The sequence below is a fragment of the Gambusia affinis genome, linkage group LG13, assembly GCF_019740435.1.
Source record: "Gambusia affinis linkage group LG13, SWU_Gaff_1.0, whole genome shotgun sequence".
Lineage (NCBI taxonomy): Eukaryota > Metazoa > Chordata > Actinopteri > Cyprinodontiformes > Poeciliidae > Gambusia > Gambusia affinis.
The window spans coordinates 3,884,794-4,157,138 of record NC_057880.1 but is presented as its reverse complement, the minus strand read 5'-3'; the positions used below and the strand labels follow the sequence as shown (position 1 = coordinate 4,157,138).

The window sequence follows — 272,345 nt, the reverse complement described above, 5'->3', positions numbered from 1 at the left end:
ATCTTATTACAGTATTTCAACACAAGATTATAACCGTCACACTTTGTACAATGCAAATGATTTGTTTAGCTGTTTCTTAATGTCTTATGGCAAACATAAGACATTATGTATTATGAAATTAGATTAATAATTAAACCATCTAAGCTTAGCTGAAAGTGTCATGTGTACTTTGAACTGCTAACCTCCTTGAGAGCAGTCTGTGTTCTGAGTTTCTATTGAAAGCGTCTGGAGGAAGAACCACCGTTTCAACCAGAACTTGCCTTTTATTTCAGCCTCCTGTTTTTCCTTAGCTCATAAATAACTGCGGATACCTCTCCGTCAGAGGCGAGAGGCATCAAGTGCAATCTCCAGAGGTTAGAGGGTGAGGGGCAGGGGCAGGGCACACCCTGGACATCACAAGAGAAAGTTATGCAGTAGCACTGACAGGGTGTGCATATCTGACATAACATCTGTCACGAACACGAAGGAGTCTTTATGAATGTCTGAATGTTGTCATCAAGTGTCATTCGGTAAATTATCACACTTTTAATGTAAAGTTGCAACTTTGCAGTTAAGTCATTATTTGCAAAATAATACAAAGTTGGCACTTTTAATGGACTTTTAAAGTAACTTTGCATTCAAAGTGTCATAATTTACAGAATGATGCTTCATGACAACAGTCATAGACATTCATGAAGACTCCTTCATGTTCATAACAGATGTTAGGTCTTGTTTATGACAGTGTCACGTCAGCCTTATGGACACCCTGTCAAATAAAGTGTTACCAAATCTGCTTATTAAAACTGTCACTATGACGTGATAGTGAGACGTATATGTAAAAAAAAATAAATAAATAATAATTCAATCCGTCTAACTCTTCCATGTGGTCATACTGCCATCTGCAGGAAACATTCCACCCAGTCACAAACAGCCAATCAGAGCCAGGAGGAGGGTCTGACCACTGAGTGAGCTGCTGCTTTCCTGCAGCTGTGCTAATAGTGGAGAAACAACTTCCTGTTACAGGAAACTCGTGTAGCTGCCGCTGAATTGGGGGTAAATTCTAAGTAGACTTTCCCAGTAGATTCTACAACTGTGTTGTTCTCTTCACTCAAACAGCCGGCTGGTGAGTTTCCACAAATAACATTAAACATACCTATAAACATGTTTATTTTTCCTCAACAGTCCGTACGAAATGCCAACGTCTCAGGTTGCTGCCAGTTTAAACGCTCTTCATTCAGATAAAATTAATAAAATAATTATGTTAGACTTCAAAAATGTAAGAAAATCTATTGGCAGCTGAATTTAGAAGTTGGAATTTTAAATAGCCAAGTTTAACTTTATTAGCTCATTATTTGTTCAAAGGGATCTTTTATTCTTTTGGTTTTTGAACAACTAATTCATGTGCATCTCAAGCTGCTACGGCTTCCCCCAGAACTTGATTTTGAAGGCTTTTTTTTCCTGATTAAGATTATCATAAATATAAACTTCTATGCCAGGGATGGGCAACTCCTGGTCCTGGAGGGCCGGACTCCTGCAACGTTTAGATGTATCTCTACTTCAACACACTTGAGTCAAATAATGAGGTCATTAGCAGGACTCTGGAGAACCTGACTGCACTGAGGAGGAGATTCAGCTGTTGGATTCAGGTGTGATGGACCAGGGAGACTCTAAGAGTTACAGGACACTGACCCTCTAGGACCAGGAGTGTCCAGCCCTGTTCTGTTCTATGCCTAAGTTTTGGTACCAAGAAGCTGGCAGATCAGCTACTGAAGTGACCGGAAATAAAAAATGCACTGATTGGTTCTTATATCTTCAGAAAAATAAAGCTGGGTGATTTCAATGTAATGTTGAACTGTTAAATCAGGATTTTATTCATTAGCCCTCATTAGTAAATAGAATTTTAATAATGATTAACTTAAGTTAAAGAAATTTTCACAGCTTTATCCAACGTTGATGGTAAAAGAGATTTTTGTCAGATCCCAGAACAAGCAAATATCAATTTATTCAAAGAGGGTTTTTTTGATATCACGGAAAGACTTCTTGATTTGAAATATTAACAGTATGATCTGTTAAAACTAATAGCATTGCTATCGTGATCAATCAGTTATCAGCAGATCAGAAATTCATCACTGTACGTCTCCCAACTTAAATGTCACGCAAAAAAATAAAGAAGCAAACGCAGTTCGAGACAGAGGAACAGTAAAGGGTTTACATATTAATTTATTCACATACACATGCTCACAAACGGCTACATCTGCACAACAAATCATTTTTTGCACACAGTTGGGAATGTTCATTATATGTTTATATAATCTTTTATTGACAAAAACACAAATAATGTAAACTTACGCCTTTATGTGATGGAGGCCAGTGAGCCCATAAAAGAGGAAATGTGGGAAAACATACAACAAACTTCTGATCCGTTTAATATCCAAACCTGGATTTTCTTAAGAGGTTTGAATTTGATGCAACTGGAAAAAAAAAACCCCAACAAATTAACAGCAGCTTTCTGCAAGCAACAACAAAAAAACAAAACATGACGATAAAAAGCATTTTCAGTTAATAGCAATATGGTACTAGGAAGTTGAATCAATGACGTTTAAATTTGTCCCTTAATTTAGAAATATAGATGCAACTTTCTTTACCTGGTTTGTTTCTGGAGTCAACGTGTGTTGATCGACAGAAGGTTATAATAAATAAGGACTGATCTCAAACTACTATGATATGTTCACCAGTTTGCACTTAAAAACAGACACTAGAACCATCAACACTTTCCACTCTTGACTGGAGAATACAGTTAAACTACAGTACAACCACGTATCGGAAAGGTCTGTCCTCTTCCTGAATGAGGGTCAGGGGAGGGTGGAGGTGCTGAAGGCGGAGGTGATTTACGGACAGAGTTGACCTGGAGGCGAAAAGTGAAGCTTGAGTTGAGATGAGCCGAGGCTTGACGACACAAGCTGTCGAGATCACGAGGGACTGAAAGACTGTAGGTGAGGGGAAAAGGGAAGGAAAGAAAAAAAAAAGAGGAGAGGAGAGGAGAGGAGAGAGGCGGACCTGAACGAGCCTTAGTGGCGAGCGGCAGATTCTCTGGGGTAGAACTCAGCCAAGGTGCTCTGAGGAATCCTCTTCAGCATCTCCTTGGGGAAAATTCGCAGCAGCTGCCAGCCGATGTCCAGAGTCTCGAAAACAGTCCTGTTGTCGTAGGGGCCTGAGGGAGACCAGCGCCGCAGACATTAACCACACAGAACCCCACACCCACTCAAACAGTTCAGAGAGAGGCAAGATGGCGGGTGAGCATGAAACAGTTATACAATTATTTATCAGTTTAGTTTTAAACCCAGATCCAAGGCTGATTTGAACACTTTGAGATCTAGAGATCCATGGACTTGGCTAAAATTTAAGGGCAGAAATTTATATGAACATTTTCAAGGTTTCCCCCAGAAAACTTGCTAAGCCCGGTGGTTGGACTCCAGGGCAGGCATTCATTCAGCGGCCTGTTGTGTTTTTGAGTTAAAAAATGTTTTAAGTTGACAAGAAGTTTGAAAATATCACTTGGTAATTATGTGCCAATGGGCTGCACAGTGGAACAGTTGGTAGAGCTGTTGCCTTGCAGCAAGAAGGTCCTGGGTTCGATTCCCGGCCCGGGGTCTTTCTGCATGGAGTTTGCATGTTCTCCCTGTGCATGGTGGGTTCTCTCCGGGTTCTCCGGCTTCCTCCCACAGTCCAAAAACATGACTGTCAGGTTAATTGGTCTCTAAATCCTCCCTAGGTGTGTGTGTGTGTGTGTGTGTGGTTGTGTGTGTGTGAGTGGTTGTGTGTCCTGTGTGTCTCTGTGTTGTCCTGTGACAGACTGGCGACCTGTCCAGGGTGACCCCGCCTCTCGCCCGGGACTCAGCTGGAGATGAACCAGCAACCCTCCTGACCCCATTAGGGACAAGGGTGAACAGAAAATGGATGGATGGATGAATGAACAATGTGCTATTAAATGATTGGCAAGATTAATGTCTGAACACCAACTGCAAAGTCATAGAATGCAAACATTTTAAAAAGACTTTAAATAAAGCAATACTTAGCCTGGTGGGGGCACAAGTAAAGCCTGGTGACCCGCCAGGCTGATAATGCACTGGGGGAAACCCTGATTTTGCTAAACACCAGTAGTTTCTGCTTTTTCTGCCATGACACTGGACAAGTATTTAATATGCTCTTTTGAAATTTGCTAGTTTTTATTTCCTCATTGTGGGCATAAATGTAAGATTTATTTTCAGCCTCTTGGTTATGTGTTTGAACCAATGATGTCCAAACACCAACAATAACAGCTGCCTTGTTCAGCACTTCTCTCTTCGCAGTGGAAAACTGTTGTTTACAGCGCAGGCAATTTCAGGTGAGCTTCAGCATTAGTGATTTGGTAAAATTTAAAACCTCAATCTGTCCAGGCCTCCAGGAAACAATCATTTCTCAACAGCCAAGAGCCCAGACCCTCTGGACAAAGCAGAGTGTAGTACAAGAGTCTGGTTTTTACCAGGCTACTGAACGTGTAGTGCAGGGTAAGTTTTTCTTTCCAGCTGTTCTCCAGTACAGGCTTTCAAAGAACCCTACATTTTAGGTGGAACTGCCAGAGAAAAGTCTTTTTACCTATTATATATATATATATATTTATTTATTATCTGAAACAACTTCATCACAGGTTATTGTTCTTCATTTCTTACCCTGAGCAATAAAATTCTTCTCAAACTTCTGCAGGAACTCCAGGTAGAGGAGATCATCAGAGGTCAGGGCCTCCTCTCCCACCACAGCCTTCATGGCCTGGACGTCTTTACCGATGGCGTAACAGGCATACTGGAAGCAAACACAGGGACTCATCATGGTCTTGATGATGGCTGCTCACTTGCCACACCTTAAACCACTGGGTCCTGGAGGGCCACCATCCTGCATGTTTCAGTTCTCTCTCTGGTTCAACACACCTGGATCCAATGGTGGCTCATTAGAGGCCTAAGAAGAATATTGACCTGTTGAGGAGGATGTTGCTACCAGCAGGGAGAGAACTAAAACATGCAGGATGCCGGCCCTCCAGGACCGACTCTGGACACTGCTGCCTCAAATCATTGCCCAGGGCGGGATTTGTTACCAGCTGGTTGGACACATCGGCGTGGTCTTTCCTGGTCATCCCTTCACCGATAGCTGACTTCATCAGACGAGACAGCGAGGGCAGCACGTTAATGGGTGGGTAGATCTAAAACACAAAGAAAAAGTGGACAGTGTGTAATGAGCAGACAGGCAGGCAGCAGGATCCCTGGGAGGGAACCTGAACAGAGCTGAGCAGGAACATTTAGTAACGGTTTTATTCTCTCTCAGATTATAAGCAGTTCAGATCCCAGAATGCAGAAGCTCACCACGTTCATTTACAGATGAATGGTTTACTGACCAACAGGGGCGATGTGAGCAGCGCGGCTTTGCTGATGTAAAAATCTATGATTCAAGTCTGTTCTGGGTGACTAAGAAAACTTCAGCATTCAACTGGGATGTTTCAAACAGATGAGCAACTGGTGGGACTGGTTTCCTGTTATGAAACTCCACCTAGCCCAGTCGCAATAAATCAACTAATCCATTAATGACAAATTAAAACAAGCTCAATGATTCCCATTTGCATGATTTATCGTTTTTCTCTTTTCTTTCTCCTCCTACCAAAAACAGAATGATAAATGTCTTCAGTTCGGAGCGTCGGTTCTAACCAGCCCTTTCTTTGGACCACAGTTTTGTTTGCATGTTTCACAATTAATTGTATTTGTTTATTTATTTTGACTTCCTGTTGTGGTGTTAAATGTTCTTTAGGACTTACAGTAAATCTTTGACAAAGGGTTCTTGCATTATTATGCCATTTCCATTACATTACTTTAAAACGGTCTCAAAACAGCAATATTATAGTTTATCACAGTAATTTATTGGCAGCAAAATTTGTTATCTTGACAAGCCTAATCCCAGATAAATAAGTAAATAAGTAAGAAGACTACTACTACACTATGGACTGCTACATAGAGAACAACAGGGATTCAGAATGTTGCTTTGCTTTAGGTGATGAAGAGCAGGGCATGTTTACATGAAGAACTTGTGAAATTCTCTCACCTGTCTGTTGTGCAGCTGTCTGTCAACGTAGACCTGGCCCTCTGTGATGTATCCAGTGAGATCAGGAATTGGATGGGTGATGTCTGGGACACAAAAAGACAAGTTCCCACAATTCAACATGCGCCTTTAAAAGATACAGACAAACCCCAGGCGTATTCAGTAACTGCAGTAGAAGAAATATTTGCCAAAATTAGACAATCGTGATTCCTCGCAGTGCCGGAGAAGGCTGATAAAACCGTAGTCTAAACAAACAAGAGCTACGGGGTGTGTTGCTGCTGCTCACCGTCGTTGGGCATGGTGAGGATGGGGATCTGGGTGATGGAGCCGTTCCTTCCCTCTACTCGGCCGGCACGCTCGTAGATGGTGGCCAGGTCAGTGTACATGTAACCGGGGAAGCCTCGGCGGCCGGGCACTTCCTCTCGAGCGGCAGAGACCTGACAAAAAAAAAAAGAAAGTTCTTTTGTCAGAGAACACAAGAATCCATTACTTCTCAGTTAAATGTTCTCTTCAGTCACTTTCTGTCCTCCCATCAGGCTCTGTGTTGGCACTGATTCAGAGTTTCAGATAAAAAAAAATTAATTAAGTTCTGTCAGACGAAGGTAATCCAAAATAAAAAAGGAAAACAAGTCTGTTTCAAATAATGTCATTTATTAAACCTGATGTACGTAACTTTTTAAAAAGAAGCTTTTTTACATTTTTGTTAGAAATATCGTAAAGCCGTGATTGTACAATATTATGTCACGTCATAAAAGTACTAAATTGATAACATTTATTCAGTTTCTTACTTTGTCGTTTGAACAGGCAACTATTCCAGATAAATAATTTTGATTTTTTTTTTTTTGGTGGGGAAGTGATAACTTCTTAATGAGGCATCAGCAGAGGCAAACATCCGCTTATCCATGTTGCAAACTCTGCTTTGAGAAGCTCCACGGAAATGACCGAGAGCAAAGCTGACATCAAGTCAAGTGAAATCGGAGTAAGAAGGTAAGAAAACGCGTCCCATTTATCCTTGGATTCAAAGGTTAATGGGCACGGTACACTCGTGAACAGTCGACTCAATGCGACAAAACTCAACCTTCACATATGAATGAGAATGGAAGTAAGTGATGATGTCCTGGCTCTTTGTATGGACTGAATTACCCATGAAGCTGTCTGGGTATTAGCTGACAATTGCTGCAGCTGTACATGGACCAAGGTTATGGCCAGCCACCACAAAAAGGGAACATGCACGTGCATCGTTTAAAGACCTCCATTGTGCACCGAGACAGCAAACTGTACGACACGGGAAGGAGGATTCCAGAGACACAATGGGCAGAGACGAGAGGCTTGAATTCTGCTCAGGTTCCTGAGAATTCATTCGTTTTCCCCTCACTGTGCTCTCAGTCAGGTCTTTTGTGTTTAAGTTTTTCAGTTTCGGACCATGTCTGGCTTTTTCCCCCCTTAGAAATTTCACAAATTAAACATTTTAGTTTGCTTGTTTGTTTTGTGTGAAATGAGACAAAGTGTTTTACTGCACTTTATTTTTCCCAGAACACTTAAAGAAGAGTGGAAATACACACCAAAGAAAGTAGACGCTCTGTACAAAGTAAAACTGTTCAGCAAAGTAGAAGAGCGTACAAACAGAGGAGGAATCCAAGGTTTCTTCTTACTTCAGTAGTTCCACTTACAGAGTCCCAGCTCTGTGGAGCCATCCGCTCCCTCGGCTCTGGGCAGTGGAGTTCTTCATTAATAAAATAGATCCTATTAAAAATTTAATTCTTGGTATATTCGCGGTAACAAGGTCAAATAGTTCGGCACTGACTCCAACTGAGTTATTCACAGTATTAGCTTCAGCTAACCCATCAGACTGTATGTTAGACCACAAACTCAACTAATTATTTAAAAGAGAAAATGTGAAGTTCTATGTTTACAACTTTCTTTAATTGCCTTAATAAATTAAATAGCTACTTTTGCTGGTAGCACTTTATTTGATGGGGTGTCCATAAGACTGACATGACACTGTTGTAAACATGATATAACATCTGTTATGAACATGAAGGAGCCTTTACGAATCTCAGGGTTATCATGAAGTGTCATTCGGTAAATAATGACACTTTTAATGCAACTTTTAGAGCAACTTTGCATTAAAAATGTCATTATTTACAGAATGACACTTTGTGATAACACTCAAACATTCATAAAGGCTCCTTCATCTTCATAGCAGATGTTATATCATGTTTATGACAGTGTCAGGTCAGTCTTATGGACACCCCGTCAAATGAAGTGTTACCCTTTTACCTTCTTTCTCTGGGAGCTGTTTGAGAAGTCTGAGTCAGGTCTTAGAGCTCATCATGGCGATGGGAAAAAGCAACAGTGAAAGTCACTAATAATTTCATCCAGTTGGCAACACTGTTCTCTTAGAAAGGTTCAAACATGCGGTAGGGATCTGGAGAACAGCACCGGGCTGTTTGGATCCTGTTGGTCAGACTCCAGTTTGTTCAGGTCACTAGTGAATCCTCTTCACTCTCCAGGCTTACTTGTAAAGCACCACAGGGTTCAGTGCTTGGGCCAGTCCCATTTCCAATGCTTTCACTCGCTACAATGATCACTACACACACGTCAGATGTTGTAGAAATGATTCTAGTACCTCTCTCAGGGCTTCAGCGTAGGAGCTCATGTCAGTGAGGATGACCAGAACGTGTTTCTCACATTGGTAAGCCAGGTACTCTGCTGTGGTCAGCGCCAGGCGGGGTGTAATTATGCGCTCAATTCTGGTAGGGAACAGGAAACATATAAAAACGCTTCATTTTGCTAAACTAAAGAAAGAAAATAAAATGGTGTTCCGGTGTAAAGCCACCCATGTGGAAGCAGCAGGAAACGGTAAACGGTTTCTATGTGTGTCTTACGTGGGATCGTTAGCCAGGTTGAGGAAAAGACAGACGTTGTCCATGGAGCCATTTTCCTCAAAGTCCGACTTAAAGAAGCGAGCGGTTTCCATGTTGACCTGAGACAACACAAGGTCGTTAAGGATCTTTAGTTCAATCATTCTGACCACAACCAACATTCACACATTTCATCAGAAACACTGTTGGAAAGATCAGATAGGGTTAAAGATGAAATTTTGATCTCCGAGCATTAAATATTAATGGCATATTATTATTCTGTGCTTAAAGAATAATAAAAAAAAAGAATAATGAAATAAAATTAAAGCTAAAGGGAGGTGGTTTCAAAATCAGTGGGTTAACTGGTACCAAATGTATCGCAGTTACTTTCTATCACACAGAGACAGAACTGGGAGTCTCTGGTGCATCTTCTCCTCACTCTGTGATTGTTTTAGTTTGTTAAGAAAGTGATGTAATGACGGGTATTCCTGATAAACAAGCCCTGTCAACGGCGATTCAGACTGCAGTAAACGACGTGGTGTAATGTCTAAAAAAATTTTTTTTAAAAAGATTTGATGTAAATATTTCTAACATGCCGAACACAGAATCTTACTTGAATTTTCAAACCTTGTGTATGAAGTTTAAAAGACTGCAAGTACATCTTCCCAACTTGATGAATTATTTGATTTTGCTGATTTATCCTCTTGTTTTACTGCGAAGCAGTTTATCTGATACACAGAAATAAATTCTCTTGCTGAAAGCCCGGAAGACCAACGCTTCAGCAAAAACGCCTCTTCTAAATGTCAAACCTACATTTTCTCATTTGTAGTCATTTACAGTAAACCACCGGATGTGATGAGGTCATTTTTTATTCTGTTTACTTGACTGAAAGGAAATAGAATTAAAAATTGATTCAGCCACGAACCCTCAGTTAAACAGTAAGCAGGGTTTCCCTCAGTGTATTACAAGGGTTTACTTGAGCCCCCACCAGGCAAGGAATTGTTAATTTATTAGGTTTTTTTTTATTATTATTGCCTTTTTTAAGACTTTATAGTTGGTGCTCAGGTATTAATCTTCCAGTCTTCCAAAAATGCATCACTAAAAAATGATATTTTGAAATTTCCTGTTAACTTTAAACATTTTTTAACTCAAAAACACGGCGGGTGGCAGGATGGATGCCGTAGCGGCCCGAGCACTGGGCTTAGCGAGTTTTCTGGGGGAAACCTTGAGTAAGGTTTACTGAAAATGTATATGATGGACGGGCGACCCGTCATTGGTGCTCAATTACCTTGGTAGAAGCAACTCGGGGTCCTACAAATGGTGCAGACATTGGGAGGATGAATGATGAAGAATAGTACAATAACAGGAGAAATTTTTTGGGTACACAATTCATCATAAATCAGTGTCAATTTAATCAGTTAAAACAGTCGGATTATTTGGTTGACTAGGCACTGAAGGAAGAGAATATTATGACGATAGATGTCGAACTATCAAAGCTGAATTAGAGACAGAAAAAAAGCCAGAGAACCTGAGCTGTGCAAGAGTGGAAAAAAAAACAACTACTGATGCCGTTTGGTCCACTCCCACCCGCCGCCCAATAAATATATGCAGTGCTGTTACAATATGCATCATTTCCTTTTGAAAATGCACATCCATGTGCCTCTTCACATGCTACTGCCAGAGTAATCCCAATGAAAGGCAGAAGGACAGATCAGCATTTAGCTAGAGAGACACAAACCCTTGTGTGCATGTATGTGTCGGGAGAGGGTCAAGTTGTCACAAAGGAGGCATTACTGCAGCCAGAAGGAGCAGCTGAGAGGCAGATAACCTGATACTGCCATGCCTGAAGGTGTGAAAAGACTGTTGAATAAGGAACTTCCCTTCGTGGCTGAAGAATATGCTCACAAGTGCAGAAGTAAAAAGATGAACTTAAAGGTTAAATCCACCTGATGAATAAAAGGGACCATTGGAGAAAGCAGGCAGGGCGTCACCTCAGGAATTAGCAGTGCAAATTCAGGCTGACTTTAGAAACGGGGGCGATAGGAGAGTGGGGGGCCTGTGGCTGGTTACAAACCTGTAGGATTCAGGATGTCATTTGTTTGCTTACCCCCATGGCTGCAAAGACAATGGCAAAGTTCTCAGCGCTGTAATCCATCACGTCCTTGGACTTCTGCACGAGGCCAGCCTGGCGACAGATCTGAGCAGCGATCTGAAAGGAGAACAGCACACGTAAAGCTACCCTCATGTTTTCTATGCCAGATAGTTTTCTGCTTGGGTTTATGCAGCGCATGAAGGCTGGCTCCAAGTGATTCACATGAAGCATTATTATGAATAGGCAACAGACAAAAAGTCCTAAGAAGATACAAGTACAACGGGGGGGGGAAGCAGACCAATGCAAAGGCAACACTAACATGAAGGTGAAGTGAGCCAGCTTTAACAAGCTCTTAGCTCGTCCCAGATTTTTCTCCAAACTGAGGTGTTGTAGAGAGTTCGCCATTTTGAATAGGGTTAGGGTTCTCATTGCATTTTAGTAGATTGGAGCATTTTAGGGTCCAGACTGAACAGTTGAAGACATAATGAACTAGATTTGTTTGTCTGCAAGTTGTAAGAAAATACAAACAATGGGACTTGCTCGTCTCTGGGGACCGGATGGGTTCCTCCAACCTTCCAGTAAGTAAACCATCTCAACTGCACTTTTACAAATTGGTTTACTTGTAAAATTGATGATGAGTTCAATAGTTATTTTACCAGCTATAGACTTATGCCCCACTCTAGTGCCAGTGACTAGCCCTTTACTAAAGGTATATATATATATATATATTTATTTTAATCACTATATCTATTAATATATTCTTGACATATTTCAAAAAACTGGGTAGAAGGAAAACTATGAAAGACTTGTGTTGGGAAGGTCTCACCTCGTTGTGAGGCAGCCCAGCAGCAGAGAAGATGGGAATCTTCTGCCCTCTGGCAATGCTGTTCATGCCGTCGATGGCAGAGATACCGGTCTGAATCATCTCCTCGGGGTAGATACGGCACTGAGGATTAATGGGCTGACCTGCGATCGAACACAAACACACTCAGATTTTCAGAAGATGTCTTGTTTTTTTCTTTAAAAAGAAAAATCAGCTGTGCTGCAAAACATGCCTTCTATTAACTGAGGAACTGATTCAATTAACTCAAAAAGTCAATATTCCTTCTTTAGATTTGAATATACACTGTAAAAAGTTGAGATGACATGTCTCCAGGCGCTAACAGCTGAGACTGAAGCCACACTGAAACGTTCATCTCAACAAGTTAAAATATTACGGGAGAGTCAATTTATTTCAGGGAGTAATTTCACCATTTATCTCTGTTGATGATATTGTTCTACACACAACTAAAGAAAATGCAACACTTAATTTCTTAGAATAAGACATCAGGCAAACAATAATAATGATGATAATAAACCCTTTGATACAGAAATGTGGACTTAAAGGCAATACCTGCCTAAAATTTGTTGTTTTCAAAAACTTCTAATCTGACAGAAGTCTAAATCCTAAAGAGTGTCATGAGTATTGAATGTAATTGCAAATATGCTTCTGGTTGTTTAAAATAAAAGCTCTTCCTGCAGGAATAATCCAGAAACTTCACATTACCAAGAGCTAACCAAGCTATTTCTGCTGATAAAAATAATGAATATCTTATTAACCTTATTAATATCTAAAAATAGATATATTCACAGCCTCTAGACTATTTAAAAAATATATGTTCAGAAAGCAAATATGTTGAAGAACATGCACCAAGGACAAAACATCACAAATTTTAAAAGCCTAAACACTGAGCCAAACTTTTAGAAGCATTAAAATTTAGAAAGAAAACCAAACTTAGTGTCCCATTAGGATTAGTGTAATCCTAACCTTTTCACTGCAAGGTGATGCGATTTGCATGTAAACTATCAGAAAAGAACTTTTAGAAATAGTGGGGTCACAGCCCCATGTGACCACACTGCTTCGCTCCATTTCAATAACTCCTTTAAATTGTCATTTGCATGTGGAAATGTCTGGATAAAGCCCCAAAGCTCTCTCTATGCCAGAGGCCCCGTATTTTCCCTCGATGTGTTCCTGCTCATAACGGTACGCAGCGACATGCCAGCGTTGCAACACTTCTTTATTTTCAACGCTCAAAGACCAAAACGAGGCCGTACCCATGATGTCCAAGTAGTCTTCGGCCAGAACGGTGGGACCGCGGTCAATGGGTTTGCCTGAGCCGTTGAACACGCGCCCTGAAAGCAAGATTTTATTATTAATTTTTTTTTAAGTCAACAATTAATCATGTCTTCAGTTGGATAAATGTCTGCCTGATTTATATGGCAGATGAATTCATTACTAAGACAGCAATAAAAAGAAATTTATTAGATTACTCCCTTGGATGTCTGATCTATTCTGTTTTCTGTCAAACTCTTAAGGGAGACTATAAATACGGGTCTATCGGCTCTCGTCGAACCCACAAGTCGCAAGTACAAAAATTAATTATATATTCAGGGACATGATTAATGACACTTGAGAAACAAAAGCAGGTTTACTTTCTGTTTGCACTCAAATGTATTTAACCTTCGCTGCACTGAGATAATCACATTGATTGAGACATTCAGGAACATCAAATGAAGCCTTTGATTCAGGGTGTATTTTGTTCAGTTTACCAAGGAGTCGGATGATTCAAGTAAATTAGCATAGAGGAGGTGAAAATGACAAAAAAGCAAATAATAGCAGAGGTGTCTAAATACATTTAAAAAAAAAAACAGCTAAATCAAAGTGGAAATGTCGTCTGAGGTTTAATAACTAAATCTGAAGGAAGTGTGGGTTTTGTACCCAACATGTCTTCTGACACCGGGGTGCGCAGGATGTCACCAGTGAACTCGCAGGCCGTCTTCTTGGCATCGATGCCTGACGTCCCCTCGAACACCTGCAGCAACACAAACAGACAGAATGTGCCGCAGCTGAAAACACTCTCCGTGCTGCACCAGACATACTGCCGTTGTTCCCCAATAGACTCGCTGCATGACCTTAGGAGCGATCTTCACGGAAATTAGTCTAAAATTCACACGCCTCGTATTTTTAGGTTTATTTGAGGTCTCGTTTTGTTGCTGCCGCATCTCTGAAAACATTTAACCCACATTAGCCAAAGCCGTCTCTCCAGCCTGTGGAAAAAGAAATCGGATGATCCAAGCAAACAAAGAAAGTAATTACCAGAGACATAAGTGGAAAAACACAGTGAATAAACACCATTGTAATATCATTGAATGATCAAGGCAAATAGCCTTTTGTTGCTTCCTGCAAACATGCATCATCTGGCTTTTTCTTTTGTTCTTTTTCAAGTTTTCAAAAATTTCCATGGTATTCAATCAATAATAGATTATCTGGTGTGGTCAGGAAACACACAGAGGATTCCAATAGAAACGTTGCTTCCTACTCAAATTGTTTGAGAAGAAGAATGCTTGAACTGTGTTATACAGGACATCATGCCTCAATTTACCCGACTTCAACCAAAGTGAGCTGAAAGCTGAGGTTGTGGAGTTTCTGGAGACATCTGGTCCCGTAATCCAGGGACAGGGACTTTGATGAAGTAGAAGGAAAAAAAGGATAATTTTTTCTCTGCTCAGGAAGGACAAATCAAGTAGACAACACCCTATCTACAATAATAAGAGGTGCAACTTTTAACAAAATTAACCTGCAAGTTAAAAAAAACCTGATAGTTCAAATCAGCCACCCAGCCTTCGTCATCTGGAAAACCTGCCATAAATAATTATTTAAGGAATTCCTAACCCATTTACTCAATAATAGTTTTTTTTCCACCTTCTTTCATTTGTGGCACAAGAGCTTCAGAAGACAGAAAGCAAAACAGTCCCGTGTTTCTATTGGTCGATTATTCTGGTCCTGCAGAGATCGTCCTCCGTTTCTCACCTGAACAACTGCCTTGCTGCCGATAACCTCCAAGACCTGGCCACTCCTCTTGGTGCCATCTGGGAGGGTCAGATGAACAATCTCAGCGTACCTGGGGAACTAACACACAGAGGGGGGGGGGGGGGGGGGGTCACGCTTTTCAACAAAAGATGCTACAACTTTTCAACTAAAAATCCCAGCCTAATGTCGGGACATGACCTCCGAGTTACAGAAAGTGAACATTTCCAGTAGCCTCACCTTCACATTGTCCAGGATCACAAGAGGTCCGTTTACCCCAGACACGGTGGAATAGGCTGAAACACAAGACATTAATGCATTTATTTAGCATACATAAATGAAACGAATGAAAACAAATCAAGAGCCAGAGAACAACATTAAATGTTTTTCAGGTTTCACAAATAGAGCTGTGGTTCAACAGAACGTTGAATGAACATAGAACCTCAGATTTTTCACCATTAATAAAAGAAAATCTCCCTTGTAAAAATAGAACTCAATGCCAAAAGATGTCTCATAAAAAATCTTTAAACAGTTAAACTCTTGTGTACTTTCAGGACGATCAGGACCAATGTTAATTAATATTTCCTAACTTTGTCCTAAATATCTTCACTGAAGTATTTTCGTCTTGTCGGTGGTTTTATGTAGAGCTCTCATTTTCCATTTGCAAAACAAAAACACACTGACTGTGTGTTTTACAAATGCTGTTTTTTGCCTTTTGTGATTGTACTTTGGTTTACAGAGAAGGAAATGCCCTTCCTTTGTTTCGGTCTCTATTTATTTTTTATTTCTCTCTCTGTGAAATAAATATAAAAAAACGACAGTACATTAAAAGTTTGAAAACGGGGAAGGAAGGCCAATGAACAAAAAATAATTCTGGCCATTTCAAATGTTCATTTCCAGGTTGGAATTCTGACTGCTTTCTAGAATCCTATTTGATGAATTTGTAACGACAATGGAAAACCACACCAAGTCACTGACTCCCTAGTTTAGTGGTTTTAGATTTTTAATAACAGTGTAGATCCAAACAACTCAAAGCATCTAAAACATAAGAATTTTTGCCTAAATTTAGCCTTAAATGACTCCTGATTTTTGCACAGATAGATATTCTGTAAATTGTTCTTAGCATACTTGTGTTGTATTCATTCCACAAATAATAAAAAGAAAAGAAAAAAAAGTGTCACTTGTAGTCACGGCTTATCTATGTTCATCCTCTTCATGACACGATCTTTCACTGATGTGACTCATAGCCCAAATAATATGGTACCTTTGAAACCAAATGTAACACTTTTATTCAGAGTCTGGCCATTGCCTTCTGATGCACTTAGCAGCTCAGTCTGCATTTTATCCCATTTGCTTTGATTCCATCAGCAAAACGAAGGAAAAGTTGTGAATGATGATGATGATTTTCTGCACAGTTTTAAAATTTTAGTCTGCCTGTAGTTTTATCAATGACAGCGGAGGAATTGAAAAAAGCTGTTCGGTCCGTGTCGGCCGCGTTCCTAAATATTGATTTAACATCAACAACCGTTTTGTTCAGCTCAGATATTTTCACTTTGCAGAAGACGACGGTTGTTTACGCCGCAGGCAATTTCCGGTAAGTTTCCTTGCATCAAACTGGCAAATTACATAGTCTATACTGCCAAACGTATTCGCTCGCCTGCCTTGACTCATATGATCTTAAGTGACATCCCATTCCCAATCGTTCAATATGATGTTGGTCCACTTTTTGCTACTAGAACAGCTTCAACTCTTCTGTGAAGGCTGTCCACAAGGTTTAGGAATGTTTATGGGGATTTCTGACCATTCTTCCAGAAGCGCATTAGTGAGGTAACATACTGATGTTGGATGGGAAAGCCTGGCTCTCAGTCTCTTCTCTAATTCATCCCAAAGGTGTTCTATCAAGTTGAGGTCAGGACTCTGTGCGGGTCAGTCAAGTTCATCCACACCAGACTCTACCATCCATGTCTTTATGGACTTCGCTTTGTGGACAGTCAGGTTGGAAGAGGAGGGACCAGCTCCAAACTGTTCCCACAAAGTTGGGAGCATGGAGTTGTCCAAAATGTCTTGGTATGATGAAGCATTCAGAGACCCTTTCACTGGAATGAAGGGGTCAAGCCCAACTCTGGAAAAACAATCCCACACCATAATCCTCCCTCCACCAAACTTTACACTTGGCAAAATGCAGTCAGACAAGAACTGGCTGCACTGTGTCTCCTGGCAACCGCCAAACCCAGACTGGTTCATCAGATTGCCGGTTAGAGAAGCGCAATGCATCACTCCGGAGAACGAGCCTCCACTGTTCTAGAGTCCAGTGGCGGTGTGCTGTACACCACTGCATCCAACGCATTGCACTTGGTGATGTATGACTTGGATGCAGCTGGTCACCATGGAAACCCATTCCATGAAGCTCTCTGTACTCTGTTCTCATCTGAAGGCCACATGACGTTTGGAGGTCTGTAGTGCAGAAAGTTGGTGACCTCTTCGCACTATGCACTTCAGTACCCACTGACCTCGCTCTGTCAGTTCACATGCCCTAACACTTCCTGGATGAGTTCCTGTCATTCCCAAACACTTCCATTTTCTTATAATACAGTTGACTGGAATATTTAGGAGCGAGGAAATGTCACGACTGGATTTGTTGCACAGGTGGCGTCCTATCACCGTTACACGCTGGAATTCACTGAGCTCCAGAGAGCGAGCCATTCTTTCACAAATGTTTGTAGAAACAGTCTGCATGCCGAGGTGCTTCAGTTTATACACCTGTGGCCATGGAAGTGACTGGAACACCTGATTCTGATCATTTGGATGGATGAGCAAATACTTTTGGCAATATAGTGTACATCACAAGCAAACGTTTGCAATTGGATACAATTTAAAACCTTAGAGTGCAGGAAACAATCATTTCACATTAACCAAGAGACAATAACCTGTAGACGAAGTGAAGCATAGAACAATGGGCTCGTTTTTACAAGGGTATAATGGCCCTAAATATGCCCTATTTACTTTTTACCATTTAATACTTTTTAAAAGACCCACAGACACCCCGAGTTACCTGTAATCAAGGAGGCTCCTATACAAGCGATAAAAAACCAATACTTCCTGGGGTAAGTATGGCTGCTGGTCTGCACTAGACGTTCTTCACAGAATGAGTCAGTGCTTTTGGAAACTCTATCCAGATAGATTAAGGTAGGATAAGAAGAAAATCTCTGCCTAATCCTCACGATTTAGTGAAACAGCCAACCTCCCCAGTCTAGTGCTGTCCTTATACAGTTTCTACTTTCATTTGAGAAAAAAAAAAAGCAATAGTTCAAGGTACCCACTTATATGTATTGTAGCGATTAAGTACATGGTTTGCTCTTTAATTTTACAAGGTAACGAGTGCTCAATGGACTATATGTTCATGGGGTGTGAAGGAGCAACATTGCTCATTAGGTTTGGAAAACTTTCTCCACCCCTCTTTTGCTATTTCTGCTCAAGTGCAGCAGTTCTCTGGTTTGGCATGCAACAGCAGTGTGGGTCACCCTGCAGCCTGTTCAGCTGCCAGAGCCCTTTGTGTACAAAGATGTTAATTGGTTCTAATCCGCCACTAGAAGCTGTTTTGGTAGCCTGACCTCGCACCCTGAAGGACATCTTGGTGCGAAATACTAAAGAGCCCATTCAAGTGGCAAAGAAAAGAGGCACAGAGCATTCCAACACAATTCAATTTCCCCATTGAAAGAGAGAGAGACTCAAAGGGAGAAGGGAAAAGGGGGAATAGGTGCTGGGATGAAGATGGGAGCGCATCATCATTCTGACAATCAATGCACAGCACAAAGCAGTGGCTGCTGTGATGTGCAGCTTCACAATCACATCTTAGCCTCTACTTCAAGGGATTCCCACAGTTGAACTGGACATGGGAATGGTTGCTGCCTAAAAGCTGCAGGGCCTCATCACTGCTGCAAATGAACACATGCAGACAGCGAGAAGCAAGGGGGACAAACGAGCAATAACTGGGATCCACATGTTACTTTTCATTTCAAGTCAGAATTTCCTCTTAAAGCTGAGACAACAACAAAAACAAAAAAAAACAAATGCCCCAGACAGCCTCAAACTCAGGATCACTCATTTCTCTCTTTTTACATAGTCATGTTGGTTCTTTAATTTTATAGTGGGACAGGATCTTCAAAGAGTCTTTTAAGTTCAGTTGCAATTTTAGCTACAAAGGCTGCCTCTGAAAATCGATCTCTCCTGCAGCGGAGATCTATTTGACATTGAACGCTGGAACCAAAATACATTTTAAATATCCAAAATGAGCAAAATAAGAGAAACAACAAATACAATTAATTACAAAGTCTCTGTAACCAAAAAAGGGCTAATTGAGACTAAAGCACCAGACTGAACACTTTATCATCTAGGTTTTGGTAGAACAAGAGAGGGGAAAAAAGAGAGAAAGAATAAATCATGCAAGTGGAAATAATTGAGCTTGTTTTAATTTATTGTGCGATTGATTGATTTATTGCGACAGGCCGAAGGAAGATCAGCGTATTGTTAACATTGAAGGAATCGCATCAGATAAGTCCCATGGTTGGGGGCTGACATAGCAGATCTGATTGGGGATTTGTGAATTTCAAAATACAGCTGTACTTCCCCAAACACACCAACCTATTTTTTTTTAAGATGAGGAATATGGGGAAGTGAATCATGAGCAGTCGCACCATTCACGAGGTCTGGTGTCTCTTCATGCTATAGACAGAAATAGTGTCAAAGCCCAAGCTCACATTTTAATGTCCTTTCAGAAAAAGAATAAAGGCATCCGCCCACTGGACTCTTTTTTTTTTATTTCCCACTGACAAGCTAGCTGCTTAAGCCTTATTAGAATGTGAATTGCAGAGGTGTTTCAACACTGATTTTATAGAAATTACTTTCGTAATGACAGATGAAACATTTGTTTACCATGACTACATTATTACCAATAATTAAATCTTCACAAAGAAGTATAGTGCCTTGCTCGTTTCCTTTTCATACCGCTAAATGACAGAATGCAACGCTAAAACAAAGACGAACCATTTCGCCTGCTAATAGCTTTTGTCCCATTTGACATGAGAGAGACAAAGGCCTCTTAAAAGAAAAGACAAGGTCTGATGAGAAGTCTCCTTATTTGTTTATTTTCCAGCTTTGTCTCGACAAGGCTTTTCACTGGCTTTATGCATTAGACTCTTCACAAATTAATACAATAGTGAAAAAGCACCTTAACACTGTGATCTTATAGGCCGGTGCTTTGCTAAAGTAAAACGCACAGCTGTCTTACTTTCATTCTGCACCAAACAAGTAACAGTGAAGAGTTGCACAAAATAGGAAAGAAGGTTTGGGGTTATTAAAACCAAGCAGAGACGTGGTCATGTCAGTGCAGAAAGTATGCATCATGCAGATCAAAGGAAAGCAATGTTATGTAAAACATCTAGGGATTTTTTTTATTATTATTTTCACTGAATTCCCATGCAAAATAAACATCCATCCATATATTATCTTATAATATGGTGCTGGTGCTTATCTCCAGCAGTCAACAGGTGAGGTCACCCTGGTCAGGTCACCAGTCCATCGCAGGGCAACACAGAGACAGACAGGACTAACAACCAAGCACACACACAGAGACAGACAGGCACACGAGGAGAATTTATAGAGATCAGTCAACCTGCCAGTCATGTTTTTGGACTATGGGAGGAAGCTGGAGAACCCACACATGCAAACTCCGTGCAGAAAGACCCTGGGCCGGGAATCGAACCCAGAACCTTCTTGCTGCAAGGCAACAGAATGTTCCAAAGTAAACATAAATATGTAAAATTGAAATGGAGGGTACTAGCTCTGAGATGGAAGGGTAATATGTTCAAATTCAAAAATGCCTTATTAATCCCAAAGGGAAATAAAATGTTTTTGTAACTCATTGATTTGGATTCTTCAAGAGTTATTGAAGATGGTAATGGCTGCTTGGGTGCAGCAGTCTGTACTGCACTGAATCTACAGAAACCTTTGACTGAAGATGCTCTGCCTTCCCAAGAAAGTCTCGTGAAGGGGGTTGTCCATAATTTTCTCAATCCTATGAAGAATCCTTTGCATAGTCATCTCTTTTGACAGGTTTTCAACTTTTCTGCAGAGCTGGACTAAATGCAGAACCACTGGCTCTAATATAACATTCAATGGTTTGGCTCTGATGAGAGAATACTTATTCAGACTCTTCCATCTGACTGCAGCTTATGTTTATGTCAGAGCAATCAAGCAAATACCACAGAAGAAACCATTTTCAGGCTGACAATGTCGAACATCTAATACGGAAGGACGTAGAACGTCACGTTATCAAAATACATGGAAGTGTTTCATGCTGACTATTCATGTCTTTACATTGGTAGGACTAGGCCAGCAATAATAATAATAACACATTTTTAGTTTTGAATGTTCTTAGTTGTCTGTTATCGGATCCTAGTTCTTAGAAAGCGCCAGGATTTCTTTTTTTCACAACAAGCACGTGATCGAGTCACATGACCGACCATCCGTCTGTCACCTGATTTATTATTCATGCTAGCGTTCTGAGATTTCGGCCCAGAAGTAGACCCAACTAGTCACTGTGTGCACACTGGGACACTCCAGAGGTGGTGGACCAGATGTTACCGATGTAGGTTTTCATTCAACAAAAGCCTGTTCGGCGTCTCATTCGTGAAGTCAGCTGACTAACACAGCTAGCTAATCCTCTGTCCTGACAGTTAGCAGCTGGACTGGGCACGTCGTGCTGAAATGCAGTTCGATCAACAACTAACACTTTTGTATGCGTCCCCGACTCCAGTTCAAGGTACATATCTGTGAAAACCCTAATAAGGTTAATTTGACGTCACTCAGTTCTGATTTTAAGGGGAATCACTAACCAATGAGCTTGCTTGGTACGGTTGTTACTTGTTATCAATGACGATAATCACTACGAGGTTTAATGCAAAATGTAACAAACGCTCATTGAGCAGTACTATCAGGAAAAGATCCACTCATTCATCGTGTAAATATTGAGCAATTGGTATAGAAGTATTTACATTTCTATCATGTTCGAAATAAAAATTAGCTTCATAACTTCTTAGTTCTTGGTACGGTGACGATGCTGAAACTAAAAGAATAAAAACTTTCCCAATCAATAACAGAAAATAAATCGATATTAAAAATAAAATATTTCCGCAGGACAGTGCGCCAGGTTACAAGAGAACTAAATGTCGATCAACAAAGTCACAGCTCCTTTAGCTAGCACCGTTACATGTTTCATGTAACCGGAATGGGTTTTAAATCTGCTGTGTAAACGCTCATAAACTGCATATTGGCAGGAAGTGCTTCCCATAAAAAACTCGCATCGTTCACGTATTAAAATAACATATTTTATATTTCTCCGTCGTAGCTGTACCATGACCAGCAGCCAACAAGCAATAGCTGCAGCTATCTGTAGCAGTTAGCAGCTAACAGTGTAGCATCGTACTTAGCCTCGGCTGGGAGATGTAATTCCTCGTCACAGCCTGTGTGTGTGTCCTCGCAGCTGCTCCAAGGCTGTTCACATCCATTGCTCGATTTGCCACCAGTGTTGCCATTAGAATAGCTGAAGAAATCTTTCGGTGCTTAATGTGCTGATACGGAATACCAAAAATGACAGTAGAGGGCAGGTCATATGACAGTCACGAACCGGAAGTCCTATGGTGAAAGCGCGCATGTGCAAACAGTAAAAACATCAACTTAACCCAGAGCGTGATTTCCCTCATCTTATCTTGTGAAAATAAGCTTTGAATTATTGTAAAGTACATTTTTTTTAAAGTATTTTAAAATTATAATTTTTCTTTCAGTATTTCAAATATAGCTTACTTCTCTTTCCAGTTGCCTTATAATACGACCTGTATGTAGATCCATTCAATCCATTCATTTGAATATTACTAAAAAGCTAATTTATTCCAGGAACTTTATCACACTATACAGATTGATTACACTCAGGTTGGTTGGTTGCAACGGCTTCTGCAGGTCATGACCTCATTTCAGTCTAAGTTTGGTTGTTCTTATTGCCATTCCTCACAAACTTAAAGGTAGTTCAACAGCTATATTTAACGTATAAACATGTCAGGGTTACGCTTTATGTCCCACGGCCATCTTAATTTTCAATTAATAATATAAATTTTTATAGGAAATCAGTGAAGACATGCGCTTAATATAGAAAAGCAAAACAGAGCCAAAAATAAATGGCATAAGTGTTCCAATAGAATACATGATATAGATTAATATTTCTGATCATTTCCCTACCGGTTTTATTGCGTCAGCCAGGCAGATGAGGGTTCAGGAATGGAGAGGCTGTGAGAGAGTGCAGCTGGTTTCTGTGCACAAGCAGACAAGAGCGGAAGCAGAGGCTGCTGGGAAAGTTGGCAGAAAGAACTGGCTTCTGACAGAGAAGGTACAGCAGTGAATCTCTGACTCCTTAACATCCAAGCTCCCTGTCTGCTGTCCCCTGCTGTGGGAAATAAATGAAGTCACTGTGTAGCAGTTTTAATTGTAATTCTCAAGTTGTGACTTCGGACTATCAAAATTAACAAACAAATCCCTAAAGTGCACATTTAAAGATGTGCACATGGTTTCTCTCCTTCTTTTACATAGGACACAGAATCTAATTTAATAATTGGAGTCTATCCAACCAGTCTACCCAGCTAGTCAAGCCACCAGTCAGTCTATCAGTCAGTGTGTCAGTCTGTCAGTCCACAGGTGAGACAAACAATACAGGAGGGCTCCTGGGCTTGTATCATGAAGTGGCTATTTGAGTTTAATTCACTTTTACTTTGATCACCTTGGAGTATAGAGTTTTTTGATTTGGGGTTTTGAGGTTTTGGACAAATAGTCACTACACACAGACTCAGGGTGTATAATCAATCCACAAAATGGGTTTGATGTTTCATAAAGGTTTTGGAAAAGCAGAGGCAGACGGTCTTACAGAGGGAAAGGACACTGCTCCGGATATTATTTCCATAAACCTGCTCTGCAGAGGTTTTTGATCCAGATGCACATGGCTTCCTTCAGCCTTGGAGTTGAAGGAAGCCAAAATTAATCCCCTTAATTTTCAGTCCTAATAATGTTCCTTATTTAACTTACCACCGCTCCCCTCAAAACACACGCACACTATTATATTCAGCACATCTTTGTCCCACTGAGGACGCTGTGGAGTGATAGGTAAAATACCATGGCTGCACACATTTTCTCCCTAGAAGCTCTTGAGTTGTCATGTTCTTGTTTTTCAAGCCTTGATCCTGCCTCATTTGTCACAGCGTGTCTTGAACATGTTTTCAAACTGTAACTTTCAAGTTACAGTGTGAAAACAATTTTGGACCAATCCTTTACAACCAGCACACACTGGCAGCTGCATATTGTGCTCAGTTCCCTGAAAATAAAATAAAAACAACTCCACTACAGACTGAAGTGGTAAGCACTGCTACCCTTGGTGAGGCTGACTGTGGCCCCTAGAGAGCTCATTCAAATGTTTTAGGCTGCAGGGGTAAAAAATAGCATATTAATGCTAGTGAAGGGCTCTTGCCGACAGGAGCGTCGCCCTCATTTAACAAATACATATTTTTTTCAGCTGCATCTTTTCCAATGAGTTCAGAGGCTCCCAAACTCCTCATGTGGATCCATATTTGAAGACAGGTGGGATGTTATTCATGCAGTTGCTATGCATGTCTCATGCTCTATTTCATAAAATAAATAGAGCATGAGCAGTATCCAAAGAAGTTTTTACTGAAGAAAACATCAGTAAGAGGATAGATTATTTTTCCAGCCTTCTATTTCTAAGTGTTTCTTGTTGAGAGACTTAACTTACTTTAGCATTTCATCACCTGAGGATAGAAGCTGTTTTTCAGTCAGTGTGATTCAAGACTAATGGGTCTGTGTCGTAGAGAAACAGATGATATCCAGGCTGAGAGTGGACTGACTTAGTGAAACAAATGATTTAATTCAGCTCGAGTACATAATGCTAACATTAAGACACTCTACACATCAAATATCCCTCAAAATATTTTATATGTCTTAGAGTACACTTCTCTCAAAACGTGTTCAAAAAGGTTTCCTTGCCAAAATCCCTGGTAAAAAAAAAAGAAATCATTTATTAGATTTCTTCTGTATTTGAGGTAAACTAAATGATTTGAGTAGGACTGATTCAAATTTGTAATTTTAAACACTCTTAAGTTGGACGGACTTAATAGATAAACTTAGTAAATTATGACTTGGGAAAGACATATTAAATTACGTTGGATAGACATAACTTGAGTTGGGTAAACTTAACAAATTAAGCTGCATAAACTTAAGTTAATTACTTGTTACCAGTTGAAGCAATTCAATTAAGTTGGTTCAACTAATTTCTTATTACAGTTTAATCCAAGACTTATTCTTTCACTCACTCTGTTGAACCTGCTCTTTCATTTGAAAGTCAAGTGACTATAACATAAAAAGTATAGATTTTTACTGCTCTAACATTTATAGATTAAATGAACAACAGGCGACCGCGGTAGTTCGCCCTGCAATTAGTGGGTCCGCTGGTTTGATTCCTGCTCCATCCACCTGCCGTTGTGTTTTTGGGTGAGATACTTTCCCCGCCTTGCCTGCTGTTTTCACTCTTTTGCTTTTTAAGAGTTTAGCTAAACATATTAATAAAAAATGATATTTTTAGTGGAGTACCATTTTTGGCTACATTACCCTTCTCTGTAATGAAACCTTAGACGTGGTCGGGATGTTGCAGCCCACAGGGAAGCTTAGATAGTGACTCACACACTCATTCATGACATCGCATTTCATCTCCTTGTGGCTTCAGGCAATTTTACCTTCCTGTGACATTTTTTTTAATCACAGGCTGTCTTTGTACAAGGAGCTTGTGCACCAAGCAAACACACACACACACACACACGCCCACACACACACACGCACACCCACGCACACGCCCACACACACACACACACAAAAACATTCGTCGAGTTTGGTTGTGTGATATTGCAGACATGCACGTCTCAGTGACTGGTACTCTGGCTGGGTATTTTGTCTTTTAGAGAGAGAGTTAAACAGAAAGAATCAAATGTATTACCTGTCAGATGTGCACAAGTAAAAAAAAAATGTAACTGCAAACATTCTTCCATTTGCAAAGCATCTAAAAACAGAAATAAAAAGAAAAACACTTTGACTATAATGACTATAATGGAGTAACTCCAACTTGCAGCAGTTTTTCGTAATTAAATTAGAATCCAACATATGGCCCGATCATAAAGACTGATTCAAATTCAGATGAATATTTCTTTTGACACCACACTGTCAAAGTCAGTTTATAATGTCAGCCGCTGAAAAGTCGTTTATCCAAAGATTTGTATGTGGCTACAGCTTCCCTGTTCAGAACCAGAATGATTCACTTTCACTTTTGCGTCACTTTCTCTTCCTCCTATTTTCTCCTAGATTAATAATTTCCAATCTAAATTTTAAAATACATTTGTTCATTTTCTCTGACGAGATGGTATTCAAGAAGTACATTTAGTCATTTGTGTGCTGCAGTTACAGTTTCGCATTTCTTTCTATATACCACAAATCCTTTTGGACATGCCTCATTTGGTTCACGTTGTTTTATAATGTTATAATTTGCTTAAGTCATGTCAGTCAAAATGAGCTTTACTAATGAATGCTTAAAGTTTGTACTTTGCTCCTGCACATTGCTGTGAACAAAACAGATTTGTAAATAGCACATAAGCAGTAAAAACGTGGAGCAACGTGTTTAGTGTCTTGAACTCATTTATCTCAGAAATGCTTTTGGTCTCAAGAATGACTAAAAATCTGCTTCCAAAACTTACTTTTTACAGAGGACTGAACATCATAGAGTTCTTAGCTGGTGGGCCTAAAAATGTATTTGTATAAGCAGTACCACCGCAACTGGTTAAACAACAGCATTTAATTTATTAATAATTATTAAGGATTTCAAAACCTAGGACATCTGATCCACCAAATGCTGAATTTCATTGAATATCACTTTTTAAGCAATGACGTTTATGTCTTACATATGAAGTCAAATAGGACTTTTTTGTCTTTGTGGCATTTCTAATAAGGAAGTGTCTGTAGATTCCCCTCAGCTTTTGTCATTAATATTTACCCAAAATCTTACCAAGCGTTTTTGGTCTGATTTCTATAGGACAAATGTCTGAAAAGGATAAACATTAACTTATGAGTAACTTTTCAGCCAGATATAGGATCTTGTTTCAAGTCAATAACTAATACTGATGAAAAAGTATTTGTTCCTTTGGCAGATTATTTCACTTATAGAAAAAAAGGCTTGTAAGTGAAATTATCTGCCAAGGAAACAAGTACATTTTCATCAATGTCGACAAATTATTGACTTAAAACAAGCTCCTATATATTGTTGAAAAGTGTCTTGATGGGTCATGCTCAAAAGCATCGGCTCTAAGAGCTGCTTCTTTGTAGAGAGTCAAAAGTCTCCTATTAAAGCGGCAGCATTTAACTTCTTCTATTGGCAGGTTACTCATCTTATAACAAGACATTTTTCCCGTGTTATAAGTTAATTGATCTGCCAACAAAACAAGTATTTTTCCATCAATATCAAGGAATTATTTACTTAAAATAAACCTCTTTCTGCAATGTTGTTAATTCACAAAAGTAAATGTAATCAGAATATGAATTTATTTAAAAATGACTCCAGACTACCGGAGTGATGCTGGCTCAGAGGCAAGCTCTCGCACTGTCAGCTTCATCCAGGCAGGAAAGTGTAAAATCACAAAGGCAAAAACAAATAATAAGTAGAATCTAAGCGAGTGTCTCCCACAGCTGGACACACCTTAAGTCTCGAAAGATCCTCTCTGAAAAGACAAACATGCAAATTTTTCTGCACAAAAACTGTTGATGTGCAAAAAGTTGCATTTCATATCAAATGTTCATTTGACACAAAGAATCCTTCTGTTTTCAGCCAGTTGTAATTTTTCAGCCAGCAAATTACTTGCGTTTTATTTGAATAAAATGCAACATGATCCTTTTTTTTTTTTGATTTAGAGTTTTTTTCCAAACTCAATGAGAACTGACAAGGGCAAAAAAAAAAAAAAAAAAAAATTGGTGTTACTGTATATGTAGATATGTGTGATATGTGTGTGTTCGTGCACGACACAAAACACACCAGTGTTTGAGAAATGGGACTAGAATGAAGACGCACCTATTACCATTTAACAACGCTGGTTGCTTAGAAGTGAAATATTCAATTTCCATTATAAAACTAAAAAAAAAAAAAAAAAAAGATGCATTGTGGTGGTGTCCTCGAACAGGTAGGTCATTACATGACCCGCAGAAACCTGTCTCTATGTAATGTGAAATACAGAAGAATTCATGGGCATAGATGGGGGATGTGATTAAAAAATCCATGAACGTTGCAGGTGAGAAACATGCAATGTGCCACCAGTGACTGTTAACTAAATGGTCAAAGCAACCAAGTTTACAAATTCATGAGAACAAAGTGGAGATTCTTGAGTCATTATCTGTTATGTATTTTCTATTTATTATGGTAAAAGCAAAAACAAAACAAAAAAATAATAATTGCTTGACGAAACCTTTGAAATGGATTTTGAAAAATCACGTTATATAATTATTCTTAGGAGGATGTCACATATTCCAAGAAATCCATCACATTTCAGGGTCAAAGTTATTTTGCAACTGTGGGTTTGGTTGCAACTTCTACCACATATCAGTGCTCTCTGTGGGCAAGACAGCTTGTTGCACACCAATCTGAAGACAGTGTGTGAAGGGGTGTGTGTGTGTGTGTGTTTGGGAATGTGGCTGCATGAATGTGGCTTTAATATTAAAGCCTTCTGAGTGGCCAGTATAATTAGAAAAAAAAAAAACAGATTGAGTCTTGAGGGCAGCATTACATAACTTTATTTCCTTGGAAAGAGTTTAACAACTGTTAAACAAATTACTTTATATTAATTATCTAACAATGGTTTCATTTTTTATAGATAGAAGCTTAATTTGATAGTCTGATGCCTTTTACTTGCCATCTATCTCCCTCCTTTTGTTGTAGGTTTTTTTTTCATCCTTAAACTGGTTACCGGACGTCGTTTTTCTGCCTGCAGATAATCTGACCGAGTGTTTTCCTCCTTTGGCAGTCTTCTGAAGAATCCTCAGTCATTCCACTAAAGTAGCAGGTGATATAAAACATTTTATACATATTCAATTAGTGCTGCTATTTATGTGGTCTTTGGTCCAGTGTCGGATCTGTGGTTTCATATTCAGTACCAGTGGAAGTGGGAATAGCTCCATTATTATATAAAAGAGCTTCCAGCGCTGACTGAGTCTTTTGCTCACTAGCTGGTGGTGGGGTTTAGGCGTTTGTGGATAAAAACTGTTGGCACGACGTTTGGTTTTAGCTTGTGAGGGTAACAACCACCTGTTAGAGCCTTCATCAATTTTGCTCATACAAATGACTCAAAGTCTTCTGGAGAGAGATCTTGAGGGCACAACATTTGTATGTTGTTTTTTTTCTAACAGCTTTTTCCATTGCACTCTTCTTTCTTTTTTCTTTTTTTTTTTAAATTACAGCCAACAGCGACACAGTATGGGAATGTCCATCCATCCATTTTCTAACACCCTTGTCCCGTAGACGGGTCGGGAGGTGCTGGCGCCTCTCCAGCTAACGTTCTGGGCGAGAGGCGGGGTCATCCTGGACAGGTCGCCAGTCTGTCGCAGGGCAGACTAGCGACCTGTCCAGGGTCATATATACTGTCATATATTCAGTCTGAGAATATATGATGAATAATTATGAGATGATCTTTGTTGAATGTTATACTGTTGGATTTATTTTGCTAGTCACATGTAAAGCTTCAATGCTCTTGTTGAGTTCAGCCCTGATGGTCTTTCAGATTGATTTGTATAGGTAAGTAACTACAGGAGGGAGAAGGTCGCATCTCTCCTTCATTCTGCAAGAACTATACAACTTCATCCCAGGGCAGATTCTGTGGTTACAGATCTAGGATCTACCCTGAAGCAAGCATTTTGGCTCAATAGCCCCCAATAAACAGCATGGGGGGACCAAGCTATCTCCCCCACTTCTTAGTTCTTAAACCAGGGTCAGTGGAAGATGCCACTGCATATTTCATACAATCATGTGACATCTACAATCAGTTCAATTCACAGGTTTCCTCACAATCAGGATGAGAAACCTTCCCAGTCGGCATCACAACTACTGAGATGAAATTGCGTAAAAGGGAAAAGAAAAATAAGAAAAATGTTTGTTTATCTGAAATTGCACTCACTCTTGTAACAAAGAGTGGATTGAAGATGGATGTGAAATAACCACTGAATAATGAAAAGTACTTTCCCAACAGGTAATGAAGGAAGATGAACACTAACAAACTAATTTGTCCCTTATAGGAGAATCTCCCTCACGCAGAAAATGCGTTTTATCTGGAGATGACTGACAAGCACAGACCTATGAAATATACCTACGACTAAAAGACTAAAGTTGAAGACTGACATGAACTTTACAGATTCCACGATGACGAGAATGACATTTTTCAGACTGGACAGAACTGACAGAGTGAGTCAGTTCTCTCCTGAGTGGAGTCTCTTGTAAGTACCATCCTATAACTCATCGTTGACATGAAAAAATATGATTAAATGAAAAATAATGAGGCATTTAGTACAGAATCTGTGAAAACAAAATAATGTTAGAATTATAAGAAAATAATGTTTATTTAAAAATGAAACCATATTTGAAATTTTGAGCAAGAATAATTTTAGTTAGAACGTGAGGGGAAAGTGTGTGATTCAAAAAAATGAATTTTTGGTTATGTGGTAAACAAAATCAGAACAAAATTGGGAAACTCCAAATGTATAGTTAACAAATATTTGTATTTGAAACATTAGAGTGTGACAAACAAATAAAATCACTTGGACAAGAAAAGTGAGAATCTGTTTTTAAATACTGTGAAACAAGGAAATGAAATAATGCTTCTGGCGGATGTTCTTGAACTAAAAATCAATCGATGTGAAAACATATCTCACATTTCTGGGAATAAGATTGCTTTCTTTCTGGTGCAAGGGGGTCGAGGGCCCAATAAAACCCCTGCTGCCCAGTTTCAGTCAGACTGGAGCTTTTGTTGCATCCTGCAGCTCGTCAACATAACAGCGAGAATGAGTGTGAAAAGGTTTGACTGGGAATAACTGATTTTATTGAGGGGAGTCTTTGATGGGTTTGACAAACGCTTTATAAGTTTGACGTCACTTTATTGTCTAACCTATGGTTAATAGATATAATGATTTTTTTCTTATTATTTTCAAACAGCGTAGAAATAGCAAATGTTTTGTTTATGATCAAAATATGGACAAATCTAAGGAAACTTACAAATTGGTCGTCTATTTGCATAGATTTTAATCCTCAAGTCATCCTTGATTAGACAGAAAATCTTTAAAAAAAAAAAACTAAAAAAAAGCACTGGTACACATGTGGTGTAAATAAATAAATAAATCTTTTACATTACTTTAAACAATTTGAGATTTGTCTTATGGGGTTGAAGCAGAGAGTCAGAGAGTCAGAGGCAGCTGGATGTGCTGAACCTTCACTGTTAAGCGTCTCAAAAACCGATTCCTCCTCATGGACAGACGCTACAGGGAATCACTTAGAAAGCACATGCGAAATATAAGGTTGCTTTGTATTCTGCTTTTGGTGTGATGGCTTCTTCCTTGCTGAGTAGGCTTCCAACTCTTGCTGGTACCAGACTTCATGCAAATGTTAACTCTTATCAGCTTTGGCCAGTATCTTCAAAATGCATATTCCATCTTACTCTTGGGTTGAAACTTTGCTAAAAATCTTTCATTTTTGTCACACTGAACCCATCTTCCTCCTGGACAGTACGGTGGTTGAATGTCCCGTGCTGTTTACACTCACACAAATCTTTTGAACAGGTGAGCACGGCGCCATCAGGGCCTCTGGAAATACTATGCAAGGCTGAACTCAAAAATTCTCTTCCTGACAATTTGGTTGAATTTGTTTTATTTGTCTATGACGCTTGGCAAGCAGGCTGTGACTCCGATGAAGTTCGGTGTCGTGGCTCAACCTATCAGAAGCTTGCTGAGAAGAAAATGCTGATCTGGACGTTTCCAAACTATTAAAGTCTCGGTGCTGTTCCAAATTGAAAAGGGGTAAAAAAAATTTTAAAAAAATTCTGTAAGAAAACAGCTAAATTATTATTCTGGAATTTCACAAATATACATTTTGGTACTCATAAATGATCTAAGTTACTCTCACTTAATATTAGACAGTGAGGGGGAAAAGTATGTCTTTTTTTGATCATGTACATAAAAATTACACTAATGTATTTTCACTGTCATACAGTGATTTAGATGGAGATGGTTGAAGCTTGTACTGCACCTCCAAACCCGTTTAAGACTGTTGTAAACTACGATTTACACAGAAAACGGTTGGTAGATTCGTGGTTTGAATTCTGCCCACGGTTTTGGTTATTATGTTCCTTTTTATAGACGAAGGACATCAGAGACAGCTCTTTATTGGTTTCCAATGAAGGCCTGACTCCACGGCGGCGTTTCAGGCTTTGCTCCATTTTATTCAATATGTGTCTTCAGATGTGTTTTTATTCAACAAGAGAGAGATGTCCATTCTGGAAACACTGGAAACACCAGATTCTTCCTCGTTTTCTCAGAGATTTTACTCAATTGAAACTACTTCTTTTGTGTTTAATGTCAGCATAGTCTAAACAGAAAATGTTATAATAAATTATAAAATATTCTCATGTAGGCTGTAAACAGTCACTTCTGTTCTGTCATAAATGAAGCTTCACCCTTTTTTAGTCCTGTAGTATCAACCACATTTCAGAGATTTTTTTTTTTAGCAAAGGATCCAGCAGAAAATCCTATTGGAACAAATGCTTTTCAGGGTCTTTTCCCACTTTCTGATTTAATTAGTTAATAAGATAAACAATTTTTGAGGGGGAAGCAGAGTGAAGAGGCTCTGTAGCTTTTTTTTCTTTTTTTTTCTTTCAGGTCCAAAATGCTAGATCTGAAAAATTTCAGTGTTTTTGTTGCATTGTGGGGCTTTAAGGTGCTGGACTGGCAGGAAAGAAGAGGATCTTTCACTACTAGCGCTTGTTACCATGTCATTCCTCAGATTCTCTGTAGAACCCAAACCCTTCCAAAACGATAATAATTACAAGACTGGATGTGCACTTTCACAGTCCCCTCACAAGACCTGAGCCCGAAGGGACCATGTGATGGGAGAAAATGTGTTGGTGGTCTGCAGCACTGGCAGCCTTCATGCATACACACATGGATACACACATTCAGGATCCTAACCCCCTTCCCCCAACATCCTGCTAATTGGACCAGGGGTAAAAAAAAAAAAAAAAGAAAGAAAAAAGAAAGGACTAAAGAAAATAGGTGGGGGTAGAGGGTGTGATTGTGACATCTCTTTTTTTAAAATAAAAACCCCAAATGTTCCAAAGATATAAAAGAGCCTCCATATCCTCTGTTACTTGACCGGCCCCTGTGTTTAAGATTCATCTATAAAAAGACGCTAATCCTAAACTTTTATTGTATATTACCTCTTCAATCCAATTTGTGTCCCGGTTTCATGCTATTCTGTGCTGCAGGCGTCAGTAAGTTCTTTCTTAGCCTTACAGAGTTAGAGTCCAACAGTTCCCATTGCAGAGACAAACGAGACAAACAACTCTGCATGGTCCCCGTCTGTCAGATGGGAGAACCTGGAGAAAACAGCTGACCGCTAAAACGTGGCCTCTGTTACAATGAGGCGACATTACCAACCGTAGCACGGCATTTCATTACACTGCTACAATCACGAATATTTGGTAATTAATAGCAAATTTCAATGAAGGCACTGAGAAGCTTCTCACAACTTTGATCATTTAACGATGCGTCACCTAAACTAACGATTATTTTCTCTCTGTGTTGTCTTAAAGAAAACAGAAACTCCTGAAGGTGAGCTTGAGAGACGTCTCGGTCGCTTTCAAACACACAACCGGAACCTAATTATATATTTTCTTTTCTTTTTCTTTCTGGAGCGTTCAGAGTATTGATTGATGACAATGAAGTGCTGCTGCTAAGATCCTTGAAGGTACTGAACGAAAGTTGAATTTACAATTTAGTTTTAAAGTCTCCCGCTTTTCAATGAGCTTATTTAGAGTAAAAATAAAAATTATTTTTACAACTTACTTTCAGTGCTTAGAAATTCTGTCCAATCACAAGTAGACTGAGTGAAAATAAAATCCATGGATTTATTGTGTGGGTGGATAAGATTGAGCCTGTTTGTGTGCCATAAAGGCGATGTAAGGTTTCTGCTTCGATTAATGAAAAGATTGTGAGCGTTTGTTTGGGGGGGGGGGAATGAGGAGAATGAGGGTCACAACAAATCGGCTGCTTCTCTCGATTCTTTTAAGGGATTTATTGCAATGACTTAGAATAAGAAAATAAACATCGTGGACAGTTCTCTTATTCACCAATGGAGATGAAGTAAGCGCGACAGTGAGAACCTTGTCAGGAAATCAGGAAAAAAAAAAACTACGGCGACTGGGAGGGGAGGGATTTTAAAAAGAGAAACGCCAAATTCCACTCAAATTGTCACCTTGGCTTTTGCATTGTGGGAAATCTAAAATTAAAACCCTCACTGTTTTGACAATTAGCCAATTTTGCGCAGGTCTACGAGAGAGGAGACAAAGGCAGCGCGCGGCTGCACCTGCCCCATCTTTGGAGGCCGTGGCGGTGTTTGTGTGTGGCGACTGAGGGGGTGGAGGTGGGAAGGATCCGCGCGCGCGCGCGTGGGGGTGTGTGGTGGGGGCTGCAGAGCAATCCTCCTCACATCATTTGTAGAAATTCCAACTATTTCCTAATTCAAGCCTCTAATGGGAGATGTTGCAACTTTTCCCTCGTGAGAATCTTTTAATCTTTTGAAAGTGCGGCTGTTAAAAGTATTTCGGCACCTCGTGGTCTGTTTGTGTTGTGACACTTTTTCCATCAATATCTAGAGAAGTAAAAAAAAAAAAAAAAGAAAAAAAAAAGGAAATTTTTCTCTACTAAAACCCTCTTTAAATTTTCTAATGACTGCCACGTCTCGGTTCCGGTTCCTGGTTCTTCACGTTTTGCCTTTGACTCGTCGAATCGTGATCTTTCTAATCTGACGAGTTTTGACTCTCAGCCCCGTGCCTTCACTCACTCACTCATTCACTCACCGTTTCCTGTCGGTGAAAGCAGCAATCACATCAGCACACCACGCTACGAGCTTCCTCACCAGGCTGTTTTATACGAGGTAAAACAGTCATGAAATGCATCATAACATCATTTGCAGCGACACGTATGGAAAAAAAAGACACTTTGTAGCCATTTACATATCATATAGGCACATTTGTTTAACACGTTTCACAAATTTTAAGATATTTCACAACAACAGCACCAATAACCTTTAGATTGATTTATCAACCACACTAAAACATTCATCCATACATTACTTTCCCAAATATACAAATCATCAATTAATTACAGATGTCAATATTTTACAATAAAATAACAACTTTATGGTACAATTCTCAACCGGTGTTTTTACACAACAGTAGTAGCATTCATTCATTCTCTTGTCTGAACTTCAACTTTATTTTTTGCTCGTTTTTTTTTTTCTTTTCTTTTCAAAACAGGAGATGGAACTATATTGTCGAAAACCTTTCTCCCAAAACGACGCCGAATACATTTTCTCCTCTCGGGTGTCTGTTCCTGTCACAGAACGCACACCCGCGTTAAACTCGGGAACACAGTGGGGGTAAAATAGCATTTACATCAACAAAAGGGGGGGGAAAAAATAGGTGTACTGCATTTTGGTGGCAAAAATTTAACAGAGAAGAGTATGCTTTTAAAATCTTCACAAAACAGAAAAATAACAGTGAACGTTCCACATGATCACATTGTCTCTACAAGCTGACTCATCCTGAAGCATTTGAAAATCCAAGCTGCGTCTGTGCGTCAAAAGCGCTGGATTATGAGTTTGAGACTGGCTGTGCAGCAGCTTTCACTCAGAGGCGCTTTCCTCCTCCCTCAGAAACTCCCGCTTCACTCATTCATGCCGCCGCAAACAGGTTTTAAACGCTCCGATGGGCTCACTAGATCACACAAGCTGCTTGCTGCTTGGCTATTTCTGCCCTGTGTCTTCTCGCTGCGACGTGCTGCATCGAACCAACAATTCCGACGGATGAAACGCAGTTTAGATAGGTGCCAATTACCTTAAATATTCGACCGCCTGTCTGAGACGTTACTGCTATGCAGCAGCCTAAAGCGCTTGCTTTATCTGGCCTGGACCTTTTTATGCTTCAGATTAGTTGTGTTAAATCAGAATGTGTGGCAGAGAGATCATTTCTTTAACCAAAAAAAAAAAAGTAAAGATTTTTTGCATCCAACTCAGCCTGCCTTTCTGTTTCCGTATAAATATTTGTGTGAAGATTTGTGCAAAGTCCTTTCACTGACATCTGACGAGCGAATGTTGTTTGTTTTCTTGGTTCCTCCTTCGCTCCTTGTACAAGGTGCCAGATGTGCAGGAATACATAAGCTTGTTAGAGAAGGTGACATTGACAAATGACAGACACTTGGTAAAACCAAACAAAGATAGGAACAGCTAATAAAACTAATGAAACGCTTCCAGAAGCAAACAGGAATCCGTATGAGAGCAAAACCACAAACCATCATTCCAGAGTCTTCTTGTCCATGGATTCTTTGCCATTGGTCCGTGAGTAAGGCTCAAAGGCAGAGGAGCTCAGGTAGCGTGCAGAAAGCTCCTGCAGGTTGCCAGCCAGCGAGCCAGCCATAGAGAGGGGATTGGACGAAATGCGGGTGGCCACGCCACTGAGAATGGACGGCATTGGGAAGCTGAAAAAGCCGTGAGCGGACGGCGGGCTCTGCAACCCCGCCACCGTCCCTGACGAGGTGACGGCAGGCAGCGGAGGGCTGCCGCCAGCCGTCCCAGTGCTGCCTCCACTGCTGCTGCTGCTACTGCTGCTGTTGCTGGCCATGGCGATGGAGGGGGGGCGCAGAGAAGAGCCGCAATGGGGCAGGAGGCCCGGCAGGCCCGGAGGAGTCAGCAGCCGCCCCTGCTCCAGCAGTCTGAGCACGCTGCACGTGGCGGCCGTCTCCGAAACCACCGAGCGCAACTCCGAGTCCTTCCCCTGGTCCTTCTTCTGCTTTGTGCGGCGGTTCTGAAACCACACTTTTACCTGGAAGAGGATACGAAGGGAGAGCAGTCAGAAACATCGCCTTGCAGATACTCGAGCTACACGTAGCAAACATGTTGGTAACTTTACAGCGAGCTGCCCCTTGAAGTGTTCACACTCAATACGGCTGGACTGCGACTTCACAATCTGATCGACTTCAAGGATGTAGATGTTTTACTGATTGGTGTACCCAGAGTTCACTTCAACACTTTGCACTTTATTTGTATTTCTCTGCCATTACATTCTACAAAGAGCCTTCGAGTACTCACTGATGTATGTAGTAGTTACGCACAAATGCAGGCCCTTCCATGCATAGGAGGATTGTAAGCAGTAAAAACAAACCAGTAGGAATTGACCTAATTCCCTCCCAGAGGTAGAAAACCTATTGTAGGAAATTAATTCAATCAAAACTTGCCTAGTGATGTCCTTTCACATGCTAACCACCTCTTAATTTGATCAGACAAAAATACAACAAAGGTTTACGCGTGGCTTGAGATCCAAACTCCCCGTCAGCTCGTGATAACACACACACACACCCACGCACACACACACGTACACGCACACACACTCTCTGCTATTCTGGGGGGAGGAGGCACATTTACAGCTTAAGCAGTTCATCCAAATGTCTGCAGTTAGAAGCTCTGACAGGGTTGCTCCACTTTTTAGTGTTACGAGAATGCTGAAATCTATAATGTGGTGAAATTAAAATCAGTATTTTCAGCTAAATAAGTAAACGTTACCTCTTAAACTGGTAATGCTAAAGAGGTCATTTTAGTTATTTTACATGGTTTTTAATTTGGAGTGCATTCCATTGTATGCCGCACATTTATAGCACATTCAGAAACCTGGTATTTAGAATTTGTTTTTTTTCTTTAAAGGCTGTTATATTTAATTAGGAAAACGTGTAATATGTTATATCTGTATTTATGTATTTCTGAAACGCATTGAAACCTTTGCTTGTATAAAATTGAATTTTATACAAGCAAAATAGACAGACCTCTGATTTAGGTCTGTCTAAATCAGACCTGAATCAGATTTAGGTCTGATTTAGACAGACCTAAATCAGTCAGATTTAGGTCTGTCTAAAATGTGCACAGTTTAGTGCTAAGAGTACCAGAGTGAAACAAATACTGCATTTTAATTCATTAATATTTTGTTCTGGTGCAAAAAAAAAAACAAAAACAAAAACAGGCAACTAACAGCAACCACCTGGTACAATCACGCCACTTAGACAATCACACCGAAATATTTTCCACTTCTCTTCAGATGTGACTTAACTCTTCACAGGCTGTGGGGGAACCAGAGAGCAGATGCAGAAACCACTCAGAAGACGCTCCGGGGCAAAAGGAAAAAACACAGTGCAGCCGGTAGATTCACGCAAACATAATTAAGTGAGTACAGGAAATGGCAGTCATTCCTCCATATAATGGCCTTTTAGCGCCAAAATGACAAAAACGCTAATTTTGCCACCTTGTTATTAAAAGGCATCTCGTCGGACAAGGAGCAGATGCTGAGAGAACATCCCGGCTTTGTCCTGTCTAAATTGGGAGCAAAGGTGTTTGGAGTTTTTTTTTTTTTTGTCTTTTGTGAGCAAAAATAACCGTCTTTACACTCCACACTTATTTACAATACATCTGTTAAAAGCAACCGCAAAATGAAAAATAGGAAATGTTAAAGCTCTAAAAAAAAAAAAAAGTTTGAGGAATCAGTTGTAAGTTCACCCTGACTGGTGAAAAACGCCCCGACTGTTAATGAGGGTCGATTGTTTGCTGTCGTCTGTTGTTTTGGTAGAATAGGCTGACCTTACGCAGACCTTCTCTCAAGGTCAGGCTTCTTCAGTTCTGCTGAAACACATTAACCCCAGAGGCCAAGCCACTGATTACAGCGCTGTTAGCAGCTTTTAGCAACAAAAGAGTTTAATGAAATACAAAAATAACAAATAATAAAAAAAAAAGATCAAATAATTACAAATGTTTTATCACTTTAAAAAAAAAAAGCCTTGACAAAGTAGCCCACGTTGCAGAGAATGAACAGATAATAGCGATGATAAAGTCAGTACTCTTCACCTACAATTAATACCGGGTTAGATGCTGCTGTAGACGCTACATGAGTGCAAAGTTTTACATGACTCCAGTCTCTTTTAAAACCTTTATTTGTTTTTTTTTAACACAGGGACAGAAGAATCTAATCCCATTATTACCAAACTGAAATTTACATAACCCATTTTTATATTACAAAAATAATTGCACATTAGAGGAAGAAAGCTCCTTTAAAGACAAATATATTTTCCTTTCAAAAATGGAGAATCTCTGTGCTGTTTGGTGCAAAAAAGAAGAAGAAAAGAAAACACAAAGGAAATAGCTTTTGTTACATGTTTAGATTTTTCTCTCTCTCTCTCTCTGGTTTAACATTTCAAGACAAAAAAATGCAGGCGATAAGAAAAACAAACAAACAAACAAACAAAAAAATAAAGAAAAGCAAACAAACCTGAGTTTCAGAGAGATTGAGCTGACGGGCCAGTTCGGTCCGCTCCCTCCCGACCACATACTGACACCTCTGAAACTCCATCTCTAGGCGATAAAGCTGCTCTGCAGTGAAGGAGGTGCGCGTTCGCTTCGGCCGGTCCAGATCCAAACCTTTTGGCAGGATGATTTCACGGATAGAGCCTTTAGCATCTGCAACATGGAGAACTTTGAATCAACAAAGAGAACCCAGATAATAATTGATTTCAATTTCTATTCTTATTATTGTTATTATTATTATTATTATTATTATTATTATTATTATTATTATTATTATTATTATTATTATTATTATTACAACTACTACTAAAACTATCCTGAATATAACTGAATAAAAAGTTTAATATGAAGTAACTTGAGCCATTAACTGTCAATAAAGTCTTTCTAAATAGTTTTTGAATTGCAACTCTGGCTTAAGGAGAAGCACAAAGAATATAGAAACAATGAAAATACAAAGATCCACTGCGTTTCAGAAATATCTACAAAATAAAAGCAATGAGAAAAATAATTCCTGTTTGAATATGTTTACATTCTTTGCAAATATATTCTTTGATACTCTAATTAATATGTGTGCTATAAAATACTGTTATTTGATTTTCAGTGATACTTAAAAATGTTCACATTTGTTCACTTCATGTTTGCTCCAAATGTATTTATCAGTTTATATTCATGATTAATAAATACACCGGTATCAGAAGGTGAACGTCTGCAAACAAAATACGAGGAACAAAATACTTTATTGATATTTTTACCCTAAAAGTAAAGCCTTGTTGGTAAATTCAAATAAATGTTAGCCTGAATAAAATTGCTTTCTGACCCACTGACATTATTCAAATTAAATGAATAACAATTTCTTGACACTGAAAAAAAAAAAAAAAAATATATATATATATATATATATATATATAAAGTATTACAGAATACGTTAATGCATTTTATTATTGTCCAAATTTTGGCTACAGTTTATTGAGATTTATCCTGCTGGAATTCAAACACACTACATTAAAAAATGTGCAAATAATGCTAAGGAAATTGTAATAATCAGGATAAATTGTGTGGAATAATTCAAGTAAAATTATATCAACTAAGGATCTCGATAAGATAAAGAAGAACCTAATTAAATATTGTATTATCATTTAAAGAAAACTCAACCCATAAATCTGAAATTAGTTTAGATTTCAGAATTCATCTTTATACATATTTCTTTTTTAATGAAATTACATTAATCACTAAAGTTTCCCAAACATTTTTTATTTTTCTTCTTTCTTTGACTGATTTCTATTTTACTTAGTTTGCAAGTCACATCAGACTTTATTAACACCTTGGGTTTATTTTGGTGATGCGTTAAATTTTAGTATATTTTTGACTGTACTTTGTGTGAAAATCACACAATTTCTGAAATCTAAACTGAGCTGACAAACAGGACTATCGACAATCTAAAGAGAGAAAACACTAAGTGTTACCTCGGACAAGGATTCTCCGACAGTAGTCGGGATCCCCTGCGTTCCCCTTGTTCTTCTCACAGTTGTCCATGTTCCCAGACGGTGAAAAGGAATCCTGCTGTTCCTTAAGGAAGCCTCTGGATAGGTTGCCTTGGGAATCTTTACTGTCCTTTCCCTCCTTTAGTCTGTTCTTCAGCACCATTCCTTCTGTCTCTTGATTGTACCTAACCTCCATGCTCCGATTATCCTCCTGGACCGGAGGCTCGCCTCCTTTTGTCGGGTACAAAAAAAAGAAAAAAGAAGAAAGAAAAAGGATTTCAGAGGATGCGGTACTGTGAATTGTCACTGACCAAACTCCCTTATCCAATAATCATGGACTTCTCAGTGAAACTCAACAGTAATCTAGTGCCCTCCTTTCCTCGTTACATAGACGTCGGGCTGATAGATTATCTCCAAATGATCGTAGCGATGGATGCACACTCGCTGTTTCAACTGATTACAGTAATTTTGCTGCCTCCACATTAGTGTAACCTCATGAATACACTAAACTGTTGGTGGAAATAGATCAGGTCTTGATAGAGGGTTTTGCTCGTCCCGTCCCCTCGGCTTGCCCGTTCTCAGCCCATGGAATCAAGACAAATGTCTGGCCTTGTCTTGCAAACCGCACAACCTTGGACACACACAATCACCGAGGTAAAAGTCTTCCAGAGCCGATAAAAGTTCCCAGGCACTTCATCCCGCCATCTGCAGAGTGCAGGCAGACATTTTCCCCGCCGACTCCCTTCCAGCACACCTGATTGTCACAGCATGTCGGCAAACTTTGATCCTGTTTTTTCTTTTTGGCAATCAGCGGAACCGTGCAATGTGTAGATCTCACCACTATGCCATTGGAGGAACTGGTAGAGAACCAGAAGAGTAGAAAGCGAGAAAGAGATGGAGGAGGTGGGGTGGGGAGAGAGGTAGAGACAGAGAGAGAGAGAGAGAGAGGAGATAAGTAAAAAGGATGAGTAACAAATCCTCATTGAGCAAAATGTATAAAGGCGATGGCAACCCAACCTGTTCCACCGCCACAGCAACGCCGGATTCCCCTGAAACTGGAACTGTTTCAAACTTCCTCCTTTTCTTTCCCTGCCATGTGTTCAGTGAGAGAAAACCAGCAGCATCCTGTCAATGCCTCGCCCTGCAGTGTTCCTATAAGACTGCACCCCTGAAGCCGCACTCGGCTCTTATAATCTTAACCTGCATATTTTAAAGCGAAGAATAGAGGAACAAAACTTGTCATTAGTGCCTAGGCTGCCTCCACTCCCGAGCTCACATGTATACCCCTGGAATGGCCCCTGCCTCTCTCTTCCACTCACCCTCCAGCCCACAAACCACTCACCCAACCACCAACTCTTAGCTATTTTCATTGTCAGTGCAACAATAACTCTGAACACAGCAGTGGCCAGTAATCCAATAAGACCATTGATTAGGCCACAATGATTCAATTCAAAGTGGTGGACTAGTGCAAGGAACAGTCTCTTGCCCTTCTTGTCACCTTAGCTGGCAAAAAGCCCTCTTCAAGCTGCACCCCTCCTTAAGTGCCATTCATTGCTTTATGGGAAACGGAGAGGAAAAAGAGTGAAAGATGGCAATTATCTAATTGGACTATTAACAAACAAATCTGTAGTGTGGCTGCCCGGCAGCAGTCTCAAGGTGGGTTTAAGGCCTGCTGGCCTATCTTTATTCACGCTCTGTTTTGGGGGTCTGGTGCACGGAGTGGAGCAGGGTTCTTTGTTACGGAAAGGTAAAAAGAAAGCTAAATGGGGAGCGACTGAGGGAGAAGCGAGCTCCAGTCTGGGAAAAACAATGAAGACACACCATCTTTCCCTGTAAGTGTTTTACAACAGTTGAGAAGAAAGAAAAAAAAGACTCTACATCCCAAACAGTCTTACACTCTGACAGCATGAAGAAAGAATACTGTTAGTATCTATTTATATTCAATAAATTAGAATACTTTTTGATGAGAACCTTTGAAAAATACAACCTTTAAACAGTTATTAATACTAATTCTCATTGTATTTCAGTATTAAAAATGTTGTTGTTTTTTTTAATCACACTAATGTATAGACAATGCATTGATTGTCTATACCCTCTTAACTTTACTAGGGTGCTAGTGCCTAATCTGCCATCGTCATTGGGTTAGAGACAGGGTACACCCAGGAGCGGTCAGCTGATATAACAGTCTAATCTTTATTGTTGTGTTTTCATTAGCAGTAGGCAGAAGATTATTCATATTTACAGTGAAGGTTTGAAAAAATGTCAGTCTGAGTGTGTAATTATCCTATGTAATGTGCTTTATTTAGTGAATTGAGTTGTTGAAATAAATGAACTTTTCAATAATATTCTAATATATGGAATTGATCTGCGTATAATAGGTCAGCGTTCATATACACTCAGCGGCCACTTTATTAGGTACACCTGTTCAACTGCTTATTCACACAAATGTCGAATCAGCAAATCACATGGCAGCAACTCAATGCCTTTAGGCGTGTAGACATGGCCAAGACGATCTGCTGCAGTTCAAACTGAGCATCAAAATGGGGAAGAAAGATGATTATAGTGACTTTGAACTTGGCATGGTTCTTGGTACCAGACAGGTTGGTCTGAGTGTTTCAGAAACTGCTGATCTACTGGGATTTTCACGCGCAACTATTTCTAGGGTTTACAGGCGGATGGGCTACAGCAGCAGAAGACCACACCGGGTGCCACTACTGTCAGCTAAAAACAGGAAACTGAGGATACAGTTCACACAGGCTCACCAAACATGGACAACAGAAGATTGGAAAAACATTGTCTGGTCTGGTGAGTGTCGATTTCTGCTGCGACATTCAGATGGTAGGGTCTGAATTTGGCGTCAACAACATGAAAGAATGGATCCATCCTGCCTTGTATCAACGGTTCAGGGTGGTGGTGGTTCAGTGGGTGTGGGGGATATTTTCCTTGTACACTTTGGGCCCATTAGTACTGACTGAGCATCATGTCAATGCCACAGCCTACATGAGTATTGTTGTTGACCGTGTCTGATCCCTTTATGACCACAGCGTACCCATCTTCTGATGGCTACTTCCAGCAGGATAATGTGGATCATCTCAGACTGGTTCCTTGACCACAACAATGAGTTCACTGAACTCGAATGGCCTCCACAGTCACCAGACCTCAATACAATAGAGCATCTTTGGAATGTGGTGGAACGGGACATTCGCATCATGGATGTGCAGCCGACAAATTTTGTGCATGAAGCTATCATGTCACTATGTTCTGTTCTGAAGGCAAAATGGGGTCCAACCTGGTACTAGCCAGGTGTACCTAATAAAGTGTTTTTAGAGGAAAATATCTGCAATTTTATGTCGAAGAACTGCAGTATTTTCCCTCAAGGAGAGTTTCAAGTCACTGCTACATTCTTTTCTCCTCACTGAATTTAGCGTTCCTTATTTTGGTATCTTTGTAAATCAGGCCCATAAAGTTATATAAAAACTTATTTATTAAATATATTGTAGAACGTTTTGCTTGGTAATGGCAAGTTCAAGATGTCTTTCATACGGAGAAACTATTCACATGTATTATCTAGTGAGTAGCTGCTAACACTCACTTGCAAGTACTCATGTATTGACCAGGAGTGATTTTCACAGATCACAAACTGTCTTCACATCTTTAAGATTCTGGAGATCCCATGCACTCCGATCTTGAGTTATTTTAAAGGATTTCCAGTTAGGGGATGGTTTAGTGCATTGACTTGGTATAATCGTTCTAACAATTATACTTCCTTTCTGAAGTATTAGTTCATAGTTTTTCTTGGCGGTGTGTTTGGGACTCTTGTTTCATATTCAAATTCTTGCCTGATTTTCCTTTAATTACTTAATGCCTTCCAGTGACAAGGTTGTGCGAGAGTCGTCACCGTGATGTCACAACATAAAAACTTTAGCTTGTAGGAGTGATATTATGGCCACACTATACTTCCATCTTCCTTCACTGGCTTGTCCAACTCTTCTGTACCGTTAATCAAACTTCTAGTCTTGAACAATGACTGTGCAGGGACACAGAGTGCAGTTGTGGTTAAGAACATTACTGTACCTGCTGTTTCCGAGTCTTTCTGAAGATCGATGTGAATGCCCCTTCACTGTTGGACAACTCTTCTGATCATTATTATGAGCCATGTGTCAGACATCTTCCCATGGCTACTTGGCTGCTTTATGAGGGTACAATGTAAGACATTTGAGCCGCATTTAGTTGTGTCTTGTAGCTTTTACCCTTTAAGTCAAAAAATGTAGCGAGTTATAGATTTTGAACCTAAATGTGTGAGTTTGTGAAAGATAAACTTACAGTGGTGAGTTGTGTTTACTTTTTATTGATTTAGTCAAACCTCCAAGAGTTGAATAAATTAGAATTTTTAGGTTAGTACTTAAAAAACTGAAAGAAGAAAAAGACAGGAGTGGGAACTATTTCCCAGAATGCTTAGAGGTATATTTTTTGTATTCAGAGATGGAAATGCGTTACATGTATCTGACTCTTATGTGTTAAAGCGAATGTTTATTTGAATGCAATTCTCAGTTTACAAAGCTTGAGAATAATGTTCTGTTCACACTAAATGTTGTTTTTTTTAAATTGCGATTATTTATTTATTTGTTATTTTTGTATCAAGCTCTACTGTGCTTTTACCTCAGTTCGGGTCTTGTCAAGTCTGTTCAGTTCCCTGCATTAATAATTGCATGAAAAGTCTTGCCCTATGAATTAATTACTTTGTTTTTAGTTCAATTGAGAAATATATGTTATTTTGTATACTCTCCGATAATGACCTGCATCATAGCAGTCTGTTAGGAATGCTAAAGCTGGTTAGCATAGCCAAGTATGACAGCAGAAAAATAACAAGTTGTTTCTCATCCATTAGCACATTGAGCACCACATACACAAGGTAGGTTGATTGACAGCACCGAGATCTTCCCCCTGACCTTGATGGGTTGTTTTTGGTCAGGAGCATTTCTTCAGATGGCAACAGTAACTCAGAGAAGAGGTAGAGTATCTTGATCTTTTCACAGATTGTCTGTCTCATACCATACTGTCACAACATGATGGCCTTTTTAACATGTAATGACATGTTTTGAAAAAAGTTACATGCTGTACCTTTAAGGGTGACTTTTTACTGAGGTTGTTGTAAGTCTTTCCTGATCCCTGGAAGATCCAGCGAATAAATTGGTGGATTTTGACAAACTGATACTTTTGATTTTGTTATGAGGTAAGCTTACACAATGAAGTGCTATTACTGAATTACTAAATAGCTTGTACTTCTATAGTGCTTTGTCAAGTCCAGAGGACCCCCAAGCGCTTTACACTACATTCTGTCATTCACCCATTCACGCACACGCTCACACGTAGCCACAGCTGCCCTGTGGCAGTCTGACAGAAAAAACTCACAGAACTCCACAAACTAAACAATTAAAGAATTGTCTCCAAGCTTACTGGTTAATGGCAACTTATATCAAGGGCTTCATTATGAATAATGTCTCTTTGTTATGAGAAAAAATGAAAAACATAAGGTACCACTTATCTGCTTTTTGTTGTCCTGACACCATTGTGTTCAAACTTACGGAGCCCCCTAGGGGACATTCCCTCGCAATAAGTTTGCATTCCCTCTTAAAATGCTTTTGCATGTCTCAATGCGTTTTTCTACTAATATAAAATGATAATAATATAAAATAATATAAAAAGGCCTCCATTGCACCACTGCTAGACCAACAAAGAGCCCATCCACAGACAAAGAGCTCTGCAAAAGTGACATCACCATAGACCAGCACTTATTCAGGAACATTATCCTCACTATCACAGGCATAATTCTAACCCAAGCTTCCACAGCGTACTATAAAACGGTTGCCGTTTTTCATTACTTTTAAATTGGGCATGAGCAGTATTTTCTGAACATATTTATTGTTCCACCGAAATATTTGAATCTCCCCCTAATTTGCTCAGGCATGGCTCAGCTGAATAATGGCGCAAAATTCCTGCTTATTTCTACAGAGGAAATGGTTACTTTTGTCACAAGACCCGCTGAGATTCCAACGTCTTTATAATTCCGGCTCCGCTGCTGATTGTGCCACACGCAGTCACTTAAACACAGTCGGCAATTTCAGCCACTAGCGAGCTCAAAACAATAAAAAAAAAACAACACAATGACAAAATAGCCTGTGGTTATGGGAGTGTAGTCTTCTACATCAGTGTGAATATCTACCTGATGCCGCATGAGCAACAAATCCTGCTCACAGAGATCAGGTCGGATTCCTGCCACAATCAGCCGCGTTCGTTATTATTGCAGAATTGCATATGAAACTTTCACAACACCAACTAACATATTGTTAGTTCAGAACTGACAGATTAGGGCACGAGATCTTGGATTGCAAATGAGAGCAAACGCTCGGCGGGGCGGTCACACGTGTTCACTTTCATTTTGCAATATCCAAACTTCTTTTATAAAAACTAAGGAAGGTTTAGTGTGGACTTCCATGCTTTGAGGGCCAACAGAATGTGCTCCATCTGTTAATTCGAGAAAGAAATATTTTTTAAATGTGCTGTTAGTTTTTACCCCCATTTGCTCCACGTTGGCTTTTAGTGGCCTTTTAAATGGAACCCAGGGCTGCTAGGCACCTTTTTTTTTTTTTTTTTTTTTTGCCAAAGCCAGTTTAGGTTTTCTAATACAAGGTGGGTTGCTGTGAAGAGCGTAGGCCTTGGAAAGCCTCGGTGTGTGAATAACAACACGGTAACTCAAGATGAATGGTTTTATTCAAAGCCCTGCTTTACGTTTACAAATGTGCTGATTATGTTCCACAGTGAAAGAGCAAGCTGTTCTTGAACCCACTAAATAGAGCGCTGGATTTGCTCTGCGGTGGGTGGGAGCGGTGGGTGTGGGGGGGGGATGTGTATGCAGACAGATGAGCTCAAAATGTGTGGAGCACTTTTTTTTTTTTTTTTTTTTCCACGACTGTGAGCTTTTTTTTTTTAACCCAGCTTTTCTTTAGCTCAACATCTCCGTCGCCTTAAAAAATATTGCATGCAGACACTAATGCTGCGGCGGAAGTAATATTTGCTAACAAGCACAGATCCATCGAGGCACTTGAAGTTTGCACTTCAGCATGAAATTCTGAACACTTTTACCAGCTCACCTCATAATTGGGATTAATTATTGTTTGTATTGGTTAGGGCTGCTGATCTCAGGCCAGTGACCACGCCATTGTGATGCGGCTCTGAGGGTTCTCGGATAATCCTCTCAGCTAATGGCCAAAATAATAAGCACAAGCTGGCTGTAGCAGGGATTTAATGACGAGTGGCAGCATTAGTGGATGGCTTCGCTGAACAGAAAAGGCCAGGAAATCATTTCACTGCAACTTTTGTGTACAGGCAGGCAAAAAAATGAAGACGCCAACCCTGCAACCACTATTGGAAATTTGGAAAAATATGCAGTAGCTTTCTTAAAGAACAGAATAGAAATATCTTTTAGTGTCACATCAGTGGGGAAATTCAGGTCATAACAAACTGACACTCTGGACATGCTCAATATGGCCTTGAGGTTTAGGAGAGTAAATACAAATGTCCTTTAGAAAGTTTTTCATCAAAAGGAACTTTGAAGCCCAATAATTATTCACAGCACTGGGTTATTTATATTAAATATTATTTTAATTCAACCAAGACGTTTCCTTCTGATAGGAGATGTGACAGTTTTCTCTCAACAGATAATAGGAAAATAAAAATTTGGAAAATAAAGGGCTTTTTTGTTTGGCAGTTAATTTTTGGTAATGAGCTTCCAAGTCTTTGAGCTTTTGCTCCTGGTCAAAAAATATATGTATTTTGATTTTTTTTAATGAATACTTTAAGACTTAATCTATTAGGAGTATGAGAAATTATGGGCTTAAATCTTAATTTAACCTTGTAATAAAGCTTGATTTAAAGTTGTTGTTTTTTGGAGGATTTTTTAAAAGATTGTAGAGGCAACAGTGACGGTACCGTCTCATGTTCTGAAATAATTTGATGTTTTTTTTTATGTGCAAATTATGACTGGACAAAAGATGCGAGTCAGAACCCAATCAGCATACAGTAACATGGAATAAAAGTCATTTTGTGAAAGCAGCGGTACATCTTATAGGTCATTTGTATTTACATCATTATGCGTAATTTAGCTTATTTTTAGACAGAAAACATCTCAGAGCTATTGTACTAATTTGCTGTTGACATAGCAGTCGGCTTAAAACCTGCAACAAAGCTTTAGTAGTAATTGATTTTTTTTTTCCTATACATTTTCTGAGTAGTTTTAAATGACACTCCTTTGTCCCGCCGACAGCAGCAGTAATTGTTGCAGGTGTAATTTGAGCAGCTTCTTTGTGTCCTGCTACAGTTTCATCCCCGCTAGCCGCCACGGCGCGCAACAAGGCTGCGGGAGAAAGGGAATGAAAATCATCACGAACGTTGGAAAATCAACACGTTGGGTTTTTTTTAATGTTATTTTTTTTTTCTTTCATGCTCTACTTTGGCACCTTTAAAACTAACATGTGACAAAACAATCATTTCTTTTCTTTTCTTTTCTTTTTCCCCCCCAAGTGGAGCTAATATATTGGGGGGGTGTTTGGAAACAGCGCAAGCTCGACTCCAAAGCTGCCCTTCACTCTGTTTAACATTGACTATTATTACAGTTGGGAGTTGAAGCTCTCGTGGATATAAAGTATATAATGAAAGGAATAACATCCCTAAAGGAACCTGTGTGTCAGAAGAGCACCATCCTGTGTCCAGATTATTTGTGTGTCTGTTTTTAACTCGCAAAATGTACAATCAGATGGGTGTTCTTGGGTAGAAAACTATTTAAACTAATTTAATTAATGAACTGAACTTAGTGCATTATTTGTTAAATTATAGAATACATATGATTGAATTTGAAGGATTGTGTTTAAACTGAACTACAAAAAAAGTGCATTTTAAATTGGTTTTAAGCATGACACAGTAAAACCATGAAATCAAAAGTCCTGCCGATGAGGAAAGTTGAAATTGTAACTTTTCTGACTTTTGCAATTTTTCATTCCCACTTGAGTGTGAGTCCGATTAAAACCGACATTTTGGCACAGAAAGGCGTTCATTTATGTTCTGTCTTTTCAGACGGCGTCATAAAAAAAAAAAAGAAAAAGAAAAGAAAAAGACAAGCTGACGAATGTGAGAGCACGGACCACCTCTGGTGACGGTGACTCAATCTGCGTGGAAATGTTGTAAAGTTATGCAAAAACAAACATTAAGCAGGAAAAGCAAAGCCGGACCTGTAAGACGTTCACAGCTTCTCTCTCACCAGCTGCACCCAGATCTGTAAAAATCATCGCAGCCGTTTGTCAAGATAACAAACGTGACCGAGGACGGGTCAGTGTGAATCCGAACCCAAACACTTCAGCTCAACATGACCAACACTCATCTGGACGATCTCACCTCTGGATTCTACGGAGAGGACGGAAACATGTCAGTCGGTCACACAGCAATGAGGCCTGAAGGAGACAAAAGTTGGGGTTCTGTTTTAGGGATGGGGGATTTCATCAACAAGCATTGGTAGTTTTGTCTATTGCTAATGAAACAGTTCATTTTTCCTTTTTTAAATTGTTCTGACTTCCCAGCCTCACCTGCATCGTCACGCTCCTCAGCTGCAGCCCATCGGCATCGAGCCAAGCCTCGGTGCAGCCAATCATGATGCCAGCCTCTTCTTCTAGGGCCCTCCACCCAGGGCTCCATCTGCTCCCCGTCGAGCTTCAACTGGCCTCCGCCCCTTCTCCACCCTCATCCTCCCAGCTCCATCAGGCTTCCTTCATTCCTTCCTTCAACCTTCACTCCACCACCAGTGACTTGTGGGGGGGGAGATGTCTCTAATCCTCATACAACTGCACATTCATGTTTGTTGCAAAACTCCTTTATTTATTCATGTCAATAAAACTTTAGAATTGCTGTTTTGTCTTTGTGGGAGTCTCTTCAGGTTGGGGTTAAATGAACAGAAACTAAAATCAAATACAAGATACATTTTTGTCCTTCAGGAACGTAGTCAAAGCTACAAGTACTTAAAAATGAAATATACACGCAAGAACTGGGAAAAAGAAAAGAAAAGAAAGAGCACAAACAGTGGTTTTATTTTATTATTTTTAAATAATTAAGCTAAGTGAAAGAGAAAAAGCAATTTGAAGGACTAGTTATTTTTTAGTCATACACAAGGATTGTGTAAAGATTAGACAAAAATAGGAAACAGTAAACCTCCAGCATTAATTAAACAGTTACAGTGTTGAAATAACAGAGCCTGGTCTGTATCTGTAAGACTTAGAAAGTTTTGCTGCAATATAGCAGGATAATAACAGGACATTTCTTCATTATCATCGCTGAAAAAAAGGAAAAAGAAAAAGGAATTGCAATTTAATTCTGTTTTTAAAACGAACCCATCCTTTCTCCTGAGTAATACAAAAAATATATACTTATAATGTTTGCAACGAAAAGGAATGTGAAAAATAATCATTGGCAGCGATCTGAAAAACTGAACCGGGCTGGATTCTGGACACGACTCTATGGTGTTGTGTGTCAGCCGTCCATCCACTCCCACATCCTCCCACTGGTTCCAGCACAGTTCATGTACTCCATTCAAAAAAACACATTCCCGTGAACACGATCAAGCCTGTGATTAGATTGCGCCTCGACATAAAACGAAAGGCGACGGAACACTATAGCGACACAAATTCTAGGTTGCGACTAAATTATGTGCAGAACAGAAGCAAAGTTCAGAGAACAATGTTCACACAAAAGGAACGAGAGACGACACGGGAGTTAAACGCAGATGACATGACACATGACGGCTGGGAACGGCTCCAAGCACTCCTGAATCAGACAAGCTGAGCTGCTAAATCCCTGCGACATGATCTGAACTTCTTTAGATTATTGCGAGGCTCGAACCGAATTGTATTCAAACACACATGGAGACCTGATATACTGGCTTATTTGATGCCAGGGTGGCAATTTGGCTTCAAATGTGAGATTGTTTTTAATCATTGTTCACTCCGGATGGAGGCAGAGGTACGATGGAGAAACCAGCCAAGGTTAGGATGTGGTGGCAGCGTTTAGGGTTGGAACACGGACGGCTGCAGTACCCATCACCGCTGGCACGTTGACACCAAATGTGACTTGGCTACTGTTATCACAACTGTTGCACATCTGCCTTGAGCTGCATTTGTTTAGCAACATGCACGTTCATTTGACACTGTCGCACAAAATTTCAGCAGCAGCTAAGCCAAGCTACCACTGACTGGATAACTGGGTCTGTATTAGTAGTTGTGAAATGTGTCCTTTAATGTATTTGTCTGTCTGACTGTTGACTGTTTCTTGTGTTCCTCTGTGTCCATTATGAGGGATTTGGTCCTCCAGCTCCGCCTCACTTTCTTCTTCTTTTGTTCAGGGTCCTCCAGGACTATTATGAATATGAAGTTGTTCATTTCCTCTTCCCTTTTCGTTATTTGTTCCACTGGGAAGAGACAAGTTTTATGATCCAATGCGATCCTTTTTATTTACGTTGTTCAATTTTATTTTATTTTTGTCCTTTATAACATTTGACGATGCTAAACGCGTGATGTGAAGGTGATGTGCACTGCATGCTAACACTATTATTTCGCACAAATCGGGCTGGAGAACTGAATCACATGCTATGTGCTAATGCTAACATCTCCCGGTTGTCAGGCTGAATAAACGGAAACCGCCTCCGAACCCAGACGGTTTATCCGTGGTACTCCTCTCCAGTTTAATCAAGGCTTAACGCCGTTCTTGTTTTCAACAGCCATGTCTCGTGGACACATCTTATAAAGTCCCCAAAAATGCCGTCAGAACTAAAAAGGTGACACAAACCTAAATTAGTTCACAAAAATTGAGTATTTACATAAAAAAGATACAAATAAAACAAAAACGTACCTCATTAGTTGCATTGACTCCAGAGGAATAAAACTTAAACTTCTTACAATCAACTTCTTCAGCTAGAATGCCCCATGTGGCTATAAGTGCGTCAGCCAATTCTTTCCCCGGACAACACATTGTCCGTGGAACGAAACAAAAGTTCCCCCCACATTCGAATGCACCCTTAACCAAAACCAATGAGTTCCAACACAAATATACTAAAAAACTACCACACATTCATCACTTAATGTTTTATATTACATAAAATGTAACTACTCCCACCTTAAACCAAACAACAACAAAAAACCTTGACTGCAGCTACAGTCCGATCACCACATAACACACGACGCAGAAGTTCACCGGTCACACCTGTGCATCATGAGATCCAGGCCGCTGCGTGTTCAATATTCCACCACAGAATCAAAACATAACATATAATCTCATGAAGAGGCTCAGTCTGCACTGATGAAGGTCAAGATAACCTTTTACATGTATGTTTTGATGTTGTCTTATGTCATATATGGAAAAACACTCAGTGACTTTATCAGTATAAAAAGTGAGTTATAAATAGTGTATTCCTCCAGAATGGTCGGAGCAGCTCCATCTGATCCACTTACTCCTTAATTTAGCTAACAACTGTTTGCTAACTATGCTTAAACAATGTACAGGGAAAACTCTGCTTGGTGAGAACTCCAAGTGTAGTGGTGTAATGACTGCTCCAGAACGCAGCCAGTGTGTAACACGTTGTGAAGGTGGGCATGCTTCATGCTCATGCTTGTTCCACATCAAGTATTTAAACTTTATACCCATATTTGCATGCAAGAGCAAAGTAGATGCTGCATAACATGACACACTCGTGCAGCAAACAGTATCGATTTCAGAAGATCAATAGAAACATTTAATGTCAAAATATTCTATGTTTGGAAAAGTGTTCAGCAAAAAACAGGGCAAGATCGAGCAAAAGGGCCATCGAAAACCAGACGCTGCTGGACTGGCAGCCACACAGCTGACTGAAGGAGCTGAACAGTTTCACAGAACTGCATTTAAATGGACAGTAAACTAGTCACAGTCATTTTCCTGCTTATGCTCAAAATCAAAAACTACTTTAGGAATAAAGAAACACAACAGTTTGTCTCCAGACATTAGAAGAGAGCAGCAGCAGATCTAGATGAATAAATGCTGTGCGAGGACAAGTCTCATCTTTTTACCGCTCTTCGATAACGCTAAAACTTCTCTGAGTGTCTGCTGAACTTTGTGGGACTTCCCCCCACCTCCCTCATCACAGAGAAACACCCGTCACACACAGAGAGACGATAACTCATTAGACTTAAAGAAAAAAAAAAACAGAGACAGCAGCAGTCAGCCATTGCAAATGAGTCTGAATGGGATTCTAAATTATTTATTTTACTTTAAACCAGCACAACATTCATCTAAAAAGCACAAGCGTTCACACCTCCTCATACATTATGTCCTAAATACAAGACATCGATTCATTCTGATAATATTTCTTCTAATCAAAACATCCTTTTCATCTCACTACGGCTATAAAAAAAAAATAACCTTGGGGCTTAATCAACTTTCAGTATTAAAAAAAAAAAGTGTCTGTGCCAATGTGAAAAAACATTTTATATACAATGTCTAAGTAGCTCTTGACACATTTCTAAAGGCTCTGCAGGGCTGCATGATCCAAAAAGTTTAGATGTTCTGTCTCCTCGTGAAAGCTCTCACTCCTATGATCTAAATAACTTTGATCTAAAAGCCTCTCTGTCTAATGACTGCTGTAGGATTCCTAATTAACAGTATAAGCTTTGTGGGAATTTTAAATGACAGCTGAATAAACACTTTTCACACCAAATACCATTACGCCTCTAAGGTTGCTTGGTTCGAAACCTTATTCTTGTTTTTTTAAAAAGGTTGTAATCAATTTTTTTTTTTTTTTAGCAATTTCTGCAACAAAGGCGACCAACCAAATCAAGGTTTTACATTCCCCCAGCGGTTCTGTCACTCTTTGTTGCTAATGACCTTATACTACGGTACCAGCTGGGTCTTAAAAATTGAATCATCTATTTTGAAAAACTATAGCTTTATAATGTATTGTAGCAAATTACTTAAAATGAAGCAACATGGTATTCTTTCATCATAAAGTTAGACCTACACTTACAACTAAATGTTCTGGGATTTTTTTCCACTTGGAACTCTAACACGGACATTTAATTAAAACAAACCAAGACGCACGAGCCTCTTTAATTCATGATGCTTTTTATCATAATCAATCTCATTCGATTTAGATGAAAGATTCAATTTGCATTGTGAGAAGTCGCTGTAATTTAGTTTGCTGATGTAGTACCGGCAAGCGTCACAACAAATATTATTTGTGCCACGAGACAATATCAAAGTCTCAAGGCATTTATGAAACAGAAAGCCAATCCAATCAAATCACCCAGACGGATTCAAGTTCAATTACATACATTCCAGTTTGACCTTTAACCTCTGATCAAATTGACTTTAAAGCATTCAGGTTTCTCACAATAAACTCAAACCCATCAACAGCGTCAGGCCCTGAATTTCAGCTCCATTCAGTCCGACCACGACAGACTGCGATCTGCTTGACCCAGACCGATTCCAAAATGCCAGACAGTAGACGATGGTCCCATTAAGGAAGCTGACTGACTTCTCAAGCCTTCCCTTCACTGCTCAGCTCCCATCCTGGGCCTGCAGGGGGGAGCGAGGCGCCTTCCAGCAGCGCCCGGCTCACGACTGGACGAGCGGCCGTCTGCTGAAAAGCACAACAGAGGAGCACAATGGTTTCAGTGAGCAGCGACTGATCACACTTTAACTTCCTTCACGCTTTTGAACAATAGCCAAGAAACATAAAAAGTGGGCATTTGTTGTTTTTTCTTTTTCTTTGTTTTAATATTTTGTACACGGGCATACCCAGACACAGTGAGAGGTTCTTTAAGTATTTTAAAAAGATGCTTTATTTAACATTTAGTCAGTCTTTGCTGCGTGGCAGCAAACTGATAGGTCATAATAATCACAATCGATATTACTGTAATTGATTATGAGTAATTTGCTGACATGTTTTCTGTCATTCTGCCATTCAGTTTTAGCTTCCATGTCTTTTAATAATGGAAATGTGCTTTTCATGGTTCACAGATTCTCCATACGGGAACACCAGCAGTGCACAAAGAGTTGAATAGTAGCATTAAAGTTCAAATAAAAAAATTCCCTCTGGTGTTTTCAGTCTCTTTAGTACCAATGTCTTCTATATTCGTCTCATCTCTAGTCATACAATTTTCATCAAAATGTTGGAAATTATTTTTGACTAAAAATATGCAACAAATACTCCCTATAGTGCCTGAGAAAAGCTTATCCTTTTTTGTTTGTTTTTGACAGATTTCCAAGTGCATTGTTCATCTAATTTTAATTTAAAAACAACAAACAAAGCATAAAATTGGTGAATACTGTGCAGTCAGTCTTGACATCATGTAAACACGTGTTAGGATCTTCACTCACCTGAAAAAGTAATCTGCTACTTTGCTACAGGCTTCAGTCTGTGCTTACTCCTCCACCTAAGATGCCACATCCGCACTGAAAGAAAAAAACAACAACAAAAAAACAACATAATGTTTGATTTCAATGCAATCATGCTCTGATTTGCCATTGCTGATTGGCCATTGTTCCCAGTCCATAATCAAAAAGCCAATTTACACAATAAATAATGATGCTGTCAGTCCCAGGTTCATCGGCTGCCAGGAGGGGTTTATTGGTAGAATATCGTGGGCGCCGTGGAATCAGATCACTGGGCAGTTCAGCAACCAAAAATGACTCAAATACAACTTTTAAACCTCTACGGCCCTCTTGTGGTCTTAGAAAGTAATACATCTAATATAAGCATCTCTAGATTAACTTATTTCCATGTACATCTTTCGTTTAATTTTAAGTTTTATTCATTTTGTATTTAGGTCATATTTAAATGACTTACAATGCATATTTTGTACATTTTCTGTTGCTTGTTGTTGACATTTATATTTCCTAATACTTAATACTTTGGATGGAGTAATCTGTCAACAAATAAGCAATTTCTTCTTGAAGGATCAATAAAGTTTATTCTATTCTATAACATTTCTTCATGTGAGCCACAGGTGTCCATTTTAAGCTTCTGCCTTAAGTTTGTTAAAAATAAAAAAAAATCAACAACTCAGTTTTCTATAATAGTTAATTGAAATGATGTGTTGCAAAGAGAAGTATATACAAGTTACTTTGTCTTTGTCAAAAACTGTTGAGAAAAAACCCCAAAACTCTCTTCAGTCGTTGTCACCCAATTAAAGACCAAAATAATCTCCATATTCAGTGTAGTGCAAAATGTCTCCTATCTATGATTAGAATTTTCTGTATTTTTACGAAAAGATCTTGATCAAGAGTTCATGATTTATCTCATAGCTTGTCTTTGTAATTCAGCTACGTTCTAACACTAGTAAGATCATTTACGAATAGCTTAACTGAAAACTGAAAGATGATCCACCTAAAATCATGTTAATTGAACCACATAGGAGAAAATATATATTGGAGCTCTTTACGGTTTGACCATAATTCCTTTTTGGTGTTATAATTACACATTTGTTTTCATAAACACACATTTTAAACTTAAAATATGCATGCAAAAAAAATATATATATATAGTTCTCTCTCTCTCTCTGTATATATATATATATATATATATATATATATATATATATATATATAAAAAAATTCCCTTCTCACCCGCCGCGGGTGGTGATTCTTCTTCCTCTTAGCTCGGGTCCTCTACCAGAGGCCTGGGAGCTTGAGGGTTCTGCGCAGTATCTTGGCTGTGCCTAGGACTGCACATTTCTGGACTGAGATGTCTGATGTTGTTCCTGGGATCTGTTGTAGCACTGTTCCAGTTTGGGGGTGACTGCCCCGAGGGTCCCGATGACCACAGGCACCACTGTGGTCTTCACCTTCCAGGCCCTCTCCAGTTCCTCCCTTAGGCCCTGGTATTTCTCTAGTTTTTCATGCTCCTTTTTCCTGATGTTGCAGTCACTTGGTATTGCCACATCCACCACAACGGCTTTCCTCTGTTGTTTATCCACCACGACTATGTCTGGTTGGTTTGCCCTCACCATTTTGTCTGTCTGGATCTGGAAGTCCCACAGGATCTTAGCTCGGTCATTCTCCACTACCTTCGGGGGTGTTTCCCACTTTGATCTTGGGGGTTCCAGTCCATATTCTGCACAGATGTTTCTGTACACTATGCCTGCCACTTGGTTGTGTCGTTCCATGTATTCTTTCCCTGCCAGTATCTTGCACCCTGCTGTTATGTGTTGGACTGTCTCAGGGGCCTCCTTGCACAACCTACACCTTGGGTCTTGTCTGGTGTGGTAGATCTGGGCCTCAATTGCTCTGGTGTTTAGGGCCTGTTCCTGGGCGGCCATGATGAGGGCCTCTGTGCTGTCCTTCAGTCCAGCTTTTTCCAGCCATTGGTAGGACTTTCTGATGTCAGCCACTTCGGTTATTTGCCGGTGGTACATCCCATGCAGGGGCTTGTCCTCCCATGATGGTTCCTCCGGCACCTCAGGTTCTGTTCCCCATTGTTTGAGACATTCACTGAGCACATTGTCTGTTGAGGCTTTGTCCCTGATGTATCTATGGATCTTGGATGTCTCGTCTTGGATAGTGGTTCTCACACTCACTAGTCCTCTGCCTCCTTCTTTGCGGTTCGTGTATAGTCTCAGTGTGCTGGATTTGGGGTGGAACCCTCCGTGCATTGTTAGTAGTTTCCGGGTCTTAACATCTGTGGCCTGTATCTCCTCCTTTGGCCAGCTAATTATTCCTGCAGGGTACCTGATTACTGGTAGGGCATAGCTGTTTATTGCACGGATCTTGTTCTTGCCATTGAGCTGGCTTCTCAGGACTTGTCTTATTCGTTGGAGGTATTTGGTTGTGGCTCTTTTTCTTGTGATCTCATCAAGGTTGCCATTTGCTTGTGATATTCCCAGGTATTTGTAACCTTCCTTTATGTCTGCTATTGTTCCTTCTGGGAGTGAGATCCCTTCTGTGCGGATGACCTTCCCTCTCTTTGTAACCATCCGACCACACTTCTCTAGTCCGAATGACATCCCAATGTCCGTGCTGTATATCCTGGTGGTGTGGATCAGTGAGTCTATGTCTCGCTCGCTCTTGGCATACAGCTTGATGTCATCCATGTAGGGGAGGTGGCTGATGTTGGCTCCATTCTTGAGTTGGTATCCGTAGCCAGTCTTGTTGATGATTTGGCTGAGGGGGTTCAGGCCTATGTAGAACAGTAGTGGGGACAGCGCATCTCCTTGGTATATGCCACATTTGATGGATACTTGTGCAAGTGGCTTGCAGTTGGCTTCAAGGGTGGTCTTCCACAGCCCCATTGAGTTTGCAATGAAGGTTCTCAAGGTTCTTGTACATCTCTAAGCATTCGATGATCCAAGTGTGTGGCATTGAGTCATAGGCTTTCTTGTAATCAATCCAAGCCAATCTCTTGAGATTGTACTTCGTCAATCTCAAGCTGTGCACAGGTTGGTGTGTCGGGTTTTGCAGTCTCTGGCAACTGTGTGGTCTACAAGGAGTTGGTGTTTGGCTCCTCTGCTCCTCGTGCTCATGTATTGATCCATGTGTTTGCTTATCTTAGCCGCTATGATGCCTGACATGAGCTTCCAGGTTGTGGAGAGACAGGTTATTGGTCGGTAGTTAGATGGGACCGGGCCCTTTGTTGGATCCTTCTGGATCAGGATTGTGCGCCCTTCAGTTAACCATTCAGGGTGGTTCCCGTTCTGTAGCAGCTGGTTCATTTGGTCTGCCAGTCGCTCATGTAGGGCAGTCAGTTTCTTTAGCCAGTAGGCATGGATCTTGTCTGGTGCTGTCCAGTTCTTCATACCTGAGACTCTTTCTTGGACATCTGCCACAGTGATGGTTACCGGATTTTGCTCAGGGAGTTTGCTGTGGTCATCTCGTAGAGAGATCAGCCACTTTGCATTGCTGTTGTGGGACGCCTCCCTTTCCCATATGCTTTTCCAGTATTGTTCTGTCTCCAGCTTTGGTGTATATATATATATATATATATATATATATATATATATATATATATATATATATATATATATATATGTATATATATATATATATATATATATATATATATATATATAGTACAGACCAAAAGTTTGGACACAACTGTGTGTCCAAACCTTTGGTCTGTACTGTATATAAATAGAACACTGGTTCCCTATTATTTTTTTCTTTACTGCGCCCCCTTTTGGTTTATATGAACATTTCCTGTGCACCCCCAGTCCCCACAAAACCCAATACATTATGCTAACTTTTTTTTTTCTGCAGTGCAAAGTTTTGAAATCAGGAAATATTTATCCAATTGACGTGATCAAAAGTTGGCAAAACACTGAACGAGTTACGTGATCCTGCAAACACTTAGCAAGAGGAGACTCCTGGTGTAGATGTGCTTTCGTCATCTCTTCAAATAATGAATCTCTTCATTCTATTCCTGTGAAAAAGAAGATTTAAAACAGTTATAATCAAATATATTCAAATAGTTATATATTTATTGGAACCAAATCTTTCAAATTCAAACAATGCCCAAAATATGCAAACTTTTTTTTTAGAATTTAATTTCATTCATTCATTCATTCTTTCATTCATTTACTCATTTATCGAATTAGATTTGATTTTATTTCAGTAGATTTTATTTTTTATTTTATTTATTTAGTTATTTTAGAATTAAAAGCGGTACTCTCCACATCCAAACCCGGAAAACGTTTAAGGAAACCATGTTGATTAACAAAATATGGTCACCGATAATGCATGTATGAAGTAAAATAACATTTTGAGCCACATTCATACCAGTAGGTGGCGGCAATGCACGCCATACTTTTGCCAACAGCCAGTGGAAAAAAGAAAAAAAGACCTCATGAAGAAGAAGAAGCAGAGACACCTGCTGAACGCTGCGGGGAGACAGACGGGAGGATGACCATGTCAGGACAAACAGCTGCGCTCCACGAGACTTGGCCCGGGAGATGCCGCGCGCGCTTCTGGAGGCTCTTTCCTCACCTGACGCTGTGCTGCGCCTTAGTGGCTTACACGATGCTGGGCGCGTTGGTCTTCATGCTGGTCGAAGGGAGAAGAACATCCAGCACCGAGCAGGAATACCTCAACTTTCTGTCGAGCATCGTCGAGATGGTCCAGGACGATACCAGTAAGTCTGAGCGCATTACAGCTTTTACTGTCTATTGGAGCATATGAATAAAACAGATCTTTCGTTTTTTATCGTAGTGATGATGTTTGGAAATTGGATAAGAGTTGTTCTTAGTAAAGTTATTCCATTAACCTGATTTGTGGAATCAGTTCACGTTGTGGTTTTGATGTACTCTAAGCATTCTCCTCTTGGTTTCAGATAACAAATCCTGCACGCTCAACCAAACAGTTAGCAAAGTTGTGATACAAATGCAGGATTTCAAGTCCATATGGTTCCAGAGCCCCAGCAGATGGGATTTTTTTGGTTCCGTCTTCTTCTGCTGCACTATTTTTTCAACTGTTGGTAAGTTGGTGTTAAAGTGCGTGGTGCCGTGGTTTCCAGGTTTCTGAAGTGATGTCTTCCAAACTCTCACACAGCAGATGCGTTAAGCGTCTGGGCGTTGCCGTGGTGTTAGCAAACAAAGTGATCTCAAAGATATTGGCAAAGTACTCAGACCGACATAGTTGATCTGATCATTTATGTGCACATTATGTTCAGTGAAACAGGTTAATTTGCGCATTTGTCTCTTCAGCAGGAAGGGAGAGAAGGGGAAAAAACAGAATCAGGGGATTATGTTGTCTCTTCAGCGTTCCTGATGTTTGTGATGAAAGTATAACATAACAAACACATTTTCTTTTCTCAGACCTACTTCTCCTCCCATGATTTGACATAGAAGAAACAAGCGCTGATATCACTGATGTCTTCTTCTGTCAGTTGCATGACTAAGTACTAAAAGGCTATCAACTAATGGCTAATGGCTTTGCAGCAACAGGAAGTAAAAATTACTCAGAAGACAAGCCACTTTAGATTGAGAATGCCTTTCACGTCGCCACAAAGAGCTTGTTAAAGATTTAGAGGCCTAGTTGGAGATTACATTTTTGTCTTTGTATAATCAAAATCCATCATGCACTCAGAAGGAAAGCAAAGTTCTCACTGTTGTCAGTAGAATCTTCGGAAAAGCTAAATACGACAGAGCTAGTCACCGTCACACCCTCAAAACGTTGAACGTTATGCTGCATGATTTGAAAAACGAAGCAAGCGTGAGTCACCACTCACTGTTTGTCTTCTGGTTTAATGTGGGTCACAGAAATCATTGTGTTTCAATTTAAACCTGTCACTAGCAACTTGTTTCAGGAGAACATGAAATCAGAAGAGATTTCATACAGTAAGCCACTTATCAGTAGTGAAAATTGGAAAAAATAGTAGTGAAAACTGGTAACAATTGGAAGCAGAACATTTTTGGTTCTGGTCCAAAGACCAGAGCCTCTGACAAACAAACTGCTCAGTCATTTACTCTGGCTGGCATTAAATGAATGTTAATCATCATATTAATCTCAGGAATCTCTTTAATTTGACTACATTTGACCGTTTCTTACAAGAAACACGACACCATGCAGAAGTTTAAGCAGGCTTTGTCCACCATGTTGATAATGAGTCAATTGCTCCACTGTCACTGTAGGATATGGGGAAATCTATCCAGTCACCTTGCTCGGTAAAGCGCTCTGCATCATTTATGCGATGGTGGGCATTCCTCTCATGCTTCTGGTCATTCTCGACGTGGGAGACTTTCTCGCTCTGGTGATGTCCAAAGCCTACAACCGCGCCCGCGCCCTCTTCAAGACGTGGTCACGGTGGAGAACTCGCAGGAGAAGACGCTGGTCAAACCGGTGGACTCTGGACGATGGCACCTTGATTCGTCAACCTCTAGATATCCGGCAGGTGCTGAGCACTCAATCAGATGTTCGACACAAGTCCATTTATCTCCAAAAAAACAAAGATATCTTTGAAAAGCTGCTGGCGAGAGATAATTTAATGAGAAAGGATCCACTCCTCAGGTCCCTGTCCTGCCCTGAACTCGACCAGATGCCACAACCACCTAGTGGATTTGCCATATGGGATTTCTCAGGGTTAGGGACTGTAATGGAAGACTTTGACGTTCCATTTATACTCATCCTTTTCATTGTGTTTGCATATATTTGCTTCGGAGGTATAATCCTACCACTGTGGGAACCTCAAATAAAAGGATTTGACTCTTTCTACTTTTGCTTCATCACACTCACTACAATTGGATTTGGTGACATCATACCTAAAAACCCCAAGTGCTTCTGGATAACCTCCCTTTTTATTGTTGTTGGCATGAGCATTATGACCATGGCTTTCAAGCTAAGCCAAAATAGAATCGTTTCTTTTTATCGTAACTGCATCCGGTTCATTGGCCGGGCAAATGCTGAAACCTCAGAGGATGTGGAAATTCAGTAAGTCAAGATCTTCTGAATCAAGTTTGGGGATTGTGGAATTTAGTATTTCCTGGATTTATTCAATTATTTATTGATTATCTGTTTTTCATAAGCATGGGCAATTATGAAGTCATGCATGTGGCAAAGACTTTTTCCAGTGAATGGCTGTCATGATTAAAAAGATTTGTTTCCAAACATTTAAAGGGGTAGTATTATGTTTTTCAGTGAGTTTTCCACACAATCAAGTAATGGTTACCTTCATTTGTTGGAATAATGCTGTATATATCAAACATGACAAAAAAGAAAATTGACTTTTTAGTTTAATGCCTTGTAACTAAGAAGGCATCTGTCTCTTTAAAACATCCTGCTCTTTCTGAAACTCTACCTTCAGGAAGTCACCACCACATCGCTTCTCTATTAACCCTTCAACAACCAACATTTCACTGAGGCGTAACCTATAATGAGCTCATAGATGCACAGTTCCTCCTGGTATTTGCTAATTGCTGCAGGTTAGTCTGAAGGAGCTGAGTAGGTGAGTTGCGTGAGAGGGGTGCTCTATGAGGCAGAAGCTCGGAAGCTTGGAACCGCAGCCATGAGGTTCCAAGCTCACAGCTGCCCTGCCTTCGTCGTAGAGGGCAGGAGAAGGAGATGGGGTCATTTGCGCTTTTACAAGATTTTGTTGTGGTTTCTGATGGGACATCCTCCTCCTGAGCGTTTCAAAGGATCTCTCATACATGCATGAGAGAATCACGTTGATACTCCCAGGTATGTTTTTGATGAGGCAATAACATGATGTAAAGCTAAAAGAAGACAATTTTTACATAATACTGCCCCTATAAATGCTACTACTCAGGATTATCCTGCAAGAAAGTGATTTGACAATTTTATTTTTGAGTATTGCATGAGATTTTTTTAAATCTAAAGATTTACTGCAGAATATGCACAGAAAAAATGTCCATATATTTTCTCTACATGGAATTGATTGCAAGTTATTAGCATTTTGATTGTTGTATTTGTTCTTTGTAATTAAAGGCTTACTACCCTCAACTTGAAAACTTGAATCTGTAACTGACTTCTCCTCATGCCAGAGGTCAGCTGAGCATAGCTTATTATTTAAGTTTACAATTTTTAAACGTGTTGGAGACAGCCACGCATGAAACACATGGAAGTAAACAGGCCCACCTGGAGGGACAGTAGAAGGACCAATGTACAGTGAGGTAAACTAACCAGGATGCCCAGCAGCAGTCTCATTTTGTAGGACTATAACTAAAAGACGTCATGAGAAACATCAAGAATAACACAGTTAAATTCTTAATTATCTATCTGTCACACTAACATTGTTATTACCAACAGCTTATAAACTTGGCAGACGGATGATCCCTCTCTCAGTGTTGTGTGTTTCTTGGACGTGGGGAGATTCTGCTGTATCAAGGCAAAGTCTCATTTGGGATGGTAATTTTAGTGCACAGCCAATTATTTGAAGATGAGAAGCAGGGGGTGTGTATAAATATGTGAAGCTGTCCAAATATCACATGCAGACTGCAGTAAGATAGTCAGAATGATGGTTCAGAATAAACAAGACTTCATTCAGATGGTCCATAGGGGGCCGGGCATGTACTGTATAGCTGGAACAGGGGTTACGTTTTATTTATTAACCACCATCAGGTGTGGTTTGAATTTAACATTAAAAAGAATTGTACATTTTATTTACTGAATAAATGTAAAGGATCCTGAAAAGTGGATGGGAAACTTCAGCAGGGTGAAGACTCGTATCATACAGATGGAGAGCCATCTGTAAAACGAGCCTTTGGATCCTCAGGCTTTTATGTCTATGCACCAAAAATCTGGAACAAACTTCCAGAAAACTGTAAAACAGCTGAAACACTGACTTCCTTTAAATCTCAACTAAAAACCCACTTGTTTAGAGTTGTATTCGAAACGTAATCAATTGCAAATTTATTGACGGAATCTGACTTGATATTGTGTTTTTATTGTTGATTCTATGTTGCATTGTATTTTTGTGTTTGATTTGATGTAAAGCACTTTGAAATGCCTTGCTGCTGAAATGTGCTATACAAATAAAGTTTGATTGATTGATTGATGTCTGGAAAATGTTCCCAGAAATGAGGTGGGTCCTGTGGCAGAACAGGTAAAGCACTAGGTAAAATTAAACCCTAAAGTTCCTTCATATTTCTTTTTTATTAGTTTATTCAATTTAATCATTTCAACAGCTTCCCTGCCTGAGGAAATAAGGTGTTGCATTTGTTTTATACAGATGTCAAGAATCCATGTTTTCCAAAGCAAGACCTCCTTTGGAAAGATCACATCACACTCCTATTTTTCCTCTGTTCTGAATTTAAACCATTGTGTAGAGACGACCTGTGATAAATAAACTGAGAAAGTGGTCATGGGAAGCAGGGCTGTTTTATGATGTAGACTGGGAAGGTCTGTGCCAGCCAAACCGAAGGCACATTCATGACATGACTGAGTGTGTGACTGACCCTCTCACAACAGTGAGATGCTTCCTGAAAAACAAACCCTGGATCACCAGTGAGCTGAAGGAACTGTTAAGCAGGAAAAAAAGAAAAAAGAATCTTTAGGGAGATGTACAGGAAGTTGTGGAATATACGGTAGCAGCTCAAAGTCAACAAGGAGACGCACAGGAAGTAGCAGAAGAGTAAACTACATGAGGAACAATATCAGAGATGTGTGATAAGAATGCAGAAGTACTACAGGGACGAGTACTATCACAACTTAATTTCACTCTGCACACTTCAGACTGACTTCTCCCATCTTCAGATATACTCAAATGACTCTGCTGAAGGTACGGCAGTCTGACGGTAGAGATGGGAACTTCCCATTTCCCTTTTGTGAGACAATGAATTATTTTAGAATTAAATTGAACCTGCAAGTAAAAGGTAAACATACCCAGTAACTGGCAAGATAAAAATAAACTGAGTCATAGTTGAAGCCATATATTTACATACACTCACTGAGTAACAGTAATCAAAAATTAGCCAAGTCTTAACTGTATGCAAGTTTGGATCAACTTTATTTCTTTTTACAATGCCAAAACAATGGGAAGGTTTTGTTTTTATTGTAGACTTCTTTTTTTTTTTTTTCTTTTTTTTTTTTTTGCAGTTTGCTTTATACTATTTTACAAAAACTATATCTGCCCCCTGGTGTCACATCAAAAGAGGACTGTGGACCTCCACAAATCATACATGCAAAAAGACCCTGAGGATTCTGGTTAAAACGGGACAGAGAGGAAAAAGCCAGAAGTCCAAAAGAAACTTAAAATGCCCAGTTGAACTTTGATAACACTCTCAGGGCCAAAGACTTTGATTTTTCTGATCTAATCAAACTGAAATTGATGTGTCTGGGAGTTCAGAGGGAAAAACTGAGAGCTTTGCTTGCAAGTCTGTGGCCACTACCTCACAACTGTGAAGTGTTGGGGTCAGAGGTCAGGGGGTGGCGCCATCACATAATTGATTATGTCACATTGAACAATTATTATGTGGACTTATTGAAACAAGAGCTCCAGACATGAAACTATTGGCATAAATGGGTTTTTAAAATCCACAGTGACCTAAAGATTATCACTAAAGAACAACAAAGGCAATGCGTTGAAGTGGCAACTGCAACTCCCTCACCTATAATCCCAGAGAAAATCTGAGGGCAAGGCTGAACATTTGAATGTGAGCAAACGGGCTGTAAAACATGGGTGTCCGGCTCTAGACCTCGAGGATCGGTGGGTGTCCTGCCAGTTTCAGATGCATCTCTGCTCCAGTTGATTCAGGTGATCCAACTACGTCAGCAGCATGTCCAAAACTCTGTAGATGTACTGCGAGTGAACCATCATTTCATGCAGGTGTGTTGAACTAGAGAAAGAACTAAAACACACAGGATAACGGCCTGGGAGGACCGACTTTGAACGCCACATGCAAGTATGTTGTGTTTACAGCAGCAGCACCAGATGGTGCTGTTGTCAAGCAATAGTAAAGAGTATAAAGTGCACAAAGCCAACTTTTACTCTGGTAGGATTTGTTTTTTCTCTTAAGACATATATTACATAAACTCTAATAGAAAATTTTTACTGCCAGTTTGAATTAAAATATGTGAATGACAAAGAAAACAGTGAAGAAAAGCGCTGTTAGTGTTTGTTCCATCTGCCCCATTTCACTATCTAGCACACTCATCCTTGCAGTGGTGTCTGTCTCCAGCAGCCATTGGACGACAGGCGGGGAACGCCCTGGACAGGTCACCCCGTCCGCTGCCGGGCACGTTTCTCAGCCAAACCTTTAGTGTTAGGTGACATCAACATCTTTATTTTTTTATTTCTTTTTCTTTTTTTTACAGGTGCAAATTATAGAATGAATTTATTTTTAGTAATTACAACACAGCATTTAAGATTAGATTATTACAATGGACCAATTAAAATAAATAAACACAAATCTAGGCTCAATAGAAAGTTTATTACATGCTTAAAGGTTATGATTTGCAAAAGGTACTTTAGCATAATTTATTAGATATGACTATTAAGTCTCTAAATCAACATTATAATCACAAGAAAAATGTTTTTTTCTTGTGTTTTTTTTCTTTCTTTCTTTTTTTTTTTTTTTTTTACAAAAGCAGCAGATATCTTTGGATTTAAATATCTCCAGGTTGTTGACAATCGCTGATGCTTTTTTTTGTCCAATATTTCAGGGATCTGAAGGCTGTGCCAGTTTGTGAATGAATTTCATCCTCTCTTTAAGATGCGACTGAGGGGGTTACAAATGTTTGTATATGAATTAATGGGTCATTAACCTGATTGGAGCCAGGTCAACCGTTTGCCTCTGGTTGAAGCAAAAGCTACAACAAAGCAAACAATGCACCCAGATGCACTAATCATGGCGAGGCCAGGAGGGACAGAAGACTCAATTCCTGACACTAGTCCACCAGAAGCAGAGGGCCTTCGTAAGGAACAATGTAAACCGCTGTGCCAACATACCATTTTTTTAAAATCATGGTCATAAAGTTGATTTGTTCATAAAAGTGTCATATTACTAACAGATCATATGGTAATCTTCTGTCTTAAAAAAACCCCAATTTCCTCAACAAAATGTTGTGTCATCACATCAGGTCTGGGCACTTTAATCTAAATTTCAATACTATCGATACCAACTGATCAATACTGTAGCTTCCAGTCTCTCTTCCATAAGTCCAGCAAATTACTAAACTTTAATTATTTTATTTTTCTCTATGTCGTGTTGTATTGTAGTCAATTAATAAAAATAACTTTCATTAGCCCTAATTGCCCTGTATTTTATCAAAAATTATTATCTTCTGACTGAACGCAAACCACCAAAATATTCAACGATAATAGAGTCATCAAAATATCTATATATATATATATATATATATATATATATATATATAGTTATCAGAATTGGTTTGTTATAAAAGACTTCCAGGTATCACACACACACCTCTGACTGCCACATCACACCAACTTTTAGTGTAAACCATGTTTAAAATAATAATAAGAAGAAGAACATCTCATTTAGCATCTGTGCTACTTCTGTGTCCAGAAAATGTTGATGTTGCAACAATGTTTAAGATTTAAGACGTTAAATGTGAGTTTTCTCCAAGAAGCAGCTATATTCTGGTCTACACTGTGACAAATGGCTGTAAAAACTACAGCATGAAAACACAGTAAAGTGGCTGGGTTTTGAAATGCGTATGGAAAGTACATGGGTCATGATTGGACCGCTGGATCACGTGCGGACATTTACGGCTGTTTTGTACATTTTTAATGTACAGTTGCATTGTGGGATTTTTACCGGCTGGTGGAGAACGTTCACAGGCAAGAGGGCGGGGCCAACAATGACTTTGTTTGACAGTTCACTAAGTCTTAAACTTGGCCAAATGTTTAAGAGGTACTGTTGGGGTTCCAATAAAGTCTTGAAAAATCTGTAACTTCAATATTTGACATTGCTGGATCCCTTCCTTCCTTCAAAGGAAGAAAACGAGACATTTAGAATTTTGACTGCAAGTTTTACATGAAAAACTGGCAAAACATTATTTTTATGACTTTGACATGCAGTTAACTTAGACACTTTGACGTTTGGGCACTTTTGGTGAATTAAAAGATTATTTAATTCATTGTATTCAATGTAATGTTACCACGAATGTAAATGTATCAGACATGTTTTTTAGATCAGAGTATTTGTCACTTTGGTTGCAATACTTTGACTTCTATGAAACAAGCAAATATTGATGTTGCAAAATACAATATTTTGTTTTGCTTCAGTTTGTCAGATTAAAATTGACATTAAAATAAAGCAATTTTAAGTTATATATGTATATTTTCAAAATTATAATAATAAAATATTTTCTTGAGAGTTTGGTAAATTAAGTTGCAAGTTCACATTTAAACTTTTAAAAGCTAGCAAAGTATGCAGTTTCATGAACGACTGTAAAATGACAACTTTTTGTAATTAAACTACAGGACTACTGTAATTTTATTATGATCAAAATTTGATGAAATTATATAATTATATAACAGTAACCATGTTATATAACTACTGTGCTATTTTAAAGAAATTACAGTAACTAATCTAATTACAATAAAACTGTAATTAAATGATAGTAAAACTGTAATAGGATTACAGTAAGGTTACTGTAAAAAAAAAAATTACAGTCAGGTTACTGTACTTTTTTTACTGTAAAAATTACAGTAGCTGCCAGTAAGTTACTATAATTTCTACAGTGTCTTTCTTAACAGTGTACTTTTCTTCAGCTAAGATTTGACATTCTAATTTGTTTATGTAATTATTTATTTTTTCTCACGAGGGGGGGACGTGAGGGGAGGATTTCTAATCCAGCGCATTTGACCTGAAGATGGCTGTGGAAACAGCAGCTTTCTTACGGCCCTGGACGCGTTTGCGCGCCGCGGACGCACGCAGAGGGAGCGCTCTGTTTGTCCGCGTCATCCCGGGCAGCTGCTGTTCAAACCCCGGCATTGTGTCGCTGGTGGTGCTGCAGCATCCCTGCCCTGATCGCGTGAAGACAGGTCTGACGTGGACGTAAACATTAAGAGGGGGGGGGGGGGCTGACGTCAGCAGCAGCAGTAGCAGCTCCAGTCAGTAAAAAGACTTCACCTCCTCCTCCACCTCCTCCATCTGCGCTGCTGCCTGCTCCCCTGAGGTAGGACAGGAGTTCCTCTGAAGGCTCACAGTTTCATTCTAACCCAACACTATTTCTTTCTTTCTTTTTCTTTTTTTCTTGTTTTTTTTGTTTTGTTTTGTTTTTTTAAACAAAAAAACCCCAAAACTTTTTTCCATCATTTATTTAGGCAGAGTTAAAGTCCTGCCGCCGCTCCGCTCGGACTAAAACACCATGGGGGGACTGGATGCGCTCCGTCAGTTCACGTTGATCAAATGGCTGAGAGAGGAGCGACAGTCCAGGAAACTGATTCTCTTCATTGTTTTCGTCGCTTTGCTCCTGGACAACATGTTGCTGACGGTGGTCGGTAGGTGCAATCCGGCGTCCCTGCATGAAACTTTTGCACTTTTCTCTCTTTTCTAACTCATGTTTTTTTTTTCTTTTTCCCCAATAATCATCTCTGATCTTCTTTTCTACGTGGCCGTATTTTAATCCTAAAACAGGCGCTGAAACTATAAGCTGCCACTTAAGCAGCCACTTATCACCACCGTGTTGTATTTGAATGATAATAATATATTATTAAAATAACAGGTAACAGCTACTATAGCAAAAAAATAAAATATACGTTTAGCCATTTTTGAGATTTTTAATGATTTAGATGTGTTATTTAATTTATTTATTTGTTTATGTTGTTTGGTTGTGTGTTCGTGTTTCGGGCCACAGGGATCCATTTTGACTTGATCTCTGTTCAACACAGACAGGACCTGGAACAGGCCTGATCATTTACATTAAAACCACAGCTGCACCTTCTCCCTTCTTCTTCTTTGTTTTTTTTTGTTGTTGTTTTGTTTTGTTTTTTGTTTTTTGCCAAGACTATCTGTCTCTTTACAGGAGAAGTTTGCTTCTAGACAGAAAACTTAAGAAAAGCGACCACAATCTGGCAAAAACACAGTAAACTTACTAACACGATTCAGACCGTTTCTCCAGGCTAATTTTTAATTTTTTAAAATTAATGTTATTTTGCCTTAATGGACTATGCCAAATTTCAACTCCACAGAATTGTTCTGTGTTCTGCACATTAAAAAAAAAAAAAAAAAAAAGATTATATCTTTTGTGCTGTACAGTCGCCTTTTAAAAAAAAATCCATCAGGTACATCTCTGTTATCCAGTCCAGCTGCAGCCACTGCTTTGAGCCATGCCTTGTAGTGAAACAATGCAATTTCTGAACAGCTTCTGAGCAAAGGGGGTGGGAAGCATTTAAAGGGGATTTACTATGGAAGCACAACATTCAAATGTTAATATCTTAAATATAAAACCTAAAATATGTAAAAAAAAATAAATAAATAAATTCTTGGTTCTTTGTTACTTTTTGTAAGTTTATTGTTAATCATTCGATTGAGTCGCACTTTTTAAGCTTAGAGTCTTAAAATTGCTCATAAATATTTGTTGTACGCATGTCAGGCTTTTGTTCTACTGCCATGGTCACGGCTACTCGGTTCCCCCACCAACTACGTTCCCCTCCAAACGACGTCCCTTTTGTTCTTTAGGCTTCAGGCCGTCTGGCTCTTCAATCCTCAGACTGAGAAGTAATATTTTGTCTTGAGATCTTCCGCCATCTTAGAACTCCAACTCTAAAACTCCAAATGCTGCACGTCTGAGCAAAGATACTCTGATCTTGTGTCAGATATGTCATCACTCCTTCCTTTAGTGTGACGTCAGTCTGCCTGGATGTTGACCTGGGATCGTTTACGTTAAAATATCGCCCGGTCTTTCGAAAGCTGTGTATTCAGCAGCTGTTTGAAAGTGTTGGAAAGTAAACTAAAGATAAAGAGAGACGTTGGTAGTCATGATCATTAAGTTATGTAGACCTATTGCTATTAGTGAGTAAGTAAAACAGCACCTATCAGAGAGATAGGCTTTACAAAGATACAAACATAAAGTCTTAAAAAAGGCAAAAACTAACAAAAAAGGTAGCAGTCTATCATTATTATATAATGTTTTGTGATGCATTAGAATAACACCTGTGGAAACTTTGACAGCTTTATTTAATACATACTAGCCCTGTTTCCCTGATGCTGCTGATGCGTTGCCTCTCTGTCCCTGTAGTTCCCATCATTCCCAGCTACCTGTACAACCTGGATGAGTCTGCAGATGTGGAGATAAGGAACAGCAGCCTGTCGCCACAGGCTCCCTCCGGCTCTTTCCACACTATTGTGTCTTTGTACGACAACAGCGTCAGGGTATCGGGCTCCAACTCCACCGTCAGCGCAAGTGACCCGGCTCTCCCCACCCCGGCTCACGCGCCGCTTCCACGCAACTCCTCCGACTGCCCTCAGTCCACCAGCAGGCTGCTCAACGAAAATGTCAAAGTTGGGATGTTGTTTGCTTCCAAGGCCACTGTGCAGCTGCTCATCAACCCCTTCATAGGGCCGCTGACCAACAGGTACGGCTCCGCTCTACTTCACTGTCTTGCTCAGTCGCTTACAGACCAAGCTGTTCCTACGTTTAGCTGAATGTTGACATTTGCCTGACTGAGCAGCTTCTTAGGGATTATGCTTCATACCGCATTTATATAGGTTGCCTTCATGTTTTAAACAAATAAATTAAAAACAATCAGTAATCTTCTTCAGCCAATTTAATGATTAAACAATCACCGACTAATATTGATGACAATGATTCAAATTTGACCCTTTTTTGTTGGATTCCAAATGGGGTGAATTCTAGAATCTTTAACCTTCTACTAATTTTGAAACTTCAAAGCAGATTTAATCTGAAAAACTAATTTTGTTTCACAAAATGAAGACTCTTGACGGTCTTCCCAAGCTGTTTTCATTTACGGATAAGATCTGAATTGATGAAATGACAGAATGCTCTCAATAATTCAGTTCCAGCCTAAAGTTTTGCCCGTGAACGTTTGACGTGATTTGGAAGTCTATCCTTTGGTCTTCCAAACCTGAGCTCTTTGGGTACAAACAGTGTTTTTTCGGAGAAGAAAAGAGAGAAGTCTTCAACCGTAACAACAGTTCAAAATGTTAACGCTTCAGGCTCTCGGAGACTCGTTGCTGCTCATGGGATCATGAAACTAGAACATAATGTTGGCATTTGGAAGGATAAGTTAAAGAAATCTGCTGCGACATAAAAATCCTAGAGTGGCCCCGGATCTCAGGACCGTTGGGGATCAGTAGTGGGTGTTTCCACGAGGCCGTACGATCTGGACGAGCTGCAATGATTTGTCATGGAGTATGAAGAGACATGCGTCATCCAGGCCGTGGTCAGATGTACGACAGAGAGGCCGCACGACTGGCCATTAAACGTCAGGAGGTGAAAACAATGTTGGCCTCACCGTGTTTCGGTTTGCTTGATACAATTCAGAACGTCAATAAAATAGTCTGATCAAAATGGTGGGGGATTTCTCTTAATGTTTTGCAAACAATACGAGTAGGTGCAGTATTAAATATGGCCATTTCCATGGAAACAATGAGAATATGTGTTTCCATTAGAAGTTGTAGTTATTCCTAACGTACAGCAAAGAGATGCTGCCTCAGAAACCGTCACATTTTTAATGCAGATAGGTGGTCTTTATGTGTATTTAGTTCTAATAATGTATTTATTACTTGTTAGGTATTTATTATTTCATCATTTATTTAAATTATTAATACTGAGTACGGAGGAGGTCCCATTTCCAATGCAGTTAGAAAAATATAATAAGCGGTAAGTTAAAACTAATATGATCAATAATCAGGATTATTCTGCAGGCTGCTCTAGAAAAAAAATCTCTGAAATTAAGTAATAAGTAGCATATCATCTAAGTATCAACATGTGAGGGTTTTTGTTTACATATGTGCACTTTACTAAAATATCATTGACATATAATAAATGAACCTTTTATAGATTTGCAGTAAAATCTTATACTGGTCATTGTTTTGTTTGTTTTATTTAGTAGTCATGCAGAGAGCTCATTCCAAAACTCAGTCAAATCAATGATTTAAATACAGTCGCTTTATACCTCAAGTCTTAAAATTTATTCACTGAAAAGTTTATAATTTTGTTTTCAGGATGATAAAAACCCAGTGGAAATAAGAGCAATCATTTCTGCATTACAGTTTAATCCAACAATCCAGTTGCATGTTGCTGTAATCTGACAGAACGTGCTCTGTTACTTTTCGGTTTTCTGCTCAGTGTTTAGTTTTGTGTATTTTCGATCAATTTTATGTGTTTTTTCCTTATTCCACTGTATGGTTTGGATCACTTCTAATCCTAAAGTTTGTGTTTTTTTAAGTGCCGCTGTCTGAATCGTTTGCAGCATTTCGTTCACATGTGACAATAAAGTGTCAAGTAGAGTAAAAGAATCAAATGAGCATGTGAACAAGCTGACTCAATAAGAATCACTTATCAGTAGTAGGAATTTGGATTTAAAATTCTTAGCTAATAATTTAGTTAGCGTTACAAAAAAAACAAAAAAAACATTGAAAATAAACGACGTGCAGATGGATAAACTTACTTTGCCTGTTTGGTTTAAAAACTCTTTGACTTGATTGGTTTAGTCAGAACTTTCTTCAGATGTTATGGGCACCTGATGTGATTTTACAACAAACTTTGTGGAGAAAAAGTGAAAGAGAAAAATATCGACATGAACCAGACTGGACGGAGCTGCAGCCCTCAGACACACACTGCTTACACATCACAGACTTCCTGTCAGAAACGGAAGAAATTATGAATTGAATTTTCCCGTTGTGTTTTTAAAACGGAAAGCGTAATTGCAAGTATGGTCTTATCTACGACAATGTAAAACAAATAAATAAATAAAAAACACAACAACAGACTCCCATTAGGGGGTTTTGATGAAATGGTAAATGACAGTTTGATGGGTTTTGTTTTGTGGATAAAGATTCATAGCGACTGATCTAAAACCACTGGATCAAGCAGAGCAGAATTCCTGATTACAGAGGTTTGGACGTGTGTGTGCAAGTTTACATTTGCCTGATTTTGCCCAGATGACTGCAGTGTGAGAGAGCTGCTCAGATTTCAAACCAAGAGGAGTGTGACAGAAAGAACAAGAAGAAGCAAACGTCAGGATCAGCTTGTCAGACCTGATGACTGGAGACACAAAGACAAAAACACTGTGGTTGGTTTTTATAAATTTAGTTCCTTATTATAGCTAAACAGTTTTGAGATTAAAGCCGGCGGTTCAGCAGCTGCAAACGTCTAACACGAAACTGAACAAACATCTTTTCCTCTTTAGATGTACGATCCAGACAGATACAGTGATGCATCCAAGCTGCTTGGACTGTAAGGCTGGAATTGACATTTTTGACCAAAACATCCACTCAGTTAAACAAGCTGGTTGCTTCTATCACAGTGTTGTGATAGTTACAATGAAACGTGCAATAATAATTACTGCTGTGGCCTCGGCAGAGGGTAGGCCACAGCTTTAAGATGTGCTGCTTTCTGAAAGGAATAGGTTGTTTCTGTGTTTTTGGTCTGGGTTTGAAATATGGGTTTTGTCACTCTTACATGAAGCATTTCACTTCATGTCAGTTGTCGTTCCTATCAAGCTGCACCAGATCTCAGGACAAAATATGTGCAGCCAATGGGATCATTCAGTGCAAAAGTAATGTTCTCAAATTGTCTCAACATGAGGCTTTAGTCATTGTTTATCAGTGTTTTCAGAAGCCTGTCATGGCATCGACGACCACTTTAAAACCCCAACGAGAGGAAATGTAAATTGTAAGTAAACTAAAGACACGTTCCATCGTCTTCATCAATCACTTTCATTTCTAAAGTTCTTAAATCAGTTCCTCGTCTTTGGTTGTTAATTGATATTTAATTTCCATTTGTGGTCAAGAAATCATATATCTGCATATGTGTTAAATTAAAACAAGAAGTGACTGCAAACACAGTGATGAAACTATTCTGCTCTTTCTACTGAAAAAAGACTAGGGGAGACTATTTGCATAATTTATTCATGTTAATCAAGCAAAACTGTTCTATGTTTGAAGTTATTTGTTTCTTTACATGAAAGGTAAACTTCAAGTACAGTTGCATTCATTTTGTCATAAAGATTAAGCAAAACTAATCTATGTAAAAAAAAAACAACTCTACTTTTTAATATAGTGAATGAAATTTGTAAGTGCACTGGAAAATCTAATTAGTTCATCTCACTTGAAAACATGGTGCAAACTCACTGCCTCAAAACAATCAAGACTGAAATCTTTAAAATGTTGGCAAGTTGTACATCTCAAGTTCATACAACATATAAATTTAGAACGTACAAACTAACTTGATCAATTTGATTAAGTTGAACAGCTTTAGTTACTGCTTTGTACTAAAAATTACTGGAAAGCAGTGACAACCTGGTGTCTTAGTTCAATGAAGTTGATAATCATGAGTAAAGTTGTCATGAAGATGAGCGAACATCTGACTCGTGGTGCAGTTTCTAATATTCAAAGGCCATAAACAAGTTCTCTGCTGCTCTGACAGTCTCCTCATTCTTCATGAACTGACTGCATAGATAAAGCTTTGGAGTTTTTGTTTTCTTATCTTAAAACACATTTTTGTGATCGATTCAAAAGTGGTTTAATTAGTTGCTGCTGCTGCTCCTGGTGCTGGTGGCACAATGCATTGTGGGATAGCTTGCTGGCTAATTCTTACTGTCACTTATAAACCAATGACCTAAAAAAATTCTATTATTGCAACATATAATAACAAAATGAAACTGTTATGTTGTGTGATTTAAGTGTTGCAACCCTAAAATAACTTGATGAATTTTGTTTAATTGTACGTGAACTAAATAAAAGACGTCTCAGCATGTTTACTACAGGATGGACCTGGGCAGCAAATCGATGGACATATATTTGTGTAAAGATACTAACTTGAGGTTTTAATGTTTGCTTCACTGATTCGGTCTTGTTAAATTTACTTCACCACAGATTCATTTTTCTCAGTGTCAATCATTTGGACCGTTGCAGGCTTTGGACCCAGAACATCCAGACAGAACGGTGCTGTGCCTTAGACGTAGTGATGGGCTGAAATTATTAGCTTGTCTGGCTGCTCGGAATTGGAATTGTATATTCTTCATGTATTATTATTATTATTATTATTATTATTATTATTATTATTATTATTATTATTATTATTATTATTATTATTATTATTATTATTATTATTATTATTATTATTATTATTATTATTATCAGACCAGCCATTTTGGCTGTCTTTCTTATATGTACGTCCAAAAAGCAGGTGAGCATTTAATAGTAGTTTGTATCTGAATCATGTTACAAAGGAACTGTGTCCATTAGTAGCCACACCAAACATGTACTGTATTGTTTCAGACCCGGCTGGACCCATTAGTATTTGATTTAACCACTAAGCCCATGACGTAATGATAGCTAAAACACTTGAATACAGACGAATATGCTGTAGTTATACCGCAGTATTCGGCTGTTCTAGAGGTCGGCCGTGTATATCGCCTGTTCTGCCAACTCCGCGGCCTCGAGACCCTAAAAACATTTTTAAGCGCGACAAAAACAGGAAAAGCAGAAGAATTTCGAAAGGGAGCAAATATTTTTCCCAGTTCCAGAAGCAAAAAAACCCCCAAAACTCTGCTAGATCAAATATTGTGTTATTTATTTATTTATTAGTAAAATTGCAAGAACGTGCTCTCAATAAATTGACATTAATAAATTGCTCTCAAGCAGGTCTGTGGCTTTAACATAGCCGCCCTGTCCCTGGTAACCAAACGTGTTTTTAGAGGGAAAACAAAGGGCCGACTGTCCGATATCTCCAACATTTATCCCAAAAGCAATACTTAGTTTTTCAGAGGGACATTTCATATGCAGTAATTGAGGCATTGCAGCTTGTTTGTGCCTTTCACTCCTGTCAGAGGACAAATCAAGACAATTCAAGTGTGCCTGATATTTACTGCGAAAACACAGCGACTCTGATCTGATGAAAACCAAGCTTGGATAGGAGCTGCTGGTTTAGCATTTCAATCCTCGCTAACGCAGGCTGAGAGGAACCGACGTGCAGACACAAGGACACAGCATGTGGAAATTAAGGTTTCTTATTTGTAAGAGCTAAGCAAAATGAAAAGACAACATGAAATTATAAAATAAAATAAAGTAACAAAACGTTAAAGGTCAGCTTACATTACATTGTTTATAAATGTCTCTTATGAGTTATTTTTAAATGTACTAATGGATGACTTTATGAGTTTGTTTTCTGTTCCTGCCCTGTTTTCAGATTTGCTAACAGTTCTCTCAATCGTTGCTTCATCCTCACATTTTCAGATGAAATGGATGCTTTTTTTTTTTTTTTACCTACTCGGCTTCTATTCAATTCTCCATAAAGCGCTTAAGTATTTCTACAACCCAAAACATGATGCATGTATTGCTATTGCAGGGAAATAACACGCTTTTTACCTTCTGTGTCCCTTTAGAATTGGATACCAACTTCCTATATTTGCTGGCTTCTGTATTATGTTTCTGTCTACCATCAGTAAGTTTAATCGAATCAGTGCTGATGATCAATAAGTCGCCCTGCCTGCTCTGTGTCTGATGGTTTATTCTTTGTGATTCTGCTGTTTTTCCTGCTGTGAAGTGTTCGCCTTTTCATCCAGTTACACTTTGCTGTTTCTGGCCAGATCGCTTCAAGGTGTTGGCTCCTCCTGTTCTTCAGTGGCTGGTAAATACCTTTTAATTTTATAAACTGAACATAACCTGTCAGTCTGTTTGTCTATTTGAAAGTTGATGAGGTTCTAATATTGGAACAAATGCCTTCTTTGCTAAGTTCTCCCCCCCCCAGCTTTTATTGACTCATGCTACCTTCTTTAGCAATGGGTTTAAGAACAGCTTGAGTCAAATGTAGGTTTCATGTCTTTGACTTTAGTCTCTTTCATTAAACATTTTGATGAGAAACGGGCATAGATGGGTCTGTTTTGGACATTCATAACTCCAGTCCATGCAGCAACACGCCGTTCACACATGTGGGCTTTCAGGAATCAGTCTGGGATCATGGAGCCAAACCAGGAATGAAGTTCGCCTGGATTGTCGTGGAGCGAGGGCGTCAAATCCTTTTTCATTTTGGGCCGAGTTAAAAATCTGAATGCTCTTAAATGGCCAGAATACCTTGATACCTTTAAACTGTTAAAGTGTCAATAAATGGTTGCTTGTTTCAGCATTTTGAATGGAACTGAATATTGAACATCTTCTCACACTGATTGGTCTCTCTAGGACTTTCTGGTTGTTTTCAGGCCTGTGTCACAATAACAGATGACAAATTGTCCCAGAGCTTATTGCGATAAACAATAACATTGTTGTTTTGAGGACATTTTCAAGTATTATAATGGTCTTAATGGCATAAAAATGCAAGAACACTTTCTCAAAAATCAATAAACTTTAAATTCTAGTGAACATTTAAACACCGGAACTGGAAGACATTTGGAATATTCAAAATAAATGTAGAAAAGAACAGAAACAACACAAAAAATAAATAAATTATGAAATCTGTGTAAACAAAATTATCTTTCAGGAAAAATACCAGATTGAAGATTTTTAGTTATTGGTTTAAAAAAGAGGGGGGGAAAATTATAAATCAAGCAAATGAACATGTTTGAGTTTCTTTTCATTTGTCATGCAATTAATTTATTTATTGTTAATTGTGACAGGCTTAAGGGTTTTTGTGGGGTTTTTTGCATTCAAAATCACAGATTTTGTGTTTCTAATTTAGAAGAATTTGCAAGGAATTTTTACGATATTTGCAACAATGTTTGATGTTCAGCACAACTTTTCATCGCTCCCTGTATCAGTTACATGCTATCATATGACATCAAGTAAAGCTGAGGCAGCAGTGACTTCAACCCAATGTTGTTGTAGCAAAATCAGAAAAAATGTTGAGATTGGTTGATTTTATGTGAATGTTGCGGACTTGTGAAAAACTGGAAGGACTTATTGATGTAATCTGGAGTCTAGAGGGCCACATAAAAATCTACGGCGGTCCAGATTTGGCCCCCGGGCCTCGAGTTTGACACATATAATGTAGAGCATGACACACAAAATGTGTGTCACACTTCTATGATTCTCAGTGGTTCAACACATCAGCGGTGTGTATGGCCAATGACGAAATCACCCTTGAGTGAAACTAAAATTATGCAGTTTTAGTGTGACGTCATTGAGATTTTTTTCTTTGGTCCAAGTCAGTTGCTGTTCTGGAACAGGTCAGGAGCTGAAAGCGTATAAATATAAATGGCACATAATGTAGAAACAAGCTACACATTATGTCTAAGAAATTAGACATACTGTAGCATCAAGAACCTGACCTCAAACATGCTCATTCATGCACAGATGTAAACTCATCACTATTCTGACCCAGGATTTAGAAAATGCCTTCAGGTTACATCTTTAAATTGTACAGATTACTTCTGATATCATCCACATTTAGACTGTTCAAAATGTAAAAATTAAGTTATGACAAAAAAAATAAAATAAAACAAAAATTTGAACGTGAAAATTATGTGCATGTAAAATACATGCCAAAAGTGATTGTCTTCCAGCAATAAACTTTTAACTGCAAAGGTAAAAACTCTAAACAGAAGGTAGCTTTAACACAGGGGGAGAATCTCCCAGTGAAGACCAACCAGGAAGATAACCTCACTGTCTATTTTGAGAACACTATAAAATAAATTAGTGTGGCTTTGAAAACAATAGGTGGGCCTACTCTTCCTGATGGTTATCTAGCGTAGATAGCAGTGTGCAAATGTGAAACACAGAGACGCCTTGACCAATCAAAACACACCAACTAATAACTGTGTCCAGTCGAGCTTACAGGATACCAGATCCACTTTGGATATGACTTTGAATAATTGAAAAAAAAAAATGTGGTGAACCTCCAACACCAAGATGAAAACAAGCAGTGGCTCCCTGGACAGACAAGCTTGATGCTGGGTAGAAATGTTGTGCAGAGAATGAATATATGAGTATATTTTTTAGAATAATTTGTTCTCAATCATTATTCTTCTCTTCTCTTCTCTTCTCTTCTCTTCTCTTCTCTTCTCTTCTCTTCTCTTCTCTTCTCTTCTCTTCTCTTCTCTTCTCTTCTCTTCTCTTCTCTTCTCTTCTCTTCTCTTCTCTTCTCTTCAAACCTTAAACAGTTTAACAATTTATTTATTGATACTTTTGTGGCTAGAAGCAGTAAAATCCTTTCATCTACAATTGAATTGTTAATATTGGGATCCTGTGAATGAATATATATTTTTTAGAATAATTTGCTCTCAATCATTTCATGCAGTTTTGGCTCCCTGACAGAGAATTCACCCGTCAGACAAACAGGCCTTGGATAACTTAAACAAATGCCTAAAGAATTGAGACATGGAATATTTTCTTTTTGTATTTAATGAGACTGATATAATTTTTTAATACATACTGTTCATACCCATACATCAACATCTCATCCGGCCATCTCCACTTTGTTACAGTTACATCTTCCACGTTTTACATATTTAATTTTTCTATTTTTACATATTTCTTCTCAACATGTTATTACTTTGTCATCTCAATCTCATTGTGACTCGGTTGTGCACGTGCGGAAAGACGTTTTCAATCCGAGCGTTGAGCCGAGGCTGCGGTGTGCTGCGTGTTTTTAGGCATGGGGATGCTGGCCAGTGTGTACACAGACGATGAGGAGCGAGGTCACGCCATCGGGGTCGCTTTGGGAGGTCTGGCTCTGGGAGTGTTAGGTATGCACACACTCACACTGCAGGCTGGCTTCACATACTTTGGCTGCACAGTAGGAGCCGTGTGTACCGCATGACCTGCAAACACCTCAGGCACTTTCCTGTTGAGTCCTTCCTTCACCCATATCTAAAGGAAAGACATATTATTATTATGATTATTATGATTATTATGATTATTATGATTATTATTATTATTATTATTATTATTATTATTATTATTATTATTATTATTATTATTATTATTATTATTATTTTTAAATATGCAAAACATGTCCTGGATGTGTTGATGTTTTGATTTTAGATTGTTTTTCATTAGTTTCTATGATTACGTTCATTAATTTCTCAGCAGTGTATATATAATACGTTATTGTAATGCAAAAGAAGAGCAGAGAAAATGCATCTAAGAATAGAGCAGGTCTTTAGAGGGTTCTGTTGTGTTGGTCGGCACTTAGCAGCTTTATGTTCCAATCCGAGTGCTGTTGCCCCACCAACAGTACCAGGACTGGAAGCATTATGAGCTGATATGTGTGTTTCTTAAAATAGTCAGAATAGAATAGAAAGCTGCGTTCACACTGCAGCCTGAAGCGACCCAATGCCGATTTTTTATTTATATTTTTACATTTTTTTGGACCTGATGCGACCTGTATGTGATCTTTTCATGACAGTATGACCAACACAGGTCGGATATCCGATACGTATCCGATTCAAATGTGACCTAACGTCCAGGTCGCATTCATCCGACCTGAACGTCACTGATACTCGACAGACGTCACTATTCTGCGTCTTGATGTGCAGCAACAACCATGATGGACTTTAATGAGGATTAAGTTGTTAATATGCTGCTCCGGTCAGAGAACAACTTCAGATGAGTAAGCTGTGCTCCACCGTTAGCATCCATGCGCCCTCTACTGTGCGTGCGGGACACTTAAAGGGTCATTTGCCCGTTCACACTGGAGAACACATACAGGTCGCATTTATTCAGAAGTGTTTCTTTCCAGCGTCCTTGCAAAGCTCCAAAAAATTAATATATAAGATGTAATCAGGATTCTTTCAGACACTTGAGGGAACACCAGCAGATACAAAGCTCGGCTTCAGCCGCTTTACAGCCTTGGACACGTAGAAGAATTCAGTTCAGTTTCTGTACCTTTGTGCATTAATCAATGCCATGCAATGTAACTGAATCAGCTAAAATATCCCAAGAACTGAAGGCTATTCAAGTATTCACTTGTGTCAGTTGACACAAGTGAATACTTGGCTTTTGTTGTTAAAGCAGTTAAACCATAAATAATGCCTGGATCCCAGCTTGTTAGTTTGTTTTTTGTGGTTTGATTTCATTTTAGTTTCATAATTATTTTGTGTTACTTTATTATTTTGTTTAGATCTGTCTTGTCCCTGTCTTCGTCTCACTGTTTCTAGTTGTGTTTATTTCTTCTAGCTATTCCTTGTTACTCTGCTTTTATTAGGTTTCTTTTCTCCAGTTATTGTTTATTGTTAGATTTATTTCCTGTTACCCTGTACCACCTGCTCTCTCTCCCTCCTCAGTCCGCCTCCTCCCCCTTCACTCACACCTGCAGTCAGCTCATCAGCCCAGGTCTTTTGTTCAGCATTCAACCTCCCCAGTATTTAAGCTTCTCCTTCTCACTCACTCCCCACTGAATCCTCTCATCAACTCCTGTTATTTTTTCCCCTCTCGATTCCACTTGTCTGCTCCCTACAGATTTATGGTTTGTGCTCTTTTATTGATTGCTGGTTTCCTGTTAGTTTTTGTTCTTCTGCTTTTTTCATTAAATATTCTAAAACTACTTGACAAGTAAAGCCTGCTGCATTTGAGTCCGTCACTAACACATCATGACAAATTATACATTTTAACTTTATTCACCTCTAATGTGATACATATCCTGTACACTTAAATTGAAGGAAAAAAAAAAAGAAGCTCGTCAAATCAAAACAAAAAACACCATGCCAACAATGAAACACAGTTGCAGCAGCATCATGATCTGGGATTGACTTTCCTCAGATGGAAGCAGGAAGCAACAAGTTAAATGAAAACATGAACTTTTCTGAACATCCAAAAACCTCAAGATTTCCATTGAGAAACTGAAAATGAAAAAAGATTTTATTTGTCTGCAATTAGTGGTTATAGCTGCTTCAACAAGCAGATTACTACTGCATTTTTCCTGCATTTCCCCTTGAGTAAAGATTTCATTGTCAAAACTTGTATTTGAAAGAATCATGGGGTGTGTAGACTTCTGAAAAACTCCTTACATTATTATATAGCTATTACTGTTTTTCTCCATCGCTTTGTTTCATTTGTCAGAACAGAGTGGAAATTCTGAAACTCTCAAAAATCATTGTGTCACTTGTGCACATAAAATCAGTTTTTCATTCTCTTGAGTTGTGAACGAGTTGCAAATGCTTTAGCACAGGCAATTATGTATAATTACCTATTTTATATACAATTATATACTTTTTTCTACATTTTCAGTCGCTTTTTGATCAAATTTCATATTGATCAAATTTCTGTTGAATAGTCTCAACCTCCACAGGTTTCAAGCATAAGTTCGTTGTCCAAGTCTTAACATGCAAAATGCTTGAACAGGTTGCCAAAATATCTCAATCCTATTTCTGTGTAATTCCATTAGCTATTTTTTTCTAAGTCTGTTCTGAACTGATAAATTGCTCCCAGGTGAATCCTGAGTTTCTCCGATGTAGTTAAATGTATGAAGCTTTTTTTTTTCCTGGAATAACGTGATGGTACATCAAATGGCAGATGGCACATGTGTCCAGAGTATAACACATTCTTACATTTCTGACAATGGAAACACAAGGATTTGGACGGGGTCAACAGCCACAGAAAAGAATGAGAGGAAAAGGAGTGAGGCTGTGATGGAGGAGTTAGGAGGCAAAACAGGCTGAAGAGACATCTGCCAGTTTCCGTCACTCCACCATCGTCAGGATATGGTTTGTGACCCACCGCAGGATGCTGAAGGAGTTCTTGTCGTCCTACGCCTCCACCACTTTGGGACATTTTTGGGGAAAAGCATAGGAAGCCTCCAGGTTTAATTCCTACAGCACTGCAGGGACAGTGTTCCTCTAGGAGATTGACGTTTTCTTTGCGCTCTGCCTTCTGTATCATAACGATACAATCTTTCAACAAATTACAGTAAAAGGGTAAATGCGTCTAGTCTCTTTTAACTGATGTCCCACAATTATATCTTACATTTTTTGCCTTTAAAACTTTATCCATAGTTTTTATCAGAGTCCTCTGTTACATTGACCAAACGGAACAGAGTGTTTTATCCATACACAGTGACAACAAGGACTTGTCAGTCTGATGTGCTGGCATGTTCACTGAGATGAACTAAGGATTTTTGAGAAAGAAACTTTCTTTTGCATTGAATCCATGGTACTTTGTTGTTTGGACCAGGTGTTTTGAGAAGTGCACCTGCTGTTTTGCAGACGTCAAGAATGATTTGAGAAATGCACCAAAGCGACTGAGAAACATGTTGCTGCCTTTGTAAAAGCAGGTTTGGTCACTGAGTTGCACATGGTGTTGCACACCGGCCCTTGATCTCATTTATCAGTAGATATCACTATTGACCATACATAGAGCACCATCATTTAAAGACAAAGGCCAAATAGAAAGGAACATGTAATTTTATAAATCTCTGCACTCGGACTGTCATTTACAACGAGAAAAAATAGGGTTACCCTTTCTTTACATCCATACATTCATTGACAGATCGGATGTGCTAACTGCAGTGAATCTCAGTCATTGTTGTCTCCTACAGTTGGGCCCCCGTTCGGCAGTGTGATGTATGACTTTGTTGGGAAAACAGCTCCTTTCCTTGTTCTGGCATTCCTGGCACTCTTTGATGGGGGTAAGAACAGGCAGACACCTAAATATTGCTCAGGGTTTGAATCATTTCTAATCAACTGGATTCCAGTATCTTCTTGTTTTACTTACTTAATATTTAATATATCTCTTCAGCTCTGCAGCTCTTTGTTCTTCAGCCTACCAAGGTGGAACCTGAGGTCAGTGTTCCTCATCCAACCCAGCTGCCCTGTACCAACTGTTGATAAGTCGTACTGCATCGATTATCTGTCCGGCAATGTTTTCTACATATTTTATAAGTTATTCTTTATTTTGGTTTTCATACACAGATTTAAGCAAAAAATAATAATAACTGAATAAATCTGGTGTTAGTTTTATTCGACATTTTTGAGTATTTTCCAAGGAGCACATTTGTGAGGTCAGACACTAATGTGGGATGAGAGGACCAGGCCTCTCAGAGTCAGTTCTAATTCATCCCAAAGGTGTTCAGTCAGGTTCCAGTCCATGTTTTGTACAGGCCAGTCAGGGGCCCATGCTAGCTTTTTGCCTTCCTGCACTAGTGAACAGTCACTGTGGAACTGAAGGGATCATCCCGTGATGCCAAGTCAGAAATTGTCCAAGCCTTACAAAGGCATTGGCACTTACATCAAGTTCTGAATGCATATTTTAGTAAGTCTCATGCCTTTGTGTCAAAATATGCAATCAAATGCCTCCCTGACAGAGAGAATATAATCTTATTGAGTTGAAACCGAAACATAATCAATTTTGTGAGACTACAATTTTCCATAAATATATTTTTCTTATTTTACATTTAATTTTTTTTCTACCTCCTTCTGTTTCTTGCATGTTATATATAACCAATATATCAGTCGCATCTGTTGACTGATACATTTAATATTCTACTGTTTGGGAGTCACCACAGTCATATTCTAAGTTCATATCAGAAATTACCTATTTGACTCTTCATTAATAGCACTTCTGTTTTTTAGCACTTCAAAATTTTTTAAAGCACTTTACAGAAAACAGAACAAACATGCAGTTTGTAAATAGTTATAAATAAGAAACGTTTTGCAGTGCAACGCTTCTAAAAGTTGTTTTGCTCAGAGGTATTGACATGTAACTCCGTATGTCATAATCTACACATTGTTCTTCTTTCACACAGAGTCAGAAGGGAACGCCACTGTTCACGCTGATGAAGGATCCGTACATTCTGATCGCTGCTGGTAAGGAAGCAATAGCAGCGCTGCGGGTTTGAGGGAGGTTTGTTCAGTGGCGTTGCAGAAAGAGCAGGAAGACAGATGGACTCAGATGTTGTTTTGGGTCATGTGGGCATGCTACCAAGCTAACAGAACAAAAGCTCTGCTTGGTTCAAATCACGACTTCCAGTGCTGGTTGCTAAGTGCAACAGAGGGAGCAAAGTTTTATGTCATTCAAATGATTTTTACCACATGTGGGCAAACCATGAACAGCTCTGGGCATGTTCTGGGTGGGCTAAAAGGAAAGGCCCCTGCATCTGACCTTTCAGAGCGTTCCACACCCCACAGTTTGGACCCAATGCTTCACAGATTTTATTCCCCTTTTTTTTTTCTTTCATCATGTAGCTATTTAAAGGTTGTTTGCATCCCTTCTTATGGACACCGCCTCGGTATTCCAGAAAGAACCGACGGTCAAGACTACCTTTATATCTAACTCTAAATATTTGCAGAAAGGGTAATATTTACAGAGGGTGTTGACAATTATTGTAATGTTCGAGTCAATTATGCAATTGAGACTTTGTGATGCAAACTAGTTGTTGAATTTTAGTTTGACTTCCTCCCTACTGCCTATAAATTGGCAAAAAAATTAATTAATAAATAAATAAACTTGTTTTGGGATGTATTATTTTGTTAGCATCATTTCAGTGGTTACGTTTTAATTAGCATTATGAGCTAAAAGACATACATTTAACAGAAAATGCTGGTTCAGTTTAGTTTGGTTGACGGTTCTGTTTCAGATCTGGTAGGATGAATCGTAGGCTAAATTGTCTGAAATAAAAAACACATTAGTAGTCCAAAGTGAAATTATGTTTATTTGTAGACTGGAGAAATATGTAATATAAGAACATAAACACTCAATAAACATGTTGTTTCCTTGATAAATTAATTGATGTTTCCTTTCACCATACCTTCATAAAAGTAGGATTTTGAAAGGAAGAGTAGCATTTATGTAAGCAAAAGTGTTCACAATGCAAACCAAATTCTTAGCTGTGGTGTTATTAAACAACATCTGCCATAAAGAGATCAAACAGGTAACAGAGGCAGCTGGCTGGAGCTGCTTATGCATCTTGTTCCAGATGGTTGTTTGTTGTTTGTTGGAGGAGACTGTATGTAGTTATCTTTAATCTTCATCTCCAGGTGCCATTTGTTTTGGAAACATGGCAATTGCCATGATGGAACCAACCCTCCCAATCTGGATGATGGAGACCATGTGTACCAGGAAGTGGCAACTAGGTATTTAAGCAGAAAACACACAAAACACACACTGCAACCTGCACCACCACAGAAGCACACAGCTGTGGAACAAAAAAAAAACAAAAAAAAACAGCATATGACCAGAGCACCTGCTGGTTCAGGTTCACTGTGAGCGAGACTCCTTTCTATGAACATTGTTCTTCTTCTTCCAACTTTTAAAAAGCCTGTAATTTCCATTGTCATCTGTTCTACTGCTAGCTTTTCCCACACCAGGTATGAGATTCGTTGTCGGTTCCCCAGAGTTAGCTTTGTCAGGTAGCTGCTTCTCTGAATGGTGCTGTCCTTGTCAAGCTGATTGGTTGAGGTCTATAGCTATGGTTTGTGGTTTGTGCTCTACTCTTTCCACTTTTCAGATGATGAACTCTGGGAGGTGTTCACAGCTTTGATTGTTGTTTAAGCATCTCTACAAACTTTCTCCGGGTCTGCTGGGTTTCCTGGTCTTCACGATGCTGCTTGTCCGCTAACACCAAACCTCTCAGAAGCTAGCAAAACAGCTTTGTTGGGGAAATTAAAATATTATACTGATGGGTTTGTTTTGGAAGGGAATCGGGTGCTCTGGATTTTATTTGACGTTTGTCAAAGTAACCTTTTTAACTTCATCATTAGGAGCAACTTTGCATTGGTTTATCATCAAGGCACTGACGATTGATGTTTGAAAGTGATAAAATGCAGAAAAGTGTATTTAGAAAGTAGCCTATACCTGCAACTGTGAGCTGTGTGTATGCGTGTGTGCGTGCGTATAAAGCTCTGTTTAAATTGTCAGTTGTTGACATTGCCTTCCCACAGACTTTTCTATTATATTTTTTTTTCCTGCCCGCTTGTATATGAAGTCTAGGTCAGATAAAGAGGATGAAAGGGGAACAGGATATTAGGATGTCACATGCTGGCAGGTGGAAAGGAGACTTCATTACACACAATGTGAGATGTACAGCAGCTCTGTATGCGACACTGATAAACATCTCCTTATCTTTGCATTTCTGCCCACACCTCTGTTCCCTTTGTGGCCCAGGCATCGCTTTCTTACCAGCCTCCATCTCCTACCTTATTGGAACCAACATCTTTGGCTCGTTGGCGCACAAGATGGGAAGGTAGGGAGGGAAATTGTCCTTATCTACTTTCCTCCACTCTGCCTCGTGGATATGGTATCTGTTTCCGCTCCTATAAATGAGTTTCAGGGGTTTTAATGTTTGCGTGGTTGTGCCGTTATTGAGGCCTCGTCAGAAAAAAAGGCATTTGTAATTCCATTATAAAAATGTTGACTTTTCTTTAAAAAGCGATTTTGTCGTTCGGCAACCAATGCTGAACAAGAGCAATGTACTGGTCAGTGTTACTGTAACAAATTTCTTGTGAAGTATAAGAAGGCTGGACATTTTATATCCAGGCTTTTTTATTTTATTTTATTTTAACCCAGCCTTCATTTCTTCATAGGTGACATGGATCCTGCCCAATAAAATTCACAGTATCAATTTATAATTTGAAAAGAGATAAAAAAAAAAGAAAAAACAAAATGTAATTCCACCAAGATTTTTAACAGGAAATTTTTTATCTGGAGCTTTTAAATAAATGAACAACAAGAGGAGAAAATGTCAGATGAATATGTACATTTCTTCAGCAACGTTAGAACAAACCTTAAGCCTTTCATCAGTTAGTTTTATTAGCATACAATCCCAAATCAATATCAGAGCACATTGTCTTGGGCAGTCGTCCCACAAAGACAGTAGGCCAGGGGTCCCAGAGTCGGTCCTGGAGGGCCGCCATCCTGCATGTTTCAGTTCTCTACCTGGTTTAACGCACCTGGATCAAATGAGGGCTCGTTAGAGGCCTGAGAAGAACATTGACCTGCTGAAGAGGATGTTGATGCCACCAGGGAGAGAACTAAAACATGCAGGATGCCGGTCCTCCAGGACCCACTCTGAGGACCCCTGCAGTAGGGATAAGAACAAATAAGGGGTCTGGTGACATGAGGTGGGTGAAGCTGGTCTGTGACTCAACATGGCACCAATACTAGATCAGTGACAACTGCTAACACTATTTAACACCAATGAACAGGTGATAGAGCAGGGGTCTCAAACTCCAGTCCTCGAGGGCCGCTGTCCTGTAACTTTTAGATGTGCCTCTGCTGCACCACCTGAATAGAATAATTAGGTCATTAGCAAGAACTGGAGAACTGATGTACACAAGGAGGAGGTGATTAAACCATTTCATTCCAGTGTTTTTGTACCCTTGAGGACTGGAGTTTGACATCTGTGCTTTAGAAACTGCTAAGAAGATTGCAAAAACTACAATCTTCACAAAAAAAAGAGCAAAAAGTAAAAATGTTTCTTTTTTATCCAATCGTACTAACTAATTCCATATCAAGCATAATTATTCTAACTGAAAACTGGTTAAAAGGCATTTGTGGAAAGTACATTGAAAAGCCCCCTGACGGATGCAGAAGGCTTTAGCAGACCAGTTTAGTCAGACTTGATTGTTTCAGCTTTATGTAAGCTGCCAACACACAGCAGCACTTTTCACAGGAAACTGAACTCCTAAACCCTTATGCATGACTTTCTGACCAGTACGTTTCCTCTTCTCGATTTATTGTTTCTGCATAATTCAACGTCAGTGTACTGACAGCCAAACACTAGTAAATATCTCGGCAGTCATTACTTAAAGGACTATTGGGTGGAAACAATTAGATTAGTGACGGATTGTATCCTGACTACTTCACATGAAGAAAATAAGAGATGACTTTTTTTTTTTTTTTTTTTATCTTAATTTCCTTAGTTAATGTAAAAAGCTTTATTTGTACAAAAGTCTGCTTTTCCTGGAATGTTAGAAACTGTCATGTCTTAAACGTGGATCAATAATTATGTTTCCCAGATCTGCATTTTGTTGTGATTCACCCAACATCTGCAAAATGATGTGAGAAAGCTTTAAATGATTTCTTTTAAGCTGTCTGTAAACAACATATGAAGTACACAAACCTATGAACTGTAGAAAATGTTAGAATGTATTTGATGTTGTGCCAACCTGACATTCATGTGGATGTCAATGTGCTCAGTTACATTGAGAATGATTCAGCTGTGACGACTCCTGTTTGTTTTCCAGATGGCTTTGCGCTCTCATTGGAATGGTGGTGGTTGGCTTCAGTGTTATTTGCGTGAGTACATGAGAGAAGTTTGAGGAAACAGAGGAAACTCACACCTCTACTAAAGTGAATTTTATTAGCAATGCTTGGTTAAAGTATCAATTTAAAATGGATTTAAAACATGAACTGGATTCTATAAAATCCACCAGAAGCTGAACGTCTTATTGGGATTCAGCAGAGTGACCAACCGGGTTTGGGCCCTTGTTGCTGCAGTTTGTATGTTTCTGTTTTCCTTGTGCATGCCAGGATTGTAAGCCAGCTTCCTCCACAGCACAGTGTGCATGTTTGTTCCTTCCAGGTTGCCCTGTAGGTGTTAGTGTTTTCCTGGTTGTGTGTCTGAAGACCAGCTGGCCTGTCCAGAGTGTTTTCCACCTATTCACCCTCTTAAAATGGACACCAGCCCTCCCACATCCCACAATGCTTAAAGGAGAAAGCATAATTAATTGAAAGGATGAATTTGTGATTTTATCGCAAATTTGTGATAAACTATAGAGACACTGAAATTAATAACTAATTTGTCTGCTTTAGGTTCCATTTGCCAGAAACATCTATGGTCTCATTCTTCCAAACTTTGGTGTTGGTTTTGCTATTGGTGAGTTCTCACCTCTACCTGCTTTGTTGCTCCATGTAGTCTAAAGTGATAGTTACACATGTTTTCTAAATGGATCTTACAGGCATGGTGGATTCCTCCATGATGCCTATAATGGGTTACTTGGTGGACCTGAGGCATGTGTCCGTGTATGGAAGTGTGTATGCCATTGCTGATGTAGCTTTCTGCATGGGATTTGCTTTGGGTAAGTAGAAAACCAAAAGTAAAAGCATTGAACGATACAAATTATTTAGCTAAATAATAGCTAACGCTATGTCAGAATACTTGAGGGGGTTTTTATTTCTGTTGAGTGTAAAAAAATGTACTGACTTTGTCTTTCATAACTGAGTTTGTTTCTCAGTTCATTAAAGAGCCATTAGGTAAGCTGGCCAAATGCAGTTCAGTTACATTCATTTTATCTAAATGCAATTCAGTTCAACACCATTTGCATATAACATAATGAGGTTCAGATACAAATTCACCTAGACATTTTAAACCAGCAAGTCTGCCTGTTTATTATTATTATTATTATTATTATTATTATTATTATTATTATTATTATTATTATTATTATTATGATGTGGAGAAACAGCATTCCGCTTCTATGCACCACAAATCTGGAACAAACCTCCAGAAAACTGCAAAACAGCCAAAACTCTGAGTTCCTTTAAATCCAGACTAAAAACCCAGCTGTATAGAGTTGCTTTTGAAACATAATCATGAAACATTAATCAATAATCTGATGTGTAACGACGACAAAATGTAACGCTGTTGACTGTGTGTTCTGTGACTTTGTATTTTTGCGTTTTTGTGATGTAAAGCACTTGCTGAAAGGTGTTATACAAATAAAATTTGATTTGATGTAAATATACCATGTACCGCAGTAGTTCTTAAAAAATTTTGTTTTTTTTTTGTTTTTTTTTTGCAGTTTTAACAGTACCCTTTATTTATTTTATTTTCAAAAAATCTGAAAAGATAGGAGCTAAAAATGTACCACCTTGCTGCTTCCACAGGCGTTAACAGGGAAAGCAGCAGCCTGGTGCTGCTAAGGAAGTATTACAGTGAAAGCTGTTCAGAGAGGAGCAATGTGCTAACACTGCTTCAAAAATCACCAGCATTAAGGCAGTGTGAGTTCAACTATGACTCAGGTGAACTCAAAGATAAAAGCAACACAGAGAAAAGAACAACAGTTGGTTCTCTTGGCTGAGCAAATTAATTAAACCCAAATGACTGACCACTCAACTAAAAACGTTCATCATCCTCTTGTGAGAGACCAACTCAAGCTTTCATCAAACCTGATCTGATCTGATATGTTATCTTGTTCAATATAACTAGAATGAACAAAATGCTTGTGTTAAAACGCTTCATTATTTTCCAACACTAATTCTTCGCCACCCTTTGATCCAGATCTACTTTTCTTTACCTATTTTCTCTATTTTCTCTATTCAAAATATGATAATCAAAACTCCAGAGGTCGAGTTGGTCGTGTTCCGACTTCAGTGTCCTCTGACTGTCTACTATTAATCTACAACTCATGTTTCTTCGTCTCGGCACTAAAAAAGTCAAACAAACAAATCTGTGCAGTGTTTCCTTGTTACAGGTCCGTCCATTGGAGGATCCATAGCTGAGAGCATTGGCTTTCCTTGGCTGATGACCATCATCGGAGTAGTGGACATTTTCTTCGCTCCTCTCTGTCTCTTCCTTAAGAATCCGCCTGGGCAAGAAGAGAAAATTGTAAGTTTTGACCTAAATTCAACACCGCCTATCAGAACCATTCCATCAATGAGATGCTACCCAAAATCAAAACTCCAGGATGGTGCACTCTGGACAGAAAATGGAATGACAATGAAAGCAGCTAAAGTATTTTTTTTTTTTTTAAAAAGATGTATTTATTTCTCTACTGTTCACCTCGGTTTAGTGCATTGTGCACTTTTGACCTAAGAATACAATTTGGCTTGTTGAAAAGGTAGTGGACTGATTTAAAAAAAACAAAAAACAAGCAAGGCTCAAGAGAAAAAGAAAAAAAAAGAAAAACAATGACCCGTTTAGCTCAGCCCCAAGCGAAACACAACACAGAGCTGCTGTGTTCCACATCAATTGGATTTTAGAGAATCTGCAGTGAAGTAAATGTTTCCAGGTTGTTGAAAGGTTACCTCACTACCTGGATGCAGGATCAAAATAAAAAGTGAAGCAATATGTTGTGTTTATTACGCTGCAGGAACATGTTGGTATTCAGTTGATCTGAGTTCTACTCAAGAAAACTGAGTCTGAAACAAAAACATAATGTGAAGAACATGGCGGCCCGCCTGGAGTGCAGAGTGCAGCACTGAGCCGGTGAAAACATCCGGATCACACTGCCTGGTTTTTATCTGGACCAACAGGACAAATTTTGGTCCTGTTTGCCACTAGTGTTTGATTGTGTATGACTTTGATCCCACCAACCTGAGCTAATCTTTGTGAGCTGGCCTCATACAGTCCAGGAGTGTTTTGTCCATCCACCTGCTTGAGCGCCTTAACCAGCTGTGTGTGATTCCTGGAAGAGTAGCCATCATCACACTGTGGCACGATGCTCATTTGTTTTATTCCACTCAGCAGTCATTGGCTCACTAATTCCACTGTTGTCTGTCTTACATACATCTATTGATCACCTCTGCTATTTCCTTTCTTCAAGATTTTTATATCTCTTCTGAGTCTTCTGATATGTTTCAACAGCAGAGTTGGTGGTCATCCCAGGGTCAAACCCCCAAAATTAACCAAGTAAAAGTCTTGAGATTTGCATTAAAATTCCCTTTCACATGTACAAACATGGCAGCCATGTTTGAGTTACTTTTCAATATCTTCTGTAATTCAGTCTAAAATATCTGTGGATCAATTTGTGGATAGAAATCTGACTGATTGTGTACCTTATATTGCTTGGAGTTAATAACAGTTCGTCAGCTTCTGTTTGTCCATCTAATGTTTGAGAACTGAAACCAGCTCAGATCCCAACCCCAGTGTGGGTTTAATAATCCCAACCCCAGTGTGGGTTTAATAATCCCAACCCCAGTGTAGGTTTAATAATCCCAACCCCAGTGTAGGTTTAATAATCCCAACCCCAGTGTAGGTTTAATAATCCCAACCCCAGTGTAGGTTTGAATCTGGGGAGTTTTGTAACAATCATAGTGGATTCTTCAGGGAGATCAGTTTTGCACTGATCTTCTGCTGACGTCCAGTAAGGTCCCGGCAGGTTTTTTGTTTTTTATTTTTTTATTTTATTTTTTATTTTTTTCAGGCAAAAGGCCCATTGTCCAAATGTCTGAGCTTCACAGCAGACCAATTTACAAATCTTCTGTAAAATTGATCACCTCTGGTTAAATCAGACCAAGATCTGTAATGCTAGCAGTAAAGTTTTGTAGCACAGCCCTCAGCTTGCTCCGACCCTCTCAACAAGCTGAAACTTCTTCTCTGCAGCTAAATCTCCTCGCTTGGAGTTTTTGATTTTTTCCAGAAATCTTTTCTTTTTAGCTGCAATCTTCTCAGTAGTTTCCCAAAAACGATGCTAAAAAAAATGGCAGCTGCAGTCCTTCGTTGATCTGCATTGTAGACAGATCGACCAACGCTTTTAACCCTTGACTTTCAATGACAATCAGTCTGTGTGTGTATTCACCCTGCGAGTGCATTGAATAATTTCCAGGTGAGGTTGTGGGGAAAATTGTCATCATTATTTTAATAAGAAAACCAATTTGTTCTGTCTTTGCAGGCGATCTTGATGGACACAAATTGTTCAACGAAGACAAGGTCCTACACCACACAGGGGACGTACTACCAGGGCGACGACATGGACCCAGAATATGACGAATACGATTAACAGGACGAAAGGCGGACAGCTGAACCCCCTCAGATTCTATATTTTGTTGTACAAAAAATAAGAAAATAGAAAAGAAAAGAAACCCGGGGAATGAAATGAAGCAACACAGCCAAGATAATTCGAAGTCAATGTTCTCGCATTTGGTCGTCACTGTTCAGTGTTCTCTTCACAGTCGTTATTGGAGGAAGCCAAAGTTGTTCTTATTATGTGCATTTTGTGACAAGTGGTTTTAGCCAGCAGCCTTATTCAGTGAGAAGATGTTAAAAAGCACTTTGCAGACAGGAAGGGCAGCGAGGACAGACTCTCTGACGGTTTATTTCGAATCCAGAACATGTTCGTATTTCATGTTTTTTGCCCTTTGAGTTTCTGCGTGTCAACATTACTGTCTAGAAAATATTATCAGAACTTGATGTCCGGGTTGTTATAATTGCTAAGTGTGTGATATGTCAACAAGGGTGAGAGAAATTTCTTATATTTATTTCAAATTGATGCAAATAACTGTTATTGGTGAACTGCAAGGGGAGAACAGTAGTGCCAAAAGTAATTCACTATTTAAACCAAGAATGTTGGTTTTCATTTGGCCATATGTGTTCAGTTTTGATTCCACAGAATATGACTAACCCATGAAAAAAAAGATACAAAATTCATCTGAAGAAAAAAGGAAAAAAAGCAGCAAGTGCAAACATAAAAACTTAACAAAAATCTGTAACATTTTCAGTCCAGGACCTGTATGGTTCTAATGTACGGTTGCTTCTGTTTGTTTTTTTCTGCTTTTGTATGTTGAATTTTGGCAACACAGTTAACAGTTAACAAAAGTAGCTGCTCTCCTGTTTTCTTTTTTCTTTTTTAAAGAAACATATCAAATAGAAGTGTAAAAATATATCCAGCTTGTGAGACTGTAAACGGTACTGGATTAGGACAAGGAGAAAAGATTTTAACGATATTTTTGGGGAAACTATTAAGCCCAAGATGGTTTGTTTTTTTTGTTTGTTTTCACAAATAAAGGTTTTACAAATTCAACTCTTTGAAAGAATTCACAATTATTGTAGAGTAATGCAATACAATCTTGACCAGCCCTCTGTTAACGAATGCAAAAGTTCATGAAAGTGTTAAATAACTTTATTGATAATTACTGAAAGTTTCTGAAAAATGAATTAATTAATGATGATTAATCATTAATCATTGTTAATAATTAATTAATGATGATTAACTAATCATTATCATCATGATGATGATCATGGTGGTACCTCTAGTTAGCGTAACGGCTGTCTTTAAGCTGGTAACCAGTCAATCGGCCTATTTAAAGGGTGACCGGTTGTCAGTGTGCTGTTTGGTGACATGGTGTACCACAGAGAACATGGACTACAGGAAGCAGGAGCACTGGATGCTCCTTTGGCTGCAGCTGCACAGATTATTCAGAAGTTTCAGAGGTTTCGGTAGCCAACCTTCCCCCAACAGCAGGAAGAAAATCAATGACAGCTTGAAGAGAAAGATTTCCTTTTAAACCTTCCTTACCCAGAAACATACTGTTTGTAAAATCTTTATTTAGCTTCACGTGTCATGGACTGGGATCGGTTTGTTCCGTTCTTATTTGTGGGGATGTATGATCCTTCGTTATTCTTAAAAAGCTGCTCTCGCTCCTTGCTCTCCATGGAAACGATGACACTGAAATCAAATCCAGTGACAGCTTGGGTTTTCAGCACCATTAGCTTCTCTCGCCTTGAAACGCTTTGAGCATTTTACAAATGGCCGCCTTGCTTTACATGTGATTTCATATTCCAGCCGTGGGGGCTCGGAATGAGTCGAGCAACATACGAGCCTTTTCAGCATGCTCCAGGAAATTCTCATGTTGATTGCCTGAAGTGCTTGCTGGAAGACAGCACAATGAGTTGCCATGACAGGGAGATGTGGGAGACGGCACACTGTAATCAGTCTGTCCATCTTAAAACTGGGCCTCAATTACTTTGCAGATGCTCGCACAATACCTCTGTTTCCTTATCAACAAAAACCAGAACATTTTTCTTGTTGAATAATTTTTTTTGTTTGTTTTGCAAAAAGGTGCAGTAGTAACATTAAAATTTTCCGAGATCCTTAAAGGAATCCATCCTAAACTAGAATATATGATTTGATATCCCTTCCCTTAAAGGCAGTAAAAACTGTCTCACTCCAGATTATTAGTCTCAGCATAATAGTTGCATAAATGGAGAAATAGGACTTTGATTTGCTGATACATTTTGTTAAGTGTATTATGAGCCTGGCAGGCCACCAGGCTTTATTTGTGCCCCCACCAGGCTTAGCATTGTTAATTTACCTTAGTTTTTGTTTTATGATTATTGCCTTTTTTAAAGACTTTATAGTTGGTGTTTAGGTATTAATCTTCCAGTCTTCCAAAAATACATAACTATCAAGTGATATTTTCAAATTTCCTGTCAATTTGGAATCAAATTTTTTTAAATCAAAACCATGGCGGCTGGATGGAAGGCCTCCCTAATGCAGCGAGCACGAGCAAGTTTTCTGGTTCTAGACACTAAACTTGGGATTTCCAAACACAGTGGAACAGTTGGTAGAGCTGTTGCCTTGCAGCAAGAAGGTCCTGGGTTCGATTCCCGGCCCGGGGTCTTTCTGCATGGAGTTTGCATGTTCTCCCTGTGCATGGTGGGTTCTCTCCTCCCACAGTCCAAAAAACATGACTGTCAGGTTAATTGCTCTCTCTAAATTCTCCCTAGGTGTGTGTGTGTGTGTGTGTGTGTGTGTGTGTGTGTCCTGTATGTTTCTGTGTTGCCCAGTGACAGACTGGCGACATGTCCAGGGTGAACCCGCCTCTCACCCATTAGCTGGAGATGAACCAGCAACCCTCCTGAAGCCATTAAGGGACAAGGGTGTTAGAAAATGGATGGATTTCCAAGGCTGTTAAAGGAGTACAACCTTTCAGTTCATCATGGATATGCCAAACAATAAAGCAACCGAACATATGAGTTTCATTTATGGATGAAACACATTGTGCAACTCTATGTCTTGCCAGGTAACTTTACAAAGTGCTTTACATGATGAAAACAACAACAACAAAAAACATTACATTGAAGTGGCCTAAAAAATGTAATGCAAAGTTGGGAAACAAGATGAAATAATGGATGTTCCAGTTATTAATACTCAAAAGTAACATCAGTAAATGGGCTTTTAGGCTTGATTTAAAGGAACTCAGTGTTTCAGCAGTTTTCTAGAAAGACTGCCATCAACCTTTGTGATAGGACCGTCCTCAGAGCCGCACACAGCAGACAGACGGACAGAGAGGGGTTTTTTGGGGGTTTTTGGATTACAAACTCTTGAATTTCAGAAACGGTCCATTTTCAAACCTGAAAAGAATACTTCACATCTTTTACTGAGACAGAATATTCCTCAGTAAAAAGGAAATATTCTCTTTTACTGAGAGTAATCTTATGCAGAAATTTTATGTTCCAGTAAGAACAAAAAAAAAAGGGATCCAAACTGAACACAGTTGAGCTGATATCACTGAATTTGTCAAATTCAATTGGTCAAGCAGATGGTGTATGTTTCAGGTTCCTCAGGCCAACATTTGATTTGTTGGAAGAGCAGACTTGGAAGAGATTGACTCAGAGCAAATAGTTATATTGTTTTAAGCTAGTCTTTAATCGGACATGAAGCGAATGAAAAGGTCTTGTTCTACTTTTTTTCTCCCCTCCAGGGGGTCTTTTGTGGGCTCTAGTGTCTCTTATATAACAGTAGGCTGACAGGAAAGGTGGGAAGACATGTGGCAAATGTCGCTGGGTCTGGGAATCGAACCCGCAACGGCCGCGTCGAGGACTCAAGGCCTCCAAATGTGGGTCGCGCTATCCCCTACGCCACCACAGCACGCCCCAATCTTGTTCTACTTTCAATCACTCACAAGCGGATGTCTGGTTTAAAGACACCTAAAAAATGTGTTTGTGTTTAAAACTCAGCAAAGTTGAAAGTAAACTAGGGGGGGGGGGAAAAAGGAGAAACGATGGTTGGAATTCAATTATTCCTGTTTATTTAAGCCATGTACAATAAAGCTTCGTTGCAAGTCTTTCTCCAAAACTTTGTACAACACCCCTTAAAATGCACATAAAAAAATAAGAACAAACATCATGTTGACCTGCTGAAAGCTGTGGAGGGCAGTCGTACGGCCACTGATGGGACTGAGGGACGATGAGGGCCGACGGAGGGAGGTACGGTTTAAAATCGACTACTCCTTTGGGAGTTCACCACTTCCCAAAACCCCCACCCCCACAGTTTAAAGGACAGATCAGAGAATCTGAGACTTACTCCTGATCATCAGTTTCAATGCAGCAAAAACCAAAAACACTTTTGAAAAATGTGTGCAAAGGGAATGAGAGGTGGAGTACTAAGCAGGAATCTAAAAAAAAAAAAAAAAAAAAATCACTTTGCTTTTTATGACTCTGGCTTATTAATTCTCTTTTAGACATGAACGTGCAATTTGGGCAACACTTGCTCATTTAATTGTGAGTTAATATTCAATAAACTTTCTAATCAAGTGAGTCGTTTTATGGAAACAACACAAAGAGAAGGCCAACTTAACATGGGCAGGGCATCACTCTGCAAACACCACTCCATCATCTTTGGTCAAATAATTTTGTAAAAAAAACAAAACAAAAAAAAATCAGAACATATTTTGTTTGCTTTCGGCGAATAAAGAGACACTAACCTAATTCCAACAGAAGGAAAAGTTTTTGCCCTCCCTTAAAGTCCTCCCCCCCCCAAAAAAAATCCTTCAACTACTTTTCATAGAATGTTAAAACTTAGTAGCTTGTTCCCAAATGTCTGTTTTAGTTGGGGGGTTTTTTTATTTTCATTTTTTTTCTCTAGCTCGACTGTTTGTTTCATTCCAAGAGGGGAATGCATCTTAGCACCTGCATGGGAAGCTGCAGTTTCTACTGGTCACCCAACAAGAGCTGCATTAGTAGCACAAAAACAGAAAAAACCTCTTTCTCATAGTGAACGTTTCATTTCCAGCCACACACAGTGACGGGTGCACCAACTAATCTTGGATGCAGAACATGTTGAGTTTTTGAGAAAAAAATAAATAAAATGTAGCTGGCTGCTATGAGCTGCACCGCTGATTTTATTTTTATAAAGAAGGTTGAGAAACAGAGCTGTAAGCACACAATACTCACTAAACAAATATACATTCATCTGGGCTAGAATCCTAAAGCAAAAAGAATGTTTCACTTACATACATGAAAGCAAACAGCTTAAATTAACATTTACATGCGTTGGGATGTAGCATTTATTCAGAGAAATGAGGTGAACTGTCACATCCGTAACGGTTTGTATAATAAAGTAAAAGAGTCATACTGACGTCTAGGATGGAGAAGTGTTCAGCACAAAACGAGATGTTGGAAGTCAAATAAATAATCATGAACACAGGAACAGATTCAAATTAGCAACCATCTTGTACCACTACTTACTCAAAATAAACTTAGTTACAAGCATTTAAAGAAGGGAAGAAAGTACCAGTGCATAAATAAGTTGCAACAAATATTAAAAAGAACTTTGCAGCAATTCTCACATTTATCAGGAAAAATATCATCAAAACAAGAACGAAGGATGAATGCAATCATAGGTTATTGGACGAATGGAGAGTTCCTCATTTGTACTTCGGATTGGCCTGTTTCTCAAGGCGAAATTCTCAAAGTGAACAATCATTAAACGTTACTGCTCTCCACCCTCATCAATGAAGAAATGTGCAAATTTTGCAAAGACCTTCAACCAAAGTAAGATTAGAAGGGTTCCAGTAAAAAATAAAAAATAAAAAATCAAACAAACCTGAAAGACAAACACTTAGCACATCTAAGGGGAGACGATGAAAACAAAAGACATCCTAGGTCTTGAGATGGGATCACAAATAACGTCAGTAACGAATTCTCAAAACCGTAATTTCATTAACATTAAAGAAAAAAAAAGGTGAGAGTGAAAATACCTCAACGTCCGCATGTTTAGGACAGACTGGACAAAATCCTCAGTATCGAAATCATAAATGGGACACTACTTTGCTGAAAAGCCCAAACCCAACTCACATGTTACGTTTTCATCTCTTTCCAAATCAGTACTAATGAAGTGCCTCCACACAGATCTGCTCCTCACTGATGTCATCCATCAACTGCACCTCCACAGGGCTGCACATGTCGCTGTCATACACCTCTGGTCCCATCAGGACTTCCTCCTCCAGACTCTCTGCTTTGCTTTTGAATCCTTGCTGCTCTGAAGGAGACATGCTCTCCACAGACTCCAAGTCCTCTATGCCTGCTCGGTAGTGGATCATTAGAAGAGTGAGGGCCTGAAGTCTCTCACCTGACTTAGCCAGAGCAGTACAGATGAGGGCCTTTCGCCGGGAATCCGTGGCCTCCTTCTCTTCCATCATAAGAGCATTATTATGCTCCAGCTCCTGGTCAATTTCTTGTTGGAGTTTGTCCAGCATGAGCTCCAGCTTCTGTGAGCGCTCCTCTGTGGGCAGGCCCCTGTACAGGTCCCGGCCGATCTCCTTTACGGCGATGAAGACGCTGTCATCCAGTCCGCCCTCTTTTCGTACAAGTTTGCTGGTGCCACTGCTGCTGGTTGGCTGCTTTGATGGGCTTGGCCCACTAGTGTAGGTCTCTGTGTCACTGCTCTCATTGTCAGATGTGTTGGGCGTTTGCTTGGGCGACGGCTCCACAGCTCCAGGCATCGCGTCGGTCACCTGCTCGAGACGCGTCTTGGGTACCTGGCGAAGATTGAGCAGACGTGAGCTGGTATTGATGATGTGACGCGTTAACCCGGTGGCCCGGTTCATAGTGGATTTGGCTTCAGGATCAGCGCCACGACGTTCAGCCGTTGCCACGCAGAGAGGGCTTTCAGCAAGGCACTTATCCTGGCACTTCTTATGGCAAACGTAGGAACAAATAATACACTGCGAGGCTGCCTTCGTCCAAACTTTCTTTTTGCAGTATTCACACCAAGTTGGGTTCTGGAACTGCGTGTCGTGGAAGCTGTGCCGGACTTCATGAGACTGCATAGTGCCATAAGCCAAATCATCACGTGGTACAGAGGGAGTGGGTTCTTTCTCTCTCAAATCCTCCTCATGGAGGCTTCCCTCACGCTCCCGTTCCATCAAGCCCACTGGACCCTCTAACTCACCCTCGGCCAAGTAACAGAAGTTTAAGGTGATATCTCCATAGCATAGCTTCTCATTGAAACCCTTGTGCGTGCTGAGATTGCGTAGTGCAGTGCGGCTGACATTTGCTTTTGGCTCTGGGGGCCCCAACCTAAAGATGCTCTGGTACTCTGCAGAAGATGTAGCCATACATTCCAGTGCCACATGCTCCAGTGGGAGGCTGACATGACCCAGGCACAACAAACTGCCTAACTTAAAGGGATCTTTGCACCACAGGGCCACATTAAGATACTTATGGTGAGTCTCCACCTCAAACACCACAGAGGCCTTGGACCAGCATGCTGTATGTTTACTAAATATAGTTTCTGGGGATTCCCAGAGTGAGTGGTCATCTAGACTGTCTCTTGTCCCAAAGGTAATTTCTGAAACTTTGTCCTTTGCTTGATCTGCCTTGCTGCTGTTAACCGCGCAAGAACCAAGAATCTCATCACTGGCGTCTGCTGCTTTTGTAAACTGTTTCCCTTCAGACTGCTTGATGCTTGTCTTCTCTGTGCCACTCTTATCTTCAGTGGTTCCACAAACTGGAATCTTGTCTAACGATTTTTCAGAAGCACTGGTGGTGGTAACAACAGTGTTTGTAACTGAATCAACACCTTCTAGAAGACTGGTTTCTGAGGATGCAGATGTCAACCGTATCTGTGGCCTTGGTGGCACCGGGGGACGTGAGGGAGGAGGTGCAGGAAGAACAGTGGGCCGATGCACACTCTCACCTGGTTCACTGATGGTTTTATGTGGTGAGGGTTTGGGCGATTCTTTGGGCTGGGGCTTTAGCGGAGACTGCAGACCGACAAGGTTCAACTTTCGGTTCAGTATGGGTGATATGGTACCAAGGGGCTTGGAAGCCAAGTTGGCCACTGTTCTTTTGGGACTTTGGTTAACAGCAAGTAAGAAGTCCTCCTTAGTGTCATTGATATTTGCGTTACTTATAGTAGGTCCACTAGGCTGGATGGATTTGGTGTCCACGAGCAACTCCTCAAACTCAGAGTCCATGTCTTTGCTGTCAGAAATATCAGAAAGAGTGGTGATGGGGGCTGGGTCCTCCTCATAACTTGTTGGCTGGGGAGTGAAGGCGGTTTCCTCTAGTTGACTAAGTCCCTCCTGCAGAGTCCCAAGGTTTCCTAAAGGAGGAGGCTGATGGCGAACTGGTCTCTCATATAACACCACCACCCTGTCTCCTGCCTGTTTCAACAGTTTGGGCACTTGAACTGAAGACGTCACTTTCACTCCTGTCAAAAGAAAGCACACATTTTTCCTTCAGTAAAACAAAGTCATTTTGTGTCTCTTGAACTTTCAAAAATCCATTTTTCTCTTTAAGTAATTAAACAACTAATACCTCCAATAGCAATGAGCCGATCGCCCTTCTGTAGGTCAGCCAGGGCTGCAGGAGAGTTGGGTGTTACAGTTTCTATGCTGACATAGACTGCATCACCTTCCAAGCCAGGTATGTGCCTGAACGTCATCCCCACATTGCCACACGGTCCTTTAATAACCTCCGTCTGATGCAAACAAATAACAGAAAATTGAACAGTAAAGTAGACTGAGACTCTAGGAGCTATACATGTCGGACTACAACCTTATTCTCTACAAGCACTGGCAAAGATATGGAAAGGCTCAAGGTTGCATTATGTAATATGATCAGCGTCTTAGCATGGGGTGAGCCTTACTGATATAAAAAGGCATGCTCTGATCTGATCCAGGGTGGTAGTCAAGGAATTTTTAAAAGATTAGTATTGGAGTCCAAACTCAAATCCTTGTCAATGTTGATTGCGACTGGACCTGTGTGAACGGTCTGTTGCATCATGTCAACCAATCAAGTTTATTTGTAAAGCACATTTCAGCAACATGGCAGTTCAAAGCACTTTACATAGGGAAGCATAAAAGAACATCACAATTGTATCATATAGTCAACAGTTGTGAGAACATAACAGACATTACATTTTCTCAAGTGCCATCATTAGAATCATCAATACATATCAAACGTCGATCAATATTCTATTTATTGTGGTTCAAAAGCAACTCTAAACAAGTGGGGTTTTAGCCTTGATTTAAAGAAACTCAGTGTTTCAGATGTTTTAAGGTTTCTGGAAGTTTGTTTCAGATTTGTAGTGAATAGAAGGTGGAAGGTTGAAACAACAACAGCAGATCTTTAATGTATTGTGGTGCTAAGCCGTTCAGTGATATATAAACTAACAACAGTATTTTAAACTCTATTCTCTGAGCTCCAGGGAGTTCGTGGAAGGACTTTACAACTGTGCTCTACCTGCCTGGTTTTAGTGAGAACGCAAGCAGCAGCATTCAGATTTTTTTACCTGAGCCTTAGTTTCTAGCTGTAACAACTGAAACTGTGTGCCGACTCGAGGTCGTTCTTCTCTAGAACCCCAGATAATTACTTTAGTTTTGTTTCTGGTCAGCTGGAGAATGTTATGTCAGATCCATGCATTTATTTCTTGTAAGAATCTGTTCAGTGCATGGATGTATTCAGATTTACCAGGTGACATGTAGAGCTGTGATTCTGTAACATGGAATATTTTCATCTGACTTTTAGAAAGAAGGTCCAACTATGATGTCTTCAACCCAACAGAAGTCAGTCAAAGTCACAGCTGCAGAAATAACAACATGCTTCCTTTATGACAATTTGTGCAAAAGAGCGAGAAGTGAACAGCAAATAATAAAGTGACTGCAACTTTGAAGAATTTTATGGTGACCGGTTGAGATTGTTAATCTGACAGAATAACATTTTAGGATGTTTCCGAGTATGGGAACTATACGAATGAGGTGAATATGGAAAACATTGGCAAGGATAAAGATGGTGCAGGTGCCTCTTCATTTAAAAGAAAGAAGAGCTGACATGGTGTGGGAAGGCAGAGACAAATGACTGTAATTTCCCATGCTATCATTTGTTACTGTTCAGCTGGAAGGTAGTGATTGAGTTAGAGCTGGCCCTGAATAAGCAGATGATCTATACATACTGGCAGGCGAGGGGGTGAGGGAATGGGTTTAGCAGGTGGAGGGCTAAAGCTCACTGCTATGGGTGAGTACTGAGCTACACTATTCGCAGTCAAGTTACATCCCAAAATGAAACCAAATGTAGAACTGATTGAAGCTAAAACCTCCCACATCAGTGGTACAAACTTGCCAAACATTTAACTTTTGTGGATTTTGCCTTGTTAATAGAAAAAAATTACTCGACTCTGACTGCAATATTGCTTACGTGATACATATGATAATGACTATAGCTCTTATAAACATGTTTTAAACAACAATAAGTTAAGTAAATTAGCTTCTCACCAATTAGATAAGAATATAAATAGATGACTATTAAAAGAAGCATCTGACAACACAGACTTTTTCTTTAAATAAAAAGGTAATATTTCAGAAACAGAAATGCTTAAGACATTTGACTGCTGGCAGTGATTTTGTTTAGCTCTGTACTTTCCTCTTCACAGTGGGAAATGGCCACACACAATTCTGGTAAGCTTCATAGTGTTGCTTCCTTTACGGTGGAGCCAAACATTAGCGATTGGGTAAAATCTGGTTCAATGGTTAAAACTCCAACAGAGTTCTCACCTCCAGCAAGTGATTGTTTCTCAACAGCTGAGTGTCAAGACCTTCTGTACAAAGCAATGTGTAGAACAAGTGGCTAGTCTTTTCCAGGCTAGTAGTTTACCCGTTGACACAATTTGTACAAAGTGAACTGTCCACACAGACAGCAGAGGATATCATAGTGACAGAACAAAGACTGTCAGAGTCCTTAAGTATAAAATTTAATTGGTTTTCAGGGTATAAGATGTGGTCTTAGCATCTGGGACAGTTACACTGATGCCATACATTACAAATAATGTCATACACCACAAACTAATACACAAAGAGTAGTTTGTGGTGAACAAGACAACTTGACAATTCACTCAAATAATTATATATCACACCTTTTTGGCTAATAACTGGAATATTGTTCTCCATGCAAGGACAATAATTGGAACAAGTGTTTGTCCATGTAACCTACTTTGTGTAAGAGTAAGGTTCAGGAGAACCCTAACCCTAAGGTTACTATGGGGACAAATGTAGCAGCTACTCATAACATAACCTTTATTGTATAGTCTTTTAGCAAACAACCTGAAAACTGCATAGAAACACAAGATATGCAAAACATGGGGATATTAAGCAGGATATTGGAAACAGAAGATGACATATATCCTCACTTCAAACCTAATGACTTAATCCATCTAACACAGGGTGTCGGAGCAAACGAGGAAATGACCTATTCTTTCTGACAAGAATGATTCAGCATAACAGTCTTGGACACCATGCTTAGAAATAAAAAGAAAACATGCCTTTTATATCAAAACTTTTCTACGTAGTCTTCATGATGAAAAAAAAAATCTGGGCTCAGTTGGAAATACTAAGCTCTAACTCAACAAGTTTGGCTCCAACAAAGTACAGGTTCGCTGAACCATGCAATACTTTGCGTTGCCCGTTTTTTACTCTTCATAAAAGCTACATCTGGTCTGGCGTTCTGTTTTACTATGAACAAAACAGAACGTCCTTCCAGGATGTCCTTCATGGAAGGGGGGCAATGACTAAGATACTGCTGCCAAAAAGACATAATGCTCTGCACAGTCTCTCTCCTGGACAAAGCTATTGGCTGAGCTTTTGCTACGACTAACTGTATGTGCTCAGATTCATCCAATAGACCTGAAGACCAGTTCAGAGCTCATCTCTATTGTACTCTGGCTCATTGTGTTTAAGGAAAAGAATTAGCTCAGCTTTACATTTAACTAAGTCAGTAAAAATCTCATCTGAATATCGTCTATGACCTGGACTGAATTTGGTGCAGTTGAACCGCCACCTCACATCAAGGAAAACTTATTTGATAAGTAATTAAACTTTCCATCAGCAGACTGAGTTGCAGAGGCTTGGACAGACTAGCATTGTATCAGGAGGCTGATTTTTTTAACACAATTAAACCTTCACTCCACGTATTTCATAGTGACAACACGTCACTATGCCCACGTGTTGTGTCAATATGTCAGTGAAAGCATCGTATCAATTCTAATTCTAAATGTGTTTGAATTTCTCTTTACAAAAAGAGGTAAGCCAGAAGCTTGCCACTTGTTCATGACTAGCCTTGCAGTCTCTATTGTGGTCACTTGCCTTGCAGCAACTACAAACGACAGTTGTGTAGCGAATAACGGGACCATATTGGCAGGAAGGGTGTTCAAGTGCGGACTTCACGTGGCTGTAACAACCATTTGAAATAGTGTGTCTGAGAATTTCTGCTGGCCAAACGGCAAGAGTCCACTAGCCACCAGTCCTCTCCTCAGCCCAACCCCGCCCCCATCACCACTGGGCCTGCTAATTAGATGTGGCAGAGAATTGCTGTGCACTTGCCTTGCAGCGACTGGTACCCTATAACCATACACAAATCGATCTGACATGTGGTATGAGATTAAATTACCAAGCAGCGCAGTGACAGGAAAAAGAGTTTTCTCCTCCCCAACCTCTCCATCTCACACACACCCTGGCAGACCTGCTGTAAACCAGAGGGATGCTCAACCAAGCAAACGGAGACGCCGTTTCAGTCCACCCACCACCTGGTTACGTTCCACTGGAAATTTGATCCAGGTAGTCGAATAAGCTTCTAGTCTCAAACATTTATAAGAATGTTCCCTACAGAATATCCACTTCAGCAGATTGTCAATCCAATCCCAATTAACTGTCCCCATAAATTCAACAAAGCAATTACATATTTCCAATACAGTTGCAAAAGAGAAGCTGAAAGGCAGTGAGGTGAAGTGAGTGTTTGCCTAAATAGAACTTGCACAAATAAGGTTGACAATTTAAGAAGTGGAAACGAATTGATTACGGTGGTGGGTTTGTAGTAAACATGGCAACATAAGAAACCTTCAAAATTCAACCTCTTTGGTTTTATAATGCAACTACTTTGGTGTCTGGAAGTAAATTAGGTCTAGTAGCCTTATTTTTTTGCATTCTGGTGCATGTAGTCTGAAGCTCACAATGCATCAGTGTGTAAAATAAAGCAGTGAGAGGGGGATTTTATCAGAGGTTCTTTTAGGGATCAAAGAAAGATCGGTCTAGTTTTCTATCCCGGAGGATAAGAGGAGATCATGATAGCTCCCAATTTGAACATATTAACCTTTGATTTGTTCTGTGGCCGAGCAGATATAAAGAGAGGCTGCTTCACCAAAACAGATGGTGAATTGCTCCATTTACATCTGGCCTGTTCATGCTGCTACGTGCTGTTTGGTTTTTCTCCTCAGAGACAAGAAAGCAGGAGCTGCTTGTTGTCTTAGTCGATGTTAACAAGGTTAGCCACTGCTGCTCAGCCCTGAGAAAAAGAACCAGTACACCACAATTAAACTGCAAATTGCAGACGCACTAAACCAGCGCTCGGGAGCAGAAAGGGCAGAGAATTCACATATCAAATTTTGCATTTAAAATGAGCTTTCTTTTGTAAAACCTAAATATAGTTTTTCCTTTTTTAATAGTTCCTAAATCCAGATGAGTTTGGAAAATTGCAAATGGTTGACTTCAAATGAACAAAAACAGATTCTATAGGGAATTATTTTATCCTGTCTGCCGTCAACTTTAGCTTTTCAACAACTGGATCATTCTCTAAGCGAGCCAACATAAGAGAAACTAAATTAAAGTCCACAAATACATTGACCGACAGTCTTGTTTAATGCCACACAGAAGAGGTTATGGATTAAAATATTTAAAGAACTTTTTTTTTTTTGGAGAAAAAAATGCATGCTTTATTTTATTTTCCTTGGAATCGGGATAATATTTTTTATGGTTAAGAATTTATTTATTTATTTTTTAAGATTTTTAACAGTAGTGGCCTTAATTGAACAGTGAATTGACATGAAATATGGAGTAGACAGTAGGAAAGGATATGCAGCAAATGGCATGAGATGGGAAATGAACCCAGGTCCACCAGGTTGACAAGCGGAGGCTCTAAACATGGAGTCCGTGCTCTGCTACCTCAGCCATCAGCGTCACAAGTTAAAGAACATTTATGGCTGCTTCTTGAGAGTAACATGCAACTTTTTCAAACCTCCTGAAAGAGTTTGGACTTCAGTTCCTAACCTAACTCTTCAGAGTATGCCTAAAAAACAACAAAACAATGTTCATTCAAAACATATGAGCTGAAAGAATGAGCAAGATAAGCAGATTCTGAGAAGAATCTCTAAATCACATTTTTAAAAAATTGCAATGTCACCTCAATAAAAGCTAAATGCACACCTTTACACATTCTCTCTGTGTGCTTGGGCTAAAACGGCTACATAGAATAATCACTTATCTGTTTCATCTATGAAGTCAGCAGCTGCTGCTACTGAGCAGAGACCGTATCACGGGAGGTTTGTTTGCACCACAACTGGAACATATGAGAGCTTTTGAAGGAGCTTATATTGGTGGTGTGTGGAAATGGGAGCAGGGCTCTATTTGCACTTGAGCAGAATGGACTTGCACACTCCTTTGTGAATCTATTGTGGGCACAAAGGTGACAGAGCATCCAGTCAAGCAGCTGTACACACTCTACAGGCTTGCTCTTTAGAGGAACTTCTCTCAGAAGTCAGCTTGCAACTAATTTCACGTCCCAGCCTCTCCCTCCCCCCCCTCTCCCAGCCTCCCCCCCTCGTCAGCTGGCAGCAAGACAATTCTTACTTGGATGTGTATTCAAGTCACTGTACACTATTGAGTCCCAACTTAAAAAAATAAACATGTTACCTGACAGATCAGACCTGTGCTGACTCACCTGTCAGCATCCCACCACTACTGCAAGCTTTCTGTTGTCACTGGGAATCCTGGATAAAATTTGATGAAATATTGTGCAGTGTGTCCCCAGCTTAACTCAACGGTTCTGATTTTGGTTGATTCAAGTATTTCTATAAATGACTACATCTGGATTTTTTTCTATGTTTTAACTGAATTGTATATACGACAATATGAAGACAGATCTAGTTCTGACAATCTAAGAATAAAGCACGCCGGTCGACTGACCTCCAATTTGCACAATTAATATGACAGAAATGACATTATAGCCTTTAATACACCCACATAAGTAAATTATGGAACTAGCTGAATTATGGAACTCCAACCAGTTTATGCTGTAAAAACAAATGAACGGATGTTCATCCCAGCACTGGATGGCAGGTCTTTCTTGAGCTGAATGATTAACCTTAGTGTTACATTTATAATTGTTTTGAGGCTCAAATCTGAATTTTTAAGTTACTTTTTTTTTCTTTTTTTTTTATTGTATGAGGCAGGTTTCAAAAGCTTGAACAACAAAAGCTTTGCCATGGAAACATAGGAAAACAAAAAGGTGTTCTGGCTAATTTGCACTTGAATTGACAGGAACAGCGGTTTGTTCGCCCACACAGTCCCCTTTCATAACACGGTCATTGTGCCACAGCTGAAAAATAATCATCTGTCATGACTGTTGCATAATCCTTGTTGATTGGATGACAAGTATATTTTCACCTGCTAGCAGTCCCCCAAAAAGGTCTAAGACATCATCTGCAATTTAATACATTATCAATTTGGCATTTTGGTTTTCTTCCCTTTGAGCGCCGAGGCTCGTCTGTCACACAAACGCCAAGCTTGTTTCACTGAACTCCCATCAAGTGGCCCCTTGACCACACAGCATTTACTTATTCATGTAACATTTGCACAGTCTCACCTGATTTTATCCAAGGAATAAGCAAGTCTGCAGGTTTTGAAGTCAAAAGCAGTTTGTTTTTTTGTTGTTTTTTTCCAGCAAAGCCGCTGAATCTCCATGAAAATACAACATCAAATACAAATCTCTGTTAGAACAGAAAAAAACAACAACTAGTGATTTAATTTGTCTAATGTGCTGCACAATAAATCTTGTAAAATGTCATTTTTTTGGGGGGAAAAAAAACATCATAAGTATATTTGGTGGTTTCCATCATTCTAGATAACATTTATATGGCAGACGAAAAACAGACATGCCTACGTCATGTCGGTCATCTGATCCTTGCAAACGGAAGATTCGTCAAGGTAACACTGTGATTCAGCAATCAGTCGCATCTCCAAATATCACACAGATCACAAAGATCTTGTTAAACCAAGATTAATTTAAACATCCAGCAATGTCTGGATTTGGCACAAGGCAAAGAAAAGGCTTACATATCAGAAAACTATCAAGTTCCAAATTTACTCCTGAAAACAATTATGATATTAATGACTGACACACTTTTTTTTTTTATTGAATTTAAAATGTATTGATCTTTGAGAATGTGTTCTTGCATTACTATGCCATATCCAGTATTTGGTAGAAACAACAGAAATTTGGCCGATGGTAGAAATCTGCAGTCTACTGGCTGACTGTGGTAATGCTTGTTGACGTAATCAGCTGGTATCAAAAGAGAGCAAGCAGGAAGAAGCCCGACTAAGAGCGCAAAGGAAGTGAACAAGTCTGTTGGAAAATTCATCTTCATGTCCGGCTGGGTCCACTGTGAACATTTCTGCTTGTGAGCTCTGGTTAGGGGCCCAATAGTAGGTTCATGGACCTCAAGCCTCTGGAGGATCCTCCACCTTGAGGCTCCAGCAGCTTCAAATAACTGTTTTCTGCTTTGTAAGGGCATTTTAACAGCTGCTCTCTTAATCTGATGAACTTATCTAACAGAAACGTTCCTCATTATGTCTTTATCTGTACAAACCCATCTTTGTTCTGAATCAGCCACAAATCTCTTCACAGTATAATAACGCTTCAGTTTTCATTAAATATCTAATGTTTCCATACCTTGTCTTACGGCACTACACTATCTGATGATTTTCATCAGCAGATATCCTTTCTCTTTACCATATAGAGCAAAACCTGTGGCCTGATTAATAATGTGGAACATCCTCCTTAATTAGATTTCCTTTAATTGAGCTCACCAGACAAACTAATCAACCAGCTCTCTGAAATTAATTATAGTGATTCAAAGGGACCTGACACACAATAACATCTATAAATTTAATAGCACAACAAAAAAATTATCTTTATGACACTTAAATCCAATTTGCATAATAATTTGGAACACTGTGTATATATGCTTAATTATAAAACTGACAGGTCTTTCATTCAGTTTGATACTTGAATATAGCACCGCTATACCCAACACTTTATCAAACACTGTATCAGGAACATTGCTTACATGAAAAACCGATTGTGGTTGGTCATATGTTCAGGTATTATTTGCAGTTATGAGCATTGACTTTAACCCTTAACGTCTAACAGGTCATTTCTTTTCTGATAAGAAGCCATGTCTATGGGGCGAGAAGAAAAACATCCCAAATAGTAATGGCAACAAATCTGTAATGTGGCTGTGGCTCTGCTGGTCATGCACATGGCAGCTGGTTTATTGAGTTTCCTTGGAGGTGAATTGATCATGAGAAGAGTGATTAGGAACAAACAGCTTGTAGGACCAAGCCCTCATGTCTTTAATCTGCTTTTTTCCATACAGCCAGGTATTGTCAAACACAATTAGAAAGACTCATTCAACTGACACGGGACTGTGGAAACGGCTGATAAATGTATCAGCTGCTACAATTCAATGGGTTTGTTACAAAATAATACCAAACATAATGAATCCCTTGGGTGTGCTCTAACTACATGCTAGATGTACATGCTATTGTGTAAATACGCTGTTGTGGAATCTTTTTCTAGAGTCCAAACAAATTGGCTTCCAGATTTTAAAGTGATCCAGAATTGGTAGAACATGTTGGCCTAAATATGTTGTAATTTTTCTATTAGCTAAAGAAGATGCTGTTTATGATATGCCAAAAATCCTAATTCCTTAAAAATGTCTATCTTTTATTGCATTTTTCTCTCATGGAGTTTGCCATTTTTTCACCTGAAGGGTTGATGGCCCATTTTGGTCGGTTCTGTACTGAAGTCAGCACAGGAAGGCTAACTTTACCTGAGTTTTTTTTTAATCAATTTTTGTTTGTAGTAACTTTAGACAATGCCACACTGTGTCAATATCGGCTGAAATTTAAAAAAGACAAACAGTGAGGTGAATCTGGATAATTTACCAAATTAAAAAAGGAAGAGTGCAGTGGGAGAGTCAAAGCCGAACACAACTCCTGAAGGGTCTACATTTGTGCCCTCAACATTTTTCTCCAGAAGACTGAGTCATTTGTAAAAGCAAAATTGACAGAGGCTTTAACAGTTGATTGTTACCTTCGCAAAAAAACAAATGCCATGCTGCTGTGCTGCCTTGCTGAGACAAGCAGAGCTAGAAGCTCTTTCAAATGGTAATGGAGCTATACTGCCGCCGGTACTGAATATGAAACCACAAATCCGACCGGACCAAGACCAGATCGATGCTGGACCCCAAACGGGTGTTACCAAACCGGACACAGAGCTACAGACGCTGGGAGAAAACATCAAAGACAAGCAGCGCTAACGGAGCTATTACTACTTGAAATACTAACAGAGCTATACTGCTGCCTGTATTATGTTAGATCAGCATACGCTGTCAGAACAGAATACATGCAGTTAGTACGCATCTGTGTGCCTGCACATTAAGAGGTCCACGACATTTAAAGAAGCTGTCAGTTCAACATACACGACAAGATACACAAGTCAATTAATCGTTTTCAATGATGACTAGATAGATACACATGCAGTATCATCATAGATTCAGGCTTTTAAGTGTATTTAAAGCAAGGTCTAGCTGTGGCTGCAGTCAACTACGAAACACGCCCCGTATAAAACATGCCTCCCTCTTCCTGGATGATGGACTGGTTAACTGCTAAGTGAGAAGGTCATACAGCTGCTATTAAAGTTTAAGGCGATCTAACTTCTACGTCATGACGTTAGGTTGCTAATTAAATAAAAGCATATGGTAATGGGCAGCGTATACTTGTCTGACAAATATAGCCGTCAGTTTGTGCTACACGTATGATTGATATATATACATACATACATACATACATACATACATACATACATACATACATACATACATACATACATATATATATATATATAGCTAGAAAATCCCTTAAATTTGGCTGGTTACTCACAAACAAATGTTCTCGATTGCATCACATTGGAAGATTTCAACTCATTCTAAGTAGTTCACTGTCAAAACCAAACCCAGAGAGAAAGAAATCCTTAATGGTCTCCCCAAATAACCGTAGCATGGATGAGTGAAGAGTGCTTTCATAGATTCAGCTCATTCATGAGTCAGGCGATTTACAACTCCATCATCAAGACAGAGATATTGAAGTATTAATTAACAACAATCACCACATCAAACTTAATGAATGAAGTCGGTTTGTGGGATCAGGTGTAACACTTCCAGTTTGTGCTCCAAGCGTTTGCTGACATGCTGTGGTACCAATGTGTTAGCTGCTTAATGATGACGATGCTAATATTAGCTGGTTGACACTAAATGACTGGAGCAGCAATTCTGAAATGTCATTCAGAGCTCGTGCTTTCCAACAAAACACAAAAACGATATGGCAGAGTTTATCATTCATATCAAATTCAAGACATCTTATTCCAGACAGGGACCAGTAGGTTTTGGTGCTCGCTAAAACAGGCTCAAGGCAACGCCTCAGAGCGCCAACAGGTTTTTCAACATATGTTGCATCAATGAAAGACATAAATAACTGAGGATTAAATTTAAATCTAACATTTGCAACTGCTTTTAGTTTTCCCATCTTATTACAGCCTCCAGTGGAAAATCAAGGCTCATGCAGTCGGAAATCCAAACAAGCGACGTGAACACACTAAGAGCAACAAGTGTTGCAACACAACAGGACATTGACCAGCATGCTTGTATGTGCACACACACATCCCCCTTCTCTGCCCCTTCAGTTAAGCTGTCAGCAGGCATCACCACTGAGGGCTGAAAATGAAATCGACAAGGCAGATGTGCAAACATGCCTGACATACTGCACTTCACCACTTAAAACACAACACACCATGGATGGGTAATAATAAAAAGAAAAGCACAATTGTCTACGGAAACAGAACAGCGAGTTTTTATTATGTGAAGCTTAAAGACTTAGACAAGCTGACGGCGTGTCCTCATGTCTCATGGAGCCATTTCTTGTACAGCCTCCTGCAAGTTGTATTCATACATTCAATGAGTGGCTTTCAGCAGATAAATCCATGGAAACATTGCTTGTAGTAAACAATCCCTGGCCAGGTTTACCTCCACTGAACACTACTACAATAGGAGTAAATATCTGTCTTGACAGACTGATTTATGCCCTCCAACTTAAACTGAATTTAAAATAAAACTTCATGTTATGACCCAACTGGTTTTTAATTACTCCATGCTACTGATAAAATTGATTATTGTATTTAATAATCCATTTTGACTTTGATACAAAGACAAATGGTGACTGAAGCTGTTGACCGTCGGTCAGCTGATTTATGAACTCATTAACTGTCTGGTTTTTTTCCAGCTAAAGATGAAAGAAAAATTTAAAAACAATAAAAAAGAAAATGAAATTCTGCTTCAATCACAAATAGCAAAATCCTATTGCTAGTCTGCATCGATTAAAACAGAGGTCTGTCTTTAAAGATTGCACTGGCTTAATCTGTATTATTATAGCTTACCTTTTTTTATGACTTTATCTATTATAGTGGTGGAAGACTTAGCCAACATGTTGAATAAACACACACTGCATTAGATTTTAAATATTTTCTGTGTCATTCAGCTCCTTCTAGAACAAGAAGAACAAGCTGTGAGTTGAAACAGGTAAATGAGAGACAAACGCAGAGCAACTGTGTTCCAAGAGAAGATATTTCAGCCCTGAAATCTATCAGCAATAGTTCATAATAAATAGCAGGGGGAAAGGGGCATGATACTTGGAAAAAAAAAAAAAAGAACAAACAAAAAGCTTGATATAACTGGCTTGTCTCCATTGTGGAAATTCTGTCCTGCAGGAAACACTTAAGATAGAAGATGGAGAAATTAAACTAGTCCCAGTTAACCAGGTTTAGAAAGACAAACCACATAGAGAAAAGCAGAGCATGTTGGTAAAACCGTTATACTTTTAGGCAGATATTTATATCTGGGCTTCATCAAGGGGGAACAGCAGAGAAAGAGGGTGAATTGACCTTTTGCAGATGGTATAGTCTTTAATCCTTACTACTGAGTCCTGCTGAGGACATGCAGACTGGGGAGGGCTGATAAATCAGGCTCAAATGCCACTAGGAATCTGCATTCGTGTGCCTCTATTAACAAAAAAGGAATACGGACACTTTGAAGTGGGTCCACTCAGAGGGCTGCGCTGAGGGCGAAACCGCTGGAGTGCAGAGACGGAGCGGTTCACACAGTATTCACTGATAGAAAAGCTGCCTGCACCTTTACCTGACGATGGGACAGCGTGCTTCATTCACATCTGGCTCTCCGTTTCAGCCAAAAGACATAAAGCAAACGCTGCAGCAGCAGAGATCTTGTACAACTCAAGACAAATAAAACTCATTTCCAGTTTTACAGCAACATCCACCACCTTAAACCGACACCTTCACAGAAACCACTGATTCTGATTTTACTCTGCATATTTATTGCATATTTATCCCTAGACATTTACATAGAAATCTCACAAACTGCATAACGCAGCTTTAAACGGATAGACAAATGGAAGTTGTTGTTTTTTTTAGTTGTTTTTTTTTTTTTTACATTTGCCACACTGCCTGAAGTTTAAACGTACAGTTACAGATGCAGGCTATCGCTGGACAGACTGCTGCTGAATGAGCATCCTGTGTGTTCACAAAAAGCAATAAATCAATTAGTCACATGATCAATTAAAACAAGCTCAATAATATACATTTGCATGGTTTATTGTTTTTCTCTCTTTCTTTCCCCCTTTCTCCAAAAAACTGGATGTGAAAAGTCTTCAGTCAGGTGCATTGGTCCCAACTGGCCCTTTCATAATTCGTTTTATTTATTTTTGCTGTCGTTTTGTTTATTTATTTAGGATATTTAAAATGTCTTCCAGTTCCAGTGTTGAATGATTATTAGAATTTAAAGCTCATTGATCTTGGAGAATATGTTTCTGCATTATTATGCCATTACCGTTATATTACTTGAAAAGGGTTATTGATTCTCACAATGACGTTTGGGACAATTTATTGTCCAGCAAAATTTCTTTGATAGGCCTACCTGAGTGCATCATCATCTTATATTTATTTAAAGGATAGATTTTTGTTGTGCTTTGTGCATTCAAAGCTAGGGTGGCGCAATATTTCAAAAATATATCACAATCACAGCTTCAGCGTGAGCCATATGAATTTCACAAAGGACCGCTGTGAGTCCAACAGTGATTGGCTGATATATTTTGCGAGTTCTGAAGTTGAACTGCTGGCTAAATATTGCATTAAGACTACAGAGTCTCTTCATAGCAAAAGCTCACACTCGCAACAAATAACATTGCCAAACAGGTTAAAGGTCACAGAAGAGAGAAGGAAGCACAAATTAAAGAGAAAAGAAGAAAACAGGCAGATATCGCAGCATTGCAATATTTACCAATATCAATGTCATCATAAGATTTTAAGATAACTGAGGACCAGTTTCAGCAGAAAGCTTGTTACAGAGGCTAAAGAGTCTGCTGTTTGCTTATACATTTACACATTGGGAAAAGAACAAAAGAACAAAAAGACAAAAAACGTCAATGTTCCTGGTTGATCCATTTAAAAAAAACAAGGGAAAATAGTGTGAGAAGAGTTCACCTTCCAATGACGGGTTAGAGCCGCTGAATAAAACGTTGGCCAGTTTCAGAGACAGACTGATTGATGTGCATCACACGTGAGTAAGTGTGATAAATTCTAGATAGGATATGATGCTGATGAGACGATGTGCGAAGTGTTTACGGGAACAGAACAGAAACTGTGTCCACACAGGTTCACTACAGATGCTTTGGGGAAAGGCTGGGGTGTATCGCAGGAATATTCGGCCGTCAGGTGAAGCTCACACATTAAGACGTTTCCCCATTAGAACCAGGCAGGCTCTATGGATATGAATATTGTTGAATATTGCTTTCTTACCACATAATGTAGCCTGAAAACATGAATAAAGTACAAACAGCAAGTTTGATATGAGAGCAAACTGCATAAATGAGCTGACTGCCTGTATCTGCAGAGGAGAAACCAAGACAGAATAATAAAAAGAATAGACATTTTAAAATGGCAGCTCTAGGGGCACATGAATGGCTTATGTTGTCTCAGAGCAGGTTGTGGTATTTTATTGCCCCCTGCTGGACGAGTTCTCAGCTGCCTCTCATTATTTAAAGGGGCGACATGAGAAGCAACAAAAGGTTATTATTGTTCGACAGAAATAATCTGTGAGCCTTTACAAATGCCATTGAGAGGTGTGTGGACAGCTCGGCAGCGGCAGGCTGGCTGGAGCCTCGGCCGGTAATTAGGTGTGACATTTTCCCCTAAAATGGTCATTAGTCACTTCCAAAGCAGCCTGATGTGATGACTGTAATATCTCTAAATTGCAACAATTAGAAAGGTTTGCTGCAGGGGGCCTGAAGATTTCCTCCGCTTCGCAAAATGTCAACAATGGAACAATCTGATCAATGCAGAGAAGATGACAATGAGCTTTTATTAATGTGTCATCTTGTCGACGTTTTCCAATAAGCAGCATACGACGAGGAAATGTTTGCGTGCCAAAGTTGTCCTACATTACAAGTTTTTGCATATTATTAAATTGGCATTTGTGTCTAAACCGTCAGCAGAGATTATTCAATCAGATTGCAATGACCCACAGATGTCCCTTCATCTCTGCCTTCAGACAACTTACAACAGTACAGCGCCATCTGCTGGTTGTGATAAGACGTACAGCATCTCTTAAAATATTCCAGCATTGTGATCAGTTTGCTTCTGAGGATTTTATACAGTGGTTTGTTGTTGGAAATGCAGCATGCGTTAAGGTATTAGCAGAGAAAACTAATTCTGGCACATGAGATGTTTAAAGTGTCCGTAAAATGTTCAGCTGCAAAAAAACTAAAATAAAAATAGATTTAAAATAAACTCGTCTGTCACTGTAGCAGCACAATCCAATACTAAAAAGAATCAAGTTTAACTTTATGCGCATTTCTAAACAGAAGGGGAAAAATGTTTATTTTAACTGTAAGAAGAAAAAAAAAGAAAGGATTTGTGCCCAGTGGCACAAATCCGTGTCGGCTGATCGCCCATCTCCCATTATGGGCATGCAATATTATCAGGGTTGCAATGATAATATTAGGGTTGTCAGAGCTCCTTCTGCTTCTTCTCGGCGTTGTGCATAAATAAGTCGGGAGCAGGATAAGAACACCAGACAGGAGAACAGTGGATGGAGTGGAAAAATGGCATACCCGCTTTATGGAGCTGCGCGGCTTCTCCTTCCACTGCAGGCTGCTCAGCTCCAGGGTGCAGTGAACGTAGGTTTCTCGGTCGTACGAGCCCAGGATGAACAGTCTGCAGGCACAGACAGGAACAGTGAGATCACTAAGACTGCTGCAGGAAGCCATTTTCTGATAGGGAAATCCTTATGGAGAAGGAAGGCCAAGGAAATGTCAGTCAAGAGAGTCCGCCAATGTAAGCAGGTTTGAAACTTGTGTTGGTATGGAAGGATTTTACTGCCATGAGTCGAGAGCACACATTTTCAGTCTGAAAGCAGGATTTCATGTCTTTTGTTCTCAAAACTTTTCATACTTGTGGCTACATGTTCAGGCTGAAAGCATTGCTAACAGCCTAGAGAAGATCTCAGGCAGGAGTTTGATCGCCCAACCAAAGAAAATAGATCCACATACCCAACTGTTCTGTGGATCAGTCTCTATATTGATTGATGGATAAACATGTCTATATTGATAGATGGACACATAGACATATCTATAGTGGCAGTGCAGGTTGCTACAATCAATAGTTCTATATTTGAAAGAGAGCAGAAGGTTTGAGTGCAATCATTACAACTTTTGAGAACAAAGACAAGAAGTTTTGCTTTCAGACAGAAAACGTGTGCTCTCGACTTATGGCAGAAAAATTCCCCCATATTTTGGAAGCTGATTTTATGCTCAGTAGTGTGCTGCTAACCACAACCACAAGGTGGCAGTAATGGATCAAGTTGTTTGAAGCAAGACTTTATGACAATGGACTACTGTCATAACTACACCTAATATGTAACTAATAGCGTCCTGGGAGAGCTACACATTATAAGTTATACAAGTCTAAACATGTATAGGACTTTACATTTGAGGTACAATACAGAATAGGGGTGAGGCATCACCCCAACATAGTCAAGCTCACTCCTTGAATATGTATAAAAACTTCAAATATATGTCTGCAAATGTAATTTTGTTTTCCCTTTCTCTGTACAATACTCTACGAATTGTTGAATATTCTAAAACAACTAAAAAGAAATAAAAGCACTAATAAAGACGGGCATAGCCACAAGAGTGAGTGAGAAGGCCGGTGGAAGAGGAGACGATTTTAATGGAAAGCTCTTGTTATTACTAGATTACGTTGATCCAATCATTTGTGGTCCATAAAACACACTCGTAGTTAAGCCCCATCTCCCTCTCACACACACCCCTCTAACACAACAGGCTCTGGTTAATTAATGAAACCCTTTCACAAATGGTCAACATTGTAGCTTTAGAAAGGTGAGATTTTTGAAGATTGACAGCGTCCTTAGTGATGAGCTCGCTACATGCAATAGGGACGTAAAATTGAAATAAGCTGCAATCAAAAGGCCTGCAGTCACATGGGGTGTCGAGGTGAGAGAGAGAATACACCTTTACAGATCTGGAGAAATCAGACGAGTGAATAAACCCAGATGATCCTTGTCAGCTAGTGGGACTGTTGTTTTCCACTAACAGCATAAGCAATATTTGGAAAATAATGTTTTGCTTTGTTACAGCATTTTGTCTTTGAGTTAGAATTACTGGTGAAAAGTGAAAACTTAAAAATAATCAGGGGCATAAAGTTTATAGTGTGAAGGATTCGCACTTATCACCCAGACTGAGTAACATTAAGTGGACTTCTAATTACAGAACAGGACAGAATGAACACAGCTGCTGGAGATGAATTTTTCCCTTTAGCTACTGACAGACAAAGAATATTTCTTTTCCATTTTGAGCATAATTTAATCAAACTGAAAAGGGATTGCAGATGAAGATGATGTCAAGTTGCTGTTGCTAACCCTGAATTCACAAGCTGCTAAATCATGTGGTGGACTTCTACTGCTCCTTCCCTTTGGTTTAGCTTCTGTTGAATAAATGACAAAGCATAATGTGTTTGGTGACCAGATGTCTTGTTATAGATAGCTCAGACAACTTGAGCAATAAAAAAAAAGACCGTTTTGTCTTTTTTTACAAACCTGAGTATATCAGGTGACTGTTTTGAGAGATTTTGAGGACTACAGATTTATTTGATTTTTGAATTTTTGGGGGTGAAATTTTTACATGCACACACACACCAGTGCTTCACTCTTAATACTGACAAATGTGTGCAATCTGTAGACATGACCGAAACATTGTGGTCGGACCAAAAGATGTCGAGAGACACGGTGCAAACCAGGTCCAGTATTCTACGTAAGAGTCTGTGGACACAGATGTCCAGGTCAGTCAAGTAAGAGATGAAGTGAAAGAGTGTCACCTGCTACATTCAATAAGAGTCACTCTGAGTTTGCCTTCCACCAGCCTGCTGTCCTGGACTGACAGATCCAAATCGCAGGCTGAGCCCAGCGGAGGCTGCACTTGGAAGGGAAAGAAGGGCTTGTATCTGCAGAGAGAAAGAGGAAAGATTTTTTTTTAATTCTAAAAGTTAAAAACTCACTCCACACGGTTCAACACAGAGTAAATAATCGTGCAATTCAAATCCTGGTGCATAAAATTCAGGCTAATTCACCAAAACACAGTTAGGATTCATTCTAGTTCTTATGAGATACTCTGACTCAGTGGATCCCACTCATTGCCCCGTATGGGAGAACATCAGCAGGTTAGTGGTTGCTCAGAAGGTTGATCAGACTACAACCAGAACTGCTGATTCCAGTTCAGACTAGAACCAGAACTGCTGATTCCAGTTCAGACTACAACCAGAACTGCTGATTCCAGTTCAGACTACAACCAGAACTGCTGATTCCAGTTCAGACTACAACCAGTACTGCTGATTCCAGTTCAGACTAGAACCAGAACTGCTGATTCCAGTTCAGACTAGAACCAGAACTGCTGATTCCAGTTCAGACTAGAACCAGTACTGCTGATTCCAGTTCAGACTAGAACCAGAACTGCTGATTCCAGTTCAGACTAGAATCAGAACTGCTGATTCCAGTTCAGACTAGAACCAGAACTGCTGATTCCAGTTCAGACTAGAACCAGAACTGCTGATTCCAGTTCAGACTAGAACCAGTACTGCTGATTCCAGTTCAGACTAGAACCAGAACTGCTGATTCCAGTTCAGACTAGAACCAGAACGGCTGATTCCAGTTCAGACTAGAACCAGAACTGCTGATTCCAGTTCAGACTAGAACCAGAACTGCTGATTCCAGTTCAGACTAGAACCAGAACTGCTGATTCCAGTTCAGACTAGAACCAGAACTGCTGATTCCAGTTCAGACTAGAACCAGAACGGCTGATTCCAGTTCAGACTAGAACCAGAACGGCTGATTCCAGTTCAGACTAGAACCAGTACTGCTGATTCCAGTTCAGACTAGAACCAGAACTGCTGATTCCAGTTCAGACTAGAACCAGAACTGCTGATTCCAGTTCAGACTAGAATCAGAACTGCTGATTCCAGTTCAGACTAGAAACAGAACTGCTGATTCCAGTTCAGACTAGAACCAGAACGGCTGATTCCAGTTCAGACTAGAACCAGAACTGCTGATTCCAGTTCAGACTAGAACCAGAACTGCTGATTCCAGTTCAGACTAGAACCAGAACTGCTGATTCCAGTTCAGACTAGAACCAGAACGGCTGATTCCAGTTCAGACTAGAACCAGAACTGCTGATTCCAGTTCAGACTAGAACCAGAACTGCTGATTCCAGTTCAGACTAGAACCAGAACGGCTGATTCCAGTTCAGACTAGAACCAGAACTGCTGATTCCAGTTCAGACTAGAACCAGAACTGCTGATTCCAGTTCAGACTAGAACCAGAACGGCTGATTCCAGTTCAGACTAGAACCAGAACGGCTGATTCCAGTTCAGACTAGAACCAGAACTGCTGATTCCAGTTCAGACTAGAACCAGAACTGCTGATTCCAGTTCAGACTAGAACCAGAACTGCTGATTCCAGTTCAGACTAGAACCAGAGCTGCTGATTCCAGTTCAGACTAGAACCAGAACTGCTGATTCCAGTTCAGACTAGAACCAGAACGGCTGATTCCAGTTCAGACTAGAACCAGAACTGCTGATTCCAGTTCAGACTAGAACCAGAACTGCTGATTCCAGTTCAGACTAGAACCAGAACGGCTGATTCCAGTTCAGACTAGAACCAGAACTGCTGATTCCAGTTCAGACTAGAACCAGAACTGCTGATTCCAGTTCAGACTAGAACCAGAACGGCTGATTCCAGTTCAGACTAGAACCAGAACTGCTGATTCCAGTTCAGACTAGAACCAGAACGGCTGATTCCAGTTCAGACTACAACCAGAACGGCTGATTCCTGCATTAAATCAGCATCCAGTTCTTAACAATACTTTATGCCCATATACAGACATCTCCTAAGCCCCGCCTCCCTGAGAGACAACTTCCTATTGAATCTGATGACTCACAACGCCAAGGCTTTTCCCCTGGAGGTTGTAGCCATGGCAACATGGTAAAGAAGCAGAAAAGGAGAACATCAAAAAGGGATCATTTTCTGTGCAATAAGCTCTCTAATTTACAAACACCTGAAGTTTGCAGGTGTTTATATTTCTTTAAGTGTTCTGTGTACAGGTAAGCCTAAAACTATTCATACCCCTGGTTATTTAAATGTATCATTTTCATTCAAGCAAAAGGTTTATTTTTGATAAGATATGAGGCATAATTTCCGAGAAACTAACGCCAAAGAAGTATCAGCTTGGATACAAAGCTTAGAAGGTCTCATTATTTAGCTCCCTCTGTAGGATCTATCAGATTCAAGTAGTAAGTTAAAATTAGTCTCATTAGTAAGACGACTCTATTAGCTACACCCTTTCTCTAATCCTGACTGGCTGGTTATGGTGACACCTGCATCACACGCCCTTTAATCTTTAATCAGTTTACGTTACAACACAGAATCATTGAACAGAAGCACCTGCTGCAGGTTCTCTGGTGAGATCTCTCACTTCCCCCAAGAACAGAGAATAGCCTTTAAAAGTACTTCTGTTTATAAATCACTGAATGGCTTAGCACCAAAAATACATTACAGATCTGCTGCTGTTGTATCAACGGCGCAGACCTCTCAGGTCTTCTGGTTCTGGTTCTGGTTCTCCGTCCCCAGAACCAGAACCAAACATGGAGAAGATCCATTCAGCTTCCATGCACCACAAATCTGGAACAAACTTTCAGAAAGCAGCAAAACAGCTGAAACACTGCGACACTGCTATTAGCAATCAAAAGCATTGCTTTTAACTTATAATAACTGGAACATATTCGACGTGGATTGATGATTTTGATGATGATATTTGACTACATGTAACGTTTCTCACTGGTTTCTCAACTGGTCACTGTATGATTTTTTTTTCCATCTATTTAAGATGTTTGTATGTTTTTATGACAAAGAACTTTGGACTGCCTTGTTACTTAAAAGTGTTATACAAATAAACATTGGCGTTAAGAGATCGGCTGGTAGCTGCACACTGCAATTTAACATCTGCCTGTTCAGCAGCAGTGTGTTGGGAACCTTATGCATCTTAAACAACGTATAGATGAGGACATTCAATACAGCCGGCGTGGCTCAGCTGAGGGACATTCCAGATGCGTCGGCCACATCCCTCACAAATGGTGTCACAGATCTGATCAGTGCGGACGAGTGCAATTATGAGAAGCGTCAGAAGCACATGTCAACCTTTGGAGCAGAAGGATCATTAATTTCTTTTAGAAAAGTGAAATATCAGGGCTTATTAGAGCCTTTGAAAACCCCGACCTCAAGCTTTTTCATTGCGGAGTGTCACTGATCCTGCTCTAATCGGTTAGAGCACAGGTCTCAAACTCCAGTCCTCAAGGGCCGCTGTCCTGCAGGTTTTAGATGTGCCACAGGTACAAAACACTGGAATGACATGTCTTAATTACCTCCTCCTTGTGTAGATCAGTTCTCCAGAGCCTTAATGACCTGATTATTTTATTCAGGTGGTGCAGCAGAGGCACATCTAAAAATTGCAGGAATGGAGTTTGAGAACCCTGGGTTAGTCTGAGACTTGACAGCGGAGAAAAGGACAAGAGACAGAGGTAGGTTTCAGTGAAACTTTTACCTTACCTGGTGCAATCAAAGAGGAAGTGAACATCACTGCTGCACTAAGCAAAGCTCACAGAAGACCAGCTTTAATGACAAACGTCTGAGGTCAATCAAATGATTCAAATGGAGGTCTGGAGAAACCCCTAACATCACGCCGTGTCCCATGAGGTGGAGGGCAGTAATCACTCCCCACATAGCGTGACACATTGGAGGCAAGCACAGTGATGCAATCGAGCAATGGAAATCAAGTTTTAACTTTATGTAAAATTGAGGCTAAATCTTAAAGCTACACTAACAAGAGCAAAATGCTGCAAGACTTTGCAGCAACACAACATTTCATGCGGCATTATACTCAAGTCTAAAGACCAATGTAGCTGTGGGGAAACAGTTTCACTTTTACTTCATTTTTATAACGAGCAGGATAATGTGACGCTGATCAGGAGTCTTCCCAGTGGAGCAACAGCTACCCAGCACAGTGGACATCAATAGAGTATTCCCCCATATGTGAAGCTGACGGCTGTTCGCAGTAATGCCTGGATCGCCTCCAGAAGGCTGCGGTCCCAACCCTCCCCTTCTGTGAACCACCATCTGTGCCGCTCAGCAAATCCCAAGGCCCTATTATTACATCACCCCCATCACACTCACTCTACATGATCAGGAGATAATGCACACTCACACGCACATGTTCAGAGTTTCTTTTGCAGCACTTCCCTTCTCTAGACAGGTCTTTGCAAGCAAAAGAAAGATGTGAACCATTAAGTATTAGAGAAAGAAACTCAGATCCTTTAAGCTCCAAATCTGCTTTCTAAGGGCTGGGAGTGTTTGTGGGTGGATGGGTGGATGTGGGTGTGTGCGCGCGATCATTTTCAGTACACGATAGAAAGACAAAAGCACAGTATTGAACAGCCAGCCATGGGGCTGCTTTGAGAAAAACTTTTTTCTAAAATGATGCACAACTTGCAAAATTGTCTATTAGACGGTGCAAATTACTTGATGGAACAAATGTGGGTTTTCAGTAATAGTTTTAGTGTTTTATAATCCCACTAAACCGGCACTGAAAGCATGGAGAAGCGAGAAATTTATTTTTTATAAAAATTGTATCAAGATAAAAAAAAAATTTTTACTATAAAAAGAAAAACAAATATTGTGTGTATGTAACTATTTAGAGCCTTTGCTCGATCAACCATCATGATCTGCTCCACAGCGCCCCCTACCTGCATCTATCAGTTCACTGTGGCATGTGGACCCACTGTAGAGTCCATCAATACTGACCAACATTGATTTTCTGGGGAAATCTTGCAGTCCTGCTTCCCGCCCTCTTTTGTCTCACCATAGTACCATTACTGCACTCTTCTTTCCCTTCTTCTGTTTATGAAAATTTTAAGTTTGATAAAATCTGTATTTTTTTAAAAGTTCCTTGAACCTCTGTAGTTCAGAGCCTTTCCAGGACAATCATCATATTTTTACAAGCAAGTTTTACAGCTTGTACTTTGAATTCAAGTCAACTCCCAAAAGGGTTTCCCCCAATGTATTTATATACAAGTCTTATTTATTTAAGTCTTATTTAAAATGTTTGCATTTTTAAGACTTTATAGTTGGTGTTCAGGTATTAATCTTCCCATCTTTCAACAACACATAATTATCAAGGGATATTTTCAAATTTCCTGTCAACTTTAAACATTTTTTAGCTCAAAAATATGACGGGCCGCTGCATGAATGACTGCCCAGCACCCAACCACCAGGCTCAGAGATCTTTTTATGAAGAGGGGAAAAAATAATACATTGAAAATCAGATTTAGACTAATGGAAAAAAATCTGATTTTATTTGGAAGCGACATCTCCCAGCCTTGCTAGGAAGAGCGTTGGATGTGCCAAAATTATTGCACTTAAAATTCTGTTAGGAACCTGGAGCACAGCAGACATTTCTAGAAGATGCAGCCATTTCAACACAGAAGTGAGGAAGTCAGAAAAAATAGAAAAGGGAAGTTGAGAGAGTCCGAGTGAGAAGAAAATAAACGCGCATCTTGGGTTTTGCTTATCGGGTTTAAAAGTGGCGGTCATTTTTCACACCGTGGTTTCATGATGAAGCTGCAGAAACGTGAAGGTAAACGGGCCACGTTCTGCAGCAGGGCGGGTTCCTACTGGAGTTCAGGAAGGAGGAAGCAGCAGGGTGATAGTGATGCTGGTTAGAGAGCAGCTGCCAGTGAAACTTCCCTTTTAACAACAGAGATTACGCAACAGCTCTGGTTACATGGCGCCCAACCTTCAATGCAGGGACAGCATCGCGCAAAATCGACGTTTTGGAGCTTTGCGTCATGCTACAATGTTACGTCATCATCAAAAACATAACTGGATGGTCGTCTCGAGTCTTCCCTGCATTTTTCTGAATTCCTTTTTAATCTCCATGGCAACTATTCAGTTGTGCAATGCCTGGGTGGACCTAGCGCCCCCTTTGAGGTGCAGCTTCCCTACTCAGATCCTTTAGACTAGCCAGCAGCAATTAGCAACCACCTGGTCAAACTGTGCACCTGCTGAGCTCAATGTACAAGCTGCTTCTAAGTGTGACGCTGATCCAAACGTTGTTAAAGGTTTGATGGGGGAGTTTTCCTGCTCTGTCTGAACAAAGAGCATGTATTTTTACAGACAGAGGTCCAATTTCAAGGAGTTAAATCAGGAAGTAAAATTTATTTTAAGTCGTATTTTAGCATTTTTATAACAAAAATACATAGTTATTTAACTATGCTATGAAATGGCGCAATGTGTCTTGAAAACACATAACACTTTAATAGTTGTAGCAGTCTCACATGAGGCTTCAACACATTTAGTTCTGTGGAAATGGCCTCTGCTGCACTGATCATCATTTTAGACCCGATGAACAAAACCGAAAACCCATTTTCAAGACTTCCTTTCACTCTGACTCTTTCAACTTCCCTTTTTTTACGGTCCGTTTCTTTAACTTTGTTCCTTATGAACAGTGCTGACACTATGGACTCTGTCAATTGTGTTAGTCTAGTCACCAGATAAAGAGAGAACTATTCATCTGCACATCCTGTTGATTTTCTTTCAATTTCAGTCCAACTGGAAGCCTGAAAATCTTTATTCTCAATCCTTTCTCACTGAAAGACTTGAGCATATTTTCTCTGAGTTTTGCTTTGCTAGAAGTGTTAAACAGATGTTTTATACAGTTATGCAAAAATTTCTAAATATTCTTGTTTAATTCACAAACTGTAGTCTGTCCCATAACTATTTTTCCCTTCAACCAGGAATGAAAAACTAAATTTAGAATCACATGACACCAAGTTTGTGTTGCCTTCAAGAATCTACACACAATTTGTTCTTTATACATTAATTATTTAGACGAACTATTTTATCCTAGTTGTTAGATAATCACAATTCCAACTACTTAACTTTTAGCCTTGCTTTTACTCACCAATGGAAAATACAAATGCTTGTAACTAGAAGATTATTTTTAAATTTGTTTCATGCCAGCAGATCAAAAGATCAACATATTCCCATTTTTGTTTGTAAGGCTATTTTTGTGCATGATCTGACAATTCCTTATTAGATTTATTGGAGTTACATAACACTAAATACATAATGAAATATATTTAGTTATGTCTGACAGTAAATAGTTAAATAAGTTTCATAAGAAAGAAGCTGAACAAAAAGTGAACATATTAAAAGTTGTGTAAACAAAAACAGGAAAAGGAAATTGCATCGCAATGCCCCAATCCTGTTTGAAGAGAGCTGCAGAGGGATGTCAAAGCCAAATGTATTCTGATTTCTTTTATATTTGTTTTTGTATGTAGCAATACAAAAATATTTACATTTTTAAAATACAAATTCTCAGCAAACCAGCTGAGCGTAAAGTCTAACTACAAAGACATTCCAGTTTGAGCGGCTGGAATTGAGACATATTAATGAGTCCAGCATGAAAAATAACAATTTGTTTTTAAAGAGATTTCATTTCAAATCAATAACCTTACAAGATACAGGGAGGGAGAAATGGAGTTTGGTCCAGCTTTACAAAATTCCAATTTCTCTGTCCACAGAGAGCCATCAGCATCTGTTCTAGGAGTTTAAAAGCTCGCATTATGATTAATAACAGTGAAAACAGTAGCATCTGCTGGTGGGAGGACAGCTATCTGAAATCTGAGTCACAGCCCAAAATTTGTTCCCACACACACAGAGACACATGCACACCCCCACGCACATGCACACGTACACATACCTAGAGCATGGAAAGAAAATATGCCAGAAACTGGCTTTACATTCAACTACATTTCACTCATTTCAAACATTTAAAATAAAAAGTTCTCATTTGTTCAAGAAGGTTGCAGGCCTCTGGATTAAATTCATGTGCTGTGAAGATGATGATTATGTGGGGATTTGTAGATATGTCAAAAAAATTGCTTTTTATTATTATACCGGTCTTTTTTTTTTTTTACAATATTCATGATCTTGACGTGGCCCCAAATTAAAATGACTTTGACAAAAGCAACCACTTGTCACACGACATTGTGAATTGACCGTGCAACAATTTCTTCCTCAAACCGACGGATTACAATAACTTTATTTAATCTACTGAAAAGACATTGGGTTATGTGACTTCAATAAATGCCATGCACCAACAGGAGGTTGCTAGGAGTCACTGTTAATCCCTAAACGAAGTGCATCCAAGAAATTTTTATTCCATTTCCTCTCGGTTGATTCAGAATCAGATCTAAACTTCATCATCAGTATACCACCCTTAATGTCTTGCGGCGCTTGCACTGAATAATTGAGACGCATCCAAATAAACACTAGAAAACCTGTATCTTTGAGGTTGACTCAAAGAAAACCGTTTCTTTGAATGCTCAGCTACCTCTGTTTAAATCAGACATCATAATCCCATATTTCCGTAAGTCAAATGGCCCAAACCAGAATACATCTGAAATATGAGACTTGTTTATTGTTCACCTCTAAAATAAATGAACAAATAGCCTGATGCAGTGGTTCATTACATACTAAATTGGGGAGTGAATTGTCTGAGAAAGAAAGGAAGTTAGGGTGATAGGCAGCAGAATAACCACAATCAGGTTGTGACATCTGACTGTGGTTATTCTGTGTTTAATTTTTGCTCTCGTTTAAATCTATTTGCAGTGTTGTGGTTTATGCTCCTGAAGGTGCTGCTGGCCGTCTGGGCTTGTCGCCAGCAGCTTGTTTGTGCTCACTTTGCTTTGGGGCCTACCTGATTTTGTAGTTGGGCAGGGTGTGCTTCTTCTTGATGACGCGTTTCAGCTGGTTCACTATGAAGGAGGTCAGCTGAGGCAGCGGCCTTCCCTCAAACTGGGACTTCACCTCAAAGTCCACCAGCGGGTCATCGAGGAACGAGAACGACCAATGGGAGAAGGGCATGCGCGTGAACTGCAACCTGAGTCTGCCCACCACGCGCCTCATCTTGACGAACAGGTAGGCAGACTTGCCGAACACCAGGTCCACGTCTATGGCCAAGTGGAAGCCGCCATTGTACTCGATGTCCACCTCGAAGTTGAGCTCCTCGGGCATCCCGTCCTCGTCCAGCTGCACCGGTTTGATGAGTTTGGCTGATTTAAAGACCGGGAGAGAATTCCCCAGGGAAATGTCCCTGAGACTGAGCCCCTCCAGGAGCCGACCCGCCGTCTTGGTCTGCAACAGCTCCTCAAACTCCACCTTGATCTTTTTGGTCATCCAGTGCCGAACCACGGGGGTATCTCTAAGCTCTCTGAACAGAAACAAGAATATTGCATTGAGGAAATTGCACGTTTCTGTTCTGCCAGCATCTGTGAATTCGCTGTGTGAAGGCGGCGGCGGCTGCTGCTGTTGTTGTTGTTTGGGGCTGCCGCCGGTGACAGCCGCTTCCTGTTGCCGGCTGAGGACGGCCTCTTGCGGTTTGGATGCAGCGGGTGTCCCGCCGTCTTGCTGGTTCGGTTCGGCGTGAGGGACATTGAAATAATCTTTTAGTGCGTTATCAGGCACTACTTTGACATACTGAACGGTCCTACCTAAGGACTCTGGGTTTCTTCTGTATATCAGCAAGAACTGTAACATGAGCGTAACGACCGCTCCACAGAAAGCAGAGATCAGTATTAGGTAAATCATTTTGAGCCGTCGCCTCCGCTGCCGTCTGTCTAAGTCAGATGCTTTCCATTGCCAAACATTTAATCGCGTCAACGAAGCAAGTTCCACCTGGTCGCTCTCTAAGCTGCCATATCATCTGCTTCTTTCCTGAGCTGGGATCTCCGCACCTGATTGGACAAGCGGCTTACGTTGTATGCGTGATGACGAAATCAGTATGCATTTCAGTCGGTGCGTTCAAGGAGAATCAGACTTTAAAGATATTACCGAAAACATAATAGCGGAAGTTAAGCACGAATGGAGCATACAGAACATATATGGGTGAATATTTATAATTATTTAGACCTTTCCTTTTAGAGTTATCCACCGTGGATCATTTGCTTCACCTCACCCTACCTTCTGTATCAACAGCTCTCTGCACATGCTCTTTCACTTCACGTTTACATTTCATATACCGGTAATATTTATAAAAAAAATTTCTGTCATCTTCTATTGTTTTCTTTCCTCTTCAGCATCCCTGCCCTGATCATGTACGAATAAACTCTTCGTGTGTCTGAACTGAGCTAATCCCTCTTACTTATTAATTTCTTGTACAAACTTCTGTAAATTCCATTAAAGATATTAGAGTTACCATCTACACCTTCACATCCTTTTGTTGGGTATACAAAGGGACAAATTTAAATAAATAAATACATTATTGAATAATTAATTTAAAGTGTATGTAACTATTTCCTGTTCCTGCAGCCTCACCATAAAATAATTTTACACGTCAGATTTGGCAATCAAAGTCGGCAGGTCGGGCTAACACTGATTTATTGAACTCCATTATCTTAGCTTCATTCTTTGAAAATCATGGAATCCCTAGTAATGGATTTTTATGAGCTTTTCCTTGAGTTCACTGGAGAGATTTTACAAGTAACAGACGTAAGTCTCCCCTTTAAGGTCTGTTCCGGGGCTGTGGAGAGGAGGAATAATCAAACTTCGGATTCAGGAAGAGCAGTACAGTTTTTGTAGTGGGTGTGGAATTCTAGACCAGTTCTACTACCTCTGCAGTGTCCTAGAGGAATCATGAGAGTTGGCCCAACCCTGTGTTTTGAGAACTAACAGAAGGCGTTTGGCCCAGTCCCTCAGGGATTCCTGTGGGGTGTTCTTACAGCACACCAGGCCTCTTGATATGAACCATTAGGTCCCTCTATCACCAATGTCAGAAATTGGTCTGCTTTGTGGACAGTAAATTGGACTTGTTTCTCTTTGGGATCAATAAAGTGTTTTTGAGTTGGATTGAATTAGAATTTCAGAGTTGGATTCCACCAAGGTTGCCATTTGTCACACATCCTGTTCATAACCTTCATGGACAGAATTTCTTGGCCCAGCCAAAGTGTTGATGGGATACGTTTCGACGGCCTCAGAATCGGAGCTCTGCTTTTTGCAGATGATGTGATTCTGTTGGCTTCTTCAGATCACAATCTACAGCTTTCACCAGAGCAGTTCACAACCGAGTCTGAAGAGGCAAGGATTAGAATGAGTACCTTCAAATCTGAAACTATGGGTCAGAAAAGGTTAGAGTGCTCTTTCAAATACTAGTGGCTAAATAAATAAAAAAAAATGAGATAAACAAAAACCTTTTTTATTGTACTCAAAAAAGTCATGTTGATTTCTCTGAAGCACTGAGCTAATGTAAATAAGGAAGAACATTGTGCTTCCTTGGCCATCCAACAGGGGTCCCCAGTGTAATCTTTGCTTTTTGCCTCATTATGTGCATTGGCCCTGCCAGCGTTTAAACTTGTGAGGTCATTGTAACTTTTGAGTCACAGACGTTTCAAGTGGAGTATTTGTCAAGTTCTTCAAGGGTTCTGTAAAACTGTGCTTTGACCTTTGAACTCTCATACACCACTGCTGTCTCTAAACAACGCTTTACATGTTCTGTGTTGCTGGTAAACTCCTAGATGAGTTGCTGTCTCTCCAGGATCAACGAGTGATACGTTTTCCCCACTCATGGATGAAGGCTGTCACTTTTGGTACGCCTTCATTAGACTTGGATTTAATTTTTGTAACCCTTCCTAGTGGTATATGTCTGTGCCTTTGTCTCTCACCTGTACATGACTTTGGTTGAATCAGGGCAAGGTGTGTGGGAGCTCCTGGATTGGATGAAAAGAGGAAGAACCCAGAGGAGATGCACGGATACTTTGCTAGGAACGCTGGCACACCTATATCCTATTTGTATTTTCTTGTACATTTGTTGCTAAGATAACTCCCAGGCACACAATATCAATTTAATCCCTCCCACAAAAGACTGGAAATGTAATTCACTGGCCACAGTTGTCATTTGTCATCAAGCGCAGTTCTTCAGAGCAGAGGGAAATTGACAATGCTCCGGAGAGCTCTGCGCAAATGTCATCATGTCATATTTTTCATTTTTAAAGGTAAAATAGAAGCAAAGAGGAGGATTGTTTTGGACTATACTTTGAAGAACTAAAACTCCACTGAAACACAGCAATGCTATCGTCATCCCGGACAGGTTCAGCAGCACACACATAGAAACGAGCACAGCCAAATACAAAAAGACCCTAGAGGAAAACCTACTGGAGAGTGCAGTGACCTGAGACTGAGAGGGCAGTTCGGCTTTCAGCATTGAAATGAGTAAAAAGAAACAGCCAAAGTCTCTAACTGCTCAGAGATATTCTGTAATAAACATGACTCTTTCTTTTATTTTGTAAAAAGAAAAAAAAGTCAAATCAAATCTGAATGATACAAAAAAGGCAGAGATTTATATTTTTAAAATTTATCTGTCCTTTTTCTCTGTATATCTATCACTGAATATGGCCTGCAAGCACAAATACATCTCTAAATAAAAGAAGTGTAGAGCTTGAATACGTAAGGCATTGCTATAATTAAACTTCTTCAGTACATCAGTCATATAACTCAGTACAATTCTCCTGTAGAATAGTACACAGTAATTACATTTAAGGTTTTAATTTTAATATACTAATGCTCTTGTGAAACTAGCACTGGGGGAAAACAAGCTAAAGCAAAAGCTCCAATTTGAAGTGGTTTTTGCAAACCTCATCAATTTCAGTTAATTGTTATTACAATAAATAACAAGTGATGTATGTTATTTTTTCCATGCCCATTTATGTAAGTGGGCATGGTTGATATTTGTTTTGTGTTTGCGTTTTGTTTTTCTTTTGTATATACTCCAGACGAGTATTGATCCTAAGCCTTGTTCTGCTGGAGGATTCCTCTCTACCTTCGCCTCGAACTTTCCCAGTGTGAAGCAGGACAATCTGCTGGTTCTTCTTAGAAAGGCAAATATTACAACCTGCCACCTTATTATCTACTGAATCTGATCGCATCATATAATAATTTGATGACTATACTGTCGGTAATTGGATTTGAATAGGACTGTGTTTTGATTGATTTGGAGGAATTTGGACTGCATTGCAAATGACTGGATCCCATCTTGACCGCTATCGTCCTGTGCTGAACTTAACTGAACTATTTGACTATAATTATAATCCTACTATTGGTTCGAGCAACCCGTTGATTAAAATTTTTGGTTGTGTTCGTCCATTTATATTTTCAGAGATTTTAATATTTTCTTTGCTACAATAAACATGTGTTCTGTTGATAAGACTGATAACAATATTTCCTGATAGATTAAGTTTGTTAGTTGTTTATTATAAATGATATAGTTGGAAATCTGCAACTGTGACCGGGTGCAGGAAATCAAAAAGAGCATAAAGAGTAGTTTAAATCATCTCTACCTGCTGATTAATCTGATGTGCTTTGAAGAAATTAAATGTACGTCTGCTTTCTTTAACCTCAAAGATAGGTAAAAGATAGCAGATGTTCCGTCAATCGTCGTGGTTAACGGAACGTCTGGGTGCGAACCTTCACGGGGGCGCGAGTTTAAAATGACGAGGGGTACGTGAAGGCAGCATTAATTGCGGTAACCTGTCTCCACAGAGGCGTCTCACCTCATTCCGGAGAGACGCCGCCGCTTGGCTGGCTCGGCTGCTTCCTCTGAGTTTCCAGTGAAGAATATCGGAGTGTTTTTGAGGCATCATTCTGAGAAAAGAGTTTCACTCCCGCTGCAGTTATTTCTCTGCTTGAAGACCTCTCAGTCTTAAAGATGAGCAGTTTAATGGCGTGTAAGGAGCCGTTTGGTGAGTACCCGGCTTTGTTCATGTCACCTTAAGCAATCTGTTGCTTGCGAAGAGTTTTATATTGTTTTTTGAGTAATAGTGACCCTTATCAGCACAAGACTCTCCGCACATCCATGTTGCTCATCATTTCCATCTTCTTAAAGTTGTGTATCAAGCGATGCAGTTAAGTTCAACTTACTAGTCACAATATTTATACTAGGTTTTTTTGTTGTTGTTGTTTTTTATCACCCTAATAAACTCTTAGTACTTATTAGTTGTAATTTTTGTGAAATGTAGTCGGAAGCCAGCAGATGTGGAAGTAAATGAGCGGGCAGGGTTTGACTCACTCCAACCAAGAAAGTTTCCAGTTTGAATAAATTTCCTCCTTCAGAAAGTGGGGAAACCCACTGACCTTTGTCCAGGTATTGCTGCTATCAAATTAGGTGTCTGCTGAAGCTGTTCTTTCACTGTGACCTTCTTGCATCCTGCTGAGTGGAAACAGATATACGCAGTTTAACCACACACCAGTGATGCGGTGTCCAGCCACACAGGAGGATGAACAGACTCACACAGGATGAGTTGTCATCCCGTAGGCGAGCAGACACTATTACTTTCTGTTTTATTATCTCATGAGGAAGGCCTTGGGTGGTATCATCTGGACACTGACCCCTAGTTTTACACATATATATATATATATATATATATCAGTGATTCTTGAGAAGTGGGACAAAATGGGTTTAAATTTTCCCCCCAAAATTGTTGACAAAAACTTGGGACAAATTTCAATTGAGTTGGAAAATATATAAAAATGATTTTTAAATGTATTTCTAATTTTTTGTTTGAATACTTACACTTAATTGTCATAATATATATCTTAGTATTCCTTTAATTGTTTTAAACTATTATAATATATTGAGTTCTGCTCCAGGACAAGGATTGTAAAGACACCATCCACCCACTACAATGTTTAAAATACAAAATATTCAGCAAACACCAGGAAAACATACATTGTTGCGCTCACATGGCCCAGGTTAGTTTAGTCAGATATTTAAAAAAAATTATATTTTGTGTATATTTTATTAAAATTTTGTGCTTTATCCATAGTTGTTTTGTCCCTCTTCTCAAGTATCACTGATATATAAATGAATCCACTACAATTAAGAAGAGCTCCCCTTTTCTGTTCTTCATTTGCATAACAAAATTTTTGTCAGCTCAGTTCAGCAGGACTTAATGCCTCTCACTTTTAGTTGTTACTAATTGAAGCGATACTGAAGTTTATTTTACATTCTGAATCAGTTTCTCTATAGAACACTACATAAGTCCTCTTAAGGCATTTTGTAAAAAGAGAAAGCCAGTTCAAGTCATTCATGCAGACAAATTCCAAATAAAGTGCATGCAATTCATTAGTTCATTAGTTTTCTGTTTTAAGACCCTGCAGATTCCATTGAGCCATTGACTTGCATCATTCGCTCCTTATGGATCACCATGTTGCAAAATTTTGTCGTTGACGCTACAGTAATCCTTCATACTGAGCATACATGTGATGACAACAAAAGAAAAACTTTCCTTTAATATGAAGAAACCTCCAGCAGAACCTGGCTCAGTGGGAATCAGAATTGGCCACAGGTGACTGGGGATTTATGACGACACAGCAGGCACACAAAAAAACACAGATGTTCTGATGCAGGAGTACTTTCTATTTTGAAGAAACGTAAAAAGCTGACAGTTATTACTTCTTTAGTGGCTTCGTCTACGAGAGAAACGAAGACAAACGGAACAGCTCTGAGCTGGTTTCCAATATTGTAGGATCAAGGAGATTACATACCGTTAGTCACAGTGAAACCTCCTGTCTAAGAGAGAGATAAGGTTAAACACTGAAAGGCAGGGCAAAGAATGTCATCGAACGTTAGGTTCTGCAACAACACATGTCTCACTCTGTAAGGGTGTCACAACTAAGCAGGACACCAGACTAGGCATGAGCGGTATACACGGTATATGAAAACAAAAACAACACACGCACCATATCAGTGTCTCGTTCCAACAGAACAAAAAGACAAAGCAAACAAATGGACATGATTGCTGCTCCCTGCTTGAGGATGCCCCCATCTCAAAGGTCAATTACTCATTCACATAATCGAACATACGCTTTTAATAAACAATGTCATAGTGAACGTGTGCTGTAATCAAATCTGGAATAAACTTCCAGAAAACCGGAAAAGAGCTGAAACACTGTGTGCCTTTAAATCTAGACTAAAAACTCTAAACCCACATTTAGAGTTGCTTTTGAAACGTAGTCGATGAAACATTAATCAACAATCTGACGTGTATCGATGACACTTGACAAAATGTAACGTTTCAGTTGCTGACTGTGTTTTATGACTTTGTATGTCTGTGTTTTTATGAGATAAAACCCTTTGAAATGCTTTATTGTTGAAAAGTGCTATACAAATAGCACTGATCAATCAATCAACTTGATTGATTGATCAAAGCTAAAAATAGTCCAAAAGCTAAAGATGTGTGTGACCTTCTTTCTGCTGCTGATTTTCTTTTTTTTTTGCCCAGTTATTGTATAATGTTTATATCAGTACTATGAATATTGATCAGTGTCACTCTTTGGCGTCATCTAATTGTGAGGAGGCTTTCCACTAAGGAAGTGTGACATGGCATAAAATTCATATCACTACATATTGTGATGGGTGGAGGTAATGATGTATATCACGATATGATTTGTATAAAACTTTCAGTAGAGTTAAAACTCGTTTTACTCTCAGTTGTGTGTAATGTTCTACCATTACAAACATGGTAGAAGTTCATAGTGGTTAACTGGTTTTTTTCTTATGGCCAGCAGCTTAATCTCAATGATGACTCCCTGGTTAAATGAAACGTATGTAAATAAATCAACTATATTTTTCTATATAGAAACACAACAACTTTAATGTGATGGATGTCTGTGTGGACTCCTGCCTTTTCTTCCCAGTGTTGTGACTGGATCTTGTAGAGTTGCACATGCTTTGTTTCAAGGTGGTAAAACAAAGTGCTTGTATTTCTTATCTTTCACACACTTTGCAAAAAAATTTTATTTGCTCCTGGTTTGACGGTTTAAACCTTTTTTGGTCTTAACAGACAGGGTCATTTAGACCTCGCAAGTTTTTTTACCCTGTGTGGGGTCTCACTGAGCCTACGTGTGCTTTTACAAGGCTTCATTTTGTTGTTTCCGAAAGACCACCAGACCTTCACCCTGCCTGACTGTGACATTTGCCGTGCTCCTCCTGAGCATCGTGATAAGACTGGTGGCGGTCCATTGGACCCAGCCTGCTTTACCCCTGCATGCGCTTTTATCCCTAGCTTCCTCGCTGTCTGACCGTGACATTGGCCGCTCTTCTTCTGAGCATAGTGCTAAGACCGCTGGAGGTTAAACCTGAACCAGGTCCAGATCATTTACATTTTGCACATGCCTTTTTAATGAGCGCTTCCTTTGCGCTTTCAGCAATGCTGCTTTCCGCTTCTTCTGTTCTGATGCATGCTGTCATCAACAAGTATTACCACAGTTACCGGATAGACTGCCTCTCTCATTCAGAAGCCAAATTTCTATTGTTTCTGTGGTATACTGTTTATATCTCGCATTCCTACTTTTTACGTGCTTGCTTGCGAGAAACGGTACAAATAAAAACCTTTCTTTATATTGTGTATTTGTGTCAAAGCCAGGTAATTGTCTGAAAGTCACTTGTACTATTTTCAGTTACCTGCACAAATTCTAACGAGGTTTATATTTATCAGCTGCTGTCTTCTCTTAAAAAAACCCCAACAATTTCCTTCCCTGTTCTCTACTAGTATACCGCAGAGGTTGATTACCTCCTGTTGCTACAGGCCTTGCCAACTTTGTTGTCCTGCCCATCGTTGCCTGAGCAACTTACGGTCTTGTGTTTGAAGTTGGATGATCACCATAATCACCATGTTCTTAATCATACTTCAGGTTATCAGGTGTTGCAGGTGCAGTCCAAAGTGATCCAAGCATGAACAGCAGCTCCTTCAACAAGTACTGTATTAAATCTACAGGAGGACATGTACATGGTTTTTTTTAACACTTATTTTTGCACCAAAGCTGAATGAAACCACACCTGCACTGACATGTCAGCTAGAACTCAGTGACGCTTTCACACCTTGCAGCTCTGTCTGTGGAATCATGGAGGGAGTCAACTCACACCTCTGTAGATGATAATCTGAGCATTTTGTCAACTTTTTTCTTTTTTTTTTTTTTGTTTATTATGCATTGATGTAACTTGTAGCTCAGGGGTCATGGTAGCAACTATTTCCAGGCCACTCCTCTAGCATATGGTGACAAATAACTCCCACTGCATAGAATGACTGCTGGGAATTCAACACAGAGATTAAAAACCACCTGGAAGTGAATTTACAGGTCAGACGAGGATTCAAGCATCATTATTATGGCTTATTTGAACTAAACAAGCCCTACATTTTTTCTGTGCTTGTAATAAAAACCTTAAATTTCTTCACAAATCAGTGCCCCGGCATTTTGGATTGGTCTATTTTGGTTCCAATTTTTCTTTCTCCGTTTCCAAAAAAATAGATTTGATATCTTTCATTTGGAAAACACTCTTGCCACGTATGTAGAAAGTGTCTCTGGAAGTCTCTAAAGCCACAAGAGACTTGGTGTTTCTCAGTTTTATATACGCCATTATAGACGGCAATTGCTAGCAAACTGGTTCACTGGGTCATTTGTTGGAGAAAGAACCAAGGTCCTGTGTGGGTCAATATGGCGCTAGTTGGGAGTCCAATTACATTGTTGACAACCCCAAATTGTAAAACCTATAGGCAAACATTTTCTGGAAATTGGGTTCCAACTAAGAGAATATTTCTGTCTCAAAAAGATAGGCGTGATTTCCTTCGTGGTTAGCAGTCAGCTTTCTAGACACCAACTAACAAAGAGTTCAAAGTTTAGCTTAAAATGTCCTAATCTTAAGGCTGTCCTTACTAACTTAGTTTGTCATTAATAGTTTACTTTAAATACAAAAAGCATTCACATCTATAATACAGTAAATGACACATTTGTTCCAGATCCTTGTGTAAAGGCAATCTATCAATTTTTATTAAATTTTTTTTATCAAAACTCAATGTCAATTCCCATTTCTGGAGGAGCTAAAACTAATTTACAATAATGTAGGTTATTAAAATAGAAATGCTCAAGGATTTCTGGCACCCTAGGGTGTTTTCACACTGGGTAGTTCAGTAGATTTGGTTCCATTGGGGACCAAAATTGCAACATTTGTTAAATTTTCAGCTGGTATTGTTCTCTTTCACACTGCACTGTATCAAACCCAACCCTATGGAAACCTCAGAAGAAGACAATGAGCGTAACTTATTTCTTCACAAAACGTAAACGAATATGATCTGGTGTTAGATTTTAGTGGATGTGGCTCAGGTTCAGCTGTCTTTAGCTGCTCTTCTGTCTTCCAGTTCACTTAGTCCTTGGAAATGCTGCTTGTGATACTTCTCTGCTCACTTGTTGGATTCCTAACCACGAGGTTTTCTGAGTTTTGTGACAGCCTCATCTCATTCTGCCTGGTTGTGGTTTTCTGAGCCTGGCTCCTCATCTCAATCTGTGGTCGTTGCAGCCTAGAGGTTTACCTTGAATTGACCCCTTTGCCACAGTCTGACACTAACTGAGTCATTTGTTTTGTTCACAGCCAGTTGTTACCCACTAAATGTTAAGACCTGCTGTGATAACTTTGGAAAAAATAAAGTCACACAAAATGCAGATGTTCCTCGTTTGTGGGATAATTAAACATAAACAGGACAAAAATTACATATATGTATAATGTTTATCCTCTCTGTTTTGATTGATTAACTATGTTTACGCTATTATAAATATTGGTTTAGGTTTAACCATACATGCTATGGCGTATTCTTATGTCAGTTCAGCCTGTGCAATAGCTTTTTTTAACATCACTGTTGTCAGTGGCATAGAAATGATTTTGTTAGTTCAATACAGATTTTTGTTCAATTTATAAAACATAATTTTTTTGTACAGTTGGATGTAAAAATTCTCATTTAGTTGACAAAAATGACTCTGGGTATATTCCATATACTTTCTAATTCTCTGTAGAGTCGGTTTCATACAGCAGCACTCCTATGAAACAGGTGCGTGTTGTGATCACTTATTATATTTATCTGATTTCTATTATGGAAGTCTTCAGCACATTTCTTTTCTTAAGGGTTGGTGTTCAGTTCTTTGAAAAACACCAGTAAAGGAAGGAGGAACACAGCTTGGTTGATTTTGAGGAAAAGGGAAACTAAGATACCAAGACAGGACAGAGAGCTGTGCTACCAGCAGCAGATTCAACACGACCAAAATATAAAGTGTCTGACAGTTTGATGTCAGAGTATCATGACATCAAACCTAATTTCAGAATGTATAATAAATCATTAATATAACATACCACACCTTGTTTCACTGAACTAGTTAAGTTACCCGTAATGATCATGGACATTGTTCAAGTTCTAATAATCCACTGAAATTGAATTTTGGCTGCTAATATTTATATGTTGCTTATTCAAATTAGTAGGGACAGATTTTGGCAGCTATACCAAACTTACACAAACCTCTCTAAAATATTTCTGTTTTAAAACTTCATTAACTTTTGGGAAATTATATACCGGTAAATGGACCATAAGTGGCTTACAGATGTCATTCATGTGAATGTGTGAGATATTATTATGACACTTTCACCTTGAAAACTGATCAAAAACTCAACATCTCACTTTTGATCTGTGTAGTGTGAGGGCAGGTGTCCTTTACAACCAGCCAAAATGTGCAGAAACAGGATTTGATCGCCTCACCCCGGCCTGTTGTCTCCTCATCCATTTTGATTCAGACTGTAGCATATCTATCTGTGTTTACATTGCAATGGCACAAATTGGAGTTCCAGCCATCCATCATTTAAACACGCTTATTCCCATATTGTTGCTGGGGGGTGAGGGGATCTCCACCGGTCATTGGGGGAGGGGCAAGATACACCCTGGACAGGTCTCCAGACCTGGTATTATAAAAGTACATTTACTTAATGGAAACACTGCAATTTAAAGAAAAAAACCCACCAAAAAATTTGTTTTGATAAGGTTTTTGCGCCATCATATTGCCTTGAAATTGGTGTATTTCACAAAAAGCAAAGGAAAGGCTTTTCTTTCACATCGCATGAGTCACTTCAGTTTGTATACAGCATTAAAGCGCTTAATTCTTTGGGTGATGGGCAGCTGACTTCTCACAGCTTCGCTCAATTCATCAGAAGTTGAGTCATTCGAAAGTGTTTAAGCCAAAGTTCTTCTGTAAAACCACCGACTACAGTTTCCTCAAAGCAGCTGCCAGTGTCTCCTCTGTTGGCTTCTAGCTGAAGTCTGAATATAATCTCATATAACAATTTACATCCTTCACCTCCATGATTATCAATGACTTTTTGCATGAACAAACTTATTCACTTGTGATTTTCATTGCATTTCTTATTTAATGGAAACATTGTGATTGCGAAATTAGGGGTTTTTGTTTTGTTTTTTTTACATTAGCAGAACATCAACAAACTGTTGAGCACATTTGTATTTTAAACACGGCTATTGTAAGAAAGCATCATGCAGTTTACATAACCAGAGTTTAGTAGTAGGATTCCTTTGAACAGGAATAAACTTCCAGCAGAACTGGGTTCAGATAAAATCATGCTGAGCATTATACATGTGTACTGCATGCATGTATTAAAAACATTGAAAGTGTTTAGATAGCCACCGTGAAGATTGTGGAGCTCAGCCAGGAGAAACATTGAGGCTCATTTAGCATAATGCTCAGGTTAATGTTGCTGTTATAAGCCACTCCCCTTTTTCCCAGGAACCTGCCGCATGTTCTGAAAGCACACACAGCCTACGACCAGAATGAGTTGGTGTAGCACAGGAGGTTCTTGCAGATGTGTTTTTATTGTGGGACCATGAAGTGAAAGGGGCTACAACCAAAGGAGTCCATGTTATTCTTGGTTTCTTACACCAGATATGCAACAGGATTTGCATTTTGAATGAAATTAAACTGTTTTGGGCATTTTGGTGAAAACTTTCTGCCTCCAACCCAAAACAGTGGAGCTAAGTTTCTGATGAAACTTGTGCTGCTAAACCAAAGTGTCAGATTGGATGAATGAGTCCAGGTCTTTGATTTTCATGTCTCTGCAGGCCTCGCGCTACCACACCTTTCAACCCTCACTGTGATTAAAAGCATCAAGCCACTTCAAAACACCACTTACCATTTTTAATTCCTCCTTAGGAACATATTTGACAAATTGCATGTATTTACAAGTTTCAGTTTCTTAGCTCTCGGAAAGTAAAGAATGGCTAAAGAACGTCTTTTAAAATGCTTTCAGGAAGTATTCATCTAAAGCCTCGGTATTATCAGCCGACCGTCTTGCAGATGGGAGAAACAAGTAGAGCTGCAGGGTGTTGACGAGTAGCTTCTTGTTTTTTGCTTTGAGTTTTTTGGGGTTTTTTTATGTATGTATGTGATCTATTTTGATCAGGTGACATGTGACTAAAGAGATAGTATAAACATAAACACAGCAGCAAATATGCTGACTGTTAGAGACACACTGCTGACTGACTTTGTGGAAGTGATGTGTGTGCGTGTGTGGGGGTGCGTGTGTCTGTGTTTGTAGCTCCTTTCAGTCTAGACACTGCTGTGGTCTGGGTCAGGTATTGGCATGCCATTCACCTCCATTCATGTGTGGAAACAACCACATGTCAAGCAAGGGCCCACTTGGCTGCTCTTTCATAGCAGACTTGGGTGGTCAAAACGGTGAAAAGCTGGGTTCACCTGCGTGGAATTACGGCCCTGAGCAATGAATTATGATGTGGTTTATATTTCATCTCTTGAACTAAATCCAAAGCATGCAGGTACATGCTCTCGCATTCCCAGTAAAGCTGAACAATGCGCCACTGATCTGGGCTACAACATACATTTGATAACTAGGTGCCTTAAACCAAAAGAAAATCATTGGCATTTAATCCCAGCCTAAGTAAGTTTAGCTTGAGATATTGAACTGAAGTTTTGGGATAAATTAAGACTATCATCACTGACTTTAACTGTTTTATTCTGTTCATCTACTGAGCTTTGAAACCTGACTCTTCAAATGTCATGCAGTTAATTTAAAAAAAATATTCCAAGAATTTTTTTGTTGCAAGGGTCATTGAATATATTTCTGAAAACGGGTCATACATCAAGAGAAGACAAATACAGTGGAGGAAATAAGTATTTGATCCCCCACTGATATTGAAAGTTTGTACTCGGTCTATGATTTTTTTTCTGGTAGCTTCATGTGAGAGGTGGAATACTAAAAAGAAAATCTAGAAAATTAAATGATATTTAAATAGAAAATAATTAGCATTTTGATGAGGGAAATAAATATTTGATCTCCTAACAACCATGATAATGTTGGCTCCCACAGACCACTGACACACCCTGATCTTAGTGATGTTGTTACTAAGATCAGAGACGCCTGTTCCAAATTGACCCCTGTATGAAAGGCCACCTGCCAACAGACTCAATGACACTCCAACATCATGACCAGCAAGTTGTCTAAAGATGTCACTCCTGACCTCAGTCCCACAGACAATCTGTGGAGGGAGCAAAAGCTTTTCATTTCCAAACGAATGTTTAAAAACCTTAAGGATTTGGAGATGAGCTGCAGAGAAGAGTGGGCCAAAATTACCCCTGAAGGGTGTGCACACTTTATTAAAAAACTACAGGGAACAGCTGACTGCTGTGCTTGAAAATAAGTTTTACCACCAAATACTAAATGATGTGTTACTAGAGGGCCAAAGATTTATTTCCTTCAATGGAATTAATTTCTCATTTTATGTAATTTTCTCAGCTCTCCTTTTGATATTATATGTCTTTTGATATTCTTTTTTATTTAAAAAAAAAAGAGCCATAATTTTATGACACTTTTAAAGCTAGTGGGGCATCAAATACTTATTTTCTTCAAGGTACATAATGAAACAAGTTGATCAAAGAGAGACTTTATTTATATAGATCGGCTGGCCAAACCTAAATGTGCCATATAAAAGGTTTTACATGGTGGTTATGATAATACAAAGTCTTTGTTTGTAGCTCTCTGAAGATGTATAGTTGTACTATACATACCTGTCAAGTCTCCCGTTTTGGCCGGGAAAGTACCGTACTTTACTCCTCTGTCTTGGCATGCTCCCATATTAGTATTTTCCTGTAAATTTTCTGTATTACGGTAATCACGCCGTTCTGTCAATAGTCACCTCTCACTCATTCAGCAGTAATCGGTAGTCTTACGGTTGTTTCCCATATTCACCAAAAATCTCAGTTGTTGCTGTGTGACTTGGTAACAGCTTCATATCTGAGCAGCAGAGATGATATTTCACAGCAACATGTCCCAAATGACGCTATTAGTTTTTGACAGCTCTGCTGTTCCACCTCTTTTGCTTTTTAGATCTCTTTCTGGCCGCATGGTTAGCAAACCTCTCCGGGATTTTAAGTCGCCACAAAAATATTTACAGAATACCTGAGTGGGCATTGTGTTGAGGATTGTGTGATGTGTGTCAATCGTCATCAGCTTCCAACTGCATTCTCATTTGTTCTGACCTTATTTTGTTCATGGATTTTTGTGCGTTTTCTCTTGATTTCAGACGCAGAACAAAATACAGACTAAACACAACTGAAAAAGAAACGTTAAAATGATGTCCTTACACGAGTATTTTATGAGCAAGTGTAGCTGATTTGATAGATCTTAATTATATAACATACAACATCTGAAACCTATGACCTTCTCTTAGCAGGTTAGGACTTGAGGTTTGGTGTTCTACCTAATCAAACGTCTTCACATGGTGTGGGGGAGGATGAATTTCATTTAATTAACTTCCATTTGCCGTAAGGCTACTCTTTCTTCTTGATACACAGGTGTGGGTCCTAAAGGGAGGGCTAAGCAACGATCAGAAAATGCTTCCAAATTCATACATTTTCTCTTCGCAAAGTCAATAGTTTTGAGTATATGCATTAGATTTTTATATTGCGACATGCATTCCAATCAGTCAATCAATTTTATTTATAAAACACCCAGCAGTTCAAAGCGCATTGTAGAATAATAAAGAATTGACCCACAAGATAAAAACAAACCGTATCCTCCTCACACAATGTCACTTGTGTGGAAAGTCCACAGAATGTATTCCACAGTATCATAAGATAATAAAGCAATTATGCTATGATGACCGGATTGGAAAGTAAGACTTTTGTGGCCTGAAGCAATGACTTAAGTGTGAATTAGTTGATCCATGTGCTAATTTACAGGCATCCCTGCTTTCACAGCATCTCACCGTAGTTTGTCAAAGACGGCCTTCATTAGTGGGGATGGGCGTCATTTGAAATTTATGTATGTGATTGTTTTAAATGCCTCTTAAGCACCTGCTGCGAGCATGAAGGGTGATGTTTTTTTATGGGTTTATCGTAACATTCTGGATGCATCGTCTGCTTTGTCACAGAGAGCCCACACTGCACGATGTTGTTCACGGAGCTGCTTGGCGAATCCGGCTGAACAGGGACAGCTGGATACGCTGTCCCTGAGTCATGAGTCGCATGTTGTCATGAGTCGTGGCAGCATGACTACAGAAACAACACAGGATGACTTCAGCCAGTCTAACTATAAACTTTATCCAACGGACAAGTGACAAATTTTAATGTCACACAAATATTGCTTTGGCCCAAGTGATTCTGATTGGCTGAAGGGATTTCCCCTTTCCATCAAAGATCACTTAAGCAAAATAACTCATGATACAGAGAAATCTATTCTCAGATTTTTCACTTTGTGCTTGCATGCTATATTTTCTTTTAACATATCTACTTCCCAGTAAAATGCACACAGCCTTGTTGAATTATTTTTAAATAAGTTAAAACAAGTAAGCATATGGCTAATTTGAGCAATCTTTGACTTAGGCACAGGCCAAGAAGTACAATAAAAAACAATGTTCGCTGTTAAAATAAGCCATAAAAACACGAGAACAGTTGTGTACAGGATTGCTTTTTCAGTTGCACATTTCAAGACGCAGTTGGTTTGTTTCTTTCTAAAGATGACAATAGTGAAAGTTGTGTGGAAGCAAACTGCATCATTGTCAACGTTTCCTAGTAGTGTGGGTTTGTCTAAAAAGGATGTGACAGTGGGGATTTACCTTTCTTTTTCTGTGTCGATGTACTCGGCCAGTCACTTCCTGACATCTTTCCCATTAACAAATGTTACCAAATTTAGAAATCAACTGCAAGTGTGATTAATTAATATTTTAATTTGATTACCAGTAGATGGCAAAAGCATGTTTTCGCATACAAGAAGGTTGAACGGGTGATGCAACATGACTCCATATATGACTCAAATTATTTAGACGCAAACATTTTTGAACATTCTGAGAACAGTTCTTATTGACTGAATCATTAAATCCACATACAATTTTTATTATTCCAATGTGCAACAGTTTCTACCTTGACTTAATGAAACCTAGAACATAGAGGAGTTTAAGAAACTCAGCCTTTAGAATTCAAGTGCGTTTTAAAATGCAGTTCAGATGGCACATTGGAAAGAGGAAAAAGTGTCTTAAATCCAGGAGGAATATCTTGGTGTGTCTCAAGCTTGATTATAGAGCTCAAATGACCGAATGCTCCAGAGGGACTTCGTGAAATAAAACATGTTAATTAGTAAATTAAGAAAAGAATCTCAAGAGAAACGTATGTGTAATATTGCAGAGAAGAAAAAAATGAAAATGACACCAAATCAGAGGGAATGCATGGTAAACCAGGGTATTCCTCTTTTTTATGGCGCACATGCAGATTCCTGGTGGGCAAATCTGATCTGCCGATCAGGAACATTGACTGATTATCAGACCTTTGCTAAGGCAGATAAGAGCAGAGAATAAGATTAGTTTTTAATGTAAGTATTGACTGATCGTCAATCTCTAAAAATTAATAAAATCTGGTGCTGATTTATTGACTAGTTTATGTTTGGTAAGTAAATATTCCTCTCATGGTGATTGAATCTAAATGCAAAATTGATTTCTTAAGCAACAAAAGAAAGAATTTGATGAACAAATAACTTTGGATGAAACAATTACTGGTTGTAATGGTTTTCAAGACAATTTCCCAAGAACTGCAAATAAAAACATAATTCCGTTACCACTCTAATGAGCACTGGGTGCATTTTCTTGATCAGCAGACAAAGCACCCCTGATTCAGCAGAAGGCAAACAGAGCACAGCAGGGATCTGTTTTAGTCTCTAAAGAGCATCAGTGTGGGCTTATCTTGGACTTTAAACACAAGCAGACTTGATTTTCGATCTGCTGAAAGAACGTTCAGCACATGAGTTCGCCGCTCTGCAATCAACCACTTGATGACTCATTTAAAATGATTGCTGGATCTTGTTAATCTTTCCATAAGGACTTGTGTATTTCTTAGTTTTTGGAAAAAAATCAGTCATCATTCCAGCATTCAAAACAGGAAGGCAGGACTCAGTGGAACTATTGCTCTTTATCAATTTCATCAGGCTTATCTAAAAGGATGGGAAAATGTAGTAGCACAACTGATAGTATTTAGGACCCAGACAGCTCCTCCACCTGCAGCGGTTTTGGTTCAGACCAGGTTGTTTTACTGAAAACTCTCTCCCTGGATCAGCGTCTGATGGGTGCTGGATTCATCGGCCTTAAGAAGGCATTTGAATTGGTTACCCATAGCTTGCTTTTATCTCTAATCTGATTTTATCTTTTCAACTGAGACAATAGGCTGGTTTACATCTTGTATGTAGTTAGAGGCCTAGTGCCTTGAAATAAACCAAGCCATATCTGCAGTTTCCAAGTTACAAAAGGGCAACCCGTAAGCCTCTAACCTTGGCCGGTTTCTGTTAAGTCTCTTCATAAATAACATACGTTTGCATTGTTAGGTGCCAGCTGTCAACTCTATGCGGATGATGCATTTTTTTATGCACCTGATGAGTCTCCTGACAAAGCTGCAGAGGTTTTATCCAACTATATGTCTGACGCCCATCCAAAATCAGATGGTTCAAAAGCAGCCTCTATGTGCTTTATAATGAGAAAACTTGATTTAAAGGGATATATGACATTCATTTTATTAGATCTTCCACTTAAATTTTATAAACATATGAAGACGATCTCCCACACAAAAATAACACTCATATTATTTGTTTCAAACTAATCAGAAACTACATCAGGCAGCAGTGCAATGCATGCATTCTATGATTTTCTCTCAAATCACATTGCATGACAGCATGGACAAGGCCTCTCCTACTGTTACCAAATACATCAATACATCTGATTTTACTACCATCGGATTTTAAGACCAAAACTGACATTCAGATATTTATTTTCAGGTTTAGGAATTGGCTAAAGACGAACCAGAACTGTACTCATTTATTGGAGTCGTTATGAGTAAGTAGTCTGACAACATGGTTTAATATCTCTTTAAATGAAAAGTTAAGATTAACAGTAAAAAATAATAATAATAAACTGATCAGTATTTTATTGGTTTCACCATTAATCTTCACCTGTTTAAGGGCTGTGAATTAGCCATGGCTGTAAACACTGTGATGGAGGTATTAGATAGTTTTGATCTGCTTATTATATCTGCGCCTGTGAAATAAACAATAAAATAAAAATAAATTGTGTAATTTTGCTTCAGACATGTCCATGTCATGAACATGGACATGTCATGAACATGGACATGTTCGTGGACAATTCCAGTATAGTCAAAACAGGAATTGCATGGATATGTAGCGGTCTATATTATATCACTGTAGCTGATCGACTGGTGTTCAGCTTGTTGTTTTTTTTCCTCTGTCTGTAGCTGGACAGCTGAAGGTAGGAAACATTTGATAAGTTAATCCTAATTGAAGGTTTCTGTTCAAATGAGCCTTTTCTTGCTCAATGAGTGTAACTCAAGAAAGGCCAAGGCTGGTCTTTGTTTTGGAGCTCTTTGGATACAATGGCTCACAGTGACGTAGAGTGATGAAGGCCCACATTGCCCCTTCCAGGTATTTTCTGCTGATGAAAAGGTTCCTTTGTGCTTCTCTCCCAATACCTGCCCAAATGTCGCTGGTAAAATTCTTCTCAAGGACCATGGTTACCTGCTGTTTTTTTGTCGTAATTTTTGTGCTGAAGAGTATTTTTATTTTTATTTTTTTAAATCCAGGGAATTTTTACATTTGTCTTTGAAAATCCACCCTCACAGGTTGTATGCATGTACAGTGTCAGTGTTTTTGCAACATGGAACAAAACGGTATGTCATTCAAATCGGTGCTTTTCGATCATCTGGAATGGAAATGAGACACCTCTGGGTATTTGAAAATTCCCCAGGGTTTTTTTGGGTTTTTTTTTTTTTTTGCTTTGGATCTCATTTATTTCTGCAGACGTCCAAGGCAACTTGGTGGATTAAGCAAATGAGGTTTGCTGACGTGTGTACAGTAACTCCCACTGTTCATCTTACCAATAATTGTTGTTTAGTTCTGCTGCCTTCAGAACTACATTAAGCACACATCATGTTTGGTCCTCCACTGCAGGAAGTGGTTTTCCTGTGTTTTGAACAAGCGATGCTTTGACATTTTGTAGAAAGTTATTGAAATGACTGGAGACTAAATGAAAATGCTTATTTTCTTTTTCTCTGTTGTTCCAGACAGAGCCATTTCTGAACCTGTTGAGGACACCGACACCACCAGCTTTGTGGCAGAGTTTGTAAGGAGTATTTAAATTTGTTCTTTCTTTTTTTTTTTTTTCCTTATCTCTCCCTGCATCAGTAAACCATACCACTGTTGCAACTTGCTCCCTGTCCAGTTTGTTTTGTGATGATTATGCATTGTTCTCGATTAGAAAGCTTTGCAAAGTCTTGCAGTAATCTGCTAAGAAACGTACCAGAACTGAACACGCTGTGCTGCGACGGCCAATGCCAGAGGGCTCATCGCAGAGCAAGTTGTGGCAGGCTGCTCTGAGTCTCTGCGTACCAGAGAGTCGTTTTGTTCAGCCTTGGCGGAGGCAGAGCTTCTCTTCCTTAATTAGTCTCAGCTTTGTTCACATGTAATGTGCTCGTGTTTGTCCTTGTCTCTCCTGCAGTCCTTGGAGGCCAATTATCCTGTCCAAGTCACAGATCCTCACGGTAATAAATGCTCTTACAAATTTGGAGTGTTATGCTAAGCATGTGTGGACAGTTTTAGTCAGGAATATAATGTGCTGCACCAAAAGCCCTAAAGAGTCATTCAATGAATTAAAATATTACTGACAATTTATTTATTCCAAGAACTTTATCACCAAGTGAAACACATTAAGTGGATTAATTACACTTGGATGGAAATGTTTATTTTTGTTCATCATAATGATTTTCCACTCACAGGTGATGAAGACATCACATTTAAAATTGGGATATTACATCAGTTCAATTTTTTTTTAAATCCATTTTTAAAAACAGACGTGTGGACTTAAGGAGGCATGTGTTTAATGCCTGCTTAAAGGTTATTTTAAAAGGTCCTTTTAATCCGACAAAAGAGTCTCAAATGAATACACAAAAATTTCCCGCTCGTGTGTTCATGCGTGTAATGAAAATGTATCTTTTTGCAAAATCGTATTAGCCCATTCCCCCAACCAGTCCCATAGCCTCAAACGTGTCATACACAACAACAATAACAACAATAACAACAGCAGCTGGTCACATGTCACATGGTGATGCTGGAGCTCCTACAGAACCACATTAAGGATTCTCTCATTTCTGAAAGCGTTCAGTGTGGACACGAGTGTTTCTGAATACGACAACCCATCTTAAAAAAATAAAAATCATTCCCAGGTGGGTGGAGCCTCAATGCAGACAGGATTTGCAAGAAATGAACCATTTTTTTGACCTTGAAACTATTATTGCAAAGTCAAAAACCAGCAGTGATACCCACAGAAGCTCTTTAGTAAGATGCTGACTGTTCTTGAGGAGCTCACAGAACCCCACTTGAGCTAAAGCTTATGTGCTGGATCTATCAGGGTAAATAAAGCTCAGACATTAGAAGAATGAGCTTTAACATTTAATGCTAGATGGTTTGATATTTGTGGTTAAAAAATGTCTTTCTTTTCAGTTAGAATTCTCTTAAGCCTAAATTTTTGTCTCCCAATCAGTCAATCAAAACATGTATGTGAGATGCTATTTAAAACCCACGATGTGCTGGAACAGAAATTACAAACAGAAAAAGAGATTCTGAATGGAGCCTTGAAGTAAGAACATTCTCTTTTGTTAGACAGTTTTAGGAATGACCACTGTTAACATGTCTCTCTGCCAATACAAGGAAAACATCTAATCCTGTGTGATCTGTAATATTTGCCTGGCAGATGCTGTGACACTACATCTTAGCTCCATGGCCTCTGGGTACCTGCACCCTTCCTCTCAAGACAAGATCAGACAGGTCAGTTGGACCGCGGCGTTCTTTTTTCTAAGCTGTATTTGCCTTAATCTGCTAGGACAGCATCGTGTTACCATTTGAAATATTATCTTTAGGTTACGGTCAATCGCACCGGGGTTTAGCACACAAAAAGAGCACATTGTAAAAACCTCAGTTATTCAAAAGGCGTAAGGACAGATACAGGAAAAGAAGAACTAACCGATTGTCCTACGGAAACAAAACATGCAAAACCACTGTTGTACTAGAAAAGAGGCTGTCATGAAAGGAATTTCAGCAGTTACATAAACAGCCAGTTGAGTGCGGTTTTAAGTTTGAGTGGGTGTAAGAAAAACCTTTGCTTTGGCCGTGAGATTAAAAAGTGCAGCGGTGTCTTGTTCATGTTGAGTGTTCTCAATGCTACTCGGCTAGCTGGCCTAGCAAAACTAAAAACCTATGTAAAGCACCAGGCAGTGTCAGTATGACCACTTAACCACAAGGAAACGCAATCAGCCAGCAAAATGATCAAATGATCTTAGTCGGAACACTTTGGATTCCAAACCCATGTTCAGAGGTCAGAAGGTCATTCTTATCCCAAAATCACTAACAGTGAAGATGAAGGTGTGAAAATCATGGTGCTGGGATATTTTTTAATATATATATATATATATATATATATATATTATTTTTTTTCAGCTAAAATAATGAAATATTGTGAAAAAAATTAAAACAAAATTTTTTGTCTCATTTCAGAAAATTTAACTCGTATATTATATAGACTCATTACACATGGAGTAAAAATATTTTTGTAATGTTGAGTGTAATGGCTTATGCATAACAAAAACCCAAAATACACAGTCTGAGATTTTGAATATTACACAAGATCAATTAAAAAAAAATATATATATATATTTTAAAAAAAATGTCAATCTTCTGAAAAGTAGGTTCATTTCAATACTCTGAGGGGTTAAAGGTCGGGGGAGCTTGCTTTGCCAATCAAGTTCAGCAGCACCATGGTCACTGCAGCAGCTGCTGGTACTATTCGCAGTTTGGGTCGGAACCAAGTCCTGCTGGAAGATCAAGTTTGTCTGCAGAGGGAAGCATGAAGTTCTCTAAAATGTGCTGGACAACCTGCTGAGTCGACTCGACTTCATAAAAGTGGACCAGAACCAGCAGATGACAAGGCACCTCAAAGTGTGCAGCGTGTAGAAACGTCACTCTGGACCTCGCGTAGAACCCAAACGTTGGCCTTACTGTTCTCTGCTGGACAACACACAGGACGGATGAGAAGAACAGAACCATCGTCACCTTCAGAAGAATTGTGATGACCATGTTGAGGCTGGAAATGTTACTAAGAGCCAGTAGTTAATGCTGCTTGAACTGAACCATTTTTACCATCAGAAACTAACATGCTTCATTCAAACTTGCGTGATTTTATTAACCGAATTATTTGATGCCTTATTGTTTGTAGTGCATGTTTAAAGACCAAACGACAGTTCACAACCTCTAGCACAAAACCAAAACACATATAGCACTACCCATGTAGCGTTAGACTATATCTGAATTAGGATTTAAATCAGGAGTGTCTAACTCATTTTCGTTTTGGATCAAGTCATGGTCACGAATGCTCTTAAAGGGCCAGCTATGCCAGAACGTATTGCTAAAAGCCGTTCACAAATTGTTAAAATATCAATAAGATCTTAAAATTAAATGATGTGGAACATCGTTTCAATTCCTTGAGGATTTCATGATTGTTTTACAAAGTGTTTATGGCACTAATTTGGAAATATTTGCGCTTATTTATGTCGACAAATGCAACTTTTTATTACTCGCTGATTGATCATGGACTATAATCTGACATTATTTAAGGCTGAGGCAGCTGTTCAGCTGTTAAGAAAGTTTTTGACAAGTTTCGAGAAAAATCTCCAATAAACTCCTAATTATGTATAACGCAAAAAAGTGCAGAGATTTGTTGATTTTGCCCCACGAGCCTTGAGTTTGACACATGTGGCTTAAATGAAATCTGTTCAATCTTTCTCATATAAATCTAATGAGTGTATTTTGCTGTTGTCGTGGTATTCTTATTTTCTTCATAATGAGAACATCTGACTGTGGCTCCCTGATGTGTTTGAACTAACACACGATGGGAGCTTCTTTTTTTTTCATGTTGAACCGTCAATATTTAGACAAATTAGGATTGGTGGTGGAAAGTTTTTCTCCCCCCGTATAGAACGTACCTACCACACCTTCCTCTTTAGGTCTGAGAACGATGCGCGGCGTTTAATTCCTCTTTAATCTGTGCTGTGAGCAAACAGGTTGTGGTTTTGGTTCGCAGTGCAGCTGCAAGCTCCTCTAATAACAGAGCAGCAGCTCTGAGGATAGAAAGACAGCTTCCATCAGTCTGTGGTTTGCAACTTTCTCAAAGGGAGCTTTGATGGTAAGACACTTTTAGAAAAAGAAGAAGAAGAAGAAGTCATCAGCTGAAAGTGGGGAAGAAAATCTGACCATTCGCAAATGTGTATTGATGAAATATCGTCCCTGCAGGACATGGAAGCAGATCCTTGATGTACAAAAAAAATGCACTGCTGGGTTTCTGTTTCAACATGTTTCACAGTAGGAGCATCCAGGTAGCGTCTGATCCAAAGCACAGCAACATGAAACATGATAGATTTATAGCTCCGAATATTGTCACTTAGACGTAACCACACTTAATTTATCTTAAGACTGGGCATTTCTGATTTCAGATTTTTCATCACGAGGTATTATTAATAACACTTTTAAATAACTATGTTTATGTGCACCTAAATAATGCCAAAGGCTTTCCGCTGTTAGTCCTCCTGTCAGGTGGCACAATCTAAAAAGAACAATGTCGAGGTGCAGAGGAAGAAACGTCGTTCAGGAAACTTTCAAAGTGGAGGAGGCATTGTGGTGTCACACATCATCTACATCAGATCAAATCTTGTCAACACTGTTTCACTCAAATCATGTATTACATTAAAATTCATCATATGTACAGTTCATATTAAATGTATACAGGTTGTATTATTTTTGTTGCTTTTTCAAATCAATCATCAACAAAATGTGTCTTCTTTTTTTTTTTTAAAATGCAAAAATAAGTGATTGCATTAGATGAAATGGGTTAATGTAGAATTGGATGAAACGGCTGGTAATATCTGTTGAACACTAGTACAGGATTTCTCTTAATGGATTCAAAGAGATAATTATCACCCTGTAATTATCTTGTGTAGATTATGTTATTATCCAACTACCTCTTTTTCAAGGAGGAGTGAATTCAGTTTGGGTTTTGTTTTTTTTGTTTTTTTTAATTATAATTATTTTAGCCTTTGTTCTTGCCAAGTGTGTAAGATTCCTGTATAGGTAGAAATGACTATATGAATAAATGTAACCTGTATGTTCTGTGCTTGTAGCCAGTTGAAGATGTGGAGGACTGCACTTGCCCAACATCCACTTCACCAGGTACAGCTTTTTGTTTTGTTTTTTTTAACTCAGTTCAGTTCAGTTTTGTTTGTTTTTTCGCACTAATTCACGTGTCGTCTTAAGCCAACATTACAACAAATATCAATTCAAATCAGTCATACACCCTTTAATATTGACCCTAGTTATTACACCATACAGTCAAGTTTGGTTTAGTATCCATACCGAATAAAAAGGTTATCAGCAATTTTTAGGGTTGGAAAAGTAAAGTGAAGTCAAAAGTTAACGACAACAGGAGCTCCGTTAGAGGCTTCATGTAGAGGAGAAACACAGATAAACTGTGTGGGTTTTGAAGTGAAGATGGAGAATGAAAGAGTTAGTAAAGGGAAGTTAGTAAGACCTCAACCAGTGACTGTAAGACAGAGACGAGGTTAACGCTGAAAGAAAGGATCAACTGATTCATCTATAGCAGGAGAGAGTCAAGTTGGATCCTAATGACTAAAGGATCTGCTTCCCATTCTACTTTTAGATCCTCTTGGAATCACCAGTGAACCTGCAGTCTGAAAGCAAAGTGCTCTGTTTGACACATAAAACAATATGTGCCATGTATAATTATTGCAGAACCATTTAAAGCATGAAAACTGCAATTTTTGTCTGGAGTGTTTATTTCAAAATGCTACATGGAATGCCAGCTTCCATAATCTGGATGGTAATCTCCTGTGTATGTTGTCGGCTCATTCTAAAATCTCTCCAATGAGCACACAGGAAAACCAATGGAAACCCTCCATTATCAGCTATTATTCATTTGTATTTTGTATGATTTAATGACATATTTAATCAATTGGCCATAATAAATAAATTAGGTCATCTATTAAACCAGTCGATAAATATCTTAAAAGAAAGAAAACTGTCTTTTACATGTTTATTAAAACTCTCACTATCTCCTCAAAGTGGAACATGAGGAGGGAAAATCGAGCGCCTCTTTTCCCCCTACTGCACACCTCGGTCAGAAACAACCAATCAGAGCCAGGAGTAGAGTCTTAGCGGTGTCAATCATGCTCATGCACACGCTGCTCACAGCCTCCCCCTCCTTCACCACACCAGAGCCTGCTGTGAAAACTCAGGCTAGTTAACATGGTCACCGATGACGGTGGATAAAGTTTTCCTGTAACAAGAAGTTTCTACTCTGCCATTAGAGTCGCAACAGCTGCAGCAAACTGGCGGTGTTGAGTGGCGCGCACACTTTCTGAAAGGTTACATTGCTTTAATGCAATTCAGAGAAAAACACTTCAAGCTTAAGATCAACATCTGCTTTTGTGGAGGTTTCCCCATAATTAGTCATCATTTATTTGCAGCTGCTGCTCCTTACAATAATTCCTACAGAAACTGGCTGGTTGAATGAATTTAAAACTACAGTTTTCTGAAGTTGTACTTACATGATCCAAAGATCTAAGGAGGACCATGAGATTTTTTTTTTCTCTCTTATGACTCTTATGGCAGTGATGATGAATAAAATGATTACTATATTAGAGACAGGCTGGGTTCCACACAGCCTCTGAGGTAAGCTCCTCTTTTTGTCCCTTTTGTGCTCAGACTGTCCCAAACAACTGCAGATTCTCGCCAGCCCTTGTGAAAAATGCTGCTGCCCGGCGCCCCCGCCCAAGATCAGCGACCTCATGAACGACAAAGACCTGCTGGACTTGCTGCGGCTGAAGCTGGACCCAAACCACTGCACCATCAAAAACTGGAAGAACTTTGCGAGCCGCTGGGGAATGAGCTACGACGAACTCACCCTGCTGGAGCATCGGACCCAGGGCTCCTTGTCTCACAGCCCCACCCAGGAGTTCCTGCTGCGCTACAACCAGAAGACGGTCACCGAGCTCACCGAACTGTGCCGCATCTATCAGCGCATTGACGTGCTGCGGCTGCTCCAAAGCTGGATAGAAAAGGACTGGCCGTCACGTTGGCAGAAGACTCACTAATAAGTTGAAGAATGTATATTTATCTGTTTATTTTCTTCTCCCAGGGTGTACATGTTTTGGAGTTCTTTTATATTGTTTTGCATCCAAGCTACAAGTGTTTTTTTTTTTTGTTTGTTTGGTTTTTTTTTTTAGGCAAATTCTTAGAAAACGAACCTTTGAAAAGAAAACAGATGAGGAACAGAAAAAGGAAGAAGAGTGTCGATCTTCCAGTCACTAACACTGTCTATAGTAAATGCATGATTCTGAAACGTCGAACACAGACGTATAGGTAACAGAGTGACTCCTGTCCTTCAGCTCTCCGCCTGTGGTGTCGGTGCTTTGGGGAGCTGTCTGACGGTTCACACCTCTTCCAATAGAAAGTCAGAACGAACACACGACGCAGCTCATCTAAAGTGCTGCTGTGTAGCTGAAGAGAAATGAAGACAACAATGAATGATGAGATTTGTATCACAACACTTGCTTTGACCATAACGCAGCCAATTCCATGAAATTCAAAAATACTGTTTGTGTCCCAAAGGGAAGCTAAATGTTGCCGTAACTTATATCATCCAAGTATCTTCCAAGAGCTGCAGCGGGTGGCGATGCTGTAGGCAGAAAGGACTGCTGCTGGCCATCAGTGAAACAAGAGCTGGAGAAGTACAAAACGGTCCTTTTCACAGATTTAACACCGGTGTTTGGTTGTTGTAGTGGTTCGCATTGTCACCTCTCAGCAACATATTCTATAATGAAAACCTCAGCTGTGCGGCCCATTGTCTCTGCATGCTTTGTGAATGGATGGATTTTCTCCAGGCTTCCTCTCAGACCCCTAAAATAATACTTTTTACAGGAATGGTTGATGTTGAATTCCTGTTAGGACTGAGTGTGAACTGCTGGCTGTTTGACATACTGGTTCCCAGACCAGGAGATACCGGATACTTTCCCGTTGCTTGCTTTGATTAAAAACCTCTCCTCCTCCTCATGTTGTAAAACTAAATTTAATAGGGTATAACTGCAGTTACAGTTATACCCTATTACAGTTCCATACTTATTCGAATTTTAAAATCACAGTTCAGTACTTCTCAGTAGCTTCAATCAAGACAAATGTCTGAAATTAATTCGATTTTATTGTTCCAAACATTAAAAAAGTGAAAAGTTAAGAACTGACTGGAGATTTGGTTGGCTTTTGTTCAGTGAATGAAGTACACGCAAGCATAGCCAATGCTATATTGTTGTATATTCTGTGTTTTCACACAGAATATACAACAATATAGTCACTTGAAAACGGTCAGTGTTCATGTTTAATATGTTTTAAATGACATTGTGCCCATATTTGAGAATAAAACTGGTTTAAATCACTTTGGAGTCGTTTCGCTATTTCAGCAACCTAATGTCCGAACTGTACTTGAATGCAGCGTCAGGAACCTCATGTTTAAACGTTTCATATGCAATGTTTCATGCACAAGTTGCCTTGTACAAAAATGAACGCTGCATGAAAGTATATGTAAATAAACTTTTGACCTGCTGGACAAATGTGCGACAGCTGCTCAAACCTTTTTTTTGGACAATAACCCTGTCTGACTCCATTGTTTTTTAATTCAAGTAGTATTGAACCCAAAGCTTTTCCTGATTTTAATCTTTTATTGTTTAAACCTAATTGATGAACTGAACCACATTTAGCCTAATATAACACCTAAAAAAGATGTTAAAACATAAATTGGATGAAAACAGCAAATTTTCTCAGTTTTTGTCACATGTGGATCTAAATACATCTACATGTAAATGCGTCTAAACATAGACGTGTTTACAAATGTAAAATGTAAATGTGCACCGATGTACATGAAATGCAAATAATCTCACTGAAAAACAAAACGAGATCAGGTCAGTACTCCACACAAGTCAGTTATGATTATTCTTAAGGTGGACAGATCAAAATAGCCTATTAATAACTATACAAAGATGCACATAATTGTGGAATAGCGGCGGCATCACCAGTGGAAGGATGTAGCGGGAGCCTGCGCTCCCTCTGACCTGCTGCCATGTGACAATGACTGGCTTATTAGCCACTTCAGATTTCCCAAGGTAATCATCCTTGAACTCTGTGACTCCCAGCATTACAGAGCTCTCTATTTCATGCAAATTGGGATGTACAAAGGAAAGATGTGCAGCCACATGCCTTCTCACAGTTCTATACAGCAGAATTATTTGGTGTGTTGCTCTTTTCAATATTCTCTTTTTCAATATACCCCCAACTTTTTGTGTTAAAGCTGCATGCTCCTTTATGCATGAGTCCCTAGCTGTTTTCTCTCCAGTATCTGTCATGTTTGACTTCAGCTTGTCCTTGTTTCACGTGAGCAATTCAGCTAAATGCAAATCTAACTGATATGAAGTTCTGGGATCTCATTTGTAAATGTGGTGTAAGCACAAAACTGAAACAGGAGTACGCCACTTTCCACGCCAAGATTGTGATCTATAAAAAACAAATTGATGGTGGGAGAATATGCTGATGTGCTGACTCATTACTGTAAACATTTACATATAGAGGTGACACTTGTGTGAAGCGCTGCACAGCAGATGCAGTGGCACTGCTCTGCTGGAAGACCTGGCAAATAGAAGAATTAGGACACATTTTTAAAAATCTCTAATATTTCCTGTCTTAATTAGTGTCCCTTGTCAATGAGATGTAGACAGTGGCGCAAAAGGTGCTGCAGCGTATGCAACGCATAGGGGCGCTGCACTAGAGGGGGTGTAAAAAACGACGTGGGGAAGTCTTTCCTAGTCAGCATTTTATGTACTTAACAGCTGTTTGTGTATGAAATGATCAATAACAGAGGAACAGCCCTGATTAGCGCCCCTGCCCCCTGCCAGCCGCTCTCCCCTCCCATACAGGTAGCTTGGGCAGCGTCCACGCGCCGAGGCGCGTTTTTTTCCTTTAAATTTGCAGTAATGCCTCGACAACAGGGAGCTAAAGATGGGGCGCAGAAAAAACTCCGGGGCACAAAACAGAAAACGGAAGACGTGAAAGATAAAGATATTGGAGAGACAAGAAAAGCTTTTCAAAGTGGTTGAAAGACAGAAGATAAGTAATGTCAGTGTATCAACAAGAGAGTTGTAAATATTCAGGTTACCTTAAGCTAGCCTAAAATGGCAGGTGGTTGTAACTTTGGCAAATAAAGTTGGTACTTTGTAATTAAGTCTGACTTTGAATCTGCTATGTCCCCTTTGAAAAAGAGAATGTAGAAGTCAACAAGGTTTTTAATCTCATTAAATGATTCTAAATTTATATTTCAATGAAATTCACATCAACATACAAATTTTTGACAGCTGAGATTTCTAGAAACAGAATTACACTGCAAGTACTCTGTCTTTCCATTGTAGCTCTTTGAAGGCAAAGCATTTGGTTCTAAAACAAAGGAATCATACTTGAGGATGTTTCAGTGATTTATTAAGCAACAACAATTACATTCACAAATTGATCTTAAAATGTTAAATGGTAAAGCAGTACTCAAAGTGTTGTGCACTTTGATAACATGCACTATACTAGGAAAAATGTATTCAAACGAAAAAGTTTAGAAAAAAGCTTGCATAAATAACAGGTATATCAACATAGCTCATTAAACAAAATCTAGATTCTATTACTGTAGTACAAACAGATTTGAATTGATTTAAGTACAAGTATATACACACACACAGCACTTCAGCTTTGAGTCCTAGTTTTTAAGAGTCAGACAGTATCTGGATCATCAGAGCCAAGACAAAGCATATTGGCAAGACCCTGGGATAGTCTCTGATTTTCATCTGCTGAACCCTCTACAGACCCAGGCTTTTCTATTTTTAAAGTACCTAGAGAGGAATCTTCTGCTTCTGCAGAGGCACTGACATCTAAACTAGGAGCAGCAAGTCTCAGATTAGCATCTTCCATTTCTGAGACACTGGAGGGTTTTTCCTTTGACAACTTCAGTATCTGCATAATATCAATCTTGCCCGCTGCTGTTGCTGTATTACTTACTGGTAGTTTTATTCCTTTTCTTACAACAAAGTCCTGTTCTTCATCGTCACATTTTGATAAGCCAAATGCATTAAAAACATCACCAAAGCCATCAAAGGTTGATTTGGGTAGTGAATGTAATCTAAAGATAGGAACATCAGTTTCAATATTTGAAGCATCATCATCATCATTGTTATCATCACCATCACTTCCACTGGCATTGACCTCTTCAGTTTTCAGCTTAGGTCCTAAAAAGCTGAACTTTGGCAGTTTGAAATGTGGGAATCTGGACTTCTCAACATTGGCAGCTACATCTGGAGCGTTAATGTCAACTTTGGGTCCTTCCACCTTTGGTCCATTCAGTTCCACTGCAGGAACAGAAATGCTGGCATCAGCTGTAGGATTGTTCAAGTTAACTTTGGGTGCCTCAATTCCTGCATTTGGACTTGAAAGATCAAGTGCTGGCACCTTGAAATGAGGCATTTTGAAGTCTCCAAGAACTGGATCTAATTCTAGATCTGGTGTTTTTATCTGTCCATCAGGTGCTTTAAGGGCTAATTTTGGTTGGTTGGTATCCAAATTTGGAGATTTTATTGTGACATCGGGTGCTTCCAGTTCAGTGTTTGGCAACTTGGCATTGAGATCTAACTTTTGGCTTTGCAGTTGTGTTTTGGGTGCCTTTAGATGCAGGTCTGGTGTGTGTATTTCACCTTCAATCTTGGGAGCTGAGAGATCAAGATCAGGACCAGAGAGATCAAGATCAGGACCAGAGAGATCAAGATCAGGACCGTTTACCTTTGGCTTTTTAAAGGTGGGAAATTTGATCTTTCCAGATGGAGGATTAATGTCCATCTTTGGTTTCTTAATGTCAACATCAGCTTTAGGTAAATTCAGATCAACATCTGGTGAGTTAATTTTACCATCGATCTTGGGAGCTGAGAGATCAAAATCAGGACTAGAGAAATCAACATCTAAATCAACATCAGGACCGTTTACCTTCGGTTGAGAGAGTGACCCCTTTGGCTTCTTAAAGGTGGGAAATCTGATCTTTCCAGATGGAGGATTAATGTCCATCTTTGGTTTCTTAATGTCAACATCAGCTTTAGGTAAATTCAGATCAACATCTGGTGAGTTAATTTTACCATCGATCTTGGGAGCTGAGAGATCAAAATCAGGACTAGAGAGATCAACATCTAAATCAACATCAGGACCGTTTACCTTCGGTTGAGAGAGTGACCCCTTTGGCTTCTTAAAAGTGGGAAATTTGATCTTTCCAGATGGAGGATTAATGTCCATCTTTGGTTTCTTAATGTCAACATCAGCTTTAGGTAAATTCAGATCAACATCTGGTGAGTTAATTTTACCATCGATCTTGGGAGCTGAGAGATCAAAATCAGGACTAGAGAGATCAACATCTAAATCAACATCAGGACCGTTTACTTTTGGTTGAGAGAGTGACCCCTTTGGCTTCTTAAAGGTGGGAAATTTGATCTTTCCAGATGGAGGATTAATGTCCATCTTTGGTTTCTTAATGTCAACATCAGCTTTAGGTAAATTCAGATCAACATCTGGTGAGTTAATTTTACCATCGATCTTGGGAGCTGAGAGATCAAAATCAGGACTAGAGAGATCAACATCTAAATCAACATCAGGACCGTTTACTTTTGGTTGAGAGAGTGACCCCTTTGGCTTCTTAAAGGTGGGAAATTTGATCTTTCCAGATGGAGGATTAATGTCCAATTTTGGTTTCTTAATGTCAACATCAGCTTTAGGTAAATTCAGATCGACATCTGGTGAGTTAATTTTACCATCGATCTTGGGAGCTGAGAGATCAAAATCAGGACTAGAGAGATCAACATCTAAATCAACATCAGGACCTTTTACCTTCGGTTGAGAGAGTGACCCCTTTGGCTTCTTAAAGGTGGGAAATTTGATCTTTCCAGATGGAGGATTAATGTCCATCTTTGGTTTCTTAATGTCAACATCAGCTTTAGGTAAATTCAGATCAACATCTGGTGAGTTAATTTTACCATCGATCTTGGGAGCTGAGAGATCAAAATCAGGACTAGAGAGATCAACATCTAAGTCAGCATCAGGACCGTTTACCTTCGGTCGAGAGAGTGACCCCTTTGGCTTCTTAAAGGTGGGAAATTTGATCTTTCCAGATGGAGGATTAATGTCCATCTCTGGTTTCCCAATGTCAACATCAGCTTTCGGTAAATTCAGATCAACGTCTGGTGAGTTAATTTTACCATCGATCTTTGGAGTTGACAGATTAACATCTGGTGTATTCCAACCTGCGTCCACTTCGGCTTTTGGGCCATGAACTTTAGGTTTTTTCCATTTCAGATGAGGCCAGTTGATTTTTCCTGAGTGAGCATCAACATCTGGAGCTGTGAGGTCAGCTTTGGGGAGATTCAGTTCAGCTTTGGGAACATTAATATCACCCTCAATTTTTGGAGATGCAAGATTTGCATCTGGTGTGTTTAGATCTCCATCTACTGCCAAGCCTGGAACTTTAGGTTTCTTCCATTTCTGATGAGGCCAGTTGATTTTACCAGCTGTAGATTCTACATCAAGGTCTGGGCCTTTAATATCCGCATTTGGCAAGTTTATATCAACATCTGGAGGATCAAACTCCCCCTTCACCTTTGGAAGAGAAAGGTTAGCATCTGCAGGATCAATACTTGCATCTATATCCAAACTATCCTTTGAGCCATGAAATCTTGGTTTCTTCCATTTCTGATGAGGCCAGTTGATTTTACCAGCTGTAGATTCTACATCAAGGTCTGGGCCTTTAATATCCGCATTTGGCAAGTTTATATCAACATCTGGAGGATCAAACTCCCCCTTCACCTTTGGAAGAGAAAGGTTAGCATCTGCAGGATCAATACTTGCATCTATATCCAAACTATCCTTTGAGCCATGAAATCTTGGTTTCTTCCATTTCTGATGAGGCCAGTTGATTTTACCAGCTGTAGATTCTATGTCAAGTTCTGGGGTTTGCACATCAAGGTCTGGGCCTTTAATATCTGCCTTTGGTAGGTTTATATCAACATCTGGGGGATCAAACTCCCCCTTCACCTTTGGAAGAGAAAGGTTAGCATCTGCAGGATCAATACTTGCATCTATATCCAAACTATCCTTTGAGCCATGAAATCTTGGTTTCTTCCACTTTAGGTGGGGCCAGTTGATTTTACCAGATGGGGAATCAACATCTACCTCAGGGCCTTTAATGTGTGCTTTGGGAAAGTCAATGTCAACATCTAAGTCCCCATCAACTTTTGCCATGGGCACATTGGCATCAGGTACTGAGATTTCAGCATCTAGGTCAGTATCTGGTCCTCTAACTTTGGGACTTTTCCATTTTAAATGTGGCCATTTGATTTTGCCTGAAGGTCCCTCAATATCAGCATTGGGGGCTTCAAATTTTAGATCAGGCTCATTCAAATTTACATTTGGCTCATTGAATTCCAAATTTGGCTTATTAAAATGTGACTTTGGAGTCGATAAATTGAGATTTGGTGCGTCTACCTTTCCACTCACAGATGGAAGATCTAAGTCACCAGAGACATCCATTTCTGTTTCTGGTGGTTCAATTTTTGGCAATTGGAAGTTTGGCATTTTGAACTTTGGGGACTGGTTTTTACCTGATTTCAAATTTGGTTTACCAACTTTCAAGGATGCATTTGGTATCTTGACTTTTGGAGCAGACACACCAACATCAGGCGTTTCAAGCAAGCCGTCTATATCTGCTTTTATATCTGATCCTGTTAGTCCTATAGACGGCATTGTGACTGCAGCACCAGCATCGGCCGAAGGTTTATTAAGGCTGACTTTGGGGAGGTCTCCATTGAAAGTGGGGCCAGTTATTTTACCACCAACTCCATGTTCAGCATTTAGCCCTCCACTAACACTTGACTTTGGAGTTGATAAGTTGAGATTTGGTGCGTCTACCTTTCCACTTACAGATGGAAGATCCAAGTCACCAGAAACATCCATTCCTGTTTTTGATGGTTCAATTTTTGGGAGTTTGAAGTTTGGCAATGTTAACTTTGGGGACTGGTATTCACCTGATTTCAAATCTGGTTTATCAACTTTCAAGGATGCATTTGGTATCTTAACTTGCGGAGCCGACACACTGACATCAGGCGTTTTAAGCAAGCCGTCTATATCTGCTTTTATATCTGATCCTGTTAGTCCTATAGACGGCATTGTGACTGCAGCACCAGCATCGGCCGAAGGTTTATTAAGGCTGACTTTGGGGAGGTCTCCGTTGAGAGTGGGGCCAGTTATTTTACCACCCACTCCATGTTCAGCATTTAGCCCTCCACTAAGGCCATTGAAGGAAACTGCTGGCAGGTCAGCTGATGAATCCAGTGAAAGATCTGACTTTAATAGCCCCTATAAAATGGCAATATAAAAACATAGGTTAAGATATGACTTGCCGAAAGAAAAAAAAGTAAATCTCAACTTTGCTTTACTATTAGTCACACATTGGATCCACACACTACAGTATTACCTGTACTAAAGAATTATTTTAATTTCAGTTTTATTTTTGTTAATAGAACTGAATCAGTCTGGTCACTTTTGCTCCTAAACAATAGTACTTACCTCTGTGGAGTTTTTGAGACCCAGTCCAAACGAGTCAAGCCCAACACCAGCACTCAGGTCCTTTTTGGTCAGAACCTTCATATTGTGTTCATATGGCTTTAGGGTCTCCAGGATGTTCCGCACATCACTTTCGTTGAGGTTGCTTAGATTTATTGTGGCTCCGACAATATCCTCCTCTGGAACAATGAGTAAAGAAACTGATTAGAGATACAAGTTTAAGTTTGTAAAGCACACACACTGTGCAGAATGTTAATCTTTTAGTTTGCAGGTCTGAAGCTTACCTGCTTTTAGGTCACTTTTGGCAGCAATAGTGTTATCTGCATTCCCTTTAATAGAGAGTCCTTCCCCAGAGTCACCCAGAGCCAGGCTTCCTGAAATACTTGCACTCTTGCTTTCCCCGCTCTGTAAACGGTAAAGAAAATAAATAAATAAATAAAAAGAGTGAGGCGTGTTTATAGCCACATCTTTATCATTATTATACATTTCTTTACTTACCATTTTTTCTATTTATGCCCTCATGTCACAGAATGAATGACAAAATGTCAATCAAAATGTAGAATCAAAGAAATCTCACCCTAAAAGAGAACATAGAAAAACCTTTGTTGGATAAATTGACATAGAAGCACAACAACAAGAGTTGAATTCAAATCTATTTTACCTCTAAATCTGAGGATGCCACTAAGATTATGAAACAGAGTTTCTAATCTGGTTTTATATTCCAAAATTGCTGGGCTTCTGTGTGAAGCACTGCTGAGTGTGACCTGCAGTAGCCATGTATTGGTTTAATAATTTAATTAGAGCTACAACGTCCTTCACGTTAAATGGAAATCATGAAAAGCTTGAACCTGCCAGCAGTGACTGATTAAGTTTGATGCAAAAAGTCCAAATTGTACCTTTACAATGAAAAAGAGTTGACAGAGATTCTGAAGGCAACGGATCCAAAAGCAAAGTAAAAATCCAGCAAGTTCCAGATATTTCAGGTAGCTACATCTTAAGTAAATTTTTTATGGGGTTTTTTTTTGAGAAGCTATAAAATTTGCCTGACAGAGAAACACCCACGTTTAGACTGTCTCACACTTCAGGAATCCAAACTCTCTGCCTGGTTGGGTGAAGGGAATGTGTCCATCCAAACCTGTCGGTTCAGATGCATTCTGGCTGACACACACAAGCCCTGCCAACCGCGCCTCAGTGTTTTCACACGTAAACACCGATTCTGTGCAAAGGTGCATTAAACAACAACAGTCCAGGCTTCAAGTGTAGCCATGGTAGATTGCAAAAGAAATTTCAAACATGAAAAAATAAATAAAAATCAAGACTGATTTATAGTGCTGAAACATTAAAAAAAACAACAACAACTTTGCTTTGACTAACATTAACCTCAGATAAACAGAGTGGAATATAAAAACCATGAAGAAATTAACTAAAGCTAAAACTGTAGCTGGTCACCACAGCTTTAGAGATTTTTGTTTTCTCCTCAGCTGTGTTGGCATCATCCACTTCTAATGAAATGTCCAAATAGAAGGACGTCTTTTACATCAACTCCGACTTAAAGAAAACCACTGGGTGTGAGTCTGATCTGCAGAGTCATACCCTGACAGCAAAACAAGTCAAAGCGTAATCCAAGATGCAAAGCAGCACACAAGCGGATTTTAGCCAGAAACTGGTACATGAAAACAACAACAATGAAAATCTTAAATGAGTGTATGGACCACATCCGTGTTTTGAGCTACAAGTGGAGACAGTGCAACATCTTTCTAATTCCTCCAAATCACCAAACCCCTGGTGTAAAATGAGTGAGGCCGCATAGCTGCATAATTTAACCCAAATGAAAAAAAAAAAAAAGATGTTTTTAGTATAGATGCATTTACCATAAACTCCATCCATTTAAACCAAACTACAGGCCAGTTTTATACATAATTGTACACCTTTAGAAAATAGAAATCTTGTCATCATGATTTAATCACCATCTCTTAAGTAAAGGCAACATACTTTAGGGACTCACCTAGTCGCGCTGCCAGAGATGTCCACTCTTCAGGGTATCACTGCTGCTTTGTTGGGATGAGCGGAACTGGCCTGTTAAATGCCTGGAATGACCTGGGAGAACGAGTCGGACAGCATCAGGACCGCCCCGTTCTCGCGCCCTCTTTCATTTGCAAAAAGCACAGTTTCCTACACACACACCTTTTAGGCTGGTCTCTTAAGCAGCCGAAACCTAAGCTAGGAAGCGCGCCTAAGAGAGAGAAACAGACCACTCCTTTTTAAGGGAGAACAAGGTTTACAGATGGGAACAAATCCACTGTCTTAAAGCAAGCAGTGCAGGGTTTCTTCTGTTTCTTTTTTCCCCCACTAATTTTATTGGACTATCCTTCCCGTTTAGAATTTGTATCTCACGGTTTAAAAATTATACTAAAATACTGTCTCTTCCCTACAGAGCTAAAAGCTGTTTTGAGTGTATTTTCAGTGTCATTAATTTCAGACGACCACATTACAACACTTGAATGGCAAAGCTTATACGCCTATTCCTCCTATTGAACTTATCAACATTAATCACAACAGTAAAGGAGACATTGTTTGATGGCTTCAAGCATGCAGCCTGGAATCTATGACATACTTGTCATAGAGATGTCATTTATAAAAGTAAGCATTTGGTTACCGATTTGAAAAATGTTACATGTTTCAATTATAAATGTAGAAAAAAAATTTGCATATTTCATGACTGATGTGAGGATGAGTTAGGACATTTGGATCATTTTAAACTACACTGGGTGATGCTGAAATATCAGGGCTGAAGGGAGAATATTCTGATGTGGGTTAGGATTTCATGAAAAAGAAAATTAAAATCTTAAAATGTTTTTGGGTTTTTTTTCCCCCGTCTTGGACCACATACAGTTCATAATCTTGGAAGCCTACCGTTTCTCCGTCTCTGCAACCGTGTGAAGCAGACATGTACAACATCAGCTCTACATGCATCGCTTTCCCCAGGTTCGGATGTGAGCCGACTCAGTTCTGAGAACATTTACTGTACAATTCTCTGGAGTGTAAAATCCCAGTTTTTGATCAGACTCTCCACCTGATCATTTGGATTTTAGAATTTGCTAAAGGCTGTAATGAAGTGATCCTCAGTGCAGTCCAGTGGAATATAACATGCTGGCAATAAATCTGAGCTCATGCAGTGAAGCTGCAAGAGAAAACCCATCATGTACAAGTTGGACATTTTATTTAGCCATGTTTGTTTTAGGAGTTGATCGAGGAAGCCGTCCAAAATTCTTGGCAATTTCAATATCAGAACCAAATGAGTCACTACCCAGTCCATCCAGCAGAAAAGTACAATGCGATGACTGTTGGCAGGAGAAACCAACCAGGGTGTTGTCTGTTCAAGATAATAGCTAAAGGATGAGCAATTGTAGCTAGAATTCCTCATGGGGAGAGGTGGACCGAGTGAGCCAGAGCCTTTTAATCTGCTGCCAATGAGAAGAGTGGAAATAAAAGCACGCAATAGTTTTGGCTTTAGGTTCATCATTCTGATACCGGCACAACAAGCATCGTAGAACAATAACTCGTGTTACGGAAGAAGCCCTTAAAAATGATCTGTGGTTTTGAATCCACTTCAAAAGTAACCATAATGACACAACAACTTGAAGATGCTCAGCTGACCCCCTTCTTTAAAGATTAAAAGTTATGTCTGCGAATATGAGAAATTTAAAGTTTTTAAGATAATATATTCTCTCTTTTTTGTTTGTTTTTTTTTTTTATTCATTCTGCTTTGATCCCCGTTGACGTAATTACATTTGAGAGATGGTGATGCTTTTCTCTAAGCAAAGCACAGGCAGGAGCCTGTTAACACAGAACGTCTTTACAAGACATGGAAAGCAAATTGCTCGGAAGAAGAAGCTGCACTGTGATGAGATGCTACCTAGGTCTGCCCTGACATATTCCCTGAAAATCCAAAGCTAATGCATTTGTTGATCCAAATCCAGGCCTGTTTGGAGTTTGAGTAGTGATGTGGTGGGGGGAGGGGATAGCAGAGAGGTAAGATTTGGGAGTGAGGTTTTTCTTTTTTCTTTAACAATGACAAGAACATACTTACAAAACCTGCAGATGACCTCAGCAAGGTGCAAACCTGGGAGACAGGAGGATGTGCCAAAGACTGAAATGTCAAAAATCAGCTGCATAAATTACAACACTACAGGCAGAGACTCATTACTGGAGTAGAAACAGGTGAGTGATTGCACTGATGAATGGCAGCTGGGAGGGAACATGAACAAGTCAACTCTAAAGAATCAGAACAAAGAGATTGAACTGAAGGTGACAACAAAACTCAGTCCAACCGATCATGAAAATGTTACAAAATGAACAGTAACCTCCAAATCGAAACATCCCGTCTGTGCTCCATGCTACCCCCCCAGAACATCAGCTTGTGTGGCCCAACTACGGTCAGTCATTGCCTGGCTGAGAATGAGCTCATTGTTTTCAAGGCTCGTGAAAAGCAGCACCCAAATACAAACAAACCCAAAGATATGAATCAAAACAGTCATTCCGTACCTGCCTGAAGAGTCTCAGTGGGGATTTTGGTCCAAGAACAACAACCAGACCAAACAAGCAGCACGAGACAGCAGGCTGAGCCGGTTCAATCCAGATCCTTGGAGAGACAGACCTTCTAGGAGACAAATAAATGCTGCGGCTGTGTGAGCACACAGTTCAACACAGCAGAGTCAAACTGTCAAAGAAGGTATGTCCGTTATCTGCAGCTAAAGAAGCAGCACATGCTGTGGACATGACCTGAGCAAGTCTGTCTTTCACTTCTGACAAATTCAGCCAAGCTCAGCTGCTGATTCATATTAAATACTGATATTTGATATCAGTATTTAATATGAAAAAGTGCCTGCGATGGACTGGTGACCCGTCCAGGGTGAACCCCGTATTTTGCCAGGAATGACTCACTGGATAGGCACCAGCGCCCCTCCTGACCCCACAAGATGAAAAAGTGCAACCCCCCCCCCAAAAAAACATAATTTTATTTTTTTGGTCTTTCACTTTGACACTTGTATAAGCTATAAAACCCTCATGGTAAAAGAGTTCCACATGAAAACCAGAAAGGTCAGCCACCTCAAAGCTGCTGGGCGTAATGTAAATGATCGACTGTATGCCTTTTAAATGTAACATGAAATTCAGCCATTTGTATACCCAGTTTCTGTCCTCCTGTTCCCTCAGGTCCTGCTCTTTTTTTTTTTTTGGAAGCATCACCCACAGCATAATGTGACCTCCACCATGTTTTATTCAGTGATCTGACCCAGACTGTTTCTAACATCTAGCGGTTTATCTGAGCAGTGAACGTTGTGGGTGGATACCCGTGTCTTCACAGCAGTGCCATCGGAATGGGACTGAGCAGAGCCGAATAAAAACACATTCCACACTTTTCAGATTTTTATTAGCAGATGAAAATGTAAATCAATGTGTGGTTTTCCTTCCTCTTCAGTACTATGATCTTTGATATGACGGTTTATCTAATGAAATCCCATTATAAATGCAGAGACATTTCTGGTTCTCATGAGACAAAATGTTAAAGGACCGAGAGTAAGAATATCTTTTCAAGGTGTGATATTTAATCTGTCTGGTAGTTAATAGCTGTCATGTGTTGCTTCATAAAGAGCTATATTAAAGTTTAGTGTGAATTTGTGATGAGCAAACCGAGCGGTACAGAGACTGCAGGTGCTGGTGGGGATTCTGTTTGCACATGTCTTAGCTGCCGGTTGCTTTTTTTCCAAAATCACACAGAAAAGAAGAAGAAGAAGAAAAAGAGTGGTTCTATGATCACGTTTCCTTCGCTAGCTTCTCTTCAGGTCTTAACTTGTGGCCTTTAATGAATACCTGTGGAGCGGCATGAAGCAGGCTGGGAGTCTGTTAAACAAAACACACACTCACACACACACTACCTTTTTGCTACAGTGCCAAATAGATTTTCAACATCTCTCTAAGCTGTTTGCAGGTTTTCCTGTCCATTCACAATGCAGCGCTCTAATTCAGACTTGGCCTTCTGCTCGGTTCAAAGTAAAATTCCTGCATTATCACGGCCTTGTTTCAATACTGCATGATGGCGGGGAGGTTGGAAAGGGGGAGGTGCGCTGCATACTTGTTGATAGCTCACTGCAAGCATATTGTCATTCCGGTACAACTGCTAAGTGCTACCTATCGCAACAAAAGGTATGAGGAGAATGTGCAGCAATGCGCGTGCCATACATGCCACAAAGCAGCACTGAAACCAACTCTGACACAGAAGTGAAATATGTCAAAACCTCCATATAACTTAACTCGTCAGAGGCTGCACCTCAAGACGAGTTCTTTACTGTCCTGTGGAGAAAGGAAACGCATTTCAACAAAAGAGGGAGTTTCATTAGCACCGCAAAGTTAAACAACAATTAGGGAAGCAATTTGCAAAAAAACTAATGTGCAATAACTCTTCATTTTATATAGATCATCTTTCACAGATCAGAAATTAAAAAAAAACTGCACTTCACACAAAGAGAGCAGAAACACAAATAAATAAAATGGGAATCAATAGATCCAACTCTTGCAGACCCAACTGGGACAACGTCCTCAGCGTCCCAGAGGTCTGCAGAGGTATTGGAAGAAGATTTTCCAGCACAGACCTCTTCCTTCGGTCGAACTAAAGTTCAGTAAGGCTGATGCACTGGAACGGGAGCCGTGGAAACCCATTCCAGAGCCTACGGGTATTCTTCACTAATCGTTCCAAAGGCAGCTTTGATGTGTTTTGGATTATTTCTTTGTTGGAACAAGTCTTGCTTGAAGCGGACATGCTGACATTAAGGAGAAGGTGATGATTTTGGAGGCATATATTTGTTATTCTTGTTTCCTTTGTGCTGCACACACTAGTCTGACTTAGCAAAGAAACAATCCCACAGCATCATGCTACTCCTACTAATGCCTGACAGTTGGTGTTCTTAAACTCAAAATCTTCAGACAGCCTGATCATGGAGCTTTTTTCTAGAAAGCATTGGGCTTGTTGGTGCCAACTGCTTGAATAAGCCTGGTGTTGATTTCAGAGGTCTTCCTTTCTTAATGAGTCCAGAATGATGGAAAACGTTCATCTCTGTGATCAGTAATCATGTGTTCGATAACCCTGTTTCATTTACTCTGTTGGTCAAACAGCTTTTGGTTCATGGCAGATTTGAGTTTTAGCGATCTCTGAACATCCTGGCTTCCTCTCAACTCAAGAGTGACAGTTTGGGTTCCAGGACTTAAGTTTGGCAAACTAAAGAGAGCCGTATAGTTGTCTGGTGTATTTATGTTGGAATTGACAATTCTTTAGGAAAAAGCCCTGAAAGTCTTCCCCAGCTTATGTACATCTACATTTATCCTTAGACCTTCACTGAGTTCCTTAAACCTGAGAGCCAAGTAGAAAAAAAATCATCTACATATTGCTGAACTCAATAACATTTGGACACTAATGAAACCTTTTTTCATAAGACTGAAAGAATTTCTGGAACCTTCAGTCCAGTTCAGTAATGAATTAGGTAAACATATGCACAATTCTAATCTAATCTGTGTGGATTATATCAAATCTAGAATATTTCAAAACTCTTTGTTCTTAAAAGTTGTGTGTTACACACTCATCCCAACAGTTACCAGAGAAAACTTAAAAGTCGAAATTAAGATCATATATCTATGTTGGAGGATGTAAACTTTTGACCTCATGAAGACAGAAGAAAACTGTCTAGAAGGACGCAGAAGAGGGTACCCCCCCTCCTCCCCTCCCCCAACGCACGTTATTTACACTCAAATGAACTGAAACAGGTCAATGAAGAAAACTAGTCATCAGTTGTTTTAATAGTTTGCAGCTCGAGTGACTGAATGCAAGTGTCACACTGGCTACCTCTGACTGAGGATGTGGTGAAACCGTGGTAGAGACTTCCTTCCAGCAATGTGCCACTCAAAGATAGAACAAAAATGATGTTCCTAGGTAGTTGGGACCACTCACTGCATTTCTAATGACAGCTTGCTCTATTTTTCACTTGTATTTTTTTTTTAAGTGAAATTCAAGTTTTATGTAGATGGCAACAACAACTATAAAAAAAGCAGCAAAGAAAGTATAAAAGATTTAATGGAAAGGATTACAATGTGTGATAAGAACATAAAATGGAGAAATCTGTTCAGTAGCCCAGTCAACTGGAAACATATAAACATAACTTAATAAAACCACAGAGAGCTCTCTGACAAGTTACTGACACACACTGAAGAAGTTACAAGTTTTAATTGCAGTTCTGTATGAATTCAGAAAATGTCAGAGTGGCAACACCCGTTATAGGCAGCTCAGATCAGGAGACTTAAAGGGAATGTGGTAAACCTGCATTCTGAGCGTTCTGTGGAGCTGGGTGAGAAACAAGGTGAAACTTTAGAGACAAGCGCTCACACAGAAAAGCTTCGGCATAGAGCATAATCAGAATGTATACCCAAGTTACCTCTGCTCATTATTTGGCTGTACACCATTATTCGAGCTGGTAAGGGAACCAATCTCTGCATAGATTGGTTCAGTCAACTGGAAGCAAAACACATTCCTACCGTTCTGCACCAGTCACACACCAGGACGTTTACTTCCTCAAGCGTTCCTAAAGAAACTTTTGGGAAGTTGCCTCACAACTTAGAACAACACTTTGTTCTCTTTATAAGTTACATTTTAATACTGAGTTGCCAACAGAGGAGAAAGAAGAAAAAAAAGCACATTTTTGAGCTGCGTTGACATGAAATCTATTGATGTTTTCCAAAGTATTTTCAGGATGAAGCTGAATGCTCTCCTTCAGTTTTTCAATGTTTCATGAAATCCATCCTTGAAGTCCCATTTACAACCAGCTGTAAGGATAAAAGAACCCAAGATGGAGAAAAAACTGATTTAAAGCAACAAAAATGAGAATTGATCTAAAATGAAAAGGCTTTACACCATGTTACAGGAGCACAATGCGAAGGTCTGCCGTCACTAATCATGCTCAGACCTGGTATCTAGATCAGCTCAGGTATTCTGTCCCACAGCAAGACTGGAGCGACTTATGGCAGAAACCGTGATAATCTCCTTTAGATAAACACAATGTGAAGGAGGCTAGAAAAAAACCAACTAGAAAGAAAAAAAGCCATTTCAAGGTGAAGGTCTTCATTTCACCTGCTTAGCAGACAAATACAAACTTCAGCTTCCTGAGTGATGAAGGATACCTGCTGAGGAATCCAGTAATCAATGCTTGTCTTTCTTAGTCACAGTTTTAGACTATTGCGGGAAAGTAAAGTGGCAACCGTGAAGAAACGCACATGGAATGAAAAGTTTAGGCATTTAGACACACTTGGCTCAAAATAAACACCCTTCAGATTAAATCAGAGCACAGGATTTTAAATCTGTCATCTCTGGTTCGGAGCACTGGAACAGGATCGTGTTAGGAGACATACCAAAGGTCTGAATCAAGACATGCCTTACATGAGCAAATACCAACAACAAAACAAAAACTACAGATTTCACATCCAGGCATCTTGTTCACTCAGGAAGAAATACGAGCCCAATGATTACTGTGTCTTGATTTTAAGTAACAGAATCCATGGAATGGATATGAAAATGGCTCAAGGCATTTTATCAGAGGTACACACACACACAGACATACCCTGTGTGTTTTGCAGTAACTTTACCTCAGGGCCTGTAAGGCAGCTGTTGCAGCTACAGCCCACATGACCATTGTTCATGAAAAGCTCCACATGGGACATGTTTGGATGCTGAAGATGTTTTTATTTATTTAAAAATACAGTTTACAAGTTGATGAGAAATTATTGACAACATACATGGTATGTGTAAAAGCTTTGCTCTCAGAGCAGCAAGCAAAGCGATGCCCTCTGCCCTCTGAGCTCATGTAGGCTGAGGAAGCAGCAGGTTGTCTTTCACTGGAGACATCGGCTCTCCTTTCTTGGAGGAGCTGACCTTCACAGTTTCCCTGAAAACACACACACACACACACATATATGAGATCTGGTGGGTTTCCACCTTTTAATGTCAACATTAGCTTCATACTCATATTTTGTCGCGTTACAACCACAAACGTATTTCATTGGAATGTTCTGTGAAAGACCAACACAAAGTGGTGCACAATTGTGAAGTAGAAAGGAAACGATACACGATTCAAAACACTGCTAACAAATAAACTGAAAGGTGCGGTGTGCAAAAGTATTCATCCCCCTTTTTTCTGAGAGCAACAAATTGCCTGCAGAAGTTGTCTGATGACTGCTAATGACTAAATAAAGACCACCTGTGTGTAATCTAATATCAATAAAACCATACAGCTGCTCTGTGACAGGGAAGAGGCACCGTTCCAATTAAAAAATATTCAATATCACATCTGAAAATGTAGATTATTACAATGGAAAACATCTTGCCTCACTGCAAATTGTCCATTGTTCTCTTACTTTTTATAGCTAAAGTTCTTCCAGAGGCTGCTTATGGTGGCCTGCACTCCAGGGTTGTTCTCGTTATTGGCTGAGGAACATTTCTTCCCAGAACCTGCAGCCTTCTTCCTCAGACCGCTGGCTCTGGCTGGGCCCAACGTCGACGTGTTCACCGCCTGATTCCGCGTGCTGGATTTCGGCTTGGACAGTCCGGAAACCTGAACACAGCATGTTCCCGTCACAGAAGGGAGATCTGGCTATTGAATGTTGTTCAGTGAGTTGAAGACGCCTGTGACAGATAGGTTCCCACCACTACCACATGCAGTACTGTCTGCCAAGCTTCTCTCATAGTTAATTCTAAAAATTCTGTTTACTTGATCAGATGTTCCGTAATGATTTAAGTCACTGCCAATCCAGATCTCATAACATTCTTGTTACTTGTATAAAGGATCCGCTAAGATTTGAATAGTTCATTAAATCAGCTGTTCACTTCAACAAACTTACACAGAACGCTTAAAACTGAAAGTAAAAATAAATATACTTACAGCGATGCACTGTTGCTTTAAAAACAAATGAAACCGATGAAGAAACCAAAGTGTAAACCCACCTTTGACCCCAGCATGCCTGGTTTCCTGCAGGTCTCTGTGAAGGAAGCGGGGCTTTCTGTCACCGGTTCTGAATCAGTGCTTGAATTCATCTCCTGACAAACAAAAAAACAAAAAACACATAAACAGAAACCCATGAGAACATGAATCAGATTCCCAGAAAATCTCTACGTTTCAACCCAGTGTGTGTGTGAGTGCAAAAGTCTTGATTTCCCAGCCCATCTGTTCATCGGTCTTCCAGGTTGTTACTACTTTTCTGCCACTGCAGATGAACAGCATCAAGATGCAGTTGGTCCATTAAACGTAGGGCTGGACAATATGTCAAAAAAAGCAATTCATATCAGTCATACTGACAATTATCAATAACTACTGATTAGGTTTTTTGATGTCAAATATCTAAAATACTGTCAAACAGACCTTTTCTATTTGATCCAGTTTTCACGCTACGCCAGTTTTCATTTTCAAATTTTATTAGATTTTTTTTTTTTTTATGAGACACGGTGGCGGAACGTGGCACTGCTGCTCCATGAGTTACTCTGCAAGTTGTTATTAGGTAACCACAAGTTACTCAACCAGTTGTTGCAAGGTAAGCAAAGGTAAACGTCGCTTAGCAGACTGCGAGCGGTTGAGCGGCTAAAGCCTTTCATCTGCCTACCTCCCCCAGAATGCTGTGTGGTTCTGAATTGGAGTTCAGTGAAATTGTTAAATAGCCCATCAAGCGTAATATCTATTGATACTGATTATGTGTCCATTTTGATATATATTGTTATTGACTTATTGTCCAGACTTGTTCTAATAAGGAATGACTGACGACCCAGTCCGTTCTCCCTTTGCGGTACGCTACTTAACGCTAGGAGCTGTAAGGGTCAGACTGGGAAAAGCAAAGTCAGCAGCACAGATCATGGTAATGATGGAAAAAAATAAAAAATAAATACTGAGCAAGGGGCTAAACAAGTTTCCTTGCATTGTATTGTATTAATTTAGACATCTGGATACTGCAACACAGAGCCCAGGATGATCCACAAGACTCAGGTGACAGAGGAGATATAAGCCACGCCCCTTTCATGGTGTGAATGGCAATGACCTGTACAGGTGGCTGGCTTGCTGAGGACAAACACCCTGATAGGCTACTAGTAAAATGGCATGTAGTAGACATTTAAGTAATTGTCAGTGAGACAACACTGGTTAATCACTCCGGTTCTGATTAACGTCCAGAACGATGGAGAAAAAAAAAAAAGCAATGTGAAAGTCTGCACAAATATTACTTGAAACAAATCCAGAAACACAAACAAATCCCTGCTTCTCGAAAGCAAAACCAAGAAATGAGACTTCAAATGAGGCTTCAGTCAAAGCCTCATTTCGTCTCAGTTTGTTTGTAGATCAAAGTTCATTTTACTTCGGTCTGCATCGGATGATGAGAATCAGAATTTGAAACCGTCTCTGGTGGTTTGGTTTCTTTTCACAAAGAGAAAACTCAAACTGGAAGCTGTCACTGAAAACCGCCGAGAATATTCAGTTTCCACAGGAAGCAGACACGTGTAGTCCAGCCTAGCTGAAAACATAGCGAATGTTCTCCTTTTAGTGGTCATTTTCTAGGAACCATTCTGACAGTTGCATAGGGCTTTACGCTGTATGAAACAGTAGTTACCAACAGAGCTATGAACACAAGTAAAGGCAGCAGAAAATCCTGGAACTTACAGTCTCTTCATGGGAGGAGAAGGAGCAGCTGAAGGGGAGGACGTCCTCTTTGTGAAAGGAAGTGGACAGGGACTGGGAAAAGTAAGCACTGTCCTGGGAGGGGGGAGACTCTGGACCAGGATCCTCATTCTCAGATTTTCTCTCAGGGGAATTAGAGCCTGCAGAAAGCTGACAAGATGTCTGAAGAGTTGAGGAAGTCTCTCTTTTGTAGTGGAACTGCTGCAGGGCGAGGAGGCCTGAGGGGGTCTTTGCCGCTCTGCAGAGCCCAGCACTGGAGGAGGCGGAGCCTGACCACTGGAACAGCTTCGGCCCCTCACTGGATGAGGTGGGGGGGGTTTTGGCAGGGGAGGTAGGAGGGCTGGGTGTCTCTACAGGTGGAACATCAGGACCGTCCCTTTCACCGAGTGAAGACTGGTCCTGAGAAGGGTCCCCAACTGTCCGCTCTGGGTCCCCAGCAGACGCCTCGGTGCTCTCAGTAATTGTTGAACTTGATTTGCTGAAGAATCTGCAAAGGAGGATACGCTGAGATTACACTGAGAATTCAGGCTTTGGAAGAAATGCCTTGCAACATACATTGGTGGAAATGTGTGAATGAAACCACAACAGGTTAAAAAAAAAAAAGTCTGAGTAGTGAGCTGACGAATGAGGAAAGAAAATTTGTCAAAAGGTCAATGAACACAGAGAGTGGCCAAACATGCTGGCTGACTGCAGTCAGCTGTGACCTGCTATTGGAGCACAAATAAACAAAACAGTGAAACAGACCAATGTGGTTGTAAATGCTTAATTTCTCTCTAAAATTATTATTTTTTTAAAAAACAATTAAGGAGAGCTATAGTTAGCCTTTAATGAAAAAAAAAACAATCCATATTCTGTCAAAAAGACTAATCAACAAACACCATCAATTTGGCCCAAGGTGGTTTTGTTTGCAGCATTCCTCTGGCTGAAGTGCAGCACCATTTCTCTCTTCTACACCTCTAAACACAGGTGGGACAGGTCATTAGTCCGTCTATCAGTTGCCTGAACCCATCTCACCCATCTTACGGCAACAACATGAAGACAGTTCTGAGAACATGGTTTTGGAAAAGTTACATGGTTCAAACCTAGTTGAGATTACTTTAAACTAAAATCTACCAGGGATAGAAAAAATGTTGGGCTCCACTGCAACTGAACACGTTATTAAAATGAGTTTTGTTTGTCCTGAAAGCTTTTAAAGGACCCTAAACGAAACACAAACAAAACATGAGAAACCTGAGCAGCAGTGAGAAAAGGGTGTGGATTTCCATGAACACACTCTGATTTTCTGTTTGCAACCTGCCAACCAACTGATGATGTCACATGCAGCGCTAAAGATGGATAGACTTTCCTGTAAACAATGAGAAATGCTTCCGGTGGCAGTTCATTATGTGGGCTCTTTCTCACAAACCTTTAGAGGATCACAGCATCAGATGAACTGTAGTCTAGTTCCAAACAGCACAGTTTAACCAACATAAAAACCCAGGCAAATTCCTCTGAGTAGAATGGAGGAAATGTCTCAGGATCGTGTTCATGAATGAGGGAAAAATGAAGCGGGAGATTGGTAGACAGATTGGCGCAGCGTCTGCAGATTAGCCAGTCTGTTGTGGTGAAGAGAGAGATGAGTCAAAAAACCAAGCTCTTGATTTACTGGTCGATCTACGTTCCCATCCTCATCTACGGATACAAACGGCCGAAATGAGTTTTCTCCGCAGGGTGTCTGGACTCTTCCTTAGAGATAATGTGAGAAGCTCAGTCATCCAGGAGAGACTCAGTGTAGAGCTGCTGCTCCTTCAGGTCCAGAGGAGCAGTTGAGGTGGGTTGGATATCTGGTCAGGACGCCTCCATGGTGATGTGTTCCAGGCATGTCCCACTGGGAGGAGGCCCCAGGGACACAATGGAGGGACAATGTCTCTCGGCTGACCTGGGAACACCTTGGGATTCCCGAGTGTTTCACTTATCCCATAGTGTTGTATAGTGGAATATTTCAAGAATTTCAGGCTTTTAAAATGGCTTTCTCCACCAAAGTATGACATGTGGTCCAGCCGTTCACTCACATTTATTTTTTGGGGTCACTGATTATTGTGAATGACTGTACAACAAGGGTTCGAAACCACACCTGGTCCTAAAAGTAAAGCCATGCTTGTACATTCATGGCAAGCATTTAAGATCATTCAAGTGTGGGGCGTGCTGTGGTGGCGTAGGGGGTTATGTTTGGAGGCCTTAGTCCTCGATGTGGACGTCGTGGGTTCGACTCCCGGTCCCGACGACCTTTGCCGCGTGTCTTCCCCCCTCTCCTGTCTGCCTACTGTCGCAAAAATACGAGCCACTAGCGCCGCAAAAACTCTTCGGAGAAAAAAAATAGTAAAAAAAAAAAAAAATTATTCAAGTGTGCAAAATGAAATAAAACAAGTAAATCAAATTTGAAATTACACAATTTACAGAGATCATCTATAGAGTTTCTAAAACACAAGCAAGTAAGATGGTTTAATGCTTCAAAGCTTGTCAAATTCTAGTTCTTTTTCGCTGAACCGTTAGGCATGGCATTTTTTGGGTTTGTTTTTCTCTGCCATTTTTCTGTCAGCTTGTTTCATCTGCATGGAGAGCTGCTTTGACTGCATGTCATCTGTTTACCGCGGAAATCTGTATCCAAATGAACGTACCCACATCTAGAAACAGCCTCTGAGTCAGTTGTCCATTTACGTTTTGTCCTTTTAAGAAGGAAGACGGCGCATGTTGGGGAGCCGACACGCCTAATCCCTTCATCCAGTTTGACTGGAATACACTCAAATGAAAGCTGAAAGTTTGCATGTTGTGTCCATCAAATAACTATTGTTGGAATGTGATGGCTGGTGCCAGATGTTACTGAGAGTCATGGCTGAAGATCTTCTTTTAAAAGACTTATCTGAATATTTCAGTTAAAAACAAACAAACGAAAACCTCTGTAATGATTCAGAGGACTGAAGAGTCGCCTGTACTAATTGGCTATAGTGGCGTACAGCCAATTAGATGATGTGGTCTGACAGTGACATCACCTGCTGTGGGTGGCCTGCCTGCCATCGTCCTGGGACTCGTGGTTTCTCCGCTGCAGCAGGGTGGTGAAGGCGAAGCAGTTCTGTGGCCGAGGCTGGCTGCTGGAGGTCGGCTTGTCTTGCCGCGGCTCTAACTTGGAACGTTTCAGCCCTGAACTGGAATACTGCTGCAAAACGTCTTGATCCGATACACAAGAATCTTACAAGGAGACAAAAAAAGGTAACAGACATGTGTATTTATTTATTAATCTATTCTTTTATAGTTGGATTATATATTTATTAAACAGACTGTTATGAAAATCATTACAAGGGCAGACCAACTACAGAGTTCTAGTTTTGCATAAAATATGTTATGGTTCAATTATTCAGGTGGAGAGGATATGAAACATATTTTTCAATTTTAAAGATAAATAACAATAAAATGTTTCATTCCAAAGTGAAGAGAATCTGTCAACACTCATCCCAGTGCATTATGCAATTTTATGTAGAGGTAAACATGTAACCGCACCCATCTGAACTACTTTATATGCTTTAAGGTGGAGTCAAAACACTGGACTTCAACCCAGTCAGACATTTGAGCTCACTGCCTCCTGTTGCATAATAAGCTTCATTTCACCCCAGCAACCTGCTTCCCCGCTTATTATGTTGATGTGGGAGGAGCCAAACACAGCCCCATCTCTGAGCGTTTGACCCCACCGATCACCAAAATGTTTATCATTTCAGGGCGGGAGGCAAACGTTCCACTTCCTGTGTGTGACAGCAGGTCAATTCAGATTTTAGATTTTTCCCGGCGTATCCATTCACTCTACTAATTAAAGGTGACTTCTGACAGACTTGCATGTGAACGGTTTACAACCCCAAAGCGGCCAGCATCACAGAAGAAGAATGAAGAGGTCACACAAGGACGTTTACGTCCAGATTTATCACGTCAGGCGTCTTCTGATGCAGATTTATGATGTAAAAGTCACATCCAAAGTGACATGACCGTTCAGACTGCAGACGCTCTGGTATTCAATTCAGATCTGGAAGTGGCACAAGTCAGATATTTTGGTGTGATTGAAAATATCAGAATAAGGTTATTCAGACTAACGTGAAGAAGTTGAATATGGGTCATATCTGGGTAACAACATGAGGTTTGGGTTCCATTAGGCTGCTGTGTGGCCTCATGCTCTTCAAACCTGACTCCATTCCTGCCAGAGTCTTTGAACTCTCTCATCCTTACTCAACCTTAACTCCACCTATATGCGAGTCTTTGACTCCACCTATTCTTACTACTTTATGCATTTCAGGCCTGAGACAAATTTGGCAACATCCGGCCGCAGAGGAGTCAATCTTGACTCCGCTGTTTTATGAATTTTCAAACCCAACCGGATTTACTCAGTTACACACTTAAAGACATAATTAAACATTTGACACCACCTACACCCAGTGGATTTTCATTTCAAGCATTAAATTCTCCAATCCTTCACTCCACCCGTCTCTAAAGCACCATGCATTTGACTGAAATATTTCAACCTAACCATCCTTCATCCATTCCACATTTGTGGGGGCATTTAACCCCACCAGCCCATCTCTATCGCATCATATTACTCTGACTGATCCAAATATAAACTTCTGATATTCAATCTTAAACATTTGACTCCAGCCCACCCCTTTTCATTATTTGACTGGCCCCACCCTTACTGGATTATGCATTTAAGGGCAAAGCCAAACATTCACCAAGCCACCCTCCATTAGTAGCTTTTGGGTGGAGTCAAACATTTGATTGTGTCTATCCTTGTTGTATTATAACCCTCTGTGTGAAGACGAATATTTGGCCCCACCCGTCCCTATTGTATGATACGTCTGAACTTTAACAGCGGCCATATTCTTGGCCCATCCATGTAGTGGTGGGTCCCACCGCTGGGGGCTCTGGTAGTTTCATGAGGCGGAGCCTAATCTTATGGTCTCAGATTCTCTGGTCTAGAGGGTATCCTATGAGTCCTGCTGCAACGCTGGGTGCTCCATGCTGCCCACCCTGCAGCATTGTACTCATCTTACCAAAATAACTCTTATTTATGCACAGCTAGATGATTAATTTGGTCCGTCTTCCACCAGCTCAGTGTGTGTAACAGACCATTTTCTCCCCCTGACTCAGCATTTTTCACATATATGTATGACCACAATGAGACCACACAGTGCAGGTAAGGACCAGCTTACCTTCTCTCAGCCTCTTCAGCGGCTGCTCTCTGTGTTGCAGCCTCAGGTGGTCCAGGCTGATGACTCTCTCCTGCCCCCTGGTGGAGGGTGGCTTCTCTGCGGAAACGTCAGGGCAGGGAGGAGCAGTGGAACCTGGCCTGAAGCTCTTGCTCCAGATGCTGACTCCTGCTGCAGACGGGCAGCTGCTCCAGCTGTTGCTGCGAGCTTTGCACGCCTAGAAAGATATTTCCCAAAGTAAAATTAAATGCGAGGATTTTGTTTCTTTGCACTGGGACAAGCATTCGCTGTAGGAAGTCTACCTGTGGACGGGGGCTGTCTGGACTGAAGTCATCTATCCTCTCCATGGTGTTGATGTCAATGTTTCCCAAGGCCATATCCAAGCCTTTGTCATCTCCTAGATTTCTGAATTCATTGCCATTAAGGAATAAATACTATCCAACAAAAAGAAGAATAAAGTTGTTTTGAGGTGTGATGTCAGACTAAAGGGTACATTCCAGCGTAGTGGAGGGAGGCTGGGTCGATGTGTTGAGGGTAAGGATTAAGAGGCACCACGTTCCTCATGGCAGGATCAAACACCAGCTGGTAGAGAAAGGTGTTATTGGCTCTGACGAATCCTTCAACGTAGTCCTCAGGAACCACCACGTTCATTTTCAGGTACTGGCCCATCTTTCTGATCACCTGGCAGGAAGAGAAGAACTCGCACTCAAATCTACTCCAGAAATCATTCATTTACAATCTAGGCTTCAAATTTTGCTGCTGCTTCCTGAAGCTCTCTTTTTTTTTTTTTGGTTCATTACTCCACAAACAGCTATCTCGTCTGCTTGATAACTTACAATGACATGCCAAAAGGTTATGGGTCAAGACAACACAACAGTCCCCGTTAAGATTTGCCGTCTTGAGTTTGGATGGATCAGCAGGAGATTTTTTTTCCCCCACATTCCTATCCATGTTTATTTCTTGCTATGAAAATGATTCATACCAAAAATCACAATGAAACAAAATTGACTACTTACAATGGTGAATTTCTGCTGGTTTTAAAGACAGAGAAGTGGTAACTTGGGAAAAACTGTTATTTTTCTTGTTGGGCTTTCAGTTAGATATACTTTAACATCTTGTGAAAATGACAATTAAGATAGAAAATCTACATGTGCTTTCAGATGGTGAAAACCTGGATAAGTGATAATAATAAGTGAATAATGTACCAAGCAGATGTGTAGATATGCAGCACACAAACCTGGCCAGATTCTTCCTGCAGTCTTGCAACAAACTTCATTAAATTAATGAATAAAGTGAGGCAACAGATTTTCTTGTTATTTTAACACATCCTTATATATCCTAAGACTGAGATTTATAGTTAATGGTAGTCAAGTCTCAAACCATCAGGGTTTAAGACTCCACTGGACCACTAATCATCAACCAGTTTGATGAACTGCATCTAAAAATTCATTATTGTCTATAATTAATACCAAGTTCAGATTTTTGAATTTGGGGTTTCTGAAACTGTTCTACAAACTGTAGGAGAGTCATAGCAACCTTTAAAACTGGTAATCATCTCATCCCTAGTTACCACATTTTACATTTCAAACGTTTCCAGTTTTCCACAGTTTTTAGAACCATGAGAAAAATAACGAAGTTTCAGCTTGTGCACACACCTTCAGAATGTCAGGGTCTTTGGCAAGCCGGAGCAGCTTGCAGGCCTTTCCGAGGCCGATTCCATGCAGGGAGGGCAGGTAATCACAGCCAGCGAGGATGCACATATGGCGAAACTTCTCCTCGGTGAAAACGTTCCCCAGGGAGCGACAGCGGCCCAAGTTCTTCTGATCTATCTCTATTCCGTTGCCGTGCTTGTCCATTTTGAGAATTACCTACAAAGTATTAGGAGAGAACACAAAGTTGGTCAGCCGTTGTTCCTGCCGGTCAGCTAATGCTTGGCATTAAAATCCTGCAGCGGATTTTAGAATATTCCCATCCATCAAATTACAAATGATATAAGGAAATTGCCTTTACTGGAAAACATAAAGCAGTTGTAAAGATATACAGCTTAGTTTTATACATTAGTATTAACATTTATGGTCGTATTTCTCATATGAAAATATCTGGTGGCAGAGTTACACGTCTTATTCTTTCCAAGTTAACAGATGAAACTGATTCTGCTGCTTTCATGAGGCAAAAATAGTACATCGCAGAAATCTGTAGTGATGGAACAAGGGCCTCTGGGATGGAGGGCGTGCAGTTTATACTGATGCTACAGACACAATCATAAACAGAACAAATAGCTACAGAGACAACGGCGAGAAAACGTTTCTACAGAGCTGCAGCGATTCCACAATCACAGACTAACTTACCGCTACATGTCTGCAGCGCTCAGACCACAATCATTTAAACTCCTGTTGAAAACTCAGCTCTTCCTCTGGCCTGTGCCTGAGCAGAGCATGGAGGGCCAAAGTGGCACCTCTTGTGTGGGCCCCTAGGCTATTAAAGGATGAAGCACATTCAGGCTGTCACACAATGGGGCAATGGAGGTGGGGACTTGATTTAATTAGGGCAAAATTATTACTGACAATATAATCAACCACACAGTGCTGTTAAAAGATAACTTTACTGTTTATCAAATGGGATAATTTATGTCACGACACTACATTATCACTAAAAGTAGCACACAATAACTTCAATGAATCATATCACATGAAATAGAAATAGACTTTTAGGAGCTCTGTGTGTTCTGATACCTCATGCTGCTACTGCAGTGGATATACTGATGAACCACACACTGGATGTTTGTTTATTCTCCAGTCACATCAGCTGCTCTCAGATAATCTCATTTTTACTAATTGTGACACTAGTTACTCTGCAGTAACTAGTTTCTGCAGAGTAACTAGAAGAAACTCTGCAGAAACAGTTTGGGGTGAAGATTTATGCAGAAATTCACTTTCTTACACATTTTTCATTCTCTGCCAGTTTGTTTTCGCCTCATTGTCAATGAAGGTTTGCTAAATCCTTATCAAAAAAGTGTAATTATATTAACTATGTCACAAAAAACAACAACAGGGGAAGACATCCGATGGGTAATGGGGTGAACAATATGGACGTAAAGTTTTATCACAATATTTTGTGGTAGTAATGTGATAACAATAAAAGTGATGATAAACTATTTATTACTTTTCTTCACGTAATTGTATGACTGTGACTACGTGTCACAGCAATTATAGTCCCACAAACACAAACAAATTTCTTATCATAAGAATTTAGATTTATTGTTGCCAAATGAAGTTCGGAGGTCTGTAGTGACTGACATCTTCACATTATGCGCTTCAGCATCCACAGACCACGCTCCTTCAGTTTACGTGAGTGGCTGTCGTTTCCAAACACTTCCGTTTTCTTATAATTCAGCTGACGGTTGACTGTGGAATATTTAGGCGTGAGGAAATTTCACGACTGGATTTGTTGCATCCAATCACAGTTCCACGCACTCTTTCACAAATGTTTGTTGAAACAGTCTGCATTCCAAGGTGCTCAATTTTAAACACCTGTGGCTATGGAATTGTTTGGAACACCTGATTCTGATCATTTGGATGGGTGAGCAAATACTTTTGGCAATATAGGGTAACATGATAAAACTTTAAGACCATATTGCCCACCCCTAGTGTTTGGAACTCATTGCTTAAGTTCTACTTACGGTTTTGCAGCCAAATGCCAACAGGTCAGAGTCCTCAGTGACGACAGCCTGAGCGAACCCAGTTTTAGTCAGATAGGCTAGCTGAGCATCGGCTTCATAAGGGGCCACAATGCAGTCCACCCCCCTCTGCCTCGCAGCCTGGACCAGGAAAACATCTCATGTTAGAGCACATCAACATCCCTGCACAAAGGCATAGAATCGGCAATACCTAAGAGTCAGGTGTTCAAAATAATAGAACATTTTATGAAACAATTTGATGTGTTCAGGGATGACTGGTGAAAGACTATACTATATTTCTGTGTCAACTGGGTTGCACTTTCACTTTGTCAGAGCAAGCATTAAAAATGTTATTTGCCACATCAAGACAGAAGCCACACCTTAATAAGGTTATGAGCCATGGCGGGGGTGATGTTAACACAACGTCCGAAGCAGTCTCTGGCCTCTGACAGTTTCCCTTCACGCAGCAGCTGTCGTCCTTTTTGAAGGTTGGCTTCCCTGCGCCTGGAAGACATGCGAGCAAACAGAATTGTCAGTGAACGCAATGCTATAAAAAACAATTTTAGCCAGTTGGGTTGAGTTTAACTGGTCTTGCTGCAGACATAATATAGACTTTAGAGGATGAAAGGAGAACACTGGGGACATTGTGGAATGACAGAAAACAGGGACAATGTATACTAATCATAACTCAGATACTGTGAAATTAAACCATATTGCAATTACATATTGCAGCCCGAGTCAGAATATATTTTTAATGTACACCAAACTATTGCTCAGTTTGGGTGAATACTCACTCTCTGCGAGTCTTTTCCACTTCCTGTTTAGAAGGCAGATTGCGTCCATCAAACACCAGGATGGGTTTAACTGAGAAATTCAACAGCATATCCACAAACTTCATGCAGTACCACACATATCTAGAAAGACAAACAATAAGAGGGAAGACATAGTACAATGGAATGTTTCATGTAGTTTGAATATGTGTTGTTTCCCTGAGAATGATAGAAGAGCTTACTGATCAGTCGGTTCCCCTTTAGCAAGCTTCTCAGCACAGGAAAAAGCTCCTTTATGAAGCCAGCAGTACGTGTCCACAGCCACTGTCTGGCCTTTATATTTTTTAATGTTGACGGGCTCTGCTGCATCTTTGAGGAACTGCAACAGTCCAGATATTCCCATTCTCAGTTTCACCACACTGATCACAAACATGGGGGGAAAAGGGCAGGAATTCACAGTCAGACTCTTCCAGAGGACAAACACACTGTAATAACTACCAACTACACCACCGTTGCGTAGTTCATGATGCAAATAACGGAGTCAATTTTCTTAAACTAGAAGTCAACAACGCAGATTCAGGGTAAAATGGTTAGCTTCGTTGGTTATTTACTCGTCAACTCCTTATGCATTACAGTAATTGGAGGTCAAACTAACACTAAAAAAATGTCAGGGAAGTGACTGACTGGAAAACATCTGAGGAGCAATTTCATCACATAAACTCAATTATTTTGTAGTATTTGTCAGGTTAGAAGTGAACTCGATAGGTTTTGCGGTTGAAAGTTTGACTACACATTGCGCAGCGGTTATAACAGTTGTTTAAGTAGGACACCAAGCATTAATATTCCTAAATAAAACACTTCAAGATGTGAGACTTACCTTTTTGTTCCTAAAACACACAGATATGATCGGATTAACAGCGCAAAACTGGAGCGAGTTTTGGTTTTAGCGGTAAAAAGACGGGATTCAGTAAAAGCTACCACAATTGGCTACAAAGACAAAGTGGGCGTGTCCAACTGACAATCATCCAATAGAAAGTATAATTGTAACGGAAGTGGAAAAAGAAGCTTGACTGTCACACGCACGCACTGTTATGCCGCCGCCCACCAAGGTTCAGTGACGTGGTTGTTTAGTATGTTTGTCCGCAGTCTGAATTACGTACTTGATTTTCAGCGGATCTACCTTTCATCGGAGTTCCATTATCGATCAGTCAATCAACTGTTATCTGTAAAACACCTTTCATAGTCAGATGTAACCGTAATGCAAAAATACTTGTGCTGTTGACACTCAAAGAAGTGACCAAAACGATCAAAACAAGCAAACATTAGATTATTGGTAGTAAAACACAGCTCTCCTTCTCATATTCTCATATAGTTATCAATTTTCTATAGGCTTTAATTATATGCTAGTATGTAACCAAACAGATTTTTGTCACAGGTTCACCTGCTTTCTGGAAGCTGAATAGGTGAATTAGTAACTGGACTAAAATACGAAGGACTCTAAGGAAGGTGTTTACTGAATGGATGTAGCACTGGGGATATTCCAGACAGGGAAGTTAATCCTTTTCAACCTATGTTCAACTGAATACACTACAAGCCAAAGCAAGATATTTAAGGTTCAAGTGGATAAACTACATGGTGGTTTTGCAAATATTCACTCATTTGGAATTTGTTGCCTGAAATGCATTAAAAAAAAAGTTGGGACAGGGACAGCAAAAGACTGGGAAAGTTTTGGAATTCTCAAAAACATTTTCTTGAAACATTTTACAGATTAGTTGGAACCAGGTGTGTGTCATGATTGGGTTTACCCAGGAGTCTTAAATTACATTCCTCAAGGACCACTGTCCGGCAGCTATTATAAGTTGACTATGAACACAGTTAAATGCTACATCTACAAGTGCAAGTTAAAACTCTACCATATAAAGTGAAAGCCATGCATTAATAACACACATCCACCAGCTTTTTTGGGCTAGAATTTGTCTGTTATGGACTGGTGTAAAGTGGAAAAGGGTCCTGTGGTTAAGTGGGTCTACATTTCAAATTGTTTGTGGAAGTCAAATTTGTTCTTCCTGTTAGATTTCTGTGAACTCACTGTCAATACAAATACAGTGAATAGAAAATTCTAACTGACAGCAACAGGAAGATAACATATGTGGAAGAGCTCCTGTCATATCCGGATCGCGTAGATATATTTGATTCCTGCTGTGCAGAACTGGCCTAACTGGTTGCTGTTACTGGGAAGTCGAGTGGAGAGGATACATTTGTATTTCAGTGAGCTATGGAGGAATCAGTCGGAAAGGAGACGTTCATGATTGTGTGTTTGGGTTGAACACTCAAATCTGGAGGCTTGAGTGTTCTGATGTTAGTTATGCTTTCTGTCACAATAACAGAAAAGGACCCATCTCCTCCTCCTCCTCAGTTTCTAACAGAGTAGCAGTGCATGTGCACTGTCCTGCTGGCATACTGTCCTTCTACAGAGTCTCTGACTCACTGTTTCACCTGCACTCATTTAACACTATATTCACTGAAACTCTGCATCCTGGATTTAAAATCTGGTTCTGTGGTTGCAACAGCACCCACAAGTGGCCACATTTGAATACAGCAAGTTTAGTCAACAGATGGCAATGGATGAGTGTTTTAAAAAACAAACAAACAAAAAATTATTAAAAGCAAGAAAAAATCTAGTGTTGTAGTTTAGTTGCCATGGTGAACAAGTTTTCATGGGCACAATTTTAGCACAGTGTTTTATATTTACTCTATTTTGACAATGACAGTTTGCATAAAAATCTCCATTCAATGTAAAACTATATAGGTGTAGAGACTGACCATCTTTTTCTACAGACACACTGTCACATGAAGCATGAATACACTGTTGACCATGACATATTGTTGAAACAACTGAAGACTAGGGTAGGGCTCTCTGGTCCGGTACTTGGTTGGTAATAGGTTTGAATCTTACCCGTACAGGGATTTATTTGTTTCAATAGGTAACTTTTCATCGAAGCAGACAGAGGGCTTAATCCTGTTAAATATCCATATGCTCCCACTAGCTCAGGTTATAACAGATCAAGATTAGCTATCATAACTACACAGATGATTCACAGCTCTACATCATGATGTCACTAGGTGATTAAGATTTTTAGAACAAATCAATGCATGGATGTTTCTGTTCAGCTTTTTCCAGCTGAACAGAAACATAACTGAAGTTATGTGGCTTTGGAGATTCAAGTCACCCGATCAAGACTACAGGCCGGATCAGTTCTAGCTATAATAACTGAAGTTGTGTGCTTAGACCATTCCTCTTTATGTCCAAAGATAAACACAGTTACAAAGTCAGCCGTCTATTTCCTGAATAACATTTCCAGGATTAAAGGACTAATCTTCCAGCATGATACAAAGAAACTAATCCATGTGTTTATGTTTAGTCACTTTGATTACTGCAACGGTGTCCTCACAAGTTTGCCTAAAAAATAAATTCCAGCTGATCCGCTGTTCGCGTTCTCACAAAAACCAGGAGGGTATAGGACATCACCCCAGTTCTAAAGTCATTACAATGGCTTCCTGGAATTCAGAGAATAGACTTTAAATACTGCTGTTAGTTTATAAATCTTGGATTTTCATGCAGCATTTCCCATTTCCCAGCACGAGAAGATGACGTGAACGCATCGTACGACGTGTCTGGTTTCCAGCTTCCTTCGCACTTCCGGTTTCTTTCCCCACAGTGAGACAGAAAGCAAACAAAATGCGTTAGTTAAACTTTACAGATGAGCTGTGGCTAGTGACAGCTTTATTACCGTGACCCAGTATATTTTACCTACCGCCTAATTAAATGTTTTTGTCCTGGACTTCCTAGGTGAGGCTTTAATAGGATAACAACCATGCAGTTCTCTCCCACCAACGGAGATTTCACGTTCGTCTCCTCCTCAGAAGCTGAAGGTATGCTAATTGCTGCAGCGCACAGCTAGCAGGCCCCAAAGAGTGATACATGTCCAGCAGCAGTCTACTTATTTCGCTCTGTTTTATATAGACTATTGCAGCGAAAAGTCATACGCTGGTTTCCTTTTCTACTTGTATCCAAATGTTTTTATATGTGGAAGCGTGTGTTAGCTTTGTTAGACACATATAGGACGGAAGGAAAACACGTAGGTAAATAAAAGCCTGACATTCAATTTAGTTTTATATTGTTTATATTAAGACTCTATTAAAAGAGGGCTTTTCGTGGCAGCTTTGAGCCATATAGTTCTCGCTCTGTCGACTCAAATCTAACTTCCACTTGTTTACCTATTGCTTCACAGTGACGGGATGAATTTCCGGTTTAGTTAGCGTGTTTTATTGGGATTCAGGAATCATGAATAAATTGCGGTTCTTTAAAAATAAATCTTAAAAACATGCGTGTGGAAAAGGAGAAAAAAATGTATGAAAGACAAATGAGAACCAGATACATTTTCTGTGCGCAGATTTAGTTTATTTCAGCAATTTCTTTTGTGATGCCTATTTCCGTGTTTATTTTTCCTTCATTAGTTGTTTCAGCTAATGGAAGCAACTTCGTCTGTGCGCACTGCGCAGATTTAATTTATATCAGCAATTTCTTTTGTAATGCATATTTCCGTGTTTATTTTCCTCCATTAGTTGTTTCAGCAAAGCGGCGTTATCATTTCACAGAGCGCCATTCTTAAGAAACCCTAGATAAGAAAAAACCCTAGATAGGATTTTTGTGCCAGTTCCTCCGTCAGTCAGGCACAAATGAGAGAGATGGTGTAAAACAAATCGTCTTAATGTAAGGACACTAGCACTTGGACCTGCAGTATTGCCCAGTAAAACTAAGTATTAAGCTAAACTGATCGTGAATGACTTGTCTATTAAAGACAAAGCATCTTTGTCTTTTCCAGTTTGACATTTGTAATGGATCTGAAATGGTAGATTAAAAAAAACAATACCACTTAAAAAAGCAATGTTCTAACCTAAATTATATTTTGAATACTTTAGAATTTTTTGAATAGAAAAAATAAATCCACAGTAAAAGCCAACTCCTCGACTTTAATATGTTATATTATCATGTGAACACCTGATTGTTAGCTTTTGCTTCCTACCCATTTAGGTTGATTTTTTTTTTTTTTTCATTTAGAAATATCATGTTTTTGTTTAACATTCTGCTGCTGCTGCTATTATTGTTTATAAAAGGTACCATAAGTCTGAAATGATCTATGTGATCCACAGACCTCAGTGGAACCATCAGCACCCCTGATGTTAAACTGAACATGGCCAGTGAAGGAGGCAGGGATCCATACGCCACCACCTTCCTGAGGCAGCGAGGCTACGGCTGGCTGCTAGAAGTGGAAGAAGATGACAACGAGGAGAGCAAACCTCTTCTGTAAGTATGTCTTTCAGGGAGTCTTACAATTTGTGGCAAATAAGTTTAAGGGAAAAAGATAAATTTATTATTTCAAAAAGTGTCTATGCTGCCTTGGTATAAGTAGGCCATTCCTTTTTTATTGAACATGTTTGGATGTTCTTTTAGAAATCTTTTAATTGTTTGATTTTTACATTCTCAAGGAAAGGGCTGCTTGTATTGCTTCCTTTCATTGTTCATTCAATAATGAACAATGAAAGGAACAATGAACATGGCGTAAGATTGATTACATCTCACGCCATGCATCAGGTACCAGAAGGAAGGGATTATTGATGTATTGTTGAGTTATTTTCCCTACTTTACACCTCAGTGTGAGAAAGACCAGGTAATAGTCTTTCTATTACCTGCTTAGAAAGCAGGTTAGAACCCAGTTAGAAAGGCCACCATTTATAATACATTATATATGTATATAATGTACAGATAGAAAAAAAAGATAGATAGAAAAGATGGGATTATCTGACTACCTGATGCAATCCAAAACACCTGGATTTCTAATGTATTCCTATTTGTTGTTTACACGAATCTGGAGTTTAGCCAGTGTCAGGGCAAATGTTAAATTATCCTTGCCTCATCTCCTGTGTGAGCAGGGAGGAGCTGGACATTGACCTGAAGGACATCTACTATAAGGTCCGCTGCGTGCTGATGCCCATGCCGTCACTGGGTTACAACCGACAAGTAGTTCGAGACAACCCAGATTTCTGGGGCCCTCTGGCTGTTGTGCTCCTTTTCTCCATGATCTCAATCTACGGGCAGTTCAGGGTGAGCAGAATATGGATGAACACAACTGGTTGCTTGGGATGATTACTTGAAGCATCATGTTTTTACGCCAATGATAACTTCCTGTGATCAGTGGGGTAAACCCTAGACTAGACCTGTCACGATAACAAATTTAGCTGATTCTCTCAAAAGTTGTTGAGATAAACAATAATATTGTTGGAAGACCATTTTAAACTGATGTAATGGTAATAACATAATAATGCTATCACATCCTGCCAAAAACAAATTGTGTTGTGTTGTCTCTTACACATGTAGGTTGTATCTTGGATCATCACCATCTGGATATTCGGATCACTTACCATCTTCCTGCTTGCTCGTGTCCTTGGTGGTGAGGTAAGTCCCGCCTCCATCACAACAGAACCGCAACCAATCAGCGCATTTTAAATTCTCCTTATTGGCCAAAATAAGATTGTTGTTTTTCTGAGCGCTCTTTTTGTCTCCTGTGTAGGTTTCTTATGGCCAAGTTCTTGGAGTGATTGGATATTCTCTTCTTCCTCTCATTGTCATAACCCCTCTGCTTTTAGTGATTGGAGGGTTTGAAGTGGTGTCCACGTTAGCCAAAGTAAGTTCCATTTTAAGAGACCAATTAACAGTCTCTCAATCAGACTGTTAATTGGTTCTATTTTTTTACCATTTCAATCTACCTTTGTGTAATTTAGACATATTAGTGGATCAATTTTCTTCTATTTAACTTGGGGCATTTCTCCACTTCAGAAAGCATATCTTGGAGCTGTTCTTTAACTGAAGAATGTAAATCTAGCCCAACAGATGGGCTATTTAAACAGTTTAAACATCAAGCTGGAAAAATACTGAGGACTGAACATTATTTTAGACTGAAAGTTAGAATGTAATCCTGGAAGAAGTTAAATCCTTCATTGTCTCATGCCACTGCTGTTGTAGCTTTAAATGGTGAAACAAACCATTTAGAAGTTTTCATTTTGAGTAAGAACATTTGATTCTATGTTGGGCTTATTCAACACTGCGTAGGCAAACTTATGTTTTACATAAATAGGATTTGGGAGATTTGCACCATAAATGGGATGTTTGATGTCAGTTAAGGAAGAGGCCAACCTTTTTCTATGAATAGAATCCTTACACATATTGTTGGTAAATGAGTTTGATCGAAAGCACTGTAGAAACTGTTACATTGTTGGGTTGTTATTCTGGTAGTGATTACTTCAAAGTGATCATGTCATGTGTTTCCTTTCCAGCTCTTTGGCGTGTTCTGGGCTGCCTACAGTGCTGCTTCACTCCTCGTCGGAGATGAATTTAAAACTAAGAAGCCCCTTCTCATATATCCCATTTTCCTATTGTATATCTATTTCCTGTCACTGTATACTGGTGTGTGACTGGATGAGTCAGAACTACAGACCTTATGGCCATGGACAGTGACCCTGAGTCATGTTGGGGTCATCAAACAACTAAACCCAGGAGGTCTTTTTTTTAAAGAAATATTTGTGTGGTTTTTTTTTAACTCTGTATAATTTTAGGCAGTGAGGACATTGGGAATATGACTGTAAATAGTTTTGCCCTTTTCTTTGTTCAATAAAATGAATCGGATTCTCCAGCTTGTACCTTGCTCTGCAGGTGTCTATATCATAGGTGCTCTATTGTCCCCATATGCCTGGAGTTGGTTGCAGTATGTGAATCTGGACATCATTTGCTGGATTATAACCTTTTTAGTCAATCCACACAAAGTTTAACAAATATTTTTGTGCATACAGTGTGGTGGAGGAAATGATGGGTAAGAGACTGCAACACTGTAGATTCCTCACTGTTATACACTGTTCTGTTATGGCAAACGTCCATTAATGAGGTGCCTTGTTTTTCCTTTGTCAGCTCTATCAAAATAGAAAATCACCTTACAAATAGTTACAGAAAAGAAATGGGTACTTTGTGAATTAATCATCTTGTATTTGTTGGCTGGTCACTAAGTTATTTATCCTAAACTAACATTCCTTTCAGAAACTAAAGAAAATTTTTAAATAAATAAATGAAATTGTTGTAAAATATGGTAGTTCTGTAGTTATTGAATGAAATAGAAAATGATCACAGAAGTATGACGTTTCTAAAACATACTTTGTGATATAGAGGAAACAGTTTGAGATTTTCAGTTCCCTACTCTATCAACTTACTCATAATGTAGTAAAATGTGCTCCTGATTAGACTGGTTTGTAATAAAATGTACTTTAAAATAGATGAAAGACATTATTACCACACGATGAAGCACTAATAATTATTGTTAGATTACGTGTCAGTTTTTGGGGACACAAAAAAGCATAGGTAGATAGAAAAATGAAGTAATGTTTGAGGGAATTATAAAAAACTGGATTTCCAAGTACTAAAGGTAGCGGTAAAAATGAGTCTGAATGAATTTTATGAACTTTCATGATCCACAAAGTTGAAAATGTCACCGCACCTGTAATAGGTACAACTTTTCTTGGAACACTTTGCACCAGGGAAAAATGGGTTTATGTCAGGGGGTTAGTGTATTTAATGTTGCTGAGAGTTTTCACATGTTATAAAAACAAGAAAGCATGATAAAAAAGATCTTGTATCAGTATTCCTAAGATATTATGATCCATGAACACAGTATATTGATAGAGGTATAAGTTATGTAATATAACAGTGGCATAAATGTGAAATACACAATGATTAGTATTAAAGGCAATTGTAAAAAATAATATAATGTATGGAGGTAATAATTATTTACTTTCGCAGTAATAAAAATTTACAAGCAAAAATATACAACAGTTATTTTTTTTCATCAGCTGTTCTCTCTATGGCTGTTCTCGTTCACTATTGATGTTCTCGCGAGATGTATTCAAGCGGTACGCTAGCTCCGTGTTCCTATGGTGTAAGTGACAGAGCCTAGCCTGGAGTTCCTCAGCGCTGATGGTGAATAGCCACCGCGACTGTGACGGGCGGAGAAGAAGCCGCAGAAGGCTGGGGAGTGGAAATTCGGAATCTGCCCCTTAGATGAATTCAATTTAAGTTTATCGTCAGGTTCTAACAAGCCAAAAAGAGGAGGAAGGGGAAAAAATAGGAAAGATGGCGGCCGCGGCCTCGCCGGGCTCGTCCACCTCCTCAGACTGGATTGTAGTGAGAGACGGTTGCCTGCGTTGCGACGAGGAAGGCCTGCGAAGTCTTTCCTACCACCCGGCCCTCAACGCTATCTTAGCCGTTACCAGCCGGGGAAGCATTAAAGTGATAGACGGAACTTCAGGGGCCATTCTTCAGGCTTCAGCACTGCACGGTAAGTACAGGAGTTCTCTGTCAAGCCCTGACAACAACACTTTCAGTTTTGACAAGCCAAATACAGTTTGTCAACAGACTGTGTAGGGACCAGCACCCTGGTGTGTTAGCTGATCCCGGCAGCCGTACAAGTGGCCTGTTAGGTTTTTGACAGCTGGGATTGTTACCGACTGTTCTGGGGGCGTAAAACAAAGCACCTTCAGCATCTTAACACAGGAACGATTCTATTATCATTAACGTTCGTCTTTGGTGAATGGCATTCACTATTTGTCTATAGGCTCAACATGACACCTCTGACTGTAGCTAATGGCTAGCTGTAGGACTTTTCACAGCGCTAACTAACCGGGCAATCCTCTAAAGTTCTGCCCGTCACACCCGTCCTGTGGTTAGGAAAATGGGTCCAGACGTAAACATTGGCAGTCGCTTAATAATGAATAAATGGAAACTGTAGGCTGTCTGAAGTTGGTTTAATTTAGGAAAGTGTTAATGCTTTTAGCCGCTAATGTATTTTGCTACTCGTCAGCCGCATAACTTCACAACTCACCGGCGAGAGTCGGTAGAAACTACCAGCGTGATTCTGATGTTACAGTCACACAATGGTGGACTGTAACATCACTGTAGAATAATAAATGGGAAGCTGTTCCTGCGGTAACTTAGCATTTAACCCTGTGACCGATCGAAGACTGCATGCCAGCACTGAGAGTACCAACACTTCATGTTAACACGTTTCTGTTGAGATCCGATCAGATCAGAAACCGTGTCCATCACTTTTTGTTTTCTGTAGTTACTATCTAAAATAAAGCCCGATAGCATTTTAACTGGTTATGTTGACGTTAGAACTCTTATAGTAAAATACAGGAACTTTATCTAATCAGAACGTATTATGGATTTGGTATAGCTTTTAAAACTGTTATTATAAATCATGTATGTAATTTGTTTGGTCATTCCTGCGAAAGCAAATGTTTGATATGTCTAGTCTTTTTATTTTATATTTTATATTTTATATATTTTTGAAGTGTGATGAAAAGCGTTATTGACAAGTTAAATTCTGCATCTGGTGAATGTCGATGAAAAGCTGTCTGAGATGGAAATATGGCAGACAAAACTTGAGTCAGTGTTTCAATGTCAGGGCACCCTTGAATGATTGCAAAGGTGAGAAAAGATAATTTCTCCTTTAGTGGTTTCTTCTCCAAGATAGCAATAATAAAGTTCAGCATTTGATTAACCTTTTATGGACATTTTCCTTCAAAAAATTGTTGCTTAATTTAGTAACATGAATCTAAAAAATAATTGTAGATTCATATCCTAATTTTAAGAGGCCAACTGTTTATTAACAAAGTCTTTAAATGAAAATGTTAAGCTATGTAATAAGTGATATATTAAAAACTATGAATACATCTATCAGCTGATGTCCACCAGGCATTCAGCGTGTGGTTTTAGCGGCAAAGTTAATTCCAGTTTGAGATGTTAGAATACAGTCAAGTTATATGCTGAACATTACATTCCCCTGAACTGTGTGGTCTAACTGGGTCTAAAACTCCTCTGTGTTGACCTTAAATATTGTGTTCACAAATATTACTGAGTAAAATAGTTTGAGAACGGGGAAAACATGGAATAGAGTTTTCTCCTAAGTTCTAAGAAAAACCATACATATTGATCTTAATGAGGGAGAATCCAGTGAAAAATCTATTTAGTTCCATTTGACAATGTTCCATCCAGAGTTCTCTAGTGAAGTATAAAACATCCTTCCTAGCAAGAACTTTGTCTTCTTGACGGCTCAAATTAAAATCTATTTCTTTTTTTAACAAAATACCGTACTATCCGCGGTTGTTTTCCAAAGCATTTCCACCAGCTGTTGATATTTTAATAGTTAAGAATGAAATCGTCATTCTCTCTCAAATATAGTGATAAAACTCCAGACACATGGATTAGTTAAAACCATATATATATATATTTGTTTTTTGTTTTTTTCTAGTAGATGCTTGCAGTTGTGAATCAGGTGAAATAAAAACCTGCCTCGATGTTCATCAGGAGTTTTTCATGTAAATTTGCTCATTGATCAGAAGTGGTTTTGGTTCATTTTAATTGGATCATTGAAAATGCTGATGTTAACAGTTGGATAACCTGTTAACAAGCCGGCAGACTGGCTCTACTCTTTCCACTTGAAACCTTTATGTGCTGTTTGCAGCAACAGGTGGAAGAGGAAAAGCACTGCTGTATGCACTTTATTAAAACAACTCTGGGATCTCATTAAAGACATTTAAAATGTTACAATTAACCTTTAACCGTTTAGGCTGACAGTTTTTATTTTGGATTTAAAACGCTGACGTTTTCAGATCTTACTTTATCTTGACTTTAGTTTGGTTTTTGGTCTGTCAAACATTAAACAAAGAGTAAAAATGGCACACTTCAATGAGAATAAAATGTCTAATTAGCATCGGACTAACAGAAGCTGACGTCTTTTGAAATTACCTTCAGTCAGTGCTACTTACAGCTGAGCTCATTGTCCACTGAAAATGTCGATGTTATTTCTGACTGTTCTTTAAACACTGGTTCTTTTTATTTCTCTGTTGGCGTTAATAAATCTTCTTTAACTCTGGTTTTCCTGAGATATCAGCTTATCCGGGTTATGAAGTGTTGACAATCATCACTGCTTGTTTGAAACAGTGTTAATAAATGAAGGTGGGATATTCTAGCCTTTATTCGCCAAAATACTGGAATAAATGTCGTTAAATTACAGTTGTTCACAGAAATGCAGATTAAAACGAGGCAAGGATCAAACAATAAACCTGAGCTGTTCATGACGATATAATGATACAACTAACTTGGCTCTCAGCAAACTCAGGGTTTCTAAAGCCTGGCGGACCACCAGGCTAAGCATTGCTTATTTAATTAAGTCTTTTAAAAATGTTTTTAAGTCTTTATAGTTGGTATTCAGATATTAATCTTCCTGTCTTTCAATAACACATAATTATCAAGTGATATTTAAAAATTTCCTATCAACATTAAACATTTTTTAACTCAATAACTGCTGGATGAATGACTGCCCTAGCACCAAACCACCGGCCTGAGCAAGTTTTCTGGGGGAAACCATGTTCCATGGTATTGAATATGAATGTAGATCAGGAGCATGGGGCTCTGGTGAATGCTTCTGGAGTTGTCCTACATTCCTCTGGACTTCTGAGGCCCATGAAAAACATGGTTCTTGTATAAACCAGTTTCTTCGCTGTGTGTATGATGTGAATGATGAAACAATCTGTAACATGGAGGGTCGTGGTTTTATTTAGAAGGATTATCTGAAAGGAAAGTTCTTGTTGGAATGCACCAGAAGAACCCCAGCCTTTCCTGTAGCAACTTTAATTTGCCAGGGTACTCCAGAGTGTCCTGAACACAATTAGCAAGACTTACCGAGTGTGTTGAACTCCTCATCGTACAAAGGTCCAAACTAAATCAGTTCTGGTGATCTGCTGTCTTTATTTATATTGTGAAGAGCGGATTGAAATTCATTGCATTGATAGTCAGTGCAATGATATGGTTAAATACATGAGCAAATGTGGATTGTAGTCATTTTAATTGGTCACTCTAATCCTATGTGTAACAGTAGATTGGTTAAACCAGTTATATAATGCCCCAAACAGCAATTACCTGCTGTGAAAAATGTGAAGGCTTTTATTTTTTGGGGTATGTGTTGCTCTTATTTTGACAGTCCAAAGTGATTGTCAGTTAAGGACCGAGTAGCCAAGGTGGCGTCTCTGTAGTTCTAAATGCCAACTCTGCCCTCTTCTGTAGTAACTGAGAGTTCCACCATCACTGTAGTTCTAAAGAGGAGCTCAAAGTGGAGGAAGTATTTTATCTTTGTGAGACACCCAGTCAGTATTTCTGGAAAAATCAGTCTGAAAACCGGTCCCCGTTCAGGAACCGTGAGACAAATTCCAAAAGTATTTGAAGCGTGTGAGAGGGCTGTTTCTCACTTTTGATAGTACCGCGATTCATATCTGTACCTCACTCACAGTAATAGCACGGATAAGAGAGAGAGAGAGACAGTGTGCGATGAGCTCTGAAATTTTTGAGAAAAGGATGAAAATGAATGGCTGGGAGCCTGAGGTTACCTTGTCACAGGATTTCGCTCTGAAGCACCTTGACAGAAAAGCCCTAGAGAAATTTTGCTCTGGGGGAAACCCTGATGTGTCTCATACCATACTGTTACACAACATGGTGGCAGTTTGAATAAGTATGGTAAGAACATATTTTTGTGATAATTGCATAGTTTATCTTTAAAGCAAAACAGCCCCTCTATCTGACTCTGTGTATTTCTGTTCCAATAGAGGTGCTGGATTGGAGCTTCCAGTTAGATCTGAAAGCTAACTGGTTAATGTTATCCTGTCGTTATGTCCTAGCTAAACCAGGCGGCCGCGTCAGGTGCCAGTACTTTCCTGCAGTTGACAAGGTGCTTTTTGTGGACGACTTCGCCGTGGGGTGCAGGAAGGACCTGAATGGCATTCTGCTCTTGGACACGGCCCTCCAGCCGCCGGTGGCCAAGCCGGAGGACATGGTTCAGCTGGAGCTGCCGGTCACAGAGGTGAGGCTGCACATTCACGTTCAGACAGAAAGTACTTGATGTTGTTGTTGTAACTAGAAGTTTGACGCTTATCATGTGTTGGTAAACATGTTGATCTTAGATTTCTGTCTTTTGAGGTAAGAAATGTTTTACCTGGTACATTTATTAAATGCCTGATTATCAAGAACTTTGAACGATTGAAAGGTTAGCATTGTTCAGAGTATTTGTAGGAGAAACATTGAATCTCAGAGTAGAAACATCCTTCTGAAGGGAACCAGACTATATCTGCATCCTAGTAGCATTTTCTTTAAAAGAACAGATTCAACAGGAAGTTGTTTTTTTTTACCCTCATTGAAAGAGACTGAAAATAAGTAATCTCTGTCTTAAATCAAAAATGTCAGATATTGTTCTTCAGTAGGATTTTACAAACATATTAACCTCTTTTAAGGCCTTTTAGCTGAATATTTATTGGCGTAACATGCAGTGACAGTTTCATATGATGCATCATTACTGGAATAGCAAGTAGTTAAAATGATAACCAGTACAATTTGAAGTCAAATTCTTAGATAATCTCACACAATTTATTTAGATGCATTTACTCCTTGGTGAAGGAGAAGGAGGTGACGGATTTCAGTTCCCAACAAGAAGTTGGACTTTATGAGAAAACAGGGAAGGCTTTTCTTATTGACAGAAATGTTTTTCTTTGTTTAGGCGCAGCAAATGCTGTCAGCGTGTCAGGAGAAGATTGATGTGTCCAGCACTGAGGGGTATGAACTCTTCATCAGCCAGCTCAAGGAAGGTCTGAAGAATACCTCACATGAGACTGCGGCCAATCATAAAGTAGCTAAGGTAAGCTAATGAGAACAGAGTGTCGCATAAAGAGAGAAGGCAGGATGCTCTGATCAGGTTTTACTAAATTTGATAGTTTGATTCTTATTTTATGTGCACAAACTTGTTGAATAAATCAAACTTTAATTCCAGTGCGGTTGTAACTTTGTTTTATGAACACTGTTATTGTTCACCTTGTTTACCTTCCTCTATCTTCTTCATTGTTTTTTTTTTACAGTGGGCAACAGTCACTTTCCATCTCCCCCATCATGTGCTGAAGCTAGTGGCTGGAGCCATCGTCAGCGAGCTGAAGAAGATAAACCAGAACATAGCTGCCTTGTCTGTAGCCTCCTCCATCATGGATAGGCTCTCCTACCTCTTGTCAAGCGCCAGGCCTGAGCTCGGGGTTGGCCCTGGACGCTCTGTAGATAGGTTAGACCAACAACGTTCTTACCTTATGAGTCTAGGAATTAGCTTGTTTTGGGTGATAAACACTCAACTTTTCATAGCATTCCATTCAGGACATGAGCATAGTTTAAAAATTTCAGTTTCTGTAATCTTTTGATGTGACTTTTTTTTTTTGTTTGCTTTCATCTTAATGGCCAAACATTTTAGATCAGCTTAGATAAAGGTGCAGAATGTAACTTTTCTAAAGAATATTATTATTTTTTTTTTATATATTTGTTACAACTGTCACATCATTGTGACAGTTTACCAGACAGATAATTTGTGAAGTGATCCATCGCCTCAACCTCCATCCTTAACTATTGTTGCTGTCTGAAGAAATGCACCACTCCCAACCAAAAACCAATAATCACAGCCAGGAGGAGGGTCTTAGCGCTGTCAATCAACTGCTAATGGTGGAGAAGCAACTTACCATTACAGAAAAACTGTTTAACTGCCATCATTGGTAGCTATGCTGACTAGCCTGAGCATTTACAACAGGATCTATTGATGGTGAAAAACCTGGCAGCACCACATGAGATTGTGACCGACAGAGTGAAGTCTGGGCTCTGATTGGTTGTTTCCAGTTGGCATTGGGAGATTTTTATCTTCTCCCCACACACACACACAGATAATCTCTCTCGTCACAACATGGCGATGGCGTCAAAAAAAAAAATCTCTAAAAGTTTCATACTGCAGCTTTAAGGTTCCAACTTGCAGTGGATTTCAGGCAGCGTGGAACATATGGAGAAAATTTCACATTCTGCAAATAAAACCGATACATTGGTCATTTCCAGACCAGCTTTCAAAATATCAAAACATGGTTTGCTTCTAAAAAGCGTTGGTTTCCGCAGATCCCTGATGTACAGTGAGGCCAACAGGCGGGAGACGTTTACATCATGGCCGCACGCTGGTTACAGATGGGCTCAGCCTGATCCGATGGCTCAAGCAGGGTTTTATCACCAGGTAACAGGCAGACACATTTTACTATACTAACATATATAAACACCAGCACTCAGTGAGGCGACTGTTTGCCTAAAGGACAATGCAAAGCATCACGTTGAGATTTGAGATGTAACAGAAGTATGTAGTTAGGTTTGTAGCTTTTCTACTAGTGAAGCAAAGTTTGGGACAGAGTTTTATTTTGGATCTTGCTTGTTCAATTAGAAGATCCATGACCTCACTTCTCCCACTCTTTGCATGTTGGACATCAGTAGCAGTACTAAATTCTAGCAAACATCAGTTAGCAGTTAATATTCTTTCAGTTTTTTATATTTACAAGTTTTATTGCCATTCTTTTTTTCTGTCCACAGCCTGCCTCAACAGGGGATGACAGAGCTATGTGTTTCACCTGCAGTGTGTGTCTAGTCTGCTGGGAGCCTACAGATGAACCCTGGTGAGTGGATTACAAATATTAATAGCAGTTAGCCACCAGCTACAGTATCAGCATCTACGTTTATGGATACTTGCTAACAGGGCTTCCTCGTGTCCCCCAGGTCTGAACATGAGAGACATTCTCCCAACTGTCCATTCGTGAAAGGAGAGCACACTCAGAATGTTCCTCTGTCGGTAACCCTGGCGACCAGTCCAGCTCAGTTCCCCAATAGTCCTGACAGTTCAGACAAGATCGCCTGCTACGGATTTGGCAGCTGCCCACAGTTCCTAGCTGCTGCCACAAAGAGGGGCAAGATCTGCATCTGGGATGTTTCTAAAATGATGAAGGTAAGAGTACACAAATCTGACGTCTGACCTATTTTCATTGTGTTAGGCTTTTGGTTAGGACAACAATTCTTTGCTCAACAGGTGCACCTAAAGTTTGATGTGAACCCATATGACCCAGCCATCCTCCGGCAGCTGATCCTGTGCAGTGGTGAGCAGGGCCAGCAGGCGCTGACTGAGTCTCGAAGGCCCACTCTCACTTGGCTGGAGGAGTCTTCTTCCTGCTCTGACCTGCCCAAGCTAGAGGGTGACAGGTAAGGCATAAGCTAGTCTAAAATGTCATACTGGCTCTATTTCATGTAAGACACAGGAAATCATTTCTGCATGTAGCCAGTAGACTTTACAATACCCAAGCCTGAGTAGCTTAAATAAATTTTTTTCTGCACTCATTGATAAATTATTTATAGATTAACATATTTGCATGTGCTTTATTTATATGCTATAAATCTATAACACGGGCAGTTCTGTCAAAGAAATCATAACTGCAGTAAATAAAACAGATAAATAAAACAAAATGACAAAGCGTCTCAAATACTGTGACCTCCAAGGAAAAACAACATTCACCCTTTGCATTTTTAACTGATAAAATCAATAATGGTTGTTAGTGTTTTGAGTTCCCAAACAGTTTTTTAGTTCATCTCATGTTCAAGGTGCATGGTGAGAAAATACTGTTTTTCTAAAAACTGTGACTCTACAGTTTGTCCACATGTATTGAACTTTATAGATAAAATTTTAAGAGATTTTAAGATTTTAAAAATCAAATCAAATATATTTTTATACTGCCAAACTGCAACAATGTGAAAAAATGTTTAATATTTAATTTCGAGATGTATTCATAAAATGTATTAATAAACATGCAGTAGCTGCAGGTTTATTAAATGTTTTGACAATTTATTAATAGGTATTTTTATCATTGTGCCACAATACGCATTTTGGGGACATCTGTGATCTTTATGTGGCTCAAAATGAAAACGAGTTTATTACTCCTGATTTAGAGGTATTAACTGAGAGCTTCCAGAGCATGGATAACACAGTCACCACCCAGAGGAAAACTAATGTCGCCAGATCAAATACCTGTTTATAAATTGAAAATTGAAATGGTGATATGTCTTGTCCAGGGGATCATAACAGACGTTGTTTTAAAGGCCGTAGCCTTGGAGATCTGCAAGTTATTTAATTACAACCCATTGGTGTTGAGCCCAGTCAGAGTATAATTGGTCATAATAGTACATTCAAATTCAAAAATACTTCATTGATCCCATATTGGAATTCAAAATACTGAATCTTTAGTAACATTCAGGTAAATGTTGTCCTGTTGCACTAGTTCTGACCAGCACTGCTAATCTAATATGGAATAGTCACTGGCATTGCTTTGTTCTATGCTAATAGCACTTTTTTTTTTTTTATTATTGAACAGCGGTTCTAGTAAAACAGTATGAAATAGTTTAACAGGAAGAGCTAAATGTTAAAATGACAAAAAAAAAGACCACACAGTGACATCACCAACTGGTATGAATTCATTGTCTCTTTTGTTCTGATGTTTTAAATCTATTTTTCAGTGATGACCAGCTGGAGGACTCTGACAGCGAGGAGCCTTCAAGATCAGAATCGATAACAGGTAAGTAACCGTTGTTAATGTACCGCTTACCCTTAATGAAATACATCTACGTTTTTCCAGAGTCTGAGCAAAAACATTTTAAATGATCAAACGCCAAAAGTTTCACAATACAGTTTAAAGAACCTCTCGTCTGTATTGATCATGTTGCAGGTCAGCCATCCCAGTGGGAGAGCATGGACCTGAGTCTCAGTGTGACAGCGCTCAGTGTGCTACAGCAACCAGAGAAGCTTCAGTGGGAAGTAGTTGCCAGTGTTTTGGAGGATACTGTCAAGGACTTGGAGGAGCTTGGTGCAAATCCCTCATTAAACCAAACAAAGGCCAACAGCCAGGCCAAACCAAAAGACAAGGTGCCTGACCACCACAACATTCCCTTTCCCTGCTTGCTAGCTGGAGGCCTTTTAAGCTACCGCTCAGCCTCCATAACCCCCATGGCTGTTCCACCATCTCCGTCAACTTCAACACGCAGGACCACTGATGGTTCATTAAGGACTCAGGCTGCTGAGCCGCATGCTGCATGTCTACAGGAACATGGTCCAATGGAGATAGATCCTTGCCACCCTCAGTCTGGTACCCAAGAGCAAGGCTTCTCTAACATGGCAGGTTCTCAGCTGCTGAGTCCCTCCTCTATGCCAGCTGTGCGCAGGACTGTACCTGTGCTACTGCTATATAGTATTAGAGAGGTGGATGACAAATCCTCAGGGCAGGTATTTGCTCAGATGAACAATTTAATGAGCAAGGGTCTACACGAGGAAGGCTTTACTGTGCCACAAATCATTGAAATGGAGTTTGATACACATGAGCAACTGCTTCTTCAAGACCCTCCCATCACATACATCCAGCAGTTTGCTGATGCAACTAATCTAGCAGGGATAGATGGGCATGTGGACAAATGGAACACACTGGCAGCAGCAACTGTCTCCAACCCCCCTCGACCTGGAACCCTGGTACAGTGCTTAAGGCTTCCAAAGCAGCTGGAAGAAGAAAATCTCTTTGTGGACTCCATAATGCCATGCTGGGACGGGGTGCACCTTTTGGTTGGTCTGAAGCCTTGCGGTTTTGAGTCTGTAAGTGCTTCAAACCAAGTTGAGGCTCTTAACAATCTAAACCGCCTACACTCAGCTCTTTGCAGCCAGCGCGAAACAGACTCCCTTCGCCCATTGGCCAATGGAATGGAAGGCCATCACCCAGGGGGGTCTCCACCACAGACCCCCTTCATAGTACCTCCAGGAAACCACCAGCAGCAGCAGGAGAGGTCCCAGAGTCGTGGGAGTGGAGGGGGGTATCTTGCACTTTACAAGCTCAACTACTCCACCCGGATTGTCACTTTGGAAGAGGAGCCGATCAAAGTACAACAGATTTGGGACCCTTGTGATGCCATTACTTCTCTAATTTTGCTCCCCCCAGATGTGCTTGATAGCAGAGAAGATGAAAGTGAAGAGGCCCCTGAAGAAACACTTCTTTCAGCTTCAAAAAACGGTTTTTCTGGGCCCGTTGCAGAAATTGAGACTGCATGTGAAGCAGGCACAACCAGCAGTGCTGGTAACATCACCAGTCCTTCCACCTCTGCCTACAGCCACAAAGAATGCAAGAAGGCAGAAATGGCAGGTCTAGGACACCTGGTGGTCACCACACAGGCTGGCTTTATCATGATATTGGACCTATCCACTTTGGAAGTTCTGGCGAAGGTGGAACCACCCAAAAAGGATGGGTCAGCTGAGGAAACTGACCCATTTGTCTCAGTGACGTACTGTTCTGGAACGGACCGCCTTTGTGCCTGCACTAAAGGTACGGATTGTTTTCTGTTCTTGGATATTTCTGTAAGACAGCACAGTTTTTACTTTTAAGATGGAGTGAAAGTTTGGAGAGGGATTTAATTCTACAATGTTTTGTAACATGTATGTAATTGTTCACAACTCCTCCTTTTGTTCACTTATCGGCCCGGTTGAAATTCTACCAGAGGAATCAAATTCAGTGGGAGAAATCCCCGATGGAGCACTGAAGGGAGATGAGAATTTAACAGAATTGTGTATGCAGTGGCCAGTCTAGGTTTTCATAGGTCTTTGTTTTTTAAAGACCCAATAATTTGATTGTTGGTTTCTCATTTTAGAGTGAAGGGGAAGAAAAAGTTGCTCTAGCTCCAAAACCGAATTTCAATATTGCAGTGTAGCCTAGATTTAGCCTTCAAAAATCCAATCTATGCACATTTAAGCTTAAAATTAGCAACGTTTTCCACATGTTGCAGAGTCTTCCGGGCTGTTCCACTGCAGTCTGTACAAAATTGTGAGGGAGTTTGTGAAAATACTCTCGGTAATACCGTGGTAGATTATTGAGAATCAATACAGAAAGTGCATCCTTTGCTGAGTCGTCTTGGGCAGGTGTGTGTAGTCTTTTAACTCCAGAGGAAAACCTAAGAGGTGTGGACCAAAAAGACGGTAGTGTTCCTGATCCACCTCATGAGGCTGAAGTGGTTGCTCACACTCAGGCTAAAATTATGTAGTATTAACTCATCCCTCATTATTCTGGAATGTTTACTTGATGCTGATGAATCTATTTTTTTCTTTTCTCATTGGTTATTAATTCAGGATATTGCAATTGTTCTCTGAGTTTTTTAAAAATTGACAATATAGCCATTTACTTTTTATCCAAAAATCATTTAAAATATTTTAATTCCATAAATGCTTGCTCAGCTGTGACATAGTTACTGTTTATGTCCTGGGGTATGGTTAACAGAACTGAATAGGTCAGCAGTACTATGTCATAGATAGACAAGTAGGATTGTTGTGCTGCTGTTTTTAACCATTCATTTCATTAGTTCCTTGTTGGCTAAAGTCAACACAGATGATTTAATTGATAAGTTTAACAAAGTCTTGGTAGATTTTTTTCTCATTCCTTCAGATATTTTTATGTCATGGTCACCGTTTGTCTCTGAAGGTGGAGAACTTCATTTCCTTCAAATTGGAGGAGTTTGTGATGATGGGGATGATGGAGATATGTTTATAGATGGCCCCCTTTCTAAAGGGGCTGAGCCGCTGCTTGAGGGGGCCAAGCCCTCCTCCAACCCGTCCAGCCCTGGAATCACAGGTAGGAGAGGGACAATAAAGCACTGCATCGGTTTTTAAACAAAAGCATGTCATTTATTATTATTGTTATTATTATGAATATAAAATGGCCTTTGTGCAGGAGTGGACCTCCTAGTGGACCAACCTCTAACCACTGAGAGTCTGGCGTCATTGATGGAGTTGACCCGGTTTGAAACGTTGACGCCGCGTTTCTCGGCCACCGTTCCACCGTGCTGGGTGGAGGTGCAGCAGGAGCAGCAGCAGCGCCGCCACCCACAGCACCTTCACCAGCAGCACCATGGCGATGCAGCCCAACACACCCGCACGTGGAAGCTCCAGAGTTACAGGTGGCTATTCAGGCAACTTTTTCACTAATCTCTCACATCAACCAGGGCTGCCGACCAACAGCTGCTTTTAAACTGAACGGTTTAATATAGAGGAGAACCGTAGCAACAGATGTTCTTCCAAAAATCTAAAACCATTTCATTTTTCGCAGTCAATGTTTTGTTTTATTTTTATTTTATTGTATTGCACTGGTTGTGAAACTGGTTTCAAATATTGAAGGAACCACAAATGAATCGGTTAGAACAAAGTGCTCTTTTGAGAAACTTGTGTTTTACACAGAAAAAAATTTCATAAAGTGTAAAACAATTAAGGAAGCTGACTTTCTGTTTCTAATGATGATGTTGTGTTTTTCAGCTCCAGCTGGGATGAGCATGTGTTTGAACTGGTGCTGCCTAAAGCATGCATGGTGGGCCATGTGGACTTCAAATTTGTCCTGAATCCCAACATTGCCAACATTCCTCAGATCCAAGTCACTTTACTGAAGAACAAAGCACCAGGGCTGGGAAAAGTCAGCGGTGAGGATCAGTTTCTTTCCCAGCACACATTCCCTGTAAATGTCTTTACTGTGTGGGAGGATAGGGACACTAAATAATGAAATAATGACAATCATCTTTATTTGATGAAAAAGATGGCATAGATTATTAGTTTACACTTCTTTCTTCTCCGTTTCTGAACAGTCTAATATATTGGTAACCCTATATACTTCTTTTAATTGTTGTAGGAACTGTTGCAAGAGCTGTTTGTGTTGTAGTGAATTATTAATAAAGCAAAATAAAAGTATTTCACACACTCACTTATAGAGTCATTAATTGTATGTAGTGACTATTATTTGTTAAGCGATTACTCCACATCAAAATAGTGACAATCCGTTCAGATAAACATTGGTGAGCAGTGCAAGTCTGCACATTATGTGCTTCTAATACATGATTTTATCTTAGAATGTAAACTTTTTCCACACCAGTGAATTGACTGTAATTTCAATTCACTGGAAGTCAGCTCATTGCTGGAGTTCTTTTCCTCGTCTGAATAGGTGCCGTCTACCTGGGGAGGCTTTGCAGAGACCTGCAGCATTTGTCGCTTTTCTTGTGCTTCTACTGTCTTGACTTTTCTGACTTATCAAAACACTACAAAACCAATGTGGATCCATCACTTTGAAGTCTCTGATAGACTTTTCCTTCCGTCTGAAAGGCAAGACTTCCTGCTGCTCAGAAGCTTTAGATCGACTTTTAACCCTAACACATGGTTTCTTTGAACAACCAACACAGGAAAATCTAGCACACCACCATCGCTATGTTGATCCTCAAAAAGCTTTGAGAGCATAAATATGGACAAAAGTTGACCAGCCGTAAAGCCTACCGTGTTATATGAGGATGAGCACTCAGTACAGCAGGATTAAACCAATTAATTTCTGATTCATTTTGTTCTGCAGATACAGCGGTGGACAGACAGATCGCTTTTCCTCTCTCAAATGTCCTGCAGACCAACGGGGAGAAGAACAGCCAGCCTCTTCTGCAGGACTTCACAGAAGACATCCACTTCATGGACATTGAGGAGACATCAGGTGAGAAGCGACTGTAAAATTCAAGATGAATAAGTTTATTATCTGCCTATGAGTCATACTTCAGGGAAACATCAGTTCTCTGACCTTTTCCTACCTGTTCATGAAGTTTTAAAGTAACCAGGTGGCACCTCATTAAGGTGTGTTTTACTCCAGTTGGGTCTAGTGAGTAAATCTTGTTCTTTAAACTCTGCTGAATCGAAGACCAAACTCTGTTTTCCTCCTCTTGTCTCTCAGCTGGAGTTCAGGTTGCTGAAGCCATAAAGCCTCTGAGTGGTTCTATGTCTTTTGCAGGATCGGTGCTGTGTCCATTCCTTGAGGACCATAAGGAGGATATTTTGTGTGGGCCGGTGTGGTTGGCCAGTGGGCTGGATCTTTCTGGTCACTCTGGCATGCTGAGCCTCACCAGCCCCAAGCTGGTCAGAGGTAAACACAATCTGCTGCTTTCAACTGAAATCTGGCTTTCCAGTTCTGTGAGATAAACAGCTGATAGATGCTAAAGATAGCAACCACAAAGCAAACACTGGTTGGATTTTTGAAGTGTTTTCTCTGTTATGTTTGGTTGCTCTCTCCTGCAGTGTAGTAGTATGTTCCTATGTGTTTTTGTTGGAAGTGTTAAGTTGTCTCCACATCTACGGAATGTCTTCTAACAAAACGCGACGTCACAGCTGAGGCGTTCTTCCTGTTAAATATGCGTTTGTGCTCCAGGCATGGCGGGAGGGAAGTACCGCTCCTTCCTGGTTCACATCAAAGCGGTGAGCGACGGTAGCATGGAGGAGAGCCCGAGGCCCGTGGTGAGGATGCCCAGCGCCAAGCCTCAGAGCTCCAAAGCTTACTCACTGTCCTCCCTGCTGCAGCAGACCCAGGCCTCCAAGGTGAAACTCTCTCTGCTGGTAGTTAAACTCCTGGGCGATTCTCTTCCAGCTTCTATAGCTCCAGATCTGGTTCAGTTTTAAGAACATTTTTAAAAACTTTAGCAAAGGCTTGCTTGAGGTATGATTCTATTTACATTATTTAATGAAACTGGTGCAAAGCTCTGTTATAAGGTGGGCAGATCTCACAAAAGCTGCCATGTCAGAACTGTTAAGTTTTTAAAACTGCAGCATGTGACTTCAGGTGAAGTCTTCATCACCGGTTGATTTCTTGATGATGTAACATAGGAGAGAGCTGCTACGGGGAAGACGGAGGGATCAGCGCAGTCAAAGAAGGTGGAGAACTTGCGAGGCTGCGACCTGCTGCAGGAAGTTTCAGTCACAATCAGAAAGTTCAAGAAGACATCAGTGCCCAAAGAGAGGTGTGCCCAATGTGATGTTGAACATAAAACCATCTACTGGAAATATACTTGTCTTAGCATTAGCGTCTGGGTGTTTGCTCCCAGGTTAACAGATGTCTGTGCTTTTCAGGGTGCAGCGCTGTGCCATGCTGCAGTTCCCAGACTTCCATGAGAAGTTACTGGATGTGTTGTGTCATCAGTTAGAGGGCAGCCCAGCCAATGAGCATGCTCAGAGCCTGATTCTCGACATCCTCTGCTGGCTGGCGGGGGTCTTCTCCAACGGACCCTGCAGGCAGGCCTCAACAAATGGCGATCAAGTAGGAGTGTAACGAAGAAACCAGACGAGACAATCAAATCATTTGAAGGAAACTAAGCATTCCTCCTTTAATTATATTTTGTTACTTCCTAATAGTGCTTCCAAACCACACCAGCTATTTAAAGTGGACTGGCAGCAAAACCTACTGCCAGATTTAAAACACAACTCTTCTTATGTGGAGTTTATAACAGACCAACCACTTTATAAAGTGATTCGATTCACTTTAAAAAGTGAGGCGCTCGCTTTAACTCAATCATCCATACATTCAAGTTCATCCTAGTTGTCAAACAGTGTGTCAAGTATAATTTATTATTCAAATTGGTTACACAGGTCTGGTGTCGTTACACCTCTACTCACATATTTCCTTTAATCCTGTAGGACTTCAATCTGAAGTGTCCTGCTCTCTGTTTCCAGCATCAGGGAAGGAAAGGAGGGCCTGCTGGCCAAAACCAGGAGCCGGTTAACTGACATCGTGAGGGTGTGTTTCTTTGAAGTGGGCCGCAGCATAGCCCACAAATGTGCTCGATTTCTTGCGCTTTGTATTAGGTAAGAAACGTGTAATAGTAGTCCGTTTGTGGGGACTGGACTCTGTGGTTTCTATGGCAACCATTGTTTTCTGTCTCTTCATCCAGCAATGGGAAAGGAGAACCAAGTCAGCAGGGGTTTGGCATCAGCCTTCTGAAGGCTCTACTGGATAATATGGCCTACTTGCCTGCTGCAGCAACTGGTGGTGAGTACCTGAGCGTGCTGGCAGAGCCCCACCCCCACCTGTTGTACTTTTATTTCACCCTTCGTTCGTTTCTCCACGGTGTTTTGGGATAGGCTCTGTGTTTTGGTACTTTGTACTGCTGAACTACGTGAAGGAGGAAGACCTGGCAGGCTGCAGCACAGCATGTGCCTCCCTGCTCACCACCATCTCTCGACAGCTGCAGGACCGCCTCACCCCTCTGGAAGCTCTGCTGCAAACCAGGTACGCTCCGACTCGGCCTGGAGCCGCTCTACAGGTAAGAAACGTTTACACTGCTTAGCTTAATTTTATGTGGACTGTCTTCCGTCCCCTCAGGTACGGTCTGTACAGCTCTCCATTTGACCCGGTGCTGTTTGACCTGGAGGTCAGCGGCTCCTCCTGCAAGAATGCCTTCAACAGCAGCATCGGAGTCCAGTCTGATGAGATCGACCTCTCTGAAATTCTCTCTGGTAGAAGCTGGGCTTTTTACTGAACTCTTTTTCATCAATGTTAAGTAATTGTAGAGTCAAAACAAACTACTATATCTTATTGCAAAGTTACTTGTATGTTAGTTTTATGTTATTCCAAGTGTACTAAAATATTTGCACAATAAACTAGACCAAACTATTTGGTAGTATTTAGTGTTTCCGCAGCTAGTAATTAAAACTAACTGTTGGTTCTCTATCTAACAACAAGCAAAGCTGGATCAGCTCTGATTAAAATTGTTATTGGAAACTGCAATATTTACTTAACATATAATTTAGCTATAAATAAGATTTTATTATAATTAGTCTAGTCCAGTGTTTCTCAATTTCAGTCCTCAGGCCCCCATCCCCTTCATGTTTTAGGCGTTTCCTTTCTGCCACACTCCTGGATTGAATCTTTGTGTGATTAACAGGCTCCTGCAGTACTTGGTGGCTGCAGAAGATGTCACGCAATCATTTGAATCAGCTGTTCTGGTGTAGAGGCACATCTAAAACATGCAGAGCAGGGGGCCCCGAGGACTGGAATTGAGAAGCACTGGTCTAGTCCAACATGTACTTTTAAAGTTTTCGTCTTCTGTATGGCTCTAGCGCTTCCTGATGGTTCTCCTCCACATCTTATCATATGATTGGGGATCATTCACCTACTGGCCACTTTATTAGGTACACCTTGCTTGTACTGGTTTGAACCCCCTTTTGCCTCCAGAACTGCCTTAGTCCTTTGTGGCATAGATTCAACAAGGTACTGGAAATACTCCTCAGAGAGTCTGGTCCATATTGACATGATAACATCACACAGTTGCTGCAGATTTGTCGGATTATGGGGTGATTTTTCTGCCATAATTTGAGAGCACACATTTTTAGTCTGAAAGCAGAATTTCATGTCTCTTGTTCTCAAAACTTCTGAAACTTTTGCCTATGTTTTCATTGTGAAAGCAGGACTTCATCTCTCGCTTCTCAAAACCTGTAATGCTTCTTCTCAAAACTTCTGCTGTCTTTCAAATATTCACTGTGCTTTTTCAAAACTTGTCTGTCTGCTCGCTTACGAAACATTTTCTGCTCGCGCATGGAACAGAAAAGTACCGTCGCCTGGCAACCACTCAGCCAATAGAATGCAAGTGTTATACTGGGTGCTTTTGTTTTCTTCTAGTGGGTGTGCCAGCTCTCCGTCCCTCTCCATCTCTGTTCTCCCACCCGCCTGATTGCGAGTCAGAATATAAAGCAGCAAGGGTTGCCATGGTAGCTGGCGAGCATTGATCAATAGCTCTACTCAGCTTTTCTCTTTTTCGGACCATTCTCTGTAAACCCTGGAAATGGTTGCGCGTGAAAATCCCAGTAGATCAGCAGTTTCTGAAACACTCAGACCAACCTGTCTGGTACCAACAACCATGTCAAGTTCAAAGTCACTTAAATCACCTTTCTTCTCCATTCTGATGCTCAGTTTGAACTGCAGCAGATCGTCTTGGTTATGTCTACATGCCTAAAGGCATTGAGTTGCTGCCATGTGATTTGCTGATTCGACATTTGTGTGAATAAGCAGTTGAGCAGGTGTACCTAATAAAGTGGCCGGTGAGTGTACGCTCCAGCCATAAAATCAAAACGGTTGATTTTCAACTACTGTGTTCAAGTAAAATTTGCAAAAGCCCGATTTAACTAGAGGAGACAGGAGAATGTTGCGTGATTTTTGGTGTGGACTGTTTTGCAGGGAATGGAAAAGTGAGCAGTTCTGCAGCGGCAGAGGGCAGCTTCACCGCACTGACTGGACTCCTGGAGGTGGAGCCCTTGCACTTTACCTGCATATCTACTAGTGATGGCACACGGGTGGAACGAGATGACGCCAGCATGTTCACTGGTAGCTCTTTCTCGCTTTTTACCAAACTTTTGTTCAGAGTGTAGTGTTGGCTTTCATCTGCTAAATGTGTTGTTTTTAAACCCAGTGAGTACGTTTGGTGTGACTCCGGCGATGGGCGGCCTGTCAACAGGGACGGTCGGCGAAGCTTCAACAGCTCTGAGTTCTGCAGCTCAGGTGGCCCTGCAGTCCCTGTCACATGCCATGGTCTCAGCCGAGCAGCAGCTGCAGGTGCTGCAGGAGAAACAGCAGCAGCTGCTGAAGCTCCAGCAGCAGGTGAAATTCTCATCAGATTTACGTCCATGCCAATGCACAACATCTGTGTTTGGAAGTCATTAAAGGGGCAGTATTATGTAAAATCAGCGTTTTTGAGCTTTACATCATGTGTTGCCTTGATTCTTTCATTCGTGTATTCATGTTTGAGAAATCCTTCAGTCTCCCATGGCAACCATTCAGTTGTGAAAGACTCCTCCACTCACCTCCTTCAGACTAACCAGCAGCAATTAGCAAAAACCCATTCTGCAAAGATATTGCAGAATATTATATATATACATATAATTTTTATAACTGAAGGCAGCACAGTTGCTTGGGCTATAAAATGGCACCATGTTCTTGGAATATACATAATACTTCCCTTTTAATTCCTGCTAAAAATGAAGTCAAACTACTTCTCAGTCTTTTTGTTTTATGTTTAAATCTGGTGTTTTTGCTGAAGCAGAAAGCAAAGCTGGAGGCCAAGCTTCATCAGACCACCTCTGCTGCTGCCGCTGTGGCTTCTGGGGTTGGACCCATGAGTAACTCTGTGCCTTCCAACTCCTCCGCCCCGGGCTTCTTCATTCACCCCTCCGACGTCATCCCACCAACACCAAAAACCACGCCCCTCTTCATGACCCCTCCCCTCACACCGCCCAACGAGGCGGTGTCTGCAGCCTTCAGCGCAGAGCTGGCTCACCTGTTCCCTGGACCCATGATGGACCAGGGGCCCGTCAACATGGCTGCACACAAGAACACGCAGAAAGCCAAGCCGGTCAGTAACCTGGGCTGAATGTCACATCAGTTTCAGTTCTGATTTGAAGAGCTCAGGATTCCAACAGTCTGCTGAGCGACCAAGGCTGACACTGACTGACGCCATCTACTCATAGCTTATTTCTTGTGGTTATTGTTTATCTGGGAAAACTATAAAAAAATTAGGTCACAACAAAGGAAAGAAATCATTTAGCTTTTTAAGCTAAATGATTTCAACTGATAGTAAGTCTATCAGTTGCTCTTAGTGGTGTTTCAGGGGTGAAACTGCAAATCACTAGACCATGAATTTGCGCAAATTAGATTTGTTGCGCTAGGATGAGGTGGTTTTTTTAATTGTATCAAAATTACTGTGTTTCACAAAGCTGCGATACAAACATCACTGCATCACTCCAGTTTGTATACAGCAGCTTATTTGGCCTCCATGGACGATGTGCAGCTGGCTCCCCAGTATTGCTCAGTTCATCAGACGTTGAAGTTTGTCATTAGAACGTGTTGAATCCATAAATCTTTTGTAAAGTCAACGACTGCAATTTCCCAAAAACCCAGCCTGTATATCTGCTCTCAAGGATGAGTCTTGCTGACGTCTCCTTTGATTGCTAGTGATGGGTGCTAGTGACATGGCTGAAAATATAGATATATCTCATGTCAGTGTTTGCCTCTGTATTTTTTAACAGCTTCTATTATATGAAGTAGGATTTTTAATTACATTCCTTATTTAACAGAAATGCAGCAATTGGGAAATTGTGTGTTTACAACGTTAGCAGAGTATCAGAAAAGTTTTTTGCACAGTTGTAAATTGAAGGGCAGCTGCTGCTCTTTTAAATTCACTTCTTAGGCTGCTTGTTTTAAACAAATTAAAGATGTTGGTCTGTGTTGAACTCGGAGGGTTTTGTGTTGCAGAGCCCCATGGGCAGTGGGCTGGCTCTGGCTATTTCTCAGGCATCTCACTACCTGCAGCCTCCTCCACACCAGTCTATAATCATAGAGCGGATGCACTCTGGTATGTAACGTTGACTACTGTACGACATACAAGTTATTACTTTATTTATCGTTAAGTTTAGTGGATGATATCTCCTTGACAAAACACAGTTTGTGATGTAATAACCGGTCTTATTGTGCTTTTCTGTTCAGGAGCTCGACGGTACGTCACCCTGGACTTCGGCCGCCCCGTTCTGCTGACTGACGCTCTAATCCCTACCTGCGGAGACCTGGCGTCTCTGTCCATCGACATCTGGACGCTGGGGGAGGAGGTGGATGGACGCAGACTGGTGGTGGCCACTGACATCAGCACCCATTCGCTCATTCTGCACGACCTGCTGCCACCGCCTGTCTGCAGATTCATGAAGGTCAGGCTCTCTGTACTCTGGTGAGAATTGTGGGGCACGTGATTCCGTCCAGCCCCTGCACTCCATAGGTCCCAAAAGCCAATTAATGCATCCAAGCTGCTCCTTCAGATCACTGTGATTGGACGCTACGGCAGCACCAGCGCGCGAGCAAAGATCCCGTTAGGCTTCTTCTACGGCCATACGTACATCCTGCCGTGGGAGAGTGAGCTTAAACTGATGCATGACCCTCTGCGGGGAGAAAGTGAGGCTGCCAGTCAGCCAGATGTGGATCAACATCTGACCATGATGGTGGCTCTGCAGGAGGACATCCAGTGCAGGTGATTCATGGAGAGGGTCAGGACAGATTATCAGCTGTTAAGAGAACCAGATGGAAACGTGTGGTGTTGGTCAGATTCAGTTCTCACCAAAGAAGTCAAACATTAAACGGCATCAGAAATGGTGGAGGTAATTAATGCTGTTCTTCAGGCTTAATGTCCTCTGCTCTGTTCTCCAGGTACAATCTAGCTTGCCATCGATTGGAGACTCTTCTTCAGAACATCGACCTTCCGCCTCTGAACAGCGCCAATAATGCCCAGTATTTCCTACGGAAACCAGACAAGGTTGTAGAAGAGGACCAGCGGGTCTTCTCAGCCTATCAGGACTGCATCCAGCTGCAGCTGCAGCTCAACCTGGCCCACCATGCTGTCCAGAGGCTGCGGGTGTCTCTGGGCGCCAGCCGCAAGTCTCTGCCCAGGGCCTGTGACCCGGAGGCCCAGGGGCTGGTCCACAGCTCCTCCACTGAGCAACTCAGGACAATCATCCGTTACCTGCTGGACACGCTCCTCAGCCTTCTGCACTCCAATAACGGTGAGGCGTGGAGCACTGACTGTGATTTACACCAGACACCTGATACCGTCCAGCCCTGAACAGAAATATTATGGAAATAGTACACGGTATTATGGATGTTTTGCATGGTTTGCACACTTGATTCATTGATTTGTGTGTTTGTGCTGTCAGGACACTCGGTCCCCTCGGTGCTCCAGAACACCTTCCATGCCCAGGCCTGTGAGGAGCTTTTTAAACACCTCTGCATCAGTGGAACGCCAAAAATCCGTCTTCATGCTGGACTGCTGTTGGTGCAGCTGTGTGGTGGTGAGCGCTGGTGGGGCCAATTCCTCTCCAACGTCCTGCAGGAGCTCTACAACTCTGAGCAGCTGCTTATCTTTCCCCAGGACAGGTAGGACAACACGAGAGCCACTTCTCTGCCTTTGTCCCACTAGTTGCCAAAATTTGGGCTTTAATGACTTCTGAGTCTTTTACGCTTAACTTCCACAAAGACATGAAGTTTTAGTTTGAGTAGTTGGAATGAGCCCTGGGCTTCACTGGTCAGTATCCTCTTTAGGTCTGCAGCAGCAAAGAAGTTTGTGTATTTTGTTTCCAAACTTGTTTTCCTGTTCGTGGTTTTCAATTTCGGCTATTTTTATTGTGCTGTAAATGTGTTCAACATCTGTCCGTGATGGTGGCCCTGCAGGAGAACATCCAGTGTACAGAATTTTTAGTTCTCTCTTTATATTATTTTTGTCTGTTTTTATCTTTTGTGTGAACTTACATTCTTGGACTTGTCACTTTGGTGCTGGTACACCTGAATTTCTCCTCTAGGGCAGAGTTACAGACATTTTTCTGTTCTGTTCTGTGGCTGTTTGCTGAGACTAAAGCCTCTCTCGTTTTGGCAGAGTATTCATGCTCCTGTCCTGCATTGGCCAAAGATCCCTGAGTAACAGTGGCGTGTTGGAGGGTCTCCTGAACCTGTTAGACAGTTTGCTGTCTCCTCTGCAGCAACCACAGGCCGCTTCCCAACGCAGGACTGAAGGTAAACCCAGTGCAACACATATTGACACGGTCATCAAAACATGCAGAATTAGGTACAAAAATGAGTCTGTTTCCTCCAGGGATTTTGGATATTCCCATGATCAGCTGGGTGGTGATGTTGGTTTCAAGACTCTTGGACTATGTAGCCAGCATTGAAGATGAAGCCTCAGGGGCGAAGAAGAACCTTGGAGGGAAGGAAAGGGACCGGTCTGTAACAGGTAGAAGACGTGATGCCATTTTCCTTTTCAGCATTTTATCATTTGTAAAGATTTGCTTTTGAAATATTTAGAATTTAAAGTGGGTGTTCTGTGAGCGGCGTAGACTCCGCGTACACCGTCCACAGATGTGTGCCAAAAGTTCTTTGCCAAAAGTGAAATCACATCTGACATATGCCATTATTTTAGGAAGGTGATGACATGTAGCATTTATCACAACGTTTTACTAGGCCTGTCTCAATAACCATTAAATCAATTAATGTACGATAAAATAAAGCAAGCTTCATAAATTCCATTTGCTTGATTTAGCGCTTTTCTCGCTTTCTTCCATAAACTGGATGATAAGTTATCAGTCTGGTGCTTTGGTCTCAACAAGCCTTTTTTTATGTAGGACAATTTTATTTACAGAGACTCCATAATTCTTTTTTTCTTGTCGTTTCTGTTGTTTTGGATACTTAAAATGTCTTCCAGTTCCAGTGTTAAATTAGAATTTAAATTGCATTGTTCTTTGAGACTGTACTCTTGCATTATCCTGCCATTTTTACCACTATGCTTCTTGAAAATGGTTTCAGAACAGCAACATTATCATTTATCGCAATAACTTTTGGGACAATTTATCATCCACCAAAATGTATGGTTATTGTGACAGGCCCAGTTATTACCCATGTCCATCCTACAGAGGAAATCATATTTTGTTTGTTAGGGTAGGGCTTGCTCCTATAAAGATGGCTAGCTCACACAGTTCTCTTCTTTCCTTTTGTAATGTTTTGTTTCTTTGTTCCTCAGGGATTCAGTGGAGTTTCATCAACAACACGCTTCAGTCTCAGAACTCCAACAGGACAGCTAAAGGCAGCAGCAGCCTGGACCGGCTGTACTCACGGAAGCTTCGCAAGCAGCTCGTTCATCACAAACAGGTAAACATGTTTAAGTCCAAAGCCAGAATAGCTGAGGAGCCTTACAGGAATGCATCTGCAGTGTTTGTTTTAATTGTGTCTGCTTTATTGCAGCAGTTAAATCTATTGAAAGCCAAACAGAAGGCTTTGGTTGAGCAAATAGAGAAGGAGAAAATCCAAAGCAACAAAGGTTCCTCTTACAAACTGCTAGTGGAACAGGCCAAACTCAAACAAGCTACATCTAAGGTGAGAACCTGTCAGACTTTTAACATCAAATGTCACTAATGAACAATATTCAGAGACTACTGTAGTGTCAGATTCTTCAGCTATATGTTTAATTGCCTTTGGCTCCGTTTTCCTCTCTCAGCACTTTAAAGATCTGATCCGTCTGAGACGGACAGCTGAATGGCCTCGTTCTACACTGGATACAGAGTCCACAACAGCCAAAGAAGCCCCAGAAGTAGAACCTTTGCCCTTCACTCTGTCCCATGAACGCTGCATCTCTGTAGTGCAGAAACTTGCCCTGTTTTTGCTCTCTATGGACTTCACTTGCCATGCTGACTTGTTGCTTTTTGTCTGCAAGGTATTCGTCTGAAATAAAGGCACGGATCTTCTAACTGTTCTGTGTACAGACATGTGACCAGTGTTGTTGTCTCTGCAGGTACTTGCTAGGATAGCTAATGCCACAAGACCTACAATCCATCTGTGTGAGGTGGTGTCTGAACAGCAGCTGGAACGCCTTCTGCTACTGCTTGTAGGAACAGACTTCAATCGAGGGGACATCTCCTGGGGAGGGGCCTGGGCACAGTACTCCCTCACATGTATGCTCCAGGACATCCTGGCAGGTCTGTTTCATCTGGTTATGACCCCCACCTTTAATACAATCGGCCCAGTTGTTGCATGAGTTGTTGGAAGGATGGAAACGGAAATAAAAACGTTAGGTTTCGTAAGCTAACCACAGTTTGACTGAGATATCTCATTATGGGAAAGACCCCCTCCGTTCTTCTGAAGGATTTATCTAAATTCAGAACATTTGTCTTGGCACCAAATGATTAACAAGTGAAACAACTCTGATTGAACACAGTGATATAGACACGTTGCAGCGCAGGATCCCACCTCCAATCTTCCTGCTGGCGGGGAAAGAACTGCTCGCCGACAATGATTCCCATTTGTCTTAGCTGTCAAGAGGTCAACATAATGAGTTAAAGCTTAAATGTGACACTTGCCTTCCTTGTTTCTTGTTGTTTTTGGATACTAAAGGTGCCTCTCCACTAGCCCACCCCTAACCGGTACGACCTCGGCCAAATTTGTTTTCCATTAGCAAATCCGGCGCAGCTCAGCCCGGTTGTTCTCAGATTTCAGTAGCTGCTCTAGGGGTAGTACTAGCAGGATCGATCAAGGTACGACACCGAAACCTTTTGGTTGACAACTCATCGCATTAATTAGTTGACTCGTGATTTACGTCACTGAAAACTCCAGAACAACTTTAAAGTTTAGCTGTGGAGCACAGAAATGCTGTCAGAGAGCTGCTCAGTATGGAGGAACAGTTATGAGTTTAATCACAATCGGCGCCAAGACCACATGCGCTAAGTTTTGAAGCAGAATGATGTTGATTTAGCAGCTCTGCTAGCAGCTAGTTCCTCTTAAGAAAGGCAGACATAAAAAGGAGAAATGGAGCATCTAGTCAGCTTTCTGCCTTTTCTGTTGACAATGTGAAACACCAGAACTACATAATATTGGCTTGTGATGTGAATTTTATTCTTCCTTCGGATTAAAAAAAAGCTTCAGGCGTGACTATTGGTATACATCTTTTGACTGTAAATCCAAAAGTTTGCGATTTAAAAAAAAAAAAAAAGTGCCGGAATGTAATCATATTAAGATGTACAGCAAAAATAATCGACTGATCTGAGTTTTTATCATTATGTTTGGGCCAGTAATACATTTCTAAAGGACAAAATTAAATATCTAGGTTTATTTGAGGCCAGAACTACAACCTTGAGGTTCTCCTCTGCTGAGTGTTGCTGCAGACATCAGTAGAGAATTGAACACAGCTGCTGCGCGCTCAGGACTCGCCCTCAACAAGGAACAGACTACCGGTTAGACGCAGTCTAGTGGTGAATTGCCATAAGGCAGCAGTTCTCTGCCATCTTTCTAAGTTAGCCATGTTGTGCCGATGGGTTGGATCAGAGATGATGAGGGTTTTCTCAGCTCAGGGTAGGAAGCAGGTTCAGCTCCTGACCTTGTCGTTCTGACCCAAGGTGAACTGATGTCTCCGGGCTCTCTGGATGCCATGGAAGAGGTGGTTGTGGGTGAGGAAGCAGGGGCGTCATCTTCCTCAGCTGCGGCAGACTCAGACGACTCTTTGGCCCAGCCTTCCACCATTCCCCTGGTGGAGACCATCGATGAAGCTCTGGTGCCAGACATCATCGCGGGGACCACAGGGACCTCCACCGTGTTCCAGAGTACGTGGGGCCCCTCTATCCGTTCACCACACGTCCCACAGCAGTATTACTGTTAAACCCAGATATTTTGGAATTGCACTATGAAAGGTTTTGGAATACATTTTCCACTTTACTATACTATAAATACTATAAATGTGAGTTTATCACTTACTTTAGATGGAGCTTGTTACTGTGGCACTGACAGTTTTCCAGTTAGGTTTGCTGGTCAGAATCTTTGCCCTGCAGTATTTGCTGTGTTGCTGTTAAAAGTGTCTCAAAGTGTCTGTTGCTTAAATGTTTTCTTGCATTAACCTAGTAATACTAAAGATCTTTTTATTATCCAAAGGTGCTCCACCTCTGTCATCTTTGGAAAAAGATAAAGACATCGACTTTGACTTGCTACAAGACCTCATGGATGTTGATATTGATCCTCTAGATATTGATTTGGAAAAAGATCCTCTCGCTGCCAAAGTATTTAAGGTATGTTGATTCTGTGACTTTTGTTCTTTTATTTTCTTTCACCTATTATCAGTGTAAAAGCTTAAAATGTCAAAGGTTTCTTATTTGCCTATCAGTTAACCTTGAAATTACTTATCCAAGACTGTCATTTAGAAAAGTACCAGATTTAATTGTAATATTTCTAGAAGTTTGGGTACAAATGCATAAACAAATAAAAGATTGGAAAAATATTTATACTTCAAGATGTTATTCCCAATTCCATTATTTGTTGTCCTTCCTTTTTTTATTTGCATTGCAGAATATGACATTTCAGTAAAATTACGTTCTTCTGGTTGAAGTGCTGTTCAGCTCCAGCTGTCCAATAATAACTTGATTAAGTTGTTGTTACATTGTATTTGTGAGTAATAAATTGTCCTTGTAAATCTACTCTCAGCCTATAAGCAGCACCTGGTATGACTACTGGGGTGCTGACTATGGAACATACGGGTACAACCCTTACATCGGAGGGGTTGGGATTCCGGTATCCAAACCTTTGGTTGCCCCTGAAAAGCCAGCGTCTCAGTGTGTGTCGGTCTCTGTGTCTCAAGGTGAACCTCTCCGTTTCTTCAGCACCGACTTTACTTTTCATAATAGCTTCCATCCAAGCTTTGGCTAAATGCTCGGTCTCTCGTTTCACAGCGCTAGATGCCCGACTTGAAGTTGGCCTGGAGCAGCAGGCTGAGCTGATGCTGAAAATGATGTCAACTTTACAGGCTGACTCCATTCTACAGGCTCTAAGCTCCAGTTCATCTACAAGTAAGAAGCTCAATGTTGTTTTTTCTGTAACTATTTTATTAGATTTGAACGGAGCAGACTGGTTCTGAAGAAGAAAGGACTTGTTAAGAATTTCACCTTGGTCTTATTCATTGCTTCAACTCTTCCCACATGGAAATCACTCTCCCTTTATCTTTGTTACTTATAAACGCAGCAGAAGGCTCAAAATGTCCTCTGGGGCAAAAAAAAAAACAAGAAGCCATAGTTGTGTTAGTGTGGCACCATGCTCTGTGTACTACATGAAGACTTTGTGTGTTTGTGTTGCAGTCACCCAGCCCACCAATGGTACCGATGACTCCCTGCTCAGAGCATTCCACAGCGGGGGCTCCCCACCCTGCAGCGGCCCCACCATCCAGCCCTCCTCCGTACCCATTCTGAGTAACTGCTTCAACAAGCTGTTCTCCATGCTGCAGGTCCACCATGTACAGGTGACTGACTCTAGAGATGCTCCGCCCCTGCTGCCTGTCTGGTACCTCAGTATATCCAGGACATTTGAAGCAGAGAATCTGTTGGGAAATGTAGTCCTACAAGTTCCTCTTCAGGTTTCTTTTATTTTCAGGTCTTTTGCGATATTTACGCCAGTAAAGCGGTTTAGTAAACAAGATACAGGGTTTCTTAGCCCGGTGTTCTGGGCGATAGGGCAGTCATCCAGCTGCCCCCATGTGTTTGAGGTAACACATGTTTATATTTGACAGGAAAAATTTAAAATATTACTTGATAGCTATGCATTATTGGAAGACTGGAAGATTAATACCTAAACACCAACTATTAATCTTAAGAAAAAGGCTATCATAAAAAAACCCCATAATACTAAAACAAATTAACAATGCTAAGCTTGGTGGGGGCACAAGTTAAACCTGGTGACCCACCAGGCTTAAAATTCACTGAGGGAAACCCTGAGACAGCATTTTTCCACCATTTTATATCATCTGAGTTGGAGAAGCGATGAGCTTAGTGAGTGTTTAGAATAAGGAGCAGCCAGGTGAAATGTGTGTGTTCTCCTCCTAGCTGGAGTCGCTGCTACAGTTGTGGCTAACGCTCAGTCTAAACACGTGTTCTGGTGGCAGCGAAGACAGCGGATCAGATATTTTCCTCTTCAATGCCAGCCGGGTGCCCACCATCCCACTCAACCAAGGTGGGCTTTTAAACCCCCCAGCCGTCTCAGATTGCTTTATGGTTTCTGTAAGTGTTTAACGTATGTATATATATATGTGTGTGTGTGTGTGTGTGTGTGTGTGTGTGTGTGTGTGTGTGTGTGTGTGTGTGTGTGTGTGTGTGTGTGCGCAGCCTCTGTCAGCAGCTTCATCTCAGTGCTGGCCTGGTACCCCAGCACCTCCCTGAGAACATGGTGCCTGGTGCTACACTCCCTCACCCTGATGACCAACATGCCCACCTCTGGTCAGTGAGGCCCTCACAATGCAGGAGGATGTGTGTGTGTGTGTGTGTGTGTGTGTGTGTGTGTGTTAAAGCCTTGTTTCTGCCCCCAGCCTCCATCAGCGTGCTGAACTGCCAGGACAGCACAGCCCAGCAGATGGTGTCAGATCCCACCCTTGTCCATGTGCTGGTGCGCTTCCTGTCCAGCAGTAGCACCAATGGGACCAGTCAGCACAGCTCCCAGGTGGGCCCCACCGCCACACAGGCCATGCATGAGTTCCTGAGCCGCCTGCAGGTCCACCTGTCCTCCACCTGCCCCCAGATGTTCAGCGAGTTCCTCCTGAAGCTCATCCACATCCTGTCCACTGAGAGGTGAGCTTCAGGCAAATCAGCTCAATCAGAGTTTAAGAGGTGCCGCTGACAGGTTGTGCTGGCTCCCCAGGGGCCCGTTCCAGTCGGGTCAGGGTCCTCTGGATGCCCAGGTCAAGCTGCTGGACTTTACCCTGGAGCAGAACTTCGAGGTGGTGTCCGTGTCCACCATTTCCTCCGTCCTGGAGTCCATCACGTTCCTGGTTCACCACTACATCACGTGCTCAGACAAGGTGGTGTCCCGCAGTGGCTCTGACAGCTCCGTGGGGGCCCGCGCCTGCTTTGGAGGTCTGTTTGCCAACATCATCCGACCTGGAGACGCCAAGGCCGTGTGTGGGGAAACTACGCGCGACCAGCTCATGTTCAACCTGCTGAAACTGGTGAACGTGCTAGTGCAGCTTCCTCTGTCAGGGGACCGCGAGTTCAGCGGGCGGCTGCCGCCAGTTGGCAGCGGTGCTGCTGACAGCAGCGTCTCAGATGAGGAGAAGGTCTGTGGAAGCAAGGAGAGCGTAGCGGGAGGAGTTTCATCCAGCTCTGGGCCCTCTGCTGGCGTGGCTGACCTGGTGCTGGCTAACCAGCAGATAATGAGCCAGATCTTGTCAGCGTTGGGTCAGTGCAACAGCAGTGCCATGGCGATGATCATCGGTGAGACTTCTATTCAGTCATCACACTATTTTCACTTTCTGTTGGCTTCGTCAAACTAGATCAGCATCTTCACCTGCTTTGTTTTGCTTTCTATTAGGGATGCACTGATACAGTTTTTCACTATCGATATCTGAGTTGAGGTATTGTATCGGCTTGACCGATCTGACACAGAAAAACAGTGCTGAATTAACTTAAGACATTTCTTTTTCTAAAACACAGACATAAAGGTACTGAATTTAAAATGTATTTGATAACCAGTACAGCACTAGTAAATACACAAATACCTTCATAAACCTGATCAAACATGTAAAACCAACTCAACTTTAATTTGTTCAGCCAGTGCAATCAGGAGTAGAAGACCCAATGGAAAATAAATAAACTGAAACTGGCTAAAATAAACTGCAACAAAACGTCTTTCAAACGTTTCACAAAGCACAGTTAGTAATTTTAAATAGAATGTAAAATAATTAGTAAAGCACTAGAACACAAAACATAGAATTAGACCGAATACATCTGCTCTTATGGATTGGGTACATTGCCACTGATACCTGATGTAGATTTTTTTATATATATATCTATATATGTAAAGATACAAACATTAATATTGGAGTGGTCCATCCCTTTGAAGTGTTTTTAATCAAACAATATGAGAGTTCTGGAATCTAGCAGCTCAGCATATTGAGTGTGTTGATGATGATGATGATGATGATGATGAAAACTCTTGACCCAAATGCTGGTGTCTTTCCTCCAGGTGCCAGCGGACTCCATCTTACCAAACATGAGAACTTCCACGGAGGTCTGGATGCCATCTCAGTGGGCGACGGCCTTTTCACCATCCTCACCACTCTGAGCAAGAGGGCCAGCTCAGTGCAGGTCATGCTGCAGCCCATTCTCACGTACATGGCCTGCGGGTACATGGGCAGACAGGTACAACTAGCCGGCTGCTGCTGCTTCAGCTGCTGCTGTCAGGAGTCAAAATGAGCTTTTTGAAATAGAGTGAGGCAAACCTTACTTGATCTCTGTTTGTTTGATGGTAGGGGTCTCTCTCCACCTGCCAGCTGTCCGAGCCTCTTCTGTGGTTCATCCTGCGAGTGTTGGACACCAGTGAAGCTCTCAAGGCTTTCCATGACATGGGTGGGTGTTCACATATGTAGTTCCTTTTTTAACCATCAGGTTGTGGCTGCTGTGAACCGGGTAACCCTCTGTAGGAGAGACTTTTAGGTCAAAATAGATGGATGAATTTGCACAAAAATTTCCAGATTAATCGTATGCATTAGCGTTGATAACCTTAGTAAAAACCAAGTTTCTTCTCTCTCTTAAGGAGGTGTACAGTTGATCTGTAACAACATGGTGACGAGCACCAGAGCCATTGTGAACACAGCACGCAGTATGGTGTCCACCATCATGAAGTTCTTGGACTCTGGTCCAGGGAAAACCGCCGATGGTAACCTTAAGGCCAGGGTGATGACGTCAGAGCCAGACAACGCTGAGGGACTCCACAACTTCGCTCCCTTAGGTACGTTTTATTTGTTGTGTTTTCCACATCAGGCAGACGACAGGTTCTACACCTTACAGGTTATATCTAACGAGCCTCTGATTGTGTTCACCCCTTCCTAGGCACCATCACATCCAGCAGCCCCACTGCACAACCAGCAGAGGTTCTCCTTCAGGCCACGCCCCCCCACCGCCGGGCACGCTCAGCTGCCTGGTCCTACATCTTTCTGCCAGAGGAGGCGTGGTGTGACCTCACCATCCACCTTCCTGCTGCTGTGCTGCTCAAGGAGGTCCACATCCAGCCTCATCTAGCTTCTCTGGCCAGTGAGTTGGACTCCAATCCACAACAATAATAATAATTAATAACAATAATAATAAAGGGTTTCCCCTAGAAAACCTGCTAAGCCCGGTGGTAGTGGCGCTAGGGCTGTCCACCAGTGGTGGGAGGTAGCAAGTAAAGCCTGGTGACCTGCCAGGCTTATAATACACTGTGGAAACCCAATAATATTAATAATAATAATAGTAATAACTCAGTGTATACAGCACCCTGTATACATTGAATCAGTACATGTTTTTTCCTGTCACTGGAAGAATTATTCTTATATATAAATATTGTTCTTTTTCCCTCCGTTCACCATTCAGCCTGCCCGTCCTCCGTCTCCGTGGAGATCAGTGCAGACGGGGTCAACATGTTGCCTCTTTCTACACCGGTCCTCACCAGCGGCCTCACCTACATAAAGATCCAGCTGGTGAAGGCCGAAGTGGCGTCCGCGGTGTGCCTGAGGCTCCACCGGCCGCGGGACGCCAGCACCCTGGGGCTTTCTCAGATCAAACTGCTGGGGCTGACGGCGTTTGGCAATACCTCCTCTGCTACGGTCAACAACCCCTTTCTGCCCTCTGAGGACCAGGTCTCTAAAACCAGGTACACACTGCTGCCCCTGTAAGTCTGTCTGGGTGTAAAGCAGCTTATGTTGAGACAAGGAATCCACCGATCCAATATTAAAATCCTTATTAATCCCAATATTGAAAAATGTTTGGATTGTGTATTGGTGACAATGTGCCTGATCTGTCAAGGCAGATCTATTTAGTCTAATTCTATGCGTTGTGCTCTGAGCGATGTCACGCTGTAGTTATCAAATTTAAAATTCCTAATTGGACTTTTGAACCATTTGAAAGCAGGTTTGTTGCTGTTCATATTTCATGTTGGACTATGGTAGTCAACTTTTTGCTTTCATCAGTTTCTTTACTACGGTGGTGCCCAAAGTCAGTCCTCGAGGGCCGGCATCCTGCATGTTTCAGTTCTCTCCCTGGTTTAATGCACGTGGACATAATGATGGCTCGTTAGAAGGCCTAAGAAGAACATTGACCTGCTGAAAAGGTTGTTGGTGCCACCAGGGGGAGAATTAAAGCATGCAGGATGCCGGGACCACTGCTTTACTACTTGTTTTACATGGGCTGTAAAACAAGTAGTAATTGCACTGACTGAACAAATTAAAGTTGTATTAGTTTTACATGTTTGACCTATTGGTGTATTTAAGTGTGCTGCTCTGGTGCAGTTATGAAATGAATTTGTAATTCGGTAGCTTTATGTCTGCATTTAAAAAAAGAAATGCTTTAAGCCAATTCAGCACTAATGGATATTGGATTGATATCAGCTGATACTAAAACTTAGTATTGCTATGAAAAAAAAGAGGATCAGCGCATCTGTAGTTGAGACATTCCCTCTCTGCCTCCTCAGCATCGGGTGGCTCCGGCTGCTCCATCACTGCCTGACTCATGTTGGGGACCTGGAGGCCATGATGGCCAGTGCTGCAGCACCCACAGCCAACCTGCTGCAGACCTGTGCTGCTCTGCTCATGTCTCCCTACTGCGGCATGCACTCCCCCAACATCGAGGCAGTGCTGGTCAAAATAGGACTGCAGTCCACGAGAATCGGACTCAAACTCATAGACATTCTGCTGAGGAACTGTGCTGCCTGTGGCACAGACCCTGCAAGTGAGTCCACACAAACACCACATTAATATATTCACTGACTAAATATTCACACGGTGTAAATCATCAGGACCAGCGCCTGTTGTCCTCAGTGATGATGCTGCTGGTTCTCAATGAGCTGTTTTTAAATTCTGTTTCTGTTCAGAAGGAGAAATGTTTCTTCGTAAGCCTCACTTTGTCTTCAGGCAACTTCCAACTGGATTCCGTTGTGTTTACTCCTGTGGGTTTCATATTCAATTCTCTCATTTGGAACTCTCAACATGCTAGATTCCTCATATTAGAAAAGGCACAATTACATCAGAGTCCGTTGCCATGGCTGTGCGTTCATCACATGGTAGAGCTACGCTACCTACGTTTATTGATGATGTGACATGTTTTGGTCTCATTCTAGTATGTGAGCATTCTGAAGAGAGCCCTGGTTCTTAGCAACATTTACCAGTTATAAGAAGCGTGTTTTCCAAGATAAGGCAGAGCTTTGATATGGTTTGCTCTGATTGGTTGGAGCGAGTTTCTTCTGCCCCCACATGATGTGCTTCCTGATGTTTGTTGCAAATCAAGAAATTATATTAAGTTTTAAACACCAGGGGCACTGTGGTCCCTGCTAGCTGTTTTCCCTTTGATTCAGATATTGCTGGACTTGTTAAAACTGTCACCCTGTCCTGACGGTATAGTACACGGCAATGTAAAGTTGAAGCTCCTCCACCTCCTCCCAGTGTTACCGTCTGAAGAAATGCACGGCTTCCGGTCAAAGGCAAACAGTCAGCCAGGAGGGCGGCCTTACTGCTGTCAATCAACACTGTGTATGTGCTGCTAAAAGTACTGATGGTGGTCAAGCAACTTACCGTTCCAGGAAAACTGTTTGTCCGCCATCATCAGTGCTTCTGTTTACACTAACCAGCCTAGCATTCATGGCAGCCCCTGCTATCTGAAAGAAGCTATAATGTAGCAGAGAGCAGCAGAGTAGGGATGGATGCACATACATACACAAGCGTGATTGACAGCGATAACACCCACATCCTGGCCCTGATTAATTGTTTCTAGTTAGCACTTGGAGTATGAAAAGAAGGCAGAGGAGCTAATTTCTTTCAGAATATCTGTCTCGTATTATACTGTCACAATGTAATGACAAATGTTTTAACAAATATGAAAAAATCTTTTTAGAAAAGGTACATACTGCTCCTTTAGGCAAGTTATGTATTATTCATTTTTTGCAGTAATGTTAGAAATAAACATGAGTGGAGATTTAATATTTGTTAATGTGAGTCCAACTTATCATCTAAGATTGTGTTGCACAAGCTAGGAATTAGCTTCTAGAATGACCTCACATACTTCTGCCTCATACTGATCCTTTTCAACACTTATCCCTGAAATTTCACTTTGAGTTGAGTGGTTGTCATGGTTATAGACCAGTTCTGAAGCTGTTAAGCAGTCCCTGATTCTTACCACTGTGGATCCAGTGGGTTTTCCCTCCCATCTTACTGGTTTCTGCACTCCGCTGCCAACATTATTGTTACTTTTCAGAAACTCGATCACATGCTAAACCTAGAGATAGCCCAGTGCAGTCTGGGTAATCTCTGTTTTTAATTAGTACATTGTGGGTGTAATCTTTCTGTGTGTATGTTTGCACTGTGTGTTTGTTTTGAACAGATTTAAACAGTCCTCTGCTGTTTGGACGTCTGAACGGCCTTTCCTCTGACTCCACCATCGACATTCTGTACCAGCTGGGAACCACGCAGGACTCTGGAACCAAAGACAGGTACAGACCGCTTCTAGCATCCCTTTTCTGTTCCATAAGTTTCTCCGTGAGGAGAAAGGTCTTTGAGAACATCCTTCAGAGAGACCTGAGATGGTAGAAACATCCTGGTGTTTCTCTCTGCGGTGCCTGAACTTGTGAATGAACATGATTGGATGTTTTTTGTGCCTTCCAGGATCCAGGCTCTGCTCCACTGGGTGTACGACTCGTCCAGAGTGGCAGGTCACAAAATGAGCGTTCCGGCAGGTTACGCTTCTGCTGGCTCCTCCTCCTCCTCCAGAGAATACGGCCTCCTCATGCCATCTCCCTCCCACCTCCACTGCGTGGCAGCCATCTTGTGGCACAGCTTCGAGCTCCCTGTTGACTACGATCTTCCTGGGCTGCTCAACAGAGAACTCTTTGAGTCAGTTCTTCTCTTCTGACAGCTGGATCACACACTGTTCATGTTTAGAGTTGTCATGGCTGACGTTGTTCTCCGTTCTGTCCTCCAGGCTCCTGTTCAACTGGTCCATGTCTCTCTCATGCAACATCGTGCTGAAGAAGGCTGTGGACAGCCTGCTGTGCTCCATGTGTCATATTCACCCTAGCTACTTCACCCTGCTCATGTCCTGGATGAAGATCGTCTCCGTGCCGACAGCCAGCCACTCCCATGCCCAGCAGCGGCGACTTGCCATGACGGATGACGGGAAAAAGCAGCATGACGCTAACGCTAGCACCAGTGGACTAACAGATGACTCAAAACATGCCAGACCCCCAGTCAACCTTTCAGAGTCCCAATTGACCACCCTGGCAGCCGCTTCCCAGTCTCCAGGAGCCATCCAGCAGCTGCTGGATTCGGGCCTACCCTCGCTGCTGGTGCGCAGCCTGGTGCAGTTCTGTGTGGGACTCCTAGTCAGCGCCGACCTCCCTCTGCCTGCCGCTCAGCTTGACAGGCGCCACCACCACTACCACTCTCCGTCGCCCTCACCGTCCCAGCACAGCAGGACGGCCCTGGCCGCTGAGCTGGCTGCTCCGGTGCTGCGCTTCCTCACAGAGGTGGGCAACAGTCATGCGATGAAGGACTGGCTCGGCGGGCCTGAGGTCTACCCTCTGTGGACGGCGCTGCTCTTCCTACTCTGCCACTCCAGCGCCAGTGCCGGTTCCAGTGCCGGTTCCAGTGCCGGTTCCAGTTCTGGTTCCAGTGCTGGTCCCAGTGCTGCTTCCAATGCTGCTTCCAATGCTGGCTGTCAGCCGCTGGCCACTGGATCCGCTGCAGGTCCACCTCCAGTCCACGCACCACAAACAGGGTCTAATTTCTCCCAGCTGTCATCCAGCCAGGCGGGGGGTCTCACCACACAGCAGAGAACGGCTTTAGAGAACGCAACCGTGGCTTTTTTCCTTCAGTGCATCTCTTGTCACCCTAGCAACCAGCGGCTCATGGCACAGGTCTGTATCAGCTTCACACTGTCTTGGCCTCATCCTCAGACAATTTCCCTCAGTGTATTCTAAGAGTGTGTTTGCTGGCTGCAGGTGCTGTGTGAACTCTTCCAGTCGGCTCCACAACGAGGCAATGTTCCCATCTCCAGAAATATCTCAGGCTTCATCCGAAGACTCTTCCTGCAGCTCATGCTGGAGGATGAGAAAGTCACAGTCTTCCTCCAGTCCCCCTGCCCGGTAAGTAATCGCTTCCTGCTGTCCAATTAGCAACCTCTTTCTGTTGTCCAGGTAACCTTTAAAGGAGCAGTATTATGTAAAATTGACTTTTTATGGGCTTTAGATCATGTTATAATGTTATTCCCTTATTAAAATCATACCTGGAGTGTTGCTTTGATTCTTTCATGCATGTTTGAGAAAACCTTTAATCTCCCGTAGCAACCATTGAGCTTTCCAAAACACATGGTTGGACCTAACGCCTCCTTTGAGGTGCAGCTCCTCCTCAGAGCTGCGGTTTCCAAGCTTCAGAGCTTCCCCCTCAGATTTGTCCTCTCCCATGACTCTCCCTCTCAGTTCCTTCAGACTAGCCAGCAGCAATTAGCAAACACCTGACGGAACAGCAAATCTGCTGTGAAAAGATTAATAGAGGAGCGATGTGATGAGTTTCAGAAAAAGGAGTTTTTTAAAAAGACAAGCCCAAATTTGAGGCGTTAAATTCTGAAGTCAAAGTTCTTTTATGTCATATTTGATAAATATACAATTTTTATCTAATAGTAATTTAGTTACTTGATTGTCCTATATAACGGCACTATGTGCCTGAAATATATACGTAATACTGCCCCTTTAAATTTATCAGATCGTCTTACTTTCCTAACTAAACTAAATTATAATCTGCTGTAACATCTGCTCATTTGCTATAAAGTTGAAAACAGTTGAACTTTACCTTTCATGTTGTTCTGGACGAACAACGTTCCACCTTGTTTCAGATCCACTGATTGATCCTGTGCTCAGTTGTAAACACAAGAGGGCAGTATTGGATAAATGCTGAAAATGTCCAACTTAAATTCCTTAGCTTCTGCAGATGAAACCATGATATAGATGCGATATGTCTTTGTAAAGAGAGCATTTCTAAAACATCATGTCCTTTTTTCCTCAGTTATATAAAGGTCGCATCAATGCTACCAGCCACATGATTCAGCACCCAATGTACGGAGCAGGCCACAAGTACCGCACCCTCCATCTGCCAATCTCTACTACACTAGCTGAGGTCCTCGACCGGGTGTCTGGTATGTGATCCTAAAGCTAACATCAACGTCATCAAAACTGTTCTGTGTCTGTCTGTCCATATCTGTTCTGGATATTAAAGGGATCCAAGATTAGTTGAACATGTAGACCTAAACATGTTGCAATTTTCCTTTTAACGAAAAAATTACTGTTTGTGATGCGTCAAAACTCATAATTACTTCCAAAAACTTCCATCTTTTTATAAATTTTTTTCACCCATGGAGGTCGACATTTTTTTCACCCAATGGGTTGATGAGCCTTTCTCTACTAAAATCTACAGAGTAAGCACAGGAAGGCTAACTTTACCCAAGTTGTTGTTTATCATATTCCATTTGACTGGTGCAATTTTAGATAATGCCACACTATGTCACTGTTGGTTATAATAATAATAATAATAATAAAAAAAAACAATGAGGTGAATCTGGATCGCTTCCCACACGAAAAAAAAAAAAAAAAAAAAGAAGAGTGCAGTGGAACACAACTTCTGAGTTGAGTTCCACTTGACTTTGAGTCATTTGTACGAGCAATACTGACAAAGGCTCGGACAGGTAATTGTTACCTAAAACAAGCTAAAAATAAATGCCGTACCGACAGTTTTTATCAACAAAGTACCTAAACCCCGCTGCCACTGGAGCGGAAAACGCTTTGAGAAGCGGACAACACTGGAAGCTCCTTTAAGAGCCAACAGAGCCCCAAATGAAGACGGGACTGGACACAGTCTATAAGCTTTGGAAAAGAAGAGAGGAAACTGAACCTGGTCCTGGAGATATCAAATAATTTCCCTTTCAGCCACTTTTAGCTCAGAAAATCAGCTGTTTTCTTCCTACATTGTTCCTGTGTCATAATTGGGAGCACGTTTATTAATGCAGAGTATTTCAAACGTTGTTGCCATGGTGTTTAAAATGTCTGTCGGGTCACATCACATTTCCACCTTTAAGCTTTCTGGTCATTTTCATTTGACGTGAAACAATAAATTTCTGTTACTGTCTAGTGTTTCAGAAAACTTTCACCTTTCACCTTCATGGAATCCAGCTTTAATTATTCAACCTACTGCTTCCTAGACAGAAGCTCTGCTGCTGAGTGGATGCTCTTTAGATAGCAAGGTCACCTATGCAGCAACATGACCTGTTAGCTTTTAGTGAGCTGGGTGCATGATTAATGCTTCACCTCTTGACATCCTGAAGGACTTGATGGGAAACCTGATACACCACCGCTGCTGCTGAATTGTAGAAGAGTCTGGGAGACGAAACATTCCTTTCTTTTTTTTTCTTTCTCCGTCAATCCAGACACTCCCAGCATCACAGCAAAGCTGATCAGTGAGCAGAAGGAGGACAAGGAGAAGAAGAATCATGAGGAGAAGGAGAAGATGAAGGCAGACAACGGCTTCCAGGACAACTACAGTGTTGTTGTAGCGTCAGGTACTTTGGTGCATTCCTTAAATGAAAAAAATGCTGTATCCACTTTGAAATAGTTATCAGTTGGTGTTTCTGTCACTAAATTCATTCAGGGTGTCCATTTCTCCCGTTAGGTTTAAAATCCCAGTCCAAACGAGCTCTTCTGACCCCTCCACGACCTCCCTCAAGACGGGGTCGCGTTGTGAGTGACAAGCTGACCTCTTCGTCTGGTGTAGACCCTTCAGCCAAAACCATCAGCGTGCCCGTCTTCCATCTTTACCACAAGCTTCTTCCAGGTACTGCAGGCTCCTGCTGGAGGTTGGCCTGAATGCAGTCAGAGCTCATCTCTGATATCTCTGTTGGTGTTGCTTTCAGGTCAGCCCCTCCCCCCTGAGATGACCCTGGCTCAGCTGCTGACTCTCCTGTATGACCGTAAGCTGCCACAGGGCTACCAATCCATCAATCTGACCGTCAAGCTGGGCTCCAAGGTCATCTCTGACCCTGGCCTTTCTAAGACTGATTCCTTCAAGAGGCTTCGCACTGAAAAAGGTACTGCAGAGCCTCTGTCCTCCCATTTACAATTTATGGAGTAATGTGACCTAAGTTCGGTTCAGCTCAATCTATTCTGAAAAATCAGCCGATGCATGTTAGTAAATAATGATTATATCCAAGTGGTTCGTTTCAGTCTCTAGTCCCACTGGCAGGGTGACTAGATAGCAGGTGAAGCTAGTTATCTGAAAATCTGTTCTCTGCTTTTCACTGATCTGTTTCTGGACCAAGTCATGCTGCAACTATTCCTTTTTGTTTGTTACATCGGGTGGTTTTAGTTACTTTTGTAACTAATAATGTTTTTTGTAAGTTGCTGTATTAATTCATGCTGATTTAGTTATGTTCCAGAAAGAAGTCTCCATATTCCTCTGCTAGCTAGACTAGCAGAGGAAGATGCTTAGTTTTAAATGCCTGTCCTATGATAGTCCTATGATAGTTGGATATTTGTATTCCTTGCTTCCATGCAACATTTATGTCTCAATTAGTTGAAGAGCCTGAAGGACGTTTGGTGGGGACAGATTGTGACAGGGCTAGACTCGCTGGCATCCAGAACAGATGTGGCTACTCCACGTGTGCTTATATTTAGATGGGTTTTTGCAAACTCATGTGGCCACACAAGGTCAGATTAATCTTTAATATCAATGTTTTGACTGTATCAGCAGTGGAGAATCTGCAGCAACGCTTTTCTCCATATAGATTTCTAAAAACAGACTTAACACAATCCACACAGTAGATATTACCTCTACATGATCTCTTGGGTTGTTTTACTTTTATTTTGAAAGTTCACCTCACCTGGTGGCTTGGTAACAACAGAACATAAACCACATCAACAAACAATACTAAATACTTGACAATACATCCACCACATGATTTTTCTAATATGTCGGCTACTCCTAAACCTCTCAACTCTTCAGCCTTGTTTTAAGATGACATAAAACTTCTATAAACCATTTTCTGACTAGTAGTAGACGTGTGAGGTAGAACACATGGACAGCTTTGCTTAGAATCTGGTTGCAGGGGTTTTGAGAAGATGACCTCTGTGTTGTCCTGCAGTGGACCACTGCGACATGCTCAACAGCTGTCCCGAGGATGAACCAATGATGGCCAGCGAAGAATGTCTGGATGCTGCAACTGATGAGTCCCTGTTGGAGACCAACCCCATCCAGTCACCGCTGCAGGTCTTTGCTGGCATGGGGGGGCTGGCCTTGATTGCAGAGCGACTGCCCATGCTCTACCCCGATGTCATTCAGCAGGTGAGTTAAAGTCTGACTGAAGATCAGTGTTCATCTTAGCTAAAGTTCTTGTAAGAAGTTGTAGAAAATGTGTCTGTGAAATCAAAGATAATAGCTCTTTTGTGCAATAAATCCATTGACTCTGCATTAGTCCACATGCAGTGATGAGTCATGTGTTGAGACCACTGCTCAGTTTCTGTTCCACTGGGTCCTCCTCTCAGGTCAGCGCCCCGCTGATCCCAGCATCCAGCCAGGAGAAATCTAAAGACAGCGACCAGTTTGAATGGGTGACCATCGAGCAGTCAGGCGAGCTGGTGTATGAAGCCCCTGAGTCTGCTGCTGCAGAACCGCCGCCTGTGAACAAGCAGCAGTCGCAGTCCTCCTCCTCATCATCTTCATCCTCGGTGCAGTCCATGTCGCCCATTCCGGCCCACTCGCTGGCAGCGTTTGGTCTGTTCCTGCGCCTGCCGGGGTACGCCGAGGTGTTGCTGAAGGAGAGGAAGCACGCGCAGTGTCTGCTGCGTCTGGTGCTGGGAGTCACGGACGACGGAGAGGGCAGTAAGTCTGAAAACATTTCCTGCTGCAGAGTCAAGCTGCCATGCGGACACCCAGTGCCTTCACTCATCACCTAAAGCTGTCTTTGAATAAAACTCTGGTCAACCTTTTAGAATCTGCTGTTTGTAACAGTTGTAAACCAGAACTTAACTTTTATTTACAGTAAAAAGAACCTGGCAGCTTTCTTGTAAATCCAAACTGTATGAAAAAAAGTAAAAAATTACCAGTGACGGACGTTTTTGCTCTGATCTTCTCTTAGGTCACATCCTGCAGTCCCCCTCTGCCAACGTGTTGCCCACCCTGCCATTCCATGTTCTTCGAGCGTTGTTCAGCAGCACACCTTTGACCACTGATGATGGAGTACTGCTGCGCCGCATGGCTTTAGAGATCGGCGCCATTCACCTAATCCTGGCCTGTTTGTCAGCTCTGAGCCACCATGCCCCTCGAAACCCCAACGCCAGCAGCAACGTCTCTGAGGTACGCCCCACTGAGCCCCACTGAGCCCCACTGAGCCCCACACCTATTACACACAGCTCTTTATGAGCTGCTTTTAATCATTTTATGAGGTCTTGATGAACAGAAGTTGCTAAGCGACATAGGCAAGTTTCCCAGAATCTCACTGTCTGTGATCTTTCAGTTGTTAAATGTGGCTCAAAGCCCTGTTTAGATCTTTGCTTAGTTTTAAATGAGTGGTGATATTAACACCTGCTCACTTGTCCTAAAAGTGGGTGATGAACTTTTAGTGGAGAGCAACCAATTTTTTTTTTTTTTTTACCTGTGAGTCTATTTGGGTCCCATTGGTTAATTGCTGACTAAATTAACCCTTGATGTTTGGAGTATTTCTTGAAAAACTCATAATCATAATTAATGCTTATCTAGCTTAGAGAAACAGTGTTTCAATTAACCACACCAAGCTGTATTAAAGGTATTTAGTTCAGATTTGCTTGACTGAAGCAGGGACTGGAAGAGTGAAAACATGAACTAAACAAGTTCTGGTTTCCCTGCAAAACAGGATTTGGATTCGGGACAATAATGTTGTTCTGTCTGGAGGGATATAAAGCCAACAGGTTCAGTGATCAATAGGAGACAAAACAAGACTAAGTCAGCCTTGAAATTATACAACTTTGCATAAAAGTGTGGAACAAATAGTGTTAAATTTCATTGGTCAGTAATGTAGGCGGAAACTTGGTTAATGGAAAAGGAATATAAAAAAATTCCCCACCTGTTTGTATAGTTTAATTTTGTGTGTGTGTCTGTGTGTTTGCAGCCGCAGATGTCCAGTTGTCACAGTGGTGGGACTAGTGAGGAGCAGCAGCTGTACTGGGCTAAAGGAACTGGTTTTGGTACCGGCTCTACAGCCTCAGGCTGGGATGTGGAACAGGCCCTTACCAAGCAGAGGTTAGAGGAGGAACATGTCACCTGTCTGCTCCAGGTAAACGTCAACCAATCAATCAATCTATCAAATTTTTTTTGTATAGGACGTTTCAGCAGCAAGGCATTTCAAACCCTAACCGAAACTCAATTCACACCTTAGTCCTAAGTCTATCCCCTAACCCAAAAACAGCATTTTCCCTTGTGGTGACTAGGCTTCGGTCTTCACAATGCATCAAATACATGTGTGTACACACCCGCACACGCTCAGACACACACACACACACACACACACATACACATACACACACACACACACACTTTCAGTGAGGCTGAATTGAGATCCATTCTGGGCTGCACTGAACGACTACTTACTGATCTGCAGCTTAGGATTGTCCAGTCAATTGAATTAACCATTAAATGTCTATTTTTGCTACAAAATCATTTCCAAAACGGCTTTCAGCAAAAACAGAAACATTTTCATGATTATATTTTAGCATATTCCACTTTGCAACTTCACTCCTATTTGGTAACGTCTCCTGATGCTTGCATTCTTGTCGTTGGGAGGCTGAACCCACATGCTTCCTCTGGTTCCAGACAGACAGTGGTGTTTCTTTAAATATTTATTTGTGGCTCCGATTTTTTGTTCCAAAGATCATTAAACATTGCTTAGTTTTTGTATGGAAGTTCCTACATTTGAAGAAATACCGTATTTAGGGTAGATTCAATCACAAGGTCATCAAGGAAAGTACACTGTTGTTCATTGGTTTTAAAAACGCAATAAAAAATATGCTTGTTGGAGATTTTCACCCAGAAAAGCTGCTAAGCTGAGCGTTAGGGGCACTAGGGCATTCCACAGCGGCCCATAAAATTTTTATATTTAAAAATGTTGAGCAACAAAGGTTTTTGGAGGTGCATGAGGCACCATCATAATTTGGAAATAATAATGCATCAGGCCAAAGGGCAGATGAAGGAACGGCACAATAGATGTGCAACCAGTTCAGTGTGTCAACTAGAAACCCAGCTTAATCCGCCTTTTCTGTCACTAGCTGTGTTTCCCTTACAAATGTGTGCAAAACTCTGTCAATATTCTACTAATGTTGAAAAGAAACACACACACAATTGTGGTGTTTCCATTAAACAAGAAATGCAATTCAAATGAGTTTGTTCACGCAATTGGTTATTAAAAAAAACGTCTTCCTCCGACCACTTCCTGTTGTCTTCTTTGTGGTTTGCGCCAGCGGCAACATCCGGTTGTTGATCATGCTTCTTGTGTGATGTGATGATTTCATTGCAGTATTGCAAAATAAACCAATTTTAATACAGCTAAAAAAATAAAACCAGCCTCATCCTAATGCTAAAACTTATTGCAAAACGAGAATGTTTTCAAAATTGACAGGTTTCCATTAAATACATTTATTTTCAAAATGACAAATTGCCCAATTCTATGGTCAATGGAAATACAGCTATTGTTTCAATAGGGTTTTTGAACCCTATTGAAAATAAACACAATGCAAATCCTGGTGGCTGAGCAAGTGAAGCCTGGAGGCCCACCAGGCTTATAATACCCTGGGGGGAAACCCCGTGTTGAGGGAAACAAAAGTTATAAACAACACATGTAAGGTGTTGGTTAAGGTGCTGTTCTGAAGTTAAATGAAATGCTGGTTGTGTTGTGTCCACCAGGTTCTGGCCAGCTACATCAACCCGGCGGGCTCCAGCAGCAGCTGCCACGGCGCCGATTCCTCTGCAGACAGCAGAGCCCAGAACAGCTCAGCTCTGCCGGCAGTGCTACAGGAGCTGCTGAGCCAGTCCTGCCTCATCCCTGCCATGTCCTCCTACTTACGCAACGACTCAGGTAAGCACCATGTCTCTCCAAATAAACACCTAGACAACGGGGCGGGGAGGAACGCCCATGTGATCGAGCTCTGCTTTCTATCCCACATTTCAGAAATGGTTGTGGCTACATCAACATTACCGTTGTTTTGTCAAATAAATTACATTTGAAGTTCATCGAAGTGTGATAATTGAAATAGGTCTCTTATTCGTCTTTAATTGTATATCTAGTAAAAGGGCGATAGTTTTAGATGTCTTACTCTTAAGACCTCATTCTCAGATGGTTCTTCTAAGACCGATTATATTTGGGATCTGTTAGCATTTGTCCTCTGTGGCTTTAGAACCCAACTCTGGTTTGGAGTTGCAGTGATCACTAACAGGGGAATCTCGCTGTTTACATTCTACATTCATGTTCTGCATAAAAATGGCCTGATTTCATGTTTTTCTTTTGTGATTCTTTCAATTTCTGTATTGCTGATGCAGAAATTGTAGCAGACAGACCAGAGCAGAATTATTATTATTTTTTTCATTTGTGAATTAAATGAGAATTTGATTGTGTTCTTAATAATTGTTTCCCTAGCAGAAAATCTTTCTAACTGCTGCTGTTGTGTAGAATGTGGATTATGGACAGGACTGTTTTTATAGGTGAAAGACAGATCAGCAGTATGAATGGCAAATGGTGTGAAGTTGAAGCTTATTGATGTGGTGCTGCATGTAGCACATGCTCTGGATTCTGACTGCAGGTTGAGTCTGTTTGCAAACTGGGATCTGTTTAGTCCGCTGCTGTTGGACTAATAGTTCGTCTCAGTGTAGGACTCTCTAAGCAGCTTCAGCATAATCTTCACAGGGTCTTTTTCTGTCCTTCTGGGCTTGATTCACACATTTGATATTGTCTGTACTTGTATATAATTGTTAGAACAGAAGACGGCAGCACATTCTTTTCCTGATTTTATTATTATTATTATTTTGTCCTTGGCTTTGTTTCAAAAAGTGAGCAGTGTTTTTCAGGTGTGACTCCAATTAACTCAAATATGTCATTTATTCCAGAAACCTATTAGAGGTATCTGGAATGGAGCCTGAAAGGTGTAACCCAAGTCACACAGTTTAAAAGACAGTTACCTCTGACACTAAATTTATGTAAACATTTGAACTCAAGAAAAGTTACAAGAAAATATCTAAATAAATGTTTTGTGGCATTTAGAAAGTAGAAATAAATTGGGTAACTCTAACTAAGCTAAAAACAATAAATGTTTGATGTGATTCAACTTCAGACAGTGAAACTGAAATTGAATCAAATCAACTTCAAAATATGTTTGTGTCTTTTAATTCAGTATATGTAAATATCTGGTTCCAACTGTAATGAACGTGAGAAGTAAAGATCATCTTATTCCACAGTTCATATAAATATATGCTTTTAGGTGTAATGTATTTATCAGTACATTGCCATTATCCATGATGTTGCTTTAGGTCTCAGGATAATTTCAGCAACAAATGACTTTCGTTCATAGCAGACCTTAAACTAATGCGATAGTTTAAGGTCTGATTAAGCTATCAGACCTTAATCGCTCCTTCTACATCGTGACATTGTGACACCTTTTGTTTAATTTTTGAGGTCAACATGAGCCCAGTTGAATTCAGCTGTATATTTGAACCAAACTTGTGCAGAGTTAGCTGGCTGTTAGCACCATAATGGTAAATGTTGTAATGAGGATTTTCTTCTTTCCTCGATGTGCTTTGACCACTTTGTCACTGTTAACATTTTGGGTAATGTCATAAGTCTCTTGTGTGAGAATCTGTCCACTTGGTTAAATATGACACTAGATTGTAAAATGGAAATGTATAACACTTTGAATGTATTGTTCAAAAATGATCTAAACCGTTCATTTTAATGTGAATACTGCACACATTGACAATATGATGCCGATTTATTTGCAATATGTTGTGTTGAACAGACAAAGTAGTTGGTTGCTATCGGCGGCAGTCATCCTCAAAGGACAGACCAGACTAGTTTGTCCAGGGTGTTGTGTGTTTTATAATAATCACAAAATTAAAACAGTTAAAAATTTACGTTTTTGCCTTTGCCTCAAATGCTGCTTGTTTATTAAGCAAATCAATTTTCATAATTTCAATTTGCTCAGTTTTAAGGGCAATGAAATCTCAGCTTCTGTCCTTGTTTGAGGCTGGTGTCTATATAAAAAAATCATATTGGAGATTAAATAGACCAAACAAAGCAAAATGCAGCTCAGTAAATTCTCTGCACCTTCATAATAACTGCAGGAGTTTGTCATTTTAAAATAAAAGTAGAATTTTCTCCAACTCTTTGGTCGTATCTCATTCACCCCAGTGCAACGTTTCCACATCAGTCACTACTGTCCTGAGAAAGCCCTTTGGGATGGAATATCATTTGATGCTGTTTTACTGTCACAGTGAATGAAGCCATTAATGAGAGGTAATACCGTTGACTGCTACCACATTATTTATCTTCACTTAATGAATACCAGACATGACCTCCTGGCCCCTCCGTCCTGCTCCAGTCCTTTCTTTAAAACAGCTTTTATACAAATTCCAACAAACTTTGTGACTTCCCACATCACAGGTATGTTGTTGGAGTCCTGCAGCACCTGTTCACTCCATACACACACACTATTCCTGTGGATTTACTTTCATTTATACCAATTCATCCTTTGAGCTTGAATTTCTTTGCTAAATAAATAAAGGCATTATAAGTCATTACCATAGTTTTTTAAAATCAAATGTTGCATCTTACTTTCTCCTTTTCTGAAATGTGCACAACATTGTTGTTAATATTGTTTCAACTGTCAGTCTGTCCCTTGTTTCCTTTTATTTCAGTTTATTGGAAGTAAAAGCATATTCTCAATAGTTTACCTGGTTGAATGAAATGAATTAATGTTTCCCTCCAAAGTCCATCAAACCTAACCAGGTCAGAAGTGAACTGCCTATTCCTCACCCACCTTTCTTTGTTACCAGCAAAACCTAGGCCAGCCGTCATACCAATGGTTGTGGTTTATTTAGTAAACTGCCTCATTGATCTGTACATGTAGACTTTATTCAGGTAGTTTTTAAAACAGCTTTGGTAAAATGGAGAAAAAGTTACAGAAACTGACTCCTAAAAAGTAGAAGGAAGAAAAAACCCTCTTTTCTGTAAGAGTTTCTGGACACATCCTTCATCTTTTATGAATATGAACAAAAATACAGCATAAGTTTGCTTTTGCTTGTATTTTAATACATAGGTTACTTTTTTTTATCACAATCTTGTCTTTCTCCTAAATTCTTACCCTCTGTAAAGATGTCCTCTTACAAAAATAGCTCCATATGTGAACTTTTAAATCTTGGAAATGTTTTTTTAACCCAAGAACAGTAGGTTATGTTATTATTATATTTTAGAAATCCATCTTCAGGATGTGGAGCTGTAGCAGGACTTTTCTTGAATGCCATGTGTGTTGTGTTTGTGTGTGGGGGTGTGCATGTGGGGGGTTCAGGAAGTGAGGAGCGGTGCTGGTAGAGTGGGCCTGACCAATCACTCCTCCAGTTTTCACTCTGCGCTGTAGAGGAGGACGACTGTAGAATTAAACTGAGTTCAGTGGAATAATGGCACCAGAGTCATCCTCATTGGTCCAACAATCCCAGATGCCGGGAGCCAGAAAGTGTTTGTTTCGGGGGACTCCCTTTCTTCACGTGACTCGTCTCACATTTGCTTTAAGCCCTTCGTTATCTCTCCAGATAAAACCTGTGGTGTGGCAATATGGCTTCCCCTTTGTCATCTTCAGCCACTTCCTGTCGTTTCCTCCATCTTGATCTTGGACAGGTGTTCATGTCAGGCCGCAGTTTTTCCTAAGGTCTTACCGTTGATCAGTGTTATCCAGTCATGCGATTCCATCCTCACACCGTGGTATAAATGTAAACAAAAACTATTACAAAGAGGTTGAGGAAAGTGCCAACGATGCCCAGCATGGCCAAGATGGACTCCTCCTGCTCCTCCTTGGCCTCCAGCGCCTGCACATCGTCCAGGGTGATGACGGTGGTGCCCATGGTCCTGTAGCTCACCTGACCTGGGATAAGAGAAATTTATGGAGGCCATGTTAGACACAGAACAGCACTGCTTAGTTTGATACAGAAAAAGGCTTTACTTCCGGGTTGGACCACCACCAAGATGGCCACATAATGAGAAAGTTCATGGTTGAACCAGAGTAACAAGAAAAATTCCCCATATAAACCAAGCAAACCTACCTCATCAAGCTTTAAAAAGAGGATGAGAGTTGCATCACTACTTTGACCATTAAACGTCGACTGAAGTCAGACAGGGATGCATCTAACAGGCTCAAGCTAACAAACGGGGCACGGTGTCAAGAAATGACAGACGTGGAACTGATTCTGAGAGAACTAAGAGTGTTTCACTAAGAAAATAAAGAAAAATTAGAGACGACAATAAAAGAAATTGTAAAGGCGAATACCAAAATGGACAAGATGGAAGGGTGAGTTGAGAAGACAGGATCCAGACCATGAAAGAAGTCGCACTAAACACACTAAGCTGGGGGACAAATGGCTGGATCTAGAGAGTCGCTCTGGATGCAAAAAAAACATAAGGATGTATGATGTGACAGAGGCATCAGAGAAGGAATCAACAACAGTGATCTCATTTGTGGAAAATTTACTCCTTGAAGGCCCTGAGTTAAATGATGCTGTGACCGACCTTCAGATTGAAAGCTTTAACACACTGGAAGTGTTGAAATAACAGTAACCCTCTCTCAGTGGGGAATCCCCCATGCCGAATTAGAAGCCTGTGCAGCTGGCTGTTACTGATTAACATCCTCCAGTTGATCAAAGATGGCTGTTCTTAACAGATCTTGAAACTTTTTGTTACACAGAGTAATTTCCTGCCATTCTGGTGATAGTTCCACTACATTGTCATTTTTTAGTGTGTGAACAAAAGAACTGCTCAGGATCAGTTTTCTTTGTTCTATTTATTGTCTCCTTATCATTTTGGCACAACTTTACTGCTGTCCTTAAAAATCAATCCAGATAATTGGGAAAGTGGCTTACCTTAAGGCGTTTCATGTACAAAGAATCATCTGGCATGCTGTTTGGGACCTCAGAGAAGAAATGTGTGTGTGAAGCTGCTCCAGGCAGCCACAGAGGGGTAAACGGGGAGAGACTGAGTGTGTGTTGTCACCACCTCGGTGACGGGGGAGAGAAGGCAGAAACAGATCCGTGACAAATTCCCATGTTCCTCAGCACCGGCTGCAAAACCCCTTTACTCTCTGCTACTTCACCCTCAGTAGACTCTGTGGAGTTCCAGAGACTCTGGCAGCAGGGGTCTCACCTACTCCATCTCAGCCCCTCACACACTCTGCTCATCTTTCTTTGTCTGCTCGGTCTTCTGAGTTCGGCTACCTCGCTCTGCCTAAACTCTGCCACAGAAACCCGCTGCCTTCTTCCACAGGGTCTCCATAAACCTGCACATACTCAGCTTGATGCTGCTGCTGCCTTCATTTCTGGGGGTGTCATTGGAATGTGAAGCCCCCGTGCCAGCGCTTTGCATCATGTCTGTCGGGTGAGCTGGTGGCGTGTCGCTGGCAGGCAGCACAGGGGAGAACAGGCAGGTCCACGGATTGAGTCTGCTGAGGAATATTCCAGAGGAGAGAGGAAAATCCACGATCCAGCCGTCTGCAGAGAAGCGAGCGCAGCCCGAGTCTCTTGTCTCAGTAGATGTGCAGGAAAGAATCACCAGAGACTGCAGCCTTCCGCTAGGTCTCCAGCAGCTAGGTACCGGGGACGACGGTGCATTGGATAACCAAGCAGAGTGGAGGGAAGAGAAGGAGGACGGTCCTGATGGCTATGGAGAGGAATGGAAAGGAGCATGAGGACGAGAGGGAGGGGGGGGAGAAAAGATGGGCTCAAGCTTACAGTTGTCTCCTCCTCTCCCATTGCTAGGGGAATGACACGCACACACACATACACACATGCTTATCCCGCTATATTTGTGGGGACTTTCCACTGACTTCCATTCATTTCTACATCTTAACCCTTACTGTTATAAACCTAATCCTAACCAAAATTCAATTCACATCTTAGTCCTAATCCTAACCCATAACCCAAAAACAGCATTTCCCTTTGTGGGGACCCAACATCATCCCAACATCGTAATATGCGTCAAGAAACTTGTTCCCACAAGGCATGAAATACATGGTACATGCACACACATACAGACTCATAGCTTCCACCAAAACAATAGGCAGCTGCAAAAAATCAAAAAGAAGTGAATCCAGCCCCACTGCCTAGCGTTCCATTCAGGATTCTACCAAGCCCACCATCAGCCATGATCAGTGAGGTAGACCTGGAGGATGAGGGGAGGGGGGATGAATGTGGAGGACGATGAAGAAGACTGTAGGGTGAACAAGTGATGATCTGGACTCATTCAGTTGGATCCTGATGTCTGTGGGCTTCTTGACATAAATACTCCATGCCTCACTTTGACTTCTGGAACAGTTTCTCTGCACTTTATTACTTATTGAATTATTAATTAATTCTGTTAATTATTTATTAAAATGAAAACTTTTTCAGGTTGTTTTTCTATGAAGAAAGCTTAAGACAAAATATACGAGATACATAGGTTTTCATCACACGAGGTCTCAAAAGCAATCATTCGCTGATATTATGTTTTAGCGTTCATATAACTTGAGTTTTTCCTCATTTCTTAGCTTGTGTGTACTTTGCATATTGTTTTTAATGCAACAGCAGATCATTTCAGGAACTTGACCTGGAAAAAACAAATCGGTTAAATGTAACGTCTGAATATTTCTGATGTTAGCAAAGAGCTCCGGGCTACTTTTTCTCCTTTCGCATGCTCCTGCCTTGATGCACACTCTTTCCAGTGTCCGCTGAGGCAGAGTGTGTTGGCGGAGACATGTCACAGCCTGACTCTCATCTGTTTCTGTGCCCTGCAAGGGTCACAAAGACCTGACACTGTCCAGCCGGGAGCTTGAGTCACAATATAAGCCACCCACTCAGTGCAGTGCGACCTGCACGCTCACTGCCTTCCTGCCCTTAAGATATCAGCGCACACAGCATGCTGCTCTCGCACTCACTCCAGTTGGTAAAGAGGATTTGGCTTGTTGTTTTTGACTCTCACGGTAAAAATGTTTCTCTGTGGGGTCTGGAGTATGTTAGCACCAACCCTGTTTTCTCACTGGGTTGGTTAGCACTAAGACATGCAGAAAGCACAGAAGTGGCTGCACCACAGATCTGAACTTGCATTATTAGCAGGAGTTCATCATTGTCATGATAAATCAAAGTTGCTATCATATTTTTTTTTTGTAAAAACTATAAGTGATAAATTAAATTCCCATCCCCAGCATACACCTATATGTAAGACTTGGTGCACTATGGTAGTGGAACTGTCCCTTTAGACCTTCCACAATAACTTTTAATGAATCTGTCTGGATCTAACACAGAACCAACTGCTATTTTTAATGTAAATATAACAAATGGATGTATTATTTGTTTATTCTTTATGGAATAATGACTTCTAATTTACTTAACGAATGACACCATGAATATTTTTTAGATGTTTTCCTTCTCATTAGGTTGGAGACTATGTGCTTTTGTTTTTAGAAGAGAATGTATCCAATTTCTTTTTGCAAGAATCAAATTATTATTTTTTTTAAGTCTAAGGCTGTGTTGACACTGCAGCCTGAAGTCACCCAATTCCATTTTTTTGCCGTAATGTGACCTGTATCTGATCTTTTCATGACAGTCTGAACAGCACAGGTCAGATATTTTTCGAATGCGACCCGGGCTATTTGGATATACGAATACGTATCCGATCTTTTCAAATGTGACCAAATGTAACGTCCAGGTCGCACTCAGGTTGACGTCCAACCTGAACGTCATTAATACTCAACAAATGTTCCTAGTCTGCATTCTGATACACGCAAGCGGGAAGAAAAACAACAACCATGACGGATTATAATGGGGGTTAAGTTGTTAATGTGCCGGTGTTTTATCAACTCCGGTTTGACAACAACTTCAAAATCATAAGCTAAGCTCCACCGCTAGCTTCCATGTTTACTTCCGCAAACACTGAGCACTTCTTCTTTTTTATAATGCTTGGCAAAAGAGTGAGCACTCTCTATGTGTGACGCTATCGCGCTCTATACTGCAAACAGGTCGTTTGCTGTTCACACTGCAGATCACATGGAGGTCGTATATATTTCGAAATGTAAACGACCACGGCAAAGAAAATTCAATTTGACAAAAAATCGGAATTGGATTACTTCAGGCGGCAGTGTGAACATAGCTTTTACATAGGAATTAAATGGGGGTTCTTAAAAAACTACAACAAAGTTCTTCAGGTGTCCCTAAAAAAAATACGTAATTATTTTTTTAAACAATAATTATGTATTTTGGTGGTTGTAAACTTGTTGTATGTAGTTGGACAGAGGTAAAAATGACTGTGCATTATAAAAGCTTCAGACCCCTGAGCCAGACGACCAGAAACTCATTCTGTTCAACAGCACAGCAGCTCAATGCAGTTCTAATGGGAATCCCATGGTAGTGACTGCACGAAGATTTGTGGTAGTAAAAAAGTGAAAATGAACTTTTTCTCTGAAAAAGATTCAACTAGGATTGAAAGATCCTTAAAATGGCTTTCTCCATTCCTGTTGCAAGCTTTTCAGCACCGTAATCTACCGGTGTTGCTATAAGCCCCTTCCTCTGTGAGAAAACTCTGTTCTTCTGCCTTCCTTTGCCTTGGTAACCATTTCTTCCCTGTTTTTTGGTCTTTCTTTCTGCAGTTCTGGATATGGCTCGCCATGTTCCACTGTACAGAGCACTACTGGAGCTGCTCAGGGCCATTTCCACCTACACAGCGCTGGTTCCACTCCTGCTTCCTCTGTCTGGGGATCCTGGCCAAGAGGAGGAGGAGGAAGATGAAGAGCATTCTGACGGACAGACTTCTGTAGGCATGCTGCTGGCCAAAATGAAGACATGTGTGGACACGTATACAAATCGCCTCAGGTAAGACATGATGCATAATGCCAGCTAGACATCATTTTTATCACTTTGTTTCAATTGAAATGTCATTTCATGCTCAGCAGACACACATTTGCACACTTGGTTTATGGAACAGAATTGTGCTCAAACATTTGGCTTCCATTTGGAGAATCCGGGCACAGTTTTTTGACGGCAGCTAAAATGGGTTGTGCCTTCATTCTAGTGGCCCCAGAGCAACATTGTTTGTTGTAAATCTATGAATCCATCTGATAAAGAAGGTCCACAGTGAGACCAACATGAGTGTTTTTTGTGTGCTCCAGGTCAAAGAAGGATAAAAGCAAAGGTGTGGTGAAACCAGATGGCTCGGACCCAGAACCTGAGGGTCTGACCCTGCTGGTGCCCGACATCCAGAGAACAGCTGAAATAGTCCATGCAGCCACTACCAGCCTACGGCAAGCTAATCAGGGTATGTTCACACATAAATGAGCACTTTTCAGTTCTTTGTAAAGCTTGACTTTTAACACATAAAACATGTTTTTGCATACAAAATCTTCAGCACTCTATTTCAGAGCTAAATGTCTCTTGGTTTAATTTCAACATTTCTCCCTCCGATGGCCTGAGTTTGTCTTGCCTATGCGATGCAGCAACACACCAAGGAAGTCTTCTGACTCTTGACTTCTGTTTGCATTCTGAGGCTGAAATCTATCATTAGTCCCATAGAAAGTCCATGTAATAATCTCCTTGTGTAGCTAAAGTGCAGAAATAAGGATGGAAGAAGATCCTTCAACCTCGTCATTAGTCAGACCCATCAATAAAATGCTCAGTACATGATGAAAATATTACTTGATAGTTATACATTTTTGGAAGACTGGAATATCAATGACTTAACAACAACAACTACAAAGTCTTAAAAAAGGTAATAATGATAATAAAGAAAGACAAATTCTAAATGCTAAGTGTGGTGGGGGCACAAGTAAAAGCCTGGTGGGCCACCAGGCTTATGATACACTGAGAGAAACCCTGATGAGTGTCCAATAAATGGTGATACTTTTATCCCAATTCAAAATATCCAAGAAATTCTCAAATTTAGCCTCTCTATTGAAATACATGTTTTGTATTGGTATTGATATTGGATGATGGTTTGCATTTGAGAAATGTATGTTTGATATTTATGTTGTATCGTATTTAATATTTCTCGTTCTGATTGTTTTTTTTAAGAGAGGAAACTAGTTGAGTCGTCAAAGAAGGTGTCGAGTCGGCCCAAACCGCTGTCAGTTCTCCGCTCCTTGGAAGAGAAATATGTTGCTGCCATGAAGAAGCTCCAGTTTGGTGAGTTCTGATCTTTGCCTCTAATACATACTTCTTGCTACTTTATACCTGGTATGGTGTACCTTAAAAAGAAACAAACAAAAAAACTCCCAATTTCTTTATGCCAGATCCAATTTGAATCTTTTTTTTGTCTTGCTTTGTTTTCTAAAAGAGAAATTACAAATGACAGAAAGGCGTTTTAAAAGGTGGCTTTTATTTCAGCCACTCCTTCTGTGAGTTGTACGACAGAGGCCAGGTTACAAGAACTTTTGTTTAATCATGAGAATATTGTCAGAGCAATCCCGGGATAAAGATGCTATATTACCAGAAGAACATCTTCAAATTAGAAAGTTGTAGATTTTGTGATGGAACAAAGCTAGGATAGAGTTATCAAGATCTGACGTGTCCACCGGAGTCCAGGTGGTTTTCTTCTAAATACTCAGATGTTCCTCAATCGCTTCATTGACTATTGACTATAATTTGATTCTAATGTGTTAAATCTCTTTATCTCTAAATCCAATACCAAAGTTGTCCTGATATAAATTTTTTGTGATGAAATTATCATATAATTCCTCTTTCTTTCTCCTAATATACCTTATTCTGGTAATATTCTAACGTTTTTCTTGCATTATTTCGACTTTGTCATACGACTTTATTGTTGTGTTACGGCTATAGTCTTATAATATTATGACTTTATTTTTATAATTAAAAAATTAAAAAATCATAATACTCTGTCATAAGTTTGACCCGAATGCAAAATCCAATTAAGTAGAAGCTGTAAAAAACTCTTGTTGAACAATATGGCTGCCCTGAGCGTGCTGACATCGCTCTGAACTATGAAAACTCAAAGAGAACATTGGTGGAAGAAATAATTTTAAAAAAATCCCTATTTTTCCAAAAATAAAATGTTCAGAAATGTAATGAAATTAAAGCCTAGGTGATGCAGAACCTTCTAACCTCTGTCTCCCACCCTCAACCCCACACAGACACCTTTGAAATGGTTTCAGAAGACGAGGAAGGGAAGCTGATGTTTAAGGTCAACTACCACTACATGTCTCAGGTTAAAAACGCCAGCGATACCAACAGTGCAGCCAGATCGCGGCGTCTTGCCCAGGAGGCCGTCACTCTGTCCACATCCCTCCCTCTGTCGTCCTCGTCCAGTGTCTTTGTCCGCTGTGATGAGGAGAGGCTCGACATCATGAAGGTAATGTGGAAGCATGAATTCTTCATTGAACTGCCTGTGCGGTTGTCATGTATGTGTTTACCATGGAGCAGCTTCACTGATGTTTGAATGAACGTTCCTCAGCCCATTCTGTGATCAGTTTTTCTTCTCTAAATATCCAGATGTCTCTGTTTGACTGTGTGTTGGCAGCAGAATTCTCAGTAAGAAACTCACTCTGAACGGTTGAAGATTTCCACCATCCAGAGTGGAGGTGGGAGGAGTCAGCTGTGTGTGTGGGAGGAGTCAGCTGTGTGTGTGGGAGGAGTCAGCTGTGTCTGTGGGAGGAGTCAGCTGTGTCTGTGGGAGGAGTCTTCTGTCTGACCAATTGAACTGACTGTATTGGTCAGCTGGATTGGCCAATACAGCTGACCAGTACAGCTGGGTGTGTGGGAGGAGCAGCTGTCTGGCAGTGAGGAGTTTATTTCCCTTCCATCTCCCCTGTAAACTTTGATGCGGAGAGAGGGAGCGAAGGCTGGTGAATGTGACAGGAATTAAAGTACAAGTAATAAAAAAAAAAAAAAGTTTATTAGCAGATTTTAATGAAAAACATTTTACTTCACAGCTTTATAGAAGCGTCTGTGTTTTGCAGGTGGATTGTGTAAATAATGTCATGTTTGCGTCGGCTCTCTGTGTCCCGTGTTTCCAGGTTCTCATCACTGGGCCAGGCGACACCCCATATGCCAATGGCTGCTTTGAGTTCGACGTGTATTTTCCCCAGGACTATCCCAACTCCCCTCCCCTGGTCAACCTGGAGACCACCGGTGGACACAGCGTGCGCTTCAATCCAAACCTCTACAATGATGGAAAAGTACGTCCGCCTTTTGTTTTTCTTCTAGTATATAAAGAAAAAGTTAATTTCCAAAAATCTACTGAATTCTAAAACTTCCTGAAACCTGACTTTATGTTCATTCATTCTCCTTTTTATTTGTGTTTAACTGAATCTATGGGGTATTTTTATTTCTTGTTATGAAGATGATTACATTGCAGAATGAAGATGTGTTGCATTTCTAAAGACGTCACCAAGTCTGACTGATTTGAGGAATTATAAGAAGGAATCTTTCAGAGTTTTTTCCGGACAAACGCTGAAGTTCTGCATGAGTTGATTCTAATCATGTTGATGCACAGGGATAAATAATTGTCCAACAAATTGTAATTTTAACCATAAACTTTGACAATGAAGGTTTAGTCTGAACCAGCAGAATAGCTGAACAGCTAGCTAAACCAGACAGCAGGTTTAGCTAGGTTCACTTAGAGATGGATTGATCAAAGGGGAGAACAAGTTTCTTCACCAGAAGGTTTTTCTTTCATTGGCTCCTTACATCTGACTTCCAATGACTTTCTTTTTAAACTCATCGCTTTTATTGACAGAAGATAACTGCGTTGTATTCCCTCAGTAACAACTTCCGTTCCAAAGAGTGGTGTAACCACCAGGGACCAGCCATTCAGCCACAGTGTGTTTATGTGACCAGACCTTGTTTTATTCCTCCATTGTATTGTTTGATGTAGTGTTGTAAGAATCTGAGTAGAAGCAGCATGCCAAATTATTCTAATGAAGAGAGCAAACCTGTCTGCTCAGAGTGTCCTGAACCCAAGCTTATTCCTCAGTCCACTGACTTCCACTTCCACGGCAGTTTTTAGTGCTTTTTGCTGAGACTGATCCCTGAATGCTTTCTGTCCAGGTGTGTTTAAGTATCCTCAACACATGGCATGGGAGACCAGAGGAGAAGTGGAACCCCCAGACCTCAAGCTTTTTACAGGTAACCAGGACTACTGTAAGCGAATATTTTAGTAATTGAGTAATCTATTGATTATTCTTACGTTTGATTGAATAATCGGATTTAATAAAAAAAGATAAAACATTGGTAAATCTAGCATAACAGCAGTGTTACTATCAGATATCACCATCAGTCCAATTTTTCTCATTTGAGTTTCCCTAATAATAACTTTTCTATAGTTTAGAGAATTAACTTGTAACAATGATAGCTCACTTTTTAAGTGAACCTGAAGAAAAGTTGTACAAAAATCTGAAATTCTATTCAATTTAATAATAAAGAGGCAGGCTCTCAATTAAAACAATGTCTATACTCCAGCTTTTTGTTTATGTATTCATCTTCAGTCAGTTTAATAGATGAACTCTCACCTTGCCCAAACATTTATAGTTTTTCTGTCCATGTTAGCAATGGGATTTGACACCTTCGTTCATCACACATAGAGACTCATCTACCAGCTATGTACCGTCACGATGCGCTCCACCATCCGTTTGTTGAGACCGGGATGATATGAAATTAATTTTCCGATTCGACGGTAAAGCAACGCATCTAAAGCACAGCCACATGCTGTGTTCTGTCTATCTGCTCACCTGTATAAATACATCTGCAGCGTTCTTCGCCACCACCAGGCAGCACCTCCAGGAGGAGAAAGGCTGCTGTATTCCAGGCATCGCCCCAGTCATTTTTTAGGATGCTTATTGGTTCCCCGAAAAATGATAGAAACCCGGACATTGTCATCAATCAATAAAATCCTCCCAGACTGAACTTGAAAATTGGACATCATGCTGCTAACACTTAGCTTTCGTCAGCAAATCATAGGCAGAAGTGAGAGCGCTGCACAACACAAATAACGACCCGGCCGGAACACGGTGCGCTAAATAATAAAACATAATTTAACAAAGCTTTGAGGCCTCGAGTGAATCGAGGTACAGCCCTACAGGTAACATAAATATCTGTCCTGTAATTCAGTCACAAAGTTGGTTGTCAGAAGCTGGAGTTTATCAATGCCCAGACATTAGAGTTGTTAATTAATATACTTTTAATTTTAACAGCTGTCATTTAATTGTTGACTGTGGGGTTATTTTAACAAAATATACACAGACTGACACAGGTCCATCAAAAATTACAACATTGTGGAAAAGTTCAACTTTAAATATTCTCTCAACTCAGAAATCTATATTCATTACACAAAGTGAATTATTTCAGTCTTTTAGGATGCCTGGGCTCTAAATGACTTAACTGGACTAAGGGGGAAAACATCTAGACTGTTGCTCATCATCTTTTTAGTTTAGTTTAGTTTTTTTATGTAGCTCCAATTCACAACATGTCACCTCAAGGCACTTCACAAGAAAGTCGGCTCAAAATTGAAAAGCTGTGAAATAGCCCTTTATTACACTGGTAAATAGAAAAGCAGCTTCAGTGTTGTTGTTTTTATGATTTATGGAACAGACATAAAAAAGTGAACTACGTAAGTGGTTTGTTGTGAAACGCTCAGACTGTTAATAACATTGTTGTAAAAATTTTGACATTCAAGTCTGGAAAACGCCTAAGCCACAACAGTCTGCGCGTTTCTTTATTAAATGAAGATGAATTATGAATGGTACAGCAGCTCGTTTATAGCTGTAAGTAACTCCTGGACACTAGTTAGCCACTCTGGACCAGTTTGACACACAGCCACACTGTTATTTGGCCCCGTTCTGCACATAATCACATTCCTTCTCCAGTACAAGTATTGATTGTTGTCCAGGGGAGCTGGAGCATTTGAAAATGGATGTCTTTCTTTCTTCTTTACAATCCACCCCCCTTTGTAGAGATGGAGAGTACATAGAGATGTCTCCTTTGATTATTATTCCAGTTAGCAACCTATAGATCAATAATGGAAATCAGGAGGGTGGTGAACTGGAGACAAGGGGCAGTGGGCGGGGATGGTAATCATCCATATTTGCTTCAAGATGGATGCATGGGGGCTGAAATCTATTGCTGTCATCTAAGGCCAGCAGACTGGCCATCTAGTTCACCGCCAACATTTTTGGCTCTAAACCAACAGAGTGATGACGAAGGACATCTTTAGTCTCTGTGGGACAGGCCAAGTCATTTATTGGCTGTTAATGAAAAAGGTTCAAAGAATGCGTTGCTAAAATGTGGCCAAATTGTTCCCTGCCTTTGTCAGACTGTTCTACGCTGGTCCAACTGTGCCAAGATCATTTTATGAGTGCCACAGTTTAAAGACGCTAGACTAATTCACTTCTATCCGGAATAAAGGTTATGTTATTAAAATGTTCCTCTGGAAGCCAAGTCAGTTGCCTCTTTGTGGCAAGAAGTTGTTGGGAAATTTTCCTTTTAGTCTGAGCAACACGTATCGTGGGATTTCAGATAACCCCGCCTCCTTTGTTTCGAAATCTGCCGCAGGTGCTAGTGTCTGTGCAGTCCCTCATCCTAGTGGCTGAGCCCTACTTTAACGAGCCGGGGTATGAGCGTTCCCGCGGGACCCCCAGTGGCACCCAGAGCTCTCGAGAATATGACGGCAACATCCGGCAGGCCACGGTCAAGTGGGCCATGCTGGAGCAGATCCGCAACCCGTCGCCGTGCTTCAAGGAGGTAAGCCTTGTACTTTCACAAACACGGTAACCTCTTTGAGTAGCCATTTGGGTCTGAGGCTAAACAGTTCTCTTCTGTTCATTTTAAAGGACAGCTGAATCCTGTTCTGGTGTTCAAACATATATGTTGAAGGAATGTTGTCGCGCATTATCCAAGATTTCTTATGGTCTGTAGCAGGTTGTTCTGAGTAACAGACTAGACCAGGGATGGGCACTCCTGGTCCTGGAGGGCTGGTCTCCTGCAACTTTTAGATGCATCTCTACTTCAACACACTTGAGTCAAATAATGAGGTCATTAGCAGGACTCTGGAGAACCTGACTGCACTGAGGAGGTGATTCAACTGTTGGATTCAAGTGTGTTGGACCAGGAAGACATCCAAGAGTTGCAGGACACTGGCCCTCCAGGACCAGGATTGCCCATCCCTGGACTAGACAGACATTGGCCAACATCTTGTGGCTTTTCTACTGCTTCACATGATATCACTACATGATGCCAGTTCCTCAGTCCCAGTCTCATCCTTACAGCTTTTGGTCATCAGAGCTCTGCGACTACGTCTCCAGGTGTTCTGTGTCAGGTAGCGGAAGAATTTTAAGGTTGATTTTGTTTTCCTGCTTTTACTTTCGTAAAGTAATTTAGGGATCTAGGGGAAAGTTGAGACATTATTTAGAAAACTTAATCTCTTAACTTTCCTTAGTAACAGTTTGACATTGATTACTTTTAGTGTCCAAGTGAATATTTATCCCAAATATAAACTCCGCATATCGAAGCTTTCCACTCATCTAACTGACCTTTTAGCACTTTGCTAATTTTAGCATAACTGCATCAGACACACTTTAAATGTTCTATGTAGGACTGTGGACAGTTGTTTCACACCTTTGACTGGTGACCTTGAAAAATCTGTAAACATTCGTTGTCGTTTTCTGGATTGTAAAATGCTCTGGTAGGAACATTATTTCACATTTTATCCTACATCGTGACTGTGAGTCTACCGCTCTTTTATCCATCTCTATAACAAATCGCAATGCTTTCCTACAACAGTTGAATAATGACTGCTAGTCACTAATAGGTCAATCTTATCTAGACATCAGTACTGAGTGCCTAGCAGTCATAACATCTTTAGTCCTTATTGCTTTAAATCATAAAGAATATTAAATGACCAGGAGTTAGCCTGCTCTGTCAGCAGCGTGCATGGCTTACTGAACACACAACGTTTTGACTTCTGTCTGCTGTCCTTAAGAATGAGGGTCGGCTAATGCAGGAGTCCTTTCTGCAGCGCTGCTGATGCGTCCATCAAGTCCTTCACTGGTCCTGGCCTGTCCTGTCACTCCTCATGAGACGCCATCTTAAGCACTTAGAGTTATGGCACATAAATGTGTCAGTGTTAGGAGTGGCAGTGATACAGAATTATCTTCAGAGTCTCTCTTCTGATAAAATTGAGGCTTTTTTCCCCCCTAGAATCAATTGATTCTTGTTGGATTATTTTCACAGAACCAGTTAAATGTTAAAAGGACTGAATTTATTTATTTATTGCCTTTTTTCTGGCTGATCACCGATCTTTAAAAAGCATGACCTGCTGTTTCCAACTGTAGACAATACCAATTTTTTGACGGTTACGTTTTTAGAAAGTCACAAAAAATCTAGTATGTTCCAGTATTAATGAAAAACACCAAACGAAACAATATGGACTGCACGTGAGGGAGTGCTCTCAAATATGAAATGTTTAGAGTGTGGATATCCAAACGACTAAATTAACCAAAGAACACAGTTAATTGGGTGTCTTTACTTTTTCACATTTAAAAACGTCTCCAGAAACGGCTCTAGAGAGATGAGTCTGAAGATTTTCTAAATATATCAACAAAGTTGTTACGTTAGCAGCAGTAACGTGAATGTAGTTATTCTGAATATAGACAGGGTTTTTTTGTTTTTTTGGGTTTTTTTAGATTTCTTGATTTACTTTTGTTTTTGCCTGTCGTGTTCCAAATAGTTCAATTACTCCTGAAGTCAGCAAATAGCAGGACCTGGTGGTCTGTCTGAGTTAAATTGGTCCTGTGTAGCGTCTATAGTTTGATAAAAATGCCGCATTTTCTTATAAATCATTAAAGATGATTAAACATCTGCAAAATGAACCATATCCAGACATTAGCTGGGTAGAAGTGTTGTTTTTAAAGTTCTCCATCTGTCTCCAGCTTAGTGACAAGCAGAGGAAGTGTTTACAACACGTGTGACCTTGAAACGGGGACGGCTGCCACGCCCCTCTCTGTGGAACAGAGGCATCCTGGGTGGTGGGCGGAGCCGACAGTCAAAAAGAGGAGGATTGATAGCGGAGGAATCTGAACAGGACAGATAGAGAATGTTTCCTAAAGCTCCGCTTTGCTTCTCTTCTCCTGGTGAACGGCGTAGCAGACCGCCTACACCACCCCCACGCCCCCCATTCCAACAACAGAGCAGCAGCTACAGACCCATTGTCAGAACACTCGCTGCATGCTGATGGCACAGCATGACGACTGTTGCTAGGACATGGACGGGGTGCATGGGGGGGGACGAGGGGCAGTAAAACTGGAGACTTGAGCAGAGCTGATTGGTGTCCTCCATCAAACGCCGTGAGTGTCGTACTGACTTAGTGATCAGCCTGGACACTTAAACAAGTGAAAAGGCGTTGAGCCTCATTCACAGCTGCAGTCCTCAGACATGATGACTGCAGCTGTGATTCCTGGTGAACAAAACGGACAAGCAGCTCCTTCTTCCGTAAACACTAAGGGCGCGCCAACTGCAATACTTGTGCCCAACAGCAATTCAAAAATATTAAAAATTATGCCTTGAGCTTCTCATAGAGACTTTTCATTTATAATCAGAGTTAAAATTGATACCAACATAATTTTCTTACACACAAAATAGTAAAGTACAACACAAAGCATTCATGATTTTATAACTAAGTTTTAACAAAAGGTAGAACCAAATTTATCCGAAGACTTTGACTGAAAAGTCGTCTTTGCTGAACCCAAATCAACTTTTATTCTTTCTTAAACTTGGAACTTTCTAAATATAATTAGCAAGCGTTTTGAAGCAAAGTGGCCCAAATCATGTTCTTATTATTGAAAATAAACGTATTCACTCTGAAAACTAGACGTGTTTCTTTTAATGCAGCAAACAAACCAAAAAGTTTTACATTTCTGCATAAAAAATTTGAGTAATCTCAGAAAAAATCTAATTTTTACATTGTCAGAAATTTTCTCCAAAATTTTAGAAATTCCAAAATTGCCCAAATCTTTCCTTTAGAAAATGTCCAAGTTTTCCAGAAAGTTTCTGAGATTAATCACAAAAATGGACTCCTTTTCCTTTTTATTTAAAATGGCCCTAATAAGCAATTGTAAAAATCCCTTTTGAGTTTTGGGTCTGGAATAAATATCAGCTGCTTTATTTGCTTGATTTTAGGTTGTTTTTATTAAATTATTATTACTTGGCCTGCGACTACTTTTGAGTCTCCAGTTTTGGCAAAACATTTGGACATCCCTCTACTAGAGGGAACCAGAGGATTGGGATCAGCCGGGAGGAACCTGATTGGTTCACCTCTAACAGGAGTTTCTGTTTGTTAGCTGACATCACCATGAAGAAAATCTTTAAAGATGCTTGTCTAGCTTCCTTTTTCTGCCAACAAATCCAACTGAATGAATGTGTGAACCTCCGTTTTCTATATTTTATTAGCAACATTTCTAGCACCATGTGAAGGAAATCGAACCTGTATAAAAACGTGTGTCTGTCACTTACATTCACGACATTCTTTGAAAGAATGGAGATAAAAGTGTTTAAGAAAGCTTCTCTCTTTGAAGCGGACCGTTCAGTCTGGATGTGTCAATGCCTCCTGTATCAAGTGATGTGGGAGTGACTGATGTGGTGAACGGTGTGCGTGCAGGTGATCCACAAACATTTCTACCTGAAGAGAACCGAGATCATGTCTCAGTGTGAGGAGTGGATCGCCGACATCCAGCAGTACAGCAACGACAAGCGGGTCGGCCGCACCATGTCCCACCATGCAGCTGCTCTCAAGGTAATCTCACTCAATCAGAAAACACATACACACACACACACACACAAAGATCGGTACTGTTCTGCGGTACTGATTCTGGCTGTTTAACATGAGAACAGAATTAGCTTCATGTTTTGAAGGAAATAGAGTTGTGAAGGTGCCTATATAGGTTCAGTTTAGGGCTGTTATAAACAATTATTTTAGTAATCAATTAATCGAGTAATCAGATAAAATAGAATATTGGTAAATTCTGGCATAACAATAATATGAATATGGGATATCAATATCGGCCCAAATTTTCATATTTGAGCATCCCTATTGCTTAGAAAATTAACTTGTACCAAATATAGCTAATTTTTTTTTTAAGTCAACCTGAACAAAAATTGCAAACAAATTTGAAATGATTTCCAATTTGATAATAAGAATAACACATTTGAAGAAAAAAATTCTCCAGTATTTAGTTTCTGTTTTCATCTTTAGTCAGTTTAACAGATGAACTCTCAAGTTGCACAGCCGTTTATAGTTTTAGTATTCACACCAGCGTCAGGAGCTCAGTTTATCTCAGCCCATCTCCCCCCCCCCCAAAAACGCTGAAAACCCGAACATGTCGGAGTAAAACAGCGTGTTTGATCTCTCTATATTGTGCTAACAGCAGTTGGTATTCGTCAGCAACTCACTGGCAGAAGCGAGAGCGTTGTGCAACATAAATAATTATCCAGCCAGAGGACATGGTGCTAAATAGTAAACCAACCATAATTCCTCGATGAATTTTAATAAACGAGGGACTCAAATCAGTCAGTGAATCATTACAGACCTTGTTCAGTTAAATTCAAAACGGTATCATGAATTATATTCTCATCAACATTTCTATCCCAGGCCATGATGATTGGAAGTGAAGCAATCACTACCAATCAGGAAGTGATTGCTTAGTGAATAAGCTTTACATTTATTCCATCAGGAGGAGCAGATGCAGTTTAAATGACGGACAATATTCTTGTGGTATCTTTATCAGGTCTGAGCCAGAGGTGTTGCCTAGGTAACTGATAATCCTGGGACCTGGTGTTGCTGGACAGTGAACATTATCACTCATCAGTGTAACGCCACATCTCCTTAAATTAGAAAGATCAAATTTAGTGGAGTTCTGTTGATAATTTTGATGCTCCTACATTATGTAGATTCATCACATGATAAGTCTGCAAAACATTTAGGACTGCACAGTCAGGAAGAAGAGGACTGATTAGCAGATGTCCAGCAGGCTGTTCCGGTTAGCATGAAACAGTCTACTGCTAAAGAAGTTGGTTGTTCGCAGAGTTCATATTAATAGAAAGTTCAGTGGAGGGAAAACCTATTTGCAGAAAAAGGCCTAATGTCAACGGGGGTAACAGCCTTAAGAGGAGGATGGAACATTAACTGTCTGATGATGATTGTTGTTGCCATTTATGTTAAATTTAGTGAATTATAATTTCTCCAAATTTAGTTTTCTTCTTTGGGCAAAATATAGAATATACTTACGTTGGTTAAAACCAAAAGCTACAATTAATTTTTATATTTGGAATTGTTTAGGTCATTTGGTAACTCTTTGACCCTCCCATTAATTGAAGTGATTAAGAACACTTCTATTGTTTGGAAAATCTCTGGTGTGTTGACAGGAGGTTTTTGTAAGGTGATTTTTTTTAACCACTTTTTGAACTTGAAACGTCAGATTAAGTTAACTTTTGTTACAACTAAGGATAACTAAGTTGTAGGAGATTTTTGATAACTATTTTGTCTATATTTTCACAAGGAATAAAGCATATATATTCAAAACAATTACGGTAAGTCGGAAGTGCGTGCAAGAATCAAACCTCCTTTGTTGAAGATTTTGGTTTTGGAACCTAGAAGGCCGCAACAAAGATCCTGCAGAAAGGAATTGGTTTTATGTCTTAGGAGAGAAAAACTTAAGGACAACTCAATGAAACATTGATTAACAGCTTATTTAAACTGGAAGTCATTTCGGTATCTAGCTACTCTGACTGTCCCAGCCTTCCTGCTGCAGTTCTCAGGCCTGATGAGGTCCAGCCCAGTCCTCACCCTAAACCTGGCCACCTGACAGCTGGGTGCTATGGCCATGTTTGGGTAAGCAACAGCCCCGCCTAATAAATGTGTGTGTGCGGTGTGTGTGTGTGTCCCTGCAGAGGCACACGGCCCAGCTGAGGGAGGAGCTGCTGAAGCTGTCCTGTCCCGACGGCCTGGAGCCCGACTGCGACGAGTTCTCTGAGAAGAGCGCCGCGCTCCTCCTCAAAGACCTGTCCAGTCAGGACGCAGAGAAACCCACCGGCAGTCAGGACAGCCACTGCAGCGAGGGCCAGCTATGAGCCCACCCACTCACCCCCACCCACCAGGCCACTCGGACCCCACTGGCCCCAGATTTTCCAGCATCTTCGGCCCCCTCACCTTCTTCTTTCTGATGATTACTCTTTAAAGACTGAATGGCTTTGAGAGGGCGAGCCATCACTTTGTCAATATTTGTATGTAAAGATCTAATTGCAGAATAGTAGTGGAGGGAGCTCAAGTACCAGAGGCCGATGAGACAAACTCTGAACTATGCTATGCCCTTATTAAAGAGTCAAGAAAAACTTTTATTCACCTGTACAAGACTGTAAACATTTTGTGCTTTTTTTTCCAATTGTGAAATAACCACTGATTGGTATGTTATTAAACTTGTTTATGTATACATAATGGCAGAGGAAAAATGACAGATTATATAAGGGAAACTACCTTTAGAGAAGAATGTTTACTGAATGTTAAGTCCTTTTTTTTTCTTTATTTGGGGGGGGTGTTTTTGGGGACTGTTAGAGCGGTGATAGTTGGAATCAAGGATATATTGGTCATTCTTAAAGCATATTATTTAAAAGAAGAAAACACACAGGAAAGTGACTCTCAGAAAAACCTCTGGAGACCCCACGCTACCTTTGATTTGTCTTGGATCATATCCACTTCAATAAGGTTTGAGATGGACATTTTTAACTCATGTTATATCCCTTTTACAGGCTCCAAATTAAAAGGCTTAACCACACTCTGGATCGACATTTGTCGCCTCTTAGAACTTCTCCATGACTGCTTTCCATTCACTCGACTGTAGACGGCCAGATCGGGAAATGTACTTTAAAGGCTTGTGCATGTGACTGTGTGTTTTCTGTGCGTGTGCAACAATCCCCGTGAGATACAAAAGCTGTGATGTGCCTTTGATCTACACCATACCACCAAATACTCCCAACAGAGTACCTTTGCTGAATAATCTGCTATTTCTACCGAATCCTGCTCCGTCTAGCTAAAGAAAACTGCTTTGATTTGATTTTATTATGTTGAAACAGCAGTGGGGGGAAAAAAAAGCACTTTCTATTTTACTCACTCCTTAGTACAGTCACATAATCCTTTTGCTAGGACATTAAATGGAGCTTGAAAATATGGACTGATTGTGCGAATGCTTATTTTTTTGTTTAGCAGGATGTCCACTTCTGACCTGCAAGAGCTTGTTTTGTCCCTGAAAGTAAATTATAGTTTTGGCGTCAATTTGTTACTGGAAAATTCCTTGTGATGACGTCAAAATTCTCAAAGACGACCAGCTTTGTTTCCCTGTGTGAGATGGAGGCTAACAGCCTAGTTCTGAGTTTTACTCTAAAGCTTCTCATATGTTCACTAAATAGTGATACATTTCCAGCATTCATGACAGTTTATCTCATGTTAGGGTAGGGCTGGAAAATAAATCGATAAAGTAGACACATTAGCAGTATCAATACATCTGATAGAATATTCATTGAACTCCAGTCCAGAACCGCACAGCATTCTGGGAGATGTAGGCAAAGGAAAGGCTTTAACTGCGCAACCTCTTATGACCAGGTAAACAAGGTGGGTGGCATATCTTTGGTTACCTAGCAACAACCTGTAGTGTAACTTGTGCAGCAGCAGTTTCATGTTTTGCCTCCGTACTTCAGAACTGCTTAAAAAAGGAGTTAAAACGGGGGAAAGGTTATGCCACCAGCTTAGCAATATTTAAAAAAATAATTATCCATTGGCGATTATCAACAATTAATATGAAACGCTTACATTGTGATATGTTTTTCAGCCATATCGTCCTGCCCTATGACGAGGTATATTTAATCATTAGTTTTTCACAGAAATGTGAGCCTACTGAAAAGTCTAGTCTCCATGTTCAGTTCTTGGTTAAAGTCGTTGCATGAATCCCTGCATCAGTGCAGCATGGCATAAAGGTAATGGTGGTCTTCAGCTTATTTGCACTGCTAGCTCTGGTGCCTGTGACCTTGACCAGTGGCGGTTCAAGGTTTAAAAGGAGGTGTGAACAAAATGAGGTAGAGGTGGAGTTACTCAAGAATTACAGGTCACATTTGCACCAACATTATTGTACAGTGGCAGAAAGAAGCTGCTCTATTAAACCCTAAGCAACTTCACTGGACAGACCATGAAAACGGGTTATCAAAAAGAAATAAACATTATTTACACATACCTGACACCGAAACAATAAATGGTACCAATACATATTTACATACATAAATCTAAGAGCAATCAAAAAATAAATAACTCTTAAGAGCATCAACCTTCCCAACTGTCATGTTGTGCTCCAGGAGCTTTTCAGCACCACCTGGACAATTTGACATGTTGGACAATTTGTCCAAGGTGTCCAACTTCTCCACATATTGGACATTGTGGACACGGCTCAGACACTTAGCCATGCTGTCTCACAGCATGCTGATTGGTCAGCTTTCCTGGAAGCTGACATAAAAATGTTTTTTCCATTCAACTTGTGTCAGCAAGCCTGAACATGATGTCACGTTCAGGTTCTACACAGATGGGTTAGTGGTGGAGCTGAAACGTAATACAGCACTTTTGGCTCCACTCCACTACCTGCTGCTTTCAAACTGTCAGGTCCACATGCTTCAGGATTGTTATCACTTCCTGAAGAAGCATGTGGACCTGACACTGCTTGTGTGCGCTTGAGTGTTGGGTGCCACCTTACACTGATCTTCATGGCAGTGTCCTTCACAGAACAAAACACGCATCTGTCCAAGAAGTCCCTTTCGCCATCTATATCTGTAAGATGTTTAACTGCATCGTTCATGAGTTTCAGAAAGAGGTGAGGATAAAAGCAGGCTGACCCTACAGAAACAGATATCGACTAATACTAGTCGATATCATGTTCTGAGGAGAGACCTGTTTTTCATCCTCTCCCGTTTGGACAAGGCTATGAAGAATATTGGCAAGAGCCACCTCCTCAGGCCAGCTCTGTTTCTCACTGTGTTCAAGCAGAAGGAGGAGGATGTGGTGGATGTGACGGATCTGATAGATCCAAACGGTATCGCCAATCTGACGGTCCATGCAGCTTACAAGATCTCTGCCCGGGACCCAGACATCCACCTCCTCTTCTCTCGCTACTCATCGCAGAGCTTGGTACGCCCTCATGGATCTCTGTAGTGCATCTTGGAGATCCACGAGGCCACCAATTATCAGAGGAAATGGACCACCTACCACTGACTTTGGACCCCACACTCCTGGATGTTCTCTGTGCTGAGGGTAAACTGAACATCCTGCAGTGGTATGTGGACTCCCCCATGTCCACAAACAGATCCTGTATAGGCATCCAGTGACTGCGGATTAGTGACATGCTGTATGTCACACCCTCAGTTTCAGCAGGCACTCCTTTCCAGGGCTTGGCAATACGTATCCCACATAGAAGACCTCAAGCACAAGATGGTTCCCCAGCTTGGTCTTTGTATTGAGACCCAAAGTCGTTTTTCTGCAGGCAGGTTTTGACCATGGTTTTCTTGGAAAACCCTTTGGTTATCCCGTTTCCAGATGAGGCCATGCATGCCTCATCTCCTCCCTGGACAGGGTGCTTGGGCACTTTGTCAAGGAACTGCAGAACCTGTATGAGCACAATGAGGGAGTTGCCCGGTACGACGTTTGTTGGAGGTCGTTTGAAATGGAGCTGGCGTTAGAGGAACTGTTTTATGGGCGTCCTCTCTCCCCATCAGACTTTCAGCTGAGTGTGAGCCTTGGGACCAACACCATGAACCCTGAGTGCCTTACTCATAACAGAGGCTTTACAGGGTTGGTGCCACATTCAGCTGGAAGTGCTGGTGAGGTCCCGCCGCCCTTAAAACATTGGACGCGAAACAAGCTCCAAACCAAGCGTCCAGAGCACATCTTTCCTGTGTGCCAAGCTTTTGACGCAGAACCTCCTGTTCTGGGTGTCAGGATGGTTCCTCTCTTGCTTCATGACATCTTCCAAAGAAACGCGGACATACGAACGTTGTTTCCAGCTATTCTTTTCCCATTCAAACACTACTTTTAATATCTTTAGTTAGCAGTCGCTACATGTTACACTGATTTTAGACTCACTCTTAAGGGGCTGACACATGGGAGGCAGCAACACTTCCTCTTCATTCATTTTCTATGGAAGTAGTGTTAAGAAGCAACAATCACCTGCCCTCCTCCACCCAAGCTGCAAGCAAAATTTGTGCATATGACATTTTTAGTTAGTACACACACAGACTAGCAATGTGTCACAGAAAGTTGAAAATATGTAAATTTTGTCACCTCACTGGTGTTGCCACAGTGTCCCGTGTGTTGGGTTCACATCGAATAGGTGAAACTGTTCCTTTTTGCTACCATTCGTAGCTCCCCGTGTGTGGAGCCTATTACAAGTGTACTGCAAACATGTTTTTACCTCTACTAACTATTGTTGATATGAG

At 40.4% G+C, this 272,345-nt stretch overlaps 10 protein-coding genes across 18 annotated transcripts; 5 read left to right on the top strand and 5 right to left on the bottom strand.

Annotated features, from left to right (window-relative positions):
* Nucleotides 1-2,174: 2,174 nt before the first annotated feature.
* atp6v1ba (ATPase, H+ transporting, lysosomal, V1 subunit B, member a) lies at nt 2,175-22,661 on the bottom strand. 3 transcript variants are annotated; one of them, XM_044136022.1, is made up of 15 exons: nt 22,386-22,606; nt 15,143-15,198; nt 14,906-15,004; nt 13,814-13,907; nt 13,150-13,227; nt 11,882-12,021; nt 11,071-11,172; nt 8,988-9,085; nt 8,729-8,852; nt 6,386-6,536; nt 6,103-6,185; nt 5,108-5,212; nt 4,689-4,818; nt 3,037-3,190; nt 2,175-2,884 (listed from the first exon to the last, which is right to left on the bottom strand). In XM_044136022.1, exons 1-14 carry the CDS (start codon nt 22,492-22,494, stop codon nt 3,048-3,050), a joined length of 1,512 nt encoding a protein of 503 aa, XP_043991957.1. In that variant the 5' UTR covers nt 22,495-22,606; the 3' UTR covers nt 2,175-2,884; nt 3,037-3,047. The 3 variants fall into 3 exon arrangements, with proteins under 3 accessions (XP_043991957.1, XP_043991956.1, XP_043991958.1); XM_044136021.1 differs by having other exon boundaries at nt 2,175-2,939; nt 22,386-22,602; XM_044136023.1 differs by having other exon boundaries at nt 2,175-3,190; nt 22,386-22,661.
* Nucleotides 22,662-34,721: 12,060 nt separating this feature from the next.
* vax1 (ventral anterior homeobox 1) lies at nt 34,722-42,316 on the bottom strand. The gene is made up of 4 exons (XM_044136716.1): nt 42,194-42,316; nt 41,159-42,033; nt 39,661-39,848; nt 34,722-37,176 (listed from the first exon to the last, which is right to left on the bottom strand). Exons 2-4 carry the CDS (start codon nt 41,370-41,372, stop codon nt 36,649-36,651), a joined length of 930 nt encoding a protein of 309 aa, XP_043992651.1. The 5' UTR covers nt 41,373-42,033; nt 42,194-42,316; the 3' UTR covers nt 34,722-36,648.
* Nucleotides 42,317-61,100: 18,784 nt separating this feature from the next.
* On the top strand, nt 61,101-65,128 carry kcnk18 (potassium channel, subfamily K, member 18). Its single transcript, XM_044136715.1, has 3 exons — nt 61,101-61,364; nt 61,563-61,706; nt 62,863-65,128. The coding sequence occupies exons 1-3, from the start codon at nt 61,136-61,138 to the stop codon at nt 63,660-63,662; spliced, it is 1,173 nt and encodes a 390-aa protein (XP_043992650.1). The 5' UTR covers nt 61,101-61,135; the 3' UTR covers nt 63,663-65,128.
* A 5,633-nt stretch (nt 65,129-70,761) lies between these two features.
* On the top strand, nt 70,762-97,451 carry slc18a2 (solute carrier family 18 member 2). Its single transcript, XM_044137105.1, has 15 exons — nt 70,762-71,156; nt 72,896-73,232; nt 79,230-79,288; nt 79,391-79,474; nt 82,431-82,523; nt 86,312-86,401; nt 86,512-86,555; nt 87,518-87,578; nt 88,749-88,844; nt 89,875-89,953; nt 91,956-92,007; nt 92,524-92,587; nt 92,670-92,789; nt 94,185-94,318; nt 96,324-97,451. The coding sequence occupies exons 1-15, from the start codon at nt 71,024-71,026 to the stop codon at nt 96,429-96,431; spliced, it is 1,554 nt and encodes a 517-aa protein (XP_043993040.1). The 5' UTR covers nt 70,762-71,023; the 3' UTR covers nt 96,432-97,451.
* Nucleotides 97,452-100,438: 2,987 nt separating this feature from the next.
* On the bottom strand, nt 100,439-133,391 carry pdzd8 (PDZ domain containing 8). The gene is made up of 5 exons (XM_044137102.1): nt 132,265-133,391; nt 123,278-123,403; nt 120,997-121,099; nt 104,975-105,137; nt 100,439-104,867 (listed from the first exon to the last, which is right to left on the bottom strand). The coding sequence occupies exons 1-5, from the start codon at nt 133,152-133,154 to the stop codon at nt 102,541-102,543; spliced, it is 3,609 nt and encodes a 1,202-aa protein (XP_043993037.1). The 5' UTR covers nt 133,155-133,391; the 3' UTR covers nt 100,439-102,540.
* Nucleotides 132,376-161,488, top strand: edaradd (EDAR-associated death domain). Its single transcript, XM_044137104.1, has 7 exons — nt 132,376-132,485; nt 137,097-137,296; nt 153,006-153,064; nt 153,440-153,482; nt 154,691-154,764; nt 158,166-158,214; nt 159,766-161,488. The coding sequence occupies exons 2-7, from the start codon at nt 137,263-137,265 to the stop codon at nt 160,152-160,154; spliced, it is 648 nt and encodes a 215-aa protein (XP_043993039.1). The 5' UTR covers nt 132,376-132,485; nt 137,097-137,262; the 3' UTR covers nt 160,155-161,488.
* A 2,070-nt stretch (nt 161,489-163,558) lies between these two features.
* Nucleotides 163,559-172,879, bottom strand: si:ch211-125o16.4 (neuroblast differentiation-associated protein AHNAK). 3 transcript variants are annotated; one of them, XM_044137101.1, is made up of 7 exons: nt 172,820-172,879; nt 170,735-170,826; nt 169,228-169,307; nt 169,014-169,134; nt 168,733-168,908; nt 167,091-168,522; nt 163,559-166,883 (listed from the first exon to the last, which is right to left on the bottom strand). In XM_044137101.1, exons 3-7 carry the CDS (start codon nt 169,228-169,230, stop codon nt 163,855-163,857), a joined length of 4,761 nt encoding a protein of 1,586 aa, XP_043993036.1. In that variant the 5' UTR covers nt 169,231-169,307; nt 170,735-170,826; nt 172,820-172,879; the 3' UTR covers nt 163,559-163,854. The 3 variants fall into 3 exon arrangements, with proteins under 3 accessions (XP_043993036.1, XP_043993035.1, XP_043993034.1); XM_044137100.1 differs by adding an exon at nt 170,914-170,962 and having other exon boundaries at nt 163,559-168,522; nt 172,820-172,870; XM_044137099.1 differs by having other exon boundaries at nt 163,559-168,522.
* Nucleotides 172,880-178,473: 5,594 nt separating this feature from the next.
* Nucleotides 178,474-192,152, bottom strand: exo1 (exonuclease 1). Its single transcript, XM_044136728.1, has 14 exons — nt 192,027-192,152; nt 191,392-191,568; nt 191,174-191,293; nt 190,760-190,883; nt 190,383-190,520; nt 188,359-188,571; nt 187,197-187,384; nt 187,006-187,108; nt 186,707-186,920; nt 184,511-184,706; nt 181,464-181,968; nt 179,768-179,860; nt 179,182-179,378; nt 178,474-178,712 (listed from the first exon to the last, which is right to left on the bottom strand). Exons 2-14 carry the CDS (start codon nt 191,550-191,552, stop codon nt 178,628-178,630), a joined length of 2,337 nt encoding a protein of 778 aa, XP_043992663.1. The 5' UTR covers nt 191,553-191,568; nt 192,027-192,152; the 3' UTR covers nt 178,474-178,627.
* A 2,626-nt stretch (nt 192,153-194,778) lies between these two features.
* yipf4 (Yip1 domain family, member 4) lies at nt 194,779-198,898 on the top strand. Of its 3 annotated transcripts, none has more exons than XM_044136142.1 (7): nt 194,779-194,867; nt 195,000-195,082; nt 196,364-196,517; nt 197,144-197,315; nt 197,589-197,666; nt 197,782-197,895; nt 198,545-198,898. In XM_044136142.1, exons 2-7 carry the CDS (start codon nt 195,025-195,027, stop codon nt 198,680-198,682), a joined length of 714 nt encoding a protein of 237 aa, XP_043992077.1. In that variant the 5' UTR covers nt 194,779-194,867; nt 195,000-195,024; the 3' UTR covers nt 198,683-198,898. The 3 variants fall into 3 exon arrangements, with proteins under 3 accessions (XP_043992077.1, XP_043992078.1, XP_043992076.1); XM_044136143.1 differs by having other exon boundaries at nt 194,797-194,892; XM_044136141.1 differs by having other exon boundaries at nt 194,806-195,082.
* A 1,278-nt stretch (nt 198,899-200,176) lies between these two features.
* Nucleotides 200,177-269,043, top strand: birc6 (baculoviral IAP repeat containing 6). 3 transcript variants are annotated; one of them, XM_044136147.1, is made up of 73 exons: nt 200,177-200,589; nt 204,986-205,167; nt 205,858-205,995; nt 206,213-206,406; nt 207,273-207,384; nt 207,732-207,814; nt 207,915-208,140; nt 208,222-208,391; nt 209,697-209,755; nt 209,906-211,540; nt 212,687-212,836; nt 212,936-213,161; nt 213,514-213,674; nt 214,589-214,720; nt 215,012-215,143; nt 215,426-215,592; nt 215,878-216,011; nt 216,121-216,282; nt 216,721-216,852; nt 216,939-217,036; nt 217,129-217,276; nt 217,370-217,503; nt 219,221-219,367; nt 219,453-219,640; nt 220,083-220,391; nt 221,291-221,390; nt 221,522-221,736; nt 221,845-222,053; nt 222,230-222,582; nt 222,733-222,952; nt 223,449-223,585; nt 223,665-223,802; nt 224,586-224,713; nt 224,807-224,938; nt 225,060-225,275; nt 225,354-225,537; nt 226,951-227,154; nt 227,480-227,613; nt 228,026-228,179; nt 228,271-228,387; nt 228,673-228,833; nt 229,414-229,540; nt 229,693-229,803; nt 229,893-230,151; nt 230,222-230,793; nt 231,545-231,720; nt 231,831-231,927; nt 232,115-232,309; nt 232,411-232,611; nt 232,930-233,209; nt 234,026-234,282; nt 235,927-236,035; nt 236,208-236,435; nt 236,524-237,457; nt 237,542-237,685; nt 238,602-238,731; nt 240,016-240,147; nt 240,258-240,419; nt 240,499-240,672; nt 241,726-241,925; nt 242,126-242,462; nt 242,719-242,936; nt 243,727-243,891; nt 245,514-245,685; nt 254,477-254,699; nt 254,996-255,141; nt 255,894-256,004; nt 256,970-257,187; nt 257,852-258,013; nt 258,885-258,962; nt 261,384-261,572; nt 265,483-265,617; nt 267,771-269,043. In XM_044136147.1, the coding sequence occupies exons 1-73, from the start codon at nt 200,385-200,387 to the stop codon at nt 267,948-267,950; spliced, it is 15,048 nt and encodes a 5,015-aa protein (XP_043992082.1). In that variant the 5' UTR covers nt 200,177-200,384; the 3' UTR covers nt 267,951-269,043. The 3 variants fall into 3 exon arrangements, with proteins under 3 accessions (XP_043992082.1, XP_043992084.1, XP_043992081.1); XM_044136149.1 differs by having other exon boundaries at nt 220,080-220,391; nt 224,810-224,938; XM_044136146.1 differs by having other exon boundaries at nt 220,080-220,391.
* The last annotated feature ends 3,302 nt before the right edge of the window (nt 269,044-272,345 follow it).

Bases quoted from the DNA above. Each gene is read 5' to 3' on its own strand.
- birc6 (XM_044136146.1), top strand. From the start codon at position 200,385: ATGGCGGCCGCGGCCTCGCCGGGCTCGTCCACCTCCTCAGACTGGATT. The intron at 217,277-217,369 runs GTACGCTCCGAC...CCGTCCCCTCAG, and splicing joins GAAGCTCTGCTGCAAACCAG to GTACGGTCTGTACAGCTCTC. The intron at 221,391-221,521 runs GTATGTAACGTT...TTTTCTGTTCAG, and splicing joins CATAGAGCGGATGCACTCTG to GAGCTCGACGGTACGTCACC.
- exo1 (XM_044136728.1), bottom strand. From the start codon at position 191,552: ATGGGAATATCTGGACTGTTGCAGTTCCTCAAAGATGCAGCAGAGCCC. The intron at 188,572-190,382 runs GTAAGTAGAACT...AATACTTTGTAG, and splicing joins TGGCATTTGGCTGCAAAACC to GTAATTCTCAAAATGGACAA. The intron at 187,109-187,196 runs GTACCCTTTAGT...CAATGAATTCAG, and splicing joins TCCCTCCACTACGCTGGAAT to AAATCTAGGAGATGACAAAG.
- vax1 (XM_044136716.1), bottom strand. From the start codon at position 41,372: ATGGAGGTTAGGTACAATCAAGAGACAGAAGGAATGGTGCTGAAGAAC. The intron at 39,849-41,158 runs GTAACACTTAGT...TCCATGTTGCAG, and splicing joins TCGGAGAATCCTTGTCCGAG to ATGCTAAAGGCTCTATCCGT. The intron at 37,177-39,660 runs GTTTGTTTGCTT...ATCCTCTTCCAG, and splicing joins TCAATCTCTCTGAAACTCAG to GTAAAAGTGTGGTTTCAGAA.
- pdzd8 (XM_044137102.1), bottom strand. From the start codon at position 133,154: ATGATTTACCTAATACTGATCTCTGCTTTCTGTGGAGCGGTCGTTACG. The intron at 123,404-132,264 runs GTAGGCCCCAAA...TTCTCTCTGCAG, and splicing joins CTGCCCAACTACAAAATCAG to ATACAAGCCCTTCTTTCCCT. The intron at 104,868-104,974 runs GTATTAGTTGTT...TTCTTTTGACAG, and splicing joins TCGGCTCATTGCTATTGGAG to GAGTGAAAGTGACGTCTTCA.
- atp6v1ba (XM_044136023.1), bottom strand. From the start codon at position 22,494: ATGGCAACACTGGTGGCAAATCGAGCAATGGATGTGAACAGCCTTGGA. The intron at 13,228-13,813 runs GTACAAAACCCA...TCTTGCTTTCAG, and splicing joins GGTGTCAGAAGACATGTTGG to GGCGCGTGTTCAACGGCTCA. The intron at 11,173-11,881 runs GTGAGACCTTCC...TTCTCCTTTCAG, and splicing joins CTGGGCTGCCTCACAACGAG to ATCGCTGCTCAGATCTGTCG.
- kcnk18 (XM_044136715.1), top strand. From the start codon at position 61,136: ATGACCATGTCAGGACAAACAGCTGCGCTCCACGAGACTTGGCCCGGG. The intron at 61,365-61,562 runs GTAAGTCTGAGC...TCTTGGTTTCAG, and splicing joins GATGGTCCAGGACGATACCA to ATAACAAATCCTGCACGCTC. The intron at 61,707-62,862 runs GTAAGTTGGTGT...CTGTCACTGTAG, and splicing joins CACTATTTTTTCAACTGTTG to GATATGGGGAAATCTATCCA.
- yipf4 (XM_044136142.1), top strand. From the start codon at position 195,025: ATGCAGTTCTCTCCCACCAACGGAGATTTCACGTTCGTCTCCTCCTCA. The intron at 197,667-197,781 runs GTAAGTCCCGCC...TCTCCTGTGTAG, and splicing joins CTCGTGTCCTTGGTGGTGAG to GTTTCTTATGGCCAAGTTCT. The intron at 197,896-198,544 runs GTAAGTTCCATT...TTTCCTTTCCAG, and splicing joins TGGTGTCCACGTTAGCCAAA to CTCTTTGGCGTGTTCTGGGC.
- slc18a2 (XM_044137105.1), top strand. From the start codon at position 71,024: ATGGGGGGACTGGATGCGCTCCGTCAGTTCACGTTGATCAAATGGCTG. The intron at 86,556-87,517 runs GTCAGTGTTCCT...TCTTTCACACAG, and splicing joins CTACCAAGGTGGAACCTGAG to AGTCAGAAGGGAACGCCACT. The intron at 88,845-89,874 runs GTATTTAAGCAG...TTTGTGGCCCAG, and splicing joins TACCAGGAAGTGGCAACTAG to GCATCGCTTTCTTACCAGCC.
- edaradd (XM_044137104.1), top strand. From the start codon at position 137,263: ATGAGCAGTTTAATGGCGTGTAAGGAGCCGTTTG. The intron at 153,065-153,439 runs GTAAGGAGTATT...TCTCTCCTGCAG, and splicing joins CCAGCTTTGTGGCAGAGTTT to TCCTTGGAGGCCAATTATCC. The intron at 153,483-154,690 runs GTAATAAATGCT...TTTGCCTGGCAG, and splicing joins CCAAGTCACAGATCCTCACG to ATGCTGTGACACTACATCTT.
- si:ch211-125o16.4 (XM_044137099.1), bottom strand. The intron at 168,909-169,013 runs GTAAGCTTCAGA...TCATTGTTCCAG, and splicing joins CAAAAGTGACCTAAAAGCAG to AGGAGGATATTGTCGGAGCC. The intron at 168,523-168,732 runs GTAAGTACTATT...GCCATTTTATAG, and splicing joins GTCTCAAAAACTCCACAGAG to GGGCTATTAAAGTCAGATCT.